The sequence below is a fragment of the Periophthalmus magnuspinnatus genome, chromosome 18, assembly GCF_009829125.3.
Source record: "Periophthalmus magnuspinnatus isolate fPerMag1 chromosome 18, fPerMag1.2.pri, whole genome shotgun sequence".
Classification (NCBI taxonomy): Eukaryota; Metazoa; Chordata; class Actinopteri; order Gobiiformes; family Gobiidae; genus Periophthalmus; species Periophthalmus magnuspinnatus.
The window spans coordinates 27,890,564-28,168,809 of NC_047143.1; the positions used below are offsets into that span (position 1 = coordinate 27,890,564).

At 44.9% G+C, this 278,246-nt stretch overlaps 16 protein-coding genes across 23 annotated transcripts; 7 read left to right on the plus strand and 9 right to left on the minus strand.

The window, feature by feature from the left end:
* Positions 1-5,372: 5,372 nt before the first annotated feature.
* On the minus strand, positions 5,373-44,231 carry apold1b (apolipoprotein L domain containing 1b). Of its 8 annotated transcripts, none has more exons than XM_055229139.1 (26): positions 43,551-43,643; positions 42,675-42,741; positions 41,849-41,911; positions 41,305-41,364; positions 40,318-40,383; positions 30,070-30,123; positions 28,990-29,046; positions 28,668-28,724; positions 28,321-28,371; positions 27,751-27,825; positions 27,618-27,671; positions 27,335-27,409; positions 26,874-26,924; positions 25,729-25,779; positions 24,104-24,154; positions 22,955-23,008; positions 22,821-22,892; positions 20,857-20,931; positions 20,261-20,314; positions 18,470-18,505; positions 14,457-14,528; positions 14,021-14,060; positions 13,905-13,950; positions 12,052-12,466; positions 6,657-6,815; positions 5,373-5,873 (listed from the first exon to the last, which is right to left on the minus strand). In XM_055229139.1, the coding sequence occupies exons 2-26, from the start codon at positions 42,738-42,740 to the stop codon at positions 5,553-5,555; spliced, it is 2,175 nt and encodes a 724-aa protein (XP_055085114.1). In that variant the 5' UTR covers position 42,741; positions 43,551-43,643; the 3' UTR covers positions 5,373-5,552. The 8 variants fall into 8 exon arrangements, with proteins under 8 accessions (XP_055085114.1, XP_055085117.1, XP_055085121.1 ...); XM_055229141.1 differs by having other exon boundaries at positions 5,455-5,873; positions 22,955-23,005; XM_055229142.1 differs by lacking the exons at positions 25,729-25,779; positions 43,551-43,643 and adding an exon at positions 43,897-44,204.
* Positions 44,232-45,916: 1,685 nt separating this feature from the next.
* Positions 45,917-62,878, minus strand: LOC117386142 (uncharacterized). Its single transcript, XM_055228915.1, has 30 exons — positions 62,781-62,878; positions 62,242-62,305; positions 61,346-61,386; positions 59,253-60,188; positions 58,057-58,230; positions 57,214-57,357; positions 57,040-57,099; positions 56,898-56,957; positions 56,797-56,832; positions 56,659-56,709; positions 55,928-55,978; positions 55,036-55,101; positions 54,491-54,574; positions 53,971-54,078; positions 53,618-53,668; positions 53,022-53,072; positions 52,821-52,880; positions 52,427-52,483; positions 51,668-51,712; positions 51,495-51,566; positions 50,670-50,753; positions 50,505-50,588; positions 50,145-50,189; positions 50,010-50,081; positions 48,219-48,287; positions 48,114-48,153; positions 47,937-47,994; positions 47,037-47,191; positions 46,692-46,882; positions 45,917-46,600 (listed from the first exon to the last, which is right to left on the minus strand). Exons 3-30 carry the CDS (start codon positions 61,373-61,375, stop codon positions 46,193-46,195), a joined length of 3,342 nt encoding a protein of 1,113 aa, XP_055084890.1. The 5' UTR covers positions 61,376-61,386; positions 62,242-62,305; positions 62,781-62,878; the 3' UTR covers positions 45,917-46,192.
* A 2,140-nt stretch (positions 62,879-65,018) lies between these two features.
* On the minus strand, positions 65,019-101,781 carry ndrg2 (NDRG family member 2). The gene is made up of 16 exons (XM_033983840.2): positions 101,124-101,781; positions 77,053-77,138; positions 76,152-76,193; positions 75,948-76,053; positions 75,417-75,537; positions 74,747-74,809; positions 74,253-74,313; positions 74,040-74,126; positions 73,055-73,111; positions 72,607-72,710; positions 71,856-71,894; positions 71,587-71,638; positions 71,474-71,521; positions 71,027-71,062; positions 70,888-70,939; positions 65,019-68,949 (listed from the first exon to the last, which is right to left on the minus strand). The coding sequence occupies exons 2-16, from the start codon at positions 77,125-77,127 to the stop codon at positions 68,786-68,788; spliced, it is 1,107 nt and encodes a 368-aa protein (XP_033839731.1). The 5' UTR covers positions 77,128-77,138; positions 101,124-101,781; the 3' UTR covers positions 65,019-68,785.
* A 7,623-nt stretch (positions 101,782-109,404) lies between these two features.
* On the minus strand, positions 109,405-116,886 carry LOC117386270 (heterogeneous nuclear ribonucleoprotein C). The gene is made up of 10 exons (XM_033983607.2): positions 116,790-116,886; positions 115,587-115,620; positions 113,876-113,925; positions 113,337-113,602; positions 112,651-112,723; positions 112,299-112,349; positions 111,305-111,468; positions 111,120-111,227; positions 110,275-110,393; positions 109,405-109,903 (listed from the first exon to the last, which is right to left on the minus strand). Exons 3-10 carry the CDS (start codon positions 113,878-113,880, stop codon positions 109,823-109,825), a joined length of 867 nt encoding a protein of 288 aa, XP_033839498.1. The 5' UTR covers positions 113,881-113,925; positions 115,587-115,620; positions 116,790-116,886; the 3' UTR covers positions 109,405-109,822.
* Positions 116,887-117,205: 319 nt separating this feature from the next.
* LOC117386143 (GTPase IMAP family member 8-like) lies at positions 117,206-124,882 on the plus strand. Its single transcript, XM_055228916.1, is given in 6 exon segments — positions 117,206-117,245; positions 117,618-117,736; positions 117,739-118,375; positions 118,694-119,341; positions 124,001-124,815; positions 124,877-124,882. Coding segments are annotated over 6 exon segments (2,232 nt in total). The 5' UTR covers positions 117,206-117,238.
* Positions 124,837-135,192, minus strand: si:ch211-63p21.2 (FH1/FH2 domain-containing protein 1). The gene is made up of 11 exons (XM_055228917.1): positions 135,034-135,192; positions 134,178-134,453; positions 132,519-132,659; positions 131,679-131,861; positions 130,044-130,163; positions 129,170-129,331; positions 128,728-128,972; positions 126,529-126,865; positions 125,771-125,879; positions 125,676-125,700; positions 124,837-124,910 (listed from the first exon to the last, which is right to left on the minus strand). The coding sequence occupies exons 1-11, from the start codon at positions 135,190-135,192 to the stop codon at positions 124,904-124,906; spliced, it is 1,764 nt and encodes a 587-aa protein (XP_055084892.1). The 3' UTR covers positions 124,837-124,903.
* A 3,404-nt stretch (positions 135,193-138,596) lies between these two features.
* si:ch211-63p21.1 (uncharacterized) lies at positions 138,597-144,109 on the plus strand. The gene is made up of 7 exons (XM_055229159.1): positions 138,597-138,637; positions 139,839-139,857; positions 139,894-139,990; positions 141,017-141,091; positions 141,815-141,885; positions 142,536-142,701; positions 143,924-144,109. Exons 3-7 carry the CDS (start codon positions 139,904-139,906, stop codon positions 144,107-144,109), a joined length of 585 nt encoding a protein of 194 aa, XP_055085134.1. The 5' UTR covers positions 138,597-138,637; positions 139,839-139,857; positions 139,894-139,903.
* Positions 144,110-154,719: 10,610 nt separating this feature from the next.
* On the plus strand, positions 154,720-161,810 carry LOC117386145 (uncharacterized). Its single transcript, XM_033983455.2, has 4 exons — positions 154,720-156,694; positions 158,892-159,831; positions 159,960-160,127; positions 160,928-161,810. The coding sequence occupies exons 1-4, from the start codon at positions 154,846-154,848 to the stop codon at positions 161,457-161,459; spliced, it is 3,489 nt and encodes a 1,162-aa protein (XP_033839346.2). The 5' UTR covers positions 154,720-154,845; the 3' UTR covers positions 161,460-161,810.
* A 2,489-nt stretch (positions 161,811-164,299) lies between these two features.
* On the minus strand, positions 164,300-167,382 carry cbln11 (cerebellin 11). The gene is made up of 5 exons (XM_055229158.1): positions 167,127-167,382; positions 166,551-166,574; positions 165,506-165,637; positions 164,930-165,036; positions 164,300-164,479 (listed from the first exon to the last, which is right to left on the minus strand). The coding sequence occupies exons 1-5, from the start codon at positions 167,374-167,376 to the stop codon at positions 164,300-164,302; spliced, it is 693 nt and encodes a 230-aa protein (XP_055085133.1). The 5' UTR covers positions 167,377-167,382.
* A 1,042-nt stretch (positions 167,383-168,424) lies between these two features.
* si:ch211-63p21.8 (kelch-like protein 33) lies at positions 168,425-173,184 on the minus strand. The gene is made up of 4 exons (XM_033983456.2): positions 172,439-173,184; positions 170,972-171,917; positions 169,703-169,873; positions 168,425-168,944 (listed from the first exon to the last, which is right to left on the minus strand). Exons 1-4 carry the CDS (start codon positions 173,154-173,156, stop codon positions 168,425-168,427), a joined length of 2,355 nt encoding a protein of 784 aa, XP_033839347.1. The 5' UTR covers positions 173,157-173,184.
* A 2,280-nt stretch (positions 173,185-175,464) lies between these two features.
* LOC117386148 (protein mono-ADP-ribosyltransferase PARP14-like) lies at positions 175,465-192,789 on the minus strand. The gene is made up of 15 exons (XM_033983457.2): positions 192,529-192,789; positions 189,637-189,773; positions 187,027-189,126; positions 186,022-186,258; positions 185,340-185,564; positions 185,080-185,146; positions 184,753-184,914; positions 184,076-184,135; positions 183,827-184,003; positions 182,321-182,459; positions 181,304-181,356; positions 180,369-181,022; positions 179,309-179,442; positions 177,476-177,653; positions 175,465-176,381 (listed from the first exon to the last, which is right to left on the minus strand). The coding sequence occupies exons 1-15, from the start codon at positions 192,689-192,691 to the stop codon at positions 176,098-176,100; spliced, it is 4,770 nt and encodes a 1,589-aa protein (XP_033839348.1). The 5' UTR covers positions 192,692-192,789; the 3' UTR covers positions 175,465-176,097.
* A 3,647-nt stretch (positions 192,790-196,436) lies between these two features.
* Positions 196,437-200,709, plus strand: LOC129457089 (uncharacterized). Its single transcript, XM_055228918.1, has 5 exons — positions 196,437-196,494; positions 197,304-197,340; positions 198,097-198,546; positions 199,253-199,579; positions 200,330-200,709. The coding sequence occupies exons 2-5, from the start codon at positions 197,310-197,312 to the stop codon at positions 200,677-200,679; spliced, it is 1,158 nt and encodes a 385-aa protein (XP_055084893.1). The 5' UTR covers positions 196,437-196,494; positions 197,304-197,309; the 3' UTR covers positions 200,680-200,709.
* Positions 200,710-203,302: 2,593 nt separating this feature from the next.
* Positions 203,303-213,387, plus strand: zgc:92594 (uncharacterized protein LOC436996 homolog). Its single transcript, XM_033983951.2, has 10 exons — positions 203,303-203,583; positions 204,940-205,465; positions 205,538-205,733; positions 206,403-206,511; positions 208,276-208,371; positions 209,407-209,640; positions 210,773-210,795; positions 211,268-211,416; positions 211,630-211,778; positions 211,964-213,387. Exons 2-10 carry the CDS (start codon positions 205,060-205,062, stop codon positions 212,090-212,092), a joined length of 1,491 nt encoding a protein of 496 aa, XP_033839842.1. The 5' UTR covers positions 203,303-203,583; positions 204,940-205,059; the 3' UTR covers positions 212,093-213,387.
* A 365-nt stretch (positions 213,388-213,752) lies between these two features.
* mrpl48 (mitochondrial ribosomal protein L48) lies at positions 213,753-221,175 on the plus strand. The gene is made up of 8 exons (XM_033983952.2): positions 213,753-213,880; positions 214,503-214,558; positions 214,628-214,659; positions 214,765-214,853; positions 215,895-216,064; positions 218,177-218,279; positions 220,237-220,326; positions 221,013-221,175. The coding sequence occupies exons 1-8, from the start codon at positions 213,860-213,862 to the stop codon at positions 221,088-221,090; spliced, it is 639 nt and encodes a 212-aa protein (XP_033839843.1). The 5' UTR covers positions 213,753-213,859; the 3' UTR covers positions 221,091-221,175.
* Positions 221,176-229,125: 7,950 nt separating this feature from the next.
* Positions 229,126-252,441, minus strand: LOC117386405 (astrocytic phosphoprotein PEA-15). Its single transcript, XM_033983761.2, has 4 exons — positions 252,204-252,441; positions 230,814-230,988; positions 229,777-229,932; positions 229,126-229,602 (listed from the first exon to the last, which is right to left on the minus strand). The coding sequence occupies exons 2-4, from the start codon at positions 230,983-230,985 to the stop codon at positions 229,538-229,540; spliced, it is 393 nt and encodes a 130-aa protein (XP_033839652.1). The 5' UTR covers positions 230,986-230,988; positions 252,204-252,441; the 3' UTR covers positions 229,126-229,537.
* Positions 252,442-267,469: 15,028 nt separating this feature from the next.
* Positions 267,470-272,822, plus strand: LOC129457090 (alpha-tectorin-like). Its single transcript, XM_055228919.1, has 10 exons — positions 267,470-267,474; positions 267,738-267,800; positions 268,297-268,475; positions 268,906-269,034; positions 269,209-269,396; positions 269,802-269,953; positions 271,275-271,520; positions 271,614-271,767; positions 272,038-272,187; positions 272,796-272,822. Exons 1-10 carry the CDS (start codon positions 267,470-267,472, stop codon positions 272,820-272,822), a joined length of 1,293 nt encoding a protein of 430 aa, XP_055084894.1.
* Positions 272,823-278,246: the final 5,424 nt, after the last annotated feature.

Sequence of the window (278,246 nt, forward strand, 5' to 3'; positions counted from 1 at the left end):
ACTTCAGACTTGCATGAGGTTCTACCATGTTGTCTCTTCAACAAAATCTTCAACAAAATTTGCTGCAGCTCAAATCCAGCTCACAGCACTTTAAGTAAAAATGCACTAAATTTATGTATTTTATTGAATTTCTGAGCAATACTATAATGAAATGAAAGCTAAAGGTAACTTTAACGACAGGGTATTATGCAAAATCCACTTTTTGGAGCTTCCTATCATGTTATAACTTCATCTTTAAGGTTAACAGTACGCAACCACGTCTTTTATGCAGGGCTCATTCCACGAGCCTACGTTCAAAATACACAGTCAAATCAGGACAACAGGGAAAGAAGTAAGAAGATATTTAAACAAGAACAGCCAAGGTACTGCCCCATGTTAGAATAATCTGCACTTTTAGGTGTCACATTTGTTTCATTTCCATGTCCTTGCGGAGACATTTGGCTTGGAGAAGTGGATAATATACAATCAGTGTGCTTCTGTCAGTCCATGTGGTTCATCTTTTTACAAAATGGAACCCTGTATCTCCTCCCAGAATGCAGGAGCTCACACTGTGTGAGGTCATGAGATGATCTCGGAGGATCTTCAGAGCCCGTCTCGTTGTTTAGAGCCCGTTTCGTTGTTCAAAGCCCGTCTCACAGCTGACTTTTCAGAGATGGTCTATGTTCCAGTCAGAAACTTGACGGTCAAGTATAAATGACAGATCCTTAGATGTCTCTGTTATATTTTGTCTGACTCCAAACTCTCTCCTTAAAGTCCAGACGCTGGGGAAAAGGGGGAAAGAAGGCGCCTGATTTGTCTGTTATTAATGTTCATATCTTGATTTACAGACACAATAGTGAAATAAAAACCCTAGGATCATGTAGAGGGTTAATACGAACATTTAAGACGAGAATGACGAGTCGATGGAGCAGGAAGTCGCACATGATCACTTCCTGTTTGGAACGCGGTGGCTAGCAGGTTAGCTATGTCCATTTATATAAACGGTCTATGATAAACATACTACACATGTGTTTACAGTTTATATCTCATAGAAGTGTAATAACCCCTTGTAAATGCAATACTGTGGAACATGTCCAACCTGAAAAGTTACATAGTGTACCTTTAAAATGCAGTCTCTGTTAATGCTTAAATGTAGTTATTACTCTTATAATGTGAATAAATCTCACTGATGCAAAGCCTAAACTCTGTTAATCTGAGGTGAGAGAAATGTGATTTTATTTCTAAATCATAAGAGACCAAGGAGCTCTTGTGTTTCAAAAATGTTTGTGGAGAAGACTCAAATATAACATTTTCCTGCTATTCAACAGTTCACCCTCACGTGACAAAGGATCAGGGGTTTAGGGTCAGAATTTAGGGTCAGGGTCAACTGTTCCGCTTCAGTTGTTGAATAATTTGTATATACATTCACTTTTTGTGTCATACTTAAAATGTACAGGTACTTGATTGATTTGGTTTTAAGAAAAATATGGAGAAAATCAGTGGTGGATGAAGTATTCATTTGTGTTAAGTAAAAGTACAGATGCAGGGCCCAAAGTATCACATAAAATAATCTATGTACTTAAGAGTACAAAGTACTTTGCAGAGATTTTTAGAACAAAGCATCACATGTAGTGATTTTGATAAAGAATTTAGCTGATTTTAACTGATGCAAAAGATTTCTTAAATTTCCAGGCTGTTTTTGTGTAGTTGGTTTTCTTAAAGTTGTGACATTAACTCAAATTAAATGGGCTAAAAATAAGTTTAGGTGATAACTCAATCTGACGTTGCAAGGTTGTGAGGTTGCCAGATTCGACCAACCAAACCTGCCCAGCAGCATCTGAAAAAACGCCCAAAGCCCCACGAGGCTCATACATGTTTATGAACATGGCAACGCTCCGACGACACGGCCCCGCCCCCTCCTCTTTCTGTCACTGAGCGCTATTGTCTTTTAGATGACAGGAGGCATTAGTGGAACGATTAAGAGAAAACTCATCAACAGATTTAGCATGAAAAGTTTCCATGGTTCAACCTGTGGACAGCTCCAAAAATCCCCCACCTGCCGACACAGAAGTGTGGGCACAGACGTTTATAAATGTAAACACACAGGACTGTGGGCACGTTTAAAATCTTTGGCTGTTTGACTTTATTTAAATGATCCTTTAAACTGTAAGAATTTGATTTTTATTCCATAAACATGACTGAACTGTGTCCCCACATATAAGGTAAACATGTTCAAATTAAGTATATATTTTACTGATAATTATTCTAATGCTGATTTATTCTTAATCACAAAACAATGAACATGAGGCCAAGAAATTTGTTATAATTTGGTGTTTTGGTCCAAGACGATTCAATCACAAATGTTGAAATCCAGTTGGTTTAAACCTTAAAGGACTCTCTCTGATCTGAATCCCCCTCAGCCCCAGCACCTGCTGCCAATCATTAAAGAGGGAATTACACAATATCAATGACATCGCCCATATGAGGGGACTTAAATATTAAATATGTTAATACTTTGTGTCGGGTGAATATAGCATTTTCAAAACAATAAATGAACCATGATGATCTAAATATGTTACAGCTCAAACCTCTCAGATCCATCGATAATCGGGCAGTAAAGGCACTCGATAACAAACACTTTATTATCACTAAGTAAATACAAAATGTTGAGTTTCAACAATTTAATTTTATGTTCAAATCTAAGAAATTTATACAAAATTATTAATAATGCAGCTCCATGGCCGTTGAAAAAAACATCAGACAGTGGAATCAGCTTCATCAGTTTGTAGATTTGCATCATTTTACTAAAAAAAAGGACATTTTGGATCATAAAATGTGTCCACATCAGTCTGGTTAGTCTGTTCTGTTCACATTTTTTCATACTGTTATGGACTGTATAAACATCATGTACTGGACATGGGGATGTTTTATTGTATTTAACTGATAATATTAATGTTGAACTGATTGTTCTCCTGCCCAGGGTCCGCACCTGCCCAGGGTCCGCACCTGCCCAGGGTCCGCAGATGGAAAGAGGCTACAGCTAAATCTGGTACAAATCTTTTTTTTAATAAGATTACTTAAAATGTACATGACAAATAAATAAAGAAGGAAAGACAGAAACTTATTTCCCCATAGAAGTCAAATACCTCCTTCTTTAATACCTGTTAAGGGAGCAGCTCCTGTCTGAGTTAAAGAGGCTGCCACAGTCTCTACATTTCCTTGATCCTGTTCTCTATTTGCTCATCTGTTTCTTGTTGATTGTCATTGTTGATTTTCTAACTTTCTGTTCGTTAAATCAATTCTCACGTTCAGCTTTAAGAGGCGACTGCTGCTGTGATTTTGGGCTTTCCAAAAAAAATTGAACTGTAAATACCTTTTTACCTCTTTAATACCTTGTAGAAGTAAATACCCCCTCTATAATACCCCATAGAAGTAAAAAACCCTCTATAATACCTCGTAGGAGTAAATACCCCCTCTTTAATACCCCGTAGAAGTAAATATCCCCTCTTCAATACCCCGTAGAAGTAAATATCCCCTCTATAATAGCCGTTGACTCGTCGGTGACATGCCTGTGGCCCCATAATGATAGACCTGTACAGTTAACGTGACTAATCCCAACCGCATTTAGGGCATTTTATTACAGCCATTCGCGTCTTTGACGTCTTTCATGACTCGTAACATTTTTTAGTTTTACATTTTAATAATCATTTGAATGTTTCAATCATCCTTATGCAAACAAAACATTAACCTAAGCACAAGTCCATGCCATTTTGAAGTAGCCTGCGGTGATTAAATACAAACTGCCTTTGTGTCCTTGGGCAGGGCCTTTACCCAGCCGGCCTTCTATTTTTTATTTTATCATCATATAATTTTATCATTATTATTTTACGTTGCACACTTGCCTGGGATCCAGAACACACACTTCTTTTATACTCTCTGAAGATGTGAGGTGGACACTCATGGTCCGTCCACATCAGGAAAAATAAAGAAAAAATATATCACAGGACGCTAAAAAACACGGCGGTGTCCGGAGAATCGACGAGCGAAGCCTAAGCTCCGTCAGTCACATGTCACTGGAAAGAACGAATCTAATTGGATGATCACGTTTGTTTGTTGTTTGTTTTATACAGTTTGGTCCTCGTCCTCCGTTGCACCTCAAGTCCAGTCAGAGAAATCATTCTCTCTCGAAGTCACGTCCTAGTTTGTAAATTCTGTTCTGAATGAGAGCGATTGGAGGAGCTGAAGGCGCAGGTTGGCAGCCTCGCTTCCATGAGTCTACCCTAGGGCAGCTGTGGCTACAGAATTAAGCAAGGCAAGTATATCTGTACAGCGCAATTCGTACATGAGGTAATTCAAAGTGCTTTACAGAATAAAAAACACATTAAAGTCGCAATACAACAAATCAAAACATAAATAATCAAAAATAATCATCATAAGATTAACATTTAATGAGAAAAGTGCAGAATAAAATCCTTTTGAGTCTGGATTTAAACATTGTCAAAGTAGAGGCGTGACTCACATCTTCAGGAAGAATGTTCTAGGTTTTACAATAATCTGAAGTGAATGAATGACCTCAATACAATGTTTAGTCTGGTCAAACCTGTACAAACTGGCTGGGTTTGTACAGCAACAAACGGGAATTCACGAGGAAGTGGACCAAAGAGCAGCGGAGTCCTGTAGCTGTTCCTCTTGTTCACGCCTTTGTCCGGCACTGATCCTCACAGCTGTTCATTATTTTGTTTATACAGTCTGTTTGATACTGAAATTTGTGACCTGAATCAGATAAACGGATATAGCTAACCTGCTAGCCTCCGCATTCCAAACAGGAAGTGATCATGGGCGCACTTCCTGCTTCTTCGACTCTGGCTCTAATTCACTTTCTGTGTAAAAACTGTGTCCTCTCTCTGTCTCTGCTGCTGTCAGACTCATTCTGGTCTTAAATGTTCGTATTAACCCTCTACATGATCCTGGGGTTTTTATTTCACTATTGTGCTGTTATTAATGTTCATATCTTGCTTTACAGATGCATCAGGCGCCTTCTTTCCCCAAGGTCACTCCCGCTAGCGCAGGTTTGATTGACAGTAATCCCTCTGTTGTCATGGTCTGACGCTTCAGTTCTGAAGAAGCATCTTGGGTGAGCAGCGAAATGTCTTCACTCCTACAACTTTTTGTCTATTTGACAGATTTAACGTTGGCTTTTACTAATGTTTAATTGTAGTGCAGTGCATAGCAGTGTTGCTATGCGCCCGCTCTCTGCTAAACCAGCGATGCAGGCGGGAAGGGGCGTTACCTTCAAAAGCCTCGCTCTGGATTGGCTCTTTGCTATGCGTGATGTGAGTGGTTCCTTGATCTAAAGTGCTGTATAGAAATGTGACTATTCACCAAAACACAATCAACATTTGAAGAAATAACTTTATTGTAGACACATTCTATAATTAATTACCTTTAAATAGTATTACTAAATAAAATGCCTTCTTAAATACTTTAAAACAGCTAGTACAAACTCAGTAACCAAATATCTCAATGCTAAGTTCCTTCAGTGTTTGCTAAAAAAATGGAGTTGTAATCTTGTTTCATTCTTCAAGTTCGATCAGTTTTTTCAGATCTGATTTTAAGACTTCTTCATCCTCTTCCTCCTCTACCTCCACCTCAATCCCATCCATTGTTTTCTGTAAGTCTTCTTTGATTCGGTTGAGCTCCAGCAGTCCATTTTGGAGGTCTTTGCACACTTCTCGGATCTTGGCGGCGAAGTCCGTCTTGGCTCCTTGCTTCAGCTCGATGGAGTCTTTGGCCAGGAAGAAGACGTCCAGAGCCAGGAAGAGCCCGGACATGACCCCCGTGGTGACGCTCATGACCTGGGCAGCTTTAGCGGCTCCTCCTGCTACGCTCAGAACCTGAACGGTGAAAAAAAACAACAACATAAGCGGCATTTTCAAACATCACGTGACCACTCTGACGAAGGCCGGTAATGAGCAGTCGAGATGGTCAGGCATGAAAACAGAAGACCAGATTGAGCCTCACTGGACATAAGCAGTGTGCAGATGCTAACGGAGGAGGTGCATCTGTTTTAAAAGTAATCCTCACAATTGTCGTCTCCGTGTCCCTACTCCACGGCTATTACTCTTTTCATTGATTCAATCTAAACATCCCAACATCTTGTCAGGTTCAGCAACAGACATTATTTTCACACATGGATTGACCACCACAGAGTCCAGCCCTTAACCCCATTGAGAATCTTTGGGATGTGCTGGAGAAGCTTTGAGCAGCGTCAGACTCGACCATCAATGCAACAGGTGAAACATTAATGCAACACTGGATGGAAAAAATAAAATCTGTGACGTTGGAGAAGCGAAATCGAAACAATGACACAGCGAATGTGTGACGTAATCAAAGCTAAAGGAGGAACAACCAAAGAGTAGTGTGTGACCTCTTTTTTTTTTTTTGGTGCAACTTTTTTCTTGGCCAGGCAGTGTATATGAAGACGCCCAAAGCTTTGCAGAGCTTAGTTTATTCACTTCTCACACACTGGTTTTAAGCTCCCATTGTGAGCAAAGCTGCCCTGGAGCAGACTGACAGACTGTTTAGTTTGTCATTGTTGTGGTGCTGTTTTTCATGTCTATTGTGCTTGGTTTGAATGTGGAACTTATTACTACTTTAAAAATAAATAAACAGTCGACCTGCACAGTGTTGATGAGGCTCTCCGTGTTGATGACCAGAGCTTTGCCCGCACGCCCGCCCTCCTTCACCACATGCTTCACGTTTTGGTTCAGGTGCTTCTTGGCAATGGCTTCGGCGTATTGTTCGAAATTCCACTCCTCCAGGGTCTCCATTCCCTCCTGTGGATTGAACAAGCACACAGCAAATGTTGAATCCGCCCCATCGTTCTTGTCTCTATGGATCATTCTGTGATAATTTACACATTTTAAATAACAATATTCATAAAAGAAACATGCAAGCTGATGTCATCGTAAACATCATCAGAACAAAGCGGTAATCCCTCAGTCGTCATGCTGTCGGCGCCCCCTTTGGACAGCTGCACATCACATTTTTTTACATCTGTACCAAAATGACGACAAGACACTGCTGAATCCTATGACTATCACCGATTAAGAAAATAAAACTGGAGAAGGAAGTGTGTGTGTCACGGTGGGCGTGAAAACGGATAAATCAATAAAACGGAATCTTAAATAAAGATACTCAAGATAAACAAGCATGAATCACGCAGAATAAAACTTCAGTAGAGTAAATGAGAAGGTCATGTTTGGGAATTAGAAATACAAATCTTTATGCAAAAATATTCTTAATAGGTATGTTTGTTGGAGATGAGTAGTATATCAAAGCCAGTTTTGTCGCCCGGACTGGCGTTACCGGGGCACCACCCTGGGGCCAGGCCTGGGGTGGGTGCTCGGCAGCGAGCGCCTGGTGGCCAGGTCTTTCTCCATGGGGTCCGGTAGGGCCCAGCCCGAAGGAGTGACGTGGGGCCGCCCTCCCGTGGACCCACCCCCTGCGGGAGATCCGGGTGGCAGTCGAAGGGGGGGCCCCCCCCAACGACTGGCTCTGGGGACATGGAATGTCACCTCGCTGGGGAAGAAGGAGCCAGAGCTTGTGCGGGAGGTTGAGCGTTACCGGCTAGATATAGTCGACCTCACCTCCAGGCACAGTTTGGGCTCTGGAATCCAACTCCTTAAGAGGGGCTGGACTCTCCATTTCTCTGACGTTGCCCACCGGGAGCGGCGGTGAGCTGGTGTGGGCTTATTGCCCCACAGCTCAGCCACCATGTGTTGGAGTTCACCCCACGTTCACGTGGAGTTCACGTGTTGGTGAACGAGAGGGTCAGGGACAGGTTTCTCACTGTTGTGTCGGCCTACAGGCCAAACAGCAGTGCAGAGTACCCGACCTTCTTGGAGTCCCTGGGAGGGGTACTAGACAGTTCACCAACCGGGGACTCCGTTGTTCTCCTGGAGGACTTCAATGCCCATGTGGGTAATGGCAGTGACACTGGGAGGGGCGTGATTGGGAGGAATGGCCTCCCCGATCTGAATCCGAGTGGTGTTCTGTTATTGGACTTCTGTGCTAGTCACAGTGTATCCATCAGTGCACATGGCACCAGGACACCCTAGGTCTGAGGTCGATGATCGACTTCGTTGTCGTGTCATCTGATCTCCGGCCACTTGTCTTAGACACTCGGGTGAACAGAGGGGCTGATCACCACCTGGTGGTGAGTTGGATCCGCTGACAGAGGAGGAAGCCGGACAGATCAGGCAGGCCCAAGCGCATCGTGAGGGTCTGCTGGGAACAGCTGGTGGAGCCCTCCATCAGAAGGATCTTCAACTCACACCTCCAGGAGAGCTTCTCCCTGATCCCGGGGGAGGCTGGGGACATGGACTCCGAGTGGGCCATGTTCTCCACCTCTATTGTCGATGTGGCTGCTTGTAGCTGTGGTTGTAAGGTCTGCGCTGCAATCCCCTAACCCGGTGGTGGACACCAGGAGTAAGGAATGCTGTCAGGCTGAAGAAGGAGTCCTATCAAGCCTTGTTGGCTCGTGGGACTTCTGAAGCAGCTGATAAGTACCAGCAGGCCAAGCGTGCCGCAGCTCGTGTGGTTAGAGACAAAAACTCCGGGGTCAGAGGAGTTTGGGGAGGCCATGGAGGAGGCCTATCGAACGGCCTCAAAGAGATTCTGGCAAACCGTCCGACGCCTCAGGAGGGGGAAACAGTGCAGGTGGAGAGCTGCTGACCTCAACTGAAGATGTCAGGTGGTGGAAGGAATACTTTGAGGATCTCCTCAATCCCACCGTCATGTTTTCCGAGGAGGAAGCAGAGACTGGGGAGCCGGAGGCGGACTCGTCCATCACTGAGGTGGTTGGCAAGCTCCTCGGCGGCAAGGCTCCGGGGGTGGACGAGATCCGTCCTGAGTACCTCAAGTCTCTGGATGTTGTGGGGCTGTCTTGGCTGACACGTCTCTGCAACGTGTGCCGGTCGGGGACAGTACCACTGGATTGGCAGACCGGGGTGGTGGTCCCTCTGAATAAGAAGGGCGACCGGAGGGTGTGTTCCAATTACAGGGTTATCACACTCGTCAGCTGTCCCGGTAAGGTCTATTCCAGGGTACTGGAGAGGAGAATCCGACTGATAGTTGAACCTCGGATTCAGGAGGAGCAGTGTGGTTTTCATCCCGGTTGCGGAACACTGGACCAGCTCTATACTCTCCATCGGGTCCTCGAGGGCTCATGGGAGTTTGCCCAACCAGTCCACATGTGTTTTGTGGATCTGGAGAAGGCATTCAACCGTGTCCTTTGGGGGGTGCTCCGGGAGTATGGGGTCCCAGGCTCTTTGCTAAGGGCTGTCTGGTCCCTGTATGACCGGAGCAGGAACTGTGTTCGCATTGCTGGCAGTATATCAGACCTGTTCCCGGTGCATGTTGGGCTCCGCCAGGGCTGCCCTTTGTCACCGGTTCTGTTCATTATATTTATGGACAAAATTTCAAGGCGCAGCCAGGGTCCGGAGGGGGTCTGGTTTGGGAACCACAGGATCTCATCTCTGCTGTTTGCAGATGATGTTGTCCTTATGGCTGCAAACTGCCCCAGTCCTGGCTTGATGAAGCCAAGTGTGAAGTGACTAGGATGAGAATCAGCTCCTCTAAATCCAAAGCCATGGTCCTCGACCGGAAAAAGGTGGTTTGCCCTCTCCGGGTGGGTTGTGAGTTTCTGCCTCAAGTGGAGAAATTCAAGCTCCCCCCATGTAGCAGGCACTGGGGCCTGCTATGTGGTATCTCCGGGTCTTGTTCACTTGTGAACAAGACCCGAGGCAGAGATCCACCACCTACCCGGAGAGGGCAAGCCACCTTTTTCCTGTGGAGAACCATGGCCTTGGATTTGGAGGAGCTGATTCTCATCACCACAGGTTCTCATCTCGCAGAGATGAGAACCTGTGGTTCCTGAAACAGACCCCCCCCTCCAGCCCCTGACTGCACTTAGAAATTCTGTCCATAAAAACAATTAACATAACCAGTGACAAAGGGCAGCCCTGGCGGAGTCCAACATGCACCGGGAACAGGTCTGACTTACTGCCGGCAATGAACACAGCTCCTGCTCCGGTCATACAGGGACCGGACAGCCCTTAGCAAAGGGCCATGGACCCCCATACTCCCGGAGCACCCCCCAAAGGACACCATGAGGGACACGGTCAAGTGCTTTCTCCAGATCCACAAAGCACATGTGGACTGGTTGGGCAAACTCCCATGAGCCTCGAGGACCCAATGGAGAGCATAGAGCTGGTCCAGTGTTCCGTGACCAGGACGTAAACCGCAGTGCTCCTCCTGAATCTGAGGTTCAACTATCGGATGGATTCTCCTCTCCAGTACCCTGGAATAGACCTTACTGGGAAGGCTGAGGAGTGTGAATCCTCCTGTAATTGGAACACATCCTCTGGTCCCCCTTCTTATACAGAGGGACCACCACCCCGGTCTGCCAGTCCAGAGGGACTGTCCCCGACCACCACGTAATGTTGCAGAGATGTATCAGCCAAGACCCACAACATCCAGAGACTTGAGGTACTCGGGACGGATCTTGTCCACCCCCGGGGCCTTGCCACTGAGGAGCTTGCCAACCACCTCAGTGACTTCAGCCAGGGTGATGGATGAATCCACCTCCGGGTCCCCAGTCTTTGCTTCCTCCTCGGAAGACGTGACAATGGGATTGAGGAGATCCTCAAAGTATTTCTTTCACCGTCCAACAACATCCCCAGTTGAGGTCAACAGCCCTTCACCTGCACTGGAAACAAAAATAAATGAATTGAATTGAAACTGGAAACAGTGTTGGAGAAGTACTGCCTCCTCCTGATGCGTCGGACGGTTTGCCAAAATTTCTTTTGAGGCCATCCGGTAGTCCTCCTCCATGACCTCCCCGAACTCCTCCCAACCCCGAGTTTTTGCCATCGTGACAGCATGAGCCGCAGCACGCTTGGCCCGCCGGTACTCGTCAGCTGCCTCAGGAGTCCCACAAGCCAACAAGGCTCGATAGGATTCCTTCAGCCTGATGGCATCCCTTACTTCCAGTGTTCACCACCGGGTTCTGGGGTTGCCGCCACGACGAGCACTGCAAACCTTACGACCACCGCTATGAGCAGCCATGCCGGCAATAGAGGCACAGAACATGGCCCACTCGGAATCCATGTCCCCATCCTCCCCCGGGATCAAGGAGAAGCTCTCCTGGAGGTGCGAGTTGAACACCCCCCTGACAGAGGGCTCCAGACTTTCCCAGTAGACCCTCACGATACACATGGGCCTGCCAGGTCTGTCCAGCATCCAGCTCGTCACCAGCTCTGCACCTCTTTTCACCTGTCTTGGACACACGGCCGGAAGTTAGATGACACAACAACAAAGTCAACCTCCGACCTGGAGTGTCCTGGTGGACGCTGATGGACACATTTGTGCTTAAACATGATGTTCGTTATGGATAAACTGTAGATAGCACAGAAGTCTAATAACAAAACACCGCTCAGGTTCAGATCAGGGAGGATGTTCTTCCCGATCACACCCCTCCAAGTGTCACTGTCATTACCCACATGGGCATTGAAGTCCCCGGTCGGTGCATTGTCTAGTACCCCTACCAGGGACTCCAAGAAGTCCGGGTACTCTGTACTGCTGTTTGGCCCGTAGGCCGACACAACAGTGAGAGACCTGTCTCCAACCCGAAGGCGCAGGGACGTGACCCTCTCGTTCACCGGAGTGAACCCCAACACGCAGCAGCTGAGCTGTGGGGCAATGAGCCCACACCAGCTCGCCGCCGCTCCCCGCGGGCAACGCCAGAGAAATGGAGAGTCCAGCTCCTCTCGAGGAGTTGGGCTCCAGAGCCCAAGCTGTACGTGGAGGTGAGGCCGACTATATTTAGCCGGAACTGCTAAACTTCCCACACAAGCTCAGGCTTTTTCGTATTCTGCTCATTGTGTTACCTTGCCCAGGCCTCTCTTGTTTAATATATTCTGATTCCAAATGTGATTTCCTGGTTAAATAAATATAACTAGTTTGAATCATCTGGGCACTTACTGAAACATGACCCTGTGTGTTTTTTACCTGCAGAAAGTCCAGGCAGTCCTTGATGTCCTTGATCTCGTCCTGATAGTCCTGGATCATCTTCTCCACCTTCTTACGGTCAGTTTTGGAGTGGACCGTGTCAGTGATATTGGCCGAAGCCGAAGTGAGTCCGCCCGCCGTGGCCACCCCGATCCCCACAGCGGTCACGATGAGGGACGTCCCAGCGGTGAACGGGGCCAGGATGAGCCCGGTGATGGTGGTGATCGAACCCGCCACACTGGCCACGCCCCCTCCCACGCTCGCCGTCACAGTCTTCTTATGGAAACTGTCTGCAGCGTCGGCCATAGCGAGCAGCTCCAGGATCTTCTGCTGCAGAGAACCTCCGCGTTTGTTAAACAGGCGCACGAACAGGCGAGCGGCCATGAAGACACGATCGGCCGCTTCTTCCACCACACTGAGGGAACAAGAATAAAGTCAGATCTGCACAACAGTTTGGACCACGGACTGTATCAAGAAGTGAACTAAGGGATCGCAACGTCACCCACAGTGCAGCTCCAAATGAAGCTCATCAACGCTAGCAGTTATAGGGACGAACTTGGAGTCGAATTCTATACAGTGGTCCCTGGTTTATGGGGACCACTGTATAGAGGTTATGTTTGAAAAATAACCTGCAATAGACGAAATCCGCAAAGTATCAGCTTTGTTTTCCAGCTGTAAAACCCCTCACCACACACTTTTCTCACACAGGCATTAACATTTTCTCACATTTCTCTCGTTTAAACACTCTCAAAGTTCAAACCTTCATAGATTTAAAAAAATAAGTTCAGTATTGTATAATGAAACCAAAGATCGCAGTGTGACTCTGTGGGTTTTGTCAGGGAGAAAACTTACAGCACTTAAATGTCGATGAAACGTTCTGCACCAACAAAGGCGCCTACGAAGGTTTGAACTTTGAGAGAGTTTAAACAAGAGAGAAATGTGAGAAAATGTTAATGCCTGTGTGAGTAAAAATTTATAAAGTGTGTGGTGAGGGGTTTTACAGCAAAAACATAGAGAATAATTGTACAAAATAAAGCTGATATTTTGCCTATTGTGGGTTATTTTTAGAACGTGACCCCCGTGATAAACCAGGGACCAGTGTATCTTCATTTTCAAAGTATTTTTATAACTTTCTACATTTATACACAGAGACACACAAATATGAAGCAAGACGAGAGGAATTATGCAGCAAAGGAGTGATAAAAGTAAAATAACTCGACTAAATATGTTTTATATTTCACGTTCAAACCCTCAGACACTCCTCGCTTTACTTTGTGGAGCTCAAACCTTTGTCCTTCAAACTGTAAATAAAAATTATGCTTTTAAAAATTGTTTCATCGATATTGTGGGTTTTGTCAAGGAGAAAACAAATTGCAAACGTACAGCACTTCAGAGTCACACTGAGATCCAACGTTTATGTAAATTTGTCTGAACACATTCTGTACTGGACAAGAGACACGGCACGGAGGAGACTGATGGACAATGGTCTACAGTCCAACAGCCAATCAGGCTGTCGTGCGTCCTGATTGGCTGTTGGACTGTAGACCAATGCACATTCATACAGTGTAAAAAAGCATGCAAAATTGCACCCAAAAAAATCCGCAAAACAACGAGACCACAAAAGATGAACCACGATATAGCGAGGGACAACTGTATCTGGAATTCTCACGGCGAGTATCATAGCATCAAACTATACATTATGGGCCACAACCAACATCTTCTGCCACCAAATGCCTAGAACTAACCCTGGTTTCTACTTTCACTTCAACAAAAAGATTAACAATACGTTTGATTGACTATGTGACGTAAAAAGAGATCCCAAACCCACAGGTGAGCGTAGTATGGGTACTTACTCTTCAGCTTCTGCGTCTTGGTTTGACTCGTTCCACTCGTGCCAACCTAAACACGACAAACTATTAGCTCCAAATGCTTTTAAAAAAAATATTAAACGATCTCAAATGTGACTGACCCTCAACTGTGTTCCACCAGGACAGGAGCCCGTCTTCATCCTGGAATCAAACACAGATTAGACCAAAAAACATGGAAACAATTTTACGTACACGTTTTCACAATTTTTGTTTCGCCTTTATTTTATTTACGTGAGAATCTAGTGTAAATAGTAAAGCATCAACAATCTGAATGAATGTGTTTAATGTAGTAATAAAAATATATAAACAAGTTTGGAATTGGGTTTTTTTCTTTTTTTTTTATAGTCACCCTTTTGACATTTCTTTATCTTAAACTGTCAAATTGCATTATTTATCTATTTTTTTGCTGGATAATTCCACATATCTTGCATCATATATTCAATGTTTTCCTTTGTAGTAAGAAAAGTAAGAAAAAATATATCGAGTCCAAACTGGTGACTGGTTGCGTATATAATAGTTTTGCTTTTTTAAACCTACATCCAGAGGGTCTAGACCTGCTCCGTCACTGCTGACATCTGCAAACTCCAGCGGCTGAATCTGCACCGTCTCCTGCAACGGAAACAGCACGACAAACAAAGAGAATTATTATTATTCCACACCCTGATAATACACTGCCTGGCCAAAAAGATGCCACCTGGATTTAACTAAACAAATAGGTATGAGCCAGGTTAATTATCATTCAGCAACAAGTTATTTAACTCCAACTGCTGCAATGAGTCACTTTTCTTTTCTTAAACAACCAGGTCAAAAGACAGATCCTGTGGTCCTGGAAAAGATGTTAGTCTGAGAAGGTTAAATCATTGATATCCAGTGGAGAAAACGTCTAAAGGAAATTTGCTGTGGATCAGACCTGGACGACGCAGACAAAGATGAAGTTTAAATCTGTCAAATGGACAAATCGTAGAAGTGAAGACATTTGGCTGCTAAACGTCTTCACTTCTACAATGACAGATTTAAACTTAGTTTCTGCGATCTCCTCAGACAGCAAAAGACAACCAAAATCAGGTTAAGAACTGCCCAACGCGTGATTAAAAACTGGACGGATAGTGGGAACCCATCGTCTTTGAAGAAGAAATGTGGCCGGAAAAAGAATCCTGTATGATCGTGATCGGCGACATTTAAACGTTTGGTGAAATCAAATCAAAGAAAAACAGCAGTAGAACTCAGGGCTGTGTTCAAGTGAAAGTCAGAGCATTTTTCAAAGGTGGTCCGACGAAATATTAGTGTGTGCGACCTTTTTTGGGTGGTGTTTTTTGGACAGGCAGTGTGTAAACTACAACTATGCACAAACGACTGAAGAGGTGGATTAGCACAAATAGCCTTTTTAAATTATTTATATAAGAATCAAGTGTTATGGTCCAAGCAGTTTGCTGTGGTCCAAGCACATTATTGCCCCGTCCTATTGAACAGAAACGCTGCTGATCGATTAATTTCTATTGTTAGGACTCAGCCAACACCATAACAGTACAAGTAATACACGCAAAATATGTAAGTACAATTATCATATTTAAAATCCAACCAACACCCTGCCAGTTTATGTTTATCAACTTCAAACTTAAAAGTGTGACATAATCGCAGACCAGGAAATGTGGCAAAAAATGTGAGGAGGTTGGTGAATCCATTGACTATTATTGTCTCCAGGGAGATGGTATTGCATTGCCTGGAATGTTTCACACAAAAGAGAAAAAAAACTATAAGAAATGAATAAGAAAAAAATTGTGTGAACTGATGGTCTTCATAGCACAGACTGTATAAAGAAGTGGACGAAGCGAGTGTGACGTCGGTGTTTACGACGTCCAGTTAAATGAAGCTCATCGAGGCTGGAGCAGGTATAGCGGCGGATTTGGAGCTGAGTTCCATATTTGGAATTTCAACTGCGAGCATCATAGCAACCAAAGAGCCAATCAGGATTAAGGCTGTTGATGGTAACGCCCCTTCCCACCTGCACCGCTGGTTTAACAGGGAGCGGGCGCCTAGCAACGCGGTCAAGCAAACCTGTTACCTGCTAATGCTAGCGTGAGCGACCTCGGGGAAAGAAGGCGCCTGATTTATTTATGTTAACATCTTCAATTCAAGGACAAAATACTGAAATAAAATCTAGAGGTAATAATGGACTCAGACTTGAACTTTAACAGCCACATCACATCAGTAACATCTGTAGCTTTTTACATCTAAAAACATGTCAAAAATCAAATGTAAACTGTCAAAACCAGACTCAGAGAGACTTATCCTGCATTTGTGTCCAGTAGATTAGACGACTAACGTCCTGATCACTGGACTCTCCAAACGAGCCACAGAACAGAACATCCAGAACATCCAGAACATCCAAGAACACTGCTGCTCGGGTCAGGACTAGAACCAGGAAGTACTTCACACATGTGTCCTGTGCTCAGGTCTCTGGCTCCTGTGGCTCAGAGATTTTAAAGCAGCAACCCAGGACTAAACCAGGACTAAACTAGGACTAGGACTAGAACAGGACCAAATCAAGTCTGCATCAGGACTGGGCTCAAACCAGGTGTGAAGCTTTACTATTGATTAGTATCTGGGTCATTTATTTGAAAACCCTTGCCAGTTTTTTGTTTGCTCCAGTTAAACAGATTAATTACACCAGTGTTTCTGTCCCAGGTACAAACCTCGTCCTCGTTCTGATCAGCCAATTTCAGACATAAAAACGTAACACAAACGAAGACAGAGCGAGGACGACAAAGGTAAAAGTTTGTGTTAAAATGACGTCTTCGTTTAGGGTTAACTCAGTTTAAATGAGTTTAATCGAGTCAGTGTCGAGTCGTCTGTCTAAACCGCTGCAGGGTTAATGTGTTTGTCATTAGCTTAAATAAACATTAAAGTAACTTTACTGTTCAAAAGAAGTAAAGTTAATCTGCAACACAAAGTTGTCCTTATGTTTATTTGTTCTGGTAACAACGATTATGTAGCATTACATGACAACACTATTTTCCTTGTTATATATTGTATTGTTCTATTTTTAAATCCACATTCCGAGACCAACCCGCTGCCAAACTAAACCCAGATCACTCGCTGTTTACCGTACGGAAACAAATTCTTTAGTTGGAATTTAATGTGACATGTGGGTGTGGCCTGAGATAGAAAGAAAACGCAACTTATAATTTGTACCTGAGACCTGCCCACGTGTTTACTGACGTTTTAAAGAATTTTATCTGGCTAAATAGAAGTACCTTTTCAGAGTACTTTTTAGCAGCATAGCTTTACTCCTACTCCAGTAAAAGTACTGTTACACAGTACAGTATATCACTGGAGTAAGTTGTGGTTCCTGTTCTCCCTGAGTCTAAAGTGACCTGAGTTTTTATTTAACTTCATGAAATGATCTGAACATTTGTTTTTCTTGCAGCTGATTTAAAAATATATTTAGTTTGGCTCAGTTTTGTGTTTGAAAATATCACATTCTGAGCATTTCATGTTTTGTCCTTTAAATTACATAAACATAATATTAAGTCACGACATCTGAGATATAATTTCTAAGTTGAAGTATTGTTACTTTTACTCGTTCATTCTTTGGCCACTCTACCCTGTGTTTATCATCCACGGTTCAAACAAAAGCAGCAGCTGAATAATTACAAGCTGTGTGTGTGTTTGCTTTATATCATATAATTATCTTCAGGTAAATCAGGTCAGTTACGTTTTATTTTTATATCACATTTAAAACAACCCAGATAAAAGTCAAGAGATACAGATAACACAAGAACAAGAACAGAGCAAGAACACACCTGTGTTAAATACCAAGGTGTGTTTTCAGTCTAGTCTTTGAGCTCCAGTCAGGAGCAGAAATAAACCCTGCAGTTTCAGTTAGGAGGCCTAGGGGGAGCTGTGCGGGGGGATGTGATCTGAGCACTGTCCTCTGTTTCCTCCTCTTTTCCCTCAGCTGCTTCACTCTTCAGTTCACCTGGAGTTCATTCATTTCTCTTCACATGTTCCCTGTCCCACTGTCTGACCGTTTCAGATGCCCTCCCACTGACGGTCATGACCCTAGATCCCCTCCTGTGGACCCGGACCCTTCCCTCGCCCGAATGGATGAGCTGGTGCTGGGGTGGGCTCCCTCTGGCTCTTAGTCGAGCGGCTCTGGCTCTTAGTCGAGCGGCTCTGGCTCTTAGTCGAGCGGCTCTGGCTCTTACTCGAGCGGCTCTGGCTCTTAGTCGAGCGGCTCTGGCTCTTAGTCGAGCGGCTCTGGCTCTTACTCGAGCGGCTCTGGCTCTTAGTCGAGCGGCTCTGGCTCTGAGTTCAGTGTTTTCTATTTATTATCATTTTCTCTTTTTCCTTCATACCGTGTGTCGTCAGATTAATAGATTATGTGAGTGCCCAGATTATAATCACAAATCTCGTTTGACTCGTCGACAAATATAGTTCAACATTTATATGTTTGTTTTTATTTATTTAAACTGTGAACCTCTCAGTCTCCCCTGTCCTCCATCTCAAATGTATTTTTAAAACTCTTAAATTATGATTATTGTACAAACCTCTGTCTGAGCCGGTGCTTCTGCTGCATCAGCGTTCTGAAATGAGAAAAAATAAAAAGTTTAAACATTTCAAACCTGCATAAATACAACACATTTGTTTTTACGCAGAGGGCCTGAAGTCGTGTTTTCATTAAAAAAAACATCTGTATTTGAATAACAGCATCAAAACTGCATCTTCTGTGTATAAATATGACGATTTCTCTAAAATTATAACCAATTATTATTTTTGCATTAATAAATATAGTAAAAAGTATTGGGCCTAAAATTGAGCCCTGGGGAACCCCTTTGCTTAGAAATACAAAACTAGATTTAAACGCGTCGGCTTCTACTGCCTGTTTCTGTTTGATCATTTTGGAGCCAATCACATGAAACATCGTCAAATCCAATCTGCTTCAGACGCTTCAAGACGACTCCATGAAACGTGAGACAGTTCTGCCGATTTAAATAAACTTCTAATCATGATAAATCGACTGAAATATTCATTGATCATTTTACTAATCCTAAATCCTGACAAACACTTTATCAAAAAAGCAGCAATTTATTAAATCAAAATGGTATAAAAGGAATTTGTGACGTTCATGAATAAATCTTTTATAATGATCTAGGAAACATCAACACGTTTACATCTTTATGTCGCATCAAAGTCTCAAGCTGCAAATAACAGATTCTACAAGTCACATGGATTCGTACGACGGAGTAGAAGAGTCACTTCAATAAAAAAATATACGCGGGCGCTACGAGAATAAAGTCGTGTTTTTATGAGAATAGGCTGCTGTGAGTGAATGAGCGACCAGAGCGTTATGAAGAATTTGGAGCATTTTGTTCAGATATGGCAATTTCACACAGCAGACTATACTCTGATAAAAATACAACTATACTCTGATAAAAATACAACTCTACTCTGATAAAAATACAACTCTACTCTGATAAAAATACAACTATACTATACTCTGATAAAAATACAACTATACTCTGATAAAAATACAACTCTACTCTGATAAAAATACAACTATACTATACTCTGATAAAAATACAACTATACTCTGATAAAAATACAACTATACTCTGATAAAAATACAACTATACTCTGATAAAAATACAACTATACTCTGATAAAAATACAACTATACTCTGATAAAAATACAACTATACTCTGATAAAAATACAACTATACTCTGATAAAAATACAACTATACTCTGATAAAAATACAACTCTACTCTGATAAAAATACAACTATACTCTACTCTGATAAAAATACAACTCTACTCTGATAAAAATACAACTCTACTCTGATAAAAATACAACTCTACTCTGATAAAAATACAACTCTACTCTGATAAAAATACAACTATACTCTGATAAAAATACAACTATACTCTGATAAAAATACTATACTCTGATAAAAATACAACTATACTATACTCTGATAAAAATACAAAAATACAACTCTACTCTGATAAAAATACAACTATACTATACTCTGATAAAAATACAACTATACTCTCATAATATTGCGACTTTTTTTTCTTGTAGCGCCCGCACATTTTGTTTTATTTAAGTGACCCTAATACTCCGTCATAGATTTTTGATTTTTAACTGATTGAAAATGAGATAAAGAACACGAGCCGTATTCTGATCGATCGTCACGATAAACACCAACAAGACGAGTTTGAGCTAAAGCCAAAGACCGTCTAAAGAAGCGGAGTAAGGCGACACATGTCCGTTTATGTCCAGTCTACGGTGATGCCTCAGTACTGAATTAAAAAAATACAGGATTAACTATTTCTTACCTGTGTCCCTGAGCCAAACAAGCCCGTGGGCAGGATCTTCTTCAGCCGGAAAGTCTAGAAATAGAGAAAAAAACATTTATTAAGGAGTGACAGACAATAGTGAAGGAAGCAGGTGAATTTGAGTGGTGCGTGGGTGAAATTGCGTTTAGTTTGTTGGTTTATTTTAACAAGACGAGGTACAAACGCATTAATCTCATAAAAGAGGAGATGCTTTACACCAGATTTAGATAAAGCTCGTTTACATCTGCAGTCGCCGGGCAGATTACAGATAAAACATTGTAGAAGACGACGTTTGTCTGCTCGTCCAAACAGCTCATTAAAAAACATCACACTCCACATTTCCACTTTTAAAATCACTCAAATATCATCTGTGTAGCTCCGATGTGCAAACACAGAGCAGACAGACTCCCTAAAAACGACTTTTTGGACATTATAAGTCCCTCAGGTCAGAGGATAACTTCTGTCTGGAGCCTGTTTCATTCCTTAAGGCGAAGGAGGCGGAGTCTGTGGGGATTCTGCTTTTACTGTGACATGTGGACTTGGATTTAAATCAAATACTTTACTGTTACGACGTCATGAGGGTCGTGTTTACGCACCTTAGTCCGCTTCTTTTTTGGCTCCTTTGGTTTGCTCTGGACCTCGGTGCCGACCGTGTCCGTGTACCAAATGGACTGTAAGATAAAAAAAACACTTTATTTCACTTTATGTCTCTGTATTTGTCCAGGGAGAGTCCAAAAACAGACCAGACTCTGTTCAAACACAGAACAATACAAACGTTTGTCCATTTCAAACATTCAAAACAGGAGCAGGTGAGATTATAAAGGTTCATCTCCACATTATTAAAGAGCACGAGCGGCGCCGGTCCGTCCAGTTTGGCGTTTCTTGTATGTAAATGTGCTCCAGTTGGGCCTGTGTCGTTAGACGTCGACATGAGACTCGTTTCGTGTCATTTCCTTGTTGAACTTTGAAACGGTTCCCATATTAAAGTTCAACAAGGAGGTGACATTCATTCTGTTTTATAAAGTGTTTTCTTCATCAACGACACAAAACAAACATAAATCTAAAGTTTATAGACTTTTTTTATTATATTGGATATTGGTTAAATGTTAAAGTCACAGTATGGAACTTCTTAGTGTTTGTGTTTTATTTTATTTGTGTTTATTGCTCTAAAAATGTAGAATATGATGCGTCTTTATTCTGACTGGGCTTGAATCTCCTTGAATCTGTTTTTTACTTTTCATTTCCATAGACTCATGCTCCTTCAGAAAGTTCCATGCTGCGACTTTAAATTAAGAAAACCTTTTTTTAACCTAAGACCTGGGACACAAGGAAATAAATGATAAACATTACATTTGGGAAATAACTCATTTTCACATTTGTTTGGATTGTGAAATTTACTAATTCGAAATTTTAAGTTGAGGCTGAAATTTAAATTAAATAAAAATCCAAAATACAAGAATCTAATTATTTTTAACTGTTGAGTAATTAGTTTTATTGTTCGACTACATCAAGTTTAAACCACGTTATGTAAACATAGTGATATATTTATAGAAAAAACACTTTTAAAAGTCGTCAAACCTCCGTCCACGTCTCTACAGGCGACGCCTTTTGGAAAGAATCTTGTGTAACTTCAAACTTTCTAATAATAATCATGACAAATCTAAATATTTATTGACTGTTTTACTAAACCTAAAACCTGATGTGGAACAGACTAAAAACAAAAGCTTTTTTGGCACAAGTTTTGATTTGAAAAACACTTTAAAAAAGCGTTTCACTGGCGTCAAACCTCTGTCCACGTTTTTACACGTCTCTGTGTCTTTTACAAAGAATCTGGTGACGACAGAAACTCGTCGATTCTTCATCTAATAATCAGCGTAAAAATATGATCAATATTTACCACACACACCAAACCAACAATTAGACAAACAAAACCTGTCGCACTGCACTCTGACGGGAAAGTCAGAAAGTTCCAGATTCACTCACTCATGTCGTTCATTTCTGAGATTTGAACCCGTTTGTCCCTTTACCTTTGAGAGATCGGCCCCTTCGCAGCGTTAAAACACAAAGGGTTAAAACACAAACGGTTAAAACACAAAGGGTTAAAACACAAACGGTTAAAACACAAAGGGTTAAAACACAAACAAACAGTTAAAACACAAACAGTTAAAACAGTCAACAGATCAGCAACAACATCCAAAAAAAGAGGGGAAAAAAATCTAACTAATCAAATCAAAATCATTCACAAAAACAGATTTGTGTCATTTTAACTTTTACTCTTTGTACAGTTGTGTTTTTTAAAACTAAATTTTTTTTTTTTCTGATCAAAATATGAATATGATTCCATCCTTCGTCCTCTACGCCTTAACATCATCTTTTCTTTTTTTAAAATTAAGATCTGTTGTTGCAAATAGATCTTAAGTATTTGTTGGATTTGCACAAACATCTGCATTTTGAAAAATTGTAGAAAAAAAATATATAAATGATAAGGTGTAAAAATGTACAGAGAGAAATCACGAGTTTCATTTCCTAATAAAATCTTTTATGTTAATAAAAGTCTTACATGTCGCTGTATCGTCTCGTCGTTTAAACTCTCAGAGCTCGAAGAGGAGGAGCTCTCCAGACCTGGGACCGTCTACAAAACACCAGCGGCGTCGTTTAGTTCAAAATACACGACGTTTGTTTAAACTCATGTACCTCTGTGTCTGACTGTCGCTTTGGGCGTCCGTCGGGTTCACAGTCACCAACCTGCTAATCAGAAAACAGCATTTTTACAAAAACATGAATGCGTCATCCTGGAAGCGGCGCCATTTTAAGGACTTAAACGGCTAAAGTTACACTGTTTTCTGTTTGTGCCAACAGCATTAGAACATGGATTAAAGCTCAGAGTCAGTTTGTGCGACATAAAACCTTTAAAACTGTTCAAACGATGGATTTTTACAAACGTTTTCTTCGCTCACAGTGAAGTGCAAAAGTCAATCACATAAAGAGAAAAACGTTTGTGTAACAAGTTTTTAAAAGGTTCACAATACGATGACGGCCATTTTGTTTCATTGACATTTCCCTGATCAATCCTGACACTTTGAGTCTGTGCGATACTCGAGTAAAGAAAAACCTACTCAAATGTAACTGTTCCACAAAAGAACTGATCAAACATCACGAGGTGAAGCTTTAAACTCGAGCTCTGAGTCTGAACCAGGGTTTGTCCAAAGATTTAAAAAAAAGTCAAATACTGAATCGATACTAAAACGAGTATCTGGACTACTGTGTTTTCAGGACTGTACGTCGCTCTGGACGAAAACTGTGGAATAATGAAGAAAAAAAACATAAGTCACAATTTTTGGGATTGAATTTGAGTTTGAAATTTGAGTTTGTGACACTGGTGAGTCTAAACCTGACAAAGCTCTAGAGTCTCCACGACCTTCAGGCGACCTTTAAGTGACCTTCAGGTGACCCTCATGTGACCTTCAGGTGACCCTTCAGGCGACCCTCAGGCGACCCTCAGGTGACCTTCAGGCGACCTCTGAAGTCTGTTTTATTCTTTAAATAGAGCAGCTGCTGTTCGCTCGTTCTGCAGCAACAACAAAAACAAAAAACTTGACCTTCAGACAAAACAAACACTGATCTGTCAAAGGTTCTGTGGGTCATTCACCACAGAGACGAATGTTCCACAGTGTGGCATTAAACTTAACCATGTTGTATTAATTTAAATATTGTGTTGAAAGCTTATTTGATGTAACCTGCAGGGGGCGCTCTTGTGTCTGTGCTGTGGTTTAGAGGCTTTGGTCAAACAATAAACTTTAAATAAAGAAAATACTTTCATCAAATAGTTTAGTTTAATTTTACCTGAGACGATTTAAACGGATTCACCTTCTGCATCATCCCCCGGAACACGCCCTGAGAACACAGAGAGAACACTGAGAACACGCCCTGAGAACACTGAGAGAACACTGAGAACACGCCCTGAGAACACTGAGAGAACACACAGAGAACACTGAGAGAACACTGAGAACACACTGAGAACATGCCCTGAGAACACAGAGAGAACACACAGAGAACACTGAGAACACACAGAGAACACACAGAGAACACACTGAGAACACACTGAGAACACTGAGAACACTGAGAACACACAGAGAGAACACACAGAGAACACACTGAGAACATGCCCTGAGAACACAGAGAGAACACTGAGAACACACAGAGAGAACACTGAGAACACACAGAGAGAACAGAGAACACGCCCTGAGAACACTGAGAGAACACTGAGAACACGCCCTGAGAACACAGAGAGAACACACAGAGAACACTGAGAGAACACTGAGAACACACTGAGAACATGCCCTGAGAACACAGAGAGAACACTGAGAACATGCCCTGAGAACACACAGAGAACACTGAGAGAGAACACACTGAGAACACACAGAGAGAACACACAGAGAACACGCCCTGAGAACACACTGAGAACACGCCCTGAGAACACAGAGAGAACACTGAGAACACGCCCTGAGAACACACAGAGAACACACAGAGAACACGCCCTGAGAACACAGAGAGAACACACAGAGAACATGCCCTGAGAACACAGAGAGAACACTGAGAACACAGGGAGAACACGCCCTGAGAACACAGAGAGAGAACACACAGAGAACACTGAGAACACACAGAGAACATGCCCTGAGAACACACAGAGAACACTGAGAGAGAACACACTGAGAACACACAGAGAGAACACACAGAGAACACGCCCTGAGAACACGCCCTGAGAACACAGAGAGAACACTGAGAACACACAGAGAGAACACAGAGAACACGCCCTGAGAACACACAGAGAACACACAGAGAACACGCCCTGAGAACACAGAGAGAACACACAGAGAACATGCCCTGAGAACACAGAGAGAACACTGAGAACACAGGGAGAACACGCCCTGAGAACACAGAGAGAACACACAGAGAACATGCCCTGAGAACACAGAGAGAACACTGAGAACACAGGGAGAACACAGAGAGAGAACACACAGAGAACACTGAGAACAAACAGAGAATGATGAGAACACGGAGAGAACACACAGAGAGAACGCACTGAGAACACAGAGAACAGAGAGAACACTGAGAACACAGAGAGAGAACACAGAGAGAACACTGAACACAGTGTGTGTTAAATCATATTCTTCAGTCTGCTGAGTTGTAGTAGTTTTAGTGACAGTAGAAGTATTTATTTATTTATTTATTTATTCATTTATTTATTTGATGTAGTTTCAGTATAAATATTTCAGATTATAACAAAGATAATTTTCATCTGTCGACAAACAACAGAAAGTAGAACAATAAAAGAATAAAACATGAAGAGTTTAAGAGGCAGTGACTCACAGTAATAGTACTGTTAATAGTAGTAATAATAATAGTAATTGAAGTAGTAGTAGTATTAATAATATTAATAGTAGTAGTAGTAGTAAATAAAGTCGTACTTGCTGGTTGGGTCGTGGGGGAAGCTCTGGATTTTGTTTTTTTATAGAAATCTGTTTCCACAGAGACAAAATATTTAATTGTAGAATTAAAAAGTCAAACAGAACACACCAGTGTGTGTGTGTGTGTGTGTATGGGTCTGTGCGTGTGTATGGGTCTGTGTGTGTGTGTGTGGGTCTGTGTGTGGGGGGGGTCTGTGTGTGTGTGGGTCTGTGTGTGTGTGTGTGTATGGGTCTGTGTGTGTGTATGGGTCGGTGTGTGTGTGTGTGGGTCTGTGTGTGGGTCTGTGTGTGTGTATGGGTCTGTGTGTGTGTGGGGGGGTCTGTGTGTGTGTGGGTCTGTGTGTGTGTGTGTGTGGGTCTGTGTGGGGGTGGGTCTGTGTGTGTGTGTGGGTCTGTGTGTGTGTATGGGTCTGTGTGTGTGGGGGGGTCTATGTGTGTGTGTGGGTCTGTGTGTGTGTATGGGTCTGTGTGTGTGGGGGGGTCTATGTGTGTGTGTGGGTCTGTGTGTGTGTATGGGTCGGTGTGTGTGTGTGTGGGTCTGTGTGTGGGTCTGTGTGTGTGTATGGGTCGGTGTGTGTGTGTGTGGGTCTGTGTGTGTGTGGGGGGGGGTCTGTGTGTGTGTGTGTGTGTGTATGGGTCTGTGTGTGTGGGGGGGTCTATGTGTGTGTGTGGGTCTGTGTGTGTGTATGGGTCGGTGTGTGTGTGTGTGGGTCTGTGTGTGGGTCTGTGTGTGTGTATGGGTCGGTGTGTGTGTGTGTGGGTCTGTGTGTGTGTGGGGGGGGGTCTGTGTGTGTGTGTGTGTGTGTATGGGTCTGTGTGTGTGTGTGGGTCTGTGTGTGTGTGGGGGGGGGTCTGTGTGTGTGTGTATGTGTGTATGGGTCTGTGTGTGTGGGGGGGTCGGGGTGTGTGTGTGTGTATTATCCTTGCACTTATTAAGTTTTCAGTGTAACTTTAGTCAGTGTTAAACTTCTTTTACTTTAAAAGTTCCAGGTTTTATTTTCATGTGGCGCCCTCTGGTGGTGACAGGACATGTTACAGTTTAATTTAAATCACTTTATTTTTCAGTCGGTTTAAGAGTTTAAATAAACGACAGGAAAAAGACGTGAGGTTGAATGACAAAGTGTAAAGTGGAGGTGGAGTCGTACCTGTTGGGGTCGAGGTGGAGGCTCTGGAGTCGGGTTTTCATCAGGGAAAATCTGTCCATGAGGTTTAAATGTGAGTTTTAAAGTTGGTTCTCTGTGGTTTATACTTAAAGAAACTAAAATATATCAATTTACACAAATGTAAATGTCACATTTTTATATTTTTATCACTTTGTTTAATTGTTTAGACTCAGTGTAACTCCAGGTTTTAGTCTAAGTCAAAACTGTCAACTGAGAAAAAAAATAAAAATAGATAGATATTTTAGTTCAAATGTGTATTTAAGGATTAGGATAAAATCAACACTAAATAATTTTAGTTTTACAAAAATATTTAACTGAAGAAAAAACATGAGAATTCTCCAGATCTGAGGGTCCACTGAGTCAAACTATAAACCTGATGTGTGTTTATGTGTGTGTTTGTATATATATGTGTGTATGTCTGTGTGTGTCTTTTTGTGTCTCACTTGTTTGTCCTGGACGTTGTTGTTGTCGGTCAAACTCCCGTCGCTGTTGGACACGTCTCTGTGGAGCTTTGGCTCCTACAATAAAACAAAAACATTAAACACGTTTATAAAATCCTGTTTCAAACACAAACATTATGTAAATGTGACTCTGCTGCCCCCTGGTGGAGTGACTCATGCACATGTTCTTTTTCACACAGTGTGAGACTGCCCCCTGGTGGAGTGACTCATGCACATGTTCTTTTTCACACAGTGTGAGACTGCCCCCTGGTGGAGTGACATGTACCTTGGACTTAAAGGGGTTCACTTTGTGGATCATTCCTGAAATCACTCCTGGATTCTACAAACACATTTAAAATGTTTAGAAAAGTGTTGGATTAAAAAAACAAAACTCAAACTCCAGATGCCCCGACACGCACCTGTTTGGTTTGGGGGGCGGGGTCAGGGGCCTGGGGGGCGGGGTCAGGGGGCTCTGCTGACTCGGTCTTTGGTGCCTGGACAAAGAGAAATGTGGAACATTTCAGTTCATTTTTCTGTTTCACGTCTCGTTAAGTGTGTGTGCGTGGGGGTGTGTGTGTGTGTGTTGGGGTGTGTGTGTGTGTGTTGGGGTGTGTGTGTGTGTGTGTGTTGGGGTGTGTGTGTGTGTGTTGGGGTGTGTGTGTGTGTTTCAGGATCATGTTTTTTTTTACATGAGTCGATGTTTTAAATAATGAATCCTCTCCCTGTTTTTGCAGCGTTTCTGCCACGGCCGCCCTGGGACAGACTGAAGAAAAGCCACACAAGACAGAATCTGTGCCATCGGCCCCTCCCACCACCAAAACACACACACGCACAAACACACACACATACACACACACTTTTCCTTCATTCAGAGTTTAAGGTTCAGTTTAAAAGTAAAGGACAGTAACAGGATTATGGTACTAGTAGTATTAGTGTAGTGGTAGTAATAATATTAATAATAGTAGTAGTAGTAGTAAATAAAGTCGTACTTGCTGGTTGGGGCGTGGGGGGGGCTCTGGCTTTTGGTTATTTACAGAAATCTGTTTCCATAGAGACAAAATATTTATTTGTGAAGTTGTTAAAAAGTCAACTCTTCAAACCTGTTATTTAATATTTATAACTACAGTTTAAGTTTTATTATTTAATTTCACTCAGTTGTGACTCTGTGTCTGAAGTGTCCGCTTAAACGGAGACGTCTCCGTTTAAGCGGAGACGTCTCTGTCTCTTCTGTTTAGACTCTGTGTCCTCTACGTGCAGGTCAGAGCTGTGACCCTCTGGTTGGAGGGCGGGTGATTTACCTCTAAGCCACATATTAAAGGAGCTGTTTGTGTTTTACCTGAGACGACCTGAAGGGACTGACCCGGGACATCAGCCCAGACATGAGGCCGGGACCCTGCAGCAGAAGGACAGACTGAGACACGGGGAGACGGAGACAGAGAGACAGAGACACTGAAGCACAGAGACACGGAGATGGAGATACGGGGAGACGGAGACACTGAGACACGGACACAGAGACACGGACACAGAGACACGGACACGGAGACGGTGTCTCGGAGAGACATGGAGACAGAGACACTGAGGCAGAGAGACAGACAGAAAGACACAGAGACACGGACACAGACACTGAGACACTGCTCCATGTGTCTCTGATGTCTCACCTGTCTCAGAGCTGGAGTCACGTCCTCACGTCCTGCAGCTTCAGCGTCGCTCACAGACTGAAAAAAACAAAATACAACGATTCAGAAACATCCACGACCAATCAGAGGCGTGGACACGCCCCCAGACAGAGGCGTGGACACGCCCCCAGACAGAGGCGTGGACACGCCCCCAGACAGAGGCGTGGACACGCCCCCAGACAGAGGACTGGACACGCCCCCAGACAGAGGACTGGACACGCCCCCAGACAGAGGCGTGGACACGCCCCCAGACAGAGGACTGGACACGCCCCCAGACAGAGGCGTGGACACGCCCCCAGACAGAGGACTGGACACGCCCCCAGACAGAGGCGTGGACAGAGCGGCCCATTTGTTTTGTGTGTTTTTATTGTGTAACATTTCGACTGTGGGTCAAATGTGACGCACAAACACGACACATAAATATTTGTGTTGTTTTAAATCTTTATTTTTGTTTTTATGAATCTGTTCAGTTTAAATTAAACGTGAATTTAAAAAAAACTCAAATCTGCAGAAATAAAAACTGAACAAGACAAAAGCACAACACAATCATGACTAAAGTGTGTGTGTTTATTTGTGTGTGTTGGTTTGTTTGTTGTGTGTGTTTCTGTTTTGTTTGTGTGTGTTTCTTTGTGTGTGTGTTTCTTTGTGTGTTTTTGTGTGTGTTATGTGTGTGTTTGTGTGTTTTTCTTTGTGTGTGTTTCTTTGTGTGTGTGTGTTTGTGTGTTTCTTTGTGTGTGTGTTTGTTTATTTGTGTTTGTGTGTTTCTTTGTGTGTGTGTTTCTTTGTGTTTCTTTGTGTGTTTATTTGTGTGTTTGTTTTATTTGTGTGTTTGTTTTGTTTGTTTTTTTAATTGTGTGTTTGTGTTTTTTTAGTTGTGTGTTTGTGTTTTTTTAGTTGTGTGTTTGTTTTTTTAGTTGTGTGTTTGTGTGTTTATTTGTGTGTTTATTTGTGTGTTTGTGTGTTTATTTGTGTGTGTGTGCGTGTGTGTGTTTATTTGTGTGTGTGTGTGTGCTTGTGTGTGTGTTTATTTGTGTGTTTGTGTGTTTCAGATCTGAGTTTTACCTTTGATTTAAATGGATTTATTTTGTTCTTTGCTCCTCGAAAAACTCCAGGATTCTGCAAAAAAATAATTTGAGAAATTCAGATAAAAATGACACTGTTGCCGTGGTGATTCATTCAAAACAACCTTTGGTGAAAAGTCCTCAAAATGGCGCCTATAAACAGGAAGTCAAAACTCATGTGTGTGTACGCAGTGCAGTTTGGGGGGAAAAGGGAGAGGGGGCGCTGTTTCACACAGAAGTGCGCCCATGATCACTTCCTGTTTGTAGCGCGGCGTTAGCAGGTTAGCTCTGTGCGTTTACATAAACGTGTGTGTCATGTGTCATGTGTGCCGTGTGTGTCGTGTGTGTCTGTGACACAGATACAAACCGGTCAAACACGTCGGACCGGACACACGTGTCATATTTGGAGGAGTGTGGTCTGAAAGTGTGAAACTAAAAAATATGTAACAGTTTAAAATCTAAATGTTGTTTCCCTTTGAATTAAAGAAAATAAACTTTTGGCCTTGAGGGGGCGCTGGCCTCCCCAGACTGAACAACGCCCCCTACAGTTCACATGTGCTCCTGTTTGTCATGTTTTAAATGGCCCTGTGTGTGTGTGTGTGTGTGTGTGTGTGTGGGGGTGTGTGTGTGTGTGGGGGGGGGGGTGTGTGTGTCTGTGTGTGGGTGTGTGTGTGTGTTTGTGTGTGCGTGTGTTTGTGTGTGTGTGTTTGTGTGTGTGTGTGTTTGTGTGTACTGTTGTGTATTTGTCCTGGTTGTGTCTCTGGGGCTCAGGTCGTTCTGTTTTAAACTTTTATTAAAATTATTTTTTACATAAACCTGAGTCTGAGGTTTACTCCATGTCCTAAAGTGTCCGTCTCAAAAACAGACCTGGAGTTGTGTTTGTTTCATTCACATGTTTGAGTCACTTTATTATGAGTCTGTAACATCTACAAAGATCAAAACGCTCTGTTCCACCTTGTGATGTCATCAAGTGGTAGTTTAACTCCTCCTTTTACCTTTAGTTCAGTCGAGATAAGAGACAACTCCAGGACTGAAATGATCCAAATGATTCTATAAATGAAGGTGTGTGGAGTTTAAAAACACAGTGGAGCACTTCCTGTTTCCTGTATCACCACATGATGACATCACAAAGTGGAACAGAGTGTTTTCTGCAGGTTTGTGTTAAACATGTGAAACAAAACACAACTCCAGGTCTGATTGAGACGAGGAAACAAACAGATCAGACTCTGGGTTTGTCCCATGTGTCCACGACATGAAGACACGTCCTCCTCCTGCTCTATTTGTTCTACTTGTTCTTTTTCTTCTCTTTTCTCTCTGTTCTTTTTCTTTTCTCTCTGTTCTTTCTCTTTTCTCTCTGTTCTTTTTCTTTTCTCTCTGTTCTTTCTCTCTTTTCTCTGTTCTTTTCTCTCTGTTTTTTCTCTCTGTTCTTTCTCTCTGTTCTTTCTCTTTTCTCTCTGTTCTTTCTCTTTTCTCTCTGTTCTTTCTCTTTTCTCTCTGTTCTTTCTCTTTTCTCTGTTCTTTCTCTTTTCTCTCTGTGCTTTCTCTTTTCTCTCTGTTCTTTCTCTCTTTTCTCTCTGTTCTTTCTCTCTTTTCTCTCTGTTCTTTCTCTCTTTTCTTTCTCTTTTCTCTGTTTTTTCTCTCTGTTCTTTCTCTCTTTTCTTTCTCTTTTCTCTCTGTTCTTTCTCTTTTCTCTGTTCTTTCTCTCTTCTCTCTGTTCTTTCTCTTTTCTCTCTGTTCTTTCTCTCTTCTCTCTGTTCTTTCTCTCTTCTCTCTGTTCTTTCTCTCTTCTCTCTGTTCTTTCTCTCTTCTCTCTGTTCTTTCTCTCTTTTCTCTCTGTTCTTTTCTCTCTGTTCTTTCTCTCTTTTCTCTGTTTTTTCTCTGTTCTTTCTCTCTTCTCTCTGTTCTTTCTCTCTTCTCTCTGTTCTTTCTCTCTGTTCTTTCTCTCTTCTCTCTGTTCTTTCTCTCTGTTCTTTCTCTCTATTCTCTCTGTTCTTTCTCTCTATTCTCTCTTTTCTCTCTGTTCTTTTCTCTGTTCTTTCTCTCTTTTCTTTCTCTTTTCTCTCTGTTCTTTCTCTCTTCTCTCTGTTCTTTCTCTCTTCTCTCTGTTCTTTCTCTCTTCTCTCTGTTCTTTCTCTCTTCTCTCTGTTCTTTCTCTCTTTTCTCTGTTCTTTTCTCTCTGTTCTTTCTCTCTTTTCTCTCTGTTCTTTCTCTCTTTTCTCTGTTCTTTTCTCTCTGTTCTTTCTCTCTTTTCTCTCTGTTCTTTCTCTTTTCTCTCTGTTCTTTCCCTTTTCTCTCTGTTCTTTCTCTCTTTTCTCTCTGTTCTTTCTCTTTTCTCTCTGTTCTTTCTCTCTTTTCTCTCTTTTCTCTCTGTTCTTTCTCTCTATTCTCTCTTTTCTCTCTGTTCTTTCTCTCTTTTCTCTCTGTTCTTTTCTCTGTTCTTTCTCTCTTTTCTCTCTGTTCTTTTCTCTCTGTTCTTTCTCTCTTTTCTTTCTCTTTTCTCTCTGTTCTTTCTCTCTTCTCTGTTCTTTCTCTCTTCTCTCTGTTCTTTCTCTCTTCTCTCTGTTCTTTCTCTCTTCTCTCTGTTCTTTCTCTCTTTTCTCTCTGTTCTCTCTGTTCTTTTCTCTCTGTTCTTTCTCTCTTTTCTCTGTTCTTTTCTCTCTGTTCTTTCTCTCTTTTCTCTGTTTTTTCTCTCTGTTCTTTCTCTCTGTTCTTTCTCTTTTCTCTCTGTTCTTTCTTTTCTCTCTGTTCTTTTCTCTCTGTTCTTTTCTCTCTGTTCTTTTCTCTCTGTTCTTTCTCTCTGTTCTTTCTCTCTTTTCTCTGTTCTTTTCTCTCTGTTCTTTCTCTTTTCTCTCTGTTCTTTCTCTTTTCTCTCTGTTCTTTCTCTTTTCTCTCTGTTCTTTCTCTCTTTTCTCTCTGTTCTTTTCTCTCTGTTCTTTCTCTCTTCTTTCTCTCTTTTCTCTCTGTTCTTTCTCTTTTCTCTCTGTTCTTTCTCTCTTTTCTCTCTGTTCTTTCTCTTTTCTCTCTGTTCTTTCTCTCTTTTCACTCTGTTCTTTTCTCTCTGTTCTTTCTCTCTTTTCTCTCTTTTCTCTCTGTTCTTTCTCTCTGTTCTTTCTCTCTTTTCTCTCTGTTCTTTTCTCTCTGTTCTTTCTCTCTTTTCTTTCTCTCTTTTCTCTCTGTTCTTTCTCTCTTTTCTCTCTTTTCTCTCTGTTCTTTCTCTCTTTTCTCTCTGTTCTTTCTCTTTTCTCTCTGTTCTTTCTCTCTTTTCACTCTGTTCTTTCTTTCTTTTCTCTCTGTTCTTTTCTCTCTGTTCTTTCTCTTTTCTCTCTGTTCTTTCTCTTTTCTCTCTGTTCTTTCTCTTTTCTCTCTGTTCTTTTTCTTTTCTCTCTGTTCTTTTTCTTTTCTCTCTGTTCTTTTTCTTTTCTCTCTGTTCTTTCTTTTCTCTCTGTTCTTTCTTTTCTCTCTGTTCTTTTCTCTCTGTTCTTTCTCTTTTCTCTCTGTTCTTTCTCTTCTCTCTGTTCTTTTCTCTCTGTTCTTTCTCTTTTCTCTCTGTTCTTTCTCTTTTCTCTCTGTTCTTTCTCTCTTTTCTCTCTGTTCTTTCTTTTCTCTCTGTTCTTTCTTTTCTCTCTGTTCTTTCTTTTCTCTCTGTTATTTCTTTCTCTCTGTTCTTTTCTCTCTGTTTCTCTCTTTCTCTCTTTCTTTCTCTTTCTTTCTCTTTTCTCTCTGTTCTTTCTCTTTTCTCTCTGTTCTTTCTCTTTTCTCTCTGTTCTTTCTCTTTTCTCTCTGTTCTTTCTCTTTTCTCTCTGTTCTTTCTCTCTTCTCTCTGTTCTTTCTCTCTTTTCTCTCTGTTCTCTCTGTTCTTTTCTCTCTGTTCTTTCTCTCTTTTCTCTGTTTTTTCTCTGTTCTTTCTCTCTTCTCTCTGTTCTTTCTCTCTTCTCTCTGTTCTTTCTCTCTTCTCTCTGTTCTTTCTCTCTTCTCTCTGTTCTTTCTCTCTTCTCTCTGTTCTCTCTTTTCTCTGTTCTTTCTCTCTTTTCTCTCTGTTCTCTCTGTTCTTTTCTCTCTGTTCTTTCTCTTTTCTCTCTGTTCTTTCTCTTTTCTCTGTTCTTTCTTTTCTCTCTGTTCTTTCTTTTCTCTCTGTTCTTTCTTTTCTCTCTGTTCTTTTCTCTGTTCTTTCTCTCTGTTCTTTCTCTCTTTTCTCTGTTCTTTTCTCTCTGTTCTTTCTCTCTTTTCTCTCTGTTCTTTTCTCTCTTTTCTCTCTGTTCTTTTCTCTCTGTTCTTTCTCTCTTTTCTCTCTGTTCTTTCTCTCTTTTCTCTCTGTTCTTTCTTTTCTCTCTGTTCTTTCTTTTCTCTCTGTTCTTTCTCTCTTTTCTCTGTTCTTTCTCTCTTTTCTCTCTGTTCTTTCTCTCTTTTCTCTCTGTTCTTTCTCTCTTTTCTCTCTGTTCTTTCTCTCTTTTCTCTGTTCTTTCTCTCTTCTTTCTCTCTTTTCTCTCTTTTCTCTCTGTTCTTTTCTCTCTCTTCTCTCTCTTCTCTCTCTGGGACATTCTCTCTCTCTTCTCTCTGGGACATTCTCTCTCTTCTCTCTGGGACATTCTCTCTCTCTTCTCTCTGGGACACTCTCTCTCTTCTCTCTGTTCTTTCTCTCTTCTCTCTGTTCTTTCTCTCTCTTCTCTCTGTTCTTTTCTCTGTTCTTTCTCTCTTTTCTCTCTGTTCTTTTCTCTGTTCTTTCTCTTTTCTCTCTGTTCTTTCTCTTTTCTCTCTGTTCTTTCTCTTTTCTCTCTGTTCTTTCTCTTTTCTCTCTGTTCTTTCTCTTTTCTCTCTGTTCTTTCTCTTTTCTTTCTCTCTTTTGTCTGTTCTTTTCTCTGTTCTTTCTCTCTTTTCTCTCTGTTCTTTCTCTTTTCTCTCTGTTCTTTCTCTCTTTTCTCTCTGTTCTTTTCTCTCTGTTCTTTTCTCTCTGTTCTTTTCTCTCTGTTCTTTCTCTCTTTTCTCTCTGTTCTTTCTCTCTTTTCTCTCTGTTCTTTCTCTTTTCTCTCTGTTCTTTCTCTCTTTTCTCTCTTTTCTCTCTGTTCTTTCTCTCTTTTCTCTCTGTTCTTTTCTCTGTTCTTTCTCTTTTCTCTCTGTTCTTTTCTCTCTGTTCTTTCTCTCTTTTCTCTCTGTTCTTTCTCTTTTCTCTCTGTTCTTTTCTCTCTGTTCTTTCTTTTCTCTCTGTTCTTTTCTCTCTGTTCTTTCTCTCTTTTCTCTCTTTTCTCTCTGTTCTTTCTCTCTTTTCTCTCTGTTCTTTCTCTCTTTTCTCTCTGTTCTTTCTCTCTTTTCTCTCTGTTCTTTCTCTCTTTTCTCTCTGTTCTTTCTCTTTTCTCTCTGTTCTTTCTCTCTTTTCTCTCTGTTCTTTCTCTCTTTTCTCTCTGTTCTTTCTCTCTTTTCTCTGTTCTTTTCTCTCTGTTCTTTCTCTTTTCTCTCTGTTCTTTCTCTCTTTTCTCTCTGTTCTTTCTCTCTTTTCTCTCTGTTCTTTTCTCTCTGTTCTTTCTCTTTTCTCTCTGTTCTTTCTCTTTTCTGTCTGTTCTTTTTCTTTTCTCTCTGTTCTTTCTCTTTTCTGTCTGTTCTTTCTCTCTTTTCTCTCTGTTCTTTCTCTCTTTTCTCTGTTCTTTCTCTCTTCTTTCTCTCTTTTCTCTCTTTTCTTTCTCTCTTTTCTCTCTGTTCTTTTCTCTCTGTTCTTTCTCTTTTCTCTCTGTTCTTTCTCTCTCTTCTCTCTGTTCTTTCTCTCTTCTCTCTGTTCTTTCTCTCTTCTCTCTGTTCTTTCTCTCTCTTCTCTCTGTTCTTTTCTCTGTTCTTTCTCTCTTTTCTCTCTGTTCTTTCTCTTTTCTCTCTGTTCTTTCTCTTTTCTCTCTGTTCTTTCTCTTTTCTCTCTGTTCTTTCTCTTTTCTCTCTGTTCTTTCTCTTTTCTTTCTCTCTTTTGTCTGTTCTTTTCTCTGTTCTTTCTCTCTTTTCTCTGTTCTTTCTCTTTTCTCTCTGTTCTTTCTCTCTTTTCTCTCTGTTCTTTTCTCTCTGTTCTTTTCTCTCTGTTCTTTCTCTCTTTTCTCTCTGTTCTTTCTCTCTTTTCTCTCTGTTCTTTCTCTTTTCTCTCTGTTCTTTCTCTCTTTTCTCTCTTTTCTTTCTCTCTTTTCTCTCTGTTCTTTCTCTCTTTTCTCTCTGTTCTTTCTCTCTTTTCTCTCTGTTCTTTCTCTCTTTTCTCTCTGTTCTTTCTCTCTTTTCTCTCTGTTCTTTCTCTCTTTTCTCTGTTCTTTCTCTCTTCTTTCTCTCTTTTCTCTCTTTTCTTTCTCTCTTTTCTCTCTGTTCTTTTCTCTCTGTTCTTTCTCTTTTCTCTCTGTTCTTTCTCTCTTCTCTCTGTTCTTTCTCTCTTCTCTCTGTTCTTTCTCTCTTCTCTCTGTTCTTTCTCTCTTCTCTCTGTTCTTTTCTCTGTTCTTTCTCTCTTTTCTCTCTGTTCTTTCTCTCTTCTCTCTGTTCTTTCTCTCTCTTCTCTCTGTTCTTTTCTCTGTTCTTTCTCTCTTTTCTCTGTTCTTTCTCTTTTCTCTCTGTTCTTTCTCTTTCTCTCTGTTCTTTCTCTTTTCTCTCTGTTCTTTCTCTTTCTCTCTGTTCTTTCTCTTTCTCTCTGTTCTTTCTCTTTTCTTTCTCTCTTTTGTCTGTTCTTTTCTCTGTTCTTTCTCTCTTTTCTCTCTGTTTCTTTCTCTTTCTCTCTGTTCTTTCTCTCTTTCTCTCTGTTCTTTTCTCTCTGTTCTTTTCTCTCTGTTCTTTTCTCTCTGTTCTTTCTTTTCTCTCTGTTCTTTCTCTCTTTTCTCTCTGTTCTTTCTCTTTTCTCTCTGTTCTTTCTCTTTTCTCTCTGTTCTTTCTCTCTTTTCTCTCTTTTCTCTCTGTTCTTTCTACTCTTTTCTCTCTGTTCTTTTCTCTGTTCTTTCTCTTTTCTCTCTGTTCTTTTCTCTCTGTTCTTTCTCTCTTTTCTCTCTGTTCTTTCTCTCTGTTCTTTCTCTTTTCTCTCTGTTCTTTCTCTTTTCTCTCTGTTCTTTCTCTTTTCTCTCTGTTCTTTTCTCTCTGTTCTTTCTTTTCTCTCTGTTCTTTCTCTCTGTTCTTTCTCTTTTCTCTCTGTTCTTTCTCTTTTCTCTCTGTTCTTTCTCTTTTCTCTCTGTTCTTTCTCTTTTCTCTCTGTTCTTTCTCTTTTCTCTCTGTTCTTTCTCTTTTCTTTCTCTCTTTTGTCTGTTCTTTTCTCTGTTCTTTCTCTCTTTTCTCTCTGTTCTTTCTCTTTTCTCTCTGTTCTTTCTCTCTTTTCTCTCTGTTCTTTTCTCTCTGTTCTTTTCTCTGTTCTTTCTCTCTTTTCTCTCTGTTCTTTCTCTCTTTTCTCTCTGTTCTTTCTCTTTTCTCTCTGTTCTTTCTCTCTTTCTCTCTTTTCTTTCTCTCTTTTCTCTCTGTTCTTTCTCTCTTTTCTCTCTGTTCTTTCTCTCTTTTCTCTCTGTTCTTTCTCTCTTTTCTCTGTTCTTTCTCTCTTCTTTCTCTCTTTTCTCTCTTTCTTTCCTCTCTTTTCTCTCTGTTCTTTTCTCTCTGTTCTTTATCTTTCTCTCTGTTCTTTCTCTCTTCTCTCTGTTCTTCTCTCTTTCTCTCTGTTCTTTCTCTCTTCTCTCTGTTCTTTCTCTCTTCTCTCTGTTCTTTCTCTCTTCTCTCTGTTCTTTCTCTCTTCTCTCTGTTCTTTCTCTCTTCTCTCTGTTCTTTCTCTCTTCTCTCTGTTCTTTCTCTCTCTTCTCTCTGTTCTTTTCTCTGTTCTTTCTCTCTTTTCTCTGTTCTTTCTCTTTTCTCTCTGTTCTTTCTCTTTTCTCTCTGTTCTTTCTCTTTTCTCTCTGTTCTTTCTCTTTTCTCTCTGTTCTTTCTCTTTTCTCTCTGTTCTTTCTCTTTTCTCTCTGTTCTTTCTCTTTTCTTTCTCTCTTTTGTCTGTTCTTTTCTCTGTTCTTTCTCTCTTTTCTCTCTGTTCTTTCTCTTTTCTCTCTGTTCTTTCTCTCTTTTCTCTCTGTTCTTTTCTCTCTGTTCTTTTCTCTCTGTTCTTTCTTTTCTCTCTGTTCTTTCTCTCTTTTCTCTCTGTTCTTTCTCTCTGTTCTTTTCTCTCTTTTCTCTCTGTTCTTTCTCTCTTTTCTCTCTGTTCTTTTCTCTGTTCTTTCTCTTTTCTCTCTGTTCTTTTCTCTCTGTTCTTTCTCTCTTTTCTCTCTGTTCTTTCTCTCTGTTCTTTCTCTTTTCTCTCTGTTCTTTCTCTTTTCTCTCTGTTCTTTCTCTTTTCTCTCTGTTCTTTTCTCTCTGTTCTTTCTTTTCTCTCTGTTCTTTCTCTCTGTTCTTTCTCTTTTCTCTCTGTTCTTTTCTCTCTGTTCTTTCTCTTTTCTCTCTGTTCTTTCTCTCTTTTCTCTCTGTTCTTTCTCTCTTTTCTCTCTGTTCTTTTCTCTCTGTTCTTTCTCTTTTCTCTCTGTTCTTTCTCTTTTCTGTCTGTTCTTTCTCTCTTTTCTCTCTGTTCTTTCTCTCTTTTCTCTGTTCTTTCTCTCTTCTTTCTCTCTTTTCTCTCTTTTCTCTCTGTTCTTTCTCTCTGTTCTTTCTCTCTTTTCTTTCTCTCTTCTCTCTGTTCTTTCTCTCTTCTCTCTGTTCTTTCTCTCTTCTCTCTGTTCTTTCTCTCTTCTCTCTGTTCTTTCTCTCTTCTCTCTGTTCTTTCTCTCTTCTCTCTGTTCTTTCTCTCTTCTCTCTGTTCTTTCTCTCTTCTCTCTGTTCTTTCTCTCTTCTCTCTGTTCTTTCTCTCTCTTCTCTCTGTTCTTTTCTCTGTTCTTTCTCTCTTTTCTCTCTGTTCTTTTCTCTCTGTTCTTTCTCTTTTCTCTCTGTTCTTTCTCTTTTCTCTCTGTTCTTTCTCTTTTCTTTCTCTCTTTTGTCTGTTCTTTTCTCTGTTCTTTCTCTCTTTTCTCTCTGTTCTTTCTCTTTTCTCTCTGTTCTTTCTCTCTTTTCTCTCTGTTCTTTTCTCTCTGTTCTTTTCTCTCTGTTCTTTCTCTCTTTTCTCTCTGTTCTTTCTCTCTTTTCTCTCTGTTCTTTCTCTTTTCTCTCTGTTCTTTCTTTTCTCTCTTTTCTCTCTGTTCTTTCTCTCTTTTCTCTCTGTTCTTTTCTCTGTTCTTTCTCTTTTCTCTCTGTTCTTTTCTCTCTGTTCTTTCTCTCTTTTCTCTCTGTTCTTTCTCTCTGTTCTTTCTCTTTTCTCTCTGTTCTTTCTCTTTTCTCTCTGTTCTTTCTCTTTTCTCTCTGTTCTTTTCTCTCTGTTCTTTCTCTCTTTTCTCTCTGTTCTTTCTCTCTGTTCTTTCTCTTTTCTCTCTGTTCTTTCTCTTTTCTCTCTGTTCTTTCTCTTTTCTCTCTGTTCTTTTCTCTCTTTTCTCTCTGTTCTTTCTCTCTTTTCTCTCTGTTCTTTCTCTCTTTTCTCTCTGTTCTTTCTCTCTTTTCTCTCTGTTCTTTCTCTTTTCTCTCTGTTCTTTCTCTCTTTTCTCTCTGTTCTTTCTCTCTTTTCTCTCTGTTCTTTTCTCTCTGTTCTTTCTCTTTTCTCTCTGTTCTTTCTCTCTTTTCTCTCTGTTCTTTCTCTCTTTTCTCTCTGTTCTTTTCTCTCTGTTCTTTCTCTTTTCTCTCTGTTCTTTCTCTTTTCTGTCTGTTCTTTTTCTTTTCTCTCTGTTCTTTTCTCTCTTCTCTCTGTTCTTTTCTCTCTGTTCTTTCTCTTTTCTCTCTGTTCTTTTCTCTCTGTTCTTTCTCTCTTCTCTGTTCTTTTCTCTCTGTTCTTTCTCTCTGTTCTCTCTGTTCTTTCTCTCTTTTCTCTCTGTTCTTTTCTCTCTGTTCTTTCTCTTCTCTCTGGTCCTGACGTCTCTTGACTCTTTGAGACTTAAATCTGTTAAAGTCGACGTTAAAGCTGCACTGTGGGACTTTTCTAGTGGACGGTCCGCCGCTCTCTTGCCTCAGTGGAGATGTTTTTCCTTTGTCTGTAATGTTCCACATTAGGGCTTTACGCTCGTCTGCACCGAGTCGGCACAAGGTCAAGTTACAGATTAGATCAGCGGAGAGGCGAGCTCCAGTGAGAATGGACTTTACTAATGCCACACTGTGAAACTTTCCAGACAATAACAGCACAACCAAAGAAACGAGCAGGAAGCTGAAGCTCATCTGAAAAGTCTCACACTGCAGCTTTAAAGTTTGATCATTTATGTTTCATTTTCACCTGAAACGCGACGCCGGCCTCGTCCAGAGAATCTGAAGACGACGACGCCACGACTGAAGCGGCGTCCTGAAACAGAAGAAACACACGAAACAGAAGAAACACACGAAACAGAAGAAACACACGAAACAGAAGAAACACACGAAACAGAAGAAACACACGAAACAGAAGAAACACACGAAACAGAAGAAACACACGAAACAGAAGAAACACACGAAACAGAAGAAACACACGAAACAGAAGAAACACACAAAACAGAAGAAACAGAAGAAACACACGAAACAGAAGAAACACACGAAACAGAAGAAACACACGAAACAGAAGAAACACACGAAACAGAAGAAACACACGAAACAGAAGAAACACACGAAACAGAAGAAACAGAAGAAACACACGAAACAGAAGAAACACAAAACAGAAGAAACACACGAAACAGAAGAAACACACGAAACAGAAGAAACACACGAAACAGAAGAAACACACGAAACAGAAGAAACACACAAAACAGAAGAAACACACGAAACAGAAGAAACACAAGAAACACACGAAACAGAAGAAACAGAAGAAACATATGAAACATTAAACACACAAAACAACATGAAACACGTGAAACACAATAGAGTTTTTATACAGAAACAAAGATTCAGCAAAATCAAATCAAATCATCAGTCAGATGCCCTCCCTGTGTGTCAGATGCCCTCCCTGTGTGTCAGATGCCCTCCCCGTGTGTCAGATGCCCTCCCCGTGTGTCAGATGCCCTCCCCGTGTGTCAGATGCCCTCCCCGTGTGTCAGATGCCCTCCCTGTGTGTCAGATGCCCTCCCTGTGTGTCAGATGCCCTGTCCCATGTTTCTTGTGTCATTTTTCTCAGTTCTTCTGGTTTAAAAAACAAACAGAATCTTTTTATTAAAACTGAAAAATATATAATATAAATTAAATTCTGAATCTGGACAGAATCACAGCCCTGAAAAATGAGTTTAACTCCACAGACCTGAGCTGGAGACGACCTGAAGGGGTTCACTCTGTGCATCACTGACATGACTCCAGTCCTCTGTGTGAGAGACGCACAACTCAACACTGACACACACACATTCAAACAACAACATCTGCTCAGTGTAAAGCACAGGCCACTCACCTGTGTGTGTGTGTGTGTGTGTGTGTGTGTGTGTCAGGACTCACCTGTGTGTGTGTGTGTGTGTGTGTGTGTGTGTGTGTCAGGACTCACCTGTGTGTGTGTGTGTGTGTGTGTGTGTGTGTGGGTGTGTGTGTGTGTGTGTCAGGACTCACCTGTGTGTGGGGGTGTGTGTCAGGACTCACCTGTGTGTGTGTGTGTGTGTGTGTCAGGACTCACCTGTGTGGGTGGGGGTGTGTGTGTGTGTGTGGGTGGGGGGGTGTGTGTGTGTGTGTGTGTCAGGACTCACCTGTGTGTGGGGGTGTGTGTCAGGACTCACCTGTGTGTGTGTGTGTGTGTGTGTGTCAGGACTCACCTGTGGGTGTGTGTGTGTGTGTGTGTGTGTATGTGTATCAGGACTCACCTGTGTGTGTGTGTTCTCTGAGTCCTGTTTGTTTAAACTGTGTGTGACCGGGTTCTCCAGCTCCTACAGAAAAAACACATTTTTTTCTTTTTGTTAATAATAAAGTGGATTTTTCAGGAGCTGCACTTCACTGTTTGTGGATTTTTATCTAAATAAAACTCTGACTTTTTCAGATGGATCTGTTTTTATAAATTAACTCTTCAGATAAAAACACACATGAAGTAAGAATTTACCATAGACTGAGTGTGACGTCCCCCATAACGTTCAGCTTCAGTCAAATGAAGCTCATTGAAGCAGAGACCACAGAGCCAATCAGGAGCAAGGCTGGGGAAGGCCACGCCCCTTTACTTCTAAAATAACCACGATTATCGATGAACCTGACGCCGTTAGCCTCCTGTTAGCATCAGAACGGAAGGTGATGGATGTAAGCCCCGCCCCCACAGAGGAGTGTTCACCTGTGGGGTGTTCTCACCTGTGGGGTGTTCTCACCTGTGGGGTGTTCACCTGTGGGGTGTTCACCTGTGGGGTGTTCTCACCTGTGGGGTGTTCTCACCTGTGGGGTGTTCACCTGTGGGGTGTTCTCACCTGTGGGGTGTTCTCACCTGTGGGGTGTTCTCACCTGTGGGGTGTTTTCACCTGTGGGGTGTTCACCTGTGGGGTGTTCACCTGTGGGGTGTTCTCACCTGTGGGGTGTTCTCACCTGTGGGGTGTTCTCACCTGTGGGATGTTCACCTGTGGGGTGTTCACCTGTGGGGTGTTCACCTGTGGGGTGTTCACCTGTGGGGTGTTCACCTGTGGGGTGTTCTCACCTGTGGGGTGTTCTCACCTGTGGGGTGGGTCGTGGGGGGACAGGTGGTTGTGTCGGGGGTCGCTCTCTCCTGAACATGTTCATCCTAAAAACAGAAACATTAAAATAATAAACAAACTAAAACAAACAAACAAATATCAACTGAAAACAGAGCAGGCCCGAGTCTACAGGGGCAACAGAGTCTACAGGGGCAACAGAGTCTACAGGGGCAACAGAGTCTACAGGGGCAACAGGGTCTACAGGGGCAACAGAGTCTACAGGGGCAACAGAGTCTACAGGGGCAACAGAGTCTACAGGGGCAACAGAGTCTACAGGGGCAACAGAGTCTACAGGGGCAACAGGGTCTACAGGGGTAATAGGTCACCATGGAGACGAGCTTTACTTTTTGCATAAATAAAACATGGAGACTTTAATACCACACTGTGGAACATTTGAAGTGGACAGTGTTTAAATGTTTACATTTATTTCTTTGTCTATTTGAGTTTGACACAAAACAGACTAAAGTTTCTGTTTTAATATAAAAAGTGTGATTTTTAAATGTTTAAAATTGTCCCACACAGGCCGCCGTGGACTCATGTTATTGTCACGTGACTCTTACCCACGTGGACAGAAGTGTCCTCAGGTGAAAAGTATCAGTTTAAATTAAACACCTGTGTCTGACAAAACAAGGACACGAGGACCGATTATCACCGATTATCACCGATTATCACCGATAAAACAAACATTCTGCGGACACGTGTCAAATAAACAAAGATTTAAAGAAATTTAAAGTTTGTCACTGATATAAAACCTGCGCATGCGCACACACGTCCTTCAGAGAGCCGTGTTAAAGAGCCGTGTTAAAGAGCCGTGTTAAAGAGCCGATCTGCCTTAAATCCTCCAAAACAAACTCACAAACTCCACGCGGAGGTCTGCGTCACGTCACATGAAACTCCAGGGACAAAAGCAGGACAAAACCCAGGGACAAAAGCAGGACAAAACCCAGGGACAAAACCCAGGGGCGTGACTGTGGGATCAGGGGGAGGTTAGAGAGGAGGGAGGGGGTGAGGGGGGGAGTCTTTTCCGCGTCAAGGGAAATTAAAAACTGAATTGTCCTTTGTCTTTTGTCTCGGTCTGGAGCTGATGTGTCTCCGCGGGGACATGTCTCTGGGGACATGTCCACATGAGTCAGATAAGGTTCCGCCTCTGGACAAACTCCGCGCTGTTTAAAGACGAGGACAGAGAAAAGAACGAGACTCACCTCAGAAATGTGTCCAAATGTGTCCAACGAGACAGAAACACACGGTCTGTCTCAGTCTGTCCCGGGTCCACGCTCTGCCTCTGTCCCTGTCCCTCTGTCTCTGTCCCTCTGTCTCTGTCTCTGTCCCTCTGTCTCTGTCCCTCTGTCTCTGTCTCTGTCCCTCTGTCTCTGTCCCGCTCCTCACTTCTCTTTTTTCTCGTTTCTTCTGAATCTTTCTGTAAAAACAGAGACGCCCCGTTCACAGACTAAAGCTCAGATTACGGAACTTTCTCAGAGATGGACAAAGGCAGAGTCATGGGAGCGTCATGAAAACGTCCTGTGAAACACCTGAGTCTACAGGGGGCGTGGCCACGTACAGGGCACGTACAGGTCACGTGGGTGTTTCATAAACATGTTCCAGATCATGAGAAGAGATTAGACTGAATCATGAATAATACTAGAGTACTGCACTGAGTACTGCATCGAGTACTGCATCGAGTACTGCACTGAGTACTGCATCGAGTACTTCATCTACCTCAGAAACAGAACTTCAACTGGAAAAATGAAAAGATCTGGAAGAACAAAAACAACAACAACATAAAAACAACAACATAAAAACACAACAACATAAAAACAACAACAACATAAACACACATCAGAAAAAGACAACATTTTACAAAGTCTCATCATCATTTGTCTGGAGTGTTAGTTGTTTCAGTTCTGATTCAAGAGAGTCAGAGTCAGAGTCAGAGTCAGAGTCAGAGTCAGAGTCAGAGTCAGAGTCAGAGTCAGAGTCAGTGTGTCCCTTTAAGGATGTGATCACAGTGAACAGTGTCGTGCTTTATTCTGACCTGTTGAACATTTGAGTCATTTTTTCTGTGTAAAAGTTTGTTTGTCCTGATCTAAAGTTTAAACACTAAAAATAATCTTCAAATAAGAAACATTCTGAACAGAATTCTCTTTTCATTAATGACACATTAAATCACATTAAACTGGATTTTGCTCAGTGCAGAACAGAAATGATGAGGTCTGATGATTTAACTGGTTTTGGCGCCTCCTGGTGGTGATAATCGTGCACTGCACCTGTGTCTCCTAAAATCAGAGACTGATCCATGTGGGATTTTTGTATCAAAAAATACTTTTATACATATTTTTATACATATTTTTATACATATTTACTCGGCTGTTTTGGCCAAACTAAATATCTGTCTCTGCTGGAGATTTAAAGTCGATATCGTGTCTGCTAAAAGGAGCACATATCGGTCCTGTATATCGGTCTGTATCTGTACATCATAATCTTATTTTAGGTATAACTCTGCTGATTTAAAGATGCACCGTGGAACTTTTCTGTTGAGTCAAGTTTAATGCTGTTAAGTAGAACATCACCTACTCAGTTAAAAAGAAAAATAAAATAAATTCAACATTCTGAGGTTTAAACAGAACAAAAATATGACGTTTATAATCAGACTTTATTCACAAAGATTCATATGATCATTATAATAATAATAATAATAATATTAATAATAATATTATTAATAATAATAATATTAATAATAATAATATTACAGGAGCATGTGTCAGACTCATGTTTAAAGGTTAAATATTCATACAGAACAAAACTGATTTAGTCTTTTATCGACAGAGACACGTTTGATTCGTCATTTTAACACATCAGGATTTATAATAAACACATTTACATTTCATTTATAATTTTCCCATGATTCCTGTTTGTCCTGATGCGTCTGATCAGATCAATTTACAAAAGACACAAAAGACACAGAGAAGTCCATGATACAACATCCACATCATGATTTTATATATTTATACATTTTAGTGCAAAAAAAAAACACAATTGGAGCCACGACCAAACGTCTCCTGTACATCTCCACCTCTCTCCACCCCTCTACCTCTCTCCACACTTCTCCACACCTCTCCACCCCTCTCTCCACCTCTCCACCCCTCTCTACACCTCTCTACACCTCTCCACACCCCTCTCTACCCCTCTCTACACCTCTCCACCCCTCTCTACACCTCTCTACACCTCTCCACACCCCTCTACCTCTCTACCCCTCTCTACCCCTCTCTACACCTCTCCACCCCTCTCTACACCTCTCCACCCCTCTCTACACCTCTCTACACCTCTCTACACCTCTCCACACCCCTCTACCTCTCTACCCCTCTCTACACCTCTCTACACCTCTCCACCCCTCTCTCTACCTCTCTCCACCCCTCTCTCTACCTCTCTCCACCCCTCTCTACACCTCTCCACCCCTCTCTCTACCTCTCTCCACCCCTCTCTACACCTCTCCACCCCTCTCTACACCTCTCCGATGGCGCCCTGCAGCTCCTCTCTCACTCCGTTCAGTTCTATGAGACATTCATTCAGCACAGAGGCCACGTCTTTGATTTGACCTACGACCTCTTTCCTACAGCCCTTCTTCAGCTCGCGGGTTCCGTCCTTCAGGAAGTACTTGTCTATCCCCTGAAACAAACCCTGCACCGAGGAAATCGCCTCGTCCAGGGACTCCGTGGCCTTCATGACGGGCTCGTCCACCTGCCCGATCATCTGCACCGCCCGCCGCACCTCCCAGTCCTGGGCGTAGTGCTGCGTGCCCGAGCGCAGGAACGGGTGACCGCGCAGTTTGGACAGGCCCGTGTTTGAGAAGTGAAGGATCTTTGACAGCTCCATCAGGTGAACCTCGTTTTCAAGAAGCAACGTCTCCACCTGAAAGAAACGGGAGAGAAACGAGGTGAGACGGTGAGAGGAGGGGCAAACGGAGAGACCAACGGACAAGCGCGGGACGCCGGAGACGAACCTTCTTCCTGTCGCTGGTGTTGTTCACGTTGTCCGATATGACGGCAGAGGCGGAGGTGATGCCTCCGGCTGCGGCCACGCCCACTCCTACCGCTGTGACGACCAGAGATGTACCGAGTGTGAATGGAGCCAGGACCAGTCCAGTGATCGCAGTCACGCCCCCGACCGCCGTGGTGGTGCCTCCTGTGATACCTGCCCACAACGTGTCAGAGTCAAGTGTTCATGCTAACGCGAGCGCAACAGGGCGGATTTAAGAGGCTAAAGTAATAATCATTTTTTTAAATCTGACTTGAACTTTAGAAACGTGGGGGGGGGGGGTGGCCAGGTGAACAGGTGAGCCGTTTACCTGCGATCCGGGCTTTGCTGTGGAATTGGCTGATGTCGTCTGCGATGGCGTGGAGGGTGATGACGGACTGCCACAGGACCTCGGCACGCTCCACAAACACTTTATTAAACAGACGCAGCCCACGGTCCACTTTATCGGCCAGACCAGAGAACGACCTGAGGAGAGGAGTGTGAGCGACGCCACGTCCACAGGACAAGCACAGTTTATATGTTTGGATTCTTCAGGGCAAAGTAGCTAACCTGCTAGCATAGATGTTACATTTTTGATTTATGAGACGCCAGTGTGAGAATGTATTTTAACAACACTCCACATGACCTCACCTCTGACCTCTGACCTCACATGACCTCTCCTCTGACCTCACATGACCTCACCTCTGACCTCACATGTCCTCACCTCTGACCTCTGACCTCACATGTCCTCTCCCCTGACCTCTGACCTCCTCTGCTCTAGTTTAGTCACAGAACTGTCTGAGCTGAAGTGAAATGGACTAAAGTGAGTCCTGTTTCATCCTCCAGGGGGCAGTCACACTCTTTTCACTTAATGTGTTTTTCTTTATTTTGAGAACTACATTTTATCCACAGAAACATTAAAGTAAAATATATGGAATTATGAAAAGAAAAAGGTCAATTACAAAATGTTATATATATATATATATATATAAATCCTCCCTTTGCTCAAACATATTTAGTCGAGTTATTTATTTGTGACATAATTCTGTATCTCACTTACACTCACAAAACCACTGAGGGGGCGTGTCCAAACTGTACCAATACAAAATGTACAAACCACATGATGACGTCTGCCAAAGTGATGAACACGAGGGGAACAAAACAAACCCGCGTGTGTGTGTGTATATATGTGTGTGTGTGTGTATATATGTATATATGTGTGTTTTCATACTTGGACTCGTCCTCTTCTTGTGTCGTTTCTTCTTCGTCTGACGGCAGCTCGTCCCATTCTGAACAAACACATATTTACACACAGTTTATAATAAAGTACATAAAGTATTTGTCCTCACGTTCCACGGTGTTCCATATTTACAGTATATAATAAAGTACATAAAGTATTTGTCCTCACGTTCCACGGTGTTCCACCACTCCATCAGACTGTCCGTGTCCTGCAAACACAACACTCAGGTTTGTTGTTGTTGTTTAAATGATTTGTGTTTATTTTGTCACTGACCCCGTCCTCGTCCTCGTCCTCCATGTCGTCCATGGAGCGTTTGTCCTTTTCGGACGCCATAAACTCCGCCTACAAATACACACTGTGAAAACTGTACACGCCGAGAGCGGCTGGCGGAGGTCAGAGGTCAAAGGTCAGTGATACGGAGGCCACCCATACAGAGGTCAGAGGTCACAGAAATATTTAATCTGTTTCTCACATTTATGAGGAAAGGTGTCAAATTCACAGAGCGAGTCCAAACATGTCCCTGTGTGTCAGATGCCCTCCCCGTGTGTGTCAGATGCCCTCCCCGTGTGTGTCAGATGCCCTCCCTGTGTGTGTCAGATGCCCTCCCCGTGTGTGTCAGATGCCCTCCCCGTGTGTCAGATGCCCTCCCCGTGTGTGTCATATTCTGTCTTTGTACTTTAAACTGTGACTTTGATCAGACCTTGTATTAAACCCTCAGACGCTCAGCCCGACTCTGACCCCACACACTGACCTCTGACCTCACACTGACCTCTGACCTGTGACTACACACTGACCTCTGACCCCACACACTGACCTCTGACCTCACACACTGATCTGTTACATTCTCATTTTCTTCAGAACATTTTTACAGCCGACGTCTCTGGATCTGACCCATTTTATTTATAATTGTCAACAGTGAGTTTTCTCTCAGTGTGTGTGTGTGTGTGTGTGTACTTGTGTGCATGGGGGTGTGTGTGCATGTGTGTGTGTGTATGTGTGTGTGCATGTGTGTGTGCATGTGTGTGTGTGTATGTGTGTGTGTGCATGTGTGTGTGCATGTGTGTGTGTGTATGTGTGTGTGTGCATGTGTGTGCATGTGCGTGTGCATGTGTCTAAACCTCGTGCTCAGTGAATCATGAGCTGAAGCTGATCTGGTCGAATGAAACCAGATTTGAAGCAGATAAAGGAGCAACTGAACTTTAGTGAAGGGGCCGTGTGCTGTCGTCACGCGTGGACACGGTCACGCGTGGACACGGTCACGCGTGGACACGGTCACGCGTGGACACGGTCACGCGTGGACACGGTCACGCGTGGACACGGTCACGCGTGGACACGGTCACGCGTGGACACGGTCACGCGTGGACACCGTCACGCGTGGACACCGTCACGCGTGGACACCGTCACGCGTGGACACCGTCACGCGTGGACACCGTCACGCGTGGACACCGTCACGCGTGGACACCGTCACGCGTGGACACCGTCACGTCCCTCGTCCAAACGCGTCTCACTGGGTCGTGTTTATTCTGACATTTTGTGGAGGTGAAGAAAAGTGTGAATGTTTTTTCCAAATGTCTTTACGAGACTTTGGTTGTGTCGTTATTTAAATAAAGATTCAGGTTTAATGATGATGATGTAATCTGCCCTGACGCAGCAAAGCATCATGGTCCATGTAGTTCTGTCAGACTGAGACGCATCGACGTCACTGAGACTTTATTATTGTTTCATCTCTGGTTGTGTCCATGGAGATGTTCCACAGTTTGGCATTAAACATGTCCAACTCCATGGATTCAAGCAGGTGAAGCCACCAGACAAAGTTACAGGTCAGATCTGTGGAATGGCGACCTCCTAAGAGTAAGAATAAATGTTTTTCTAAGATGTTTCTGAGTAAAAACGTCTGAAATTGAGTCAATGCAACATGGATGAGTTTAACGAACCAAACATGAGACGTTTTAGGCCAAAATAAAAAAAACAAATCAGGATATCGTCTGAATCGATACTATGGAACCGATACCTGATCCGGCTCATGTTTCAGTATCGTATCGGTGCATTCTAAACCAAACTCACCTGAGCCGCCTCTGATGTGAAGTCGCCCGACGCTGCTCCTGAAAAGTCGTCCAGCTCCTCCATGGATTTGCTCTGAATAATTTACATCACGTTTAAATTTAAATATATTTAAAACTCGTGAACAGAACGACTCACCTTGGATTTGAACTTCTTAAACACTTTGAGCTTGAACGGCTTTTTCTGCAGAAACAATTCAAAGTTAAACTGTGATGTATTTTACATTTTTCACAACTTCCAATTTTATATTTTTATTTTATACTTTATATTTTAGTTTATATATTAAATTTTATATTTATTGTATTTTTTAAAAGTTTTTTTTAATGATTATTTTATTATTATTATTATGTATAATTATTATTTATTTTTTTCCAATAAGGAAGTCCCATGTCTTTATTTTGGTTTTCTAGTTCCTGCTGATCTCGATGTGATTGTGACATTATTGACATTTATTTATTTATTTAATCTTTATTTTATCTGATGTTTCTGTGGTTTTACCGGTTCAGACGCGTCGAGTTCGTTGTCGTTCGCTTCAGTCGGACTCAGAGCCTGTTTAAGAGCGTCGACATCTTCAAATTCTCCCTGTTGCAAAAACACAATGAGTTTAGATATTTTCACAAATATAAAACCAGATTTAACTGAAATAAAACTCTTTAATCGAACATTAAAATGGTCCTGAGCGTCGAGGCGTTCAGTCGACTGGTTCATCTTGGATTTTGTTGGAAGAGGCTTCAGTTTGGACGATTTCTAAAGCAACAAAAACAGACACGAGTAAATAAAAATCACATTTTGACACGTTTTACTGAATTTTAAGTTTCATTTGGACTTTTTCAACTTCGGGCCTGAAATGTGTCAGTAAAAATCTGCAAAAGGAGGAACTATCAGGAAGAAAAATCTAAATTATTTAAGTACTTCTGCGAATGACAACGGCCAATCTGTGCAATGGCTCCTCCCACCTCCAACACCACCACAACCAGGCCCCCAACACAACCGGGCCCCCCAACACAACCGGGCCCCCAACACAACCGGGCCCCCAAACGTACTCGCCAACACTACAGCCTTCTAAGCTCATGTTTTTAAGTAGTATTTTATTTTATCATTTAATTTAATTTATTTCAAATGTATTTTAAATAGATTTTTGTATTTTTTTATATCATTTTCTATTTATTTATTATTATTGTGTTGTTTTTTTTTGGGGGGGGGGGTTTGTATTCTTTTTTTTATTAGAAAGTCCCACTTCTAGTAAACCTTTACCTGTGACGCAACAATCCAGGCAAAATGCAAACAGAGCATTTTAAAGTGCTCAGAGAAGAAACAAGAATGAACAAAGAAAAAATACAACTAGAGGCATGTTCTGACCAGAGGAAAACAATAAAACACAAAGAACCACTCCCCCATCACACACACACACACACACACACCCCTATACACACACACATATATACACACACAGACACACATTTGTGTCGTATAAACTTTAAACTTCACCAGCTTCAGCTCCTCCGCTTCAGAATCCTCCTCCTCTTCGTCCAGACTTTTGGACTTTTCAGAAAAATCAGCCTGAAAAATCAAATTCAGCTTTAAATTCAGTTCAGACGTGACTAAAGATAAAAGTGTTTATATAATTGACTGTAAATGTTCAGATTTTATATAAACTGAACCTTCAGTGAGTGGAGACTCGGGCTCATCAGGTCCAGTCCGTCGTCCTGAGGCACAAACACACAACTGAACACGAAGTACACAAATATACACAAAACTACATGACTCAAACTATTTAATCTGATATTTGACCCATTTGTCGTTTTATCGTCGACACGACCAGGACAAAGTCTGAACACGCCTCTCATTCAGTGTTTTACTTTTTAGTTTTATTTCTACATTTTACACAGAATAAAACAGATGTGTGAGGAAATATGGCCTTATGTAGTAAAGATAAAACTACTAAATATTTTTCTACTACCACCACTACAACTACGAGTTCTAAAGTTTACGTAGTTCCATCCTGTTCTTCACTAAACCTCCGTCTTTGCTCTTTATTTCACACCAAAGTTTCTCAGTCGACTTTTGGACTTTTCATGTCGTGTTTTTGATTCATAAAAAAAAAAAAAATACCATCGTCCTGAAAACAAAGAGACACGAGGTCATTTTGGTCTAAATTAGAGGTTAACGTTTGGTTTTAACGTTTGGTTTTAACGTTTGGTTTTAACGTTTGGTTTTAACGTTTGGTTTTAACGTTTGGTTTTAACGTTTGGTTTTAACGTTTGGTTTTAACGTTTGGTTTTAACGTTTGGTTTTAACGTTTGGTTTTAACGTTTGGTTTTAACGTTTGGTTTTAACGTTTGGTTTTAACGTTTGGTTTTAACGTTTGGTTTTAACGTTTGGTTTTAACGTTTGGTTTTAACGTTTGGTTAAAGTCTGACCTGTGTGTGTTTTCGTGGCGTGGGGCCGTGAGCTCCTTTAGGCTCCTCCTCACTGCTCTGAAACACACACACTTTCACACAAACATCTCAAGAAAAACTGTGATTATGTAAAGCTGCAGTATGGAACTTTCTGGAGGCGCCACGTCACCCGAATGATTCCATGGAAACAAAGTTAAAGCCACACTTTGGCGATAATATTCCACAGTGGAGCTTGAAACGTGTCTGTCTGCGCGGAGAATGTTCCAAAGGAACAACATTTCCATGGAAACAAGCTTCAGAAGGCCCTAAGAGTCAGGTTTGTGGAGATGCGAGCCGCCTCAGAGTTATCCGAGGTCATTTCTCGTCTTAAAAAGTTCCATACTGTGGCTTTAAAGTCAAACATTGCAGTAAATACCTTGCTGAAGCTAAATGCTTTATTTCGCAGAAGTTTTAAATTCTTCAGTTTGGACTTTTTCTGAAACAAAAATGAACAAATTTAAAAAGCTTGACGTTATATCTTTAGTTTTATTTTTATTTTGTGTCAGGGTTCATCTGCCCTCTAGTGGTCGGGGCATAAATAAACTTAAAGATGGAGTTTAAACAGGATGAAACTCACAGACTGAAACTCGTCTCCACTTTCTCCCGAGTGTTGATCCAACGTCGTTCCCTGTCGTTAAAACGAGATCACACTGGACTTACTGTGGATTAAAGGTGCAGTACGGAACTTTACTGGTAGAGGGTCGTCCACCTGCCCGTCTCATGGAGGTATGGAGATTTTTATGTATTTTAATTTATATGTATTTATTTACTTTTAAAGTATTTACTTATTTTTTTTTATATTTTAGTTTAGTTTTATTTTTTTTACTTTATATTAGATTTTTTTTACTTTTTATATTTGATTTTTTAAACTTTTTATATTTGATTTTTTTATATATATATTTGATTGATTTTTTTTTTACTTTTTTATATTTGATTTTTTTTTTTTACTTTATTATATTTTTCTTTCTGGTCCATTCAAAAGTATTTAATTGTGACGTCATCGGGAAAGATCATGTTACACCTCCATTTTATAAACAAACTCATGAATATTCAAACTGTAAAATCTCCACCAGTAAAGTTACATAATGTGTCTTTAACCAGTGGCTGTGAGTCCGTGTGTGTGTGTGTGTGTGTGTGTGTGTGTTTGTGCGTCTCATTAAATACACACGTTACCTCTGAGTGGCGTCTGACCGAGTCCCTCAGACTCGTTTTAAACTCAGGATCCTGTCGGGAAATAAAAACATTTTCAACTGTGTATTATCTTATTTATGAATAACGTATAAAGTAATAAAAATAAATCAAACTTTAGACTATTTTTACACAGAAAACATCAGATTTATGCAGTAAAGAAAAAAGTGAAATAAATCTAAATATATTTATAGTTATTTTACTTTTTATTACATAATTCAAAATATCCTCCTTCATATAAATCTGTGTCTGTGTTTATAAATGTACAAAGTAATAAAAACAAACGTAGAGCGAGGGGGCGTGTCCACACTGTCCTGGTCATGTGACTGTGGCGTTACCTTGGCTTCATGAGGCACATTTCCGTTGGTTCGTTTGTGGTCGGACAGAGACGCCGCGGCCGACGCCCTCCTCAGTAAACTGCTCACTTTGTCTTTAAAATGAGGTTTCTAAAAATAAAACATTTAAATGTAAAAGACCACGGTGAGATGTTTGACGGAGCTGAACGTCTAAACATTTATAACCAAACACGTCGCTAACGCAAGACGGCGCCCGCGGGGAAAGACGGACCTGATGTGTCTGTAAATCCAGATATGAACATTAATAACAGACACAATAGTGAAATAAAAACCCCAGGATCATGTAGAGGGTTAATACGAACATTTAAGACCAGAATGACGAGAAAATAGAAAATGAATTGGAGCCAGAGACAATGGAGCAGGAAGTGCACCATGATCATGTCAGTGTATGCTAGCAGGTTAGCTAAGTCCACACAGTCCATGGTCTGGCCTGCAGTGGATCATGTGCGGTTCATCTGTAGTTCGTGTGCGGCTCGTGTGCGGTTTGTGTGCGGTTCTTCACCTTATGCTCCGCCCATTGGTCTGGATCGTCTGTGTCTTTTTTAATCTCTTGAGAAGAATAACGGCCTGTGTCTGAGAAATCCTCCTGAAAACACAAAAACACAAATGTGCAGCGTTTTTATCACAGAAAAAAAGAAAAATCTGTTTGTATCATTTGTAGTTTGTTAGACGAATGAAACAGGGATTATTTAAACTGAAACAGACGAATGAAACAGGGATTATTTAAACTGGTGGAAAGTCACTGTTTCAGTTTAAATAATCCCTGTTTTATTCGTCTGTTTCAGTTTTTGATGCTGCTGTTGTACATATTTTCTCCCTTTAAGTATTTCATTTGATTTTTTAAGCAGATCTTTTTAACTTTGTGCATGCTCTTATTTGTATTTGTATTTGTATTTATTCAGTGTGTTTATGTTGCACTTTTTCACCGTATCAAGTTCCTAGTTTGTGAACTGTGTTCACAGACTATGGCAATAAAAGTCTAATGATTCTGATTTAAATAATCCCCGTTTCATTCGTCTGTTTCAGTTTAAATGTTTTGTGTTTTACTCTGGATGATTTCCGTGAGCTCATTTGACTTCTGCTTCTGCTCGAACACTCGTCTGAAGACCAGCCCTGAAACAAAGAAACAAAGAAACAAAGACGTCAGAAAAACCAGTTTAACGATTTAGAGCAGAGATTAAGCCCGAGGATCAGTGTGTGTGTGTGTTTGTTTGTGTGTTTGTGTGTGTGTGTTTGTTGGGGTGTGTGTGTTTGTGTGTGTGTGTTTGTGTGTTTGTGTGTTTCTGTGTGTGTGTTTGTGTGTGTGTGTTTGTGTTTGTTGGGGTGTGTGTGTTTGTGTGTCTGTGTGTGTTTGTTTGTTTGCGTGTTTGTTTGTGTGTTTGTTTGTGTGTTTGTTTGTTTGTGTGTGTGTTTGTTTGTGTGTTTGTTTGTTTGTGTGTTTGTTTGTGTGTTTGTTTGTGTGTTTGTTTGTGTGTTTGTTTGTGTGTGTGTTTGTGTGTGTTTGTGTGTGTGTGTTTGTGTGTGTGTTTGTGTGTGTTTGTGTGTGTTTGTGTTTGTTGGGGTGTGTGTGTTTGTGTGTGTGTGTGTTTGTGTGTTTGTTTGTTTGCGTGTTTGTTTGTTTGTGTGTTTGTTTGTGTGTGTGTTTGCTTTTCTGTGTGTGTCTGTGTTTGTTTGTGTGTTTGTTTGTGTTTGTTTGTGTTTGTTTGTGTTTGTTTGTGTTTGCTTGTTTGCGTGTTTGTGTGTGTGTTTGTTTGTTTGTGTGTTTGTTTGTGTGTTTGTCTGTGTGTGTGTTTGTTTGTGTGTGTGTTTGCTTTTCTGTGTGTGTCTGTTTGTGTGTGTTTGTTTGTGTGTTTGTTTGTGTGTGTGTTTGCTTTTCTGTGTGTGTCTGTTTGTGTGTGTTTGTTTGTGTGTTTGTTTGTTTGTGTGTTTCTGTGTTCACCTTTGAGTCTCTTCTGGAGGGGATGGAAAAGCTGAACCTTTTCTCCTTTTTCTGTGGAACATTTTGTGTTAAAAGTTTGACAAATAAAAAAACAAAACAACAAACACTAACAGTCAAAGTTTGGACACACACACTTTCTGTTTTTTTACTTTCTACATTTTATCCAGACACAGAAAACATCAGATCCATGAGATAAATGGAATTAAGTGGAAAAGTTAAATAAATATATAGATTTTTATTTTAAATTCAAATCTCCGCCCTGTCCAAAAATATTTAGTAAAGTTATTTTGGTCAATGGAAAATAATCCCATTTTTATACAGCAACACACACACACACACCCCCCCCCACACACACACACACACACACTGGGGTGAGGTTAAGTGTCTTGCCCAAGGACACAACGACAGCATGAATCTGTCACATCTGTTTTATTCTGTGTGTAAAATGTGACCTCTGACCTTTAAGTCGAGAGCGGGATTCAAACCTCCAACCTTCAGATCAGTGGGCGAACGCTCTACCGACTGAGCCACTTTTCTTTACATCTCACTGTATTTTCCAGAGTTTAAGTCGCACCAAAAAATGTAAAATAATGAAGAAAAAAACCTGATTTCTCTTATGAGTCACACGCCGGGACAAACTGAAACAGTAAATCCAAACGACTTCATGTTTCTCTGGATTTAAAACGTAGGAAGTTGTAAAAACTAAAGTCCAGTTAAATCTCGTGACTCGCCTTTGAGCCGCCGTCTGCTTCAGGGTCGTCGTTCTCCGAGTCGGTTCTGGCCTGAAACAGAAAACACATTTATTTATTTAAAAGCATTTTAAAGTTAAAGTGTTGTATTTCCGCGGTGGGACTAATAAAGACTCGTACCATGAGGGACTCTCGGCGCAGTCGGAACGTGCCGCGCTGCAACAAAAAACTGTTACCTCAGAGAGAAAAACCATCAAATGTGTGTTAAAAGTTTCATTTACAGGTCTGAAGTCGGGCTGGACCTCAGGACTGTCCTCGGGCCAGTCCTCCACACACTGCTCCTGTTTCACATTCACAGAAAAATAAACGTCTCAACTATTCAAATAAAAACAAAAACAGCAGCGTCATCGTATTTAAACTCACCTGACCGATGAGAAGGATGTTCTCAAAAACAACGTAATTCTCTGGATCCACCTGGTCCGACTTTAAATGAGGGAAAAAAAACACAAAATGAGACGTCTCCTTCGACAGCCTGGCTCCTGATTGGAGTTCTGTCCTCGAGTGTCATAGCAACCAAAGAGCCAAATATAAACTCACTTTCTTGTGTTTGCGTCGTACGACCGGAGCCTGAAGCTGAGGAGCTTTGAAGGGGAATTTCGGGGACAGTTTGGGAGGAGGTTTGGGACTGAGGTCTGGACCGAGGTCTGAGGACGGCACCGTTTCAGCCGGTTCAGACACATCCTGAAACACGGAAAAAAACAAACAAAAAAATATGAGCAGGTTCTGTCGAGTGAAGTGAAGGGGGTGAAGTCCGTGAGAAACATGAACTTCTGCAACCGACTAAAGGGGGCGGGGCTGTAGACTGTGAAGGGGGCGGGGCTGTAGACTGTGAAGGGGGCGGGGCTGTAGACTGTGAAGGGGCGGGGCTGTAGATGGTGAAGTGACAAATATATTTGGGCGTGAGATCAGCAGGTCTTTGATCTGTCCCATTACAGCTCATGCACCTCTAATACTACAAACCCCACAATGCTTTGCTAAAGTGCTGGCTCCGCCCCCTTCTCTTCCGTTGACTCATTATCTCCTGTCGTCTCAAATTTAATCCACTCATTTTGAAAAACAAGCAGATCAAATTTTTCTATAAATATTTAGTTTGGCCCAAGACTCAAATTCACAGAGGGACAAAAATAAAAACTCTGAGTTTGACCTTGATGTCGACAAAATAAAGACGTAAAGTCAAACTGAAAAGTGAAAAAGACAAACGTGTGGTGTAAAATGTCAAAGAATATAAAGTCATATTTGTGAACTTTAGTGTGGGCGGGATGTTCAGGATGTTATCGATCGTGGTCATTATCGTGGTCATTATCGTGGTCATTATCGTGGTCATTATCGTGGTCGTTATCGTGGTCATTATCGTGGTCGTTATCCTGGACAGATACTGACCCTGAGCGTGTCCTGCGCGGGCGGAGCAGGAGGGGACGGTCTCTGGGGTTTGGGGGGTTTATCGGAGGACGTGGGTTTGGACGAGGCGGTGGTGTCAGAGCCGACGGAGGTGACGGAGGTCCGAGCGCGTCTGATGCGAGGGAGGGGCTTAGGAGGTCGTCTGAAGGTCGGCACCTGGAGAGAAACGAGGGACAAAGATACAAGTGAAGTGTGCTTTGTTTCTGCGCCGCGTCTGTGGACTGGACGCCTGTGATTCGTCTGATGCGTTTGTCTGGAATGTCCCGTGTCACCAGGTCGATAAACACAATTAACACAATTACAGGTGTTTATATTAGGAAACTATTTTCACTGTGGGCGGGGTCACCTTCTCACAGACCTGACCTACTCCACCTGCTTGTCGTCATAGCAACAGACAAGTTTAATGCCATTTAGCTGACTTTCCTTTCAGTGCACCTTTAGGTTTATAAACTGTTTCAGAGTTTTGTGTTTCTGTTTTCAGTTTAATCAAATCTATTTCTATAAAAACAGAACAATACAACTCCTGTGTGTTAAATACCAGGGAGAAGAGGAAAAAATAAAATAAAATAGAGACTCAACCCTGAAACTGAATGTGAAAAGTAGTTTTAACTTAAGTAAACTCATTCACTTTGTACCACGTCTATCATTCATTTTCTTCTCTGTTTCTATCTCTGGTCAAGTCCTGTTATGTTTTGAACTCTACTGTTTTTGTTTTTTCATAAATAAAATAAATTAAAAAAAAGACAGAGGGCGCTGTTCCATAGTCTGAACCACAAAAACACAATCCTCATCATAGGCGTCATTTATCTCCTATTTATACCTCCATCCTCAGACCCAAAGCAAACAAAACTAACAAAGAGAACAACAGAGCGAGCCCGTAGCTCATTTAGGCTGAAGTTCTGGTGTCGTTAGCGCCTCCTTCAGACAGATATAAGGCAGTGTCCAGCAGGAATGTGACCAGAACTGAAGAAGCGTCTTGTAGGAGCGAAGACGTTTGGACGATCGTCCAAACGTCTTCGCTCCAACGTTTTGTCGAGTGACAGATTGAACTTTTACAACGACTCACAGCAAGAATGAAGGTTTCACTTTTAGCAACAGAAACAAAAGAATTTTTATCGTGCCGTACTCCGTGTGTCAGGAGTTCTACTGTCGTCACGTAAATAATAAAAACGACGTACGTGTGTGAGCGTCGGCGACTGGTTTGGCGAGGTGCACTGGCTGTTGGCCTGGATGAGCGGGGTGGGCTGGAGGATACTGTGCTGCGAGCCCTTTGGAGTGGTCAGGACGATCTCTTTGGGTTTGTCCGACGAAGGCGCGGTCGCTTTGGGGGACCGGACCGGAGGAGCGGGCCTCGGAGGAGCGGGCCTCGGAGGAGCGGGCCTCGGAGGCTTGGGTCTGCTCGGAGCGACTTTAAACGCATCAACGATGCCATTTGTTTTGGGCGAAACGGGACTAAAAACATCGGAAGCGTCCAGTGACGCGTCTTGGAAAGGATCCGAGAGTTTCAAAGGGGAATCTGCGAATGGATCGTCGAATTTGGAAAAGTCGATGTCCCTCTTGACGTCACTTGGGAAAGGGTCCACGCTGCTCGAACTGGAAAACGGAGAGAAAAGATCCAGTTTGTCGTTTGAATTTGCGGTGAAAAGATCGTTGGTTTGAACAAACGCTGGCGACTGGTTTCCCTTTTCGTTATTACTGGAATGTTCTGTGTAAAATGCTTTTGCGGCTGATTTGGGCTGAAACAAACTGTCAGCGCCGTCGAAAGACTCGTTCACTTCCTTCGAACGAGCTGCTGTGAATAAATCCTCCATTTCTGACTTGTTGCCGTTGAGCAAGGCGGACGTCTGCGTAGTTCTGAATAAATCCGGCGAATCCAGAGTCACGTCGAGAAGCTCTGGAGACAATTTTGACTTTTGGGAAATATCTGGAGCTGGTTTAGCAGAAAAGTTTAGAAATAAGTCGTTTTGTGGGAGGGGATCGGTCTGGTTTTGTCCCGAGCTCCTGAGGAACATCAGTGAACTCTGAAGCTCAGGAGGAGGGTCAAAAACAGAGGCCACGTTTGAAGAGTCTGTCCACGTTTGAGGAGAATTTTCCACCGGGCGAACGGCGTTTTCCTGCGATAAAATAAAAACAGGTTAGTGATCAGAGTCCAGAAGAAATGAAACGTCTTAAAGATCCTGGACTCAATGTTCTCGATGGATCTGAGCTCAGACGCACCACAAGGCTCGAGGTTAAAATAAGTCAACATCTAATTAAGTGTTTCATGGTTGATAATAAGGAAGTATGTGGTTGTCATGCTAATTGTTGTTATCTTTACCGTCACCACAAACCTCTGGTCTCATATAAACTAAGCACCGTGAACATCCTGATGACTCACCATGATGAGGTCAGAGGAGCCACTATCAAACATCACACATGTTTAATTGTCTTTATGGAGATGTTATCGTTTTGTCTGGAATGTTCCGTAGTGTGGCTTTAACCTAATCAGGATGAGCGAGGCCTCGGGTTCATCTGTTTGTTAAATCTTTTGTGACGCTCCGGGAGGCGGCTCATGTGACTCTGAGCTTTAAAATACGTTTAACTGTTTGGTTTTAGGAAGACGATGCCTGGAATGTTCCACAGTGTAGCATTAGAAACATCTCCAACTCCACAGAGACAAGCGGACGAAGCAGATCTGTGGAGAGGCGACCCCGTGAACGACAAGAATCTAAGACCCCGTGCTTCTCTGGGACGTGTGAGCAATAAAACCAACTCAATTTAATGCCACTGTGGAACTTTCCAGGCAGCTCACTGACCTCATGAAATAAAAAGCACTTTTATGAAAAATCTGTGGAACGAAAACTGAAACGAGCTTCAGTCGTTCAGTGTCAGACCAGGAGCCACTGAACTCACCGCAGAGGAGGAGGTGAAGGAGGAGGAGGTGAAGGAGGAGGAGGTGAAGGGGGAGGAGGTGAAGGAGGAGGAGGTGAAGGAGGAGGAGGTGAAGGAGGAGGAGGTGAAGGGGTTGGTCGAGGAGCCGTGGACTCCATTCTGTGAACACAAGACGACATTTTTGTTTTGTTTTGTCCCTGAGCCGATGACACGACTCAACAAACTGGATTTTCAAAACAAACATGACGAGAAGTGACACAGCACAAAGATAAAGACGAGTCATTCACAAACACACACACACACACACACACACACACACACACACGCTGACACACACCCTAACACACACCAGGCCAACACCACCTCTATCAAACTAAAAATAGGTGGTGTTTATTTTTACCTGAGCTGCTGCAGAGAGATCAGTGTCCATGATCAGAGACTCTGAGGACGACAACACAACATGATGACACAACAACACAACAACATGATGACACAACAACACAACAACATGATGACACAACACCACAACAACATGATGACACAACACCACAACAACATGATGACACAACACCACAACAACATGATGACACAACAACACAACAACATGACACAACACCACAACAACATGATGACACAACAACACAACATGACGACCTGTCAGTGAAACAGTGACGAGTCCGTCACAAAAACATGTTTAAAAAAGTGAAAATAAACCATAAAACACTCAGACGTATAAAAGTCTCACACATGTGTCAGGGCCTCAGAGTACTCAGAGTACTCAGAGTACTCAGAGTACTCAGAGTACTCAGAGTACTCAGAGTACTCAGAGTACTCAGAGTACTCAGAGTACTCTCACACTGAGGTCATTAGGACCTCTACTTAGACATAAATGATGCAGTACAGTTACTCTGTACAGAGTACTCTCAGTACTTGTGTTTTTATCGTCTGTACCAGTGACACGTCCTGATTTTATTCACTGTTTTTTGGTTTGGAGACACTGACCAAGAGTCAAGAAGAAAACTCTGACTCAGCCCATGAACACACACACACACCTGAGCAGGTGAACACACACACACCTGAGCAGGTGAACACACACACACACACCTGAGCAGGTGAACACACACACACACCTGAGCAGGTGAACACACACACACCTGAGCAGGTGAACACACACACACCTGAGCAGGTGAACACACACACACCTGAGCAGGTGAACGCACACACACCTGAGCAGGTGAACACACACACACCTGAGCAGGTGAACACACACACACCTGAGCAGGTGAACACACACACCTGGGGCTGGTCTTCAAAGTGACTTTGAGAAACTCTCGTCTGCATTTTCTCCAGAGTCTCACGTCTGAGAAGAAAAAAGAATCAGGTCAGATTTAAAGAGAGAAAATACACACAAATACACACACCCCTACACACACACATACATATAAATACACACATAAATACACAAATATCTAAATACACACACACATCTGTAAGTATCTGTCAGTAATGAAGTACTCACTTTTGTTACTGAAGTAAAAGTACAGAGGTAAAAACAAACTCCAGAAACACACTGTCCCACTGTCTCTGTCTCACTGTCTCTGTCCCACTGTCTCCGTCTCTCTTTCTCTGTCCCTGTTTGTCTCTGTCCCACTGTCTCTGTTTGTCTCTGTGTCTGTCCATTTTGTCCTCTGTCCATTTTGTCCTCTGTCCATTTTGTCCTCTGTCCATTTTGTCCTCTGTCCATTTTGTCCTCTGTCCATTTCGTCCTCTGTCCCTGACACATATTTCCCTGCAGTTCTGTCAGTTGTTTGACTTAAATGTTTTGTTAAACTCACCTGAGTCGCTCTGATCATTTTATCCAAAGTTTAAATTTCAGATCAAACTCAGTCGATCCTTGAGTTTAATCCTCTGCTGCTGCTGCACGAGGCTGATGTGACTCACCTGTGTCAGGCAGGTGCGCGTGGACCTGTGCGTGGACCTGCGCGTGGACATGGGCGTGGACATGGGCGTGGTCACGAGTGAACTTCCGGTCCACATCTTTTCAGAATAAAAGCTACTTTAACAAAAATGTGTTTGTCTTTCCAAACGAACTAGAACCAGCAGCCCCAGAGAGAGAGACGTGAAATGTGCAGGTTTATCACAAATACTTATACCCACTGTGCTCTACATGCAGTACATGCAGTACATGCAGTACATGCAGTACATGCAGTACATTCTGCTGTTGTTTTGAAGTACTTCCTCCAGGTTGTTTGGACCCGCCTCCTCCTCCTGCAGTTGAATGAATGCGCCCGGGCCGGTTCCTGGAGCCGGTTCCTGGAGCTGCTGGACCAGGTGTTGTGTCCCAGTGACAGCCTGAGGACACGCCCCCTGAGGACACGCCCCCTGAGGACACGCCCCTGAGGACACGCCCCTGAGGACACGCCCCTGAGGACACGCCCCTGAGGAGGGGCTTTAAACAGAAATGAGCTCGTGTCAAACAGTTATTTTTTTAAAAAAGTCCAAGGTGTGAAATGGAACGTGGTTAAATTCTGCAGAAATAAAAAGGTGAGACTCCACAGACTGAAGGAGGAAACACAGTCAAAGTGTTTTATAGACGATGACCACAAGAGGGCGCCACAGTCAAACACATCACACTGTGACGTGTCTGTGCAGTTTAGGGTCAATAAGACTCCAGACAGTTTAATGATTTTATTCTGTTTTATATTTGTGATGATCCACACAGTGTCCACAAAGTGTCCACACAGTGTCCACACAGTGTCCACAAAGTGTCCACACAGTGTCCACACAGTGTCCACACAGTGTCCACACAGTGTCCACACTGTCCACACAGCGTAGGGAACAGGCAAAAGTGGGTGGGGCCAAATACAGTGATGTAATTCATTATGTGATTTGATGCTAAGAAAAAAAAAAGAAGCTAAAAACCTTGAAATGTTTGCAATAAATATTCACTGAAATAAGCCACAATATAAACAGTTAAAAGTTTTCTAAAATGTGTTTTATTTTATTTTCTATGATATTCCTGTGACCTCGTTTAAATGTGACCATGTGATCATGTGACCATGTGATCATGTGACCATGTGATCATGTGACCATCTGATCATGTGATCATGTGATCATGTGCTCTGCCCGGGGTCCTGTGTTTGATTGTAAATCCTTCTTTCACTGTTAAACTCCTGAGACACAAATTTAACTCTCCTGATTGTTTCTCCCCATTTTCAGGTTAAATGTGATATAATCTGAACATTGTTAAACTGAAGCTAAACTTTTATATTTGTATTTTGGAAATTTCAGACTCAGTTTTCTGTGAATTTTCACTCTGTCATTTAAGTGTGTTCTATTGTTTATGTTCTATTGTTTTATTTTATTTTGTATATGAACTTCTTAATATTCCAGATTGAATGTATTGTGTTTAGTAAAGCTTTAAATTAAACTCCTGCCTCAGAGAAACTAATCCCTCCTGATTCTTTCTCATTTTCAGAGTAAAACATTTAGTGACTGGGCCGTGGTCGTTTTGACATTTTGATTTCATGTTGCCATCTTTGTTACAAACGTCTGTTTGTGGCGACAGTGGCTCAGTGGTTGAGTGTTGGTCCCAACCTGAAGGTCAGAGGATCGAGTCCCGCTCAGACCAAGTTCTGTCGTTGTGTCCTTAGGCAAGACACTTCACCCACATTGCCTAGTATGAAAGTGGTGTGTGTGTGTGTGTGTGTGTGTGTGTGTGAATGACAGGTGTTGGTCAGAGGGGCCGATGGCGCAGATTGGCAGCCTCGCTTCCGTCAGTCTGCCCCAGGGCAGCTGTGGCTACAGTAGAACCATCACCAAGTGAAATGAATGAATAATGAGTCTAGTGTGGAGGTCTGAGGCTCTAAAGCTCATCACAAGTGTAATTATTGTTTGTGCTTAGTCCTGATGACAATTGTGATTATTTTTAATAGTCAGCAGTGGCTCAGCTGGTAGAGTTTGCCCATTGATCCTCTGGACATAATGATGACCGGTCGACCCTCAGGCTGGTGTGAAATACTCTCTGTTTTGGTCATTTCTACAGTTTTTATAAAGAGACAAACGTTTGTTTTCTGTAAGTTTTTATTAATATTTAAGTTGCTTCTTCAGGATGATCATTGTGTTAACACAGAAAAAAAAGCCACACAAATAAATCTGATTGTTTCCTATTACAATTATTATTAATATTTAATTTTTATATTATTCTTCTCCTTCATCAGCGCTAATGCTAAAAAAGTTACACAAGAACTATCACACGTTTATCTAAAGTCTGAACACACAGACGAGAACAATTTATAGAAGAAACGCAAAACATGAAGAGAAAACATAATCCAGGAACAACTGTGAAGAAAACAAAATGGACACAACCGCACAACCTCACGAAGACGCGCCGCCATTTTGTGTCAACCTCGCTCCCTCAGAGACGCGCCGCCATTTTGTGTCAACCTTGCTGCCCTCACACAGACGTGCCGCCGTTTCGTCTCTAATTCGCTCTCCTCGCGAAGAGACGCACCGCCATTTTGTCTCAGCCTCGCTCCCCTCACAAAGACACGTCGCCATTTTGTCTCAGCCTCGCTCCACTCAGAGACGCGCCGCCATTTTGTCTCAACCTCGCTCCCCTCACAAAGAGACGCGCCGCCATTTTGTCTCAACCTCGTTCACACAGACATGCGCCGCCATTTTGTCTCAGCCTCGCTCCCCTCACAAAGACACGTCGCCATTTTGTCTCAGCCTCGCTCCACTCAGAGACGCGCCGCCATTTTGTCTCAACCTCGCTCCCCTCACAAAGAGACGCGCCGCCATTTTGTCTCAACCTCGTTCACACAGACATGCGCCGCCATTTTGTCTCAACCTCGTTCACACAGAGACGCACCGCCATTTTGTCTCAATCTCACTCCCCTCACAAAGACACGTCGCCATTTTGTCTCAGCCTCGCTCCACTCAGAGACGCGTCGCCATTTTGTCTCAACCTCGTTCACACAGAGACGTGTCGCCATTTTGTCTAAAGAAAATGGAAAACTTCACTTTCTGGCTCCTGTCGAGATTCAATATTTGGCAGAATGTTCTAAACTTTTCCAGGGCGTAGGACACGATGGTACAGACGGTTTTAGGATCAAACGAGCGCCGTGTGAGTGAAGGTTCATGATTTTATCGTGTTGTCGGGTCTAAAGCGCCGCACAAATATCCACCAAACTGTTTTGTACTGATTTAAAGATGTGCTGTGCTCTGAGCGCCACCTGCTGGTCTCTGTGGACGTTTTATTACTTTGCCTTTAATGTTCCCATGATGTTAAACTTATCAACCAGGTGACACTAAATTATAGATCAGATCTGTGGAGAGGCGACCCCGCTCAGAGACAAAGTTCAGGGTGAACATTCGAGGCAAAACAATAACATCTCCATGGAGACGAACGCTAATAGACAAGTTACACAGCGCAGCTTTAAAACATTTTGAGTCTGAAAAACTTGATTGTATCTGTCACATAATATTTGTATCACTGGCGCCCCCAACTGCTCACTTTTGGTACACGTCAGACGTTTCCAATGCGACGGCTGAAAACGTTTAAATTAATCTCTTTAGTGCCATTTTTATGACTCACACCTGAATCTGAACTTAAAGAGAAGATCGTGCAATATCAGGAATAATGTGAGTTTAAGAAAGGATCACTTGACAAAAACCTAAAGCTAGCGGGCTACGTGGCTAGCCTAACTAGCAAGACAAGGGAAAAAGAAAATACTGCATTTAAGATACAACAATACGCATGCAATCCTGGGGTACGGGTCCGATTAACCCCGAGTCACAGGGCAGTGCTCAGCTTCAGTGGAAAAACGATTTAGAGTCACGTCGAAAGCTCACAGTGGAATTCAAATTGTATAAAAGGTTTGATGTTGGCAGTTTAACGCTTCATTGGTATAAAATAATATCACAGTTGGTCTAATTTATATTTTGGCAGTGAAAAGGGCCGAGTTTTATCAGTAAATTTGTCTCGTTTTGAAAGACCCTGGCCTTCCATCCTCAGTGCTGCTTTATTTGTGCTTCTAACACACTAGCTTTAATTAGCTTTAGCATTAACCCTCTCTCACACGTTACACATGAACAAAAACAATTAGCATTAGCCTCTTTAGCTGCTAGCTAGCTGCGTCAGGCCTGTTTATTAGTTTGCCCCTCTGTAAAGTCGCACACGCAGCTGGGTTTGTTTGGAGGTAAAAAAAAACACCCCAGAAGGATTTAAAACACAGTGACTCCTTCTGGTCAAGGCCAGCACTGCAGACGCTAAATATCCACGCTAGTTAGCGCGTTTGCTAGGTGTCTCCTGTGTTAATTTGAGTGGTGCACCAGCGTGGATATCGGGGTGTGCAGTGTGAGACCTCCAGCAGTTGTGGAAGCACTATTTAGTGTACGACTAGAATCAAAACAAGTTCAGAGCTACGCTAGCTCTCAAGCGCACCTTCGCCTTTACGCTAACTTGCTAAATGCAGCTTCTCACACCCTCCAAGCAAAACAAATCGATATTTTCTCACACGCTCACATAAACATCAAAAATTTGAATAAAAAAAGAAAAAAATCCAGTCAATATTCACAAACTGTTTCAAACTGTTCAGAACGAGCAAAACGAGAAGTGCCCCGCCCCCACGCAGTTTTCTAAATTGTGACGTTTAAAAAGTCAATACTGCTCCATAAACTGCAACATCTAAACATTATTAAGTTTCAAATGTGAAAAAATCAAATCTGTCAAAAGGTTTAAACTGAAGACGTTTGGTTTTGTCCAGGAGGTTTGTTCAGGTCAGATTAAGGTTTGAATGACCACGACAAATATGACCACGGCACAGGTCACTCATTAGACCAACAGGTGTGTTCAGTGTCCAGCAGGAATCTGACCAGAGCTGGAGAAACCTCTTGGACAAACAGCCTCTTCAGTTTAAATTTACTGGTGACAGACTGGATGTTGTTGCAGACCTGGACCTGGACGATGGAGCGACACAGACGCACAAACATCGTGTCTATTTGACGCAACAAACCCAGTGTGATTGTTAAAAATGATTACATAATTTGGTAGATTCAAAATGTTCCTTATCGCCTTCAGAAATGACACGAGCTTCACTGGATTCTAAAAACACAAACTTTTCCATCACCTATGAAAATCCATTAGTTTATTTCTACTTTTTACTCATAATTTAGAAAACTGTCTTTTATTCAGAAGGGACGTCCTCCTCCTCGTGGGACGACACAGACGGGGCCAATGGAAGACGGAAACAACATCGACGAGGAAGTAGTCGCTAAACAATGGCTCTTATTGGCTGCTAGCTTCAGCTCATCGGCCAATCAGTAGCGTTCAACCTCTTTGTGAGGCTGGAAACAAACTTCAAATCAAACAAATGTATTAATATGAAGTAAAAGTACTTTAAAGTATTCGACAAACACAGTTCTATTAATATAAGTATCTGCTATAGTTTTATCTGTAGCTTCAAACTCAGAAAGAGAAAAGTGTTACGTCCATTTTTTCAACAATAATCTGTCAGACGCAGAGTTATTAAAAGGGGCGTGGTCTGTTTAGAAGTAACGCCCCTTTGTAGATTAAAGGGCTCCATTGGTTTACGGGCTGCAGCAGACGGAGCGAGGGAGGACGCCGCTTTTCCATTTCCAGTCCGCTTGAAATGGACTACAAACGTAAATCAGACGGACTACAAACACGCGGCGGCTCCTCCCCCTCCCCGTCTGCGTCGGCGCTACACGGGGGAGTGACGGTGGCTGTTTAGTGACAAAAAAAAGCTCCTGATTCTGTATTTGACTGTGGTGTTTGCTCATCTTTCCCTTCTCTCTCTCTGTCGGTCTGGCGTCTTCAGCAGGACACCTCCATGGTTTGGGACGGGCTGGGGGGCATCTGGCCTCCCTGCGAGCCCTGGGACAGCGTGCGCGAGCGGGACCGCGATCCGTCCATGGAGTAAGAGGAGGACATGGAGGTGGTGCGTGAGCGGGACAGGCGCGTCATACAGGACGAGGCCACTGTGGAGACAAGGAAACGTGAGGTCAAAGGTTAGAGGATGTCAGTGCTGAACATTTTTACCTGCACCTGTTTTGTTTTCATATGATAAAGTGACATTTTGCCCCAGAAATAATAAAAATAATAAAAAATAAGTCGCCGTGAGCCGTCAGCTTCAGCTCCAAATGAAGCTCATCGTTTTCCAGCGTAAATTAGAGTCGATGGAGCAGGAAGCGCCACATGATCACTTCCTGTTTGTAACGCGGTGGTTAGCAGGTTAGCTACGTCCATTTATATAAACAGTCTGTGGGTAAAACTCACATCTCTGCTCTGAAAGTTGTGAAAAGAGCTTATAAACTCATCAGCGTGAATAAAACGGTGAGTAAAACGTCTGAATGTTTGTACGACTGCTCATTTTTCACATTTTTAAGTTTAAAAATCAGGAACAGCATCTTTGGTTCAGCTCAGCAGGTCACGTTTAGAGCTTAAAAATATAAATATGAAACTTTATAAACCATAAACAAACATGATACAAACACAAACGTTTGGAGACGTCACAGTTACACTCACGTTTAAACCACGAGTGAAACTTTAACTGAAGATTCAGTGTTTGTGTGAGAAGAGCATGGACCAGATATCGGATCAGTTGGTATCGGATCAGTTGGTATCGGATCAGTTGGTATCGGATCAGTTGATATCGGATCAGTCGGTATCGGATCAGTTGGTATCGGATCAGTTGGTATCGGATCAGTTGATTTCCCATTGGTTTATTGATCTGATTTTTTCAGTGTATTTACTTTAAACGACAATTATAAAACATCTGGATCATTTTGTTCAAACATGTTTCATGTTAAATAAATGATCTCCTCTGGTATCGTTTGATGTCGGGAATCGTCAGAGACTTAAAGTATCGACATCGGTATCAGAACAGAACACGCCGGGTCAGTGCAGGAGTTTAAGTCAAAAACTTTAACTTTAGGACTCTGTCATAAAGAACCTGAAGTACTTAAAGTTTAAAGTTTATAAAATGTGAGGAGGTCCCCAGAGTGAGGCCCAAGACCTCAGTCTGAGGACAATAGAGTACTGTAGTACTGTAGTACTGTAGTACTGTAGTACTGTAGTGCTGTAGTACTGTAGTGCTGTAGTGCTGTAGTGCTGTAGTACTGTAGTACTGTAGTGCTGTAGTGCTGTAGTGCTGTAGTACTGTAGTACTGTAGTGCTGTAGTACTGTAGTGCTGTAGTACTGTAGTACTGTAGTACTGTAGTACACTGCAGACTGTAGTACTGTAGTACTGTAGTACTGTAGTACTGTAGTGCTGTAGTGCTGTAGTACTGTAGTACTGTAGTACTGTAGTGCTGTAGTACTGTAGTACTGTAGTACACTGCAGACTGTAGTACTGTAGTACTGTAGTACTGTAGTACTGTAGTGCTGTAGTACTGTAGTACACTGCAGACTGTAGTACTGTAGTACTGTAGTACACTGCAGACTGTAGTACTGTAGTACTGTAGTACTGTAGTACTGTAGTGCTGTAGTGCTGTAGTACTGTAGTACTGTAGTACTGTAGTGCTGTAGTACTGTAGTACTGTAGTACACTGCAGACTGTAGTACTGTAGTACTGTAGTACTGTAGTACTGTAGTGCTGTAGTACTGTAGTACACTGCAGACTGTAGTACTGTAGTACTGTAGTACTGTAGTACTGTAGTACTGTAGTACACTGCAGACTGTAGTACTGTAGTACTGTAGTACTGTAGTACTGTAGTGCTGTAGTGCTGTAGTACTGTAGTACTGTAGTGCTGTAGTACTGTAGTACACTGCAGACTGTAGTACTGTAGTACTGTAGTACTGTAGTACTGTAGTGCTGTAGTACTGTAGTACTGTAGTACTGTAGTACTGTAGTGCTGTAGTACTGTAGTACTGTAGTGCTGTAGTACTGTAGTACTGTAGTACTCTGCAGACTTACTGTAGCCCATGCCCTGGATGAAGTACTTGAAGGCCTCCGTCAGTTTCGCCGGCTGAAAAAGACAAAAATAAATTATTATTTAACTTTTTTTTTCTCTTGTTTTAATTAAATTAATTGTGAATCATTTGAATAAACAAACCTGAGTGATGTGAGGCTGACCCCCGGCATCAGCCATCTGCACACAAACACACACATTATACACACAAACACACACACACACATCAGCCATCTGCACACAAACACACACACACACATTATACACACATTAAACACACAAACACACATTAAACACACAAACACACAAACACACACATTAAACACACAAACACACACATTATACACACACACATTATACACACAAACACACACACACACACACACACACATTAAACACACAAACACACACATTATACACACAAACACACACATTATACACACAAACACACACATTAAACACACAAACACACACAAACACACACACATCAGCCATCTGCACACACACACATGTATGTGAGTTTACACACACACGACACGTTTAAACACACACACACACACACACATTAAACACACACACACACACACTCACCTTGAGGAAGGAGGTGGTGGTCGGGTCTAACTTGCTGTTGCACTCCACCTGGTGGCCACAGAGGAGCATTACACACAAATCACATGAGATTAAAGTTTATTTATGAAACTCACAGCAGCTTCTTCATACGGGGCCTGGTCTCCAACCACCAGCATCACCGGACACCTGCAGGACACGAGGAGACATGTCCACACGTTTACTATGTCCTCCACTCGTTTATTATGTCCTCCACTCGTTTACTATGTCCTCCACTCGTTTATTATGTCCTCCACTCGTTTATTATGTCCTCCACTCGTTTATTATGTCCTCCACACGTTTACTTTTTAGAGTTTTATGATTATTCTTCGACTGTGACCTTTGACCTTTGACACGTGTGACTTACTTGAAGGAGTTGTTCCGGTCCAGGTGGAGTTGACTGCGACTAAACGACAAAGAGTTTGAGTTTATTTTACATTTCTATAGTTGTACTGGGAGCAAAAGCAGCTGTAGTAGTAGTACACAGTAGTAGTACCTGTAGTAGTAGTAGTAGTAGTACCTGTTGTAGGCCTGTAGTAGTAGTATTTGTACCTGTAGTAGTAGTAGTATTTGTACCTGTTGTAGTAGTAGTAGTAGTACCTGTTGTAGTAGTAGTAGTAGTAGTAGTAGTAGTAGTAGTAGTAGTAGTAGTACCTGTTGTAGGCCTGTAGTAGTAGTAGTAGTAGTAGTACCTGTTGTAGTAGTAGTAGTAGTAGTAGTAGTAGTAGTACCTGTTGTAGGCCTGTAGTAGTAGTAGTAGTATTTGTACCTGTTGTAGGCCTGTAGTAGTACTTGTAGTAGTAGTAGTAGTAGTAGTAGTAGTAGTAGTAGTACCTGTTGTAGGCCTGTAGTAGTAGTAGTAGTAGTAGTAGTATTTGTACCTGTTGTAGGCCTGTAGTAGTACTTGTAGTAGTAGTAGTAGTAGTAGTAGTAGTAGTAGTAGTACCTGTTGTAGGCCTGTAGTAGTACTTGTAGTAGTAGTAGTAGTAGTAGTAGTAGTAGTACCTGTTGTAGGCCTGTAGTAGTAGTAGTAGTAGTAGTAGTAGTAGTAGTAGTAGTAGTAGTAGTACCTGTTGTAGTAGTAGTAGTAGTAGTAGTAGTAGTAGTAGTAGTAGTACCTGTTGTAGGACTTCCAGAGCAGCTCTATATTTGCCACATGAGGAGCTTTGTTGATTCTGTCTCGGTGAAACTGGACGAGCTCCGTCTGAGACGACAGCTCCTCCTGAGGACACGCACATTCAGTCTATAAGGTTCTCATGGACATTCAGTCTATAAGGTTCTCACGCACATTCAGTCTATAAGGTTCTCATCTCTGTTACAATTTACACATTTAAATCACAAAATTCATCTAAACCATTAATAAAACAAACAAGTCAGAGTATCAACCATTAAATGACGTCTAAAACATTAAACTCAAACATGAATCTGTCCAAATAAAACGTCAGAGGCTCAAGAGAAGAAACGACTGAAACAGGAGAAACATCTGGACAGAACAGGGCGGAGTCTTAAAGAACCACCGTAGTGTAAACTGTTTAAAAACCACGTGGAGATGTTCAAAGTCCTCACCTGACTGAAGAGGTGGGTCATGATCTGCTCCGTCAGAGACTGAGTCACTGCACTCAGCTGAAACACAAACAGGAAAGAAAAAACACTGATGAGAAGGTTTGGAGGAGGAGATATGAGGAGGAGAGAGGAGGAGAGAGGAGGAGAGAGGAGGAGAGAGGAGGAGAGGAGGAGCAGAGAGCGGAGGAGGAGAGAGGAGGCGATACAACACAGACAATGTCCCTAAAACTAAAACTGTGATACTGAAGAGAAGTTAAGGACAAAAGTCTGGACTGAACCAGGTTCATCCGAGTCCAGCCCTGGTCTCAGATGGATCATCACTGTGTGTCTCACAGGGTGATGGACTCATTACATGAGCTTCACAGCTTCTTGGGGTTCCATGTTTTTCACAGGGTCAATTGGGAATAGGTGAACGACAGACACTTCCATATGTAGCATATAAACACAGAACTGTAGATAGTATGTTGATACGTGTGTGTGTGTGTGTATGTGTGTGTGTATGTGTGTGTATGTGTGTAGGGGTGTGTGTGTGTGTGTGTATGTGTGTATGTGTGTGTATGTGTGTGTATGTGTGTAGGGGTGGGTGTGTGTGTGTATGTGTGTATGTGCCTTACTAAACTTTGACCATTGTGAAAAATAAATTGAAAAAAAAAATAAAAAAAAATGATGATGTTATGTCAGGGTTCCTCTCGGTTCCTCTTGGTTCCTCTGAGGTTCCTCTGAGGTTCCTCTTGGTTCCTCTCGGTTCCTCTCGGTTCCTCTGAGGCTCCTCTGAGGTTCCTCTGAGGTTCCTCTGAGGTTCCTCTGAGGTTCCTCTGAGGTTCCTCTGAGGTTCCTCTGAGGTTCCTCTTGGTTCCTCTCGGTTCCTCTGAGGTTCCTCTGAGGTTCCTCTGAGGTTCCTCTGAGGTTCCTCGTCCCTAAACTCTGGTCTGAAACGCTGATCTCTAAACATGAAAGTGTCATGTCGGTGGAGCTTCTGTGTTCGTACTTTCTGAGCGGCCCAGTCGATCCAGCTTCTGTCGTTGATGTCGATATTGACCAGAACCAGACCCTCCACCGAGTCCGGGTTGGCCAGCTACAAACACACAACACAGAAGTTACACAGATACTCTCCTCTGTGTGCAGTAGTGCAGTAGTTGTAGTACACGGTGCTCTGTGTGCAGTAGTGCAGTAGATGTAGTACTTTTTACTGTGTACTTACTGTGTACTTGGAGAGGATGAAGGCTCCTGCTCCGACTCCAATCCCGATCACAGTCTGGAAGCTGCACAAACAGAAAACAAGGTCAAATAAAGGTCAGTTCATTTTAATGCTCTGACCTCTGACCTCTGCTCGAATGTTTCCTCGTCACACACACACCTGGAGTTGTGTTTTGTTTCATCCTCACACATTTAACCCACAAACCCTTTTTCTCTCAAACTGAAAACACTCTGTTCCACCTTGTGATGTCATCATGTGATACAGGAAGTGCTCCACTGTGTTTTTAAACTCCACCTTCACTAGAATCATCTGGATCATTTCAGTCCTGGAACTGTCGATCTTCTACTGAACTGAAGGTAAAAGGAGGAGTTAATGTGAAAACTACCACTTGATGACATCACAAGGTGGAACAAAGCGTTTTGAGTTTGGTCGTGGAGTTTTGTTCTTATTTTCGAGGCTTTTCGAGTCAAACGTCTAAATAAATGTTTCAAACTCACTTGAAAAACTGCAGAACTGGAGGAATCATCTCTGCGACCGTCTCCATGGAGGGATACTGATAACTGCAAACACAAAACCACATTTATCTGGACAAAACGTCAAATGAAACGAACAAGGACGTCTGCTTTTTTTATTTTTGTATCTTAGTGTTTATTATAGATTTTTAAGTTTCATAATTGTATAAATGTGTGTAAAAGAAGAGAAGAAGCACGAGGAAGATTATAAACAATATCTTAAAGCAGATAGTCTGTTTGTAGCAAGAGAATGTTCCGCAGTACGGCATTAAACATATATCCTCCTCATGAAGATCATCAGCTCACGCCACTAGGCCAAGTTACAGGTCAGATCTGTGGAAAGGCATTTTTTAAATCTTGATTTTCTGCAATAAAAATGAGCAAAAACAGCTGAAGTTTAAAGCCATAACTGAAACGTTCTTGGACAAACAGGCGGAGGATTCTACCAGGAAAGTTCCTCATTGTGTCTTTAAAGCTCATGGAGGATTTAGAGGAGCAGACAGAGACTTTAAGGTTAAACAAACAGAGGGATAATAACGTGGAGGTGCACAGGATATGAACGTCCCGGGGCAGAGGACGAGCTCAGGGATTTACTTTAAACGAGAAAACAGGAGGGTTATTACGGGACGGGCGGAGGCGGGACGGGCGGAGGTACCTGACGGGGAAGACGGTGGCGCCCTCCTCCTGCCCCGGGATGTCGATGTGGATCAGGGTGAAGCTCTTCACGATCTCCTGCATCTCCTCAAACTGGAACAGCGTCGAGAAACAGCTCTTACCTGGAAAAGGACGACACGACTTCAGTGTTATATTTATATTTATATTTATATTTATGTAGCATCCTAACTGTGTCCAGGGTCACCTCTCCACAGATCTGACCTGTAAGGTCTGCTGGGCTTAGTCTGCGAGTCACAACAGCCACAGCAACTAAACCAGGACTAAACCAGGTCTAAACCAGGACTAAACCAGGACTGAACCAGGTCTAAACCAGGACTAAACCAGGACTAAACCAGGTCTAAACCAGGACTGAACCAGGTCTAAACCAGGACTAAACCAGGACTGAACCAGGACTAAACCAGGACTGAACCAGGTCTAAACCAGGACTGAACTAGGTCTAAACCAGGACTGAACCAGGACTAAACCAGGACTAAACCAGGTCTAAACCAGGTCTAACCCGTCTTGTACTCACTGTCCAGTCCCACGTCGTGGCAGGTCAGGATGGCTGGACGTCGAGAGCTCCGAGCTCCTTGGACCGTCACGTGGAGAACTCCATGAGGCGTCTCGATGTTGTGCTCCTGAAGAACCACACGTTTCATTTACTGTTTGATTCATTTAAGTTTGAACAAAACGACTCGTTTGGTTCATTCTACACAAACTGAATCGTGTTTTTTACCTGTCCTTGGTCCAACAGGATCCTGGCGGCCAACTCTGCATCCTGAAAAACAAACACCACCATCAGGAGAGGGAGGGGTGGAGGTGGAGGAGAGAGGGAGGGGTGGAGGAGAGGGGGAGGGGTGGAGGAGAGGGGGAGGGGTGGAGGTGGAGGAGAAAGGGAGGGGTGGAGGAGAGGGGGAGGGGTGGAGGTGAGAGGGAGGGGTGGAGGTGAGAGGGAGAGGTGGAGGAGAGAGGGAGGGGTGGAGGAGAGAGGGAGGGGTGGAGGTGGAGAACATGAATGGAAGAACAGATGGGGCTTTGTAATGTGAACTCTGGTCTGTGATTAAAACCCACGTTTGAAAAAGAGAACGACGAATAAAAAGAAGAGGAGAGGAAGAGGAGGAGGAGAGGAAGAGGAGGAGGAGAGGAAGAGGAGGAGGAGAGGAAGAGGAGGAGAGGAAAAGGAGGAGGAGAGGAAGAGGAGGAGAGGAAGAGGAGGAGAGGAAGAGAGCGCTCCTGTCCTCTCGTGCACACTCTCGTTCACACGTGCATCAGTCTGCCCCAGGGCGGCTGTGGCCTCAGTGTGGACACGACAGAACGAGGCTTTGACACGAGCGTTACAAGAAACACATTATTATTATTTTATTAAATGACACGTCCTGATCTGGAGTGTTACATAAGTCTGTGTCACATGGGCCATGGCTCCGCCCCCTCGGGACAGAAAAGTTCCATAGTGCACTTTAAATTAGATGACGTCATCAGGTTTAGAGCACACGCCCGACAACCAGAAGGTCTGAACAAACAAGTATTCTTCAATTCAAATATTACTGAAGTAAAAGTGTGTACTCTGAAAAGTACTCACATAATGTGACTGTGTACGTGTGTTTTGTGAACGGTGCTGTGATGTCATGACCTCTGACCTTGGTGCTGTCGGCCTGACCCGTGAGTAAAGGCTTGTCTTCTGTGATGGCAACTTCCTGCATCTCTGTCGCCATGATGTCACTTCCTGTTTGGGAGAGAGACAAAAACACGACATCATCATCTTCATTCACTTTGACTCAGAATAACCCCGTGTCCCCTCCACGCTACGCCGCGCTCCGCCGCGCTCCGCCGCGCTCCGGGACCTCGGCAAAGTTAATTAGCAATTAACGCCGAGCTGTAGTTGGAGTAAATAAAAGTCTGAGGGAGACGACGTTTGAACAGTGTCCACAGGGACAACACCACGACCACGACTTAAAGACCCAGACCGGACTTTTCATGGTTCAAAGGTTAAAGTTCATGGTTCACAGGAGTCCAGTAAATTATGACACACAAAATTACACAGACACATCAGACACCAACAGAACACACAGCATTTAGACCTGGTTTAGTCCTGGTTTAGACCTGGTTTAGTCCTGGTTTAGTCCTGGTTTAGTCCTGGTTTAGTCCTGGTTCAGTCCTGGTTTAGTCCTGGTTTAGTCCTGGTTCAGTCCTGGTTTAGTCCTGGTTTAGTCCTGGTTCAGTCCTGGTTTAGTCCTGGTTCAGTCCTGGTTCAGTCCTGGTTCAGTCCTGGTTCAGTCCTGGTTTAGTCCTGGTTTAGTCCTGGTTCAGTCCTGGTTTAGTCCTGGTTTAGTCTTGGTTCAGTCCTGGTTCAGTCCTGGTTTAGTCCTGGTTTAGTCCTGGTTCAGTCCTGGTTTAGTCCTGGTTTAGTCCTGGTTTAGTCCTGGTTTACCAACGCTCATGAGGACACGATAAAAACAGCACAGGACTGACAAAGATGGAGGATTCACTGAGTGAAGCTCTAAACCAATGAGCTCGTCCGTTTCCCCCGTGTGACTGAGATAAACTGATCTGATTGGCCGTGGCCCTGGCGGTCGGATCAATCACATCGATCGTCCGCTCGCCCCAGTGCAGTATTAAGCGCCGCTCAAATCAATGGGACCGTTTCTGCCTGATCCGCCCTCCACATCTGCGCCGTTTCCTGGTGGTGTCGCGTTTTAATCGGTCCCACTCGTGTTTCATCTGGTTCCGTGTGTTTTGTGTGAAGCTAAACGCCACAAGACGAGTCTGGTCCTGACAAAAGAGAAGACGAGGACACGACGTTTAGAGACGACGAGGAGACGCTCGGGGTTAGATTCAACGAGTGTTTACTGTTTATGTGCCCTTGAGCAAGACACACCCAGTGACACTTTAACTGAGTGTGACGCCACAGCTTCAGCTCCACATGTTTTTACACAGGTGGTGGTGGTGGAGGAGGAGAAGGTGGTGGAGGAGGAGGTGGTGTTCAGGCTGTTGTATCTGATTAGCAGATTTACTGTGTCAAAGGGACAGAAGAAGCTACTGCCCCCGTGTGGAAGAGAATAATAATACAGCACTAATACATTTTAACTAAGAAGTGTAAAGTTGTGTAAAGTTGTGTAAAGTTGTGTAAAGTTGTGTGAAGTTGTGTAAAGTTGTGTAAAGTTGTGTAAAGTTGTGTAAAGTTGTGTAAAGTTGTGTAAAGTTGTGTGAAGTTGTGTAAAGTTGTGTAAAGTTGTGTAAAGTTGTGTAAAGTTGTGTGAAGTTGTGTAAAGTTGTGTGAAGTTGTGTAAAGTTGTGTACTTCTGTCCTGTTCTAATTGGAGAGAGTGTGAACGATTAAAGTGAACAGAGCAAACAGCATCATCAGAGCCACACTGTACAGCTCTTTGGCTCACTGTACGGCTCTTTAGATCAGAGCCGTATCAGACACAAACAGCCCTGATAATGAGCCAGACGGTTCTGCTCCTGCTACTACCTCCTGTGTACATGTACTACCTCCTGTGTACATGTACTACCTCCTGTGTACATGTACTACCTCCTGTGTACATGTACTACCTCCTGTGTACATGTACTACTGTTGTTGACAAAAGTATTTCTCGGTCTGGACTAAACACGTGCTACAGACTCAGACTGATTCCACCTCTAGGGGGCAGCACTCACACAAAAACAACACGACACGACAAAAAGACGACACATTAAACTGGTGAATCTGATGAACGTGACACTGATCTGATCTAATTCACACGTTTAACACACAAACCTGCAGATTTAGACTGAAAACACTCTGTTCCACCTTGTGATGTCATCATGTGGTGATACAGGAAGTGCTCCACTGTGTTTTTAAACTCCACACACCTTCATTTATAGAATCATTTGGATCATTTCAGTCCTGGAGTTGTCTCTTATCACGACTGAACTAAAGGTAAAAGGAGGAGTTAACATGAAAACTTAACATGAAAACTCCCACCTGATGACATCACAAGGTGGAACAGAGCGTTTTGATCTTTGTAGATGTGACAGACTAATAATAAAGTGACTCAAACATGTGAATGAAACAAAACACAACTCCAGGTCTGTTTTTTGGATTAAACCTTTTTTGTTTTATTTTCTCTTTTTTAATAAAGTCAAAGTTAAATCTGAGGAAGTAGAAGTGACGTGTTAAACTCAATATAAAGTATAAACTCAAACTGCTGCAGAGCGCCCCCTGGTGTCCGTGTGGTGTAACCCCAAAGCCCCGCCTCCGGGTTTAATGAGCGTTAGCATAGCGTTAGCTAACGACCTTTATTTAAAAAGAGCTACAGTTTCCCCGAGCGACACAAAGAGCCTCAAATGAAACGAATGAAACGAATGAAACGGATGAAACCTGGGAGGAATGTTCTGGAATGTTCTGAATGTCCTGCTCGTCAATCAGACCAAACAAACCCCCGCCCGCCTCCGCCTTCCCTCCACCTGCCCCCCGCCCGCCCCCACACAGGGGGCAGGGGTGGAATGTAACAGAGTAAGTACATGTACAGTGTGTACTTTTTACTTGAGCACAGTTTGCTCTTGTATTTGTACTTTTACTTCAGTATCAGACCTGACGTGGACGAGAAGTGAAATCCTCAAACTGAGCGGCTCCTTTGCGCCCCCTGTCTGCAGGACGGTTACAAACACACACTGAAGCACGTTTCAGACAGAGCGTCTCCTTCTGGAGGCTCTGACTCCCGGGGCGCGGCTCCGACTCATTTTTTTTTCAGGGTTTCTGAGTTTCTGCAGTTTAAGAGAATCAAAGATCAGAAGTAAATCACCTGTGAACAACAAACGTGTCACTGTTTAAAGATCAGTCACCTGCATCAATCACTAAGTTACACACACACACACACACAGACACACACACACACACTATGTGGAGCCTCAGATCAATGGGCAAACACTCTACCAACTGAGCCACTGCTGCAAACAACAATATTTTGGAGCGATAATTTAGAGATGGAAAAAAAGACGTTTAATGAAAATCTGTCCTGTTCACACGAGTCTCACATGTGAACAGGATCATGGTCCTGGTTCAGTCCTGGTTCAGTCCTGGTTCAGTCCTGGTTCAGTCCTGGTTCAGTCCTGGTTTAGTCCTGGTTCAGTCCTGGTTCAGTCCTGGTTTAGTCCTGGTCTTTTTCAGTATCGATACTTGTGAAACATGAGGCTCTAGATTCGATACTGGTCTCAGTATCGCTTGAGTCTGATTCTCGATACTTGTGACTCTCTGTGGAAACAGCTCCTGTCTCCAGGTTTTTAATGAACGACAGATCTGCACTCGTCCTGCAGGTTCACTCTGTCCTCCCCCGTCACCTGCTTCAGAAAGAACAGGCTTCCTCTGTCTCCCCTCTCTCCTTCTCTCTCTCTCTCCTCTCTCTCACTCCTTCTCTGTCTCTCACTCCTTCTCTCTCTCTCTCTCTCTCTCTCCTTCTGTTTTTTTATCACAGACTTTTGGGCTCAGTCACGACTCAGTCAAGAATCTGACATTTTGAATCTGGAGCCAAACTAGGAACTAATGATTCCACCTCTCTGAGTGAAGAGAGGAGTGAGGAGAGAGGAGAGAGGAGAGGAGTGAGGAGAGAGGAGAGGAGTGAGGAGAGAGGAGAGGAGTGAGGAGAGGAGAGGAGTGAGGAGAGAGGAGAGAGGAGAGGAGTGAGGAGAGAGGAGAGGAGTGAGGAGAGAGGAGAGGAGTGAGGAGAGAGGAGAGGAGTGAGGAGAGGAGTGAGGAGTGAGGAGAGGAGTGAGGAGAGGAGTGAGGAGAGGAGTGAGGAGAGGAGTGAGGAGAGAGGAGAGGAGTGAGGAGAGAGGAGTGAGGAGAGAGGAGAGGAGTGAGGAGAGGAGTGAGGAGAGGAGTGAGGAGAGAGGAGAGGAGTGAGGAGAGAGGAGAGGAGTGAGGAGAGGAGTGAGGAGTGAGGAGAGGAGTGAGGAGAGGAGTGAGGAGAGGAGTGAGGAGAGGAGTGAGGAGAGGAGAGGAGAGAGGAGAGAGGAGAGGAGTGAGGAGAGAGGAGAGGAGTGAGGAGAGGAGAGGAGAGAGGAGAGAGGAGAGGAGTGAGGAGAGAGGAGAGGAGTGAGGAGAGGAGAGGAGTGAGGAGAGAGGAGAGGAGTGAGGAGAGGAGAGGAGAGAGGAGAGAGGAGAGGAGAGAGGAGAGAGGAGAGGAGTGAGGAGAGGAGAGGAGTGAGGTGAGTAAACTACTACTGTATCCACGAGGACACAACGATAACTTTGTCCGAGCGGGACGTGATCCTCAGACCTTCAACACTGAGACACTGAGACACTGTCGTCCTGGCAACTCCAGGACTGAAATGATCCAAATGATTCTATAAATGAAGGTGTGTGGAGTTTAAAAACACAGTGGAGCACTTCCTGTATCACCACATGATGACATCACAAGGTGGAACAGAGTGTTTTCAGTTTGAGAGAAGAACTCGGCTTAAATCTGCAACTCCAGGTCTGTTTCTGACGAGGAAACAACATTAGAACAGATCAGAGAATGGAAGAGTACTGTGGAGTACTGTGGAGTACTGTGGTGTACTGTGGAGTACTGTGGAGTACTGTGGTGTACTGTGGAGTACTGTGGAGTACTGTGGTGTACTGTGGAGTACTGTGGAGTACTGTGGTGTACTGTGGAGTACTGTGGAGTACTGTGGAGTACTGTGGTGTACTGTGGAGTACTGTGGAGTACTGTGGTGTACTGTGGAGTACTGTGGAGTACTGTGGTGTACTGTGGAGTAGAGTTCTGTGGAGTACTGTGGAGTAATGTAGAGTACTGTGCAGTATTATGTAGTACTCTAGGACTCAGTGTACTTGTATCAGACTAACGGTCCACAGTCTTATCAGACTCTCGCTCTATCGCCCTCTGCAGGCGTCTGGCCCCGGGCCAACACTGAGGAACCTCAGGGGCCTGTTTAAAGAACAGTACGGCACATTTCTACAGGAGGATCTGCACCCCCCCCCCCACACACACACACATACACACACCCCCCCCCGCACACACACACGCACCCCCTCACATCGACACACACACACACACACACTCACATACACACACACATACACCCACACCCCCTCACTCCTACACACACACACACACACCCCCACACCCCTACACACACACACTCACACACACACACACACTCTCCCTGAGTTCAGATGGGTGATTGACAGGTGGATCAGGGTCACATGATCCGTCTGTATCAAAACAAACATGGCCGACGAGGAAAGAAAATATCACTGAGCCTGAAAAACACGATGGATTTCTGTAGAATCTGAGCGAAGAATGAAACTGAAACCTTCATTTGACTGAAACAAATGTGATTGGCTCGAGACGCGGCGGAGGGAGCGGTCACCTGACACGTCCGTCCAGACTCAGACGCCCCTCTGACTCAGCCCCGCCCACTCTCGCCTCTACAGGCCACTCCCTCGACCCTGAGGCCGCGTCTGTGCAGGAAAGTTTCACTGATAAAATCTCAAATAAAGTCGAGTTAATGTGAAGATGTAGCACCACAACTTATGTACTGTGACCACACGAACGCACACAGTCACACAACCACACAACCACACAACCACACAGTCACACAACCACACAGTCACACAACCACACAGTCACACAACCACACAGTCACACAACCACAAAGTAACACAACCACAAAGTCACACAACCACAAAGTCACACAACCACACAGTCACACAACCACACAACCACACAACCACACAGTCACACAACCACACAGTCACACAACCACACAGTCACACAACCACACAGTCACACAACCACACAACCACAAAGTCACACAACCACACAGTCACACAACCACACTGTCACACAACCACAAAGTAACACAACCACAAAGTAACACAACCACAAAGTAACACAACCACAAAGTCACACAACCACAAAGTCACACAACCACAAAGTAACACAACCACAAAGTAACACAACCACAAAGTAACACAACCACAAAGTAACACAACCACAAAGTCACACAACCACAAAGTGACACAACCACAAAGTAACACAACCACAAAGTAACACAACCACAAAGTCACACAACCACAAAGTAACACAACCACAAAGTAACACAACCACAAAGTCACACAACCACAAATTAACACAACCACAAAGTAACACAACCACAAAGTCACACAACCACAAATTAACACAACCACAAAGTCACACAACCACAAAGTCACACAACCACAAAGTCACACAACCACAAAGTCACACAACCACAAAGTCACACAACCACACAGTCACACAACCACAAAGTCACACAACCATAAAGTAACACAACCAGAGTCAAAGTAACACAACCACAAAGTAACACAACCACAAAGTAACACAACCACAAAGTAACACAACCACAAAGTCACACAACCATAAAACAAAACCACACAAAAACATAAAGTCAAAGTAACAACACAAAAGTCGATGGCACCAACAGAAACACAACAACATGAATAAAACAAATCAGTCTGAATCTACAATGATCAAGATACTGCAACTGATCAGTTTATTAACACAGAGTGTAAATATAATGTTTATTAACACTGTGAGTGTAAATATGTTTATTAACACTGTGAGTGTAAATATAATGTTTATTAACACTGTGAGTGTAAATATAATGTTTATTAACACTGTGAGTGTAAATATAATGTTTATTAACACTATGAGTGTAAATATAATGTTTATTAACACTGTGAGTGTAAATATGTTTATTAACACTGAGTGTAAATATAATGTTTATTAACACTATGAGTGTAAATATAATGTTTATTAACACTGTGAGTGTAAATATGTTTATTAACACTGTGAGTGTAAATATAATGTTTATTAACACTGTGAGTGTAAATATAATGTTTATTAACACTGTGAGTGTAAATATAATGTTTATTAACACTATGAGTGTAAATATAATGTTTATTAACACTGTGAGTGTAAATATGTTTATTAACACTGAGTGTAAATATAATGTTTATTAACACTATGAGTGTAAATATAATGTTTATTAACACTGTGAGTGTAAATATAATGTTTATTAACACTGTGAGTGTAAATATAATGTTTATTAACACTGTGAGTGTAAATATAATGTTTATTAACACTGTGAGTGTAAATATAATGTTTATTAACACTGTGAGTGTTCATATGTTTGTGTCTTTACATTATTTTATTGAAAGTTAAATTCACTGTTTCGTTTGTTTAAATCCAGTGTCGTCATGTGACCTCCTCAAAACTGAAACAGCAGAAAACAGAATTATCCACAGACAAAGTGCATCAGTGAAACAGAACTAAAGAAACATGACCCTGACCCCAGGACTGAAGCTTCAGACGAGAGAAACTCTGTCCAACTGAAGCAGAAACATTTACAAATAAACACAAAGTAAATGAGGAGACGTCAGAGCAAAGACTGAAGACCCCGAGATACGAACATTTAAGACCAAATGAGTCTGAAGCAGAAGAACAGAGAGACAGAAACAGAAATGAAGCGACGGAACAGGAAGTGCCACATGACCACTTCCTGTTTGGAACACGGCGGCAGGTTAGACATGTCCATTTAAATAAACAGACTGTGGTTGATCTCCTCCTGACACAGATCCTTCATAAATACTGAACTTTTCTCTGGTGAATCAAACTATGACCAGATTAAAAATGTCACTTAAAAAACAGATTTAGATCAAATTGGAAAGTTTAAGATTTGCAGAAAAAACATGAACCGTTTGAATCTTAAACTTTATAAACGTCACATCTGTTTTTACAAAGCCTCAGAGTAAAACAGCAGTGAGCTTCATTTAACAGCTCCTAATCCCCCCCCCCTCCTCCTCCTCCTCCTCTCCTCTCGTCTTTCCCTCCTCCCTCTCTCCTGTTCCATATTTATCTCCGTGTCCCTCGCTCTTTCTTCCATTGTGGTGTGTTGCTAGGCGATGTGTTCCAGAGCCTGTAGAATGTACAGTACCATGTTCCACTGGGTCAGACGCAGCATGCCTCCAGTTTGAACGCACGGCTCACCACATCACAACACGTTCTGTCCGCTCAGGTCAGCGCCGTCCAAAGTATCGAGAATCAGACACTAATCGATACTCAAACTAAAAACTAGTATCAAAACCAGATCCTCGTTTGAAGTTTCGATACTGAAACGTCCCATTGACAGAACAAATAAAACACATGGCAGAGTTTCATCATCATAGTATTGAGTATCGGTATCGAGTATCGAGTCTGTTAGTCCTGGAGTAAAGTTTTAAACGTTAGTATCGTGGCACTGGTTCATTTTTCTTTATGTTAATCCTCCTGGACGTGTTTAAAATGTGAACTTTGACCTTTGAGTCGTTTTATTTCTGACCTAAACTCAGTCCTGAAGCTCGGCTCAAAATTCCTTTTATATTTTGATGTTTTTATAAACTCGGCCTCGTTCTGAAGCTCGAGGACAAACTCCCGACGTTTCCATCTCACACATGAAAACATTTACTCTGACATAACTGAGGAGCGAAAGACGCGTTTAAAACATGAGGCTATCGCCGCGGAAACAGCGTCTGAAGAACACGCTTAAAACATGAGGGCAGACAAAAAAACAAACAGCACCACCGGTGTGGCATTAAACTTGCATTTATTCAAATAAAGGCATTTTTATTAACAGGATTCATACTCTGCCGTGACATCAGCTGGGTGTGTTCTGCATGTATGTCTATGGTGGAATGTTCAGCCGACACATTATCAGGAGTCTGCGTTCAGTCTGAGCTCATGGTCCAGTTTAGAGTTTGATTTTACACAAAAAGATGAAAATGACTCACTGCAAAACTGTTGGCTAATGCTAATGCTAATGCTAATGCTAGCGTGTGACTGATGTTCTTTGAGGGACGTGTTTAACGGCACAAATCACCTGTTGTAGTTGAGATAAATCAGCTCTTTATGGTCAGATTGTGTTAAAATAAAACTCAGAAAAACGACTAACAAAGCCTCAGACAGAGCAGTGCCTCCAGTTAGCATCACGCTAACAGGGAATGTTATGACATCAGCTGCAAAGTGTCAATACTTAAAAAACACGCAGTCTTATGGGAGTAACTTAAATAACAAGCTAAACATTAAAACTATCTGTAAAAAAGTAAAACACAACCAGGCCACGTGACGGGTCAGATCTCTGGAGAGGCAAGCACTTAAATGAGTTTGGTTTTGCAGGTTTGATTAAAGCTGCAGTCACACACAGACACAGTGGTGATACTCTGAACCACAACACTGAATACTGCAGTAAAATGTTTTGTAAAATGAGTGTTTCATGTTTTCTATTTTAAATATTGTAGTAAAAGTTTTTATTTTCCCGACGTTCGTCCCTTTTCTGTTCGTCCGCTCCATCTGCCACGTTCACGCTCACCTAAACATTTACTAAACACCGAGCTGTTCTCCGGAGCGAGGAACCGACAAACTCCTCAACTGTTTTAGATGAAGTAAAAATACATCATGGCTCAGGTTACAGCCTCGTACTCGTGACGCTACAGCGAGACCAAAATAACCAACACGACCAAATTAGAAGCGTCTCCAGTTACACACATTTGGATATTTTAAATACAGGAGCTCTTCCAGGGCGGCGTGGGCAGGGATTTGTCCACTGACGGTCGAGTCGAGGCGGCGGCGGCTCGGTTCATTCACAAACGTGGACGTGGTTCCTCTGATTACGGACGGTTTCTCTGAATGAAACCAGAGCCGCGCGGCGAGTAAACGGGACGAACAAAATGTCTCCACTATTTTTGAAATGTCACAACTCCCAAAATAGTGGAGTGTGGTCAGGGCGGTCCGGGCGGTCCAGGCAATCGAGGAGACCAGCGCTGAGCCAACATCACAAATCACACAAACAAAAACACCGTCCATCGCGGTAAAAAAGTAGAACTGTAATCGTTCGTGAGACATTTTATTTAATCGTCCAACAAAGAAAATGTGGTTTATCTCCAGAATGACCAGGACAAACTTCTCCTGATGACCTCGTCTGGATCTATGGTCAGTTCAGACTTTATTAAGAAAAGAAAATGGCTAAACTAAAGGTGACCACAGCTCTCAAAGGTCTGTGGGGAAAAAATAAAATAAAAAGTCTGTGGATCAGTTTGTTGTAAGTTCACACACAGATTTCTTTTTCGTTTTTGAGCTTAAATAAGAAAAATATGTGAAAAGTGCATTACGTTTCCTGGACACATGAATCTGCTCCAAACACATTCAATTATTTGAGGGAAATCATCTAAATCGCTCCAAAAATATCAGATCTTATCGTTCATCTGTTGCTCTGATTTTTCTAAACAATCGTCATCCATGAAAAAAAAACATCGATCTCTAGTCAAAAGTTTAATTAAATCATTACAAAATACATCCAAATGATCCCGTTTCACTTCTTTACATCTGATTTTTACCTATGACGCAACAATCCGGGTAAAATGCAAGCACTTTTGACTTATCAGAGAAAACGATTTTGGATGAAACAAAAACACAGCTCCAGGTCTGACCCCGGGACACGAGCAGAACGTGACTAAACACTCAAAAAAACACATTCTGCATAATAATTGTCACAGTTTTGTTCCGTAATAGTGAGTAAATACTAAAGAGTTCCGTTTCTTCACTCAAAATTTGGGACTAAAACATTTAGACAGTTTTTTGGGCGTCATCCTGATGAGGTTTTAACACTTTTCTGAGGAAACATCTGAGCGTGAAATCAGTCACAAGAAGAGGTAAAACCGAGAAAGAAAAAAACAAATATTTGAGCGTTTAAAGCATCATCTCTGTCTGCGTCTGTCGCCTCTGTGTTTACTCAGAGCTGTGAAAACACACGTCCAGGTTGTGTTAGCTCGTGTTAGCTCGTGTTAGCGCGTTCATCTGGCCTCACGCTCTTTGTTTTTGTGCTTCAAAAACAGGAAAAACAAATCCACCGTTTGCAGAGCAGAGATGTGTGTTAGTAGCTGTTAGCGTAGCATTAGCCAGCGTTAGTCACAGACCGCGCGCTCGGACGGCCAGGGTCCAGCTGGAGCGCGGACAAGCTAATCCCAAAGAGGCTACGCTAAAGGCTACGCTAAAGGAAAGAGAAACTCAAGACGAGGGACGAGAGCAGAGAGAACGTGACACGACTGAAGAAAAACACGACTGAAATCAGAGAGAACAGCCCCACGCTCGTCTCCACGGTGATGTTAATGCTTTTCCTGGAATGTTCCACAGTGCGGCATTGGACCCATCTCAAACTCCATGGAGACAAGCAAATGATGTGACCACGACGGGTTAGATCTGTGGAGAGGCGAGCCCAAGCGTTTCTACGTCGTTTTGAGCTATAAAAAAAAAACAATGCCACACTGCGGAACATTGCAGGCAAAATGATAACATCTCCATGGAAACAAGCAGCAAAAGTCAGTCAACCTTTTATACCCGTCCTCCTGAAGAATCTAACCTGTGTCAAGACAAACGGCTCGTCAGAACCGTCCCACAGCAGAAATATAAAAACACAAATATTACACACAAGGAACTGAGCACATGTACTCAGAGTATGTACTCTGAGTACTCTGAGTATCTGTATCCTCGTACAGTTACTCTAGTATTTAGAGGACGTGTTTGATCACAACATTTAGACTCAAACTGAACTCAGCTCAGTGAGATTTGAACTTCTCCAATGAAACCAAAAAAAAATGAAACAAACTGAAACGATCCTGGTTTTACTCCAGAATTTAAATGTGACTCTGTGGAAAAGTACTCAGAGTATTCAGAGTATTCAGAGTATTCAGAGTGCAGTACTGAGAGTATTCAGAGTATTCAGAGTGCAGTACTCAGAGTATTCAGAGTATTCAGAGTGCAGTACTCAGAGTATTCAGAGTATTCAGAGTGCAGTACTCAGAGTATTCAGAGTATTCAGAGTGCAGTATTCAGAGTATTCAGAGTGCAGTACTCTGGTCGTGTAAATACTTCTCTGTAGTATTCAGAGTGCAGTACTCTGGTCGTGTAAATACTTCTCTGTAGTATTCAGAGTGCAGTACTCTGGTCGTGTAAATACTTCTCTCTTCCCTCGTCACTGGAGAAGGTTGTTTCTTGCATCATAAACTCAAAGGCCACAGTTTTTCTTACAGATTTATTTCAAACTGACTCTGTCCATTGTCCCTCATGTCCTCACACTCGTCTCTCGTCCTCACACTCGTCTCTCGTCCTCGCGCTCGTCTCACACTCGTCTCTTATAATTGTGATGGTCTAATTATAGTTGTTGACTGGTTGAGACATAAAAAGACATTTCTCGTCTCTTCAACACAAACTATTTTTAAACCTCAGGCTGCAGAGACGTCGCACTGGACTTACAGGAGACAGACTCGTCCACAGTGAGTCTCTGTCTCATTTTTACTGTTTTAAAAACATTCGTTCAAAGTTCCTCACTGACTTTATAAATTCAGAACAATTTAACTACAGTAAAACACCATGATAAAAAAGAACAAACTAAAGTCTGAACAGGTCCAGAGGAGAGCAGCAGCCCTCAGGACAAAAGTGTCCCTCTGTGTCCTGTGCACAAACTGAAGTGACTGAGGAAGTGACGTCACCACAGCTTCAGCTCCACATGAGCCCACCACAATGATAAAAGCTAACATGTTAACTGTGCACTTCCTGATTATTGCATAATAAAAGGCTTTATAGACGGTCCACCTCTGAGCACTGACTGTCCCTTTAAGGCTGAAACACACTGTACTTTTGGATCAGTGAAACTTAACGTTTCAAGGTCAGTATTTGTGCTGTTCCTCAGACGCAGCGTTAATGGATTAGCAAACACCGCGCGGCTAAATGCTAATATTAGCCAAGTCGAAAGGTGAAAAGATACGAGACTAAAACAAAAACACGGAAATGTGCAGTTTAGAAACGTTAGCAACACAGTCACACTGCGCCGACTCTTCAAATATGAACCTTTAAAACAGAAATGATTTTAATGCGTCGTGTAAATCTGTGATTATTTAAATAAACGAGGACGAGTCTCCGGTAAAATCCACCGCCACAAAAGGTCAAAGAAATGAGTGAAAAGAGTTTCACCATCACCACCGGATAAACACAAGAAAGATCAGTTCAATAAACCTGTGCAAAGGAATGACATCTCCATGGAGACAGGCCGAGGACACACCCCCACCAGGAAAGGTACATAGTGCGCCTTTAAAACAAGTGTATTATGTGGAGTTTTGTAATATCCTGAAACAGTTTTTCAATTACACAAGAGAATGTGACGGAGGCTGGAGTGAAAGTAGAGCACAAGCGGGCGGGGACACTGCTTCAGGGGGCGGGGACACTGCTTCAGGGGGCGGGGACACTGCTTCAGGGGGCGGGGACACTGCTTCAGGGGGCGGGGACACTGCTTCAGGGGGCGGGGACACTGCTTCAGGGGGCGGGGACACTGCTTCAGGGGGCGGGGACACTTCTAATGCTCGAGAATCTCATTAAAAACTTGCATTCTTATTATGTGGATTCTGTGGAGTCACTTCTCCACAGATCTGACCTGTAATGTGTCTTCGTGCCGTCAGCTGCCAGTCTCCATGGGGACAAGACACATCACCTGTAATACGGAAATGTTTCACGGTATGGCATTGAAGTTAAAGTAATCGCGTGTCCATGTTGAGCTGTGACATGTTTGATGTTTTATCTGAACTGGAAAAAGAGACAGAAATGAGCCTGAGCAGATGGAACAACAACAGATGGAACCAAAGTTTAATCCTCCAAAAACACTGAACGCTCAACTGAACAAGAGCGACGTGACTCCTCCTCCCGACCTGGAGCCGTACGGAAATCTGGAGCCGCGATGATCGGGGTCAAAATAATCGCGATTAACGATTACATCATGATAATGGTTAAAGTTTCTGAAAGTTTGGTCTGTCACTCTGTCCATTAACCCCCCAACCCGGCCCACACACAGGCCCACAGCCCGGCCCACACACAGGCCCACAGCCCGGCCCACACACAGGCCCACAGCCCGGCCCACAACCCGGCCCACACACAGGCCCACAGCCCGGCCCACACACAGGCCCACAACCCGGCCCACACACAGGCCCACAGCCCGGCCCACAGCCCGGCCCACACACAGGCCCACAGCCCGGCCCACAACCCGGCCCACACACAGGCCCACAGCCCGGCCCACACACAGGCCCACAGCCCGGCCCACACACAGGCCCACAGCCCGGCCCACACACAGGCCCACAGCCCGGCCCACACACAGGCCCACACACAGGCCCACAGCCCGGCCCACACACAGGCCCACAGCCCGGCCCACAACCCGGCCCACACACAGGCCCACAGCCCGGCCCACACACAGGCCCACAGCCCGGCCCACACACAGGCCCACAGCCCGGCCCACAACCCGGCCCACACACAGGCCCACAGCCCGGCCCACAGCCCGGCCCACACACAGGCCCACAGCCCGGCCCACAACCCGGCCCACACACAGGCCCACAGCCCGGCCCACACACAGGCCCACAGCCCGGCCCACACACAGGCCCACAGCCCGGCCCACACACAGGCCCACAGCCCGGCCCACACACAGGCCCACAGCCCGGCCCACACACAGTTTAAAATGATCGGGGTGAGTAATGATCGTTTAAATCAGAGGCGTCAAACACATTTTCACCGGGGGCCACATCAGCAAAATGGCCGCTCTCAAAGGGCCAGATGTAAAATAAATCTGACATTTGCCTGGATGTAAAAATATGACTGTAACTGTGTGTCTCTGATAAATTGATATTTTAAGACCATCAAACCTTTTAATTGACCCTGTCGAGGGCCACAGAAAATGATGTGGAGGGCCACATTTGGCTCGCGGGCCTTGAGTTTGACACATGTGCATCCAGAACATCGGACCTGTCCCACAACGACATCGACCCGTGACCCGTCCAGAACGTCAGCCCTGCTCCATGTTCTTACACGTCCAAAACGATCAAACTCCATCCGTCCCGTGTCCACTCAGCGAGATCGGCTCCCGTCTCATCAATAGGACCGTACGGCTCTCGAGTCTTATCCTCGCGTGAATCGCCTCTAACGACACAGATATATTTCATAATTCCAGGTTGTCGATATTTATCTGTAAAACACAAGATGGTCAATAAAACTCCATCTGTCCGTCAGACTTGTCTTAGAGGCTGGAGACTCAGGCCTGACCTCCGCCTGTTCTGTCTTTACTCCGCCCTTTATAATCAATAACACCGCGGCAGAGCCAACCGGACACAGGCGTTAGCAACAAAACCTGCCTTTATTTCCCGAAGGAGAAGTCGTCCATTTTGTTGTTTTTTTTCCGTTCAAAGACACAAGCAAAACAAATGAGGTCGAAGATGTTTAAAGTCGGTGTAATGGCCTCAGACGTGGGGACGTTTAGTTCCGGCAGCTCGGGTCATTTATATCAATCTTTTTGTCGTTTGGTGGACGTCGTCTGTTGTGGTTCTGCTGTGGTTCTGTTGTGGTTCTGCTGTGGTTCTGTTGTGGTTCTGCTGTGGTTCTGTTGTGGTTCTGCTGTGGTTCTGTACTTTGATCATCAGTTGTGAAGTTGTGGTGATATAAACATTATTTTAACATTATCGATTCTCACGGTTAAATAAAATGTCCCATAAACGATTTTTGTTGATATTTTATCCTCCACAGATTCATGTTTATGCAGAAAATCACCTAAGCCTGAATCAGACCGAGTCAAACGCTCCGAGTCCCTCCGGGGTCAAACGCTCCGAGTCCCTCCGGGGTCAAACGCTCCGAGTCCCTCCGGGGTCAAACGCTCCGAGTCCGAGGAGCCGCGGTTCAGTGAAAAGTATCAACCATCTGGACCGACACTGTGATTAGATTTAAGATGTTTAATAATGATTTTAAACCAAGAAAAAGACAAACTGACACACGGGGAGGGCATCTGACACACAGGGAGGGCATCTGACACACAGGGAGGGCATCTGACACACAGGGAGGGCATCTGACACACGGGGGGAGCATGTTTGTACAGATGTAAACCACAGGGTTGGTGTTTTTCTGCAGAGGAACATCACATTTAGTTGTTTGTGAGACTTTTGTTGGTTTCATTTCGTTCAAACTTTGAGCCGTAAACAGAAAAAAACAATCAGAGTTTTATTAAAGGTCCATATGACTCTGACCTCTGACCTCTGACCTCATCACACACAGACCTGGAGTTGTGTTTTGTTTCATTCTCACATGTTTAACACACAAACCTGCAGATTTAGGCTGAGTTCTTCTCTCAAACTGAAAACACTCTGTTCCACCTTGTGATGTCATCATGTGGTGATACAGGAAGTGCTCCACTGTGTTTTTAAACTCACACACCTTCATTTATAGAATCATTTGGATCATTTCAGTCTCAATTGAACTAAAAGTTCAGGTTTGATTTTTAACATTAAATGAATCAAAAGGGCACTAGAACACAAGGACACTAGAACACAAGGACACTAGAACACAAGGACACTAGAACACAAGGGCACTAGAACACAAGGACACTAGAACACAAGGACACTAGAACACAAGGACACTAGAACACAAGGACACAAGAACACAAGGGCACTAGAACACAAGGACACTAGAACACAAGGACACTAGAACACAAGGACACTAGAACACAAGGGCACTAGAACACAAGGACACTAGAACACAAGGACACTAGAACACAAGGGCACTAGAACACAAGGACACTAGAACACAAGGACACTAGAACACAAGGACACTAGAACACAAGGACACAAGAACACAAGGGCACTAGAACACAAGGACACTAGAACACAAGGACACTAGAACACAAGGACACTAGAACACTAGAACACAAGGACACTAGAACACTAGAACACAAGGACACTAGAACACAAGGGCACTAGAACACAAGGACACTAGAACACAAGGGCACTAGAACACAAGAACACAAGGGCACTAGAACACAAGGACACTAGAACACAAGGGCACTAGAACACAAGGGCACTAGAACACAAGGGCACTAGAACACAAGGACACTAGAACACAAGGACACTAGAACACAAGGGCACTAGAACACAAGAACACAAGGACACTAGAACACTAGAACACAAGGACACTAGAACACAAGGACACTAGAACACAAGGGCACTAGAACACAAGAACACAAGGGCACTAGAACACAAGGGCACTAGAACACAAGGACACTAGAACACAAGGGCACTAGAACACAAGGACACTAGAACACAAGGACACTAGAACACAAGGGCACTAGAACACAAGGACACTAGAACACAAGGGCACTAGAACACAAGGACACTAGAACACAAGGGCACTAGAACACAAGGACACTAGAACACAAGGACACTAGAACACAAGGACACTAGAACACAAGGGCACTAGAACACAAGGACACTAGAACACAAGGGCACTAGAACACAAGAACACAAGGGCACTAGAACACAAGGACACTAGAACACAAGGGCACTAGAACACAAGGGCACTAGAACACAAGGACACTAGAACACAAGGACACTAGAACACAAGGGCACTAGAACACAAGGACACTAGAACACAAGGGCACTAGAACACAAGGACACTAGAACACAAGGACACTAGAACACAAGGACACTAGAACACAAGGGCACTAGAACACAAGGACACTAGAACACAAGGGCACTAGAACACAAGAACACAAGGGCACTAGAACACAAGGACACTAGAACACAAGGACACTAGAACACAAGGACACAAGAACACAAGGACACTAGAACACAAGGGCACTAGAACACAAGGACACTAGAACACAAGGACACTAGAACACAAGGACACTAGAACACTAGAACACAAGGACACTAGAACACAAGGACACTAGAACACAAGGGCACTAGAACACAAGGACACTAGAACACAAGGGCACTAGAACACAAGAACACAAGGGCACTAGAACACAAGGACACTAGAACACAAGGGCACTAGAACACAAGGGCACTAGAACACAAGGACACTAGAACACAAGGGCACTAGAACACAAGGGCACTAGAACACTAGAACACAAGGACACTAGAACACAAGGACACTAGAACACAAGGACACTAGAACACAAGGGCACTAGAACACAAGGACACTAGAACACTAGAACACAAGGACACTAGAACACAAGGACACTAGAACACAAGGGCACTAGAACACAAGAACACAAGGGCACTAGAACACAAGGGCACTAGAACACAAGGACACTAGAACACAAGGGCACTAGAACACAAGGACACTAGAACACAAGGACACTAGAACACAAGGGCACTAGAACACAAGGACACTAGAACACAAGGACACTAGAACACAAGGGCACTAGAACACAAGGACACTAGAACACAAGGACACTAGAACACAAGGGCACTAGAACACAAGGGCACTAGAACACAAGGACACTAGAACACAAGGACACTAGAACACAAGGGCACTAGAACACAAGGGCACTAGAACACAAGGACACTAGAACACAAGGGCACTAGAACACAAGGACACTAGAACACAAGGGCACTAGAACACAAGGGCACTAGAACACAAGGACACTAGAACACAAGGACACAAGGACACTAGAACCCTCCCTCCCAAAACTCTGCTCACTTATGACACAGATCTAATATTTATGTAACTGTTATTTCTCCTTCAGGCTGAACAGTCGATATTTGATACAAGTGTCATGTCAGTGTCTCCCAGTATGTGTGTATGTATGTGCACGTGCGTGTGCACGTGTATATGTGCGCACGTGTGTGCATGTGTGTGCATGTGTGTGCACGTGTGGGGGTGTGCATGTGTGTGCAGGGGTGTGTATGTGTGTGCACGTGTGTGTATGTGTGCATGTGTGTGCACGTGTGTATGTATGTGCACGTGTGTGTGTGCATGTGTATGTGTGCATGTGTGTGCACGTGTGTGTATGTGGGCACGTGTGTGCGTGTGTGTGCATGTGTGTGCACGTGTGTATGTGTGTGTATGCGTGCATGTGTGTGCATGTGTGTGTGTGTGTATGTGTGTGTGTGGTGTTCTGTTCCTTTTGTGTGATTTCTGTGGAACAATCTGGACTTAAAAAGACGATCTGTGAAATGTGGAGTTTGTCAACGACATCACGAGACAGAATGTGACTGAAGAGTGTGCACGAGGGAGAGTGTGCACGAGGGAGAGTGTGCACGAGGGAGAGTGTGCACGAGGGAGAGTGTGCACGAGGGAGAGTGTGCACGAGGGAGAGTGTGCACGAGGGAGAGTGCGCACGAGGGAGAGTGCGCACGAGGGAGAGGAGTGTGCACGAGGGAGAGGAGAGTGCACGAGGGAGAGGAGAGTGCACGAGGGAGAGGAGTGTGCACGAGGGAGAGTGTGCACGAGGGAGAGTGTGCACGAGGGAGAGTGTGCACGAGGGAAAGGAGTGTGCACGAGGGAGAGGAGAGTGCACGAGGGAGAGGAGAGTGCACGAGGGAGTGTGCACGAGGGAGAGGAGTGTGCACGAGGGGAAGCACACACAGCTGTTCTTAGGTAGTTTCAGTTAAACTGAACCCGGAACAAGAAACAGTCAAAGTGTCAAACTGCAGAGCCACATTTTAAAACGATAAAGTTCTGCAGACACAGACTGTCCTCAGGTTTTATAAATCCCCAGAACAAAACGCTCAGAACAACCATGTTGTGAAATAAAGACGTGGGATCCTTAGAAAAACTCAGCTGCTGATTATTAAGAAAAGAAGTTTATTCAGACCTTTGCTGTAAAGTAGGTCAGGCTTCCCCAAATCTCACAGCAGTAAACTGAGACTCAAACACTTCCACATGTTTGGATCAGCAAAAGCCAAGAGAAAGCGGGAGGTCGTCAGTTTGATCCCAGCTACAGAAAGTGCACATTACGCCCGTGTCCTCTGATGGATATACAGCTTTATGTTGCATTAACCAAAGAGCTGCAAAAGCACAAGCCAAACGTCTGAGCTCCTCGGCTCATGTGTTTTATTCAGACACCGGCATTTCAACAGTAGGTCGTGTGCTCGTGTCCTTGATCTTCAGTCCAAACCACCTCCCTCCACACCGGGCCCCTCCACACCACTGTGGACCCTGCACCTCTCCATCACTTTGTTGCGTTCTGCTGCGTTTTGTACCAAACCAATGACAGGACAGAGCACGTGGGACACTCCCCCAAATGACACTAACATATGTGAGACCCACTGCAATCCAAACAGATCCACAGCCTCTTGATAACCCATGTAGCCTCTTGATAACCCATGTAGCCTCTTTATAACCCATGTAGCCTCTTTATAACCCATGTAGCCTCTTTATAACCCATGTAGCCTCTTTATAACCCATGTAGCCTCTTTATAACCCATGTAGCCTCTTTATAACCCATGTAGCCTCTTTATAACCCATGTAGCCTCTTTATAACCCAACCACTGGTATTTCCTACAGGTTTATATCATGAAACAGCTCAGTCCACACGAGGAAACAACTGAAACATGAGATGAAACATGAGGAGTTTCATTATGATGCAATCTTGGCTTTGAACTGCACAGTTTGAGAAAAATACAAACACGGCTCTGACGGTGCGTCACGTGTCATTTTCATGTCTAAATAAATAAAAATGGAAAAAAAAATCAAGCTGTTTGTAATGTGATGTTTTTTACACTGGACCATAATGAACTTGGAGTAAAAGTATTCTCAGTACGCAGGACACAGTAATCTCACTGGCCCATGTATCAGACACGTTACAAAACACATTTTACTGCAGTGTTCGGTATCAGTACTCTGATAGTACTCTGATAGTACTCTGACAGTACTCTGACAGTACTCTGACAGTACTCCTGACAGTACTCTGACAGTACTCCTGACAGTACTCTGACAGTACTCTGACAGTACTCTGACAGTACTCTGACAGTACTCCTGACAGTACTCACAGTACTCTGACAGTACTCTGACAGTACCCTGACAGTACCCTGACAGTACCCTGACAGTACTCTGACAGTACTCTGACAGTACTCACAGTACTCTGACAGTACCCTGACAGTACTCTGACAGTACCCTGACAGTACTCTGACAGTACCCTGACAGTACTCACAGTACTCTGACAGTACCCTGACAGTACTCACAGTACTCTGACAGTACTCTGACAGTACCCTGACAGTACTCTGACAGTACTCTGACAGTACTCTGACAGTACTCACAGTACTGACAGTACTCTGACAGTACCCTGACAGTACTCTGACAGTACTCTGACAGTACTCTGACAGTACTCTGACAGTACCCTGACAGTACTCACAGTACTCTGACAGTACTCTGACAGTACTCACAGTACTCTGACAGTACTCACAGTACTCACAGTACTCTGACAGTACTCTGACAGTACTCTGACAGTACTCTGACAGTACTCACAGTACTCTGACAGTACTCACAGTACTGACAGTACTCTGACAGTACTCACAGTACTCTGACAGTACTCTGACAGTACTCTGACAGTACTCTGACAGTACCCTGACAGTACTCACAGTACTCTGACAGTACCCTGACAGTACCCTGACAGTACTCTGACAGTACTCTGACAGTACTCTGACAGTACTCACAGTACTGACAGTACTCTGACAGTACCCTGACAGTACCCTGACAGTACTCTGACAGTACTCTGACAGTACTCTGACAGTACTCTGACAGTACCCTGACAGTACTCACAGTACTCTGACAGTACCCTGACAGTACTCTGACAGTACTCTGACAGTACTCCTGACAGTACTCTGACAGTACTCACAGTACTCTGACAGTACTCTGACAGTACCCTGACAGTACCCTGACAGTACCCTGACAGTACTCTGACAGTACTCTGACAGTACTCACAGTACTCTGACAGTACCCTGACAGTACTCTGACAGTACCCTGACAGTACTCTGACAGTACCCTGACAGTACTCACAGTACTCTGACAGTACCCTGACAGTACTCACAGTACTCTGACAGTACTCTGACAGTACCCTGACAGTACTCTGACAGTACTCTGACAGTACTCTGACAGTACTCACAGTACTGACAGTACTCTGACAGTACCCTGACAGTACCCTGACAGTACTCTGACAGTACTCTGACAGTACTCTGACAGTACTCTGACAGTACCCTGACAGTACTCACAGTACTCTGACAGTACTCTGACAGTACTCACAGTACTCTGACAGTACTCACAGTACTCACAGTACTCTGACAGTACTCTGACAGTACTCTGACAGTACTCTGACAGTACTCACAGTACTGACAGTACTCTGACAGTACTCACAGTACTCTGACAGTACTCTGACAGTACTCTGACAGTACTCTGACAGTACCCTGACAGTACTCACAGTACTCTGACAGTACCCTGACAGTACCCTGACAGTACTCTGACAGTACTCTGACAGTACTCTGACAGTACTCACAGTACTGACAGTACTCTGACAGTACCCTGACAGTACCCTGACAGTACTCTGACAGTACTCTGACAGTACTCTGACAGTACTCTGACAGTACCCTGACAGTACTCACAGTACTCTGACAGTACCCTGACAGTACTCTGACAGTACTCTGACAGTACTCTGACAGTACCCTGACAGTACTCACAGTACTCTGACAGTACTCACAGTACTCTGACAGTACTCTGACAGTACTCACAGTACTCTGACAGTACTCAGACAGTACTCACAGTACTCTGACAGTACTCACAGTACTCTGACAGTACTCTGACAGTACTCACAGTACTCTGACAGTACTCACAGTACCCTGACAGTACTCACAGTACTCCGACAGTACTCACAGTACTCTGACAGTACTCTGACAGTACTCACAGTACCCTGACAGTACTCACAGTACTCTGACAGTACTCACAGTACTCTGACAGTACTCTGACTCTGGGGTTAGAGTCTTTGCTCCACAGATGAAGACCGTTCCCCCTTTTAGAGGAAAGAGGGGGATTAGAGGAGGTGGGGGAGGGGCGGGGGGGGGGGGGGGGGGGGTCAAGTTCACGCTTGTGTCAATACTGCCCCATATTCTGCCTCTATAGAGACATCTGAGACTGAGGACAGAGGACAGAGGACAGAGGAGAGAGGACAGAGGAGAGAGGACAGAGGAGAGAGGACAGAGGAGAGAGGACAGAGGAGAGAGGACAGAGGAGAGATGAGAGAGGACAGAGGAGAGATGAGAGAGGACAGAGGAGAGAGGACAGAGGAGAGATGAGAGAGGACAGAGGAGAGAGGACAGAGGACAGAGGAGAGAGCACAGAGGACAGAGGAGAGAGCACAGAGGACAGAGGAGAGAGCACAGAGGAGAGATGAGAGATGAGAGAGGACAGAGGACAGAGGACAAAGAGCCGCTGGCAGTGGCACACGTGCACGTCCATATTCCACGCGCTCCCGGGACACGCGCTCTGAGACTCGGGGCCGCGGCTCTGGTCATTTTAAAATTCAAATCCTGCGGAGTTTTACCCAGAAGACTGTTCGGCTGGAATCAACTGTCCATGTCTCAATAATCCGCGCGTTTTGAGTCAAACCAGAGAGAGTCAGACCCACGCGACAGAGACCCACGGAGACCCACGGAGACCCACACCACGGAGACCCACACCACGGAGACCCACGGAGACCCACGGAGACCCACACCACGGAGACCCACAGAGACCCACACCGCGGAGACCCACACCACAGAGACCCACAGAGACCCACACCACGGAGACCCACACCACAGAGACCCACAGAGACCCGCGGGTTTGTCCCAGATGTGACACATGAACCCGCCGCGTTAGACTCACCTCTGCGGAGCCGCGCTCACAAACACGAGTCTGGTCCCGAGTGCGCGCGGGTTGGACGTGTCCTAAACTGTTGTCCCAGCGTCGGTCCAGCCGCGTGTTCAGTTGATCCGCCTCCTCCTGATACACGCTCTTCTCTCCGTTTCTTTCTCCTCCACTCTGCCCCTAAGACTTGTTTTTTCTCCTTTCTCCACCAGGAGCGAAAATATGGAGCGGTCAGTCACAAGCTGCAGACGAGGAGACGCGCGCACTGGAGTTGTAGGGGTCGCCAAAGTGTTTTGGAGATTGGATCAATTTCAAAGTAAAACACGTGCTTTATTCTGGATTATTTTCCTAAAAGGATCAGATGAGACGCTGCTCTGCTCGTTCGGGCTGTAAAGCCTCTGGCCGCGTGCGCAGTTTGTGCGTAAAACCAAGAACAGCGTCTCCGTGGAAACCCCCTCCTCTGCGCGCGCGGTGGTACAGTCCAGCACTGTGCCTGTGGAGAGGGGCCAAAGCGGAGTGTTTTCGCCTCTTTTGGGCCCTCAGGAGCATGTAAACAAACGCACCTGCGAGTTCAGAGGAGGAGAGTGCGGAGGGACACGGGAGGGACACGGGAGACGCGCGGGGGGAGTCCGGGACCAGTGCGCATCCGCTGGGCCCCGCGGAGCTCCAGACTCCGGCCTGTTTGTCTGTGACCTCCAGGGGGGTCATCCACAGAGGCAGCGCGCGCTCCCAGGGTCCGCCCAAGTAAAGCGCGTGACGTGGGCCGTGCTCAGACGCTGGATCGTGGGGTTTCATTCAGTTTCACATGTTTAAAGTGACTCCAGGGACATTATTGTGTCGTCTGTGTGCGCTTCCAAGTGCGCCACACACACACAAGAACAACTGTCTGAACACGTGACATTTATTTATTTATAATCAGAGTAAATCAGCTGACTGACACGTCACGTGACCATCTGAGGAAGACCACAGTGAACTGGAAAAAAGAGTATTTAATAACCCATGTGTTTGTTTATTTCGATACCTGCTCTAGTGAGTATCGATACCTGCTCTGATAAGTATCGATACCTGCTCTGATAAGTATCGATACCTGCCCTGATGAGTACCTAGTTTCAATACTGAGTGTGGATGAGGATCTGAGTTTTATTTGCCCTCATTTCGATGTGTTACATAATGACACCTAATGTAAAAGTGTGTTTACCCCCGATTCTCACACCTGCCTCCTCCGCCCCCAGCTCCGCCCCCGGCTCCGCCCCCAGGTCGCCCCTCCCTGTGTGATAGACCCGGGGCCACACTTCCTCTCAGTTTGTGTTTCTCTTTTGTGACATTCTTCAGGATCAGAAACTCATTCACAGCACCAGTGTTTTCCAGACCACAGTCCAGAAGAAGAAGAAGAAGAAGAGGAGGAAGCAGCAGAGGAAGATCAAGATTATCATGAAGTCCAAAGATCATGAAGTCCAAACATTAAAGTTTAACAACACGTACACTGCACCTTTATTTAAAGTTCAAATACATGAGATTTTAAACGCTGCAGGGCATCTGAGCGTTATTCACTGTAGTGTTACATAACTCAGGTCACATCCTGGTCTGCGTCTCATTCAGAGCTGTTTTTAAAATCAGTCGACCGAAAAGAGACGAGAAAAACAAGAAAATACGAGAGAATATGAAGGACAGGGGCAGATGGACAGGGGCAGGTGGACAGGGGCAGATGGACAGGTTGAGGACAGGGGCAGGTGGACAGGGGCAGATGGACAGGTTGAGGACAGGGGCAGGTGGTGGACAGGGGCTGGTGTTTATGGAGCATTGTTGTGTGGAGCATGGGTGATGTAGGCTTGTGGGCGGAGCCTCGTACAGGCTCGTACTGCTGACCATAAGGAGGGATTGAATAGGGCAGAGATCTCTAGATGACTCAAACATGGACGACATATTAAAGCTCTTCAGACGTGTGTTTGAGGAGGAACATTGTTATAAAGTCTGTTTCACAGAATACTTCCTCTGTGTACAGTGTCCGCCCTCACAGCACCCCCTGACCCCTGACCCCTGACCCCTGACCCGTCACCGCGGCGACAAACAGATTTGTGCTGTTGTTTACGTCGTACAAAGAGACTGAGGATGTGCAATCGTCATGGAGACAGCTGCAGCATCTCGGACTTAAAGCGGAGCAGATGTGCACGGCCCGGGATTAAGAGCTTTACCTCTGACGCAACGAGACCAACCCAGGACTAAACCAGGACCAAACCGGGACTAAACCGGGACCGAACCGGGACTAAACCGGGACTAAACCGGGACCAAACCGGGACTAAACGGGGACTAAAGCAGGGACTAAACCAGGGACTAAACCGGGACTAAACGGGGACTAAAGCAGGGACTAAACCGGGACCAAACCGGGACTAAACCGGGACCAAACCGGGACTAAACCGGGACCAAACCGGGACCTCAACGGGGACCAAACCGGGACCAAACCGGGACTAAACCGGGACCAAACCGGGACTAAACCGGGACCAAACTGGGACTAAACCGGGACCAAACCAGGACTAAACGGGGACTAAACCAGGGACTAAACCAGGGACCAAACTGGGACCAAACCAGGACTAAACGGGGACTAAACCGGGACCAAACCAGGGACTAAACCAGGGACCAAACCAGGGACCAAACCGGGGACTCAACGGGGACTAAACCGGGACTAAACCGGGGACTCAACGGGGACTAAACCGGGACCAAACTGGGACTAAACCGGGGACCAAACCGGGACCAAACCGGGGACTAAACCGGGGACTAAACCGGGACCCAAACCGGGACCAAACCGGGGACTCAATGGGGACTAAACCAGGGACCAAACTGGGACCAAACCGGGACTAAACGGGGACTAAACCAGGGACTAAACCAGGGACCAAACCGGGACTAAACGGGGACTAAACCAGGGACTAAACCGGGACCAAACTGGGACCAAACCAGGACTAAACGGGGACTAAACCAGGGACTAAACCAGGGACTAAACCAGGGACCAAACCGGGACTAAACGGGGACTAAAGCAGGGACTAAAGCAGGGACTAAACCGGGACTAAACCAGGGACCAAACCAGGGACCAAACCGGGGACTCAACGGGGACTAAACCGGGACCAAACCGGGACTAAACCGGGGACTCAACGGGGACTAAACCGGGACCAAACCGGGACTAAACCGGGGACTCAACGGGGACTAAACCGGGACCAAACCAGGGACTAAACCAGGGACCAAACCGGGACTAAACGGGGACTAAAGCAGGGACTAAACCGGGACCAAACCGGGACTAAACCGGGGACTAAACCGGGACCAAACCGGGACTAAACCGGGGACTAAACCGGGAACCAAACCGGGACCGAACCGGGGACTCAACCGGGACTAATGTATTACATCTCTCTATGTACTTTCTCTATGTACGTCTATCTATCTATCTCTCTATATATATTATATATATATATATATATATATATATATACTTGAGTAATATTCTGAAGTACTCAGGGGCCTTTCTCAAATGAGATTTATCAAATTAATAAACTGTTTTCGTGCATTAAAATGGCTTTTTAAATGGACTTAACTGTGATCTGTAAGTTCTTCAGAGCTCCACGCGGTAGCTCCACGCGGTAGCTCCACGCGGTAGCTCCACGCGGTAGCTCCACGCGGTAGCTCCACGCGGTAGCTCCACGCGGTAGCTTCAGATCCATTCTCGTCTCATATTTATTTTGTAGTATTCGTGCTTGTCCTCAGCCGCCCTCGTGTTTCTTCTCCGTTTCACTCTTGTGCTCCTCATATCGAGTTCACTTTGTTTTGTTTCGCTGCCAAAACCTGAACAAAGCCTCAAAGCCCACGCAGCCGAGAGGAACGCACCGCTCTCCAGACAATCAACCTGGAAATATGTTTATTTTATGCTTCAGATCTGGATTCTGCTTCTGCAAAAACAAGACTGTGACCTCTGACCTTTAAACTGTCAGATTACAGATTTGTTGCTGCTGTTAAAAACGTTAACTTTAAAAATGTGTTTATTTTACAGAAACAGATTGTGCAGATGGAAGCTTTAAACTCCCCCCGTTTCAGAGCTGAAGCCCCTGGTCCTCACGAAACGTCCACAGGAAACGTCCTCATAAATCTGTCCTGAAGAAGAACCGCTCCAGATGAAAACACGAGACTGAACGCTCAGATCTGAGACCACAACTCACATCATTATGGACCTGGTGTCTTTGTTTACACTGAAGCTAACGCGCTGAAGCTAACGCGCTGAAGCTGACGCGCTGAAGCTAACGCGCTGAAGCTAGCGTGCTAATTTATTAGCAGCACAGATACACTGGTGTGTCTGTCACATAAAGACAGTGTGTGTTTCCAGACTCTGTTTGTGCTGAATGGGATTAGCTGGAACAAAGGCTAGTGTCTTAGCACATTAGCACGTTAGCACGTTAGCCGCGCGTCTGTAGACAGCGCTGTGTAGGATGAGATTTCCAGAGTTTGTCATGTGACCTCGGGACTTTCACAGCGAAGGTATTAAAGTTCACGCTGCTGCTCCTGGACGAGAAGAATCATGTGCATCACCACGTTACTCAACACGAGTTTAAAAACACAGTGGAGCACTTCCTGTATCACCACATGATGACATCACAAGGTGGAACAGAGTGTTTTCAGTTTGAGAGAAGAACTCAGCCTAAATCTGCAGGTTTGTGTGTGAAACATGTGAGAATGAAACAAAACACAACTCCAGGTCTGTGTGTGACGAGGAAACAGAACATGCATCATGGGACATGATGCACTCCCTTTCTTCTCCTCTCCTCCTCTTCTCCTCTCCTCCTCCTCCTCCTCTTCTTCTCCTCCTCCTCCTCTCTTCCTCCTCCTCTCTCCCTCCTCCTCCTCCCCTCTCTCTTCTCCTCTCTTCCTCCCCTCTCCCTCCTCCTCTCTCCCTCTCTTCTCCTCTCCTCCTCCTCCTCTTCTCCTCTCTCCCCCTCCTCCTCTCTCCCCCTCCTCTTCTCCTCTCCTCCTCCCATCTCCCTCTCTCCTCCTCCTCTCTCCCCCTCCTCTCTTCCTCCTCTCTCCCTCTCTTCTCCTCTCCTCCTCCTCCTCCTCCTCTTCTCCTCTCTCCCTCCTCCTCTCTCCTCCTCCTCTTCTCCTCTCTCCCCCTCCTCCTCTCTCCCCCTCCTCTTCTCCGGTGACCTCCTCTTCTCTGTGGAGAAGGTAAAACACTCATCTCCATGGAGACGAGCAGAAAAGTTCCAGTTTAGCTTTAATGTGAGTGTGCCTGATCCTTAAAGCCACACTGTGGAACTTTTCTGGTGGAGGGTGCTCCACCTGTTTGTCTCCATGGAGATGTTTTTACTTGTTCTACGTGATATTTAAGTTACATGTCGGCTCTGTGGAGAGGCGAGCCTGTATGTCACGATGTACTGGAGCAATTTAAACATCTGCAACTGAGCATGTGCAAGATAAACATTTAAAGCCACACTGTGGAACATTCCTGCAAAGCAAAGAAGCATCTCCATGGAGAGTCACAAAATGCATCTTTAAGTAGAATTCTTTGTGTCCACGGAGCTGACCTTTAACCCCTGACCCCCTGATAAGTGTTACATAAAGCACCTTTAAACAGACAAAGTCAGGTCTTTATCACCAGCGAAAAGAGAGAAAAAGAAAAAGGGAGGGAGAGAGAGAAAGGGAGAGAGGGAGAAAGAGAGAGAGGGAGAAAGAGAGGGAGAGGGAGAGAGAGAGAGAGAGTATATGCTGGTGTATTGTCATCGATCTCTGTTCTGTGCAGTGTGTGTGTGTGTGTGTGTGTGTTGCTCTGGGGGGGTGGGCGTGTCCTAACCTGATGACATCACACCCTGACCTACTTTAAAACTGTTTTGACGTCAGCCACTCTTCCTCCTCTCCTCTTCCTCCCTTTCTCCTGTTACACAACACTTCCTCTTTCAATCTCCTAATCCTCATTTTGTGAATTATCCCACTGCATTTAAATAGAACAGTTAAACACACTTTATATACACACACACATATATATACACACACACACACACTTTATACACACACACATATATATACACACACACACACACTTTATACACACACACATATATATACACACTTTATATACACACACATTATATATATACACACACATACACACACTTTATATATACACACATTATATATATATATACACACACACACACACACACACACTTTATATATATATACATACATACACACACATTTTATATACACACACACACACACACGTTTCCATGTTACTTGGGGACGTTGTCTTCATTTCCTGGAGCCTGATCCTGAACCTCAGTCACAACTGAATTTTTACTAAAACCAGTTCAACCCCACGAGTTTTTATCGTCATGAGTCTAAACATTTATTAGTTTTACATCAGGTCAGTGTCGGTTTGTGGGAAAAAGTTCAAGAAAAGTGCAAACATCCAGAAAGTGTTTGAGTTAAACAGAATCCCTCTGTCAACACAAACATCACACACACATCACACACACATCACACACACATCACACACACATCACACAAACATCACACACACATCACACAAACATCACACACACATCACACACACATCACACAAACAACACACAAACATCACACACACATCACACACACATCACACAAACATCACACACACATCACACACACATCACACACACATCACACAAACATCACACACACATCACACAAACAACACACAAACATCACACACACATCACACAAACATCACACACACATCACACAAACATCACACACACATCACACAAACATCACACACACATCACACACACATCACACACACATCACACACACATCACACACACATCACACACACATCACACAAACATCACACACACATCACACACACATCACACAAACATCACACACACATCACACAAACAACACACAAACAACACACAAACATCACACACACATCACACACACATCACACAAACATCACACACAGAGTCACTGTGTGATTCAGACACGCTTAGGCGCTTGTTTACTTTATGGTTGTTGTTTTCATTACGGTTGCTAGGTAACACTCATGGACTTACCTGTCCGTCATCTGCTGCTGTGTCCAACAGGAAGTGACATCATGAACTTCAGGAAAATGTCAAAACTAGACACAAAAAAAAAGGACAGGACTTTTATCAATCGTTTTTATATTTCACTGTTCACACTTTAACCCAAACCCTCTGACCCGGATCTGACCTTTAACCTTTAACCCGCGGTGTTGATGTGTCTTTGTGTGACGTGAGGAGGCAGGTCCCCATCATGCGTGTGTGTGTGTGTGCAGATTTCAGTCCCCACATTGTGCTAAAACCTCACACACACACACTTCTATAGGACGAGCGTCGATCGACCAATGAGAGACGAGGAGGCGCTGACCCAGATTCTGTGGATTACATGAATATTAATGAGGAGGAAGCCTATGGAGTGACAACAGAAAGTTACACACTGTGGCATTAATCCTGCCACTGCACAGCTCTGTTTATATAATCTGACCTCACAGATGTAAAGACTCACTGTGGAACTTTTCTGTTTATATAATCTGACCTCACAGACATAAAGACTCACTGTGGAACTTTTCTGTTTATATAATCTGACCTCACAGACATAAAGACTCACTGTGGAACTTTTCTGTTTATATAATCTGACCTCACAGACGTAAAGACTCACTGTGGAACTTTTCTGTTTATATAATCTGACCTCACAGACGTAAAGACTCACTGTGGAACTTTTCTGTTTATATAATCTGACCTCACAGACGTAAAGACTCACTGTGGAACTTTTCAGAGGGAGTGCCCATCTGCTTTGCCTGAATGTTCCACACTGAAGCATTAAACAGTTTAGCTCTGTGGAGGAAACCAGACAGCACCAGGACAAGTCACAGCTCAGCTCTGTGGAGAGGCGAGCCCACAGGAGCAGCACGTGTTTTTCAAGGTCATTTTCAAACAATAAAACTGAACCCTGAAAAACAAACAAACCATGATGCGTGAGTTTAAAGCCATAAGGTGGAACATTCGGCCCTTCTCTCCCTCGGTCTGTCCATCTCTCTCTCCATCTGTCTCATCTTCCCTCTCTGCTCTATCCCTCCTCTTCCTCCTCCTCCACTCTTACTGCACACTCCACAGAGCTGATCTATAACTTGCTCTGGTGGCGCCCCCTGCTTGTTTCCGTGGAGACAGACAAATTTACAGCTAGATCCCTGAAGTTCGGGCGTTCAGACTCAGATTTTGGCACATTTTGGTGAGATTTCAGGCAGAAAAAGGGTCCATTTCTATAACTTATAAACGTGTTTATTATTTGAACCAGTGCAAAGATACAAACTCGACAAAGACACATAAACATCTGCACTGACGTACGGTAAAATAAAAACTCAAACAAAAATCCTATTGAAGCGTTCAGTTTGTGCATTTTCAACTTTCTATGTGAGATGATCCATGCTCAGGTTAGATCTGTGAAATGAGTCGAGAGCAGCTTTAACGTCACACTGCCCCCCGCTGGTCAGGATGCAACACAGCAGCACTTCCCTTTTAGAGCGTCCATTCCATTTCTCCAGTTTAAACTCGCAACAAGATTTGAATCAAAAAAATGCAGAAGTTATTGAGGTAAAATAGGAAAGATTTCAAAATGGCGTCGTCTGCTCCCGTCTGCAGATTTGTGGTGTATCATAAACATTGTTCTGTGTGTTTTTCTGCTCAGTCTCCATTGGCGCTGTCCCCGTCGTCCTCTCCTTCCTCTCGCTCTGCGTCCTCCTCCTCTTCCTCGTCGGCCTTCAGCTGCAGATCGAAAACAACAACAAAACATGTCGATCGAATCAAGCGCCATTTAACGAGTAGAACATCAGCTTTGGGAGGTTTAAAATGTAATAAACATGTCAGAGGGCGGAATGAGCACAAGCCAACGTCCACAAAAACATCATTTTACACAGAATAAGACACATGGAGACACGGGGAGGGCATCTGACACACGGGGAGGGCATCTGACACACGGGGAGGGCATCTGACACACGGGGAGGGCATCTGACACAAAGGGAGGGCATCTGACACACGGGGAGGGCATCTGACACACGGGGACATTTCAGGACATGTCTGCAGAGTCTAAACTCTTAGCAGGTCTGTGATTGGCTGGTTTGGAGCATGTGACTGACCTCTGGCCCCTCCTCCTCTGAGTGCAGCTCGTGGTTCTGATCCTGGTTCAGATCTTCGTCCTGTTTATAAGAAGAACCTGGAGACACCTCCCCGGGCTCCGCCGTCGGACTGCGAGTGTCTGTGAAAACGCCATTTCATTAGAGCAGGAGCATAGTACTTTCTGTAGTCTGTGCCCTCTGTAGTCCATGTACTCTGTAGTATGTGCCCTCTGTAGTACGTGCCCTCTGTAGTATGTACCCTCTGTAGTCTCTGTGCTCTGTAGTATGTGCCCTCTGTAGTATGTGCCCTCTGTAGTACGTGCCCTGTGTAGTACGTGCCCTCTGTAGTACGTGCCCTCTGTAGTACGTGCCCTCTGTAGTACGTGCCCTCTGTAGTACGTGCCCTCTGTAGTATGTGCCCTCTGTAGTCCGTGTACTGTGTAGTATGTGCCCTCTGTAGTCGGTGTACTCTGTAGTACGTGCCCTCTGTAGTCGGTGTACTCTGTAGTACGTGCCCTCTGTAGTCTCTGTGCTCTGTAGTATGTGCCCTCTGTAGTACGTGCCCTCTGTAGTACGTGCCCTCTGTAGTACGTGCCCTCTGTAGTACGTGCCCTCTGTAGTATGTGCCCTCTGTAGTCCGTGTACTGTGTAGTATGTGCCCTCTGTAGTCGGTGTACTCTGTAGTATGTGCCCTCTGTAGTATGTGCCCTCTGCAGTATGTGCCCTCTGTAGTCCGTGTACTGTGTAGTACGTTTGTGCCCTCTGTAGTACGTGCCCTCTGTAGTATGTGCCCTCTGTAGTACGTGCCCTCTGTAGTCCGTGCCCTCTGTAGTCCGTGCCCTCTGTAGTCCGTGTACTGCTCTGACCTGATTTCCCGCTGTTTTCCATTCTCTCTAAACTCTCCAGCAGGAAGTCGACTTTGTGCTTGATCTGCGTGAGCTCTCGTTTCACAGTCTGCAGGTCGTCCGCTCTCACTGAGGAAGAGGAGGAGCGTCAGGGTGAAACACACGTGTCAACATTTCACCTCTGTGGTTCTAAAAAGTGTCTGTACTTGTTCGTGATGGGCGAGGGCTCCCCCTGGTGGACGAGGAGAAGCTGTTGCGGTTCCTTCGGGTGCTGCCTCCGCTCACACTGACCCTGGGGCGTTTGGACGGCACCACGGGGCGAGACAGGGGTAAGGAGGGCACGGGCAGACGGGACGGGTACGTGTACATGCTAAAACACAAGACAGCCACACGAGAGGATGTACTATCGATACTGATCCGATACCACGATGATAAAAACACTTTTAGACGGGGATGTGCCACATTAAATTATGCTACTTTGTGTTCTGTTCCCGTGTGTCTTATATCTGCAATCCTCAGTGTCCAGTAGGATCATAGTGGACCATGGTCCTGTTTAGTCCTGGTTTGGTCCCGTTTAGTCCTGTTTAGTCCTGGTTCAGTCCTGGTTCAGTCCTGGTTCAGTCCTGGTTCAGTCCTGGTTCAGTCCAGCAGGTTCATAGTGGTCCACGGGTGTACTCTAGTCTGTGTCTTCTACAGAGACACATCATTCTAAACAGATTCAGGAGGTTTGTAGGTTTCTGTTCTGTTGCCTGCAGATCGGGCGCAGAGACACAGGGATCGTTCTGTAGATCTTTGTCCGTTACAGCGATACTGTCGGGTTCAAGGCAGTACATGGTCTAACAGAGTCTAACAAAGTCACAGAGTCTGAAGAAGATGAGCTTGCACCAGTGTTTTATATTACTCAAGCAGTGGGAGTTAACATTCTATAGATACAAATTTAAAGCACAATTGAACAATGTGATTGAATCAGGAAGTTCTATAACACCCAGAGTCAGGTGGTATACGCCCTGCTGCGTGGAAAACACAACGTTTTACACCATTATAAGAAAGTAAGCAATATTACATTTATATATTGTCCACAGGTTCATTTCTGTCAATGGGACTTTTAAAAATGAAACCTGCTCTAGGTTTTGATACTAGTCTTAGGATGGATTAGTATCTGTTTTCTGACAGTCCTGTAGGGGCTAAAGGGCGACTTACCGATCATAATAATCTCTTTGAAAGTCATAGTCCAGATCAAGTGAGGAGGAACTGTGAACAGAACAAACACAGTTATGATCAAAGGTGTTGGGTTTTATAAACATTTTATCAGTGATGACGGTCCCTGGTCGAGTCTAAAACAAACTCAGCAAATAGTTTGATCAGAGATATACAGAAGTGACTTTAATCTTTAATGAATACTTTTTGATTTGTAGCGGAAACACGTGACCCGTTTAGTCCAAACACTGTATTCAAATAGAAAAACGTCATCACAGGTTTATTAGGATGTAATGCCGTTTTAAACCAGGAGGAGGCGCCTGCTGCAGAATCAGTCCCTTTAAATGAGACTCACCTGTACATGTCTGACGCCGAGCGCTTGGCCGTCTTTGATCTGTGCGGCTTGGGCTCTCCGGCCAAGTTTATGTCTGTGGAACAAAGAAGAATGTTACTAAAATGACCTGACCTCTGACCCCTGACCCAGATCATGATTTAACCATCATATTTTAATGCACTTTTTTGTATACAATGAGTTAACTAAAGCAGAAAAAACAAGTCCAGCTCCACAAGGAAAAGAAGGAATAAAACCCTTTTTGTCCAGTTTACAACAACAACAGGACACGAAACGACACCATAGACTGTTTATATAAATACTTTGCTAACCTGCTAGTCGCCGCGTTCCAAACAGGAAGTGATCACGGACGCACTTTTTATAATGTTCGTATTAACCCTCTACATGATCCTGGGGTTTTTATTTCACTATTGTGTCTGTAAATCAAGATCTGAACATTAAAAACAGACAAATCAGGTCCTTCTGTCCCCGAGGTCGCTCCTGTTAGCGTTAGCAACAGGTTTGATTGACAGTGTTGCTAAGCGCCCGCTCCCTGTTAAACCAGCGGTGCGGACGGGAAGGGGCGTTACCTTCAACAGCCTAGCTCTGGATTGGCTCTTTGGTTGCTATGACACTCGCGGTCAGAATTCCAAATATGTAACTCGTCTATTTAATTGCCATAGTAACCCCTGTTGTCGTCGTAGTCTCACCGAGCACCTGTCCGACGATGACCCTGCCGTCCTCGCCCGCCACGGCCGCCCTGGCGTTCCGTTCGCTCACGTACTGCACAAACGCGTAGCCTTTGTGCACGGAGCAGCCCACGATCTTCCCGTATTTGGCGAAGATGGCCTCCACGTCGGCCTTGGTGACGAGGAGCGTGTTGAGGTTTCCGATGAAGACGCGCGAGTTCAGGGAGTGAGGGTCGTTCTTGTTCGTCACGTTGCCAGAAATGAGGCTGGATGAGGACTTGGATCTCCTGAAAACGACAAAACAAAACCGAAGGATGTGGATTATAAAACAGAACTTCAGCCTCTTTAACCCTGTAGAGCCTCGCTCCTGATTGGCTCTTTGGTTGCTATGATACACATGGTCAAAAATATAAATATGGATCTCGTCTCCAAAGTGGCCCCTTGATGAGCTTCATCGAGGGGCTGTGGTGACGTCACACACACGGATGTTAGCATTAGCATTAGCATTAGCGGCTAAACCAGTGAATTCAGTGAAAGAATCGAGACCATTTTTAACTCACTCCATGTTCTGTGATTTGTCGATGACACGATGACCAGGTCACACCACAGGCTGAAAGAAAAACACAAGTTTTACAAAATACAGGACGCAACAGAACGAAGAACGAGGGAGAGAGGACGGAGGGAGAGAGGAGAACGAGGGAGAGAGGACGGAGGGAGAGAGGAGAACGAGGGAGAGAGGACGGAGGGAGAGAGGAGAACGAGGGAGAGAGAAAAGGCCTGAACAGACATGTGATATTTAGAAAAATTAAATTCTTTGTTCCAATACAAAGCCACAAATGCACTCTCCACAAACACACCTGTCACAAGAACAGTTTGTTTTTCACCGAAGTAACAGATGATAAACGATAAAACTGGAACCAAAACATAAAACTAAATTATACAATATACGAACTGCAAGAAATAAAATAAAAAAAACAGTAGTGCGTTTGTCTGTCATACATGTTTTTATATATATATACACTTATACACACTTATGTTTTAAATGGACGTGTTTACTTGTTTGTGTTGTATTTTAAACAGCTCTCATTGGTTCCTCTATATAAATAATAAAGACAGAGCCTTTAAGTAGATGGAGTTTCCAAATTGTATGACTCCATTTTGTTGATATATTTTGTGTGTATAAAGTTGGATTCATGATAATGTTTCTGAGATCAACCAGATAAATATCTAAAATAATGATTTTAATGCCACTACACAGATCTTCAGAGGACAGTTCTTTCTAAAACCACTAGGAGGCAGCATTAGATTAATCTGAACATCCAGAAGAGCCACAGTGAACAAGAACATCACACTTCAAATAAGTAACAGAATTAAACTGTTCAAAACCTCTTTAGGAAAGTTAAAGTTAAGAAATGATCATTAAAGAGGCTCAGGGTCAGGGAAGAATACTCTGAAATGTATTTAGCCACAGAATACTGCAGTAAAATGTGTTTTGTGACATATCAGAGGGCTGTATTCTGAATACTCTGAATACTTTTAGAGTTCATCGTGTTATGGTGTAAAACATGACATTACAAACAGCTTGATTTGTGTTGCTCTGTTATGAATAAATTAACATGTAATTAGAGACTGAAAAATCACACCTGCCTCATCACAGGTGCGTTTTTTTTTGTATTCTCACTAATATTGTGCAGTTTAAAGCCAAAATTACACAAAGTACCTCCAAGTACTCTTATTTTAGTAAAGTAACTGTACACTGAATACCACAAAATGAAAGAGTAACTGCAGTAGAGTACAGGGACTCTTACTTCCAAACACGGCACATAGTTTGGATTTATCCGTTTTATTTTTACACATATATTTAATGTGTTTGGGCTTGTTTGGATCCGTCTCATGAGGCGTTTAAGGAGCAGGGCTGAGATCTGGTGAAAGAACTGCACTTTCTACATAACATTAAATATATAAACTCATATGTGGTGTTGGTGTGTACATGTGTGGTTGTGCAATACTTTTTACTTGATTCAGGAGGAAAAAAAAATCAAATAAAAATCATGCTTCAAAAATCAGATCCATCACAAGAACCATTACCCAGGATTCCATGCAGTCGCTTTAAAAATAACTTTAAAAAACAGGAAGAAGAGGAACATGATTTGTGCTTCAAACAATAATATTTGAGCGAAAACACATGAACTACATCCACTTTTGAAAAGAACAGGGTGAGGTGAAATGGTTTTCCAAAAGTTTGAAAAAAAAGGCGAGAGATCAACTTACGATTTGTCGATGCTCAAAAAAGTGGCTTCAAAAACTAAAAAGAAAAACAAAAATATCAAAATTAGAACAAGGACCAACAAAGTTAAAGTCTGCAAGTAAATAAAAAATACAGAAATAAGACGCCTAAAGAGTTTTGTGGTTTTAAATCCAAAGGCAAAACACTGAGGAAATGTTTTAACTACACTTAAAGTAACGATTCACAAAGCAGATTATCAAATTATGAAGGATACGACTGATGAGGTAAAGAGAAAGTCCAGTTAAAACAATTCAATATATTTTTGTTTCAAGATATAATTTTAAAACTGACATTACAACTTTACACAACGTTTACAAGATTTAAGCACAAACCACCGCTCAGATCTCATTAAACCTGACACGTTTAGTCCCTCAAAACTGTAACCACCTGCAAATATATTTCACATTTAGGGTCCTGGGTCTAATGTGCAGCTGTTTTGGGGATCTGGGGTCAAATGCACGGCTGTTTTGGGGGTCCTAGGTCAAATGTGTAACTGTTTTGAAGGTCCCGGGGTCAAATACACGGCCGTTTTGGGGTCCTGGATAAAGTGTGCAGCTGTTTTAAGGGTCCTAGGTCAAATGCACGGCGGTTTTGGGGATCTGGGGTCAAATGCATCACTGTTTTGAGGGTCCTGGGTCAAATGCGCGGCTGTTTTTCGGGTCCTGATCTGAAAAATTGCAGATCCCTGATTTAGAGCACTGCTTTTTTGTTGCAAAGGTGAACAGGTTTTACAGTAACAGAACACACGACCCACTACTGTGTTTCTGGGGAGTTCATGTGGGTCCAGTGAGGGGTTAAATTAACATTTTATTCATATAAAGCGAATGTTTTTAATGGAACTAAACGCTCTTCAGACTTTCACTGGAAAATGACAAAAAACAATCTGCATCTAAACCTGAAAAAGCAGAAATATAACTCATTCTGTTTAATGTAAGTCTTAAAATAAACCACAGCAGCTCGTAACGCGAACAGAACCGACTGGAAACTCAGGACCTAAAGCAAAAAAATGTAAAATAAAAAGAAAATGTGTCTTTAAACACGAGCAGATCCAAAATGAACCAACCACAGCAGCGCAGCCCCGAGAACAGGCCACAAACGGCTCAAAATGTCAACAAAACGCCCAAAAACCCGCTCAAACGCACGAAAAAGGAAAAACTACGGCAAAAACCTCGTTGAAAAATACTCACCAGGAGCAAAGAGAGTAAAAATGAGCTAATTTCAGCGGAGTTTGGGGAGAATAACGAGCACAGGTCCGCGTGAGGCAGAGGAGACCACAGACCACACAAAATGGCGCCTCACGCAGGAAGAGAGACACGCCCACTGCCCGGACTCGCGCTCTGATTGGACAGTGACGGAGCGCACACTGCTCACTGATTGGACAAATGTCATGTCAAAAAAAAAAAAAAAAAGAAGGAAAAAAAACCTCCTTTATTTACAAAGGCCAGTTTTGTGAGTATCATTTATTTCTTTATTACTTAAAAAAAAAAAAAATTTAAATACGTATTAATTATTTAAGAATAACAGGCCTAAATGTGTCACGTGACATTATGGCACGTGACACAAACCACGCCCCCTGTGACAAAACAGAAAACACAAAGTGAAAAACTCCAGAGGAAAGACCCAAGACTCAAGAAACATGGAGCGTGAGTACAATTTTATATTATTTATATTTTTACCACAGGCAGTTCGCATGTGCAGATGATTTATGTGTTTATGTATTTATGTATTTATGTGTTTATGTATTTATGTACACCCTGTGCCTGTCAGATCCTCTCAGTCTTTAACACTAGACCCACTCCTCCCTGGTATTTAACACCACACAGGACACACAGGTGTTTTCTTGTCCTTTTCCTGTGTGTTGTGTTACCTGTGCATCTGTTTTGTGTAGACTTTTATGTGAAGCTCTTTGGTTCAGCTGTTGTTTTAAAGTTATTTAAGTTGTTTTAAATGTGATATAAAAATAAACTTGAACTGAATTGAATTAATGACAGAATGTATATTTTACCTTTTTTTAGAAAATGAACCAATGAGGATTGTGTTACTGGGCAAAACTGGAGCAGGAAAAAGCAGCTTGGCAAACGTCATTTTTGGAGAGGAAGGAAAGTTTAAAGAGAGTGATTCCCCAAATTCTGAGACAAAAAAATGTCATGCATAAACAGACGAGTTTTCCGTCTGATCGACACTCCAGGTCTGTTTGACACGGACCTGAACGACCCTGAGATGAGTCCAGAGATCCTGAAGTGCATCGAGGAGTGCGCCCCGGGACCTCACGCCTTTCTGCTCGTGCTCAGAGTGGAGAGATACACACGACAGGAGCAGGAAGTGGTGGAAAAAATACTGAAACATTTCTCTGAAGAGGCTCTGAAATACACCACTGTGGTCTTCACTCATGGAGACCAGCTCAAACAAAGGGAGAACATTAAAGACTGGGCCAAACAGAATGAGGCTCTGAGGTCCCTGGTGCAGAAATGTGGAGGGCGCTGTCATGTGTTTGATTGTAAATACTGGAAAAACAGTCAGGATCCATACAGGAACAACCAGCTGCAGGTCACAGAGCTGCTCAGGACCATCCAGACCAATGTGGAGGAGAAGAACTGGAGACATTACACAAACATGTTCCTGGAGTTTGTGATAAACAACATGGAGAGGATCCGGTTCTTCTTTAAATTTGCAGCAAAAGTCTTGTTGGGAGCTTTACTTGGTGAAGAATCATCTGCAGAAGCTTTGCTTGAAAACAGAGCAGTGACTGAAGAAGAGAGCGACCTCTGTCCAGGTATTTACACGTCTGTGTTTCTCAATGTGTCCAGTTACTCCATGTTTCCACTGTCTGTGCACCGGCCCGTCTGACGGGTCCGTACTGCCCAAATAAGAGTAACTCAGAGAGTAAATACAAATTGATATAAATCAGAAGTTGAACCCGACACATGTAATTTGACAAAACATGAAATAATTCACAAACCTGGTATTTAGACATGGACATAAACGTGGAGCTGACCCGGTGCAGCTCTGGGGTGTAGTCCTGTTGTAGACCTGGTTCAGTTCTTTCTTGTCAGTGTAACAAAAATAACTTTGCGTTTCTTTTACTTTTCAGAAGCTGAAACATTGAGGATCGTTTTACTGGGAAAATCTGGATCAGGGAAAAGCAGCGTGGCCAATACGATAATGGGAGAGGAGCTGTTTATGCTTTCATCAAACATCAGCAAGTCCATCACCAGAAGAGTCCATGGAAGAAACATCACTCTGATCGACACTCCAGGTGTGCTTGACATGGACCTGAGGGACACTGAGCTGAGTCCAGACTTCCAGAAGTGTATGCACAAGTGTGACCCGGGGCCTCACGCCTTTGTGCTCGTGCTCAGAGTGGAGAGGTTCACACGACAGGAGCAGATTGTGGTCAATCTAATACTGAAATATTTCTCTGAAGAGGCTCTGAAATACACCACTGTGGTCTTCACTCATGGAGACCAGCTGAACAAAGGGATGGAGATTAAAAAATGGGTTGAACAGAATGAGGCTCTGAGGTCCCTGGTGCAGAAATGTGGAGGGCGCTGTCATGTGTTTGATAATAAATACTGGAACAACAGTCAGGATCCATACAGGAACAACCAGCTGCAGGTCAAAGCTCTGCTCAGGACCATCCAGACCAATGTGGAGGAGAACGGAGGATACTACTCCAATGAAAACCTGCAGAAAATACAAAATCAAATCAAACCAAAATCTTTCTTCAGCTGGATATTTGGTTTTTAGTTTAGTTTTAAATCCATCTGTATGAATAACTCGTCTGTACGTTCTGTGTAATATTTGATTGAGTCAGTGATGTTCTACCACAGTCTGCCTGTAGGGGGCGCCTGTTTGATTTGATGTATATAAATAGTATAAGTCTGTAGGCCTACACTCTGCAGGCCTACATAAACACATACACATACTCTGGTGCATAACTAAAGTTTGATCTTCCTCTAAAACTATTGTGTATATTTAATTTTATGATTAAATGAACCTTTGTGTGAAATAAAAACGTCACATCTTCATGTTGTAGATTGTACAGAAAAATAACTTCACACAAATAAAAATATAAACGTCAACAACTGGATTTGTTCATTTCTTTCATGATGTGGAGAGAACGCCTCCTGCTCGTCTCCATGGAGATGAAACTGCTTTGACTGGAATGTTCCACAGAATGGCATTAAACTTATAGAGCTAAAAATAAAAAAATAAAACCTGGAATAAGTTGTATTTTTACAATGGGGTCGTCTCTCCGTAGATCTGACCTGTAGCTTTGTTTAGTGCAGCGTGCTGGGAGTCAAGTGTTGGATCTGTAAAACACACACTGCAGCTCAAGACAAACAAAACACAGATTTTCTTTATTTGATGCATCTGGTTTGGCAACATTAAATATTCAACATTCAACAGCGTCACAGCGACACACAACACACAACACACGACACACAACACACAACACACGACACACGACACACGACACACAACACACAACACACGACACACAACACACGACACACGACACACGACACACAACACACGACACACGACACACGACACACGACAGAAACTGGTTGAACTTGATTTTCCATTGACACTTCACTGAGTCTGAGAGATTTTCAGAGACAAAACATCAGCAAACACCTCGTCTTTTAAAAGCTGTTTACTGTTGAGGGATAAACTTTTTTTCCAAAGTTCAGTTCCATTTTTATTTATACAGCACATTTTACATAAACTGCCCAAAGTGCGTCACATCAACAACAACAAACAAAAACAGATCAGCATAAAATGTAAAGTAGAACAGATCATTTGATTTATTAAGTTCTTTAAACGTGTGAAACATCATGTTTCATCATCGTCTCATGTTTTTTTAGATTTATCAGTTTGACACACAGTTTAGGAGCAAAAAGGTAAGATCCACCTTAAAACAAAATAAGTTATTATTTGCTCTGAAAAAAGTACAGAGAACAAAGAGTTTATCAGAAAACATGTGACACAAACCACGCCCCCCGGGACAAAACTGAAAGTAAAAACTCAACAACTCCACAGACCTGACGAACCAGACTCCAGACTCCAGAGCAGACCCAGACCCAGACCAGACCCAGAGCAGACCCAGACCCAGACCCAGACCAGACCCAGAGTGAGGCCAGACCCAGAGTGAGGCCATGGCGCGTGAGTACAACACTTCTGTTTGGTCCTGTGTTTATTTCTTTATTTCCTGCAGACAGTTTCATGTTCAGTGTTTTTCATAAACGGTCCTGATGAGGACTGTGTCTGTCGTCCAGCTCTGATCCATAGTTTAATCTTTTACGATGAGGATTGAAGGGGATGTCAGGTAATAAAGCTTTTTAGATGCATGATTATATAATTCATATATCATATCATATCAAAACAGTTCATACATCCTTTGAATATTGTCATGTAACCATTTTTACACTGGATGCATATATTCTTTGAATGTTGTTTGCTTTTGAAGTTTGTTTAACAAGCACTATTTTATACTAAAGTTTGAGCACAGGTTTGATATACTAACACTGAAACTATTCATTAAAGTTGTATCCTTTTGAGGTATGCCCAACAAGCTCTATATACTAACACTGAAACTATTCACTCATTATCACAGTCCTACTTTAAAGGGAACTTTGTGAGATGTGAATTGTGGGAGACAGTGGGTGTTTCCACAGACTCCTGTGCAGAGGTAAGGCTGCAGGTGTAGACTAAAGGCCAGAAAAACAGACGGGTGCGGCTCGGAGAGGTGAACGAGGCCAGAAGGAGGAACCAAGGCGTCTACCTTCTCAACAATATTTGCATATTCATGTTGCATGTTACATTTTTATCCTTTTGGGCCAGGGAAAGGCAGACAGAGCCTCTGCACATACGAGGGATCGATCACATGACCCCGGGTCCTGTAGATTGTAACTGTCAGGGGAATAAACTTTTGTAGAGGAAGGAAAGTTTAAAGAGAGAACTTCCCCAAATAATGAGACAATACAGAGGAGTGTAGAGAGACAGAGGTGCAGACGTGTTCAGGAGTGTTCAGGAGTGTTCAGGAGTGTTCAGCTCAAAGGCAGGACACGACAGGCACAGGGAGCGGTTCATCTGAGACAGAAACTTATTTCTGCCTGTGACTTTTATGTTGTTTTCAAAAGTGTTTTTCACTTTTGTGATGTTGTATTTTAAAGGAGCTGTGTCATTTTATTGTCTTAAAAACATAAAAATCTGTAGTAAAAGTAGAAGTGTTTTTATTTACTTTTCACAACAGAGACCAGTGTTTTGTTTTTCTCAGTAAAGTAGCACCATTCCTGATTATCAGACAATAAACTCTGATATAATCCGATGCCGACAGCACACAGAGGACTCACTCTGACCTGAAGAGCAGATTAAACGACCTGCACTGGGCACATTCTGCTCAGATAAAACATGTGCAGAGCCTTTAAGACAAAGACCAGGGCCAGAGTCAGAGCGGCTCAGGACTGGAGTGAAATGCTAATGCTAACGGCTTTATTCTATTCAGTTCAGGTGTTTCTGGCAGTTTCCTGTTATACGTGACGTTGTGAGGACCTTTTTAGTTTATTTTCATTTGTTAATTGCTATGGCAACAGTTTAAATTTTTCATCATTATGAAAACTATGGATAGAACTGAATGTTCTGTGTCAGGTCCACGACGACGTCTGGACTCACCGTCTCAGTGTTTTCACTGTGTACATTTTAATAAAGTACACTGAGGCAAATAAGTATTTGAACACCCTGTGATTTTGTGAGTTCTCCCACTTATAAATCATGGAGGGTCTGAAATGTTCCTCTCAGGTCCATGTTCACTGTGAGACATGATCTAAAAAAATCTGGAAATCACATTGTATGATTTTTTAAAATAATTTATTTGTATGTTACTGCTGCAAATAAGTATTTGAACACCTGAGACAATCAATGTTAATATTTGGTTCATAGCCTTTGTTTGCAATTACAGAGGTCAATTGTTTCCTGTAGTTTTTCTCCAGTTTGTTCACACTGCAGGATTTTGGCCCACTCCTCCACAGATCTTCTCTAGATCAGTCAGGTTTCTGGGCTGTCCCTGAGAAACACGGAGTTTGAGCTCCCTCCAAAGATTTTCTATTGGTTTAGGTCTGGAGACTGTCTGGGCCACTCCAGAACCTTGATATGCTTCTTACGGAGCCACTCCTTGGTTCTCCTGGCTGTGCTTCAGGTCATTGTCATGTTGAAGACTCAGCCACGACCCATCTTCAGTGCTCTAACTGAGGGAAGGAGGTTGTTCCCCAAAATCTCTCAATACGTGGCCCTGGTCATCCTCTCCTTATACAGCGCAGTCGTCCTGTCCCATATGCAGAAAAACACCCCCAAAGCATGATGTTTCCACCCCCATGCTTCACAGTAGGGATGGTGTTCTTTGGATGGTACTCATCATTCTTCTTCCTCCAAACACGGCGAGTGGAATTAAGACCAAAAAGTTCGATTTTGGTCTCATCTGACCACATGACTTTCTCCCATGATCCTCTGGATCATCCAAATGGTCATTGGTCAAACTTAAGACGGGCCTGGACATGTGCTGGTTTAATCAGGGGAACCTTCTGTGTCATGATTTTAAACCATGACGTCTTAGTGTATTACTAACAGTAACCTTGGAAACGGTCCCAGCTCTTTTCATGGACCAGCTCCTCCTGTGTAGTTCTGGGTTGATTCCTCTCCTTTCTTAGGATCATTGACCCCACGAGGTGAGATCTCACATGGAGCCCCAGTCTGAGGGAGATTGTCATGTTTAGCTTCTTCCATTTTCTAATAATTGCTCCAACAGTGGATCTTTTTTCTCCAAGCTGCTGGGCACTTCCCCTTTGCCCTTTCCTTGTGGAGGTCTACAGTTTTGTCTCTTGTGCATTTTGACAGTTCTTTGGTCTTGTCCATGTCAGTAGTTGAGTCTTACTGATTGTCTGGGGTGGACATGTGTCTTTATGCAGCGAACGACCTCAAACAGGAGCTTCTAATTCAGGAGAATAAGTGGAGTGGAGGTGGAGTTTTTAAAGGTGGAGTAACAGGTCTTTGAGGTTCATGATTCCAGCTGATAGACAGGTCTTCAAATACTTATTTGCCTCATTGTATATGAAGTAACATACATGGAATAATCAGGAAAAAAGACAATTAAAAAATATTTTAGATTCAAATTCTCAAAGTTTCCTCCTTTTGATTTGGCAAAAAATATTTATTAGAGTTGAGTTACTTAACTTTTTTTCTTTACTACATGACTCCATGTATCTCACTTCATAAATCCGGTGTCGTCTGTTTATAAAAAATGCAGAAAGTAGAAAATATTTTTTTTAAAACACATTGGAGACAGTGAGACTTTGGCCTGGGCCTGGACACATTTACTGAATAATCTCTGTGATTTCAGAGGAAGAGACGAGGATCATTTTACTCGGGAAAACGGGATCAGGAAAGAGCAGCCTGGGAAACACCATATTTGGAGAAGAAATATTCAAAGTGAAAAGTTCACCAAACTCTGAGACCAGCGTCTACAAACCCCACAGGAAAGTGATAGACGGCAGAAGCATTTGTCTGATCGATACTCCAGGTGTGTTTGACACTAACCCAGACAAAGCCGATCTCAGTGAAATGTTTTACCAGTGTGTGCAAGACTGTGCCCCGGGACCTCACGCCTTTGTGCTCGTGCTCAGAGTGGAGAGATACACACCACAGGAGCAGAGTGTGGTCCGACAAATACTCCAGTACTTCTCTGAAGAGGTTCTGAAATACACCACTGTGGTCTTCACTCATGGAGACGATCTGAACAAAGGGGAGAACATTAAAGACTGGGCCAACCAGAACGAGGCTCTGAGGTCCCTGGTGCAGAAATGTGGAGGGCGCTGTCATGTGATTGATAATAAATACTGGAACAACAGTCAGGATCCATACAGGAACAACCAGCTGCAGGTCAAAGCTCTGCTCAGGACCATCCAGACCAATGTGGAGGAGAACAGAGGACGATGCTACTCCAACGGGTTCTGGAAACACATCAAATACATGAGAGTAAAAGGGGTCCCTCTGAGATACCTGCTGATCGCTTTACTCGGAGCAGCTACAGGAGTGGGTGCTGCTGTTGTCGCTAAGGTGGTGTTTGGTGCCTCCACCGCAGCTGCTCTGGGGGTGGGCGTAGCGGGCTGTTCTGTGGGGGCCGCAGCAGGGGCTTGTGCTTTGGCACCAGAGGAAGTGAGGACAGTAGCTTCTTCTGCAGTGAACAGAGCAGGACAAGTGACTTCTTCTGCAGCAGGATTAACCAAAGACATAACGAGAAAGATCAATACCTGTTTGGGGGATAAAGATAAAACAAATTAAAAACAAGCTGAGAAGAAAAGGAAGAAGAGAAGACTTCAGTGCCATTGTCAAAGGGGGGGGGGGGGGGGGGGGGGGGGGGGTAGTTTTCGATTTCGATAGAATTATTTGTACTCATATTCATACAAATATGTTTTAATATGTGTGTAAAGCTTCTGTCTGAGACGTGACGTCCTGCAGTTGTACAATTCAATAAAAACATAACTATATTTTGAAAATAAACACTTTTGTCAGAATCATTCAGATTCATTTATTTACATTTTCAATGAAAATGAAACACCTGTAAAATAATAAGAACAAAGACCAGCAAAGGCTTTTTCTGTTTCCATAGAAACGACTCACGATTGGCCACGATCGTCTCATAAAACACGACACTTTTCTACAGTGTGTCATGTGACGCACAAACACAGTTTACCCCTAAACAACAACACTGAATATTCCACTGATGTTTACACACGTGTTTGTGTGTAACGCTCCAAAAATAGATACACAAAGAAAAACACTCATGTCTTTTATTGTGTTAAAAGTTTGAAAAAACATTTTGTGACTAAATTATAAAAACATGTTTTTGACACTAGTGTAAAAGTAAAACCTCCAAATGTTAAACAACAAAACAGCACAAAGATAAACATGCTACATGTTTGTTACAAAAGAAAAGATTTTCAAATGTGTAATAGATTTAATAATAATAATAATAAACATTTTTGTGTAATAAAATACACTTCTTTGTTCTTTACCACTTGAGTTTTCGTGATTTTGCACCTACAAAAAGAACACAGTTTGTGTTAGTCTTACATAAATAAAATGCACTTCCTGTTCCACACTTTCTCACCGTGTCCTTCGTTTTTCCGGCGTCTGTTCCGAGGGAGCGTCACGTCCAGTCGGGACAAAGACTCTGCAGTTTGTAGAACGTCCTCCAGTGTCCTGTGCTCCTCAGAGTCCTGCACAGACACAGACAGCACGAGTACATCATGTACACACACTGTGTACATGATGTACACACAGTGTGTATCATGTACACAGTGTGTGTACATGATACACACTGTGTACATCATGTACACACACTGTGTACATCATGTACACACACTGTGTACATCATGTACACACACTGTGTACATCATGTACACACACTGTGTACATGATGTACACACTGTGTGTATCATGTACACACACTGTGTACATCATGTACACACAGTGTGTATCATGTACACACACTGCATACACACTGACTTGTTCACACTGAGCTGCTTTAAAGTCTATTCTCTGAGCACAGGACACATGTGTGAAGTACTTCCTGGTTCTAGTCCTGACCCGAGCAGCAGTGTCTGGATGTTCTGGATGTTCTGGATGTTCTGGATGTTCTGGATGTTCTGGATGTTCTGGATGTTCTGGATGTTCTGGATGTTCTGTTCTGTCTTAAGGCTCGTTTGGAGAGGCCAGTGAGCAGGACGTTACAGTCGTCTAAACCCCGCCCACCTGTGACGCCCCGCCCACCTGTGACGCCCCAAGTACAAACTGGACGTCTCTTTACTTTACTTTAGTACAGTACTTTACTACTTTTTTAGTTACGTTCCATCACTGCTGATTTACCTGTGTGGTTGACATAAGATGGTTCCTCCTCTGGCCCTTTGGAGTACCTCCCCTCCCCCCTCTCTGTCTCTCCTTCTCTCGGTCTTTCCCTCGGTCCTTCTCTCTGTCCTTCTCTCCGTCCTTCTCTCTGTCCTTCTCTCTGTCCTTCTCTCCGTCCTTCTCTCCGTCCTTCTCTCCGTCCTTCTCTCCGTCCTTCTTCTCTCTCTGCTGGAGGATGGTCTGGTGCATGGCTCTGTACTCTAAAGAGAAGTCACTGATGGTTTTGCAGAAATCCTCAGGTCGGGTGTCCCGGATCAGGGATGGAGAGTACCCCAAAAACAACAGGAACGAGTGAAACCTGGAGACAGACGGAGGAGGGGGGCTTACTTGATGACATCACTGTTTCACCATTTCATTTGCTCAGATATTTGTTTTTGTCAATGCCATATTTTTGCTGACCAAAACTTCATAAAAACTACATAAAAGAGAAGTCAAATGAGTCCACAGGGTCACATGTACGTGCTGGTTTATGTCATCTACAACAGAGCCACATGAAACTGTAAAATCTGAAAAAAGATCTGTACAGGCCGCGTGTTTAATGATGAAAAAACCTGTGCAGCTCTGTCACACTCAGGTGTAGAACAGCGCCCTCTGCTGGTATTAAAGTGATTTATCCACAGATCAAATTAAACCCAAATACAGAACCGTTAAACTGCAATATCCCACTTTATGTACAACTGATCAGTGTCTCTGGTTTATAGATGATGAGTGTAAAAATGACTCTGTTTCCTCTGTCTCTGTTTTTACGTTTTAACAAGGTTTATTTTGTTAAAGTTTTGTAGAAGCTACAATTAGGAAAAAAATCACCTCGAACCTTATATTTACCTATTGATTTTCAAAGGGAAAGATTAATTCCTCACTTCATTCAATTTAAACAGAAATAAACGACTGCGACGACAACACCTTGACTCTTCTATTAAATAATAAATAGTTAAATATAAAACTAATTATTTCAGTGACGTCACATAAGACACATTACATAAGCACAGACAGAGGTTCAAGTTCCTCCGTGTCCCATTTCAGCACAAACACAGAGGAGTCCCCTCTGTGCACGTGGACACGGTCACGTGGGTTTGACCCACAAATCCACAGTGTGACCCTATAATTGGTCTGGGTTATTGTCGACGCACAGGAGCGCACGCGACGCGCAGGAGCGCACGCGACGCACAGGAGCGCACGCGACGCACAGGAGCGCACGCGACGCACAGGAGCGCACGCGACGCACAGGAGCGCACGCGACGCACAGGAGCGCACGCGACTGTGACGCGTCACACTGAGCTCCTTTTATCTGCAGCAGAGACAGACGTCATATTAACTCTGTGTCATGTGTATAAATATATGTACAGTTATACACATTTATATAAGTATATATATATATATATATATATATATATATATATATATATATATATATATATATATATATATATATATATCATAGACACATTTGTCCCAGTCGGACACAGACAACTCTGACACTGCAGCTGTAACTGTCACTCAGCCCCATGTCCCGCCCCCAGAGCCATATACTCCACTGTGATTGGTTCATTCAGCTCCGCACACAACACTGTAAAGTGCCACATCAAACTCACCGCACCAACATTAAACTTTCATATTAAGGTGGGGGCCACAAACTCGGGCCCCCAGGGCCGCAATTGGGCCACGGGCCGCGAGTCCGAGGCCCCTGATTTAGAGAGTAGGTTCATAGTGGTCCATGTGTGGACTGTGTGTCTGATTCAGATCAACATCAGTATAAACAGATTCAAAGGTTCATTTCTGTCGTTTGGACTTTTTTATATTGACACCTGAGAAAAATGAGGATGAGGATTCCCCAACATGAGCCTGACCCCTGACCTGCTGACGACCCCTGACCTGCTGATGACCCCTGACCTGTTGACGACCCCTGACCTGTTGATGACCCCTCACCTGCTGATGACCCCTGACCTGCTGACGACCCCTGACCTGCTGACGACCCCTGACCTGTTGACGACCCCTGACCTGTTGATGACCCCTGACCTGTTGACGACCCCTGACCTGTTGACGACCCCTGACCTGTTGATGACCCCTCACCTGTTGATGACCCCTGACCTGTTGACGACCCCTGACCTGTTGACGACCCCTGACCTGCTGATGACCCCTGACCTGTTGACGACCCCTGACCTGTTGATGACCCTGCGGTGCACGGCTCGCAGCACGTCCAGTCTGTCCTCACAGTCTCTGAGGAACCTGGGAAGTCTCCGTCTCGTCCCATGTGAGGACGGCTCCTCGTGGCTCCTCCTCCTCTCTCCTCTCTGCTCCTTCCTCCTCTTCTCGTCCTCCTTGTCCAGCGTCCTCAGCTGCTCCCATGATGCTTTGCACTGGGCCTCCAGCTGACGGAGGTTGGACTGGACGAGTGAGTAATCACACTGCAGGACGAGAAAACACGAGAGTACACGAGTGTGTGAAGAGTACACGAGTGTGTGAAGAAGAGTACACGAGTGTGTGAAGAGTACACGAGTGTGTGAAGAGTACACGAGTGTGTGAAGAAGAGTACACGAGTGTGTGAAGAAGAGTACACGAGTGTGTGAAGAAGAGTACACGAGTGTGTGAAGGGAGCACTGACCTTCCCGGCTCTGGTCACCGCGGTGATGTCGGAGTAGAAGTCTGAGGATTGTGGGTAAATCTGGAGGAGCAGGGAGCAGACGTGATGGAGGAGCGGCCGTCGGGAGTGAGTGTCTCGCACCTGAGACAGTTTCCCCAAATAACTGAGCTCAAAGCCGCGCGCCTGCACCAGAAGAACAAGCATCACCGAGTTTACTGTTTTAAACCTCACTGTTGTGTCTGCTCTGTTCCACCTTGTGATGTCATGAAGTGGTAGAACTTATTAAAATACTTAAAGTATTTTCTCTTTTAAGAACCAGTTTGTTACATTGAACTGGCGCCATCTTGTGGTACAGAAGGTGCATAAAATAAAGTGACAGTTTGTGTCGCACTCGCCCTGCACCACACTCGAGTCTGACACTGTACAGATGATGTCATCAACATTCCCTGGAGATGTGACGCTAACTGGAGGCACTGCTCTGTCTGAAGCTCTGTTAGACTTTAATCTGAGTTTTATTTTAACACAATCTGACCATAAAGAGCTGACTACACTAGATGAGCTGATCTGTTAAACAAGTCTCTCTCAAATCACATTACAGTCACAAGCTAGCATTAGCATCAGCATTAGCATTAGCCTTAGCCAACAGTTCTTCAGTGAGTCGCTCTCATCTTGGTGTAAATAAACTGGACCATGAGCTGGGACCTCAGATAACATGTTCTTTAAATCACTCTTGGATGTTTTTCTTGAGTTTTCAGACGACCTAAAAGCGTGTTTGCTAACGTGTGCGCTGTGTCACCATGGTAACTGCTGAACATTTTTCCGTAGACGCACATACAGAACCCCCCGGTGCGATGTCACTGCAGAGCGTCAGTTTCCGTTCGAGCTCCTCACTCACTTTGCATCCGTTGAGGAAGTTCCCGATGGCTAAGACCGTGGCCAGGATCCATCTGAAGGTGGCGCTGTCCGAGAGCTGCTCCATGGCCAGTTTCAGGTGGAAAAGAGGCTCCGCGATTTCCTGTTTACAGAAAGTACACGGGTCACATGTTTGTTTGTTTGTTTCCATTGGCTAAAATGAACAGATAAAACAGCTCAACATCTTAATAAAACCAGAGCAACTGTTTAATCTGTCAGAGGTTTCACAGTGTCACTTTAATCTGTGTGTGTGTATCTATGTTATCTGGACTTTTATGTGAAATATTTCAAATGTGATATAAATATAAATATACAAAGATGAAGAAAACCTGTGACATAAAGTCAATGTGTCTCTGTTTGATGCACCTCCTCCTCTCCTCCTCCTCCTCTCCTCCTCCTCCTCTCCTCCTCCTCTCCTCCTCCTCCTCTCCTCCTCCTGCTCTCCTCCTCCTCCTCTCTTCCTCCTCTCCTCCTCCTGCTCCTCCTCCTCCTCTCCTCCTCCTCCTCTCCTCCTCCTCCTCTCCTCCTCATCTCCTCCTCCTCTCTTCCTCCTCCTCTCTTCCTCCTCCTCTCCTCCTCCTCCTCTCCTCCTCATCTCCTCCTCCTCTCCTCCTCCTGCTCTCCTCCTCCTCCTCTCTTCCTCCTCTCCTCCTCCTGCTCCTCCTCCTCCTCTCCTCCTCCTCTCCTCCTCCTCCTCTCTTCCTCCTCTCCTCCTCCTCCTCCTCTCCTCCTCCTCCTCTCCTCCTCCTCTCCTCCTCTCCTCCTCCTCTCCTCCTCCTCCTCTCCTCCTCCTCTCCTCCTCTCCTCCTCCTCTCCTCCTCCTCCCCTCAGACACTAATGTGCAGAGTCTTATGTTCAAACTGATCCTTTTGTGTTGTGTTTTATTTGGACACTACAGTCGGGGCTTTTCATCTATAACATTTTATAAAATGATGTTTGTATTTTTATCAAGTGAAAACCACAGTCTGTGTAAAGACGTGACTGAGAGTCTGACGTCACCACAGCTTCAGCTCCAGATGAAGCTCATCGAGGCCGGAGCAGGTGGAGAGGAGAATGTGGAGCAGAGTTTCATATTTGCAACACCGAGTGTCATAGCAACCAAAGAGCCAATCAGGAGCGAGGCTGTTGAAGGTCACGCCCCTTCCCGCCCACACCACTGGTTTAACAGGGAGCGGGCGCTTAGCAACGCTGTCAATCAAACCTGTTGCTAACGCTAACAGGAGCGACCGCGGGGACAGAAGGACCTGATTTGTCTGTTATTAATGTTCAGATCTTGATTTACAGACACAATAGTGAAATAAAAACCCCAGGATCATGTAGAGGGTTAATACGAACATTTAAGACCAGAATGAGTCTGAAGCAGCAGAGGGGACAGGGCGGTTAGCATGTTAGCATGTTAGCAGGTTAGCATGTTAGCATGTTAGCTTTGTCATTTATATAAACAGTGAATGGTGCAAATAAATGAAGTTAATGATTTTACATTTGATGAGCCACGAGGTTCAAATCATTTCACAGAAACAAAACAGTTTAAGTGTAAATGTTTTTTTTGCAGCTCCGTCTAAAACGACTACAGTTTAAAAGATCCTAAAGTAAATGTACTCGAGTAAATGTAACTTACTCTCTCCATGGAGTCGTAGTCGAGAGCGAAGGCCCAGAGCTGGAGCCTGGTGCGGAGGTGAGGCACCTCCCCCAGAGTGAGGAGGCACAGCTCAGCCGGAGCCAGGGGCTGCAGGGGGGTCAGGCTCCGGGCCTCTCTGACCACACGCACCTCCTCCTCTGTGGGCACGAGGCTCTGGACACGCTGGACGGGCAGGGAAGAGTCAGCACAAGCCCAGCATGACTCAGAGGGAGGGGTCTGGAGGAGGGGCGGGGTCTGGAGGAGGGGCGGGGTCTGGAGGAGGGGCGGGGTCTGGAGGACTAAAGGGGAGGGGCGGGGTCTGGAGGACTAAAGGGGAGGGGCGGGGTCTGGAGGAGGGGCGGGGTCTGGAGGACTAAAGGGGAGGGGCGGGGTCTGGAGGAGGGGCGGGGTCTGGAGGACTAAAGGGGAGAGGCGGGGTCTGGAGGAGGGGCGGGGTCTGGAGGAGGGGCGGGGTCTGGAGGGGGAGGCGGGGTCTGGAGGAGGGGCGGGGTCTGGAGGAGGGGCGGGGTCTGGAGGAGGGGCGGGGTCTGGAGGGGGAGGGCTCTGGAGAACTAAAGGGGAGGGGCGGGGTTTGGATGAGGGGCGGGGTCTGGGGGAGGGGCGGGGTCTGGGGGAGGGGGGTCTGGAGGAGGGGCGGGGTCTGGAGGAGGGGCGGGGTCTGGGGGAGGGGGGTCTGGAGGAGGGGCGGGGTCTGGAGGACTAAAGGGGAGGGGCGGGGTGAAGTGGGTGAAGAGGGTGGAGTGGGTGGAGTGGGTGGAGTGGGTGGAGTGCGTTGCTCAATGACACAGTGACATTGGTTCATATTCCGCCGTGTCTCACCTGGATGTCCTCGCGGTCCAGGACGCTGTCGTCCATGCTGTAGATGGCGGGGGGCAGGAGGTGGGGCGGGGGCAGACTGCTCAGGGCGATGGTCACGATGTTTGAACGTTTCACGCCCAAAACGCTGACGCACGACGACTTCTGACGAGGACACGACAAACACACACAACGACAAACACACACACAACGACAAACACACACACAACGACAAACACACACACAACGACAAACACACACACGACAAACACACACACAACGACAAACACACACACAACGACAAACACACACACAACGACAAACACACACACGACAAACACACACACAACGACAAACACACACACAACGACAAACACACACACAACGACAAACACACACACAATGACAAACACACACACAACGACAAACACACACACAACGACAAACACACACACAACAACAAACACACACACAACAACAAACACACACACAACGACAAACACACACACAACGACAAACACACACACAACGACAAACACACACACGACAAACACACACACAACGACAAACACACACACAACGACAAACACACACACAACGACAAACACACACACAATGACAAACACACACACAACGACAAACACACACACAACGACAAACACACACACAATGACAAACACACACACAACGACAAACACACACACAACGACAAACACACACACAACAACAAACACACACACAACAACAAACACACACACGACAAACACACACACAACGACAAACACACACACAACGACAAACACACACACAACGACAAACACACACACAACGACAAACACACACACAATGACAAACACACACACAACGACAAACACACACACACGACAAACACACACACGACAAACACACACACAACAACAAACACACACACAACAACAAACACACACACAGCAACAAACACACACACAACGACAAACACAACGACAAACACACACACAACGACAAACACACACACAACGACAAACACACACACAACGACAAACACACACACAACAACAAACACACACACAACGACAAACACACACACAACGACAAACACACACACAACAACAAACACACACACAGCGACAAACACACACACAACGACAAACACACACACAACGACAAACACACACACAACGACAAACACACACACAACAACAAACACACACACAGCAACAAACACACACACAACGACAAACACACACACAATGACAAACACACACACAACGACAAACACACACACACGACAAACACACACACAACAAACACACACACAACGACAAACACACACACAACAACAAACACACACACAGCAACAAACACACACACAACGACAAACACAACGACAAACACACACACAACGACAAACACACACACAACGACAAACACACACACAAAGACAAACACACATTTTATACAACGCAAGGCTCAAAGCTCACACACACACACACACCCCACTGAACTACGCCCAGTGGGGGGTGTGTGTGTGTGTGTGTGTGTGTGTGTGTAGATTCATGCTAATAGCCTTGTTAGCTTAGCGGGTTTAGCGTCAGACGTGTCGTTGCTAAAAGACTAAATAAACACATTTTGGCTCAGCTGATGGAGGTGACACGTCGCCATTTCACACGCTGATTCTCTCACCTTCTGTGCACAGGTGAGGCTGAAGTTGGCCCCGCCCCCTTTGCTCTCGAACAGGTACTCCAGTCTGTTGGCGTCCACCTGCACCGGCTCTAGCCCCGCCCATATAGTCTCCGCCCCAAACCGCGTGAGTCTGGGCAGGACGGGGAGGCTCTGCAGCGCCCTCCAGTGTAACTTCAGTGTGTTTGTCTTATCTGCGGACGGGACGGGGAGCGGAGGGGGCAGAGGAGGAGGCGGCGGGGGAGAGGGAAGTCTGGAGAGCCCCCTGGAGGCGGCGCACTGCAAATACAAGAGATGATTAAAGGGACGTGGGGTTTTTTTTATGTTTTAATGACTCTTTTTTCAGACCAAGAAGAGGTCGGGCTGCAGGTGGCGCTGTCGTCCTGCCTCCACCAATGGGAAGACAGCGCCACAACCTGTTTAAATCAGCCGACCAATCACGTCACAGCAACATCACGTGACCACTGTGAGGAGCTAGAGAGCAGAACAAACTGTCAGCGATGAAACAAACCAAACCTCTGTCTGAAAAAAGAATCTATGAAACAAAAGTCTTCACTGTCACGCCTGTCCACAGATCTGACTTGTAACGTGTCTACATGGAGTACCCTGAAGAAACGAGACGCCACCTCCAGGACAAAAGAGGAAAAACAAGTACTCTGGATTGTTAAGTAAAAGTACAGATACAAGAGCAAAGAAATACTCAAGCAAAAGTAAAAGTATCACGTGAGAAAATGTACTTAAGTAAAAGTATTAAAGTACCTGTTTACAAATGTACTTAAAGAGTAAAAAGTAAAAGTATTTCACACAGATTTTGAGTCTTATAAAGGATGTGTGTGTGTGTGTGTGTGTCCAGTCTGACCGTGGCCGTGGCGCCGCTCTCGTCCTCGCCGCTGTCCTCTTCGTCCCACAGGTCAGTGAAGTCCAGAGCGTCCAGACAGAGACGTCCCCGCAGACGGAGGACGTCCACAGTCTGGTCCAGGTCCCAGCTCAGGTCTCTGGTTTGGTCCGACTCTTTCATCGTCCTGATCTGAAAATCCACTCGAGTAAAACACACGACGTTCAGACTCGAGAACGACCAAATGTATTTAGTTTTTAAATAAAATGATCCAAAAATCTGCTTGTTTTTTTGTTTTTTCAGTGGGACATAACTCTCACTTAAACCATCGTCATGTTTTCAAATTTCACCTTATTCTTCAGTATTTTCTTTTAAAAAATGTCCAAAAATGTCGTCCGTTTTGATGCAGTTTGGAGATCGTCGTTCGCTGCAGTAAAAGCTTCAAACGTGAAACATCCAAACCCAAAACGATTCTTGGACAGTTTTTCTCCACAAAATTCACCTCTGAATATTTTCATGGATCTTCGTTTCGTTTTTGTGGATTTTGAACCTTTTTTGTGACGGTCAAACTCATAATTTGATCCTTTTTGGCCTTAAATCCTCAGCGTTTTTCAAATATATTCATCAGTTCTTCTTCGTTCAAACTCTGTTGGCGTTAGAGACTCGTCACGTTTTGAATCTCGATGTCGCTCCAGAGAAATGATAATATTTGTATCACTAAGATTTAAATAACGAAAGAAAATCGAACTGTTTTAAATCGACAGTTTCATTAAAAAACTCACGATGAAGTACTCACGATGAAGTACTCACGATGAAGAAGTACTCACAATGAAGAAGTACTCACAATGAAGTACTCACGATGAAGAAGTACTCACAATGAAGTACTCACGATGAAGAAGTACTCACGATGAAGTACTCACGATGAAGTACTCACGATGAAGAAGTACTCACAATGAAGTACTCACGATGAAGAAGTACTCACAATGAAGTACTCACGATGAAGAAGTACTCACGATGAAGTACTCACGATGAAGAAGTACTCACGATGAAGAAGTACTCACAATGAAGTACTCACGATGAAGTACTCACGATGAAGTACTCACGATGAAGAAGTACTCACAATGAAGAAGTACTCACAATGAAGTACTCACGATGAAGAAGTACTCACAATGAAGTACTCACGATGAAGAAGTACTCACAATGAAGTACTCACGATGAAGAAGTACTCACGATGAAGAAGTACTCACAATGAAGTACTCACGATGAAGAAGTACTCACAATGAAGTACTCACGATGAAGAAGTACTCACGATGAAGAAGTACTCACAATGAAGTACTCACGATGAAGAAGTACTCACAATGAAGTACTCACGATGAAGAAGTACTCACAATGAAGTACTCACGATGAAGAAGTACTCACAATGAAGTACTCACAATGAAGTACTCACGATGAAGAAGTACTCACAATGAAGTACTCACGATGAAGAAGTACTCACAATGAAGTACTCACAATGAAGTACTCACGATGAAGTACTCACGATGAAAAAGTACTCACGATGAAGTACTCACGATGAAGAAGTACTCACAATGAAGTACTCAGCCCAATACTGATCCAAAATACACTGTTTAAGTTGAATCTTCGGTGTGAGATAAACACGTCAGGATCCCAGAGCCTCCTCCTCCGTCGCTGTCGTCTCAAAAATGTCCCGTGGAGACTCTGTGTCTTTGGTGACCACAGAAATGTGGAGGTCACGCGTCCGAACGGCGTCTCTGCTCCAAACGTGTCATTGTGGCGCGCTCAGACGGACCGTCTTTGTGTGGGTCCAGACGAGCCGTGGAGATGTTCTTCTTCAGGTCTGACTCACGACTGACTCTTTGGAGCAGTTTGGATGTTGTGGATTTGTCGGTTTGTAGATTCTTCAGGTCTGACTCTCCAGTTCTGAGCAGACGTTGTGGACTTGATTGGAGATGTTCTTCTTCACGTCTGACTCGAGTTCGGAGCAGTTTAGACGTCGTGGTCTTGTCGTTTTGGACGTCGTGGTCTTGTCAGTTTGTCGATCTGGGCTGGGTCTTTCCTCCGTGACTTTATCAAAGCTGTGTCTCGTGTTTGTGTTGGGTTTGGAGTAAACAGTTCCATATCTGTCTGAACATCTCAAACTGCTCCAAACCGCCGTCGTTTCGAGCTTTTTCAACTGACTTATTTCACTACAATGCAATTTTTTGTATTTATTAATATATTTCTACAGCAGGTCATGTAATAATCTCATAATGTGACGTAACAAAGCACAGACAGAACAGGCACAGCAGACACTTAAACAGAAGAGTTTAAACTAAACAAACACCACTTTATTTTGTTAAATTCATGTTTAAAATGTGTCACTGTCTCTGTGTTTGATCAGGTGTTTGTGTGGATGACATGGGGTTAAGGTCAGAAGGTCAGAAGGTCAGGGGTCAGAGGGCCAGAGGGTCAAAGGGTCAGAGGGTCAGATGTTCAGAAGGTCAGGGGGTCAGAGGGTCAGAGGGTCAGAGGGTCAGGGGGTCAGGGGTCAGAGGGATTCTCTTTGACGTCTCTCTCAGTTACTTCCTGTGTTTTTAGACTTTGTTTTTTTCTACAAACTGTCACATGACTGAACTATGATAAATATTCACTACAGGTTCAACATTTAAACATCTGAACATTTAAACATCTGAACATTTAAACATCTGAACATTTAAACATCTGAACATTTAAACATCTGAACATTTAAACATCTGTCATATGGACTGTACTGAGCTCAGAGCAAACACACACACACACAGACACACACACACACACACACTCAGGGCTGGTCTCTGGTCACGGGTCATTTGTAGAGTGGACGTGCTGGTCAGTGCTCCTCCTCCTCCTCCCTCCTCTCTCCTCTCCTCCTCTTCTCTCTCTCTCTCTTATCAGACGCAGACACAGCAGTCCCTCAGGATGCTTCAGCAGAGTTGACTTTGAGCAGCAGCTCTACTCTGAGCAACATGTGTTAAAGTTCAGGGATTAAAGTGAGTTAAGGTTGTTACTATGGTGACGATCAGCCAGTGAATGGAGCTCAGTGTAATGTCCCAGAAAAGCTTTTATGTAATAAAAACATGATCATTTTAATGCCATACTGTGGAAATGTGTGTCTTTTATTTTGACACTCTCAAACGGAAGTGTCTTTTATTTTGACACTCTGAAACGGAAGTGTGTTTTATTTTGACACTCTCAAACGGAAGTGTCTTTTATTTTGACACTCTGAAACAGAAGTGTCTTTTATTTTGACACTCTGAAACAGAAGTGTCTTTTATTTTGACACTCTCAAACGGAAGTGTCTTATTTTGACACTCTCAAACGGAAGTGTCTTTTATTTTGACACTCTCAAACGGAAGTGTCTCTTGTCTCTTTTATTGTGAAATCTGTGCACGCGCGTGTCTGGTCTGGCTGCGCGCTCCCGCCTCCTCTGTGTCTGTGCTCGTGCCCAGTCTCCGGTCGCGCTCGTTCACGTGTCTCCTCCGGATGCCCTACATCAGCTCCATCAGCTCCACCAGCTCCATCATGTCCCTGCGCCACACGTCACCTGTACGCCTCACGCGCCCTGGGCACGCGCGGACGGGATGCGTCTGAGGTACAGCGCGCGTGTGTGTGTGTGTGAGGTACGGTGTGTCTGTGTGTGTGTCTGTGTGTGTCTGTGTGTGTCTGGTGTGTGTGTCTGTGTGTGTCTGTGTGTGTGTCTGGTGTGTGTGTCTGGTGTGTGTGTCGGTGTGTGTCTGTGTGTGTGTCTGGTGTGTGTGCTGACACATGAATCCGCGGCGCCTTCTCTGATGCTGATCATTGATGCTGATCCTCTGTAATGGCACAAGTTCCGTCGGATGCCCTGGACTTACGTAACGCGCGGTGCGTAATGATGTTTTAACGCGGGTTTGTGTCTGTGCGTAAAACAAACACGTTTAAAAAAAGAAAACACGTTTATCCTGAAGTTCAAACCCGCGATTTAAATCATTTCAGACTTGGTCCTGGTTTAGTCCTGGTTTAGTCCTGGTTTAGTCCTGGTTTAGTCCTGGTTTAGTCCTGGTTTGGTTCTGGTTTAGTCCTGGTTTGGTCCTGGTTTAGTCCTGGTTTGGTCCTGGTTTAGTCCTGGTTTAGTCCTGGTTTAGTCCTGGTTTGGTTCTGGTTTAGTCCTGGTTTGGTCCTGGTTTAGTCCTGGTTTAGTCCTGGTTTGGTTCTGGTTTAATCCTGGTTTAGTCCTGGTTTAGTCCTGGTTTGGTTCTGGTTTGGACCCGGTTTGGTCCTGGTTTAATTCTGGTTTAGTCCTGGTTTAGTCCTGGTTTGGTTCTGGTTTAATCCTGGTTTAATCCTGGTTTAGTCCTGGTTTAGTCCTGGTTTAGTCCTGGTTTAGTCCTGGTTTAGTCCTGGTTTAGTCCTGTTTCACTGCAGCAGGTTAAGTTTCAGATTTACTTCCTGGTTGTAAATGATGACATCACACTGGGCCCAAACATTAAAATTCAACAGATTAAAAAATATGAGAAAACACTTTTATTTTGTTGAAATCATGTTTAAAGTGTCAGAAAAATGTGTTTTATTTGGTATTAATGATGTCACTTTTTGTACAGAAGTGATGTCATGGGTGTGATGTCATGAGTGTGATGTCATGGGTGTGATGTCATGAGTGTGATGTCATGGGTGTGATGTCATGAGTGTGATGTCATGGGTGTGATGTCATGAGTGTGATGTCATGGATGTGATGTCATGAGTGTGATGTCATGGATGTGATGTCATGGGTGTGATGGGTGGAGTCTAACATCGTCTGTGCCTTGTGTCTGTTGCAGGTGTGTGAGTGCGTGAGAGGTCGGGGGTCATGGAGAGGTCGGGGGTCATGGAGAGGTCGGGGGTCATGGAGAGGTCAGGGGTCATGCTGAGGCGGGAGTCGGACTCACGTGGTTTATTTTCCTCCGGAGACACGTCAGACAACGACTATGAGGTGAGGCGTCGCTACGGCGACACTTTAACATCGTTTAAAGTCGATACCTGACACCTGTCTCACATGTGTGTCTGAACATTTCACACGATTAAAACATGAATCTGAAAATTAAACTGAGCAGATATTTGTCCATTATTGTTACGTCACTGTAAGTGACACAGACTGAACACACACACTGAACACACACACACTGAACACACACACTGAACACACACACACTGAACACACACACTGAACACACACACACTGAACACACAGGACCACAGAACCACAGGACCACAGAACCACAGGACCACAGAACCACAGGACCACAGAACCACAGGACCACGGGACCACAGAACCATAGAACCACAGAACCACAGGACCACAGAACTGTAGCACCAGCATATAGAACCAGGACCTGAGTCAGAACCTGACCCATGACGTATAGTTCCCTGTTCTAATGTGTGTGTGTGTTTCAGATGGGAGCTGGATGTGACGGGGTCTGTCTGTGTGACCCCAGCCCCTGGACTCTGTATCCAGAGACCCCCACAGCCCCACCCAGGCCCTGGACCCACACTGCAGGAGAGGTCTGAGACAGTCCTGGTTTAGTCCTGGTTTAGACCTGGTTTAGTCTCTGGTTTAGTCCTGCTTTAGTCCTGGTTTAGTCCTGCTTTAGTCCTGGTTCAGTTCTGCTTTAGTCCTGGTTTAGTCCTGGTTTAGTCCTGGTTCAGTTCTGCTTTAGACCTGGTTTAGACCTGGTTTAGTCCTGGTTTAGACCTGGTTTAGACCTGGTTTAGACCTGGTTTAGTCCTGGTTAGTCCTAAAATGGGTCAAATGCAGGTTTAACAGTTTATCTTAAGTAGAATTTACAGATAAATCCTTTATATTTGTATTTCTGTGTTTAAAAGTATTTCAGTACATCAGTACTTTAGTACTCCAGTACTTCATTGCTTTATTTAAAAGTACTTCAGTACTTTATTCCTGAAGCTGAATATTTGTGTTTTATTCTGGTTAAAGTTGTTTATATATTTTTGTTTTTCTTAGGAGACGTTTCTTTGTGAAAACTGTGGAAAAAACAGAAAAATGAAGACGAGGTACTCAGAGGGATACGGCACAGAGGTACTGCAGTACTACTGAAGTACTACTGAAGTACTACTGAAGTACTACTGATGTACTACTGAAGTACTAATGAAGTACCATGAGTAAGAGTACTGTTACTCTGTACAGTATCTTACTCGAGTAGTAGTAAGTCTGAAAACTCAGACTCAAGTAGTACAGACCAGAACACACAGACCCAGAACACACAGACCCACAGCACACAGACAAATACAGCCCCAGGAGATCGACAGAACCGATACCACAGAACCGATACAGAGTGAGATTATTCACTTATTTGTGTTTATATCTATGGGACATCGCCCTCACTAGTGTCACGTTTAACACACAAACCTGCAGATTTAGACTGAAAACACTCTGTTCCACCTTGTGATGTCATCATGTGATACAGGAAGTGCTCCTCTGTGTTTTTAAACTCCACACACCTTCATTTATAGAATCATTTGTTTCATTTCAGTCCTGGAGTTGTCTCTTATCTCGACTGAACTAAAGGTAAAAGGAGGAGTTAACATGAAAACTACCACTTGATGACATCACAAGGTGGAACAGACCATTTCAATCTTTGTAGATGTGACAGACTAATAATAAAATGTGACTCAAACATGTGAGAATGAAACAAAACACAACTCCAGTGTGTGTTTGAGGAGCGGTCAGTTTGTGTTTGTCTGTGCAGGAGGAGTGCGGCTTGTGGAGGGGTCAGGGGTCAGTTTGTGTTTGTTTGTGCAGGAGGAGTGCGGCTTGTCCGATCCTCAGGGCGACAGTGATGCAGACGCAGATATAGAGGACACAGACAGCAGGTATTTACACCGTCCATGTTCTGCAGAAACCACAGACTGTGTGAAGAAGTGACTCAGAGTGACATCAGCGCAGCTTCAGCTCCAAATGAATCGAGTCTAGAGCAAGAATAGGCCCCAAACAGGAAGTGATCATGAGCGCACTTCCTGTTCCGTCCGCTCTCGTCATTCTGGTCTTAAATGTTCGTATTAACCCTCTACATGATCCTGGGGTTTTTATTTCACTATTGTGTCTGTAAATCAAGATATGAACATTAATAACGGGTTTGATTGACAGCGTTGCTACGGGGCTTTATTTTCAACAACCTCGCTCTGGATTGGCTCTTTGGTTGCTATGGGACTTGAGACTTCATTTCCAAATATGGGACTCTGCTCCACATCGGCTTCTACGCCTGCTCCAGCCTCGATGAGCTTCATCTGGAGCTGAAGCTGTGGTGGCGTCACACTCAGTCACGTCTTTACACAGACTGTGGACAGAACACAGAATAAACATGTTTAAAGTTCAATAAGTTCAATTTTAAAGGTGTGAAAAACCGTTTTGGTAAATGATGATGTTGTTTCCTTGTTGTAGTGAGATCTCTAAACTGTGCACTTTAAATAAAACTTTAAACTTTAAAGCTCACTTAACTCTCGCTGTGTTCTGATTGGTGCAGACTGCAGGAGCCCGGGTCTCTGCAGCGAATCAGCTCCCGGCGTCGGAAGCGTCCGAGGGTCGCACGTCAGGACACGACTGAGAGCGAAGACGACGGAGGCCACAGCAACCGGACTCACCGCTGGAACCTGCGCCTAAGCCCCGCCCACAGCCGACCCATCCTGGAGGTAAGCCCCGCCCACAGCCGACTCATCCTGGAGGTAAGCCCCGCCCACAGCCGACTCATCCTGGAGGTAAGCCCCGCCCACAGCCGACCCATCCTGGAGGTAAGCCCCGCCCACAGCCGACCCATCCTGGAGGTAAGCCCCGCCCACAGCCGACTCATCCCGGAGGTAAGCCCCGCCCACAGCCGACCCATCCTGGAGGTAACCCCCGCCCGATAGTACAGATACTTTTACTGCACAACATTTGAGAGCAGGTAACAAGTATCCACTTTAAAATTTACTTTAGTAAAGTAAAGTACAGATGCTGAAAATTTGTACTTAAATACAGTACAATACTACAGTACAATACTACTTTTTACTTTGTTACAGCCTTTGCTCATAGTAAAGATGAGAAAAGAACATTATGTGGAAAAACTGAAGCAACGTCTCAACACATCAGCAGGAAGTTAAACAAATGTGTCTTCAAATGGAAAATGACCTGAAGCATACGGCCAAACTGGTGACAAAGAGGCTTAAGGATAACAAAGTGACTTAAGGATAACAAAGTGACTTAAGGATAACAAAGAGGCTTAAGGATAACAAAGTGACTTAAGGATAACAAAGAGGCTTAAGGATAACAAAGAGGCTTAAAGATAACAAAGAGGCTTAAGGATAACAAAGAGGCTTAGGATAACAAAGAGGCTTAAAGATAACAAAGTCAGTGTTTTGGAGTGTCCATTACAAAGTCCTGATCTCAGTCCTATTGAAAATGTATGAACAGACCTGAAAAGGCCTGTGCGAGTGAGACGGACACAAACTGGGCTCAGTTACACCAGCTCTGTCTGGACGAATGGGACAAAACTCCTGACTCCTAACTATTGTGAGAAGTTTGAGGAAGGAAATCCAAAACATTTGACCCAAGACACACAGTTTAAAGACAAAGGAACAAATACTAATGAAATGTGTGTAAACGTCTGACTAAGAAGAAAGTCATGAAAACATGACACAAAAATCCTTCTCTCATTATTCTGATATTTATCAAACAAAAATGATTTTGTTAATTCTAATTGACCTAAAACAGTAAAAGTTTAGTGTGATTACATGTCCGACAGAGAAAAGTGTGTTTTTATATCGTGTGTGTAAACTTGTGGTTGTATTAGTGACGCACTGTGGCTTTAAAACTGTTTTTCATATAAACAGTTAAAGGGCTGAAGCCTAAAAGCCCCTGTGGGTCGTTGTTTTGCAGGAGAGCATCTCGCAGGTGCGGCCGCTCATCGTCTGCCGTCCGAGCGCGCACACAGACACGGCGATGGAACGGTCCAAACGGTCGCTGCCTCCTCCTCTGCTCCTCCTGCTCCTCCTGCTCCTCCCGCTCTCTCTCTCCGCCGTCATCATCGTGTCGTACCTCCTGCCCTGGACAAGCACCAGATGAACAAATTAGGTTTTTTATTTCATTTTTGTTGATTTGGGAACAGTTGTGTCCATAGGGTTCTCATGCAGACCTGTTCTTTAATGTTTTTTTAATGGTTTTCTACTCACTGAAAATGTTTTTTGTTTTTTTTTTTACTTTTATTCCATATTTCATGATTTTGTCTTTGGAGCCTGTTTATACTGGCCCTTTAAAGGTACACTGTGTAACTTTTCTGGTGACGCCCCCAACCTCAGTGTTAGGGGTCAGAGGTCAGGGGGTCAGGGTCAGACAATGGACAGGGAGCTGCAGGCGGACGTCACGTTAAACACAAATAAAATGAATCCTTCACCAGAGGAATTAGCTTATGCTAATGCTAACGCTAATGCTAATTATGAGGCATAATAAACATTAAAACAATGACACAAACTGAAATATTCTACATATAAAATAATGGGTCGTCCTTAACTTTTATTTGAATTATTTTCTTATATTTTATGCTTTTTATTAAAAGTAACATTAGCTTTGAGACACCGCACGCTAGCTAGCATGCTACTGTGCACAGAGACAAGCATGAAAACCCCAGCAGAAAAGTTCCACTGTGGACCTTTAAAATTCAAGCTCTTAGTGAGTCTCATTTGTTTAGATCAGAACACGACGTCATTCTGTGAATGTTAAGATTCAAGATTTAAAAGGAGATCAGGTTTAGAGCTGCAAACACTGTGAAAGTGCGAAGAGACATCCCATAATCCCAGAAAGAAACAGAAATAACCTCAGAAATAACCACAAATCACGAGGACAAGGCACAAAGCTCATGTGAGCTGAGTTAGCATAACACGTTTCAAAAGAACATAGAGTTTACGGTTCAAGAGGCGACGACCTCGACAGGTAAATCAAACTATGATGAAACATTAGGACTGTTGCCATAGCGATTGAAAATATCACCTCTTTTGTTGCATTTAACAGGAGGCTGAACCTGTGGCTGGAGCTCATAATCTGTAATCTGCATCTATTTCCATATTTTACAGCGTGCGTGGGCCTTTAAGAGCTGAGTGATGCTCTTATGAAACCTGCAGACGCTCGCTCCCACACACCTGGAAAAATAGACTTTACACGAACTCACGCCAGAAAAATAGACTTTACACGAACTCACGCCGGAAAAATAGACTTTACACGAACTCACGCCGGAAAAATAGACTTTATATGAGGATTCAGGACAGGTAAATTTACACTGTCCAGATTCACTCACATTCAGACTTGAATTCAGGATTTGAATCAGATTTTTTAACCTCCGGACCCCCTCCGGCCCCTGATCTGGACCCCCTCCGGCCCCTGACCCTAACCCCCTCCGGCCCCTGACCCTAACCCCCTCCGGCCCCTGACCCGGACCCCCTCTGGCCCCTGGCTGCGCCTAGAAATTCTGTCCATAAAAATAATGAACAGAACCGGTGACAAAGGGCAGAGTCTGAACAGCTCCTGCTCCGGTCACAGGGGTCGGACAGTCCTTAGCAAAGAGCCCGGACTCCATACTCCCACAGCGCCCCCAAAGGACACCACGAGGGACACGGTAGAATGTCTTCTCCAGGTGCCACCGAGGAGCTCAGTCCTCAGAAGACGTGACGGTGGGATTGAGGAGACCCTCAAAGTCCTTCCACCGCCCGACAACATCCCCAGTGGGGGTCAGCAGCTCTCCACACTGTAAACAGTGTTGGTGAAGCTCTGCTTCTCCCTCCTGAGGCGTCGGACGGTTTGCCTGAATCTCTTTGAGGCCGAACGATAGTCCTCCTCCATGGCCTCCCCAAACTCCTCCCAACCCTGCCCCTGTGTCCGGCTCGGTTGGTCTGCTGGTACTCATCAGCTGCCTCAGGAGTCCCATGAGCCAACATGGCTCGATAGGACTCCTTCTTCAGCTTGACGGCATCCCTTACTTCCGGTGTCCACCACCGGGTTCGGGGATTGCCGCCGCGACAAGCACCACAGACCTTATGACCACAGGTACGAGCGGCTGCATCGACAACAGAGGCAGAGAACATGGTCCACTCGGAGTCCATGTCCCCAGCCTCCCCAGGGGTCAGGGAGAAGTTCTCCTGGAAGTGTGAGTTGAAGACCTCCTGACAGGGGGCTCCAGACGTTCCCAGCAGACCCTCACGATGCGCTTGGACCTGCCAGGTCTGTCTGGACAGTCCCACGTTGCTCCTTTGGGCTGATCTGTGGGGAAAGGCCCGGCCTCCAGGCACTCGCTGTTGAGTACCCTCCCCAGGCCTGGCTCCAGGGTGGGGCCCCGGTGACGCTGGTCCGGGCGTTACCGGGGCCCTTGTTTGTGTCCTCATCATGTGGGGCTTCTGACCCGCTCTCAGTCTGACCCGTCCCCTGGACTATTTGCCCTGGGTGACCCTCCGAGGGGCATGAAGCTCCCGGCGCCATGGCGCCCAGGATGATTGGGGCTCAAACCCTCCACCGCGTTAAGGCGGAGGCTCAAACCCTCCACCGCGTTAAGGCGGTGGGTGGAGGAGGGGGTCCAGACTATAAAAATGTCCCTGAGTCGTTTTAACCTGGTTCAGTTTTTACAGTGTAAAGATTTTCTCAGATGGAAAATAAACCAAGAAACTGTTGGATCTATGCAATTTATGTCTTTATAACGTCAGAGGAGGAGTACTACAGTAGTACTAGTAGTAGTTGTACTTTTGAAGAAATCGCTCTTCATAGTTGTACCACATGATACTTTTATTTCTGATTTTACTTTTTACAAATTCATTTGATGTTTTTTATCAGTTTGAGTTTGTGCCGTGTCTTTATGTAACAGTTTGACTTTTTAAAATCATATATTTATTAATACTCAAATATAAATCACATGTTATGTCCAGTTACAAATTACTTTAAATGTACTTTTACCAAATACTTGAGTACTTTTACTTGAGTACTTGTGTCCCTGTGGGTGTAGGACACGATGAGTCCTGGACTCTGTGTCCTCTGTGTTTTAGTCCATAAACTGTTGGCTCCTGTAGGACTTTAAATAGAGCATGGCCCACTTTATGAGCAATAGCACAGAGAGGTCACAGCGCCTCCTGTGGTCAGTCGTGTAAATAGCATCTAGTTTTAACATGTAACTTTATTCTCTACAGACGATTTTTATATTTTATTTAAACAGGGACAGAGCCGAGGATCAGCCCGAGTCTGAGGTTTCACCTGTGACTGAGTTTAGGCCTTTCCACAGACTTCAGGCGAACTGTGGGTCTGTGGGTCTGTGGGTCTGTGTCTGTGGGTCTGTGGGACTGTGTCTGTGGGTCTGTGGGTCTGTGGGACTGTGTCTGTGGGACTGTGGGTCTGTGGGACTGTGGGACTGTGGGTCTGTGGGTCTGTGGGACTGTGGGACTGTGGGTCTGTGGGTCTGTGGGTCTGTGGGACTGTGGGTCTGTGGGACTGTGGGACTGTGGGTCTGTGGGTCTGTGGGTCTGTGGGACTGTGGGTCTGTGGGTCTGTGGGTCTGTGGGACTGTGGGTCTGTGGGTCTGTGGGTCTGTGGGTCTGTGGGACTGTGGGTCTGTGGGTCTGTGGGTCTGTGTCTGTGGGTCTGTGGGACTGTGGGTCTGTGTCTGTGGGTCTGTGGGTCTGTGGGTCTGTGGGTCTGTGTCTGTGGGTCTGTGTCTGTGGGTCTGTGTCTGTGGGTCTGTGGGACTGTGGGTCTGTGGGACTGTGGGTCTGTGGGACTGTGGGTCTGTGTCTGTGGGTCTGTGGGTCTGTGGGTCTGTGGGACTGTGGGTCTGTGTCTGTGGGTCTGTGTCTGTGGGTCTGTGGGTCTGTGGGACTGTGGGTCTGTGTCTGTGGGTCTGTGGGTCTGTGGGACTGTGGGTCTGTGTCTGTGGGTCTGTGTCTGTGGGTCTGTGTCTGTGGGTCTGTGGGTCTGTGGGTCTGTGGGTCTGTGGGACTGTGTCTGTGGGTCTGTGGGTCTGTGGGTCTGTGGGACTGTGGGACTGTGGGTCTGTGGGTCTGTGGGTCTGTGGGTCTGTGGGTCTGTGTCTGTGGGACTGTGGGTCTGTGTCTGTGGGTCTGTGGGTCTGTGGGACTGTGGGTCTGTGGGTCTGTGGGTCTGTGTCTGTGGGTCTGTGGGTCTGTGGGACTGTGGGTCTGTGGGGCAGATGGGGTTATACAGACTGCTGGGGTTGGGATGTTCCAGTGTAGGGCATTAAACTCACTTGTGTGTCTCCAGTTTAGAACTGGTCAGTGTCAGAGGTCAGAGGTCAAACATCTGCAAATGAATGAAAGGTTTAATGCCGTAGTGTGGAACATGTCAGGCTGAGAATCATCTGGTGGTGAGCAGGCGGCAGGTCCGCTCTATAAAGTTTCATGTTCTGTTGTTTTTATCTCATGTGAAAAGCGTTGAATCTATTTTCAAACAGAATTCGATGTGATTTTTGTTGAAAAGATTCAGTTTGTGGAGCTGCAGTTTTGCCTTGAAGAGATTTGAGCCTCAAAGACAATCAGTGTGAGCACAAAACCAGAAAGTGTTTTATATCCAAGAGTTTTTGATTCATCGAGGACGGAAACGTTAAAGCTGTACCTGATTTTTACTGTGTCATTTTAAAAAGTCGGGTCCAGAGTCGCTCCTCACGGACCTGATCAGACTCACGACTCACCATGATGAGTTTAAAAGCTCCGCTCAGGTTCAAAGGAAATCTGACAATCAGTGTTTCTGAGGGAAAGTTTTCTGAGTTTGTGGAAAAAGCCATTCTGCAGCGCTCTGTTTGTGACGGTGTTGGTGTCTCTTGTTTATTTGACTGTTGCCTGCTTTGATGTGGACATGTGTTTGTCTGAGATGGAATAAAACTCTAGAGACGACGAGACGGCGGCCGAGACGGCGGCCATCTTGTGACTGTAGGAAAAGAGGAATTCAAAGGAAATTATCAAAAAATAAAAAGATTAGGACAAAATTAAACACAAAGACAGTTTTAAAGTCTCAATAAAAACAGATAAATGTCACATTTTTCCACTGGTCAGACCCAGCGTCCCATAGTGACCACACCGTTTAGACATAAAAATAATAAACAGTAACAGCACGAATATTCAAGACACATGTTTAACTAGAAAATCTAAATTATATTTTCAATTTAAAAATAAAACACAAAAATAGTTCACACCACAGCAAAGGTGGGACTAATGTGGGACTAGACCAGGACTAGACCAGGACTAGACCAGGACGAGACCAGGACGAGACCAGGACGAGACCAGGACGAGACCAGGACGAGACCAGGACTAGACCAGGACTAGACCAGGACTGAACCAGGACTAGACCAGGACTAGACCAAAAGTGTCGCCCGTCTCTAGTCGGGCTCAGGACCAGTGTGTACTTTGTGTTTTTGAAATACTTTTGCAGAAGTTCACAAACGGCTGGTCGTGTTGGCGCTGAAGTCTCAAAATGGCCGCCGCCGTGTGACGTCAGGTCCGTGTGACATAGACGCCTCTGGAGTTTGATTCTGTCTCTGGTTTGTCAGTATTAGTTTGTTCTGTATTTCCAGTCTCGTCCTTTTCCAGTCGTAAATCTACGGTTAAACGTTGTGTCTTTTTTCTGTGTTTGAAATGAGATCATTAAAATTAAATTGTATTTTGAAACTGAGAATGTGGCGTTTTTATTTAGAGAGACAAACTTACAAACCTGATACTTGACATCACACTGGGTGGCTGCTGCATGTGTGTCTGTGGTGGAATGTTCAGCAGTTACCATGGTGACACAATGCACACATGAACCTAAAGAGTTTTAAGATCGTCTGAAAACTCAGGAAAAAATACAAAATGATTTAAAGAGCCACATGTTCAGGAGCCTGAGGTCTGAGCTCATGGGACTGTTCAGAGTTTGATTTTACACAAAAAGGTGAGAATGAAACTGTTGGCTAATGCTAACGCTAATGCTAGCTAGCTAACCGCACAGTTCAGCTCACCTGGTGTAGTTCAGATAAGTCAGATCTTTATCTCCAGATTAAAATAAAGCTCAGATTAAAGTCTATCTTGAGTAACAGCTTCAGACAGAGCAGTGCCTACAGTTAGCGTCACACCCTCAGAGAATGTTCTAGAATCCTCATTGTTCACATTATTTCTATGAAAACACTTTACCTGAGTGTGGAGGACGGTCTGCCCCCTGCTGGTCTCCATGGAGATAGTTAAATAACATGAGTCTGTGCAGAAATGAACAAATGAATAAATGAATAAATGTTGAACCTCTTAAACAGACAGGAGGTTAAAGGTCACGACCCAGCTGGGCCAGGGTCAGCGCGGAACAAAAACCAGATGGAAAAATGTGACTGTAATGATCAGTGTAAACTCAAATGAACAGCACGTCAGAGTCGCCTCCATCGTTTAACAGTTTCATGTCGCTCTGTTGTAGGCGACGTAAACCAGTGTGAACATTTGAACGTGTGTGGTGCAGCGGACTCCATTTTCGTCTCTTTTTTGCGTAGGCGCGGTGCATGATGGGATATAGCAGTGTGTGAAGTGTGCTCGGACCAACGCTTCAGCTACGGTCGATCTCCACGGAAACGCAGGGCACATTTTTTACCACATTTGTCGGGGGCATGAAATGGGACGGGCCGAGTCGGAAAAGGCTCCTTAAATAAATAAATAAAAACAGGAGGCGGCTGCAGGTGAGACACGGGACTGACCAGGCGAGAAGATGGGTTAAAAAAAACTCCACGTTACCCATGATGCACCTGCACAGGACTTCAGTAAAAAGCCGCAGACAGAATAAAGCGACATAAACATGAGGCAAAACACGTGGCCACATTAAACACAAACTGAAGTCAGATCATCTCCAGATGTTTACAGTCAAAACAAACACAGAACCATGAGCGCCATGACGACACTATCAGGCTCCGCCCACACACGTATTAAAGTGGAGGTGTTGAGTTTCCACTGCCCCCTGGAGTCTGACCCAGAATAGCACCAGGACCAAACCCGACACAGTTCTATTGTTATTTGATCTCCTCAAACTCAAGGTCCGAGTCTGATCAGCTGCTTCACTTTGTCTCACAGGATAAAGACGACAGGCGTGTGTGTGTGTGCGTGTGTGTGTGTGTGTGGGTGGGTGGGGGTGCGCGTGTGTGTGTGTGTGTGGGGTGTGTGTGCGTGTGGGGGTGTGCGTGCGTGTGTGTGTGTGTATGCACGTGTGTGTGTGTCTCAAATACACAACGACCCACATTTGGACCTGAAGATTTGACCTGATGATGGAGCCAAAGACGTCAACACAAAACAACAGAAGAAACAACAGAAGAAACAACAGAAGCACCAAGAGGAAGAGGAGGATTAAGAGGAGGAAGGAAGAGGAGGGAGGAAGAGGAGGGAGGGATGTAGGGACAGACTCTTAAAGACGCACTGTGGAGTTTTTCAGGTGGAGCGTTGGCCACTTGCTTGTTTCCATGGAGATGTTTTGTGTTTGTTCTTATTGCTCAGACTGACCTCTGGAACATTCCAGCCAAAGACATAACGTCTCCATGGAGACGAGCAGATGGGTCAGGGTCAGAATGATACAGTGAAAAAAGTTACATAGTGCAATTTAAGATCAAGTGCATACTGTTATTGTGTCCTTGGGCAAGACACTTCCTCACATCACCAGAGTGAGTGTGGAGAGGGGCCGGTGGTGTCGTGGGGAGGGGCCGGTGGTGTCGTGGGGAGGGGCCGGTGGTGTCGTGTGGAGGGGCCGGTGGTGTCGTGGGGAGGGGCCGGTGGTGTCGTGGGGAGGGGCCGGCGGTGTCATGGGGAGGGGCCGGTGGTGTCGTGGTGAGGGGCCGGTGGTGTCGTGTGGAGGGGCCGGTGCTGCAGCCTCACTGTACTCAGTCTGTCCCAGGGCAGCTGTGGCGTGTGTGAAGAACATGAAAAATGAAAAGGTCTGTGAAGGAAACACATTTTTACTGATGAAGACGACACGAGTCTGGGAGGGCATCAGTGCTTTCAGGTTTTATGCAAAGTGGTTTTAGACGTAGGAGCTCATTCTGCTCTCTGATTGGACAATCGACTTGACAATCAAAACACAAAACAACAAACTGTAAAAAGTGTTTATCTTTGGGAATTAATCAACACGTCACTCGTTCTGAGCAAAACGTGTTTGATTTGAACAGTGACTTTACGTGAATCCTGAGCCTTAAACGAGAATCACAGAGGAATTCAAATCATCAAATCATCAAATCATCAAATCATCAAATCATCGAATCATCGAATCATCGAGTGTGAAATCTGATTCTTGTATTAATCTGTTTTTATATTTTAGTCTGTGTCAACTCTTCTGGAGACGTTTAAAATATGAAAATCGCAACTTGATATTTTTCCACTTGGTTCAACCCGACTTCAAACAGAATCACTCCAGAGGTCAGAAAAATAAAAGGGTCAGAAAAATAAAGGGGCCAGAGAAATAAACAGGTCAGAAAAATAAAGGGGTCAGAATAATAAAAGGGTCAGAATATTGGATCTAAGTTGTTGTCAGAGCCTTGACCTCCTCCCTGGACTCCGCTCTGGCCCTGGCCCAGATTCTTGGCGGTGGAGGAGGTACGTGATCCCCCTGGCGACTCCTCAGGTATTTAATGCAGCTCTAGACTCCAGCCAACAGTCGACAGCGGTCAGGAGTCTGTGCGGAGAGAACCGTCCACCTCCATGACCCTCTGCTGTAAACATTTAACCCACGAGTCTGTACAGTACCAGGAGAATGAGGTCATCACCGTCACACTGCACACACCTGATTTAAAGCTCTATTCTGGGACATCCAGGACTCTTTACATTCACTATTGACTCTGATGTTGATGTGTTTTTATATGGAGCCTTTTATAGACGTTTCTGTGCAGTGTTATTCTGTTTTGATGACCACGTTGAGACATTTGATTAGTGTCCAGCAGTAATCTGACCACAACTGAAGAAGCAGCTTTGATGAGCAGCCCAACGTCTTCACTCCTGCATCGATTTGTCCAGTGACAGATTTTATTTGTCTTTGTTCTGGATCAGACCTGGACGTCTGAGTAATTACACACATATTTCAGTGACTTGTTTTAGTGAAGTTAAAATGCTGAAAAAAATTCCACACATTCTGCTCATTTGTTCTGCGTCATAAAGAACTGAAACTTCAAACAGCAGAGATGGTTTTTGCAAAAACTTCAGACTCAGATGATGTTCTTGGGTCGTGATGTCGTTGCGTTGTGAGGTCGTTGGGTCTTTATGTGGTTGTGTCTCGATGTGGTCGGGTCTCGATGTGGTCGGGTCTCTATGTGGTCGGGTCTCGATGTGGTCAGGTCTACATGTGGTCAGGTCTCCATGTGGTCGGGTCTCCATGTGGTCGGGTCTACATGTGGTCAGGTCTCCATGTGGTCGGGTCTCCATGTGGTCGGGTCTCCATGTGGTCGGGTCTCCATGTGGTCGTGTCTCGATGTGGTCGGGTCTACATGTGGTCGTGTCTCGATGTGGTCGTGTCTTCATGTGGTCGTGTCTCGATGTGGTCGGGTCTGATGTGGTCGGGTCTCCATGTGGTCGGGTCTCCATGTGGTCGTGTCTCGATGTGGTCGAGTCTCAATGTGGTCAGGTCTTCATGTGGTCGGATCTCGATGTGGTCGGGTCTGATGTGGTCGGGTCTCCATGTGGTCGGGTCTCCATGTGTTCGGGTCTCTATGTGTTCGGGTCTCGATGGGGTCGGGTCTCCATGTGTTCGGGTCTCCATGTGTTCGGGTCTCCATGTGTTCGGGTCTCCATGTGTTCGGGTCTCCATGTGTTCGGGTCTCCATGTGGTCGGGTCTCCATGTGGTCGGGTCTCGATGGGGTCGGGTCTCCATGTGGTCGGGTCTGATGTGGTCGGGTCTCCATGTGGTCGGGTCTCGATGGGGTCGGGTCTCCATGTGGTCGGGTCTCGATGGGGTCGGGTCTCCATGTGGTCGGGTCTGATGTGGTCGGGTCTCCATGTGGTCGGGTCTCCATGTGGTCGGGTCTCCATGTGGTCGGGTCTCTATGTGGTCAGGTCTGATGTGGTCGGGTCTGATGTGGTCGTGTCTTCATGTGGTCGTGTCTGATGTGGTCAGGTCTGATGTGGTCGGGTCTGATGTGGTCGGGTCTCTATGTGGTCAGGTCTGATGTGGTCAGGTCTGATGTGGTCGGGTCTGATGTGGTCGGGTCTGATGTGGTCGTGTCTGATGTGGTCGCGGCGGCTCTGGGGCGGTGCAGGTGTTGGATTTTCATTACCCAGTGATAAAGAATCCAAGGTTGGCCGGCTATCTGGGTTATGAGCGCCACATATGAGAAGAGAGAAAGAGGGAGGGAGAGAGTGGGGGTCAGGGAAGAGACAGGAGAGAGGGGGAGGGACTCGGGGAGAGGAAGAGAGGGAGGCTAGGTAGAGGAGAGGAGAGAAAAAGAGAGAGAGAGGGAGGGGGGTGAGTGGAAAGGGAGAGTGAGAGAGTGAAGAAGAGAGGTAATCAAGAGAGAGAGGAGGGGGGAGTAAGAGAGAGGGACTGAGGGGGAGAGAGTGAGAGGGGGAAAGAGGTAGACGGAGAGAGAGAGAGACAGATGAGGGAGACTGATTGAGAGAAAGAGAGGTCAAGGGAGGGAAGTAAAGAGGGGGAGGAGAGGGGCTTAAACTCTGCAGCTGTCCCAGGATGAGATACATAAGCAGGGCCACGCAAACAAAACAACATCAGACTCAACGCCTTCGTTTCAGAGGAAGTTCAGTTTCATTTTTTAACAAAACGACATATTTAAAAGTTTCAGGGACACGGGGACGATTAGGATCAAACCGTTGGACACAGGACTATGGCTGTGGCTCATCCATGGAGACGTCCGAGCTGGAGTGAACACGAGAACGAGCGAGAGGAGGGCAGACGGCGAAGACTCAGCTGGATGCAAAGAGTGATGCGATGGGACAAAATGCAGGAAAATGAACAGATCGACCAACACGAGGATGAAAAGGAGGATGAGGAGGATGAGGAGGATGAGGAGGCTTCAGATGGAGAGATGCAAGACAAAAGCCTGGAAACACGTGGAAAAATCAGAGGAAAACAAGAAGAAAGACAAGACTCTGAGGAATATGAGCGAGCGAACACGGATCAAATACCCCAAAAAAATCACAATCACGGAGAGAAGGATGAAGAGGCTTTTGATGGAGAGATTCAAGACAAAAGATTAGAAAGAAATAGAAAAATCATGGAAAAACAAGTAGAAAGGCTGGATTGTGAGGAATATGAGAAGACGGACACAGATAAAATGTCGGAAAAGTCCAACGGCTTTGAAACCCAAGACAATATGGAGCGTTATTTCCAGGAAAACCAGGACGCCGGCGGAAGTGAGAGTTTTGACAGAGAAAACTGGTCTGAACTGAATGAGTCTGAATGTTTAAGTTATAACTCGGATCCATTTAGATGTTACGAAGATTACGAATTCCAGGAACCACAATCAGAAGAACAACATGACGTTACTGATGATGTTAGCGACAGTTTAGAAGTGCTACGCCTTGGTTTAGCCACAGGGGGCGCAGATGAGGCTCTGAATCAAAATATGGATCACTCTCATTTTGAAGTTCACGTAGAGCAAAGAAAGACGACTGAACAAAATGGCGTCAAACGATTTGAACAAGATTGTCAGTTTGCCCGCTCAGGTAAAAAATCAGCTTCTGGAGTTTCAGAAAATGAGGAACTATATGATGAAGAAGTCTACAGTCCAAACACAGAGGAAGACGAACAGGTGGATAGATTTAAACGTTTAATGGAAGGCGGAGTCAAGTCTCAAAACGATGAACTTACAACTAAACCAAAAGATGATTCAGAGTTTGAGAACTCAGCCTCAACTTGTTTTGAAAATTGGAAACGTTTGTATGTGGAATCCAGACATCGAGAAGAAGACAAACATCAAGATGGTTCAGAAAATGGGGAACCAAGTTATGAAGAATCGAACAATCAAAATACAGACAAACCTAAAGATTTAGATGTGAGTGGAATCGAAGACTTGACAGAAGGTCCAGCCCAAATAACACAAGGAGAAGCTGAGGAAGTCGCCACACCAAAAGACGGACATTCAACAGAAGAAGAGACAACCACAACCGACGAAGACGATGATAATGTGGGCGAGGAAGACATCGACTGCTACGACTTAGATGAAATCAAAACGTACAGACACGACAATCACGCAAATGGAATGTTCCAAACTTTAAAAGAGTTCAAAGACGCTCACATCCTGACAGATCTTGAACTGAAAACCACAGATGGAAAAAGTGTCCAGGTTCACGCCGTTGTGCTGTCGGCGGTGAGCTACGCCGCGAGGAGGTGCTTCAATCAACAGAGTAGCTGGTTTTGGGACAGAAAGACTCAGGTGATGGAAGTTGGTGCAGAAGTCGAATTCGAAGCCCTGGAAGCAGTGGTTGAGTTTGCCTACACCGGGGCGATCCAAAGTCTTAACGCTTCAAATGTGACTGAGATCAAAACAGCAGCACAATGTTTATCTGCCTCAAGAATCTTAGAAATCTGTGAGAGAGAACGGTCCAAAAACAAAGGGAAAACAGTCCCTGCGTCAACTGAACTGAGAATAAATCTGCAGAAGATGGAAGAGCTCTGGGCGAACGAGATGGGCTGTGATGTCACTCTGGAGGTCATCAGTGCTTCATTTCAAGGTCAGTTTTGGTCTTTCATGTTTAGCAGCTTAAAGGAAGGAGCACTGTGGAACTTTTTGGATGGAGGGTCCACCACCTGCTTGTCTCCGTGGAGATGTTCTTGCTTTGCCTAGATCAGTGTTTGGTCCTTCAGGTGGGACTTTGGGGATGATGTGGTCCACTTTTACACCTGTTTTAGACCTGGTTTAGTTTAGTCCTAAATTAGACCCATTTTAGACCAGGTTTAGATCTTGAATAGTCCTGCTAAAGACCTGGTTTAGGCCTAGATTAGACCTGGAATAGTCCTGTTGTAGTCCCGGTTTAGATCTGGAAAAGTCCTTTTATAGACCTGGTTTAGTCCTAGATTAGACACATTTTAGACCTGGTTTAGATCTATAGTAGTCCTGCTAAAGACCTAGTTTAGACCTAGTTTAGACCCAGATTAGACCTAGTTTAGACCCAGATTAGACCTGGAATAGTCCTGTTGTAGTCCTGGTTTAGATCTGGAAAAATCCTTTTATAGACCTGGTTTAGTCCTAGATTAGACCCATTGTAGACCTGGTTTAGATCTCGAGTAGTCCTGCTATAGACCTAGTTTAGACCTAGTTTAGACCTAGTTTAGACCCAGATTAGACCTGGAATAATCCTGTTGTAGTCCTGGTTTAGATCTGGTGGTACTTGAGGAGCCAGATGTTTTCCTTGGTGGTACTTGGTGTGAAAAGCCTTTGGCCTAGAATATTCCAGAGCGTGGCTTTAATCTGGTCCATGACGAGGAGCAGACAGTGTCACCAGGTCGAGCTACAGGAGAGAACACATGGAATTTATCAATAAAAACAGCTGCAGTTGAATAAATGTGACATATACACACTTAATGCTGTACTGCGGAATATTCCAGGCAAAGGACTTGAAACAGGAAGCAGGTGGCGGACCTTTCCCTATAAAAGTGACGCAGTGTGTCTTTAGAGTTTATTATGTGTATGGTAAAGAATATTAAGTGTGTAAACCCTCAAAAATGAGCAGCAGTTTAAATGAGGCTGAAAACAGCAGCTGTTAGCTTCAGGTGTGATGCAAATCGTGTGTATAATTTGGGAATTTGATGATGAAAATATTAGATTGGGTTTGTTGAAGGTGTATGGACTCTAAAAACATGGATTACCACCTGATGATGTCACAAAGTGGAGTGATATTGATGTGATGTTTTGAGCTCTGGGCCCTGTGTTTGGAGGATTAGCTACAGTAACAGACTCGTTCTGTGTTATTTCATACGCTCCGATATCTGCTAAAGCTATTAAGTGCTACTGGACTCTAGGGAGAAATTTATAAATAAAAAGCCTGATGCCACGGCCAAGACCTAAAATAAGATTCAAGGTGATGTCACCAGTCACAAGATCACCTGGGGTAATCAGAAGAAACTCAACCCCTGATAGTAATATAAAATAATCCATCAGTGTGGGCTTCTGTAAAACTGTGGTAAATAACAACCTGCTGTCCCCCTCGATTCGCAGGTAGACGTCTGATTTTTCAGGTGATTTTTCAGGTGATTTTTCAGGTAACATCTCATCTCCACTGGTCCGTCTTCTATTTTCATGATTTATTTGTGCAAAAGCCAAAAGCTCGTCTGAACAAACACTTCTCCAGCACTTTATGAAATGTTTGGGCATCGCTGTGTCTCCCCGAGTTCAGATGGACATGATTGACAGGTGGAGTAGCCAATCAGGGACATGCACGCTGAAACATGAGAAAAAAAAGAAAAAAATATCACAAGGAAATGATCTAGTAACAAAAGTAACACTGGAGGGGGGTGTTCTACATGCTTGTCTAGAGTGATCAATCCGAGCGCTCATGGTCCTGTTTAGGAGTTTGCACAAAAAGGTGAAAGTGACTCACTGAAAAACTGTTGGCTAATGCTAATGCTAGCTAGCTTGGGACGTGTTTAACAGCACAAATCAGCTCACAAATCAGTTCTTTAAGGTCAGATTGTGTTAAAACAAAGCTCAGATTAAAGTCTAACTCGAGTAACAGAGCTTCAGACAGAGTTGTGCGTCCAGTTAGCATCACACTCCCAGGGAATGTAGATGCAAATCAATTATCTGTCAATTTCCTCAACTGCTGTTCATCAGAAACCCAACAAATAATGACACCACTGATGATAGTGAAAGAGATCGCTCATTACATTTTATGAACTTCTCACCAAAATTGTATTTATGTATTTTTACAGTGCACAAAGTCGTGCTAGCGGCCTGTAGCGACTATTTCCGCGCGATGTTCACGTTGGGTATGAGAGAATCATCTCAGTCCAGTGTTTACCTCCAGTTCCTCTCAGCTCCAGAACTCGAAGCCCTCCTCCACTGCTCCTACACCGGGTCCATCTCTCTCACCTGGAACAGCATTTTCGAAACCACCAGCACAGCTCTGCAACTGCAAAACCAGCCCGCCCTCGGCCTGTGCTTCAGCTTTCTCCAACAAGAAATAAACCCGCATTCGTGTCTCGATGTGGCGTCTTTTGCAGAAGCTTTTGGTATCATCAAACTCCTTGATCATGCCGAAGATTACATCCTACGCCAGTTTCAGAAAGTAGCGCGTACTCCAAAGTTTAAGGACCTCCCTGCGAGGACTCTTTTCAAGTATCTAAATAGTTTTTCATTGTGTGTACCATCTGAGTTGGTTGTTTTCAGAGCCGTGGTGGACTGGATTCAAGCTAAACCGAAACGAAGGTTAAAGTTAGCCAAAGAACTTATGAAAACAATACACTTTCCACTGATGACATTTAAGGAGTTTAAGGAGGTCCAGGCTCTTAAACTGTGGTCCAATCACAGCTTACAAGAACTTTACGAAGCCATTTTTGATGATTTTTGCTCCAATGAAATCGAAACGCAAACCAAATGTCGTATTTATCTGCCAAAGGAGAGTCTGGTCCTGAGCGGAGGTGATCAGATTTCGGAAGATCTGGGAACGCGAAGTATCAGTAAAGATTTGTGGTTTGGGAATTCGTTGAGGAACCACATGGGGATTAAAAAGGCGATGGAGTGGAGGAGGCTGGGCGAGATGCCGCAGCCCGCGCGCTTCAGCCATGAGGTCGCTGTGATCCAAGGACAGCTCTACCTCCTCGGTGGGAAGAAGTATTACGGAACTGGAGATACGCTAAACTCATTTTTCAGGTACATTTATAAAGATGCAATATGTAACTTTTCTGGTTGTGGGTTTGTTCGTAACCTCAGACTAGCAGGTTAGCTCTGTGCATTTATTTAGTCTCTCTTGAATCTGACCTCATGGCCGTGTGTTTCAGATATGACCCTCTGGAGAACACGTGGGAGGAGCTGAGGTCCATGCAGCAGGCCAGATGCTCCTTCTCTGTGGTCGTGTTTGAGTCAAAGCTGTTCGCCATCGGAGGAAAGTGTCACCCGGACTACATCGAAACAGTGGAACAATACTGCCCCACGGCGAACTCCTGGAGGTACTGCAACACTCGAGCAATGAAACATAAGCCCTATGACACGCGAACAATGAAACACAGGAACTAAAACACTCGAACAATGAAACATAAGCCCTGATTGATTACAAGCCCTTTGATTACAAGGACGTTCTCTGTGTCTCTGTCCTCTCCGGTCAAAGGTCGGGGGTCGTGGGTCAGTGATGGTCACAGCACTTCCTCTTAAAAAACCCTTAAAGTTTAACAGTGATCTGATAATAACATGAGTGAAGGAGACAGACAATGAGGAAGAGGAAGAACTGAAACGCTCACTGATCACATCTGTATGAAGCAGTTTAACACAAACACACACAAACACACACAAACACACACAAACACACACAAACACACATTTACACATCAGTATGAAACAATAATCACATCATGTTCCTCTTCTCTCTGAGTCTCTTTGCCTCAGACTCAGGTGTTTCTTTTCGTTTGTCTTTAACTGTGAAGGCTTCAGTTCTCACACATTCAGTTTGTTTCGTTGTAGGAGAACGTTCTCTCAGGCTCCAGGTCACAAATGGGAGAAACTTTTAAATGTTTTTAGAGGCAGAAATCTGAAAACATCGTACGTCCTGGACAGTCACAGACGCTTCATGTTTGTTTCACTGTTCTGTGTCGCTGATCAGAGAAACGTCCTGTACGTCCTGGACACAGGAGGCTTTATGTCGCCTTCGTTGTTGGATTGTTGAATATTTCCTTCTTAAAGTTGCGTTACCACGGTGACAGTTTTGTAGGTCAGTCTGAGGCGCCACAGTTATATTTGTATGTTCTTCTTGCAGCTTCTGCTGTTCTCTGGATCTGCCACTGGGGGGCCACGTGGCCAGAGTCTTCGCCGGACAGATATTCGTTTCAGGCGGACTCAACGACGACTACGACTGCCTGTCCTCCATGTTCTCGTACGACCCCGACAAAGGCAGCACTTACCTCGAGAACATGACCCGCCCTCGCGCCCTGCACTGCATGGAGGCGATGGGCGACTTCCTGTACGTCGCGGGCGGACTCTCTCAGACGGATAGCGCTAGCATCGTCGATATGCTAGCGTGCGAAATGTACAACCCCAAAGAAGATTCTTGGACATGTTTTTCGCCTCTGCCGGTGCCGCACGTGGGCGCCGGGAGCGCCGTTCTGGAGGGAAAGTTTTATGTTTTGGGCGGGTACAGTCAGGAGGACTACAGCGACACCAAAATGGTCCATCGATACGACCCGGCGGCCCAGCTGTGGGAGAATATGGGCAAAATGCCAGGCCCCAACAACGATTTAAAAGCCTGTGTGCTGAGTTTACCAGAACATCTGAGGCTGTGTCCAGAGTAGAGGGCGGGGCTTAGGACAGTCACGTCTTTGGAGACACTGGACTTCTACTGGACTCATATTTTACAGTAAAAGTCAAAGTTTATATTTTACAGTGTAACTTGAGTAAAGGTTTTGATGATGTCATCGTTTACTCCCCTCTTCTGGAATTAAAGGTGCTCTATGTAACTTTTCTGGTGCTCTAGATACAAATGAATAGAACTGTAGAACAACACGGGACTAAACAGACGACACAAACAGCAGAAACTGCGTCGCCACTAGAGGTCCTCACTGAGGCGCCGCTCTGTATTTATCACTTTTATTGTACAGATTCATTTACAAAGTGGAGTAAAAGAAATAAACATTTGACCCTGTGTCTCAGTCACATTTTTATACAACACACAGACACTGGGGTGAGGGGTTAAGTGTCCTGCCCAAGGACACAATGACAGTGTTCATCTGTGGAGCTGGACTCACCTCTGACCTGTGGGTCAGTGGATCTGACCCATGATGTTTATGTCGAGAGCGAGATTCAAACCCCCAACCTTCAGATCAGTGGAGAAACGTGATGGAAGTAGGTGTAGTAATAATAGTAGCAGCAGTGATAGGTTCACACATTATTTTGTCTCAATTGAGGAGAAAGGACGAGGAGGCAAAACCTTCAGTTACAACCTCCTTACGCCTTCTGAAGTCTCCACCGCCTTTCACCTCCTTTTATTTGAATTGGGAACCCTGGTTACAAATGCACTGCCCACTCTCAAGGGGAAGGGGGAATATATTTAGCGAGCAGTGCGAAAAACAAATTATGACATACAAATAAAAATACATTCTGTTCCTGCATTTCTCGAGGTTATTCCCTTTTGCACAAACATCCTCCCAAGATGTTTCACGGACGAGGTTTTGCAAGTTCGCAGTGACCTCGACCTCTCCTGTGTGGTCCTGCAAACTTCACAAGACATTTTCTGCAAGTCTCAAGAACAGACATTAGTGCAGATTACATAGTGAATATAATGAATATAATGAATATAATGAATATAATGAATATACTAAGAGTGAACATTACATCACCTTTAAGATGCACAGTGAGATTAATAAACATAACTTGAATATATATATTTTTAATCCATCAAGCAGTATTAGTAGTAGTAGTATTAGTAGTAGTAGTAGTAGTAGTAGTAGTAGTAGTAGTAGTAGTAGTAGTAGTAGTAGTAGTAGTAGTATTAGTAGTAGTTAGCTAGTAGACACATTTAAACTTCAGTGTGTGCTTCATATGAAACATTCACTTCGTTTCATTTCAATAATATTTTTATTGAAGTTTTATTTATTTTTATTCAAAGTGATGATTTTTATTCACAACAAAAACTTTTTAATAGTAAAATAAAATGGACCTTTACTTCACAGGACAATTATGACAACAGGAGTACACGTGTGTAGTACATGTGTGTAGTACACGTGTGTAGTATATGTGTGTAGTACACGTGTGTAGTATATGTGTGTAGTACACGTGTGTAGTACATGTGTGTAGTACATGTGTGTAGTACACGTGTGTAGTACATGTGTGTAGTACATGTGTGTAGTACACGTGTGTAGTACATGTGTGTAGTACACGTGTGTAGTACATGTGTGTAGTACACGTGTGTAGTACATGTGTGTAGTACACGTGTGTAGTACATGTGTGTAGTACACGTGTGTAGTACATGTGTGTAGTACACGTGTGTAGTACACGTGTGTAGTACACGTGTGTAGTACACGTGTGTAGTACACGTGTGTAGTACACGTGTGTAGTACATGTGTGTAGTACACGTGTGTAGTACACGTGTGTAGTACACGTGTGTAGTACATGTGTGTAGTACACGTGTGTAGTACACGTGTGTAGTACATGTGTGTAGTACACGTGTGTAGTACATGTGTGTAGTACACGTGTGTAGTACATGTGTGTAGTACACGTGTGTAGTACATGTGTGTAGTACACGTGTGTAGTATATGTGTGTAGTACACGTGTGTAGTACATGTGTGTAGTACATGTGTGTGGTACATGTGTGTAGTACATGTGTGTGGTACATGTGTGTAGTACATGTGTAGTACATGTGTGTGGTACATGTGTGTGGTACATGTGTGTAGTACATGTGTGTAGTACATGTGTGTAGTACATGTGTGTAGTACATGTGTGTAGTACATGTGTAGTACATGTGTGTAGTACATGTGTGTAGTACATGTGTGTAGTACATGTGTGTAGTACATGTGTGTAGTACATGTGTGTAGTACATGTGTAGTACATGTGTGTGGTACATGTGTGTAGTACATGTGTGTGGTACATGTGTGTAGTACATGTGTAGTACATGTGTGTGGTACATGTGTGTGGTACATGTGTGTAGTACATGTGTGTAGTACATGTGTGTAGTACATGTGTGTAGTACATGTGTGTAGTACATGTGTAGTACATGTGTGTAGTACATGTGTGTAGTACATGTGTGTAGTACATGTGTGTAGTACATGTGTGTAGTACATGTGTGTAGTACATGTGTAGTACATGTGTGTGGTACATGTGTGTAGTACATGTGTGTAGTACATGTGTGTAGTACATGTGTGTAGTACATGTGTAGTACATGTGTGTGGTACATGTGTGTGGTACATGTGTGTAGTACATGTGTGTAGTACATGTGTGTAGTACATGTGTGTAGTACATGTGTGTAGTACATGTGTGTAGTACATGTGTGTAGTACATGTGTGTAGTACACGTGTGTAGTACATGTGTGTAGTACATGTGTGTAGTACATGTGTGTGGTACATGTGTGTAGTACATGTGTGTAGTACACGTGTGTAGTGTCTGGTTAAACGTGGCTGATTTCACGTTCATGAGAGTTTTATTTAGTTGTTGGGTGAAGGAGGAACCCGGTGAAGGTGGTGTGTGCGTTGCCGTTGTCAAAAACCTGCCCGTTGTCCCAGAGCTGGAGGTGCAGAGTATCACCCGGAGCCAGAGTCAACAGGACCGAGTTAGTGCTGCTGTCGGCGCCGTCCGCAGACACGCCCTCGTACGTCGAAATCTGAGGAACAGTCACAGAAGATTTGACTCTGGATGATCTCAGTGTCATGGCACAAAAAGTCTTTGTTTAGGGTCAAATGTTACAACAAAATGAATGACCTGAGTCCACATTAAACCTTTTATGAGAGCGATGAACTCACAAAGACATTTATTTACACAGTTCAGATGAAGAGTCTGAACATCCTGTAAATCCTCTGTAGGAAACATCTGGCTCTACATGTTCTGAAAACGTGACTCTTCTTCCAAAGGTTTAAAATGTGTCCTCTTCAAACACACGTTACACAACATAGAATCAATACTTTGTTTTAGGGATTCACTGATCCTGCTTTTTCTCTTTCAATATTTTCAATACTATTACAATACTATGGCTGTCAGGATCTGCCAATACCGATATCAGCCGATACAAGAGAACCTGTTCTATCTCTCGTTCTGTTCCATCTCTCATTCTTACCTGAATGTCGTTGTTCTTGATCAAAATGGCGCCTGCAGTGTGACTGTTGTAGCCAAATGTGTTAAAGGTGAAGAAGTAGGCCCCGCCTACCGGCGCTGTGAACATTCCTGTAACGAGAGCAGAGGAACATCAACACAAACTCAGAGGAACATCAGCACAAACTCAGAGGAACATCAGCACAAACTCAGAGGAACATCAGCACAAACTCAGAGGGACATCAGCACAAACTCAGAGGAACATCAGCACAAACTCAGAGGAACATCAGCACGAACTCAGAGGAACATCAGCACGAACTCAGAGGAACATCAGCACGAACTCAGAGGGACATCAGCACAAACTCAGAGGAACATCAGCACGAACTCAGAGGAACATCAGCACGAACTCAGAGGGACATCAGCACAAACTCAGAGGAACATCAGCACGAACTCAAAGCTCAAAGTGTGTTTTCGTGGTGTGTTTCCGCGGTGTGTTTTCACGGTGTGTTTTTGCGGTGGTGTGTTTTCATGTTGTGTTTTCGCGGTGTAGGTTGGTGGTTTGATTCCACCATGTCCTGCTGTTGTGTCTTTTGGCGCTCACCAGTGTTGGGGTTGTAGCCGTTCCCGATGTTGGAGAAAACTCGTTTAAACACCAGGGTCTTGTCTGCACATGGGCCTTTGTACAGCTCCCCAGAATCAGCCAGAGACACGGAGAACGCCACCTGTGGGGAGACTGAGGACATCGCACGAGACATGAGGCTGTGGGTTTAAACAGTGCTAATGCTAATGCTAGCTTGCGGCTGTAATGTTATTTTTAATTGTTTCTTGTTTAACAGCACAGATCAACTCACCTGTTGGAGTTTAAATCAGCTCTTTATGGTCAGATTGTGTGAAAATAAAGCTCAGAAAAATGAATAACAAAGCCTCAGACAAAGCAGTGCCTCCAGTTAGCATCACACCATCAGGGAATGTGGACGACTGTTGTTTTTTTTGTTTTTTTTTTTGGCTGATACTGATTGAGTACAAATATCAGCCTAAGCCCTGTCTAATACTATTTGTCATGAATTCAGTCAGCAAAGTAAATTAAAAATGTTTTAAGATGAACATGTGTAATCTGAAACACATGGAGCTGAAACATGAGCCCGGTGTCACTCACATGGAGCTGAAACATGAGCTCGGTGTCACTCACATGGAGCTGAAACATGAGCCGAGTGTCACTCACATGGAGCTGAAACATGAGCCTGGTGTCACTCACATGGAGCTGAAACATGAGCCCACTGTCACTCACATGGAGCTGAAACATGAGCCCACTGTCACTCACATGGAGCTGAAACATGAGCTCGGTGTCACTCACATGGAGCTGAAACATGAGCCCACTGTCACTCACATGGAGCTGAAACATGAGCCCACTGTCACTCACATGGAGCTGAAACATGAGCCCGGCGTCACTCACATGGAGCTGAAACATGAGCTCGGTGTCACTCACATGGAGCTGAAACATGAGCTCAGTGTCACTCACATGGAGCTGAAACATGAGCCCGGCGTCACTCACATGGAGCTGAAACATGAGCTCAGTGTCACTCACATGGAGCTGAAACATGAGCCGAGTGTCAAACGCATCAGAACGTCACAGAAATTCAAAATACCTTGTCCAACCTTCTTCTTCAGTTCTGTGGAAAGAAAAAACAAACACTTTTAGTTTGGACAGTTTCACAACAGAAGAAATGAGCTGAGTTCTTCTGAAACTGAAAACACTCTGTTCCACCTTGTGATGTCATCATGTGGTGACACAGGAAGTGCTCCACTGTGTTTTTAAACTCCACACACCTTCATTTATAGAATCATCTGGATCATTTCAGTCCTGGAGTTGTCTCTTATCTCGACTGAACTAAAGGTAAAAGGAGGAGTTCACTTCTAACTACTGAGGTGGAACGTCACATTTTGAGGTTTGTAGATGTTACAGACTAAAAATAAAGAGTGACTCAAACGTGTGAATGAAACAAAACACAACTCCAGGTCTGTTTTTGAGGAGGAAACATTAGAACATGGATTAAAGCTCAGAGTTTTAACTTCTTAAAATCAGTTTTGAGGACACTGCGATCATCAGCTTCAGTCTCCTGTATCTGAGGCTCCAAAAGTCTCATACAGGGTCATATTATGATTGTTAATTACTATGGCAACGGTCCTTAATCTGTCTGAACCTCATGTACATTTTGCATTACCTTCGTTCTCCTCTTTCAGTTTGTCCATGTCGTCCTTCTGCCGCGTCATCTCGGACAAAGTGGCGTTCAGCCTGATCTCCAGATGTTCCAGGTTCTTGCAGCACGTGTCCACATTTTTCATCCGCTCCTCCAGCTTCAGAATCAGGTCCAGTTTGTTCTGGAACCAGTCGGGCATGGTGAAGTCTCCTCTTTGTGACCGGACAGAACCCAGCCCAAAAGCCAACAGCAGAACAGCCGTGTTCAGGTCCATGATGTCTGTCGTTCTCTGATGAAGGAGGACGGACTCTTTAAGTTCTGGCCTGAAGCATTTCAGGTTGAGTCTTGTTCCAGAGAAGGTATTTGGCTCCTATAGTTTCATAACGTAAAGAGTTCAAACTTATCCTGTTCTGGTCCTGGTTTGAGCCCAGTTAAGTCCTGAGGTAGACTTGGTTTGGTCCTGAATTAGTTTTAATCTAGGCTACTCCTGGGGATGTGAGTTTTTTTGCCTGAAATGTTCCACAATGGCATTAATCCCTCAGTTGTTAAAGTGGGACCAAAGCAAAACTTACAAACTGACCAACTGACTCTGAAAACCTTTTGTCCAGTTGAAAATAAAGTCTAACCTTCTTTTTCTGTCTACGTTATATTTATTCATTTACTTTTTTTACTCAGTCATTTCTTTGTGCAATATTTCTACTCGAGTAAAATCATTTTGAACTTTACATTCTGTATTTTGCACATGGTATTTCAAGGAGCTTTTTTGGTCACTTGTGTTGTTCTGATACCCTAAAAAAATCCTTATTTTACTCACCGATACCGATACTGATACCAGTCTGATTCTGCACAGAGTGAAGAAGAAACAGACGCGACTCCAGTTTGTCACGGAGCAAAAATAACTGTGGTAAAAGTGTCTCTGAAGAACATCTGCAGAATACATGAGATTTTGAGAGTAAATGTTTAATGGTCCTGATGATGAGCTGATTTAAGCACTTTCACTTTCACTTTCACTTTGTGTTAGCGCTGCTGTCATGTTCGCGCTCTGTTGTCGGGCTGTAGTTAACACACACGTCTTTTCTGTCATTATTAGCGTGTTTAAGTGTCTGCAGAGCCTTAGCGTTAGCATTAGCATTAGCCAAAGACGTAAACAGCAGCATCGCTCACATCTACGAGTCATTCTGGAAAATACAGAGTGGTATCAGGTTTGGTCTTAGCACTCACTGGTATCGGAACAACTCTAGCCCAGTTTACAAACTAATATTGTTCTGATTTCATATAAATAATGCAAAAATAAAATAAACAAAGACACATGCGTCGATATTTTATTGTCTGAAATGACTTGGCAGATGTATTAAACACGCCCTGATGTCGGTCACAGCTCCTGGAAGCCTCCCCACATTCTCCCATCGGTTTGTACTGGGGTCAAAACGATGCACGAGCCCTGACTCCGTGTAGTCCTCCTGACTGTACCCTCCTAAGACATACAGTTTATCCTCCAGAACAGCAGAGGGCGCTCCGACGTGCGGGACAGGCAGGTTCACAAAAACACTCCAGGAGTCGGTGCTCGGACAGTACGTTTCGCACACGAGTTGGTCGGTGTAAAATTTTCTCAGATTGCAAACTCCACCGGCGACGTAGAGGCACCCGCGGAGCACCTCCATGGTGTGCTGAGCGCGGTCAAAGGTCATGTCGGACAGGTAGGTGGAGCCTCCTTCAGGATGGTACAGGAACAGCGACACAAGGCACTCGTATTTACAGTTGAAACCTCCAGAAATGAATATAGCGCCGTTACAGACAGTGGCAGCTTGACCGCTCAGTGGCTGGTCCAGAGGGTGGACGAAACTACAAAAGAGGATTTTGAATTATTGGTGGAAAAATGGCATTGCATTTTTATTATTATTATTATTATTATTATTATTATTATTATTATTATTATTATTATTATTAATCATTCCTGTAATAGAAAAATATAAAGTATCTGATAAACTGCAGAGAAAGCCTTAGTAAACAAGAGCACAGGGACTGCATCTGTCGCATAGCTAACCTGCTAGCACAGACTGTTTATATAAATGGACAGAGCTAACCTGCTAGCACAGACTGTTTATATAAATGGACAGAGCTAACCTGCTAGCATAGACTGTTTATATAAATGCACATGGCTAACCTGCTAGCATAGACTGTTTATATAAATACACATGGCTAACCTGCTAGCATAGACTGTTTATATAAATGGACAGAGCTAACCTGCTAGCATAGACTGTTTATATAAATGCACATGGCTAACCTGCTAGCATAGACTGTTTATATAAATGCAGTAATAAGGCAGTTTCCTGCAGTAATATGACCAGAACTGAAGAAGTGTCTTGTAGAAGTGAAGTCGTTTGTCTGCTCGTCCAAGCCGCGGCTTGGACGAGCAGACAAACGACTTCACTCCTACAACGTTTTGTCCAGTGACAGATTTAACTTTGTCTTTTACTCTTGATCAGGACGACTGAGGGACACACAGACCGTTATTATTTTAATCAGACAAATTATAAATGTGCAGTAAAAATCATTTAATGTGTATTTTTTTCTCCTTCAGTTTCATAAAAGCGTTTTACCTCCAGCTGTCCGTGTCCGGGTCGTACGTCTCCACTGACTCCACGTTGGCGTTGATCTCCTTATCGCCGCCGATCGCAAACAGCCGTCCTTCGTTTGTAATTAAAGAAAAGTTACTTCTAAACTCCTTCATGTCGGCCAGTCTCCTCCAGCTGTTCTGCTCGGGGTCAAACCTGTGACATCGGGATCCAACGAGAGGTCAGGGTCAGATTATGTTTAGGACCATATTCAGCCAAGGTACATGTGTAAAGCTTTACTGCGGAACATCACCTGATCAATGTGCTAAAAGACGAGCGCTCTGTTACATGTTGCTGAAAAATATCTTTAAAAGCACATCACAGTCGAGCGGCGCCAGTTCATCACCACCTGCTCAGAATGTTCCACACTAAGTTTGTGTCTGTGTGTGTTTGTGTGTGTGTCTTTGTGTGTCGGGGTGTGTTTGTGTGTGTGTCTTTGTGTGTATCTTTGCATGTTTGTGTGTGTGTTTGTGTGTATCTTTGTGTGTATCTTTGTGTGTGTTTGTGTGTGTCTCTTTGTGTGTCTGTGTGTGTTTGTGTGTATCTTTGTGTGTATCTTTGTGTGTGTTTGTGTGTGTCTCTTTGTGTGTCTGTGTGTGTTTGTGTGTCTGTGTGTCTGTGTGTGTTTGTGTGTATGTGTGTGTTTGTGTGTCTTTGTGTGTCTGTGTGTATCTTTGTGTGTGTTTGTGTGTGTGTTTGTGTGTCTGTTTGTGTGTCTTTGTGTGTCTGTGTGTGTGTCTGTGTGTGTTTGTGTGTGTGTCTGTGTGTGTTTGTGTGTCTGTTTGTGTGTGTTTGCGTGTCTGTGTGTGTCTTTGTGTCTTTGTGTGTCTGTGTGTGTTTGTGTGTCTTTGTGTCTCTTTGTGCGTTTGTGTGCTTGTGTATCACCTGTAGGCTGACTTCATGATGTCGTGTTTGTGTGTGTTTGCGTGTCTGTGTGTGTCTTTGTGTGTCTGTGTGTGTCTTTGTGTGTATCTTTGTGTATCTTTGTGTCTTTGTGTGTCTTTGTGTGTCTGTGTGTGTTTGTGTGTGTCTTTGTGTATCTTTGTGTGTTTGTGTGTATCTTTGTGTGTGTTTGTGTGTCTTTGTGCGTTTGTGTGCTTGTGTATCACCTGTAGGCTGACTTCATGATGTCGTGTTTCGTGTCTGTTTGCGTGTCTGTGTGTGTTTGTGTGTGTTTGTGTGTCTGTGTGTGTTTGTGTGTGTTTGTGTGTCTGTGTGTGTCTGTGTGTGTGTCTTTGTGTGTTTGTGTATCACCTGTAGGCTGACTTCATGATGTCGTGTTTCGTGTAGAAGTAACATCCTCCGATCACGTAGAGTTTTTCTCCCAAAGCTGCGACGCCGTGTCTGAACTTGGGCTGATCTGGGATCTGTGCGAGTTTCCTCCACTCCACGTGTTTGACCAGCCCTGTGCCGCTGCGCAGACGGTGAGCGAACCACACCTCTGCGCTCGCCACCCGCCGCCCCGTGTCCGGATGAAGCTGGTCTCCTCCCACCACAACCAAAGCTCTTTTTGGTGTTCGGACTCTGCATTTCGCTTGCGTTTCCTGGTTGGCAAATTCTTTGAGCGCCGCCAGGTACAGTTCAACGTCTGTTCTGTTTCGTGCGCTCTCCATTCGCAAGTTGATCGCTCGGACTTCTCGAAACTCCCTAAAAGTCATCAAAGGAAAACGAACGGCGGACATAAGTAAGCTAGCTTGGTTTAGTCTCTCCTCTGGGCTAGCTTCGATCCAAGAAATCACCGCGCGAAATACGGCTAGCTCGGACGGCGCGCACAATCCGTCGCATTTCAGAAAATCAAACAGTTTTTCTGCAGACAGATCTAAGAATTTCACGGTTCCAGACACTTCCCAAAAATTCCTTAAAACAAAGTCTTTAGCGTGGTCCAGTAGGTCGGTCACGCCGTACGCCTCGGCAAAAGAGATCAGATCCAAACACGAGTTAGCGTCTATTTGTTCGTGCATGAATTTGAAACATAAAGACAGCGCTGGAGAGAACTGGAGCTGGAGCGCAGTGCAGGCGATTTCAAAGACGCAGTCCCAGTTCAGGCGGAGGCGTCCGGTGTAGGAACAAACGATGAGAGCCTCAAGTTCTGGAGCAAACAGGAACGGGAGAGCGATGCAACCAAGACCGGACTCCCTCATTCCACTGGTGAACATCCCGCGGAAGAAGTCACTGCCGGCGGCCATGATGGCTCTGTGCACTGGAGCAGGGGGGAGGAGTTACATCACAACAGGGCGGGGTTACGTATGACAGGTCACAGTCGACTCACCTGTTGTACAACTTAACACTTCAGAAAATCAAACGCAGCGTCAGGAAAATAATAATAATAATAATAATAATAATAATAATAATAATAATAATAATAATAATAATAATAATAACACTGGATGGAAATAAATCTTGTGACGTTGCAGAAGCGAAATCGAAACACAGCGAATGATCAAAGCTAAAGGAACGACCAAACATTAGAGAGTGTGACCGTGTTTTTGGAGGCGAGGACAGTGTCTACGCAGATCTTGAGGTTAAAATGTGTCTGCGTCGATGCCATACTCAGGAAGTGCACACTAGCATGCTTGTTGCTGTTAGCTTTACTGTGAGGGCTGTGAAAAGAGCTTATAAACTCATCGTGGTGAATAATTAGGATGTTCTAAAGCATAAGGTCAGTGAGGTGTGACTTTGGACCAAACTGTTTCAGATGGACTGGCTCTTTTCTCCACTCACCGTGATAGAAAACTCCACTGACGTCCAGCGCAACGTCACAGCCCTCCTGTCCTCTCCTGAGCCGCTCCATCTCTTCTAGAGTCTTCTCCAGCTCTTCTGCCCGGCCGCCATCTTGTTGTCCACTTGTTTTTTTACCACAAACCTCCATCAGTCTGTGTATTTCCATGACTCTAGCGGCGGCGATGACAGACTCTACATTTTCCTCATTCAAAGACGGGACTGCACCAGTGTAGGCCAACTCCAGAACAGCCTCGAGTCCAACGGGATCCACTTCAGAACCCAAATTTAAAGACCAACAAGTCAAACTTTTCTCTTTAGGAAGTCTGTTACGCACAGAGGCGCTGACAGCGGCGAGTACAGCCCTGTGCACGAGGTAATTTTGTCCATTTTCCAAGATTAAATTCAAGTCGGTAAGAATTCCCGTCTTTCGGAAATTGTCCAAAATCCCAAATATGTCACAAGGATAATTCCTGATGCTGTACTCCAGAGTTTTCTCGTCGGATGCTTGGTCTTGGTGGACTTGCTCGGGGCCGGCTCGGGTTCTCCTGGCATTGGACAGTCCCATCTTGGAATCATTGTAGGCCACTATTTGTTTGAGCTCTTGCTTGTTTCTCTCTGCACCTTCTCCTCCTTCTTCTACCGCTCTTTTTAAGCGTTCCTTCTCCCTCCTCCATTTCTCCTCCCATTCCAGAGGCAGATACGACCCGCCACACTCCATTTTAGAACTCTGTCTAATGCTAATGTGGTTATTGTTCATGAAACTCTTAAATATCATCTGTGTCTGTAGAGTCTGAGTTAGAGACTCTGGTCCTGACACACGGCTAAAAATAAAGTGGGTCAAGCAGATCGAGTTTCATCACAGGCCTCACATGCAACGAGACTAAGATGTGTTTATGTGGATGTGCACGGGACAGTCTGTGTCCTGGTTTAGTCCAGGTTTAGTCCTGGTTTAGTCCTGGTGTAGTCCTGGTTTAGTCCTGGTTTAGTCCTGGTTTAGTCCTGGTTTAGTCCTGGTTTAGTCCTGGTCTGTGGGTGTGGATCTCTCCGTCTTTGTCGTTCTCCTCTTTTTCCCGCTGAGAGAAGGAGGGTCTAGAGACAGGGCGCCCCCTGTTGTCCATTTGCTTCCTGTGATGTTTAATCTGTGTGTTTAACGACACAGAGACAAGAGGCTGTCATTTTCTTTATTTTTTTAAACTCAGAATGAAAACACCTGTATTTAAATAATTGTCAAGACAGATTTATTTTAATGGTGTCTCTGTTCTTTTCTTGAAAATCTTGTAAAGTCGTCTTAAGAACGTCCGTATACGCCGCTAGACATTTTAAAGTTTACGTAATTTAGAAAATAACTTAATAACTAAAAGTTCCCTGTTTGTTTAGTTCAACTGTTCCGTGAGTTTGGTTAATAATAATCCACAAGGTAAAAATAATGGACTCTCGGGGACTTTGGTGAGATGTAACTGGTGGATGATTACAGTGCCTCCTGTTAGCATCGTTTCATATTCACAGAAAAAACACATTGGTGCATAAATTATTGATGGAAATGTTGACTATAAAATGATTTGATTTTGATCTAGAGACAAACAGGACAAAAGTGAGAGTAAAATGAAGCTCTGTGTGCTGCTGTGTTTGGCCTTAGGGTTAAGTCAGAGTCTGGAGAAAAACGACACTGACCCTAACGACACTGACCATAACGACACTGACCATAACGACACTGACCCTAACGACACTGACCCTAACGGCACTGACCCTAACGACACTGACCATAAAGCTGAGATCCCGGAGAACCAGCGAGTCCGCTCCCAATTCTACCCGACTCCACGGCCCCGTCCTGGGCCGCACAGAGGGATGGAGATGGGTAAGTTCTATATTTGGGTTTAGAGAGGCAGGATTTGGGCGTCTGTAGTTTTTCTGACAGACCTGCTGCCACCTGCTTGTTTCCATGGGCATGTGGGGATTTCTTTGAGAGCCATGTTCCACAGTATGGCATTATATATTTCCATGGACACAAGACACGCAGTTGGCACTATCAGGCCAAATTACAAGTCAGATCTGTAGAGAGGAGAGCCCACTCTTAAGGTGCGTTCACACCGAGGCGTCGAAAACGTCTATGGTGCCTTGAGTTGGACGCCTTTGCCTTTGACGACAAACGCCTTCGACGCATGTCATGGACGCCGTGGACACATGTCAGAGAAAAATACTTGGCGTGCGTCCAGGGCGTCTGTTGCGGTCTCTGCGAGTGAACATTCCAGACTAGGACCACTACATGAGCCTTTTTAAATGGTAAAAATAAGTGTTGTCTCGCAGGAGGTGCAGCAGTGGCTTTTACCGCTAAAAATCCTGTACAAGATTATAGCGGCCGGCTTGTATTCAGTGACGTTGTGACGAACGCTGGAGGTGGCTACGACCCGTACACAGGCCAATACTTTGGAGGTGGCTACGACCCGTACACAGGTCAGTACTTTAGACTACAAGAAAAGTACGAGAGGTTTGAAACGCTGTGACGTCACCAAACCCACAGTGTGACTTGTTCTTCTTCTTAACACGTTGCTTTAGGTGTCTTCACAGCGCCCTCCCATGGCCTGTACTACTTCAGCCTCCATGTCTTCAGAGGATGTGCTCTGTTCAAAAATGGAGAGGAGATCGTCTCTGTTTCTAGATTCATGCCACCTTTTGGATCCAACAGTGCAGTGTTGGAGCTGTACCCTGGAGACGAGGTCTATGTTGTCGCCAGGTTCGACAGAAAACCCTTTTACCCCAACACTATGTCCTCATCGTTCAGTGGATATTTGATTAACCATTTATTTCCCATTGTTTTCTGAGTCTTTATTACACTGTCCTCAAAGTGCTTCAAGGCCCATGGTAAGAGAAGCAGGTCCATTAATGTCCTGTTCAAACCTGCAGAGATCCATGTGTTCATTTTGTGTCTGACATGTTTTAATCCTAATGTTTGAGTCTGATTCTACACAAATTGTTCCCCACACGATGCAAAACATACAAAGAACATAATGAACGTAGTAATGATGCCTTTCTTCTGATTGTTTTAATGTGACTCTTTCAAAATAAAATGAAACATGATCACATCTGAGAACTTTACAAAATCATTCAAATGTGCACTTTCATTGTGTTTGTGTTGCATCATAATAATATAGAGAAATGGCCTTTATATTTTTGTGAACAAGACAAATAAGCAAATAAAAATAATGAAATAAACAGATAAAAAAAAGCCGTTTTCCCAAATTACGCCATTTTGTCAGGTTTATTTTTCATGCAGCTCGAAAAAACGCAGAAAATATTAAAGGCACAGGTCAGAAACAAGTCTGAAAATCTGGAGTAAAATATTCACTTGAATTTTGAACATTTCTTTATTTATTTTTAGCTGATTATCAGGCAGAGTGCGTTAGCATACTAGTTAGCTACAGTCACGGCAAAACTTTGTTCTTTGGTCTCTGAGAAAAGTGCTTGTAAACTCATCGTGGTGAATAATTACGAGGCTCAGGGAGCATAAGCTCAACGAGGTTTGGACCTCTGCAAATCGACATTGTAATAATAACCATTCCAATATTAAGAGTCATTTAAATAAAAAGTTTAAATATATCAAGTAAATTGAATCAGCATATATCTGACCCCGCCCCCTCTCTGCCTTTGATCGTGTGGTGTCCTCAGCTGAAGGTGATGAGGTACTCTGGGTAGGCCTGGTCATCGTGGAAGATCACAAACATCTCGGGATTCTGCAGACTGTCCACCAGGCTGTCGTAGCGGTCGCTAAGGTTTCTGCCGCGAGGGGGCGGAGCTTTCATGGAGGCTTCTCCCTCTGTGTAGCGCCCAGTCAGGACTCGGGCTACATACATCCGCTTCAGCCCGGCGTCATCAGGTTCGGAGTACACGTCACGTGCAGAGTAACTAGCATTGACAGCAAAGTAAACGCCTTTGCCGTAATTTGCACCTGAAAAAAAACAAAAACAATATAAATAAACATTTGAAGTGACATTTAAGACGCTGTGCCTGATTTTTCCTGATGTGAAAAACAGAACTCGTTCATTTTTAAAGTTTTGCAGTGGTCCAGTTTTTCCTCACTTGCTTTATTCATTACGAGCATCCTAATTCTTCACCATGATGAGTTTATAAGCACTTTTCACAGAGACCAGAGCGGAATTTTGCTGTGACAGTAAAACTAACAACAATCAGCATGCTAATGTGCACTTCAGAACCAGAAGTTTACATGCACTATATAAAAAGACACATACACTTTTTTTCCTCACTGACATGAAATCAGACTAAACTTTTCCTGTTTTAGGTCAATTAGGATTAACAAAATTATTTCAATTTTCTAAATATGAGAATAATGAGAGAAGGATTTTTTAGACAGTTTTTCATGACTTTCTTTTAAGTCAGAAGTTTACACACATTTCATTAGTATTTGTTCCTTTGCCTTTAAACTGTGTGTCTTGGGTCAAATGTTTTGGATTTCCTTCCTCAAACTTCTCACAATAGTTGTTAGGAGTTTTGTCCCATTCGTCCAGACAGAGCTGGTGTAACTGAGCCCAGTTTGTGTCCGTCTCACTCGCACAGGCCTTTTCAGGTCTGTTCATACATTTTCAATAGGACTGAGATCAGGACTTTGTAATGGACACTCCAGAACACTGACTTTGTTATCTTTAAGCCTCTTTGTTATCTTTAAGCCTCTTTGTTATCCTAAGCCTCTTTGTCACCAATTTGGCCGTACGCTTGAGGTCATTGTCCATTTGAAGACCCATTTGCTCCCCATCTTTAACTTCCTGGCTGATGTGTTGAGATGTTGCTGTTTGCAGCAGGGAACAAAGTCCAATGACCAGTCAGCCGCTAACGTGCCTTGATAAATGATTTATCAGAATCAGAATCAGAATCATTAGACTTTTATTGCCATAGTCTGTGAACACAGTTCACAAACTAGGAACTTGATACGGTGAAACATGTACACAGTACATGTTGTATTATTATGTACACAGACATTGAGGGAAAATCATATTTTTTTCCAAATATTGAAAATAAAATAATCACCATGTGTTCCCGTGTAGTTTCTGTCAAAGCGGTCCCTCTCAATGCAGTTGCAGGATTTAGCAGAGGTGCCGTGGTACAGATGCTTCTCGCCCAGCCCAGCCGCGCCGTTCTTCTTCAACATCTTCTTCCTCATCACAAAGTAGCTGCACCACAGGTAATGGTTCTGCACGCGCTCAATCTATAAATGAACACAAGGAGGTGCTACTGTTGTTAAACCCCAGGATCATGTAGAGCAGATTGATACGAACATTTAAGACCAAAACGACTCTGACAGCAGCAGTTACACAGAGAGGGGACACAGACTTTACACAGAAAGTGAACTGGAGCCAGAGTCGATGGAGTCAGCAGCTCGAAAAAGATTACCCTGTTTGTAGGTTCAGTTTTAGTGATTACCTGAGGAAATGTGTAAAATGAAAAGATTACATATGTACAGTATATAGCTCAACTGGTTAAGTCATCTGACTTTCACACAGGGGACCCGAGTTTGATCCACACTCACTGATCCACACCACCAGGATCTACAGCACCAGGATCTACACCACCAGGATCTACACCACCAGGATCTACACCACGTGCAGCCTGATGGTGACAAAGAGAGGGAAGGTCGTCCACACAGAAGGGCTCTCCCTCCCAGAAGGAACAATAGCCGACACTGAGGACAGTTACAAGGACCTTGGTGTCCCACAAGGAAATGGCAACAAGAGGAAACAAAGAAAGCAGCCACAGCCAAATACCTCAGACGAGTAAGACAAGTCCTAAGGAGTCAGCTCAATAGAACAAGACCCAGGCAATAAACAGCGACGCCCTGCCAGTAATCAGATACCAGCAGGAATCATCAGCCAAAGGAGAAGATACAGACCACAGATGTTAAGACCCCAAAGCTCCTGACCTGCCTGGAGGGTCCATCCCAAATCCAGCACCGTGAGACTGTACGAGCCGTAAGAAAGGAGGCCGAGGACAAGTGAGTGTGAGAGTCACAGTCCAGGATGAAACATCCAAGATCCATAAGTCCATCAAGGACAAGGCCCCAACAGATGATGAGCTCAGTGTCTCAGACAGTGGAGCACAGAGGAGGAGGTGCTGGAGGAACCATCACGGAAGGACAAGCCCCTGCACGGGACGTACCACCAGAACAGAACTGAAGTGGCTCATATCAAGAAGAGAGCTGGACTGAAGGACAGAGGCTCATCCTGGAGCACAGGAGCCTTGAGCACCAGAGCGATAGAGGCCCAGATCTACCACACCAGACAAGACCCAAGTGTAGACTATGCAAAGAGGCCCCTGAGACAATCCAGTGAAAGCAAACATGGAGCAACATAACCAAGTGGAGCCAGAGGGAAACATCTGTGCAGAGTACGGACTGGAGACCCCGAGATCAAGGTGGGAAACACCTCCAAAGGTCGTGGAGAATGATCGAGCCAAGATTCTGTGGGACTTCAGATACAGACTGACAGAACCAACCGGACAATGTGGAGGTGGAGAAACAACAGAGCAAAGCCGTTGTGGTGGACATCACAGAACCAAGTGAATATCAGGAAAAAGGAACATGAGAAACTAGAGAAATACCAGGGGCCCAAAGAAGAACTGGAGAAGGATCAGTGGTCCCCGTGGACATCGGACACTCGGGGCAGTGACCCCCAAACTGGAGGAGCAGCAGCAGATCCAGGAAAAACATCAGACCAGTCCAGAAAAGAGCAGGAACACCAAAGACACTGTAGAACCCTCAAGCTCCCAGGCCTCTGACATATATATATATATATATATATATATATATATATATATATATATATATATATATATATATATATATATATATAATGTTGTTAGCTTTACCTTGTGTATTTTGTGTTTTGTGGTTCTGTAAAATTCTTTGGCGATGCTTTGAAACTCTTCTGTGGATGGATCCAGTTCCACTTTCTTAAATGTTTCTCCTGCCATTGGGCTCCACTTCTCAGGAAAGTCAATGTCTGAAATGATGAGCACAGTTTTACTCACATGGACCTGGTGACTGGAGATGCTGTTATACCGAAAAATGAGTTTAGACCATTTAAAATAAATAATTACATCTTTAATTTGATTAAGTTTCCTGCGCTCCTGCACGTGAGGCCTGATGGACTTTATGTGTAAGTCTAAGCGTGTGCACAGGTCCTGAGTGTCCAGCTCAGTGTAACCGTGTGATTGGTCAAAACCGACCATGTGATTAACCCGCGATATGTCGTGGATGATGTGTCAGTTGATTCATCGAGTTTATACTTTAAGCAGTTATATAAAAACAATTTAAGTTTTGACTCAACCGTCTGTGATTATGTTTGATCTTTTTCCTGTAAAAACAATTGAAACATTTAAAGATGCACTATGTAACTTTTGTGATGGTGGGCTCCACCACCAGCTCGTCTCCATGGAGATGTTACTGCTTTGCCTCCATCTTGTATTTTTTAAACTGCAGGTGGTGAACAGGGTCATTCTAGGAAAAAGCAATAACATCTCCATGGAGACAAGTAGGTGGCAGAAAAGTTCCCTAGTGCACTTTAAACCCAGCGCAGAGGCGTTGGCGTACAGCGCAGAGGCGTTGGCGTACAGCGCAGAGGCGTTGGCGTACAGCGCAGCGGCGTTGGCGTACAGCGCAGCGGCGTTAGCGTACAGCGCAGTGGTGTTGGCGTACAGCGCAGCGGCGTTAGCGTACAGCGCAGTGGTGTTGGCGTACAGCGCAGAGGCGTTAGCGTACAGCGCAGAGGCGTTAGCGTACAGCACAGTGGTGTTGGCGTACAGCGCAGAGGCGTTGGCGTACAGCGCAGAGGCGTTAGCGTACAGCACAGTGGTGTTGGCGTACAGCGCAGAGGCGTTGGCGTACAGCGCAGAGGCGTTGGCGTACAGCGCAGTGGCGTTGACTTACCTGTGTCCATCTCGACGCGCTTCACTCTGTACTTCTTGCCTGTTTGTTTATCAGTTGCTTCTAACGCCGTAAGATTCACTTTCACTTTGTTGTTGTTTAGCTCCATTTTCTCAAACACTTTCTGTTTTTTATTTGCTTCTTCCAGGATGTAGTTTTGTTTGGGATTGAAAAGCTTCCAGTCGTCTCCGTTGTCTAAATACATCCACTGAACCGTCTGAGCCAAACTCTCTTCTTCTCGTTCTTGCAGATCTTCACTTAGTGCTTTTTTAACGGCTTTGTTGACAAAATCTGCCACTACCAAAACGTCTTCTTTAAGGCCGCTCAGAATCACCATCTTTTCACCAGAATCGGCGCTGTTTTTCACGTCAGATTTGCTCGCGTTGGCGTTTTGTCGAACGCGGTGGTCCAAACTGACACCGTAGGACCGGGCATTAGTCTGTAACGCCGCCACTTCCATTTCACTGAGTCGTGAGAGCTCGCGCAGCTCAAACTCTTTCTCCAGGAGCTGTTGATGGACTAAATGTTCCAGTGATGTCTTTAAGGCGGCGGTGTCCACAGGAGCGTGGCCGATCACGCTGAAAGCAGCGGGCTGAGGCTTCGTTGTCGGGATATTTGTTCCAGATCGGGATGTTCTAAATTTTGATTTCCATTTTCCTGAAACAATAAGAAACATTTTGAGATTAGGCACAAATGATCTAAAACTGTATCATGTTTCCAAGGACACGTTCGTTTTGGCTATAATCTTCCACAGTATGGCTTTAAATGCGTCCGTCTCCATGGAGAATGCTCTGACGTATAGTTTTAACTTTCTACAGAATAATTCAGGTGACGTTTCCACTTACAGAAAGTTACATACTGTGTCTTTAACTATCACCTGTTCAAATCAAACGACTTTAAACTCAACGTGATGAAGGTAAAAACAAAGGTGAAATTACCAAACAGGTTCTGTGGAGGAGCAGCTTGGCCAAAGCGAGTGTCCAGCTCAGCTCTGTAACGGTCAGGAGAGGTCAGGAGAGGTCAGGAGAGGTCAAGAGGTCAGGAGAGGTCAGGAGAGGTCAGGAGAGGGCAGGAGAGGTCAAGAGGTCAGAAGAGGTCAGGAGAGGGCAGGAGAGGTCAAGAGGTCAGAAGAGGTCAGGAGAGGTCAGGAGAGGTCAGAAGAGGTTAGGAGAGGTCGAGAGGTCAGGAGAGGGCAGGAGAGGTCAGAGAAGGTTCATGGAAGAATACTTTAAAATGTATTTAGTGACAGAAAACTGAATACTGCAGCAAAATGTGTTTTGTAAAGTATTCAGACACATGGCCCAATCAGAGTACTGCATTCTGAGTACTTTGAATACTTAGTCGTCTTATAGTGAAAAACACGACATATTACATTTTGTGTATAATTTATGTGTAGAGACGAAAAATCTCACACATACACACACACACATACACACACACGCACACATACACACACACGCACACACCCCTACGCACACACACGCACACCCCCACATATGCACACACATCCACACGCACATATACGCACACACACATGTACACATACACACACACCCCCACACCCCTACGCACACACACGCACACACACCCCTATGCACACACATACACACCCATACACACGCACACACACCCCTACACACATACACATGCACACATACGCACACACACATGTACACGTACACACACACGCACACACACATACGCACACACACATGTACACGTACACACACACGCACACACACATACGCACACGCACATGTTCACGGTCCGTGTGTTCTCGGTCCGTGTGTTCTCGGTCCGTGTGTTCTCGGTCCGTGTGTTCTCGGTCCGTGTGTTCTCGGTCCGTGTGTTCTCGGTCCGTGTGTTCTCGGTCCGTGTGTTCTCGGTCCGTGTGTTCTCGGTCCCTGTGTTCAGTTCCCTGTCACCTGTGGGTTTCTGGGGTTCGTGTTTCTGACCTGAACACACTGAACACAGGCTGCAGGAGGATCACGATGCGGATCACTGACACAGACTTCGGGCTCAGTTCTGTTATCGCCGCCGCCAACGCGTCCAACATGGCCCTGCTCGCGGCGCCGTGGTCCATCTGTCCAATACCTAAGCAAGACAATTTGTACAGCACATCTGGTCCACGAGGTCATTTAAGTGTTTTACAGAATAAGAAAGACATTAAATCAAAAAACAAATCACAGGACGTTACAGTCGTCTAACCTCCTGGAGACAAACACATGGATAAGTCTCTCTGAGTCTGGGTTTGACAGTTTACCTTTGATTTTTGATGTTTTTAGATGTAAAAAGCTGCAGATGTTACTGATTTGATGTGGCTGTTAAAGTTCAAGTCTGAGTCCAGTATTACCCCTCGATTTCTCGCCTGATTTGAAGGTTTTTGTCATGATCCTGGTCTGTCCTGCCTTGGCTAATCGTCAATCAACTGCACCTGGGGAGAGTAAGAGGAGCCAGGACCTGACACTCAGCGCCAGATCGTCCGCGTAGCTTTGTGGTATTCCTCGTTTGGTTCTGTTCATGTTATTACGTTTTTTGATCTCCCTAAACTGAATACTTTTGCTTCCCAACAGATCTTGCTCCCTGGACCCGCTCAGCTCTCCCGCCTCCGACCCAGACTCTGCTCCTCACGCTCTGCCCCTGGACCACGACCCGCTCCCGACTCACCGACTGACTCATGTTCACTTTTGCACTTTGTAAATAAACACTGTTAACCTTTCCCTGAGTTCTGCATCTTTAGTCCCTCGTGCCGAGCGTTACGACAGTTTTAGAGAGACTGGAGGTGACACTGACACTTTCTCTATGTTTCTGTGACTTGAGTCTTGTCTTTTATCTGGAGAAAGTTGTTTTTCCTCCACACACTGATCTGTTGATGCAGTGAATCCACTGGTCCATATTCACCTGCTGCAGTGAGACATAGATCTGACTCGTCTGCAGAGTTGTGTGTGACACATTATTGTTGTGTATTATCTGTCCTAACAGCAGCATGTAGAGACTGAACAACAGGGGTCCCAGGACTGACCCCTGGGGCACCCCACAGGTCAGGGACATTTTATCTGAGACACATTTTACAATTTCAACAAAGTACTCCCTGTTTTCTAGACAGGACTTGAACCAGTGCAGTACCACAGATGCCCTCCCAGTCCTCTAGTCACTGTAAGAGGATCCCATGATCCACAGAGTCAAACACTCAGATCTAACAGGATCAACACTGAGACTTTACATCAGTGTCAGGAGGACGTTTGAACGTCAGGGCAGAGAGCTGTGACAGATGGAGCTTCAGGTTAAAGCTGCACTGTGTTGCAACATCTACTTTTTTCCTCCATGGAGAATGTTCCATAGATTGGCATTAAACTAATCTATTTTGATTTTATTCAATCACCGGTGTTTTATTGCAAAATACTCTGGGGTCACCTCTGCACAGATCTGGATTGTACTTGTACCGTCGCCAGTTAACACACCTGTGTTGATGGCGGGGAAGGCCACAGACTGGTGTCCTTTGCTCTCGCACAGTTTGAGGACTCTTTTACAGGTTTTGTTGAAGTCTTGAGCGTTAGTTTTGGTCTGAACGTGGACGATCTCTCGACATCCCAGCAGCCCCGCTCCTGTGCTGCAGATGGAGTCTGCAGACGGCCCCACTGACAAAACCACAAGGAAAAGAATTTAAATACAAAAAGAAAATGTGATTAAGGCATTTACATGTCACTGACCTCTCCTCAGCTCGGCCTGGACACTGGGCCCTGCTGCCGCCAGAATGGCTTTACACACACCTGAAGAAACAAAAACATCAGGTTGAAAAGATTTAAAATCTTTATTTATTTCGGGTCTAAGGCAGCTGCACTCGAGGGGGATTTAAAATGACACAGACATAAACGTGACATGAAGCCGGAGTTAAATCTGTCGACTGGACAAAACGTTGTGTCCAATTACAGATTTACTTCTGTTATGGATCAGACCTGGACGACTGAGGGACACACAGACGTGACACGGCACATCTAGTCCTGCAGAGGGCGCACTGTGCACATGTACATTAAAAACAAATACAGGATACGAGGCGTGCCTTTCCGTCCTCACAGCCAAATGAAACAAATGTCTGAGGATTAAATCCACAAACAGAAGTTCTCTCAGTGAAGAGTCACATCTCGTCTCTGCAGCTGCACCTCCCACATCTCGCTCTTGTCCATCTTCTTATTTTGTGGACTTAACAAAAGGAGTTGGTGGGACACGGCGTACAGCCAGACCACCATTTCAACTTGATCTCAAGTCGTGTTTTATTAGTTTATTTTATACAATATGAACATTTAAGAGCCAACTAAAACTATGTGAAAGTGATTTACCAACCCATGTGTCACTCGTGACCAGTTAAAGCTGCAGTCTGGAACCTCACCTGCAGGCTCCGCTGTGGTGCCTACGAGGTCCAGGCGGGTGGAGTTGACGATGACATCACACTTTTCATGGATGATGTCACCTTGAACAATCTGCATCTTGACCCTGCCCATCAGAGCAGTGACCTCCGAAGGCGAGGAGGACACATGACGGTAAAAGGACGCTACAAAGAACAGAGTTATTTTTACATCAGAGCCACTGAACACTACACTGAATACTACAGCGTCTCATGAACCCTGAACACTACAACGTCCCACTAACACTGAACACTACACTGAACACTACAGGGTCCCACAGACATGAACATGACAGCGTCCCACTTCCTGACCGTGGTTTGGACGGGCGTCGTTGGTGAAGCCTTTGAGGTGAAGCGTCTGTTGGGCTGTTTGAAACTCCTGTGAAGACAAAGTGAAGGAGTTCAGTTTCCTGGTGGGAAAGTTTTAGACGAAACAATGCTGTACGAGGCGACGTCTGTTACACTGTCACACTGTACCTTGCTGTTCTGTGTCTGTTTTGTTTCGTTTTGTTTCAGTCTTTGTGTACCTTGCTGTTCTGTGTCTGTTTCGTTTTGTTTCAGTCTTTGTGTACCTTGCTGGCTTCTTTGTCCTTCGGGTGGATGACGATTCGTATCTGAAAAGGCGTCTTTGAGGCTCGTTTCTGCTCAAACATCTGAATCTCCTGCAGCAGAATCAGAGCGGCCGTGCTGACCGGGAACTGTAGGATCAACCCCGGCCCGAGGACCGGGAACGCCACGGACCTGAAGCCCCGCCCCTCACAGGTCGACAGGACGCTGCGGATGCCCTCCCTCAGGACCTGCGCAAGAACGAGGGAATCACAATCTGGAGGCGAACGTCGGCCTCAGAAGATCCACTAAGAACTCTGAACTCAAACAGAGAGAACACGCAAACTCCACACGGACACAGAGAGAACACGCAAACTCCACACAGACACAGAGAGAACACGCAAACTCCACACGGACACAGAGAGAACACGCAAACTCCACACAGACACAGAAAGAACACGCAAACTCCACACGGACACAGAGAGAACACGCAAACTCCACACGGACACAGAGAGAATACGCAAACTCCACACAGACACAGAAAGAACACGCAAACTCCACACAGACACAGAAAGAACACGCAAACTCCACACAGACACAGAGAGAACACGCAAACTCCACACAGACACAGAGAGAACACGCAAACTCCACACAGAAGGGCCTGGATGGTACTTGGTGTCTTCCAGGTCAAACCTGAGCCCGTCTCACCTGTTTGGCGCCCTCTTGCTGTTGGCTGCTGTATTTCGTGAGGTTGATGAAGACGACGGCGTCGGCGTGGAGGCGGGGCAGCCCCTCCACCAGCACGCTGCCCCCGGGCAGAGTGGCGCCTCCTGACGCCTGGTGAAAGCGCGTCATCAGCGCCGCTCCAACCACAGACTCCAGAGCCTGACCCACACGCAGAGAGGTGGGCTGAGCGCCGGCCATCGGGCACGCCAGGCACGCCACCTGAGATCATGACACGTTAGCATTTATGACACGTTAGCATTTTTGACACGTTAGCTTATCTTAGCTTATCTTAGTTTAGCTTAGTATTTCAGTAAAAATGTGTTTTAAAGGAGCGAGGATCGTTTTAATCATCACTATCATCCTTTAAACAGACGTGTTCAGTCTGCTCAGATGTTTCTCCAGGTTCTGGTCGTTTCTTCTGGTTGAGCCTCTGAAGTTTTATTTGGACTGATTCATGTTTGAGTTTAATCTTTAATCCACTATTTTCAAGACGCCGTTTTGTCAAACTTCCCCCGTTTAACCTCCACCTGTGACACGCCCCCTGTGACACGCCCCCTGTGACACGCCCCCTATGACACGCCCCCCGTGACACGCCCCCTGTGACGTCCGCTCTTCCTTCTCCAGTTTTATTTTCTTAATCGTTGATACTCGTTGGATTCTGCAGCGTCGCGTCGTCATTTTGGTCCAAATGTATAAAAACGTGCTGCTCTAGTGTGATGTGCATCTGTCCACAGGGGGCGCTACAGCATGCGGCGCTTTAGTGTGATGAAGTTTACGCCGACGTCAGATTTCTAACGCGGAAGTCAGTGGATTAAGTGTTTTTAGATGAATATTGTGATGTAACATGTGTAAATTATAACAGAATGATCCACAGAGATGAGAACCATAGAGACTCAAGCTCGACAGGCCTGGTTTAAGTTTTCGATTTAACTGAGAAAAAAATGTTTTAATTGACAAAATGAACATAAAGTTGAATTCTTTTATTACCAGCTGGTTCTCGAGGGTCCCTTGGATGATCTCCACCCTCACACTCTCCTCTGCTCCTGTGGCTGCTCCTCCTGTGGCTGCTCCTCCTGTGGCTGCTCCTCCTGTGGCTGCTCCTCCTGTGGCTGCTCCTCCCGTCTGCTCCTCTCTTGGCCCCGCCTCGTTCAGCAGCCTGTCGCACGCCGCCTTCAGGCTCTGGACCACCTCCCTCCTTTGGTCTATCAGGGTGATCTTCTTCAGACGCCTCCCTTCTCCTGCGCCAAACGCCCGGACCGCGCTCACGATGGCGTCGCTGCACACGTCCACGGGCACGCCGAACAACCCTGAGCTTATACACGGCAACGCAATCGACTCGAAATCAAGACTTTCAGCTAAAACTAGAGCAGCCAGAACCGTCTCCTCTAGAATCACCCGCTCTTCTCCTCCTTTTTGTTTTTCTGGTCCCACGGCGTGCAGAATCTTCTTACATTTAAGCTGACCGCCACTCGTCATCACGACCTCACCTGTTTTAAGTTTACCAAAGTTTTTAATCAATTCATTACTTTCCCTCTGCACTTTGGGACCTCCCGCTTTACTCAGTGCTAAAGCCACGCCCCCGCCGTGCCGCAGCTCCTCATTGGCTGCATTCACCAGCGCGTCTGCTTCCTGTTTCGTGATGTCACCCAGGTAAACGATCACCTGTACGCCTTTCTTTAAGGTATACCTCTCCACTATCTCCTCTCCACTCGCGGTTGTTTCATCTTCAAGTCGGATGAGACACTTGTGTAAGTTAGCCACATCCAACAGCTTTTCGGCTCCGCTTTCAGATTTGAAATAACGGAGCGCACCTGGTTTATCGACGATCAGATGAAGTTTAGCGAGGGCTTGGAGAAAAGGGCCTAACTTGGTTCTAACGGGAGTCACGGCGTTGGAGGGTCCTTCCAAAGCAACAAAACCAGAATGTAAAGGCTTGAAAATCACTCCTGTAACATCAAAACCGTTTAGCGTTAGCAGCTCTGGTAGCTTTTGCGCTAACTCTGGAAAAGGGACTTGTACGTTGTCTTCCACTTTCAACTGGTCCAGAATGAACTGTATAACCGCGGCTTGTAAGTCCTTAACTTCTCTGTCGTGTCCGAGCAGAGTCACTTTATTTTTCGTAAACTCAACATGAACTTTAAGTCCTGCTGCGTTCATCCGTCCCTCCTCTGACCTGAGATGGGTTTGTTGTTCCAGTGACATCTCAAAACACTGGGGCAGCTCCATTTGCTCTTCTGTGAATGTTTCTTTCAGTGTTTTTACAGTTTGATCAGTTTTATTCGTGGACAGAGATACGATCTTAATCTTAGTTGGCATGAGCTCGATTATGACGTTTTCCCCAACTCCTAAAAAGTCACCGAGCTCCTGGCCACAGCTGTACGCTTGGTTCAAAAAGGCTAAAAGATGCTTGCTAATGTCGCTAACTGTTCCTTCTTTCACCATATTTTCCTTACTGTCAATTATATCATAAGCTTTACTGATCTCTTCAGCTGTGCCTTGGAAAACCAGCGCTCCGTCTTCTTCTGTCACTTCTAAACCGGGCACGTCTTTGGCTAAACTTTGCTCAATTTCTTTATGCAAGAGATGATATATCGCTCGATCAAATCTACGTTTTCGTGATTGTTTTTGGCTGGCGCCACGACTCTTCACGTGGTGGTCGTTAGCGTGTTTTAGCATAGCTTGGATATCAGTTAGCGTTCCAACCACAACAACTAGCTCTGGTTCGCTGTAAACTTTAACTTCTTCTTGTTCCTGACACTTGTTACACGACTTGAGCAGAAGCGCCCTCAGTTCCGCCTCGAACTCAAAATGGCAGCAATAACGACTTTTCATCTTTTCAAAAATGGACTCCACTTCTGATCTCCACATTTTTTTAGCGTCGTCGTTGACAAAATGCACCGAACTCCTGACAAAGGCGGCCTCGTTTTCAGGGCGTAACTTGGCCGTCGCGCACTGAGACCGGAGCGCCCTGTTTAACTCGTCACTGGCCTGAGCGGAGTCCGTCAGGAACTGAAGGAGGTAAGGATCCACCTGCACTACATGCTCCTCACCACCAGAGGGCGAACCTGCAGCAGAGATGGAGCCGTGCTGCAGACACAAAACAGAAAAGACATGAAGTAACAGGACTAAACCAGGACTAAAGCAGGACTAAACCTGGACTAAACCAGGACTAAACCAGGACTGAACCAGGACTAAACCAGGACTAAACCTGGACTAAACCTGGACTAAACCAGGACTAAACCAGGACTAAACCTGGACTAAACCAGGACTAAACAAGGACTAAAGCAGAACTAAACCTGGACTACACTAGGACTAAACAAGGACTAAAGCAGGACTAAACCAGGACTAAACCAGGACTAAACCAGGTTTAAACCAGGACTTAAACAGGACTAAAATAGGACTAAACCAGGACTAAACCAGGACTAAACCAGGTCTAAAACGGGACTAAAACAGGACTAAAGCAGGACTAAAGAAGGACCAAACCAGGACTAAACCAGGACTAAAGCAGGACTAAAGCAGGACTAAACCAGGACTAAACCAGGACTAAAGCAGGACTAAAGCAGGACTAAACCAGGACTAAACCAGGACATATCTGACCAGATGTTTGGGGCTGGGCGCTGCAGGTGAGACGGGGCCAGGGGCAGTGGCTTCAGAGCTGCTCCGAACGATCAGAACCACAGAAGAAGAAGCCATCTCCACCTTGTGTTCAGCCCTCTCCAGCACCCTCTGCTGGGCTGGAACGGAAGCACAACAACCACAGAAAAGGTTTAGAAAGGAACGAGATATGTGCCTGTGTGTAAGTGTATGTGTGTGTAGGGGTGTGTATGTGTGTGTAAGTGTATGTGTGTGTAGGGGTGTGCCTGTGTGTGTAAGTGTATGTGTGTGTAGGGGTGTGTATGTGTGTGTAAGTGTATGTGTGTGTAGGGGTGTGCCTGTGTGTGTAAGTGTATGTGTGTGTAGGGGTGTGTATGTGTGTGTAAGTGTATGTGTGTGTAGGGGTGTGCCTGTGTGTGTAAGTGTATGTGTGTGTGTGTGTGTGTGTGTATATGTGGGGGTGTGTATGTGTGTGTATATGTGTGTCAGTGTATATGTGTGTATATGTGTGTATGTGTGTAAGTGCATATGTGTGTATATGTGTGTCAGTGTATATGTGTGTATGTGTGTGTATATGTGTGTCATGATCCTGGTCTGTCAGTTTTTTGTGTATTTTTGTTTCTGGTCACGTGTCTGAGTCTGGAGCTGGGGCGGAGATCTGGCTCCTCCCACACACACCTGGGGCTGATCTCTAACCAGCTGCACCTGAGGAGAATAAGAGGAGCCAGGACCTGACACTGAGGGCCAGATCGTCCGTGTACCTCAGTGGTATATCGCTTGGCTCTGTTCTTGTTGTTCTCTGTCTTGTTTTTCGCTCTTACTCACTGGATGTTCTACCCTCCACCAGATCCTGCTCCCTGGACCCGCTCTCCTGCCCCGGACCCAGCTCTACTCTGCCGGGACTGACCGCCCTGTTCCCGTCTCCGCTCCGCACGCCCAGCTCCTGGACCTCGACCCCCGCCCTGTTCCCGACTCACCTTTGGATCATCGTTCACGCTGTTTTCACCTTTGTAAATAAACACTGTGAACCTTCCCCTTGTATCTTTGGTCCCCCCTTGTGCCGAGCGTTACAACAATGTGTGTGTGCGTGTGTTTGTGTGTGGGTGGGTGGGGGGGGGTGTGTGTGTGTGTGGGTGGGGGTGTGTATGTGTGTGTTTAACGAAAGCCGAAGTTAAATCTGTCATTGCAAATCGTTGTATGAGTGAAGTCGTTTGGCGGCTTGGACGAGCAGCCAAACGACTTCACTCATACAAGACACTTCTTCAGTTCTGGTCAGATTCTTCTTCAGTTCTGGTCAGATTCTTCTTCAGTTCTGGTCAGATTCTTCTTCAGTTCTGGTCAGATTCTTCTTCAGTTCTGGTCAGATTACTTCTGGACACTGCCTCTGTCTGAAGGAGGAGCTAACGACTCTGAAACTGGAAACAGCTATTGTGTCCAGTTTCAGCCTTAACGATCCTATTCAACCTGTAATGGCTGCCTATTGTTCTTTTTGTTCCTGTTTGCTTTGGCCATGACCAGGACTAAACCAGAACTAAACCAGGACCAAACCAGGTCTAAACCAGGACGAAAGCAGGACTAAACCAGAACTAAACCAGGAGTAGACCAGGACTAAACCAGGACCAAACCAGGTCTAAACCAGGACTAAAGCAGGACTAAACCAGAACTAAACCAGGACCAAACCAGGTCTAAACCAGAACTAAAGCAGGACTAAACCAGGTCTAAACCAGGTCTAAACCAGGACTAGACCAGGACCAAACCAGGTCTAAACCAGGACTAAACCAGGACTAGACCAGGACTAAACCAGGACTAAACCAGGTCTAAACCAGGACTAAACCAGGTCTAAACCAGAACTAAAGCAGGACCAAACCAGGTCTAAACCAGGTCCAAACCAGGTCTAAACCAGGACTAAACCAGGACTAAACCAGGTCTAAACCAGGTCCAAACCAGGTCTAAACCAGGACTAAACCAGGACTAAACCAGAACTAAACCAGGTCTAAACCAGGTCTAAACCAGGTCCAAACCAGGTCTAAACCAGGTCTAAACCAGGTCCAAACCAGGTCTAAACCAGGACTAAACCAGGACTAAACCAGGTCTAAACCCGGTCTAAACCAGGTCTAAACCAGGTCTAAACCAGGACTAAACCAGGACTAAACCAGGTCTAAACCAGGTCTAAACCAGGTCTAAACCAGGTCTAAACCAGGTCTAAACCAGGTCCAAACCAGGTCTAAACCAGGACTAAACCAGGACTAAACCAGGTCTAAACCAGGTCTAAACCAGGTCCAAACCAGGTCCAAACCAGGTCCAAACCAGGTCTAAACCAGGACTAAACCAGGACTAAACCAGAACTAAACCAGGTCTAAACCAGGTCTAAACCAGGTCCAAACCAGGTCTAAACCAGGACTAAACCAGGACTAAACCAGGTCTAAACCCGGTCTAAACCAGGTCTAAACCAGGTCCAAACCAGGTCTAAACCAGGTCTAAACCAGGACTAAACCAGGACTAAACCAGGTCTAAACCAGGTCTAAACCAGGTCTAAACCAGGTCTAAACCAGGACTAAACCAGGTCCAAACCAGGTCCAAACCAGGTCTAAACCAGGTCCAAACCAGGTCTAAACCAGGACTAAACCAGGACTAAACCAGAACTAAACCAGGTCTAAACCAGGTCTAAACCAGGTCCAAACCAGGTCTAAACCAGGTCCAAACCAGGTCTAAACCAGGACTAAACCAGGACTAAACCAGGTCTAAACCCGGTCTAAACCAGGACTAAACCAGGTCTAAACCAGGTCTAAACCAGGTCTAAACCAGGTCTAAACCAGGTCTAAACCAGGACTAAACCAGGACTAAACCAGGACTAAACCCTCTGGTCCTTTAAAGCCCACTGTGGCACTTTCTTACCCTCTTGGTCTTTAAAGTCCACTCTGTAAACTCTCCCGCAGACCCCCGTCACTGCGGCGCATTCTCCACCTCCAGATTTACGGCGAATCTGAAAATATATTTGTATTTTCTTCTTTTTCTCTTCGTCCATTTCGTCACAGTCAAAATAAACTGGATGCGACATCGTGAGTCAAAAAGAGGATTTTTCAGGAAAGAAACAGGAGCCAAAGTGCGACATGAGCTCAGCAGGTTCAGAGACTTTTACTTTCACTTTCACAGTGGGACAGTGAGAGTGCGCCCTCTAGTGACCACCAGACAGAAGGACTGTGAGAGACACTGACACACACTGACACACACTGACACACACTGAACACACACAGACACACACTGACACACAATGACACACACAGACACACACTGACACACACCGACACACACACACTGACACACACTGACACACACTGACACACACTGACACACACTGACACACACTGAACACACACTGACACACACTGACACACACAGACACACACTGACACACACAGACACACACTGACACACCCCGACACACACACACTGACACACACAGACACACACTGACACACAATGACACACACAGACACACACTGACACACACCGACACACACACACTGACACACACTGACACACACTGACACACACTGACACACACTGACACACACTGAACACACACTGACACACACTGACACACACTGACACACACAGACACAGACTGAACACACACTGACACACACTGACACACACAGACACAGACTGAACACACACTGACACACACTGACACACCCTGACACACACAGACACAGACTGACACACACTGACACACACAGACACAGACTGAACACACACTGACACACACAGACACACACTGACACACACTGACACACACAGACACAGACTGAACACACACTGACACAGACTGAACACACACTGAACACACACTGACACACCCCGACACACACTGACACACACTGTGACACACACAGACACACACTGACACACACAGACACACACTGAACACACACTGACACACACTGAACACACACTGACACACACTGACACACACAGACACACACTGACACACACTGACACACACTGAACACACACTGACACACCCCGACACACCCCGACACACACTGTGACACACACAACCAGGACTAAACCAGAACTAAACCAGGTCTAAACCAGGTCTAAACCAGGTCCAAACCAGGTCTAAACCAGGTCTAAACCAGGTCTAAACCCGGTCTAAACCAGGTCTAAACCAGGTCCAAACCAGGTCTAAACCAGGTCTAAACCAGGTCTAAACCAGGTCTAACACACAGACACACACTGACACACACAGACACACACTGAACACACACTGACACACACTGAACACACACTGACACACACAGACACACACAGACACAGACTGACACACACTGACACAGACTGAACACACACTGAACACACACTGACACACCCCGACACACACTGACACACACTGTGACACACACTGACACACACAGACACACACCGACACACACTGACACACACTGACACACACTGACACACACTGAACACACACTGACACACCCCGACACACACTGACACACACTGACACACACTGACACACACAGACACACACTGACACACACTGACACACACTGACACAGACTGAACACACACTGACACACACAGACACACACTGACACACACTGACACACACAGACACAGACTGAACACACACTGACACAGACTGAACACACACTGAACACACACTGACACACCCCGACACACACTGACACACACTGTGACACACACAGACACACACTGACACACACAGACACACACTGAACACACACTGACACACACTGAACACACACTGACACACACTGACACACACTGAACACACACTGACACACCCCGACACACCCCGACACACACTGTGACACACACAACCAGGACTAAACCAGAACTAAACCAGGTCTAAACCAGGTCTAAACCAGGTCCAAACCAGGTCTAAACCAGGTCTAAACCAGGTCTAAACCCGGTCTAAACCAGGTCTAAACCAGGTCTAAACCAGGTCTAAACCAGGTCTAAACCAGGTCTAAACCCGGTCTAAACCAGGTCTAAACCAGGTCTAAACCAGGTCTAAACCAGGTCTAACACACAGACACACACTGACACACACTGAACACACACTGACACACACAGACACACACAGACACAGACTGACACACACTGACACAGACTGAACACACACTGAACACACACTGACACACCCCGACACACACTGACACACACTGTGACACACACTGACACACACAGACACACACCGACACACACTGACACACACTGACACACACTGAACACACACTGACACACCCCGACACACACTGACACACACTGACACACACTGACACACACAGACACACACTGACACACACTGACACACACTGACACACACTGACACACACTGACACACACAGACACAGACTGACACACACTGACACACACAGACACACACAGACACACACTGACACACACAGACACACACTGACACACACTGACACACACTGACACACACTGACACACACAGACACAGACTGACACACACTGACACACACAGACACACACAGACACACACTGACACACACTGACACACAGACACACACAGACCACACACAGACACAGACTGACACACACAGACACACACAGACACAGACTGACACACACTGACACACACTGACACACACTGAGACACACAGACACACACAGACACACACTGACACACACAGACACACACTGACACACACTGAATACACACAGACACAGACTGACACACACTGACACACACTGACACACACAGACACACACAGACACACACTGACACACACAGACACACACTGACACACACTGAATACACACAGACACACACAGACACACACTGACACACACAGACACACACTGACACACACTGACCACACACTGACACACACTGACACACACCGACACACACTGACACACACAGACACAGACTGAACACACACTGAACACACACTGACACACACTGACACACACTGACACACACAGACACACACTGACACACACTGACACACACAGACACAGACTGAACACACACTGACACACACTGACACACACTGACACACCCCGACACACACAGACACACACTGACCACACACTGACACACACTGACACACACAGACACAGACTGACACACACTGACACACACTGACACACACTGACACACACAGACACAGACTGACACACACTGACACACACTGACACACACTGACACAGACTGACACACACTGACACACACAGACACACACTGACACACACTGACACACACAGACACAGACTGACACACACTGACACACACTGACACACACAGACACACACTGACACACACTGACACACACAGACACAGACTGACACACACTGACACACACTGACACACACAGACACACACTGACACACACTGACACACACTGACACACACAGAGGTCACTTTAAAGAGCTGGGCGTCAGAGGAGGAGGATCATTCATTAAGTTGTACATTGCTGTGGCTCAGTGACGCCCTCTGGAGGGGTCAGTGGGGGGTCAGTGGGCGGTCAGTGTGGTCAGAGGGGTCAGAGGTCACTGTGGTCAGGACTTTGGGGCGGAGTCTTGTATTTGCATGTGTTTGATTTGCATGTTTCCTCTGCAGAGTCGACGTCGCTGTTTTTCCGTTAGTCAAAACAAACATTTTCATATTTGAAGAACAGAGGCTTTATGTTCAGACGGGTATAAATATGAACCAGGACAGAGCCAGAGAGCCACGGAGCCACGGAGAGAGAGCCACAGAGCCACAGAGTCACAGAGAGAGAGCCAGAGAGCCACGGAGAGAGAGAGAGCCAGAGAGAGAGAGCCACGGAGCCACAGAGAGAGAGCCACAGACAGCAGCAGGTGAGTGCCTCTTGTACGCAAATGTACTTATATAAAGACACTTATGTACACATACTTATATACATGTACTTTTATATGTACTTATATACATGTACTTTTATATGTACTTATATACATGTACTTTTATATGTACTTATATACATGTACTTTTATATGTACTTATATACATGTACTTTTATATGTACTTATATACATGTACTTTTATATGTACTTATATACATGTACTTTTATATGTACTTATATACATGTACTTTTATATGTACTTATATACATGTGCAGTACTGGATTCTGCAGAGCTTCAAACTGTTGAGAAAAATACAGTAAAAGTATTTTCCACGCTCGGGTCCAGAGGCCCCGGGGGCTCGGGTCCAGAGGGCCCCGGGGGCTCGGGTCCAGAGGCCCCGGGGGCTCGGGTCCAGAGGCCCCGGGGGCTCGGGTCCAGAGGCCCCCGGAGCTTGAGGGTTCTACAGTTTCTTTGCTGTTCCTTCTGTTTTCTGGGCTGGTCTGATGTTTTTCCTGGATCTGCTGCTCCAGTTTTGGGGGTCTCTATGACCACGGGCTCCACTGAGGCCTTCACCTTCCAGACCTTCTCCAGTTCTTCTTTGAGCCCCTGTGTTTCTCTAGTTCCTCATGTTTTTTTTCCTGATGTTCTCTTGGTTCTTTGCTCTGTTGTTTCTCCACAGTGTTGGTCCGTTCTGTCTGTATCTGTCCCACAGGATCTTGGCTCATTCTCCACGACCTTTGGAGGTGTTTCCACCTTGACCTTGTATAGATATGGTAAAGTCTCATCTATATTTTATATGTTTCAGGAGAAGATGGAGGCTGTTTTCCAGATGCTTGTCTTTGGTGAGTCTCTTCTTCATTCACATAAAAATGATTCAGGTTTGACATAAAAATCTGAAACACTGAGTCAATGAAATAAAAATCATGTCACGCACAGAACGTGACGTTTTATAGCCTCTTTAAGTAGGCTCCTTTAAGTAGGCTCCTTCGTAGGTCTGCCTCTTTAAGTAGGCTCCTTCGTAGGTCTGCCTCTTTAAGTAGGCTCCTTCGTAGACCTGCCTCTTTAAGTAGGCTCCTTCATAGACCTGCCTCTTTAAGTAGGCTCCTTCGTAGACCTGCCTCTTTAAGTAGGCTCCTTCATAGACCTGCCTCTTTAGTTTTTCTTGTCGTGTTTCAAATGTGCAGCACAAAATCGACCTCATTCAACAGATGCATTTTATATTAATCATGTTTTGTGCCTAAAGCTGCGATCACTTCTGTGACGTTTAGACCTGGTCTGAGTCCTGATGTAGACCCGGTTTGGTCCTGATGTAGACCCGGTTTGGTCCTGATGTAGACCTGGTTTGGTCCTGATGTAGACCTGGTTTGGTCCTGATGTAGACCTGGTTTAGTTTCGTCCGTCTGATCCACAGGCCGTGTCTGGACTCAAAGTGTGGGAGTTTTACTGTGTGATGGTGATGTCCTTTTCTATGTCTGTAGGTCTGATCTCTGTAGGTCACATCTCTGTAGGTCAGAGCTGTGCAGGTCAGAGCTGTGCAGGTCAGAGCTGTGCAGGTCAGAGCTGTGCAGGTCAGAGCTGTGCAGGTCAGAGCTGTGCAGGTCAGACGTCTGTTTCAGTGCCTGAAGACCCTGTGTACCACCTCATCAAAGAAAAGAAGACATGGTCTGAAGCTCAGGATTACTGCAGGAAGAACCACACTGACCTGGCCACAGTCCACCACATGAGGGACCTGGAGAGACTGAAGAGGACTGCAGCAGGCGGAGGAGCAGGCGGAGGAGCAGGCGGAGGAGCAGGAGGAGGAGCAGGCGGAGGAGCAGACGTGTGGATTGGACTTTATCAAACCAGTGAGCTCTTGGTAAACAGGACGTGGCTCTGGTCTCATCCTGATGTCAAGTTCAATGTAACTGAGGCAAAGTGGAAAAGAGACGAGCCGACAGACAAAAACAACCACTCTTATTCCACCGCTTCACGTGAAAACTGCGTTTTTAGCAACGGCGCCTGGACGGACTCGGGCTGTGGACACACTCGCTGTTTCATCTGCTACAACGGTGAGGTCCTGACACACACACTGACACTGAGATCTATGGAGAGCACAGACTGTGTAAAGAAGTGACTGAGTGAGTGTTACGTCACCACAGCTTCAGCTCCAAATGAAGCTCATCGAGGCCAGAGCAGGTGTAGAGACCTCGAGTGTCATAGCAACCAAAGAGCCAATCAGGAGCGAGGCTGATGAAGGTAACGCCCCTTCCCACTGGTTTAACAGGGAGCGGGCGCTTAGCAACACTGTCAATCAAACCTGTTGCTAACGCTAACAGGAGCGACCTCGGGGACAGAAGGACCTGATGTGTCTGTTATTAATGTTCAGATCTTGATTTACAGACACAATAGTGAAATAAAAACCCCAGGATCATGTAGAGGGTTAATACGAACATTTAAGACCAGAATGAGTCTGAAGCAGCAGAGACAGAGAGAGAGTCGATGGAGCAGGAAGTGCACCATGATCACTTCCTGTTTGGAACACGGCGGCTCGCAGGTTCGCTATGTCCATTTAAATATACAGTCTATGGTGTAGAGATGACCCAGTCATGGTAAAAACACATATTTTTTCAGGTATATTGAGAATTAAATCACCTGCAAGATGGACATGTTTAATGCCATATGGTGGAACATTCCAGGAAATAATATCAAGCAGGTTACAATGAATATGGGAGGTTAAAGGTCGTCTCTAGTAAACTGGATGCTCTCGTTCCACAGACTCGTCCAAGGCTGCTTTTACTTACACCAACAGCGCAAACTGGACCCAGGCCCAGACGTTCTGCAGACAGAACCACACTGACCTCCTCAGTGGAGCTGAGCAGTTACACCTGAGGAACACGTCTGGTGACTGCTGGATCGGACTGTTCAGAGACACCTGGGGCTGGTCAGACGGCAGCGAGTCTTCAGTGAGAGCGTGGGACCAATGGGACCAGGTTTTATTAAGTCATCCAGACAAAAATGAGAAACGATGTGTGACCCTGAGAGCAGACGGCAAAATGCAGATGGAATACTGCAACAAGAACAAACACTTCATCTGTTATGACGGTAAGCTAACGTGCTAACATGCTAACACATGCAGTATCGCAGACGGGCGTGGCACTGGAGGGTCAAAGGTTCTTTTACCAGGGCCCCAGGCCTCAGGGGCCCCTCACACAGTCTGTACAATAAACTTTAGACAACATGATGATTAGCCAGGGCCCAGAAGGTGGCGCTATACCCCTGAGCAGCTTAGACACATATTTTCATTTTGCCTGTAATTCCATGACTGTTACCGAGCAACCACAACGTAAACAAGGTCCAACACTGAAACTCGGTCTGATCAGACCAGTAAAAGTCTTTTATTAAGTCAGTGTTTAAACTGTCATAGACCAGATTGGAGTTTACAGTAATGCTAACAACAACTGCCATGCAAACAGTGCACTTACTGTTTTTCAGACAGTAAGACCCTTTATAATTAGACACAGACAGTGGACATGGAAAAATCATACGTACAAATGGTGATAAAAGTCTTTAAAGCTGCACTATGTCACTTTTTAGGTGGAGGGTCAGCCATCTGTTTAAATCCAGGGAGATGGTATTGTTTTGCCTTGGCCAAATGACAGGTCAGGTCTAAGGAGAGGCAAGCCCTGAGAATGCAGCAAAGCTGAACAAATACAAAACGGATAAGGGGATAATGGATAATACCATAAAGGCAAAACAAACATTTCCATGGAGACAAGCAGGTGGCCTGTTCTACACTAGAAAAGTTACAGAATATCCCTTTAAAGTATTTAAGTGTTTGCTATGTCCACACAGAGCTCCTCGTCCTGGTGAAAGAAAACAAAACCTTTGAGGAGGCTCTGCACCACTGCAGACGACACTACCGCGACCTGGCCTGGTTCACCGACCGTGATCACCTGAAGAAAATGACGCATCAGAGAGCCAAGATGGCCGACAGCGACGCCGTGTGGGTGGGGCTGCACTACAGCTGCTTTCTGGAGGCTTGGATCTGGGTGAACGGTCACTACGTCTCTGACAAGAATGAGAACTGGAAAGTTCATGGAGAGAGTGAGTGTGGAGAGGATGGAGCCGTGGAGCGAGGAGACGATCACCAGTGGGTCAAGAGGAAGTCCTGGGAAAAACTCAACTTCATATGTGTGCGCTGAAACAGACTCAGCTTCATGTGTGTGTGTGTGTGTGTGTGCGCTGAAACAGACTCAGCTTCATGTGTGTGTGTGTGTGTGTGTGCGCTGAAACAGACTCAGCTTCATGTGTGTGTGTGTGTGTGCGCTGAAACAGACTCAGCTTCGTGTGTGTGTGTGTGTGCTGAAACAGACTCAGCTTCGTGTGTGTGTGTGTGTGCTGAAACAGACTCAGCTTCATGTGTGTGTGTGTGTGTGTGTGTGCTGAAACAGACAAACTCAGCTTCATGTGTGTGTGTGTGCTGAAACAGACTCAGCTTCATGTGTGTGTGTGTGTGTGTGTGTGTGTGTGTGTGTGTGTGTGTGTGCTGAAACAGACTCAGCTTCATGTGTGTGTGTGTGTGTGCTGAAACAGACTCAGCTTCATGTGTGTGTGTGTGCTGAAACAGACAAACTCAGTATCTCTTGTTTGTTGTTTGTGCGGGTGTATCTCTTGTTTGTTGTTTGTGCGGGTGTATCTCTTGTTTGTTGTTTGTGCGGGTGTATCTCTTGTTTGTTGTTTGTGCGGGTGTATCTCTTGTTTGTTGTTTGTGCGGGTGTATCTCTTGTTTGTTGTTTGTGTGGGTGTATCTCTTGTTTGTTGTTTGTGCGGGTGTATCTCTTGTTTGTTGTTTGTACGGGTGTATCTCTTGTTTGTTGTTTGTGCGGGTGTATCTCTTGTTTGTTGTTTGTGCGGGTGTATCTCTTGTTTGTTGTTTGTGCGGGTGTATCTCTTGTTTGTTGTTTGTGCGGGTGTATCTCTTGTTTGTTGTTTGTGCGGGTGTATCTCTTGTTTGTTGTTTGTGCGGGTGTATCTCTTGTTTGTTGTTTGTGTGGGTGTATCTCTTGTTTGTTAGTGGCCTCGAGCCACTTGGACTAAACTGTTTTTCTTGTCCGATTGTTTTGATGGTATAAATACACTGTTGTATGTTCACTCGTCAGCAGAGGGCGACACTCTGTCAGGGACAACACTCTTTGACGACTGTGCACAATCGATTCAATAAACCAGACTCTTTGATTCAAGATGTCTCTGTTGATTTTATATTTTTAAGGTTTTTACTATTGGAAATTCCACAACAGCACTGAAACACACAAACTCAGCTTCATGTGTGTGTGTGTGCTGAAACACACAAACTCAGCTTCATGTGTGTGTGTGTGCTGAAACAGACTCAGCTTCATGTGTGTGTGTGTGCTGAAACAGACAAACTCAGCTTCATGTGTGCGCGCTGAAACAGACAAACTCAGCTTCATGTGTGTGTGCTGAAACAGACAAACTCAGCTTCATGTGTGTGTGTGTGTGTGTGTGTGTGCGCTGAAACAGACAAACTCAGCTTCATGTGTGTGTGTGTGCTGAAACAGACAAACTCAGCTTCATGTGTGTGTGCTGAAACAGACAAACTCAGCTTCATGTGTGTGCGCGCTGAAACAGACAAACTCAGCTTCATGTGTGTGTGTGTGTGTGCTGAAACAGACTCAGCTTCATGTGTGTGCGCGCTGAAACAAACTCAGCTTCATGTGTGTGTGCTGAAACAGACAAACTCAGCTTCATGTGTGTGTGTGTGCTGAAACAGACTCAGCTTCATGTGTGTGTGTGTGCTGAAACAGACAAACTCAGCTTCATGTGTGTGTGTGTGCTGAAACAGACAAACTCAGCTTCATGTGTGTGTGCTGAAACAGACAAACTCAGCTTCATGTGTGTGTGTGTGTGTGTGTGTGTGCGCTGAAACAGACAAACTCAGCTTCATGTGTGTGTGTGTGCTGAAACAAACTCAGCTTCATGTGTGTGTGTGTGCTGAAACAGACAAACTCAGCTTCATGTGTGTGCGCGCTGAAACAGACAAACTCAGCTTCATGTGTGTGTGTGTGTGTGCTGAAACAGACTCAGCTTCATGTGTGTGCGCGCTGAAACAAACTCAGCTTCATGTGTGTGTGCTGAAACAGACAAACTCAGCTTCATGTGTGTGTGCTGAAACAGACAAACTCAGCTTCATGTGTGTGTGTGTGTGTGTGTGTGTGTGCGCTGAAACACACAAACTCAGCTTCATGTGTGTGCGCTGAAACAGACTCAGCTTCATGTGTGTGCGCTGAAACAGACTCAGCTTCATGTGTGTCTTATATCTGTCTAAACGGAGGAGCTAACTTCACTGAAGCTGAATATCAGGCAGTGTCCAGACCAGTTTCTGACCAGAACTGAAGAAGCGTCTCGGATCAGCAGTGAAACGTCTTCACTCTGAAACTTTCTGCGCAGTGACAGATTAGAGTTTGTGTTTGGTCAGATCTGGACTGAGGGACACGTTTTTCTGTGTGGACTGTAAACAGTTAAAACCCGGGGTCACGTGGTTAACGTGGGTCACGTGGTTCACGGCGTCGTGCGTCACTCCGTCGCCATCTTTGCGTCCAGGCGTCAGTGGGATATTTCTGTGACTGTGATTTTTTCTTCTTTTAAAAGTCGTCACGTACATTTACAAACCGCCTCTGAACAAGTGTGAAATAAAACTGTGCACACGTACAAATACACTCATTCTGTGATTTTATTTTCATATTTGAAGCTGTTCTCTGTGTGGACATAAAACACTGGCGGTGAACGGCGGTGCTCGGGTCACGTACGGCCTTTGAACGTCACATCCCGCATCAACCGCCGCTTCTGACACAAATGTGGAACAAACGAGAAAAACACGAGAAAAACACGAGAAAAACACCAGAGAACGAGCCGCGACTGGAACATGAGGCTCTGTCCTGACCCTGAGCCGGACACAGCGGACACAACGGCCACCGACACCGCCTAGAAACTGGACACAAGCCGCACACAGGAGCCGGACACAGGAGCCGGACACAGGAGCCGGACACAGGAGCCGGACACAGGAGCCGGAGCATCGTGAGCCGCAGAGGGTGAGCTGTGAACGGCTCTGATTCTGACTCTGAGTCCTTCAGTTTAACAGATTTAACCGCAGAGTTTAACCTGGAGCCATGTTTAAAGTGAGAGATGTGCTCATGTCTCAAATCAGGTGGAAATCTTCAGTAACTGTTTATTTCATTGAGCTGATGTAGTTTCACTTTCATTTTTCCCTTAAGAAAAAAAAAAAAAAAAACATGAATAAATTAAATGTTTTATTTTGAAATGCTGGGACATTATTAGATCAAATTAAATATAATATAATGTATATAATATAATGTATATATTAATAATATAATCTATAATAACACACTGTATGTTCCCCTTTAAAAACTGTGACTCAAAGATACTTAAAATGTTTAAATTAGAATAAATAAAAACATAAACGTGTCTGAGCTCAGTTATAGTGAAACTAACAATTCAATAATCCAGTGTAAAGCTTTACAGCCTGTATTATTGATCTGTTTGGTTGTCATGGATCCTGCAGAGACGTAAACAAATGTAAACAAATCAACTTTTATTTGGATGTTTGTCTTTCACCTCGTGTGACCTGGTTTATCTCCTTACATGGAAAAACAGGTACAAAGCTCCTCCTCCTGCTCCTCCTGCTCCTCCTCCTCCTGCTTCTCCTTCTGCTCCTCCTCTTCCTCCTCCTCCTCTTCCTCCTCCTCCTGCTCCTCCTCCTGCTCCTCCTCCTCCTGCTCCTCCTTCTGCTCCTCCTCTTCCTCCTCCTCCTCTTCCTCCTCCTCCTGCTCCTCCTGCTCCTCCTTCTGCTCCTCCTCTTCCTCCTCCTCCTGCTCCTCCTCCTGCTCCTCCTCTCTCGTTTCATTATCAAATGTCCAGGGGCAAAAGTGGAACGTGACAAAGTTAAAGTAAAAAGTACAGTACTTCAGTATCTGTAGTACTTTTACTTGCGTACCTTGGAGAGTAGGTGTGTCAGATGCCCTCCCTGTGTGTCAGATGCCCTCCCTGTGTGTCAGATTGTGTCAGATGCCCTCCCTGTGTGTCAGATGCCCTCCCTGTGTGTCAGATGCCCTCCCTGTGTGTCAGATTGTGTCAGATGCCCTCCCTGTGTGTCAGATGCCCTCCCTGTGTGTCAGATGCCCTCCCTGTGTGTCAGATGCCCTCCCTGTGTGTCAGATGCCCTCCCTGTGTGTCAGATTGTGTCAGATGCCCTCCCTGTGTGATCCTTGTGTCAGTTCAGTTTCTTTTTCTCAGTTCTTCTGGTTAAAATGTGACTTTGAACATTTTATTAAAACATAAATTGACAGACATTTTTTCCCAAATTGTTCAGCTCTACTTTTAAAGGTCTAAGTTGAAACACCTCCTGTTTTTTTTGTTTTTTTTTCCAGGTGACGCAGGTGACTCCGCCCACACGTGGACCTGTGGGTTTCGCTGTAGAATATTTTCAGCTGAATATTATTGGCGTTCGTGGTTTCTTGGCGTCTCGTTCCTTGTTTTGTGGCTGGACCATGGCCTCGGGTCAGTCCAGCGTCCTGCAGGAGGAGCTCACGTGTCCAGTGTGTTTGGACTTGTACCGTGACCCACATTTACTCCCCTGTGGACACAACTTCTGCAAAACCTGCCTGGACCGCCTCAAACGGCAAGCGGACAGAGGCCGTTTCAGATGCCCGGAATGTCGCGACAGTCACCGGTGTAACTCCGCCTTCCAGAAAAACTTCAAACTGGCGAACATCGCCGACGACTACCGGCACAGGCGGAGACAAAGCGCGTCTACGGCGGCCGGTTGCAAATCTCGAGAGGGCGTCTTATGTCAGGGCGCGGCGCAGGCCAGGGCCGTCAGCGCCTCTGTGCCCTGTGACTACTGCCCCCCGGTGGCAGCAGAGGCCGGCGGCGCAGAGGGGGCAGAGGGGGCAGGTAATCGATAATGTTTTCATGAGGTCACGATATACAACTATACCATTGTAAGAGTGTTGTGCCGCCCTCTAGGGGCAGCTTCCTCTCAGGACGCCGCAGATCCAGGTAAAGGTTTTGCCGTGAAAACGTGTTTGAAGTGTGAAGTGTCCATGTGTCAGGAGCACGTCCGGCCTCACCTGGAGCTGCCTGCGTTTAAAGAGCACCCGCTGTCTGACCCCCTGAACGACCTCTGGAGGAGGAAGTGCCCCGACCACGATGAGCTCTACAGGTAACGCTGCAGTTACACATTACGGAGGCCACACGGGGGTTTGGCGGGTGTAGTGTCTTGCTCGAGGGCACAGCGGCAGTATGCACTGGTTGAACATGATATGAATATAAGTGAGTGTTGATTCTCAGGAAAACGCTCCATAAGCCTTTTGTAATAGCCTGGCACAGCCAGACTGAAATTACAGCTCTAATGATTCAGGAACCAATACACACGCTTCATTAAACCAGATCATTTCCATTTCTGCCTCAAGGGGGGGCTGTGCTGAAGAAGGACCTTTATGAGTTTGAAAACAGCTTAAAGTGCAGAGTCAGAGTGGAGATTCCACAGAGGAATAAAATGAACACTACTGTGTCATAAGAGACTGTCCAGGAACGACTTCACATCAGTCTGTTATTGATATCATCATGTCTGTTTGAGGTCCATGCTTCTGTGTGTTTGAGGTCCATCTTTATGAGGTCCATGCTTCTGTGTGTTTGAGGTCCATCTTTATGAGGTCCATGCTTCTATGTGTTTGAGGTCCATCTTTATGAGGGCCATGCTTCTATGTGTTTGAGGTCCATCTTTATGAGGTCCATGCTTCTATGTGTTTGAGGTCCATGCTTCTATCTGTTTGAGGTCCATCTTTATGAGGTCCATGTGTCTGAGGTCCTGACTGTGTCTCTGTTTCAGATATTACTGCCTGGATGATAAGGTGTGTGTGTGTAACGCCTGCACCATCGAGGGAGGACACTCAGGCCACACCATCAAAACCCTGAAGAACACCATGAAAGATCTGAAGGTCCACACCTTTACACTCACACCATGAAAGATCTGAAGGTCCACACCTTTACACTCACACCATGAAAGATCTGAAGGTCCACACCTTTACACTCACACCATGAAAGATCTGAAGGTCCACACCTTTACACTCACAGTTTAGTTTGAAGTTCACGTTTGGTTTGGTTCAGCTTCATTTTAGTTTGAAGTTCACTGGTTTCTGTCTGAAACTTTTGGCTGAGGCTTTGTTCTGTGCAGAGTCTGGAAAGGTCAACAATAACAGAGAATGTGGAGCCTCTTTTGTTCAAACCATTCTCTCATTTTTAGAAGTTTAAAAGTTTCTAGTTAAAGGAAAATAGGTAGGACTAAAGCGGGACTAACGCGGGACTAACGCGGGACTAACGCGGGACTAACGCGGGACTAACGCGGGACTAACGCGGGACTAACGCGGGACTAACGCGGGACTAACGCGGGACTAACGCGGGACTATTTCAGAATTATTGATATTGTTGGACTGAACCATGAACAAACCAGAGAAACAACAGAACAAAAGTCTAGGCAGCAGTCTAAGCAGGGACTCCCAGACTTCCCTCACCCCAGACACGTCCTCCAGCTCCTCCGGTGGGATCCCAAGGTGTTTCCAGGCCAGAGAGACATAGTCCCTCCTGGATCTTCCCCGGGGCCTCCTCCCGGTGGGACATGCCCAGAACACCTCCCTAGGGAGGCGTCCAGGAGGCATCCTGAGCAGATGCCCGAGCCTCAGCTGCTCCTCTCAAAGTGGAGGACCGTGTGACCGAGCTCCTCACCCTATCCCTAAGGGTGCGCCCGACCACTCTGCGGAGGAAACCCATTTCAGCCGCTTGTATCCGCGACCTTGTCCTTTCGGTCATTACCCAAAGCTCATGACCATAGGTGAGGGTAGGAACGTAGATTGAGGTAAATCCAGAGCTTCGCCTTTGGGCTCAGCTCCTTCTTCACCACAACGGACTGATACAGCGACCGCATCACTGCAGACGCTGAACAAGACCCCGAGATACTTGAACTCCTCCACTTGAGGCAAAGACTCTCCACCCACCCGGAGAGAGCAAACCACCTTTTTCCGGTCGAGAATCATGGCCTCAGATTTGGAGGAGCTGATTCTCATCCCAGCCACTTCACACTCGGCTGCAAACCGCCCCAGTGCTGCAGGTCCTGGCTCGAAGAAGCATCAGGACAACATCATCTGCAAACAGCAGAGATGAAATCCTGTGGTCCCCAAACCAGGCCCCCTCCGGCCCCTGAACCAGACCCCCTCCGGCCCCTGAACCAGACCCCCTCCGGCCCCTGGCTGCACCTAGAAATTCTGTCCATAAATATAATGAACAGAACCGGTGACAAAGGGCAGCCCTGAGTCCAACATGCACCGGGAACAGGTCTGACTTACTGCCGGCAATGAACACAGCTCCTGCTCCGGTCATACAGGGACCGGACAGCCCTTAGCAAAGGGCCCCGGACCCCATACTCCCAGAGCACCCCCCAAAGGACACCACGAGGGACACGGTCGAATGTCTTCTCCAGATCCACAAAACACATGTGGACTGTGGCAAACTCCCATGAGCCTCGAGGACCCGATGGAGAGTATAGAGCTGGACCAGTCAGATTAAAGTTTTCATAATTCCAAATACAGTAGAATCACTGGACTGTGATGAGTCTGTGGCTGTAGGCTAATGTGCTAATATGCTAATGTGCTAATGTGCTAATGTCAGATTAGTGCTGCGCTGATGCTAATCTGCTTCACTGTTCTCAGATGAGTCTGGATAAACAGATGTACAGAGTGGAGCGCAAGTTCAGCCTGGCAGAGAAGAAACTCCAAGAACAGAGGGAGAAAGAACGACAGAACAAGGTATGAACGACAGAACAAGGTATGAAAAGAACGACAGAACAAGGTACGAAAAGAACGACAGAACAAGGTACGAAAAGAACGACAGAACAAGGTACGAAAAGAACGACAGAACAAGGTACGAAAAGAACGACAGAACAAGGTACGAACGACTGAGGTTGTGGAGCTGGATTGAGTATAATATAAATGTAATAATGTCTGTGTTTATGTCTGACACGGCTCTCAGCTCTCTCAGCTGTTGGCTCTCTCGTGGCTCTCTCTTGGCTCTCTCGTGGCTCTTTCTCACTGCTCTCAGCTCTCTCGTGGCTCTCTCGTGGCTCTCTCTCAGCTGTTGGCTCTCTCGTGGCTCTCTCTCAGCTGTTGGCTCTCTCGTGGCTCTCTCTCACGGCTCTCAGCTCTCTCAGCTGTTGGCTCTCTCGTGGCTCTCTCGTGGCTCTTTCTCACTGCTCTCAGCTCTCTCTTGGCTCTCTCGTGGCTCTCTCTCAGCTGTTGGCTCTCTCGTGGCTCTCTCTCACGGCTCTCAGCTCTCTCAGCTGTTGGCTTTCTTGTGGCTCTCTCGTGGCTCTCTCTCACGGCTCTCAGCTCTCTCAGCTGTTGGCTCTCTCGTGGCTCTCTCTTGGCTCTCTCGTGGCTCTTTCTCACTGCTCTCAGCTCTCTCGTGGCTCTCTCTCAGCTGTTGGCTCTCTCGTGGCTCTCTCTCAGCTGTTGGCTCTCTCGTGGCTCTCTCTCACGGCTCTCAGCTCTCTCTCACGGCTCTCAGCTCTCTCTCACGGCTCTCAGCTCTCTCTCACGGCTCTCAGCTCTCTCTCACGGCTCTCAGCTCTCTCTTGGCTCTCTCGTGGCTCTCTCACAGCTGTTGGCTCTCTCGTGGCTCTCTCTCACGGCTCTCAGCTCTCTCAGCTGTTGGCTCTCTCGTGGCTCTCTCTCAGCTGTTGGCTCTCTCGTGGCTCTCTCTCAGCTGTTGGCTCTCTCGTGGCTCTCTCTCAGCTGTTGGCTCTCTCGTGGCTCTCTCTCACGGCTCTCAGCTCTCTCTCACAGAGGTTCATCGAGGAGTCGGACCAGAGCCTGACTCGACTGGAGGAGGAGCTAAAGGTCAAAGTGCAGTGTTTCATCATCCGTTTGAGGCAGTGCAGTCGGACGCACTGGGACACGAACGGCCCCGCCATCCAAAAGAACGTGTCCAGGATCGGACAGGACCAGGCCCGACTACAGGAAGTCCGCTGTGGCCTGGAGGGCCTGCTGCAGGAGAGCGACCCCTTCAGGTTCATCCAGGTAAGGCTGACGAGGCCTGTAGTCGCTAAGTACTCCATCTGGACTAAAGACACGTGCAAGACTCCACCTGCAGGGGGAGCTCATGCAAAAACTACTATTTATGTGGAAAAAAGTACTTACTCACTCCTCCTTTCTGCTGGTGTCTCCTTAACATCTAAACAACGATTATTCCACTGATACTCCAGACCTAAACATCACACGAGAGAATAAACACCACCAGAACATCACACGAGAGAATAAACACCTCCAGAACATCACGCGAGAGAATAAACACCACCAGAACATCACACGAGAGAATAAACACCTCCAGAACATCACACGAGAGAATAAACACCTCCAGAACATCACACGAGAGAATAAACACCTCCAGAACATCACACGAGAGAATAAACACCTCCAGAACATCACGCGAGAGAATAAACACCTCCAGAACATCACACGAGAGAATAAACACCTCCAGAACATCACACGAGAGAATAAACACCTCCAGAACATCACGCGAGAGAATAAACACCTCCAGAACATCACACGAGAGAATAAACACCTCCAGAACATCACGCGAGAGAATAAACACCTCCAGAACATCACACGAGAGAATAAACACCTCCAGAACATCACGCGAGAGAATAAACACCTCCAGAACATCACAGGAGAGAATAAACACCTCCAGAACATCACACGAGAGAATAAACACCTCCAGAACATCACAGGAGAGAATAAACACCTCCAGAACGTCATTTACACCAGTTTAGTCGTTTGTTGTTCATAAATATCAGTTACATAAGAGTTTGTGCTGATTCTCACGCGTCCTGGAAAATGACTCGGGTCAAATGTCCTGAAAATCACTTTTGTCTTTGAAAATGTCTCCACACTTTGTTTTGCTGTTTATTTGATGTCAGATGAATGTAAACTATTACAGATAAAATCCACCAAACTGCAGGAAAGTACAGATTTTGTGTGTCTTTCATCTTAACCTTAAGCCTCGGTCCACACACACACACCCCTACATACACACCCCTACACACCCCCATACACACACACGCACACACACACCCTGTATATTTAGATGTTCTTCCTGTGCTTTATGTTTAATGTGTCTTTGACAAACTGATGTTTTTGTTTGTTATTTCAGGCTTACAAGACGACAGGAAAACAGTAAGTCTGTCACTTCTACATTTAAACATCTGTAAGAACATGTTCATGTCCGTGTTCATGTCCGTGTTTAAGTCCGTGTTCAAGTCCGTGTTCAAGTCCGTGTTCAAGTCCGTGTTCAAGTCCGTGTTCAAGTCCGTGTTCAAGTCCGTGTTTAAGTCCGTGTTCACGTCCGTGTTCACGTCTGTGTTCACGTCCGTGTTCACGTCCGTGTTCAAGTCCGTGTTCAAGTCCGTGTTCAAGTCCGTGTTCAAGTCCGTGTTCAAGTCCGTGTTTAAGTCCGTGTTCACGTCCGTGTTCACGTCTGTGTTCACGTCCGTGTTCACGTCCGTGTTCACGTCCGTGTTCAAGTCCGTGTTCAAGTCCGTGTTCAAGTCCGTGTTCAAGTCCGTGTTCAAGTCCGTGTTCAAGTCCGTGTTCAAGTCCGTGTTTAAGTCCGTGTTCAGGTCCGTGTTTAAGTCCGTGTTCTGTGAAGGTGCCGTCGTCAGCTGCGTAAGGACCTGTTCTACCCGGAGTACGTCGACATGGAGACGGAGGTGCTGGGCGTCATGATGGAGGACGAGATGAGGAAGTTCCTGGACCAAGAACTGCCCTGCCACATCACAGCAGCCATCAACTCCCTCTGTGAGACAAACGGGGTCAAACGGGGTCAAACAGGGGTCAAACAGGGGTCAAACAGGGGTCAAACAGGGGTCAAACGGGGTCAAACAGGGGTCAAACAGGGGTCAAACAGGGGTCAAACAAGGGTCAAACAGGGTCAAACAAGGGTCAAATGGGGTCAAACTGGGATACAAACACACACACATCATGAGTGTGACCTGACTGTCACTTCTGCAGGTTACTTTTCAGACCTGGAGGAGGAAGAGGAGGAGGCAGAAGGAAACGAGGAAGATGCCGCAGAGGAGGACGACGATGATGAAGATGATTTTCTGGACGACAGCAGCGAAGAAGAGATGAGGAGCGAAGGAGAGGAAGAAGAGGAGGAGGTGAGGAGAGAGAGGAAGAGAAGGAGGAGAGGGGATGAGGAGGTGAGGAGAGGAGAGAAGAAGAGGAGGAGGTAATGAGAGGGAAGAGAGGAAGAACAGTGAAGGACAGCGAGAGGAAGAGGAAGGAGACGGGCAGAAAAGTGACATAATGCACCTTTAAAGTTGTTGTCATTTCTTGCTCATAGGACGAGGAGGGACAGGACCAGAGTGACCTGGGAGACGACACCTACAGCGTCAACCTCGAGGAGGAAGAGGAGGAGGAGGAGGAGGAGGAGGAAGAAGAGGAGGATGCAGAGATCGTGAGAGGAGTGTGACAAACGACTCAAACTGGACTCGTTTTGCACTTCCAACGTGATGATGTCATCACATTCTCTGAACACAGACGAGGTCACCGGGGTCACCGGGGTCAAGGTCCAAGCGCCGCGTGAAACGGACCTCTCTCTCTCTCTCTCTCTCTCTCTCTCTCTCTCTCAGTCACACAGACCCCTCTCTTTCTTTCTTTCTCTCTGTCACACAGACCCCTCTCTTTCTTTCTCTCTCTCTCTCTTTCTCTTTCTCTCTCTTTCTTTCTCTCTCTCTCAGTCACACAGACCCCTCTCTTTCTTTCTCTCTCTCTCTCTCTCTCTCTCTCTCTCTTTCTTTCTCTCTTTCACACAGACATTTCTTCATCTGACGTTGTAGAATGTAAAGAACGTGCTGTGTGTGTTTGAGCTCAGTTGGAAACAAACATCTGCAAAATGAAGCCCACAGACTCTTGAGGAATCTCTTTTTTGCCGTGGTATTTGGAGGCGGAGTCTTTTTGAATGTTCTGTGGCGTTTCCTCAGCCTCTGCCTCGCCGGACTCCTGCCCACGTGAACTGCTGCAAACATCAAGGTGCTTTACCACAAACACAGGACACGTGGGACTCTACACTGGAAGAATGTTTTGTTTAACAGTTTGAAAATTGTTGCATTTTTAAAGGAGAAATACTTAATTTTTGGATGTATTTTGAAAAATTGCTCTGCTTCTTATTTAAATGATGTTCTGTAGCATTTTACGCATGTGTTTTTCACTGGTACAAGCTTAATGCATGACTTGAATCTAAAAATGAGAAAGATTGTGACTCATTTTAAAGGTGCACTGCGTAACTTTTGTCCCGGAAAGTCTGTCGCCTGCTTGTCTTCTTAGAGATGTCATTGCTTTGTTTGTAATGTTCCACAGTATGACTTTAAACCTGTTTATCTCCACGGACAACAAGCCGCTTACCTGCTCACAGTAAAGAATGTGAATTATTGTCACACTCTGGAACATTCCAAGCAATAGCATTTTTATGGAAACAAGCAGGTGGCCAGAAAAGTTACGTAGTGCAACTTTAAACATCTAAAATGCAAGCCAAAGAATGCGCGCCCCAAACTCATGTTCTTGGCATGTTGTTGATTTGTGCTTGAACCTGTGGCGTTCTGAGCCTATGCACAGTTCACTCAATAGAAGAACTTTGTTTATTCCAGGTGATGGCGTCTCGCACTTTATACCAGAAAATGTACAAACAGTTTGAATGTAACGCAGTTCTGACGAGAGTGATTTTGTGAAGGATAGAAAAGGTAAATAAACACGTCTGTGAAATGATCAGTGGTGTAAGTGGTGGCTACATGAAATATTCATACATTTATCTTGATTTGATACGTTTTACGTTTTTTATTGCTTACATCCTACATCATTTGACTTCTTACTGGATCCAATGTTTATTTTTTCCTTATATCAAGTAAAATGTCCTGTAAGAGAGTAGAACACAGCTCTAAACACTGGCAGTGTAGTTAATTAGAAATGTACATAATAAAACGAAGTCATGTAAGTACTGTACATTTTCCTTTAAAAAAAAAAGAAGCTTAATATATTTATCTTTTTGTTTTTTCTCGTAAACAAATAGCGGAACCATTGTTAGCCGGGCCAACACGGGGACGATTACTGGTGACGGACCTATTTCCGGTCCTGACTTCCGGTGTCAGTTTTAAGCTCACGTTTTTCATTTTTTGATTTTTCTCCTGAAAACCAACGAAGCCTAATTTATATTTGTGTTGTCCGATCTGGACAGATCCGCAGCATGAATCCTGTGTTTAGAAAGGTACGACACATTTGGCCTTGTATTTGTCCTCAAAGGTCAAACATTTATGTTTTTACATTTTATTACATTATGTTCATTATAGACAGTTATATATTTTGAACGTGATTAAACGCATGTGGTTAGTTTTGTGTAGTTGTTCATGTTTAGTGTTTACTGTGCTGTGTTCATAGACTTTATATAAATGTGTGTTTACTGACAGTTTATATAAATGTGTGTTTACTGACAGTTTATATAAATGTGTGTTTACTGACAGTTTATATAAATGTGTGTTTACTGACAGTTTATATAAATGTGTGTTTACTGACAGTTTATATAAATGTGTGTTTACTGACAGTTTATATAAATGTGTGTTTACTGACAGTTTATATAAATGTGTGTTTACTGACAGTTTATATAAATGTGTGTTCTTCTTTGGTTATTTCAGTTTGTGTATTGTGCAGATCTATCATTAGAGCTTTAATAAGATCTTATAATAGTTCCAGTTTAACTTATGCATATTTTAAAGGTGCACTATGTCACTTTTCGAGTACAAGGTCCACCAGCTGCTTTTCTCTATGGAGATGAATTTTCCACAGTGTGGCATTAACTATATCTGACTGTTCCTTCATGTGTTTTCTTTAAGCTACCATCTGTTCTGACACACGCGCTGGTCTTGGACAAAGCTGCTTCATCATGTCGGTGAGTTTTGTCCCTGTTTTGTTCTGAGATCAAATGTTTTATATGAAGTTCCATTGTGTTCCACCGCAGGGCGCTGCCACGGACTCAACACGGCGTTTGGGGTAAGATCTTGTTTATCTTCCTTTTCTAATGACCTCCAATAAAGAAAATAACAATAAAACACATTCACATGTGCATTTGTTCAAAACAGTTTATGTTTTGAACAGGAGGAAGTGTTACCGTGGACACCAGGCAGTACAAGGGAATGCCCACTCACACCATCGGAAAGTGGAAATATCTGTTACCCAAAGAGGCAGTAAGTCACTCCGACAAAATGAAACTTAAAAAAATCAACTAACAGAATCCTGGGATTAAGCAAGTGAACAAATAGGCAAATAATAATAATAATTATTAAATAGGCCTGTAATGATAATTAATGATGTAATGATAAGGATTTGTATCCAAAATCAGAGACTAGAACATTTAAATCAATATTTATTATATGTTCTTCCACTGGCAGCATCTCTGTGAACATTAGAACATTAGAACATTAGAACATTATAGATCCTGTGTCTGAGTTCACGTTAGAACGTTAGAATTGTATAAATCATTATAATGTCAGCTGCTTTTGCACATTCTACATTATGGAGTTTTATTTTATTTCATGTTTTAGGCAGTAACTAGTTCCAAAGCAAGGGATTACTGGAACTAGTTACATTACTGTATTACTAAAAAAGTAATCTGGTTACAATTGAAAATTGAGTAATTAGATTACAGTTACTTGGCCTAGTAACTTTTAGTTACTTTTTCCTGCCAAAACTGTTTAATTCACAGCAGTGTGTCGTGAAACTGAAGGATAAACGTGATGTTCTGATGATCAGAACCAAAACAACAAACACTGGTTTAAGGAGGAGCCTCTGTCCAAAGTGAACTTCTACGTTTGATTATTACTATAACATGAGTAACAGGAGTAAAGAGGCTAATTACTCTGATCAGATCCAGTATTTGTACTTTTACACAGAAATGTGGTTTCAGGAGGATTTGGAGGCAAAACATCAGTTGGTAAAAGTCTTCAGCATTTAGTTTATCTTGATATTTTATGAAATGATAAATTAAACATTACACAAAACTGAACATTACACAAAACTGAACATTACACAAAACTGAACATTACACAAAACTGAACATTACATAAAACTGAACATTACACAAAACTGAACATTACACTAAACTGAACATTACACAAAACTGAACATTACACAAAACTGAACATTACACAAAACTGAACATTACACAAAACTGAACATTACACTAAACTGAACATTACACTAAACTGAACATTGTGTCTTATTTTCAGCCTAAGAAGAAGAAGGACAAGCAGCAGATGAAGCAGGTCGTCATGGCGACGCAGACGGCGTACGGGACTCTGAACGTCAAAGTGTCTGGCTTCGACATGACACTGGTGGAACACTACGCCCAGTACATCCACCGCCTCTGTGACTGGCTCAGCGTCAGCGTCACAGAGAGGTCAGTTTAAAGAGTCTCTCTGTGACCGGCTCAGCGTCAGTGGACTCAGTTTGAGAAACACCACATTTATATATTTGTATTGTGTGACATATTTATTACTACTTCTTTTCTATTGATCTACATTTTGTGAGCGCCCCCTAGAGCCCGTCCAGGTACAAGTACCTCCATTTGAGAAACACAGCTCTGTCACCAACATGATAAAACCATGATCCACATCGGTTAAATCACATTCTGTATCACTGCTCTGCTGCCGTCCATGACATCGCCATAGCAACGTGTAAACAAGCGCTCGGCTGCTCTGAGAAGAACGAAGGGACGGTCTTCATTTATAAAACACTGACATAACTCATATCTGAGACGTTTACGTGGGAACAGTGAACAAAAAGACTGCTCTGTTTAATACTTATTACACTGGTAGAGCACCAGCGCCATCTGGTGGTACAAACATGTCAGTTTTTCCCCTCTTCCCCTGGTTTAGACCTGGTTTAGTCCTGGTTTAGACCTGGTTTAGACCTGGTTTAGACCTGGTTTAGACCTGGTTTAGACCTGGTTTAGACCTGGTTTAGACCTGGTTTAGTCCTGGTTTAGACCTGGTTTAGACCTGGTTTAGTCCTGGTTTAGACCTGGTTTAGTCCTGGTTTAGACCTGGTTTAGACCTGGTTTAGACCTGGTTTAGACCTGGTTTAGTCCTGGTTTAGACCTGGTTTAGACCTGGTTTAGTCCTGGTTTAGTCCTGGTTTAGACCTGGTTTAGTCCTGGTTTAGACCTGGTTTAGTCCTGGTTTAGACCTGGTTTAGTTCTGGTTTAGTCCTGATTTAGACCTGGTTTAGTCCTGGTTTAGTCCTGGTTTAGTCCTGGTTTAGACCTGGTTTAGTCCTGGTTTAGTCCTGGTTTAGACCTGGTTTAGACCTGGTTTAGACCTGGTTTAGTCCTGGTTTAGACCTGGTTTAGACCTGGTTTAGTCCTGGTTTAGTCCTGGTTTAGTCCTGGTTTAGTCCTGGTTCAGTCCTGGTTTAGACCTGGTTTAGTCCTGGTTCAGTCCTGGTTCAGTCCTGGTTCAGTCCTGGTTTAGTCCTGGTTCAGTCCTGGTTTAGACCTGGTTTAGTCCTGGTTTAGTCCTGGTTCAGTCCTGGTTTAGACCTGGTTTAGTCCTGGTTTAGTCCTGGTTTAGTCCTGGTTTAGTCCTGGTTTAGTCCTGGTTCAGTCCTGGTTTAGACCTGGTTTAGACCTGGTTTAGTCCTGGTTCAGTCCTGGTTTAGACCTGGTTTAGTCCTGGTTTAGTCCTGGTTTAGTCCTGGTTTAGTCCTGGTTCAGTCCTGGTTTAGACCTGGTTTAGTCCTGGTTTAGTCCTGGTTTAGTCCTGGTTCAGTCCTGGTTCAGTCCTGGTTCAGTCCTGGTTCAGTCCTGGTTCAGTCCTGGTTCAGTCCTGGTTCAGTCCTGGTTCAGTCCTGGTTCAGTCCTGGTTCAGTCCTGGTTTAGTCCTGGTTTAGTCCTGGTTTAGTCCTGGTTCAGTCCTGGTTTAGTCCTGGTTCAGTCCTGGTTCAGTCCTGGTTCAGTCCTGGTTCAGTCCTGGTTCAGTCCTGGTTTAGTCCTGGTTCAGTCCTGGTTTAGTCCTGGTTTAGTCCTGGTTCAGTCCTGGTTTAGACCTGGTTTAGACCTGGTTTAGTCCTGGTTCAGTCCTGGTTTAGACCTGGTTTAGTCCTGGTTTAGTCCTGGTTTAGTCCTGGTTTAGTCCTGGTTCAGTCCTGGTTTAGACCTGGTTTAGTCCTGGTTTAGTCCTGGTTTAGTCCTGGTTCAGTCCTGGTTTAGTCCTGGTTCAGTCCTGGTTCAGTCCTGGTTCAGTCCTGGTTCAGTCCTGGTTCAGTCCTGGTTCAGTCCTGGTTTAGTCCTGGTTCAGTCCTGGTGTAGTCCTGGTTTAGTCCTGGTTCAGTCCTGGTTCAGTCCTGGTTCAGTCCTGGTTTAGACCTGGTTTAGTCCTGGTTTAGTCCTGGTTCAGTCCTGGTTCAGTCCTGGTTTAGTCCTGGTTCAGTCCTGGTGTAGTCCTGGTTTAGTCCTGGTTCAGTCCTGGTTCAGTCCTGGTTTAGTCCTGATCGTCCTACATGTTGTTTTCAGTTATGCTCTGCCGACCAAAACCACAGAAGTTTCGTTGATGCAGGACCAGGGCACAAAGATGTTCGTCGACGCCGTTTTAAAGACGCACAAGCGAGTCGTACAGGTCCACCTCTCTAACCCTCTCCCTTCTCTCCATCTCTCACTCTCTCCCTCTTCTCTCTCTCTCTCTCCCCCTCTTCTCCCCCTCTTGTCTCTCTCTCTCCCTCCTCTCCCTCTTCTTCTCTCCCTCTTCCCCTCTTCTCCCCCTCCTCTCTCTCTCCCCCTCTCCCTCTTCTCCCCCTCTTCTCTCTCTCTCCCCCTCTCCCTCTTCTCCCCCTCTTCTCTCTCTCTCTCTCCCTCCTCTCCCTCTTCTTCTCTCCCTCTTCCCCTCTTCTCTCCCTCTTCTCCCCTCCCCCTCTTCTCCCCCTCTTCTCTCTCTCTCCCCCTCTTCTCTCTCTCTCCCCCTCTTCTCTCTCTCTCCCCCTCTTCTCTCTATCTCTCTCTCCCTCTTCTCCCCCTCTTCTCTCTATCTCTCTCTCCCTCTTCTCCCCCTCTTCTCTCTCTCTCTCTCTCTCTCTCCCTCTTCTCTCTCTCTCCCCCTCTTCTCTCTCTTTCTCCCCCTCTTCTCTCTCTCTCCCCCTCTTCTCTCTCTCTCCCTCTTCTCCCCCTCCTCTCTCTCTCCCTCTTCTCACCCCTCTTCTCTCTCTCTCTCTCCCTCTTCTCCCCCTCTTCTCTCTCTCTCCCCCTCTTCTCTCTATCTCTCTCTCCCTCTTCTCTCCCTCCTCTCTCTCCCCCCTTCTCCCCCTCTCCCTCTTCTCCCCCTCTTCTCTCTCTCTCCCCCTCTCCCTCTTCTCCCCCTCTTCTCTCTCTCTCTCCCTCCTCTCCCTCTTCTTCTCTCCCTCTTCCCCTCTTCTCTCCCTCTTCTCCCCCTCTCCCTCTTCTCCCCCTCTCCCTCTTCTCCCCCTCTCCCTCTTCTCCCCCTCCTCTCTCTCTCTCTTCTCCCCCTCTTCTCTCTCTCTCCCCCTCTTCTCTCTCTCTCCCCCTCTTCTCTCTATCTCTCTCTCCCTCTTCTCTCTATCTCTCTCTCCCTCTTCTCCTCCTCTTCTCTCTCTCTCCCCCTCTTCTCTCTCTCTCTCTCCCCCTCTTCTCCCCCTCTTCTCTCTCTCTCCCCCTCTTCTCTCTCTCTCCCCCTCTTCTCTCTCTCTCCCCCTCTTCTCTCTATCTCTCTCTCCCTCTTCTCTCTATCTCTCTCTCCCTCTTCTCCTCCTCTTCTCTCTCTCTCCCCCTCTTCTCTCTCTCTCTCTCCCCCTCTTCTCCCCCTCCTCTCTCTCTCCCTCTTCTCCCCCTCTTCTCTCTCTCTCTCTCTCCCTCTTCTCCTCTTCTCTCTCTCTCCCCCTCTTCTCTCTCTCTCTCCCTCTTCTCCTCTTCTCTCTCTCTCCCCCTCTTCTCTCTCTCTCCCCCTCTTCTCTCTCTCTCTCCCTCTTCTCCTCTTCTCTCTCTCTCCCCCTCTTCTCTCCCTCCTCTCTCTCTCTCCCTCTTCTCCCCCTCCTCTCTCTCTCCCTCTTCTCCTCCTCTTCTCTCTCTCTCCCTCTTCTCTCTCTTTCTCCCCCTCTTCTCTCTCTCTCCCCCTCTTCTCTCTCTCTCTCTCCCTCTTCTCCCCCTCTTCTCTCTCTCTCTCTCCCTCTTCCCCTCTTCTCTCTATCTCTCTCCCTCTTCTCTCTCTCTCCCTCTTCTCCCCCTCTTCTCTCTCTCTCTCTCTCTCCCTCTTCCCCTCTTCTCTCTATCTCTCTCCCTCTTCTCTCTCTCTCCCTCTTCTCCCCCTCCTCTCTCTCTCCCTCTTCTCCCCCTCCTCTCTCTCCCCCTCTTCTCTCTCTCTCTCCCCCTCTTCTCCCCCTCCTCTCTCTCTCCCTCTTCCCCTCTTCTCTCTATCTCTCTCCCTCTTCTCTCTCTCTCCCTCTTCTCCCCCTCTTCTCTCTCCCTCTCTCTCCCCCTCTTCTCTCTCTCTCTCTCTCCCTCTTCTCCTCCTCTCTCTCTCTCTTCCTCTTCTCTCTTAAATATAAACGACACATTGTCTTTTCCAGGTGGACAGTCTGACGGCGTCTCTTTGTCCCGTTTTTCTTGACATTCTTCTTAAAAATCAGCCTGAGGGAGTTCATCTGTCCATCACAGAGGTGAGAGCGAGGGACCAGGGGACATGTCCCTCAAACTCAGACCAGGAGACATGTCCCTCAAACTCAGACCAGGAGACATGTCCCTCAAACTCAGACCAGGACGTGTCCCTCAAACTCAGACCAGGAGACATGTCCCTCAAACTCAGACCTGGAGACATGTCCCTCAAACTCAGACCAGGAGACATGTCCCTCAAACTCAGACCAGGAGACATGTCCCTCAAACTCAGACCAGGAGACATGTCCCTCAAACTCAGACCAGGAGACATGTCCCTCAAACTCAGACCAGGAGACATGTCCCTCAAACTCAGACCAGGAGACATGTCCCTCAAACTCAGACCAGGAGACATGTCCCTCAAACTCAGACCAGGAGACATGTCCCTCAAACTCAGACCAGGAGACATGTCCCTCAAACTCAGACCAGGACATGTCCCTCAAACTCAGACCTGGAGTTGTGTTTTGTTTCATTCACATGCTTGAGTCACTTTATTATTAGTCACATCTCCAAAAGTTCAAAATGCTCTGGTCCACCTTGTGATGTCATCAAGTGGGAGTAGCTCCTTTGCAGTTTTGTGTTAAACGTGTGAATGAAACAAAAGCTCCAGGTCTGTTTGTGACGAGGAAACAGATCAGAGTCTTATTTGCTTTAAACACATGTCCTTACTGGTCTTTTGTATATTTTCCTGCAGCATTCCGAGGCAGACTTCCAGGCTCGGTTCAAGGCCCGTCCGGAGCTCGAGGGGCTGATGGCTCAGATGGGGCACTGACCCAAAACCATCAGATGTTTGTACAGAAAGACTCTTATATTTGTGTCACAGTTTGAACTCAAGGAAATAAACCGCATTGTTCCAAAGTAAAGCTGTTTGTCTGGTTCTTTGAGACCCACACAGACCGGAGCGCGGCTGCGGATTAAGAGACCGGAGCGCGGCTGCGGATTAAGAGACCGGAGCGCGGCTGCGGATTAAGAGACCGGAGCGCGGCTGCGGATTAAGAGACCGGAGCATTAAGAGACCGGAGCGCGCCTGCGGATTAAGAGACCGGAGCGCGCCTGCGGATTAAGAGACCGGAGCGCGCCTGCGGATTAAGAGACCGGAGCGCGGCTGCGGATTAAGAGACCGGAGCGCGGCTGCGGATTAAGAGACCGGAGCGCGGCTGCGGATTAAGAGACCGGAGCGCGGCTGCGGATTAAGAGACCGGAGCGCGGCTGCGGATTAAGAGACCGGAGCGCGCCTGCGGATTAAGAGACCGGAGCGCGCCTGCGGATTAAGAGACCGGAGCATTAAGAGACCGGAGCGCGCCTGCGGATTAAGAGACCGGAGCGCGCCTGCGGATTAAGAGACCGGAGCGCGGCTGCGGATTAAGAGACCGGAGCGCGGCTGCGGATTAAGAGACCGGAGCGCGGCTGCGGATTAAGAGACCGGAGCGCGGCTGCGGATTAAGAGACCGGAGCGCGGCTGCGGATTAAGAGACCGGAGCGCGGCTGCGGATTAAGAGACCGGAGCGCGGCTGCGGATTAAGAGACCGGAGCGCGCCTGCGGATTAAGAGACCGGAGCATTAAGAGACCGGAGCGCGCCTGCGGATTAAGAGACCGGAGCGCGGCTGCGGATTAAGAGACCGGAGCATTAAGAGACCGGAGCGCGGCTGCGGATTAAGAGGCCGGAGCGCGGCTGCGGATTAAGAGGCCGGAGCGCGGCTGCGGATTAAGAGGCCGGAGCGCGGCTGCGGATTAAGAGGCCGGAGCGCGCCTGCGGATTAACAGGTCTAGAATACACATGTGATGATGTTGTGTTCCACATGGGGTCAGAGGTCACACACAGGTCTTTTGTTTACATTCTACTTTACCATGATCATTCCATGTTCTTCTCCGGGTCACGGGGCAGACGTCTAAACCTCAGACACGTTCACTCACTTCTGTGGCTTGTATCTCTGATCTGGTCCCAGACTCATGAACAGACTGAGGTGAATCCAGAGCTTTGTCTTTGGACTCAGCTCCTTCACCACAGACGACACAGAGACACCATCACTGCAGACGACACAGAGACACCATCACCACAGACGACACAGAGACACCATCACCGCAGACGACACAGAGACACCATCACCGCAGACGACACAGAGACACCATCACCGCAGACGACACAGAGACACCATCACCGCAGACGACACAGAGACACCATCACCGCAGACGACACAGAGACACCATCACTGCAGACGACACAGAGACACCATCACTGCAGACGACACAGAGACACCATCACTGCAGACGACACAGAGACACCATCACCGCAGACGACACAGAGACACCATCACTGCAGACGCTCCTCCACCTGTCGATCCCACGCTCCATCCTCCTCGAGAACAAGACCCCGAGATACTTGACTCTCTTCCACCTGCAGAGGGCGCCACCTTTTTCCGGTCAAGAATCGTGGCCTCAGATTTGGAGGAGCTGATTCTCATCCATCCCCTTGTGTGGCGGTCAGAGAGGGGGGGGGTCAGAGAGGGGGGGGGGGGTCAGAGAGGGGGGGGGGGTCAGAGAGGGGGGGGGGGTCAGAGAGAGGGGGGGGTGATGTCATCTGAGTTAAATATGATTGGTGCAGAATGTGGTCGTCAAACACAGGGATTGGCTCAGTGTTGTCAGGTAAAATCATGAATCTGTACATTTTTGTTTATCTTTAAGTATAAACAAATAATCAGGTTAAACTTTTTTAAATGGATCTTTTTAGATGTTTATTAAGAAAAAGCCATGTACTAAAACACTGAAGTAACTGAACACACGCACTGAATACTCATGTAGAGTAACTTGTGTACAGTTACTCTCTTTGATTTATAAAAGTAACTGTACTCTGAATATCACCAAAGTACTACATGGAGGTACTTCATGTGATTGTGGCTTTGGGCTGAGGAAACTCGGCTCTTGTGTGAAATAAATCTGTAAATATGTCATAATTTAAATGTGCCAGTGTAAAAGTGTTTGAAGTACTCACACAGTACTCTGAGTATCGTCACACGTGTCACACACGCCACAGTTCACACAGTTTTGGTTAGCAAATATATTTAATATATAATATTTATATTCATTTTAGCACAATGACAAAATGGCATAATTCAGTCTCATTTAAATCATGACAAAAGGCCACACCAGTTTGAACAGCGTTAGATGCACACAGCCCATCCAAACCTTCAGACTAACAGCATAGAGCCAGGGCATCTGGAGTAATCGTATGGTAAAAGCACAGTGTCCACAGACTCAAACAGAACCGTTTAAATGTGGTGCGTTCACTGACTCTGGCTCCTCAAAAACATTAAACATTAAAACTGTTTCAGCTTCGTCTCTGACGTCGCACTTTACTTCCATCTTAAGCAGAAAAGTTACACAGGGCAGCTTTAAACAGACTACACATCTATAGCTTAAGCGTGTATGCCACCTGCCTGTTCCACAGTATGGCATTACTCTTGTCTGTCTCCATGGAAACACAGGTTACAGATCAGATCTGTGAATGAGCAGAATGTTTCTGATGTTTGAGCAGTAAAAACACTAAACGAAGCATTAAATGTTACTATGGAATATTCCAAACTAAACAATAACATCTCCATGGAGACGAGCAGGTGGCACACCCTCCACAGGAAAAGTTACACAGTGCATCTTTAAATAAGCCTAAACAGAAGCTGCGATTCTTCTTTGTTGAACCAGACGTGGCCCAGTTCATTTTAAACAAATATTTGACAAACTTGACCAAAATAAACAGTTCGTTGTGTAATTTTCCAGCATTTCTTCAGTTCAAGTCCCTCCTCCTGAAACTCGCACTCGCCGCCATTTTAAAACTCCAACAACTGAAACCTACTCGCTACTTACGCTACGCTAACAGCACGTTTCATTCACCTTCTGCTCCAAAAAACTAAACTAAACAAACCAAAGTCACATTTAATAAAATATGTGAATAATCCTGATGTTTTATGTTTTTTGATAAACGTAAAGAGGATACAAACTCACACTAGCTGCTTTTAGCTAAATACGCTAGTTCTGTTTAGCTTGTCATTAGCTTGTGTTCTTTGCATAGGCTAAATTAAAGGGCAGGTTATTTTATAGAAATACTGTTTTAAAGTTGTAATTATTCACATATTTTACCGTTAAATAGTTTTGTATTTGATCATTTTTGTGACTTAAAATGTCGATTAAATAAAAACACACGACATGAAACGTCGTTTATAAAGTTTGGATTTCTGGCTTTAGTCCAATGAGTTAATGACAATAGACTTGATGTTTATATTTTGATCACTTTTGTCATGATTTTGAAACTATTTTTTGTACAAACGAAGAGCACAGCACGTCTGAGCCAAACACAACAGAGAAACAGGTAAAGAAGAAAATACAATGAAATGTTTTTGTTCATCCAAAGCGTAAACATGAACCATAGAAACGCATAAACACAGAACCAAAGCAAACCTCTCGTCTTTAGTCTCCAAAAAACACAACGCAACTACAAAAACAATATATAGGCATTAAATAAATTAATTCAAAAACAAACACAGTGGTAAATATTCAAACATATTTACAGCCAAATCCAAAGGTTACGAGAGAAATTAGTTTGAAAGATTTGGACTTCCTCGTTAGCAACACATGCTAATGTGAACCTAAGCTAACCTCAAACTGTTGGTTACTGATCGTCGTTAACGTTAGAATGTTTGCAGCATTTACTTTGTTTACTTTAAGTTGATATGTTCTTCATAAATGTTTGATATGTACTTTATAAATGAAAATACAAATCTGACGTCGTCTATGGCAACACTGGGAAAAAAACGCCATATTCTGACTAATCTGCCCCGTGACGTCCTCTGACAGTGAGTCAGGGTCACCAGGATGGGCCAGGGTCGCCACACAGCCCCTCCCCCTCCTCACACAGCCACGCCCTCTCCTCACAAAGCCCCGCCCCCTCCTCACACAGCCACGCCCTCTCCTCACAAAGCCCCGCCCCCTCCTCACACAGCCACGCCCTCTCCTCACAAAGCCCCGCCCCCTCCTCACACAGCCACGCCCTCTCCTCACAAAGCCCCGCCCCCTCACACAGCCACGCCCTCTCCTCACAAAGCCCCGCCCCCTCACACAGCCACGCCCTCTCCTCACAAAGCCCCGCCCCCTCACACAGCCACGCCCTCTCCTCACAGCTCCCTCCTCACACAGCCCCTCCCCCTCTTCTCAGCCCCGCCCCCTCCTCACACAGCCCCTCCCCATCCTCACACAGCCACGCCCTCTCCTCACAGCCCCTCCCCCTCTCCTCTAAGCCCCTCCCCCTCCTCACACAGCCCCGCCCCCTCCTCACAGCCCCGCCCCCTCTTCTCAGCCCCGCCCCCTCCTCACAGCCCCTCCCCCTCCTCACACAGCCCCGCCCCCTCCTCACAGCCCCTCCCCATCCTCACACAGCCACGCCCTCTCCTCACAGCTCCCTTCTCCTCACAGCCCCTCCCCCTCTTCTCAGCCCCTCCCCCTCTTCTCAGCCCCGCCCCCTCCTCACACAGCCCCTCCCCCTCCTCACACCGCCCCGCCCCCTCCTCACAGCCCCTCCCCATCCTCACACAGCCACGCCCTCTCCTCACAGCCCCTCCCCCTCTTCTCAGCCCCGCCCCCTCCTCTGATGTCTTTGGAGATTTGCCGCTAAAATTCAAGACCAAACGATTCCAAAATTAATATGAATATATTTTATGTGGAAAATGGCTCTGGCCAAACCCGCCGAGCTCTTAAAACTCCGCCCATTTGTGTGGATAAAGTGCGGCCCTGACCCTGCAGTGGCCTTAAAGGAAACAACACTGCACTTTAATCTAAAGAGGATTCATAAATCAAATGATCCAAAACAAACGTGTGCTTCTCAACACAAACCACGTCTGAACAGGAGCCACATTCTGACCTCGTGCTGTTAAAACTGAAAGGTGGATGTGTCTCTTGTGTCTCTTGTGTCTCCTGTGTCTCCCGTGTCTCCCGTGTCTCTCGTGTCTCCTGTGTCTCCTGTGTCTCTTGTGTCTCTTGTGTCTCTTGTGTCTCCCGTGTCTCCCGTGTCTCCCGTGTCTCTCGTGTCTCCCGTGTCTCCCGTGTCTCCCGTGTCTCCCGTGTCTCTCGTGTCTCCCGTGTCTCCAGTGTCTCCCGTGTCTCTCGTGTCTCTCGTGTCTCCTGTGTCTCCTGTGTCTCTTGTGTCTCTTGTGTCTCTTGTGTCTCCCGTGTCTCCCGTGTCTCTCGTGTCTCTCGTGTCTCCCGTGTCTCCCGTGTCTCCCGTGTCTCCCGTGTCTCCCGTGTCTCCCGTGTCTCTCGTGTCTCTCGTGTCTCCCGTGTCTCCCGTGTCTCCCGTGTCTCCCGTGTCTCTCGTGTCTCTCGTGTCTCTCGTGTCTCTTGTGTCTCCTCAGGTCATAGCAGTGAGTTCTGCTTCACTGAGGTCTCCACCTTCTCCATGTTTTTAAGATTAAATCGATCAGAAACATCACACACTTTAAAACAGACTTTAGTTCAGTTCAGTGTTTTTGAGGCCAGATTTACTCTGAGATTATTTAATGTTGAAATGCAGAAAAACAAAGTCAAATGAGCGTTTAAACGGCCTGGATCCATTTTCTACATGGATCTGAGAAGAATGAGTAAATACGAGTTTGATCTCGTCTCATTTCTTTTGCTTGGAGACGTTGTAATACCAGGAGCCACAGGGGGGCACCGGTGGCCAAAGCTGTTGTTGTGTCCTTGGGCAAGACACCACTTCACCCTACCCTGCCCATATCAAAGTGGTGAGTGTCGGTGGGGGGAGGAGCTTGTGGCGTCATGCCGGCGCTGTGAACCTCCAGAGATGAGCTAATTCATGAAATGACTTCTCTGCAAACCATTTCAAAATTAACTAATTGTGTTTTTAACGTTTTAAAACTGTAAAAACCCAGTGGAGCGCCTTTAAAGCCGCTGTAGCATAGCTCAGCATAAGCTAATGCTAATGCTAACGTTAAAATGTTGAATACTTCAGTGTTTCTAAATCTGCAGATGGTCAGACACATTTCAGCCTCAAAATGACCTGAACATAACGGTCACTGGAGTCGACATAAATGCATAGAATAAAGTCTGACCAGCACGACACGCCGCAGGAAACCACAGGATCGAACGCTTTAAGTCTGCGGCGCCGGCGCTCGACGCCTCCGACATAATGTCTCTAGAATTTACAACATATTTAGTTTAAAATCTGCAACTAAATAAAGAAAATAATAAATAAACGTTTGTACACAGCAACACTGACGTCCTCGGCCACGTGTGGACCGGGCCACGTGTGGACCGGGCCGTTTGGACCGGGCCATGTTTGGAGAGGGTCTTAAGACCGGGCCGTTCGTGGGCCGGGCCGTTCGTGGGCCGGGCCGTTCGTGGGCCGGGCCGGTCGCGGGCTGGGCCGTTCGCGGGCCGGGCCGGTCGTGGTCTCATGTAATGAGTTCACAGTTTTCTTTGTTTTTGGGGTTGTCGCCTTAAGGCTTCACTGCACAAATAAAAGGATCCACAGTGTTAAAAGAGCAGTCGTATTAGCGTTATTAGCATTATTAGCTTTAACAGCGTTAGCGTTAATAGCGTTAGCGTTAGCAACAGTCTTGTGGCGGCAGAGTCGCTGAGGCCTTTTCTACAGCCTCGTGTTAAGATGACGACATTTTTATTATGGTTCAAAAACAACGTCTGAAGGAGTCACATTCTGAACATGTTGAGTACTTTGAGTACTTTGAGTACTTTGAGTACTTTGAGTACTTCGAGTACTTCGAGTACTTCGAGTACTTCGAGTACTTCGAGTACTTCGAGTACTCTAAATATAAGTATGCTGTATTTTCTGTCTAATAATTTGAAGTGGCTCCAAAGTCGATCGTTTCACATTTGCTTTTTGTTTGTGCCACGTTTGCACTTCTGAATAAAACTGAAACAAAAAACAAAGAAAAAAAGTAAATTTCTCAAATTGAATAGTTGATGTTTTGACTCAGACGTTGTTTTTCCACAGAATCTCACGGCGGCTCATCTCAGACTTTGTCACTGAACTGAGTCTGTGACGTGAGAAATGAAACGTTTAAGACAAAACAAGTCGTGGATTTGAACGTTTTCAGATTCTTCCACGAAGCATCAGGGCCGTCCACAGAGGTTTGGGGCCCCGGGGCCACAAGGCTTATATGGGCCCCCCTCTAATATAAATCAATAGGCAGAGGGTCTGGGCCCCTAATACCCCGGGCCCCGGGACAACAGACCCCTCTGTCTCCCCCTGTTGACCCCTCTGTGTCAGTGCAAACGAACTGGACCCTCAACAAAACCCGCTCCATAAATCTAAAGTTCTTTTAAACTTTCTTAAATAGACTTTGAATGTTTAATAAAATGACAGTTTAAATATCTCGTTCATAAACATATTCTGTATTTTTTAATATTTAGGGAATGTTTTTAGAATTCTTAAATCTCTTTGCATAAAGTGACTGGTCAGTGGTTTTATTTTCACAGTAAATCTCCTTCTAGATAAATATTTACTTCATATAAAACGCAAATCTTTAAAATTCATTTTTACATTTTCACAGGGCTTTTTACGGAGGCCTGAGGGGCGTGGCCTAAGTCCGCCATCCGTCACAAAATACCGAATAAACAATATAATGTTTCTAAATCATAAAAAACCGTCTAACGTGAAGTATTTATGTGAATGTAACAGTCTTCTGCAAATAATGTTGTTTTAAGGCCAAATATGTCGTTTTGAGATTTTTTGTTTATCAAAAAATCTCAAAACGAATTTGTAAATGTTTTTTTAATTCAGTGTATCCAGGAATGTACTGAAGATTTTTTTAACATTAAGGGCCAAGGTAATTTTAACATAACACAAAAGTAAATCTGACTAAAATCAGGTGAAATCGTGTCCGTTTCCAAACCAAATGTTCAAATTTTGAACATATGAAATTTGAGTTTTCGTGGCCTAAAGACTTAAAAAATACATTTTTCTACTCAAACTCCTTCCCTCTCGTCAAACATCATTGGTCCATTCATAAGTCCTGTCCCGCCACAGTCTGACAGAAGTAAAGATGACATCACATTGCTACGATCCGATTGGCTGCGAGGGTTAGTGCAGGGTCAAAGTTGAGAGGACGAGCGGGCGATGGATGGCGAGTGCTGATTGGTTGATTGGTTGGAGGAGTGTACGAAGTAGAAATATCAAGGTGCAAAGATTTGGGGGAAAAAGAGGCGGGGCCGAGGGCTCAGACTTTTTTAGGAGGCGGAGCCAGTTTGATGATCTCATCTTCAGACGGTTGGCGGATGATGTCTGAAAATAAAACACAGTGATTAGACGAGCAGTGATGTGTCAGAACTATATATATATATGTATATATATATATATATATATATATATATATACATATATATGTAATGAGCCTGGAGACATGTCTTGAACCCATAACCTGCCCGCTCCAGGGCGCCTAACCTCGCACAGCTTTACCTTTGTATTTCTTGGCCGAGGGGATACGTGTGAGTTTGGTGTCGATTTCTTCGTCCTCAGAGATCTTCAGGACGGTGGTGCGATACTCGATGACCCTCGTGAGGAGGTCGGGCCGTCGGGAGATCTCAAAGATGTGCTCGATGTAGGAAAGATTGTCTGGAACATGGAGGACAAACACGGAGGACAAACACGGAGGACAAACACGGAGGACAAACATGGAGGACAAACACGGAGGACAAACACGGAGGACAAACACGGAGGACAAACATGGAGGACAAACACGGAGGACAAACATGGAGGACAAACACGGAGGACAAACATGGAGGACAAACACGGAGGACAAACATGGAGGACAAACACGGAGGACAAACATGGAGGACAAACACGGAGGACAAACACGGAGGACAAACATGGAGGACAAACACGGAGGACAAACACGGAGGACAAACATGGAGGACAGTATCAGCGTCTGTGACGGTCAGTTACATAAGACCCAAGTGTGGGGCAGAGTGTACAGTGTATATTCCTCGTTCTGTCGGGTTCTCCTCATAAACGTGTTTATAATGGATTAATTACATATGAAATTATAAACACATCAAATGTTTGGACACGGCGTCTGTGTCGGATACAAAAATAAGACGTGTGGAGTAAAGAAAAAAGTTAAATAACTATTTAATATTTAGTTAATATTTGATATTTTTATTAATAAAGTGGAGGGCGGAGACTCTGAGGATATTAAATATAATATTCAGTGGAGTTATTTAACTTTTCTCTTTACTACATAACTCCATATATCTTATATATTTTTATCGTATACTTCATATATTTCATGTCTTCGGCATGTATGAAGTGTAGAAAGTAGTAAAAAGAAAAAAACACTGGTGAGTGGTGATGTATGTATGTCTATGGCCTGATCTTGTGCGCAGTTGTCATGTATGTGTGTGGTGTGTGTGGTGCATGCGTGTCTATGGCCTGACCTTGTGCGCAGTTGTCGTGTGTGTGTGGTGTGTGTGGTGCATGCGTGTCTATGGCCTGACCTTGTGCGAGCTTGTCGTTCTTCTCCAGGTAGCTGAACCACTCTTTGGAGGAGGTGATGTTGTTGCTGTGTTCTTCGGGGATGTCCTCTTTACACGCACACTTCAGCTGCTCCAGGTCCTCGTTGGTGATGTTCTCAGACAGGTCACTGAGCAGAGAGCTGTACTCCGCCATCGTCTGGACACAACAGGAACTACAGTCACGCGCTTTTTGATTGTGAGACCTGCTGAAAAGGCTGAGGTTTATTTTAACATTTAACATTTCTAAACAGGTACTTTAATACTTTTACTTAAGTAGATTTTTTCATGTGATACTTTTACTTGAGTATTTTTTTTGCCTTGAGATCTGTACTTTTACTTCAGAAAAATGAAGTACTTCTTTCGACACAAGCGTACGCCAAAGTTCTCTGCAATGTTCCTCGGATTCAAATCCAAACATAATAAAATGTAAATGCAGTGAGTCTCCAAAATAAACACTTCTGCAGGTGCAAACATGGACCACAGGGGGCAGCAGCAGCACGGCCCCGTCCTGTGATGTCACCGTTATCGTAGCTCGATGCTAACGGCCCCAGGGACCAAATCCAAACGTGACCTGTTTGTGCAAACTGAGGCCCCGCGGCTCCAGCTTCATAAATTTGACCAAAAAGACGATGTTTTTTTGAGACAATACGACACACGATACATCTGATAGTCCACGCTCCGCCCCAGAACCGACGATAGAACCAACGACAGAGCTGACAGAACCAACGATAGAACCAACAGAACCGAAGATAGAACCAACGACAGAGCTGACAGAACCAACGACAGAACCAACGACAGAACAAACAGAACCAACGACAGAACCACCGATAGAACCAACGACAGAACAAACAGAACCAACGATAGAACTAACGACAGAACCAACGACAGAACAAACAGAACCAACGACAGAACCACCGATAGAACCAACGACAGAACAAACAGAACCAACGATAGAACTAACGACAGAACCAACGACAGAACAAACAGAACCAACGATAGAACTAACGGCAGAGCCAACAGAACCAACGGCAGAGCCGACAGAACCAACGATAGAACCAACAGAACCGACGACAGAACCAACGACAGAACTAACGACAGAGCCAACAGAACCAACGACAGAACCATCGACAGAACCAGAGTAAATATATTTACTTCTCGTTTCATTGTTGCAGGGCGGCAGAGCGGGCCGGGCCTCGTCTCGCTGCACAAACTGTTCTGTTAATCTCCCTCCTACAGACGCTGCATTTGGCAACGGGAGAAGAGAGCAAAGCATGCTGGGAAACTGGCACGCGTCTCGTCTGCCTCTGATCCCTTTGGTCTAGTGGCAGTTAAACACAGAAATGAGAAGTGCCATCGAGCTCCGTGTGACCTACATATACCGAGGTGCAGTTACAGGCAGCGGCCGCCAGGGGGAGTCCCCCGTCTGCGGCGCCGTGTCCAAGTGAAGCTTTTGTTTTGTGTTTGACCTATTTTTGGAGAAATGAGTGGGTGGAATTTATAACTTCTCTAGTGATGGGGCTTTTTTGGATCCGTTCATTTGAAAGAGCCGCTCAAAAGACTTTTACTATTTATTTATACGACAGAAGCCAACGTGAGAACTCATTTATCTACAAACTAATCCCAGAGACTGAGACGTGTTTAAAATGAGATGTGTAATAATAATAAATGAGATGTGTAATAATAATAAAATGAGATGTGTAATAATAATAAAATGAGATGTGTAATAATAATAAAATGAGATGTGTAATAATAAAATGAGATGTGTAATAATAATAAAATGAGATGTGTAATAATAATAAAATGAGATGTGTAATAATAATAAAATGAGATGTGTGATAATAATAAAATGAGATGTGTGATAATAATAAAATGAGATGTGTGATAATAATAATCTGTTTTCTGCTCCGGTTCTGATTCTTGTGTTGGTTTAACATTAATCACTGTATAAGTCCACACAAGATACAAAGATGAGATCTGGGTCTATCTGCTCATGGGTTTAAGTCTGTGAATGTACGGCCTTAAATCACTACGGAGACAAGCAGGTAACACCGTACAGGTCAGATCTGTGGAGAGGCGCTCCGACAAGAGTGTATTTTCATGGGTTTGTGAACATTTGAGCAGGTGAGTAAATACACGATAAATACGGTTAATACTGTGGGACATTCCAAAGCAGTAACATCTCCATGGAGACAGACAGGTCACCGTGGAACTTTCCACCAGAAGTTGCCTAGTGCACCTTTAAACTTTACAAACAGTGAAGCGAAGAAGTAAATCGAGCACTCGCTCCACGAGACTCGAAACGGCTCCGCAAGACTCAAAACGCACAGACACACACAGACAGAGACACACAGAGACACAGACACACACAGACACACCCCGACACACGCACAGACACACACACACAGAGACACAGACACACACACATTCACACACACTCACACACTCCAGCTCCTTACACACTACACACACAAGTGCATATTATACACAACATTCTGTTTACATAAGTCTGCACTGCTCTGACCTCTGACCTCTGACCTCTGTCGCTCGTCACACACACACCTGGAGTTGTGTTTTGTTTCATTCTCACATGTTTCACACACAAACCCTTTTTCTCTCAAACTGAAAACACTCTGTTCCACCTTGTGATGTCATCAGGTGATACAGGAAGTGCTCCACTGTGTTTTTAAACTCAGTGGAGCAGTTAACTCAAAACTACCACTTGATGACATCACAAGGTGGAACAGAGCGTTTTGAGCTTTGAAGATGTAGACAGACACCCCCCCCCCTCCTCTCTCTCCTCCTCCTCCTCTCTCTCCCCCTCTCCTCCTCCTCTCTCTCCTCCTCCTCCTTCTCCTCCTTTCTCTCCCCGCCTCCCCCTCTCTCCCCTCTCTCTCCTCCTCTCTCTCTCCTCCTCCTCTCTCCCCTCCTCCTCCTCTCTCCTCCCCCTCTCCTCCTCTCTCCTCCTCCCCCTCCTCTCTCCCTCCTCCTCTCTCCCCCTCTTCCCCCTCTCCTCCTCTCTCGTCCTCTCTCTCCCCTTCTCCTCCTCTCTCCTCCCCCTCTCCTCCTCTCTCCCCTCCTCCCTCTCTCCTTCCTCTCACCTCCCTCCCCTCCTCCCTCTCTCCCCTTCTCCCTCTCTCCCCTCCTCCCCCTCTCCTCCTCTCTCCCCTCCTCCCTCTCTCCCCCTCTCTCTCCCCTCCTCCTCCTCTCTCTCTCCTCCTCCTCTCTCTCCTCTCTCCTCCTCCCCCCTCCTCCTCCTCTCTCTCTCCTCCTCCTCTCTCTCTCCTCCTCCTCTCTCTCCCCCTCTCCTCCTCCTCTCTCCCCCACTCCTCCTCCTCTCTCACCCTCTCCTCCTCTCTCTCTCCTCCTCCTCCTCTCTCCTCCGCTCTCTTCTCTCTGGTCTGACGGTGACAGTGCAGGTTTTACACAGAGGCTCATTCTCACAAACAGAATACAGCCTCTGTCAGAGAAAGAGAGAGAAGAGAAGAGAGAGGAAAGAGAGAAAGAGGGAGAGAGGAGAGAGAGAGGGAGGGAGAGAGAACAGGGGGATGGGGAGTATCAGATCTGAACATTAAGATGGAGCCAATCGTCAATAAAACTGTGATTCATTTTTGTCATCCTGATAGTTCAGATGATGTCATCAGTATTCACTGGTGTGACGCTAACTGGAGGCACTGCTCTGTCTGACGCTCTGTTAGACTTTAATCTGAGTTTTAACACAATCTGACCATAAAGACCTGACTCGTCTGAACTACTGAACGTTTAAGTACATTTTTGTATTTTTTCTTGAGTTTTCATCTGTTTGTGGGCATTGTGTCTCCATGGTAACTGCTAAACATTCCGCCTAAGATATACATGCAGAACACCCCCAGGGTGACGTCACTACCCACCATTAACTTGACCACAAAAATAAATAAATAAATAACTTCACCACAGAACACAATTTTTTTATAAAAACAAAATTAAGGTTTTTTCCTTATGTGCCACAAACACACACAAACACACACATACACACAAACACACACATACACACAAACACACACATACACACAAACACACACATATACAAACACACGTACACACACACACCACAGTTACCACTGTCCAGAGCCAAAACCTATTTATCCTTCAGCCCAAGGCGTTTCCATGGACACCGGCCTTTGGAGGCAGTTACCACGGAGACGGACCACAGACCCCCCACATCACCAGTCGACTGAAACAATACAAGACCCTATAGACACGATCTGTGCACAACCGAGGGGCCGCGCTGGACCAGTCTGCAGGCGAATGGAAATAAAGGAGCACTGTGTAACTTTTCTGATGGAGGACTGGCCACCTGCTTGTCTCCATGGAGATAGATAAGATGTACCTGTTTTTTACTGAAAAACAGAAGTGCAGTTTGCAGTGTCTAAGGTTATTCCTCTTTAAACATACTAATTATTCACAGTGATGAGTTTATAAGTGCTTTTCAACAACTAGCATGCTGACAGCACACTTCCTGGCTCACGGATGATTCAAAAGTTTTATTATTTGATGCAAACAGCACAGAGCTGCGTCTACAACAAAAAGTGAATTTGACTTCCATGAAGATGAAGTCTGTGGTTTAGTGTGTACAGACCTCTGTGTGCACGGGCCTCTGTGTGCACGGGCCTCTGTGTGCACGGGCCGCTGTGTGCACGGGCCTCTGTGTGCACGGGCCGCTGTGTGCACGGGCCGCTGTGTGCACGGCCGCTGTGTGCACGGCCGCTGTGTGCACGGGCCTCTGTGTGCACGGGCCTCTGTGTGCACGGGCCTCTGTGTGCACGGGCCTCTGTGTGCACGGGCCTCTGTGTGCACGGGCCGCTGTGTGCACGGGCCTCTGTGTGCACGGGCCGCTGTGTGCACGGGCCGCTGTGTGCACGGCCGCTGTGTGCACGGCCGCTGTGTGCACGGGCCTCTGTGTGCACGGGCCTCTGTGTGCACGGCCGCTGTGTGCACGGCCGCTGTGTGCACGGGCCTCTGTGTGCACGGGCCTCTGTGTGCACGGGCCGCTGTGTGCACGGGCCTCTGTGTGCACGGGCCTCTGTGTGCACGGGCCGCTGCTTGAGCGACCTCGGGGACAGAAGGACCTGATTTGTCTGTTATTAATGTTCAGATCTTGATTTACAGACACAATAGTGAAATAAAAACCCCAGGATCATGTAGAGGGTTAATACGAACATTTAAGACCAGAATGAGTCTGAAGCAGCAGAGACAGAGAGAGGACAGAGAGGACAGAGAGAGACAGAGGGGACAGAGGGGACACAGAGAGGACACAGAGAGGACACAGTTTATACACAGGAAGAACTGGAGCCAGAGTCGATGGAGCAGGAAGTGCAACATGATCACTTCCTGTTTGAAGCGCGGCGGCTAGCAGGTTAGCTATGTCCATTTATATAAAAGTCTATTGTCTCTAAACAAACGAGTGACAGACGACCTTTGAGATATGACCTTTGTTGAGATGGCTGACCTCTGACCTCTCTTCACTGATCCACTCTCGCCTCAGCCCAACTCCATGTTATTAGTTATAATTGAACTGTAATGGTCCAGTTCATCTCCATGTTCTCCTCTTCACCACAAGAGGGCACTTTAACGCCCTGTGCACCTTTCTACAAAGTCTTACCCTGTACAGATCTATTACATAAGCAGGAGGAGAGGAGGAGAGGAGGAGGAGGAGGAGGAGAGGAGGAGAGGAGGAGAGGAGAGAAGGACTGAGTAAGGGAAAACAGCAGGTAAAAAGAGGAGAAAGAAAGGGAGGAGGGAAAACAGAGAAAGGAAGAGAAATAAGGAGGGTGAGGAGAGAGGAGGAGGAGAAAAGAAGGTCTGAGAAGACAAGGAAGGAGGGAAGAGAGGAGGAGAGAGGAGGAGAGAGGGAGCGCTAATCTGAGCAGCGTCACAGAATGTAGGTCAGTGCCCCATTTTCATCTGACAGACTCACTGAACCGGCTCTTCAACGACTCACTGAACCGGCTCTTCAACGACTCACTGAACCGGCTCTTCAACGACTCATTCAACGACTCACTGAACCGGCTCTTCAACGACTCACTGAACCGGCTCTTCAACGACTCATTCAACGACTCACTGAACCGGCTCTTCAACGACTCACTGAACCGGCTCTTCAACGACTCACTGAACCGGCTCTTCAACGACTCACTGAACCGGCTCTTCAACGACTCACTGAACCGGCTCTTCAATGACTCATTCAACGACTCACTGAACCGGCTCTTCAACGACTCACTGAACCGGCTCTTCAACGACTCACTGAACCGGCTCTTCAACGACTCACTGAACCGGCTCTTCAACGACTCACTGAACCGGCTCTTCAACGACTCACTGAACCGGCTCTTCAACGACTCATTCAACGACTCACTGAACCGGCTCTTCAACGACTCACTGAACCGGCTCTTCAACGACTCATTCAACGACTCACTGAACCGGCTCTTCAACGACTCACTGAACCGGCTCTTCAACGACTCACTGAACTGGCTCTTCAACGACTCACTGAACCGGCTCTTCAACGACTCACTGAACCGGCTCTTCAACGACTCATTCAACGACTCACTGAACCGGCTCTTCAACGACTCACTGAACCGGCTCTTCAACGACTCATTCAACGACTCACTGAACCGGCTCTTCAACGACTCACTGAACCGGCTCTTCAACGACTCACTGAACCGGCTCTTCAACGACTCACTGAACCGGCTCTTCAACGACTCACTGAACCGGCTCTTCAACGACTCATTCAACGACTCACTGAACCGGCTCTTCAACAACTCATATACACATACACACACACACAAACGCACACACATACACAGAGACAAACAGGAAGTGATCATGTTGCACTTCCTGCTCCATCGACTCTGGCTCCAGTTCTTCCTGTGTATAAACTGTGTCCTCTCTGTCCTCTCTGTCTCCCCTCTGTCCTCTCTCTGTCCTCTGTCCTCTCTCTGTCCTCTCTCTGTCTCTGCTGCTTCAGACTCATTCTGGTCTTAAATGTTCGTATTAACCCTCTACATGATCCTGGGGTTTTTATTTCACTATTGTGTCTGTAAATCAAGATATGAACATTAATAACAGACAAATCAGGTCCTTCTTTCCTGAGGTCGCTCCTGTGTGCGTTGGTCCCTGTGACTCTATAGTTTTGTGTACTCAGAGTTGTGTGTACTCAGAGTTGTGTGTACTCAGAGTTGTGTGTACTCAGAGTTGTGTGTACTGAATACTGATCCATCCGCCTTTTACTGCCACAAAACAGCGTGAAGGAAAGAGGTCAAAGGTCAACAGAGAGAGAGAGACTGGGAGGCGAAATGCAGCTCGCCAAAAGTGAACAGCCTAAGAAACGTGTGGGACTGTAGGTCTTTAGATTCTAGAATGTGATGATGTCATGCTCCAGATGGGGTCAGAGGTCACACACAGTTGTGTCGATTACATTCTACTTCAGCGTGAAATATCCAAAAGGTAAAAGCACAAACATTTTACCACATCATTTCTATTAGAGACTAGAGCCAAGAAATCAGTGTTACAACAACAACAACAGCAACAACAACAACAACAACAGTAACAACTACAAGAACTCACTGTGTTACAACAACAACAACAGCAACAACAACAACAACAGCAAAAACAACAACAACAACAGTAACAACAACAAGAACTCACTGTTACAACAGCAACAACAACAACAGTAACAACAACAAGAACTCACTGTGTTACAACAACAACAGTAACAACAAGAAATCACTGTATACAACAACAACAACAAATCACTGTGTTACAACAACAACAGTAACAACAACAAGAACTCACTGTGTTACAACAACAACAGTAACAACAAGAAATCACTGTATACAACAACAACAACAAATCACTGTGTTACAACAACAACAGTAACAACAACAAGAACTCACTGTTACAACAACAACAGCAACAACAGAAACAACAACAACAAATCACTGTGTTACAACAACAGCAACAACAAAAACAACAAGAACTCACTGTGTTACAACAACAGCAAAAACAACGACTGTAACAACAACAGCAGCAACAACAGCAAAAAAACAACATAACAGCAGCAGAAACAACAGTAACAACAGCAAAAACAACAACAGCAACAGCAGCAAAAACAACGACTGTACGGTACAGCGACCTCACAGCTCTGCGGTACAGCGACCTCACAGCTCTGTGCGGTACAGCGACCTCACAGCTCTGCGGTACAGCGACCTCACAGCTCTGCGGTACAGCGACCTCACAGCTCTGTGCGGTACAGCGACCTCACAGCTCTGTGCGGTACAGCGACCTCACAGCTATGTGCGGTACAGCGACCTCACAGCTATGTGCGGTACAGCGACCTCACAACTATGTGCGGTACAGCGACCTCACAGCTCTGTGCGGTACAGCGACCTCACAGCTCTGCGGTACAGCGACCTCACAGCTCTGCGGTACAGCGACCTCACAGCTCTGTGCGGTACAGCGACCTCACAGCTCTGTGCGGTACAGCGACCTCACAGCTCTGTGCGGTACAGCGACCTCACAGCTATGTGCGGTACAGCGACCTCACAGCTCTGTGCGGTACAGCGACCTCACAGCTCTGTGCGGTACAGCGACCTCACAGCTCTGTGCGGTACAGCGACCTCACAACTATGTGCGGTACAGCGACCTCACAGCTCTGTGCGGTACAGCGACCTCACAGCTCTGCGGTACAGCGACCTCACAGCTCTGTGCGGTACAGCGACCTCACAGCTATGTGCGGTACAGCGACCTCACAGCTCTGTGCGGTACAGCGACCTCACAGCTCTGCGGTACAGCGACCTCACAGCTCTGCGGTACAGCGACCTCACAGCTCTGTGCGGTACAGCGACCTCACAGCTCTGTGCGGTACAGCGACCTCACAGCTCTGTGCGGTACAGCGACCTCACAGCTATGTGCGGTACAGCGACCTCACAGCTCTGTGCGGTACAGCGACCTCACAGCTCTGTGCGGTACAGCGACCTCACAGCTCTGTGCGGTACAGCGACCTCACAACTATGTGCGGTACAGCGACCTCACAGCTCTGTGCGGTACAGCGACCTCACAGCTCTGCGGTACAGCGACCTCACAGCTCTGTGCGGTACAGCGACCTCACAGCTCTGTGCGGTACAGCGACCTCACAGCTCTGTGCGGTACAGCGACCTCACAGCTATGTGCGGTACAGCGACCTCAGCTCTGTGCGGTACAGCGACCTCACAGCTCTGTGCGGTACAGCGACCTCACAGCTCTGTGCGGTACAGCGACCTCACAACTATGTGCGGTACAGCGACCTCACAGCTCTGTGCGGTACAGCGACCTCACAGCTCTGCGGTACAGCGACCTCACAGCTCTGTGCGGTACAGCGACCTCACAGCTATGTGCGGTACAGCGACCTCACAGCTCTGTGCGGTACAGCGGCCTCACAGCTCTTGTCTTAAAAATATAAATGACTTCATTTGGGGAACATAATTACAATCGGCATCAGTCATGATAAACATCAGTCATTGTTTACTTCATATGCTAAAGCTAAAGCTAAAGCTACGTGCCACATGCCACACATTTCACTGTTACATCCACACAGATGGGTCTGCATGAATGGGTCAGTGATTTAAGCAGCTGCGGACAGAGGGAGGAAGAGAGGGAGGGAGGGAGGGAGGGAGGGAGGGAGGGAGGGAGGAAGAGAGGGAGGGAGGAAGAGAGGGAGGGAGGGAGGGAGGGAGGGAGGAAGAGAGGGAGGGAGGAAGAGAGGGAGGGAGGGAGGGAGGGAGGAAGAGAGGGAGAAAGGATAGACGACAGGGTAGAAAAGAGAGCGAGGGAGAGAATCTCAGAGGGAGGGACACTTGGTGGGCCGTGCTGATGTAAGAGGCCTGTGCTTCATGAGGCTGAGGGAGGAGCAGATGGTCTGAGCTCAAACATGGGCCAGATGTGGACCACATTCACCAAACTGGACCCATATTTAGAACACAGAACTCTTAAAGGGCCATATTACTCGACTCTCTGATCAGCTCACACACAGACCTGGAGCTGTGTTTTGTTTCATTCTCACATGTTTCACACACAAACCTGCAGATTTAGGCTGAGTTCTTCTCTCTGTTCCACCTTGTGATGTCATCAGGTGGCGACACAGGAGGTGCTCCACTGTGTTTTTAAACTCCACACACCTTCACTAGAATCATTTGGATAATTTCAGACCTGGAAGTCTAGTTCAATCTCTACAGAACTAAAGGTAAAAGGAGCTGTTAAATTGAAAACTACCACTTCATGACATCACAAGGAGGACAGAGCAGCAATGCTGTCAATGAAACTTGTTGCTGACGTCAGAAGAAAAAGGCACCTGATTGGTCTGTTAATATCTTGATTTATCATGGGGATCCTGACCCTCGTGGTCAGATTTTCACATATAGAGCCGAACACTGGGTGACATCACACTCCCTCAGTGCACTTCTTTATACAGTCTGTGATCTATACCTAAACTGATCAAAATATATTTTTTATCATTTTAATTCGTTTTTACATTGTTACATTATATAAATAAATATACACATATTAGCATCGACTTGCAGAGCATCATTTATCGATACTGCTATACTTTATATATTTTACAAAACAGTGGCATCGATGGTTAACAATTTGTTGAAACTTTACAATGGTCCTGAGCCACAGAGACAGGGATGAAGTAAAAAAATAAATAAATGTAAATTACAATTTGAGTCAGAGCGATCATCAAGTCACAAAGGCAGCAGTTATTTAGACAATAGAATGTTCTCTGCAAAGAACAAGAGACCTCAAAGATCCTGTGTTTCCTAGAAACATCTTGTCCCTGTAGTTTAGACTCTACAACATGTGAAACACATGGATCTAGCTTTATTTTATAAGTTCAGATTTCAGTCTCGTCTGACTGATAAAGTGTTTATAATGTCACACTCTGAACAAAATCCTATTTTTTAAACACAAATCACAATCGAAACATAAAACAAACATGGAGCACAGAGCAGGGTTTGAGATGCAAAACAGATCCTCAACATTACAACACGATTCTCTTCCTGACCCACATTTGGCTCTGAGCCCGTTTCCACAGCAACAGAATCTTACAAATATCTCCATGACAACAAGGAAAAGTCGACTCAAAAATAAGTTTAAAATAAAAGACAAAAATATTACAACAACTATCACTACCAGTGGTGGAAGGTAACAAAGTACAAGTAGTAAAGTACAGTACTTAAGTAGCATTTTTAAGTATCTGTATTTTAAGCACATTTTACAGTGTGTACTTTTTATTTTTACTTCAGTACATTTGAGGGCAGTATCTGTACTTTCTACTTCACTACATTTTTGAGCTGGACTGAAAAGTAAAAAGTACTTTTCATATGTTTTTTATGTTTTTTACCATGTTTGTGGAAACATCCTGACTAAAGTTTAAGTTTGTTTCTGTGACCAAAATATGAATCATTTAAAACAACATCACTACATTTACCAAGAACAAATTAACAACACAAAATGCTTTTACATTTTACTCTTTAAAAACTTTTTTAAATTAGTAATTTAATACTTTTTTAAAGTTTTTTCATGGGATACGTTACTTTTACTTACAGATAACTTTTTTACCTCTGTATCTGTACTTTTACTAAAGTGACAATATTGAGTATTTTATCACTGACCACTACAACGACATCACTACAACGACATCACTACAACATCACTACAACGACATCACTACAACGACATCACTACAACGACATCACTACAACGACATCACTACAACGACATCACTACTACATCACTACTACATCACTACAACATCACTACAACGACATCACTACTACATCACTACTACATCACTACAACATCACTACAACTACATCACTACAACTACATCACTACAACTACATCACTACAACATCACTACAACTACATCACTACAACGACATCACTACAACATCACTACAACATCACTACAACATCACTACTACATCACTACAACATCACTACTACATCACTACAACATCACTACAACTACATCACTACAACATCACTACAACATCACTACAACATCACTACAACATCACTACAACGACATCACTACAACGACATCACTACAACATCACTACAACATCACTACAACGACATCACTACTACATCACTACAACATCACTACAACTACATCACTACAACTACATCACTACAACTACATCACTACAACGACATCACTACAACATCACTACAACATCACTACAACATCACTACAACATCACTACAACATCACTACTACATCACTACAACATCACTACAACGACATCACTACTACATCACTACTACATCACTACAACATCACTACAACTACATCACTACAACTACATCACTACAACTACATCACTACAACGACATCACTACAACATCACTACAACATCACTACAACATCACTACAACATCACTACTACATCACTACAACATCACTACAACTACATCACTACAACATCACTACAACGACATCACTACAACGACATCACTACAACATCACTACAACGACATCACTACAACAGCACTACAACATCACTACAACAGCACTACAACATCACTACAACATCACTACTACATCACTACAACTACATCACTACAACATCACTACTACATCACTACAACTACATCACTACAACTACATCACTACAACGACATCACTACAACGACATCACTACAACATCACTACTACATCACTACAATACACAGAGTGAGAGACGCCATCGAGAGCTCAGAGATCAGTGAAGAAGAAAACACAGGAGGCGAGGGGGGAGGGGCTTCAGGCTTCATTAATGTTTGGACTATGGATAAAAATATCTATGAAGGAGAGAGGGAGAGAAAGAAAGAGAAGAGAGGAGAGCAGGAGGAAAGAGGTGAGAAAGCAACCCTGTCTCCCTCCTCCCTCTCTTTCTCCCTCCTCCCTCTCTCTCTCCCTCGCTCCCTCCTCTCTCGCTCCCTCCTCCCTCTCTCCCTCTCTCGGGTCAGGTGACACACTCGGGTCACATGGTAAACACATGAATGCTTTGGTTCACTCATTCACATTCTCATTTATTTTTGACTAAAAGGTTACACAGTGGGTCTTTAAAAGTGCATTAGGCTACAGCATATGCATTAGGATGGGGGTCCTCTGCTCGCCATGGAGACATTGATGCTTTGTCTAGAATGTTCCGTTTCCACGTAGACTTTAGAGAGACATGATTTTACATGAATTTACACAATTGGGCTTCAAGGAGGTCCTCACCACAGCCGGAGGAGGAGGACCTCACCACAGCCGGAGGAGGAGGACCTCACCACAGCCGGAGGAGGAGGACCTCACCACAGCCGGAGGAGGAGGACCTCACCACAGCCGGAGGAGGAGGACCTCACCACAGCTGTCCATTGTCTGTCTGTTGTCATAGCGATAGCAGCAGAACAGTCTGAACTTGTGAACACTGCTACACGCCCACAGCCTCGCCACACAGCCCCCGCCCACACAGCTCCGCCCACACAGCTCCGCCCACACAGCTCCGCCCACACAGCCGTCATCATCGGCATCGTGGGCCGTGGTGTTTTGGTATATTTTATATTAAAATGTTTGACAGTGCTTTTGTTGCAGAGAAAGGAAACTTATCCATGAAATAGATTTGATCTATTCAGTTTTGATTAAAACTGTATTTCATTCTAATGTTCGAATATTCACTGAACTAAACTCTAAACACGTCTCTGCATTGCAAGAACCAACCACCTGAGGAACCAACGAAGTGAAGAAACAACCACCTGAGGAACCAACGAAGTGAAGAAACAACCACCTGAGGAACCAACGAAGTGAAGAAACAACCACCTGAGGAACCAAACACCTGAAGAACCAAACACCTGAGGAACCAAACACCTGAAGAACCAACTACCTGAGGAACCAAACACCTGAGGAACCAAACACCTGAGGAACCAACGAAGTGAAGAACCAAACACCTGAAAAAAACAACCACCTGAGGAACCAAACACCTGAAGAACCAAACACCTGAGGAACCAAACACCTGAGGAACCAAACACCTGAGGAAACAACAAAGTGAAGAACCAACCACCTGAAGAACCAACGAAGTGAAGGAACCTACAGAAGAAGAGAGGAGGAGAGAAAAGGAGCCACACTCCTGCACTGAGCTCAGTTTTAGAACGACATAAGCAGACGGTCACACCAGACGACAGGAAAGACATGACTCTTCACTTGTTAGAGGAGAAGTGTGAGAGAGAACGCAGAGAAGGAGAGCGGAGGAGAGAAAATGAGAGAGAGGAAAGAGAGCAGACGTTCACTGGTTTACCTCGTCTGTGTCACTGATACGGGAGCAGCAGATTACACTGCGGTGGGAGAATACTTTTAAAGGTATTTATCAACAGAATCCTGTAGTAAAATGTGTTTTGTAAAGTATTCAGACACATGAACCAATCAGAGTATCTCAGACAGAAAATATTCAAGAAAGGTTCTGACGGGGACTTTTTTAGTATCGATATCTGCGGAAAATGATGATCTAGTTTAAGTCGTAGAATTCACTCTGAAATCTTTGTCCATCTTGATTTTTTCAGATCTGAGTCCAGCGTCACGGAGGAGCTCGTGACAGACGGACAAACAGTTGGTCGGCCTCAAGTCTAATTTAGAAAAAGATGAAAAACATGAGTGAATCACCAGCCCCAGTGTCTCACAGCACCTCACTGCTCCCTCCCACCTCTCCACAGCGCCCCCTGCTGCCCCCTGGAGAGTGCACAGTCTGGTCTGCTCCTCTGCCACTTGAGTCACAATCAAAAACAACAAAAGTGCCCCCTGTAGACCCTGTAGATCCTGTAGACCCTGTAGACCCTGTAGATCCTGTAGACCCTGTAGACCCTGTAGCCCCTGTAGATCCTGTAGACCCTGTAGACCCTGTAGATCCTGTAGACCCTGTAGACCCTGTAGCCCCTGTAGATCCTGTAGACCCTGTAGACCCTGTAGATCCTGTAGACCCTGTAGACCCTGTAGACCCTGTAGACCCCCTGTAGACCCTGTAGACCCTGTAGACCCCCTGTAGACCCTGTAGACCCTGTAGATCCTGTAGACCCTGTAGATCCTGTAGACCCTGTAGACCCTGTAGATCCTGTAGACCCTGTAGCCCCTGTAGATCCTGTAGACCCTGTAGCCCCTGTAGATCCTGTAGACCCTGTAGCCCCTGTAGACCCTGTAGCCCCTGTAGATCCTGTAGATCCTGTAGACCCTGTAGATCCTGTAGACCCCCTGTAGACCCTGTAGACCCTGTAGACCCCCTGTAGACCCTGTAGACCCCCTGTAGACCCTGTAGACCCTGTAGACCCTGTAGATCCTGTAGACCCTGTAGACCCTGTAGATCCTGTAGACCCTGTAGATCCTGTAGATCCTGTAGACCCTGTAGACCCTGTAGACCCTGTAGATCCTGTAGACCCTGTAGATCCTGTAGATCCTGTAGACCCCCTGTAGACCCTGTAGACCCTGTAGATCCTGTAGACCCTGTAGACCCTGTAGACCCCTGTAGCAAAAAAATCACTAGACCAAACAGGTGTGTTAGTGTCCAGCAGCAATCTGACCACATCTGACCACATCTGACCACAACTGACCACAACTGACCACATCTGACCACAACTGACCACATCTGACCACAACTGACCACATCTGACCACAACTGACCACAACTGACCACATCTGACCACAACTGACCACATCTGACCACAACTGACCACAACTGACCACAACTGACCACATCTGACCACAACTGAAGAAGCAATCTGACCAGAAGGTCAGTGATAAAAAGGGCTGTGAGTTTTTAAATGACATCATTTGGGGAAAATAATCGGCCCAAAAAACATGGGCCCAAAAAACATGGGCCCAAAAAACATGGGCCCAAAAAACATGGGCCCAAAAAACATGGGCCCAAAAAACATGGGCCATCAGTGGTTCTGGTTCTAAAGATTCATCCTGGAACATCTTTAAAACAGAGAGAGACAAATCCATCGACTGAATCTGTTCTTCAGACTCGTGCACGTGAGACACTGTGGCCCTGTATAAACAGCAGGGACAGACGTGGACATGGACAGACGTGGACAGACGTGGACACGGACAGACGTGGACACGGACAGACATGGACATGGACATACATATATATATGAACACACACACAATAACAATTATAACAATATAATCATAATAATATATAGGTCTGTAATGGACAGTCTGTAATGGGACAGTCTGTAATGGACAGTCTGTAATGGGACAGTCTGTTGTAATGGGACAGTCTGTAATGGGACAGTCTGTAATGGGACAGTCTGTTGTAATGGGACAGTCTGTAATGGGACAGTCTGTAATGGGACAGTCTGTAATGGGACAGTCTGTAATGGGACAGTCTGAAATGGGACAGTCTGTAATGGGACAGTCTGTAATGGGACAGTCTGAAATGGGACAGTCTGTTGTAATGGGACAGTCTGTAATGGGACAGTCTGTAATGGGACAGTCTGAAATGGGACAGTCTGTTGTAATGGGACAGTCTGTAATGGGACAGTCTGTAATGGGACAGTCTGTAATGGGACAGTCTGTATAAAGACGTCTCATCGAGGCTCGTGGATCTAGGGGCCCCAGAGTCTGAGGGGACAGCGGCTCTATGCCGAGCTCCTCCTGTGTGTCCTGTTACTGTCTCTTTGACATGTTTATCGCAGTATTTGTCTGTAGTATTTGTTGTTGTATTTGTCTGTAGTATTTGTCTGTAGTATTTGTCTGTAGTATTCCTCTGTAGTATTTGTCTGTAGTATTTGTCTGTAGTATTTGTCTGTAGTATTTGTCTGTAGTATTTGTCTGTAGTATTCCTCTGTAGTATTTGTCTGTAGTATTTGTCTGTAGTATTTGTCTGTAGTATTTCTCTGTAGTATTTGTCTGTAGTATTCCGTCTGTAGTATTCCTCTGTAGTATTTGTCTGTAGTATTCCTCTGTAGTATTTGTCTGTAGTATTTCTCTGTAGTATTTGTCTGTAGTATTTCTCTGTAGTATTCCTCTGTAGTATTCCTCTGTAGTATTCCTCTGTAGTATTTGTCTGTAGTATTTCTCTGTAGTATTTGTCTGTAGTATTTCTCTGTAGTATTTGTCTGTAGTATTCGTCTGTAGTATTCCTCTGTCTTATTGATGGTTTGTCACAGGTCAAAGTGTCTGTCCGGCTCCTGGACGTGTGTCTGTTGTGTTTTGTGTGTGTCTGTTGTGTTTTGTGTGTGTCTGTTGTGTTTTGTGTGTGTCTGTTGTGTTTTGTGTGTGTCTGTTGTGTTTTGTGTGTGTCTGTTGTGTTTTGTGTGTGTCTGTTGTGTTTTGTGTGTGTCTGTTGTGTTTTGTGTGTGTCTGTTGTGTTTTGTGTGTCTGTTGTGTTTTGTGTGTGTCTGTTGTGTTTTGTGTGTGTCTATTGTGTTTTGTGTGTGTCTGTTGTGTTTTGTGTGTGTCTATTGTGTTTTGTGTGTGTCTATTGTGTTTTGTGTGTGTCTGTTGTGTTTTGTGTGTGTCTGTTGTGTTTTGTGTGTGTCTGTTGTGTTTTGTGTGTCTGTTGTGTTTTGTGTGTGTCTGTTGTGTTTTGTGTGTGTCTATTGTGTTTTGTGTGTGTCTGTTGTGTTTTGTGTGTGTCTGTTGTGTTTTGTGTGTGTTGTGTTTTGTGTGTGTTGTGTTTTGTGTGTGTCTGTTGTGTTTTGTGTGTGTCTGTTGTGTTTTGTGTGTGTCTGTTGTGTTTTGTGTGTCTGTTGTGTTTTGTGTGTGTCTGTTGTGTTTTGTGTGTGTCTGTTGTGTTTTGTGTGTGTCTGTTGTGTTTTGTGTGTGTCTGTTGTGTTTTGTGTGTGTCTGTTGTGTTTTGTGTGTGTCTGTTGTGTTTTGTGTGTGTCTGTTGTGTTTTGTGTGTGTCTGTTGTGTTTTGTGTGTGTCTGTTGTGTTTTGTGTGTGTCTGTTGTGTTTTGTGTGTCTGTTGTGTTTTGTGTGTGTCTGTTGTGTTTTGTGTGTGTCTATTGTGTTTTGTGTGTGTCTGTTGTGTTTTGTGTGTGTCTATTGTGTTTTGTGTGTGTCTGTTGTGTTTTGTGTGTGTCTGTTGTGTTTTGTGTGTGTCTGTTGTGTTTTGTGTGTCTGTTGTGTTTTGTGTGTGTCTGTTGTGTTTTGTGTGTGTCTGTTGTGTTTTGTGTGTGTCTATTGTGTTTTGTGTGTGTCTGTTGTGTTTTGTGTGTGTCTGTTGTGTTTTGTGTGTGTTGTGTTTTGTGTGTGTTGTGTTTTGTGTGTGTTGTGTTTTGTGTGTGTCTGTTGTGTTTTGTGTGTGTCTGTTGTGTTTTGTGTGTCTGTTGTGTTTTGTGTGTGTCTGTTGTGTTTTGTGTGTGTCTGTTGTGTTTTGTGTGTGTCTGTTGTGTTTTGTGTGTGTCTGTTGTGTTTTGTGTGTCTGTTGTGTTTTGTGTGTGTCTGTTGTGTTTTGTGTGTGTCTGTTGTGTTTTGTGTGTGTCTGTTGTGTTTTGTGTGTGTCTGTTGTGTTTTGTGTGTCTGTTGTGTTTTGTGTGTGTCTGTTGTGTTTTGTGTGTGTCTGTTGTGTTTTGTGTGTGTCTGTTGTGTTTTGTGTGTGTCTGTTGTGTTTTGTGTGTGTCTGTTGTGTTTTGTGTGTGTCTGTTGTGTTTTGTGTGTGTCTGATGTGTTTTGTGTGTGTCTGTTGTGTTTTGTGTGTGTTGTGTTTTGTGTGTGTCTGTTGTGTTTTGTGTGTGTTGTGTTTTGTGTGTGTCTGTTGTGTTTTGTGTGTGTCTGTTGTGTTTTGTGTGTTACACAAACATGTCTCTCTCTTATGTAACAGTGACACGGAGCTTTGTTTATGATGCTGTTTCGTGAGCAGCAGGCGTGAAACTGAGAGCTTGTGTTTTGATCGCCGCTTCGTTTAAACGCAGAGCTCCGTTTGAACGTCGGCCCTGCCAACGACAGACCGCCAGCGTTCCCTTGGCGACGAGCAAAGACAACACTGCGCCGGCTCCGGCCAAACGAGAACTGAGCCAGAGCAGAGAGAGGAGCTGCTTCTCTCCATCAGCCCCTCTGTCCTCCTCAGTGTCACAAAACAAACATTTAAACTTGACTTTTGACACTAAGGGACAGACTTGATTCTCGATACCGATTCCGATACCACGATGATAAAAACGGTTTAGACAGAACAGAACATCTGTGATGTTCCACATAAATGTTAGAACTTTGTTTTCTCCATGTGTCTTATATCTGTGTAATCCTCAGTCGCTGCTCCGCCCCCTCCCCCTCTCTCCGCACCAGACGGACGTCCCGTCGGTCCCCGATGACCGTCCCCGTCCCGTCGGTCCCCGATGACCGTCCCCGTCCCGTCGGTCCCCGATGACCGTCCCCATCCCGTCGGTCCCTGATGACCGTCCCCGCCCCGTCGGTTCTGGCCGACCGTCCGTTGGTTCCAGCTCCTTTGTCTGACCTGAGCAGACGCCGCAGGGCTGGTCTGGAGCACGATGTTTATCAAAAACTGAAAACTGAAAATATGAAAATATACAGGACAAACTGACCTTTGAACGGAACAAACGGAACGAACGGAACAAATGGAACGAACGGAACGAACGGACGTGTTCTGACCTCGACCAAACATTCGCAGGTATCAGTCTGTGACTTTTCAAGCAACTAATTTATCTCTTATTCGAAAAAAAAAAACATTTATACAAACGTCTAACCCCGTTTAGATCTGTACAAACATGTCAGTGTGTCAGATGCCCTCCCTGTGTGTGTCAGATGCCCTCCCTGTGTGTGTCAGATGCCCTCCCTGTGTGTGTCAGATGCCCTCCCTGTGTGTGTCAGATGCCCTGCCTTGAACAGAATCAAAAATGGATTCACTTGAATTTCACATTTTTAATATTTATTTGTTAAACTTATTTCAGTTGTTCTTCTGTTCGTCCTTTACTCTTCTGTTCAGATGATAAATCTGAAATACTGACACCAAATATCGGCTCGATAATCGTTATCAGACCAATACAGGGTCTAAAAATCCCTCTAATATCACCATATTATAATATCGATACTGGAATCAATACTGGAGCCGACACGTCACCGGCTCCAGGGCCAGAAACGAACTTAATGAACTTAAACGTGTAACATTTGACCCTGAACAAACATGAACCAGTTTACGCCACGTTTGGCCTAAATGGATCTACATATGTGTTCTACATACGTGTTCTTGTACATGTTCTACATAGTGTTCTTGTACATGTTCTACATAGTGTTCTTGTACATGTTCTACATAGTGTTCTTGTACATGTTCTACATAGTGTTCTTGTACATGTTCTACATACGTGTTCTTGTACATGTTCTACATAGTGTTCTTGTACATGTTCTACATAGTGTTCTTGTACATGTTCTACATAGTGTTCTTGTACATGTTCTACATAGTGTTCTTGTACATGTTCTACATAGTGTTCTTGTACATGTTCTACATAGTGTTCTTGTACATGTTCTACATAGTGTTCTTGTACATGTTCTACATAGTGTTCTTGTACATGTTCTACATAGTGTTCTTGTACATGTTCTACATAGTGTTCTTGTACATGTTCTACATAGTGTTCTTGTACACATGAGTATTACATAAGTATATGTACTTTTTAAATGTGTCCAAATATAAAGGCGTCATGTGACTTCGATGTTTTTCTGTCTCTTTTTTGTCTAAAACAGCGACTTCATCTTTTTTCTGTCTCTTTTTTGCTCAAATCTCACGTCGAGTTTTTCTCTGAGAATAAAAACTGCACAAGTTCAAACTGAAAACAACAGGCCCGTTTCCTCCGCCCTTTGGCTCACACGGCTCCAGATCATTCATAAAAGACCCACCCTGTCCCACATCCGCTGGAGCCACGAGGCCAGAGCCACGAGGCTGTCACAGTGTGCTCAGCAGCGCCACATAACCACGAGCTGTTTGGTTTTAACTCAGGAAACATGTAAAGTGGACCCACAGAGGAGCTCAGTCTGAACTGGTCCTTAGTAAAGAAAAAACAACAAACACAGGCGTTTTTCAGCTGAGCAAAATCTGAGACGTGACAAAGACATGAGTCCTGTTTATGGAGCTGAGCGGCTCTTTATGGCTCACTCTTTATGGCTCACTCTTTATGGCTCACTCTTTGATTCTTTCGCTTTTTCCGGAGGAGCTACAGGGTTTTTGTGATGTCGCCCCTAAACGCGGCTCAAAACAAGACTCCAGCGAAACAGAACCGAGAATGAACTGAGGCTTTGGAAGAGCCAGAGTCCTGCAGCCTCGAGTCCTGCAGCCTCGAGTCCTGCAGGCTCGGGTCTTTCAGGCTCCAGCGGATGTGGCTCGTGGTACTGACCTCAGCCGCAGCTCGGTGCGTCGTAGCGGGGCTGTGAGTCTCCTCCTGCGGGCGCAGAGGGGCCTGGGGGAGGTCAAGCAACAGTCCGTTGGTGCGTGAGCCGCAATTCGTCCCTAAAAACGCCTCAGAGCTCGGTCCTGAGGCTCGGTTCTGTCGGTTCTGAGGCTCGGTCCTGAGGCTCGGTGTGGACGGTCTGCGGGATTTGGTGCGATGTGACGAGGACTGAGACGCGCAGAGGAAACGCCGCGAGAAGAGTCGTGATGATCCGAGCCGTGAATCTGAGGCCGGAGCCGTGGATCCGCCTTTCCGCCCTCTCTCTCCTCTCTCTCTCTCCCTCTGTCCTCTCTCCCTCTCTCTCTCCTCTCTCTCCTCTCTCCTCTCTCCTCTCTCTCTCTCCCTCTCTCTCTCTCCCTCTCGCTCTCCTCTCCCTCTCTCTCTCCCTCTCTCTTCTCTCTCTCCTCTCTCTCTTCCTCTCTCCCTCTCCTCTCTCTCTCCCTCTCTCCTCTCTCTCTCCCTCTCTCCCTCTCTCCTCTCTCTCTCCTCTCTCTCCTTTTTCTCCTCTCTCTCCTCTGTCTTATTTCTCTCTCTCCTCTCTCTCTCCTCCTCTTCTCTCTCTCTCTCTTCTCTTTCTCCTCCTCTCTCTCCTCCTGTTCTCTCCTCTTCTCTCTCTCCTCTCTCTCTCCTCCTGTTCTCTCCTCCTCTTCTCTCTCTCCTCTCTCTCTTCTCCTCTTCTCTCGTTCTCTTTTCTCTCCTGTTCTCTCCTCCTCTTCTCTCTCTCCTCTCTCTCTCCTCCTCTTCTCTCGCTCTCTTTTCTCTCTCTCCTGTTCTCTCCTCCTCTTCTCTCTCCTCTCTCTCTTCTCCTCTTCTCTCGTTCTCTTTTCTCTCCTGTTCTCTCCTCCTCTTCTCTCTGTCCTCTCTCTCTCTCCTCCTCTTCTCTCGCTCTCTTTTCTCTCTCTCCTGTTCTCTCCTCCTCTTCTCTCTCCTCTCCTGTTCTCTCCTCCTCTTCTCTCTCCTCTCTCTCTCTCCTCCTCTTCTCTCTCCTCTCCTGTTCTCTCCTCTTCTCTCTCTCCTCTCTCTCTCCTCCTGTTCTCTCCTCCTCTTCTCTCTCTCCTCTCTCTCTTCTCCTCTTCTCTCGTTCTCTTTTCTCTCCTGTTCTCTCCTCCTCTTCTCTCTCTCCTCTCTCTCTCTCCTCCTCTTCTCTCGCTCTCTTCTCTCTCCTCTCCTGTTCTCTCCTCCTCTTCTCTCTCTCCTCTCTCTCTCCTCCTCTTCTCTCGTTCTCTTTTCTCTCTCTCCTCCTGTTCTCTCCTCTTCACAGATCATCTATGGACACAAGTCTCTAACACAGTGCGGTCGACACGGCGTGTCTGGACTGTTGTTCTGTGATTGTTCTTCTGAGCTGGTCACAGTTTGTCCATAACAAACACAATATTCGAAGTCCATCAGTGCACGTGGCACCAGGACACTCCAGGTCAGAGGTCGATCGACTTTGTTGTCGTCTGACCTCCGGCCGTGTGTCTTGGACACTCGGGGGAAGAGAGGGGCAGAGCTGTAGAGCACCAGCTGGTGGTGAGTTCGATCCAGGAGGAGGAGGAAGGACAGACCTGGCAGGTCCAAGTGTCCTGTGAGGGTCTGTGGGAACGTCTGGAGCCCTCTGTCAGGGAGGTCTTCAACTCACACCTCCAGGAGAGCTTCTCCCTGATCCTGGGGGAGGCTGGGGACATGGACTCTGAGTGGACCATGTTCAAAGAGATTCAGGCAAACTGCCGACGCCTCAGGACGGAGAAGCAGAGCTTCACCAACACTGTTTACAGTGTGGAGAGCTGCTGACCTCCACTGGGGATGTTATCGGGCGGTGGACAGAATACTTTGAGGATCTCCTCAATCCACCCGTCACGTCTTCTGAGGAGGAAGCAGAGTTTGAGGACTCAAGGGTGGACTCGTCCATCACCCTGGCTGAAGTCACTGAGGTGGTTAAAGCTCCTCAGTGCAAGGCTCTGGGGGTGGACAAGAGCCGTCCTGAGCATCTTAAATCTCTGGATGTTGTGTGTCTTGGCTGACACGTCTCTGCAACATCGCGTGGCGGTCGGGGACAGGACCTGTGGACTGGCAGACCGGGGTGGTGGTCCCTCTGTATAAGAAGGGCGACCGGAGGGTGTGTTCCAATTACAGGGGAATCACACTCCTCAGCCTTCCCGGTAAGGTCTACTCCAGGGAGAGGAGAATCCGACCGATAGTCGAACCTCAGATTCAGGTGTGGTTTTTGTCCCGGTTGTGGAACACTGGACCGACTCTGGAGAAGGCATTCCACCGTGTCCCTCGTGGTGTCCTTTGGGGGGTGCTCTGGGAGTATGGGGTCCGGGGCCCTTTGCTAAGGGCTGTCCGGTCCCTGTATGACCGGAGCAGGAGCTGTGTTCTCTGCAGTGAGTCAGACCTGTTCCCGGTGCATGTTGGACTCAGGGCTGCCCTTTGTCACCGGGTCTGTTCATTATATTTAAGGACAGAAATTCTAGGTGCAGCCAGGGGCCGGAGGGGGTCTGGTTCAGGAGCCGGAGGGGGTCCGGTTCGGGGGCCGGAGTGGGTCCGGTTCGGGGGCCGGAGGGGGTCCGGTTCGGGGGCCGGAGGGGGTCCGGTTCGGGGGCCGGAGGGGGTCCGGTTCGGGGGCCGGAGGGGGTCCGGTTTGGGGACCACAGGATCTCGTCTCTGCTGTTTGCAGATGATGTTGTCCTGTTGTTCAAGTGTCTCAGGGTCTTGTTCACGAGGGAAGGATGGAGTGTGAAACTGGCAGGTGGAGGTGCGATGTCTGCAGTGATGTGGTTGTGTTTTGTTTTGGGTTTTTTTTTTTTTTTTTTTTTTTAATTTGGTTGGGACAAAGCATGTTCATGAACAGACATGACATGACGGGCATGAACGTAAACACACCAGGTTATAGCCAAACTCTAATTTCCATCCGTTGTCCCAAGGGCTGGGGTCACAGAGGGGTCAAAATAAAAATTGCTAAATTCCCAGTTACACATTCCACTCATTTCACAGTTCCCATAATTGCACATTCATTGCACATTATTTACATTTTAAACCCACCCCCTCCATATTTTGCCCAAACATGTGAAATATGTCTCTACAGAAAAGTTAAATTGTCATAAATAATATAAATGAAGCATGTTTGGTTTGACCATAGCCAGTTTTTCATTTGTGCTTTAAAGGAGCTGTACGGGACATTCTCTCAGGGTTAGAGACGATTCCACAGGGTCCCACCTTGGACAGAGACATTCTGACATTCTTCTGGCTCGTGTGGTTCTGGTGTTATCGTCTGTTGTGGTAAAGGAGGAGCTGAGTCCAAAGCTCTCGATTTACCTCAGTCTACGTTCACGCTCTGGGGAATGACCGAACGGACAAGCTCACGGACACAAGCGGCCGAAGTGGGTTTCCTCTGCAGGGGCAGGGTGGCCCGGGCGCTCAGTCATACAAAAGGACCTCAGAGTAGAGCTGCTCCTCCACATGGAGAGGAGCAGCTGAGGCTCAGGTATCTGCTCAGGACACCTCCTGGACGCCTCCCTGAGGAGGTGTTCATGTCCCACTGGGAGGATGCCCCGGGGAAGACCCAGGACACGCTGGAGGGACTATGTCTCTCTGGCCTGGGAACGCCTTAGGGTCCCAGCGGAGGAGCTGGAGGAGGTGTCTAGGGTGAGGGAAGTCTGGGAGTCCCTGCTCAGACTGATGCTCCCGTGACCTGGCCCCGGATAAGAGGAAGAACATGGATGTAACATAATTTATAAACATATAACATATAAACAAATACATATAACATAATATAACATATAACATAATATAACATATAATATAACATAATATAACATAATATAACATATTCTTCTAAGTCACATGACCATGACACACTTCACTGCTGGTGAACATCATCTGTTTTGTTACAAACCATCTGACCTGCAAATGATTTACAGCAACTGTGAGCCAAAGCACCAAGCGCCCTCTGCTGGTGAGTCAATAATATGACGCAAATAAACAAAGAGGCACTATATTGTGTATTATATTTGTATATTATGTAATTATATTGATTGTTTTCAGGCCTCGTTAGACACATGAATCACACAGTGACACACTGACAAACACTGCAACTTTTAGATAGAATTTTGGGTTTTGATTTGTCGAGTTGATTTGTGTCAAAAGTTCATGGTTTATGTGCAACAACAAGTCAACCCTGCAGTGATTCTCTGAGGCTTTAAAACGGCTCTTTCTCTATAGAACTTATTTACTGTCAAGCCCCGCGCAAAATAAAACAGACTAAAAATCTAAATAATACAACCTAAAAATCTAAAATAATACAACCTAAAAATCAAAATAATACAACATAAAAATCAAAATAATACAACATAAAAATCAAAATAATACAACATAAAAATCTAAATAATACAACATAAAAATCAAAATAATACAGCCTAAAAATCAAAATAATACAACATAAAAATCTAAATAATACAACATAAAAATCAAAATAATACAGCCTAAAAATCAAAATAATACAACCTAAAAATCTAAATAATACAACCTAAAAATCAAAGTAATACAACCTAAAATTCAAAATAATACAACCCCTATGTAAATCAAGGAGCTGTTAACATCCACTAACACTTGATGACATCACAAGGTAGAACGTCGCATTTTGAGCTTTGTAGATGTTACTGACTAATAATAAAGTGACTCAAACATGTGAATGAAACAAACTCATCTCCAGGTCTGTTTTTGAGGAGGACAGTAGAACATGGACCTCACAAGAGTTAAGTTTACATAATACTCAACTTTTAACTTATTGTTCCTGTTTTATGACATTCTTTCGATTCTTAACGTGTCCAAAAGATGGACTGTCTTCTGTTTGACAGAAGAACTGCACCTAAATATGCAGGTTTTTGCGTTAAACAAAACTCAACTCCAGGTCCTGTTTCAGAAGCTTCCACAGACAGATCATGATCATCTGGGTTTAAAGATTATATAGTTTAAAGTCATAATAATCTTACTGTATGTATAAACTGTATATATAAACTTATGACTTTGAAGAAAGTCATGAAAAAGTGTATAAAAAAATCTTTCATTATTCTGACATTTAGCAAATAGAAATAATTTTGTTAATCCTAATTGACCTAAAAAAGGAAAAGTTTAGTCTGATTCATGTCGGACAGAGAGAAAAAAAGTGTCTTTTTATACAGTGTAAACGTCTGGTTTTAACTGTATATAAATGGACATCGACTGTGTGTAAATGGATCACAACAGGAAGTGATCGCGGCGCATTTCCTGCTCCATCGACTCTGGCTTCAATTCATGAGGCTCCAAATTCGTCCGTATAACTGAACGCTGCGGGCGACGTCACACTCTCTCAGTCCACGTCTTTACACGGGGGCGCGAGGCCGGAGGGCGCGAGGCCGGAGGGCGCGAGGCCGGAGGGCGCGAGGCCGGAGGGCGCGAGGCCGGAGGGCGCGAGGCCGGAGGGCGCGAGGCCGGAGGGCGTGACCGTTTATAGGCCACTTTTATTATCAACTTTTTTCCACAAACTCTCACTTAAAAAATGTAAAACCAAACCAAGTCAGAAACAGAAAAACAGGAAACCCTTGAAAATTTGAAAACATGACAAAGATCTGCAGGAATCTGACGGAGCGGCACCGAGCGCTCGGATTTGACCTCTGGCACGTTCCTTTGTATTTTGTATTTGCACACGGGACGAGAGAATGTGTCGTGTTTGAAAAAGAACTCTTACGTGACAAAGATTGAAGATGGAATTTCAGCACTTCCATTTTGTATTTTGTAAAGATTTGACAGTGAACTAGAAATGTGATAGTTTATATGAGAAATGATGATCTCTTCTACATAAACCAGTTTAGTTCATAGTTCTGTGTAAGTATATAAACATTTTATTTCACAGTGATACAAACTTTTTTGAACCCAAACATTGGATCCAACACGACACCGAAATATTTAAATTCCTCCACCACTTGGATTGACATTGTTTTATTAAATTTGCCTTTGACCTTTGACCTTAATAACATCCTGGTCACTACATTTCTAAGAAGTCTCTGTCATGAGGCCTGTTTTTAAGGACTTTTTTAGGGCGATAGTCTTGGTTCAGTCCTGTTTTAGTCCCTGGTTCAGTCCTGTTTTAGTCCTGGTTTAGTCCTGGTTTAGTCCTGGTTTAGTCCTGGTTCAGTCCTGGTTTAGTCCTGTTTTAGTCATGGTTTAGTCCTGGTTCAGTCCTGGTTTAGTCCTGTTTTAGTCCTGGTTTAGACCTGGTTTAGTCCTGGTTTAGTCCTGGTTTAGTCCTGGTTTAGTCCTGGTTTAGTCCTGGTTTAGTCCTGGTTCAGTCCTGGTTTAGTCCTGTTTTAGTCATGGTTTAGTCCTGGTTCAGTCCTGGTTTAGTCCTGTTTTAGTCCTGGTTTAGACCTGGTTTAGTCCTGGTTTAGTCCTGGTTTAGTCCTGGTTTAGTCCTGGTTTAGTCCTGGTTTAGTCCTGGTTCAGTCCTGGTTTAGTCCTGTTTTAGTCCTGGTTTAGTCCTGGTTCAGTCCTGGTTTAGTCCTGTTTTAGTCATGGTTTAGTCCTGGTTCAGTCCTGGTTTAATCCTGGTTTAGTCCTGGTTTAGTCCTGCTTTAGTCCTGGTTCAGTCCTGGTTTAGTCCTGGTTCAGTCCTGGTTTAGTCCTGGTTTAGTCCTGGTTTAGTCCTGGTTCAGTCCTGGTTCAGTCCTGGTTTAGTCCTGGTTTAGTCCTGGTTTAGTCCTGGTTTAGTCCTGGTTTAGTCCTGGTTCAGTCCTGGTTTAGTCCTGGTTCAGTCCTGGTTTAGTCCTGGTTCAGTCCTGGTTTAGTCCTGGTTTAGTCCTGGTTTAGTCCTGGTTCAGTCCTGGTTCAGTCCTGGTTTAGTCCTGGTTTAGTCCTGGTTTAGTCCTGGTTTATCTCTTAGACATTGGGAGGAGCTCAGTCACACAGAGGAGCTCAGAGTAGAGCTGCTGCTCCTCCACATCGAGGGGAGCCTCCTCAACTGTTCTGGGCTTGTCCTACTGGGAGGAGGCCCCGGGGACAACCCAGGACACGCTGGAGGGACTATGTGTCTTGGCTGGACTGGGAACGTCTCGGGGTCCCACCAGAATCTGTGGAGAAGAAACTCTGGGCCTCTCAGACCCGGCCCCGGATAAAGCAGCAGAAAAGGGACAGACTTCTGGGACCAGAGACACACAGGGACGAGAGACAAACACGACCCAGACACGGACGAGAGACAAGCACGACCCAGACGCGGGGACGAGAGACAAACACGACCCAGACGCGGGGACGAGAGACAAGCACGACCCAGACGCGGGGACGAGAGACAAGCACGACCCAGACGCGGGGACGAGAGACAAGCACGACCCAGACGCGGGGACGAGAGACAAGCACGACCCAGACGCGGGGACGAGAGACAAGCACGACCCAGACGCGGGGACGAGAGACAAGCACGACCCAGACGCGGGGACGAGAGTCTGTTTTAGTGCAGACAAAAGGATACGTCTATCCCAGGATGGCTCTGATGTCCCAGTGGACAATCAGGTCCTTCTTCTGTCTCAGAAGCTTCGCTTAACTAATATTATATTTTCCCCTGCGGAGAAATAGACTTTTGAGTCATGAGACATTTACTGTCAGTCTGGTTCTGTGACATTCTCCCCCGCAGCTCCTTCATTTTGTGTGAAAACTCCACCCTAAAACTCACCAAAGTGACCCATAAAAGAGCAGCTCCCATCCTCAGACCTCCACAGACCTGCTCCAGACCCAGCTCCAGACCTGCTCCAGACCCAGCTCCAGACCCAGCTCCAGACCCAGCTCCAGACCCAGCTCCAGACCCAGCTCAGGGTAATCATCATCCTCATTATTATTATTATTTTTACATTATTATGATTAAATCTGTTGTTGATAAATTATTACTTAATTATAAATTTTCTTACAAATTCCACAAATTTTAAACTGACACTGGGACGTGACTAGACTGTCTCCACTTTAGGACATGGGACAGTCTTTATGGGACAGTCTTTGTGGGACAGTCTTCATGGGACAGGTCCAACGTGCTTTGTGGTCTCACAGTTTGTCCTAATCGTTGTGTCTCAGGGACAGGTCCCTCATACGATTCTTCTTTAGTGTCACATGACACTGTGATCTGATTGGTCCTGGAATTTTGTTTTTTTCTCCAGCTGTGATCTGATTGGTCCGGGCCAACATGCTCCTCCTCCTGTGCCTGGCCTCAGGTGTCCTGCTTGAAGGTATGTCCATCCCCAAATGTTCTTTATTTGTTTCTGGAGTGGGACGTGGGAAAGCGTCCCAGCAGAAATGTCCCCTCTAAATAATTAATTGGCAAAATACCCAACTCTACAACAATTATAAGATGATGTTTTGAGCATCCCCCAAACAAAAGTCAAAGACTAAATCATAGTGAATACATTCATAGTTTAATTCATGTAAAATCTCATCCTGTCGACATGTGACGACAAACAGCAGCACGTTAAAACAGAACTGTCTGTGTTATAGTGTGTTCTGGATTAGTCCTGGTTTAGTTCTGGATTAGTCCTGGTTTAGTTCTGGATTAGTCCTGGTTTAGTTCTTGTTGTGGTGAGGTGGGTCTATCTCAGGTTCTGAAGCTTCATGTTTACAGATCAGTGCGATGCTCAAAGGTCCAACCCAAATGTGGTTGATTCATCTGAGAAACATTCAAATCCAAAATGAAGTGACTTTTCTGGGGTCAGGTTATGGGTCAGGTTATGGGTCAGGTTATGGGTCGGGTTATGGGTCAGGTTATGGGTCGGGTTATGGGTCGGGTTATGGGTCGGGTTATGGGTCGGGTTATGGGTCGGGTTATGGGTCGGGTTATGGGTCGGGTTATGGGTCGGGTTATGGTTCACATCAGAAGCCAGAGGGTTAAATGTTTCTTTGGCGACATTAACTCACACAAAAAATTTAAACTGTTGATAGATAAAAAAGTTAAGATAAAATATTAAACACATGTATAAATACTTTCCTGGGAGCATCAAAGGAGGTGGGTAATGGGTTAGCCGCTGTATTTAACCCATTTTACTGAGTTGTTTGAGAGGATTTGACCCAGATCGCTGTGTAGACCAGATGAAAGGAGAGAAAATGTAATTCTGTTACATTTGAAATGATCGAACATCTTGACCCAGTGTTTGAGTTCATCAGAACAACAAGAAAGTGACACAAGAGAAACCAGTAAAGGGTGAGAACATATTTTTAGGGTGTATGGAATTCTTCACCTGTCAGGGTGGAGTCAGGTGCATTCATCTCTTCCTCTGACCCCTCCTCTTCCTCTGACCACACCTCTGACCGCGCCGCCTTCTCTGACCACGCCTCTTCCTAAATGTGATATTGTGTAAATGTGATATTGTGTAAATGTGATATTGTGTAAACGTGATATTGTGTAAATGTGATATTGTGTAAATGTGATATTGTGTAAACGTGATATTGTGTAAATGTGATATTGTGTAAATGTGATATTGTGTAAATGTGATATTGTGTAAATGTGATATTGTGTTTTCTCATCTATGTCTATGGACATTTGTCACCATGACACCAGTAAAGTTTTTTTTAAATCCTGAGCTCTATAGGACTTTTAAAAAAACAAAATATTTGATAAGTGACAAATTAAGTGACAGAACCTGTAGTTTTTAAGTTAAATTGTGTTTATTTTTCAGGCGTGATGGGCCGAGAGAACATCTCCCTGTGCCCAGTCGAGTACTACGGCACACAGTACAACTCCTTCGATGTGAGTACAGTAAACTCAGCCCCATCAAACACAATGTACTTTGTTTTTAGTTTTAGACACAGTGTTGTACACAAGTTAGTACTGCGTTACTTTTCTGTGATATATCTCCAGATGAAATGTTTCACAATGTACTTTAAGGAATCATAATGGATTCTGTTGCTCCGAGACAAAAAGCAGCAAAGCCTTTATTATACCTCACTGGTGGTACTCTCTGGTGGTACTCACTGGTGGTACTCACTGGTGGTACTCTCTGGTGGTACTCACTGGTGGGACTCACTGGTGGTACTCTCTGGTGGTACTCTCTGGTGGTACTCACTGGTGGTACTCTCTGGTGGTACTCACTGGTGGTACTCTCTGGTGGTACTCTCTGGTGGTACTCTCTGGTGGTACTCTCTGGTGGTACTCACTGGTGGTACTCACTGGTGGTACTCACTGGTGGTACTCTCTGGTGGTACTCTCTGGTGGTACTCACTGGTGGTACTCTCTGGTGGTACTCTCTGGTGGTACTCTTTGGTGGTACTCACTTCTGTGCTTGTCTCTGCTGTTTCTCAGATCTCAGAGGACGTTTCTTCTTGGTACTTCTGTTTTGACAACAATATTAAGGATTGTCTGGTGTTTGACAAAGGCAGTGGATTAAATGTCTCCATCATCAGTCAAAATGTTTTAAACTCCACAAACCACACGACCAATTTAAGGAAAGAGGAGACGGTGACCGTCCCGAGCCTCAACAACGAGCCACAATGTGCCATCATTCTGTCTTTTAACTACAGCGCATTGTCCCAGGTGAGTCCTGAGTCTGTGATGTATATATATATAAACTTTTATAATTTTAATTCATGAAAATAATAGAATAAAATAAATATTATAAAATAACATCAGTCCTACAAAGTACTTAAATCTAAACTAGTCAAAGTCAAAGTTTTACAAACACGTCAGTAATATTTTTGTTTTGCTGTGTTTTTCTCCACAGAAGGTTTACCTCATCCCCTTTGGTTCTGTGATTGGACTCGTCTTTGAGGACTTCAGTCCATTTTCCAACGTAACTGTGAGTAAACTCATGTCCAACATGTCCATCATGTCCATCATGTCCATCATGTCCAACATGTCCATCATGTCCATCCTGTCCATTCTGTCCATCATGTCCATTCTGTCCATCATGTCCATCCTGTCCATATTGTCCATTCTGTCCATTCTGTCCATCATGTCCATCCTGTCCATTCTGTCCATCATGTCCATTCTGTCCATCATGTCCATCATGTCCCTGAACGTTCAAACACTTGGATCATGTTTGTGTTACGGAGCAGCTCTACACACTTTTTAAATATTGTTAAGTAGTTGTAGAGTTGGCCCTTACGTTACACCTGTAGTGTTCAGGTTGTGGTACTGCAGACTGAACACTTGGTGGCGCCCCCTCCAGTTGCGCGTCCACTGTCTTTGCGCACTTCCAGATCACTCTTTTCCCTATGGCTCACACTCACTCTTTGTAAATATAACCAATTAAAAGCCAAACCAGCTCCGGCGGCTCCGGCGGCTCCGGCGGCTCCGGCGGCTCCGGCGGCTCCGGCGGCTCCGGCTCTGGAAGTCCACAGTGAAAATGACTGAAGAGGCGTGTCTTTACTGCAAAGGGGGCAGGGCCAGTAATTTTATGAATGAAAAAAGCAGTGACTGGACAAACTGTTCATGTATTTTATTCCAGATCAAGTTCAATTAAAAATAATGTTTTCACATTGTTAATTACAACTAGTGTAAATTTATGTGGAGCTGCTCTGGTGTGTGAAAGGTGACACACACACACACACCCACATCTACACACACACACACCCCCACATCTACACACACATTTGGTTTAATTCTTTTTTGTTTTGTGTTTCAGTTTTATTACACAGTTCGATCATTTCTGCAGAAAAATGTCACACTTCCTTCCAGACCAAGCACTCATTATTTTGTTCTTGGAGGCTGTGACCTCACGTCAGGTAAGACCCTCAGACCTCCTGTCCCCGCAGACCCCGTCCCGCCTCAATCAGGAGGCTGAGTCCATCTCTCTGTTTTTTTAGTCGTCTTCCCGTTCGGTCCCACACCTCGTGGAGGTGGATGTGTAGAGGAGATTTGTGATGGAAATGGGACCATAAAAAACACATCCCTCTGTGGGCCTGAGGAAATCTGCTATAAGAACAGGTAGTACACCCAGAGTACATTTAAAAAGTACCACAACAAAGTACCACAACAAAGTACCACAACAAAGTACCACAATAAAGTACCTGGACCACGATCAGACCAGGATCCACAGGTTAAACAGAGACAGTTCAAACTCTGAGGACGTCACATTCACAGAGTTTGATCATCTCAGACGGTGGACAGAAGCTTCTGTTACTCTGAGGGAGATTGACTGTTTTTGGAAGAAATATCCAAAATCGAAATCCATAAATGTTGAACCTTCATTATTAGTTTGAGACAAACCTGTGATACTAAGATTCTGTCTTTGACTCAGTGTCTTTGGGCTTGAATAACGGCAGCACTTTCTGAAGCTACTGTGAAAAAATGATTTGACTTTTGTTTATTAATGATCAGATGAAACTGAAGCCCTGGACCAAGACTCTATCAGAGCGGCCTCGCCATGTCGGGGAGGATGGAATAATCTCGTCTTAACTGTTTGTTGATTTTCCAGTTGTGGTCAAAGGAAAACCTGTGCTGTGGTGGGAAACACCTTGATTGACAGAAACAACACGTCTGAAGCCCTCACGAACTTCTGCCCCATCAACATGATCAACAACAGCAACTTCCAACTCCACGCCTTCTTCAGAGAGCGCCGCCTGAGCGACGTGCCCTTTTTGGACTCAGTTATTCTGAGTAAAGACGGTCAAAATCTGACTTTGGGACAAGGAGGACGGATTCGAGTGAGTGTTTGACACGGTGCATAGTCACAGTTTATGTCTGAGTATCTGAGTATTATCTCCCAATGGACAACAACAATGTTCAATATGTGAATGTAGCTCCTCCCTTCAACCAGGACAGGCAGTGTCCCACCCGTCCCACCTCTTTCACTCGTCCCACCCGTCCCATCCGTCCCACCTGTCCCACCTCTTTCACTCGTCCCACCTGTCCCACCCGTCCCATCCGTCCCACCTGTCCCACCTCTTTCACTCGTCCCACCTGTCCCACCCGTCCCATCCGTCCCACCTGTCCCACCTGTCCCACCTCTTTCACCCATCCCACCTGTCCCACCTTTCACTCGTCCCACCTGTCCCACCCGTCCCACCTGTCCCACCTCTTTCACCCGTCCCACCCGTCCCACGTCTTTCATCCGTCCCACCCGTCCCATCCGTCCCACCCGTCTCACCCGTCCCACCTGTCCCACCTCTTTCACCCATCCCACCCGTCCCACGTCTTTCATTCGTCCCACCCGTCCCATCCGTCCCACCCGTCTCACCCGTCCCACCTCTTTCACCCGTCCCACCCGTCCCACCTCTTTCATCCGTCCCACCCGTCCCATCCGTCCCACCCGTCTCACCCGTCCCACCTCTTTCACTCGTCCCACCTGTCCCACCCGTCCCATCCGTCCCACCCGTCCCACCTCTTTCACTCGTCCCACCTGTCCCACCCGTCCCATCCGTCCCACCTGTCCCACCTCTTTCACTCGTCCCACCTGTCCCACCCGTCCCACCTCTTTCACCCGTCCCACCTCTTTCACCCGTCCCACCCATCCCATCCGTCCCACCCGTCTCACCCGTCCCACCTGTCCCACCTCTTTCACCCGTCCCACCCGTCCCACCTCTTTCATCCGTCCTACCCGTCCCATCCGTCCCACCCGTCTCACCCGTCCCACCTCTTTCACTCGTCCCACCTGTCCCACCCGTCCCATCCGTCCCACCCATCCCACCTGTCCCACCTCTTTCACTCGTCCCACCTGTCCCACCCGTCCCATCCGTCCCACCTCTTTCACCCGTCCCACCCGTCCCACCTCTTTCATCCGTCCCATCCGTCCCACCCGTCTCACCCGTCCCACCTGTCCCACCTCTTTCACCCGTCCCACCCGTCCCACCTCTTTCATCTGTCCCACCCGGCCCATCCGTCCCACCCGTCTCACCCGTCCCACCTGTCCCACCTCTTTCACCCGTCCCACCTGTCCCACCAGTCCCACCTCTTTCACTCGTCCCACCTGTCCCACCCGTCCCATCCGTCCCACCCGTCCCACCTCTTTCACTCGTCCCACCTGTCCCACCCGTCCCATCCGTCCCACCTGTCCCACCTCTTTCACTCGTCCCACCTGTCCCACCCGTCCCACCTCTTTCACCCGTCCCACCTCTTTCACCCGTCCCACCCATCCCATCCGTCCCACCCGTCTCACCCGTCCCACCTGTCCCACCTCTTTCACCCGTCCCACCCGTCCCACCTCTTTCATCCGTCCCACCCGTCCCATCCGTCCCACCCGTCTCACCCGTCCCACCTCTTTCACTCGTCCCACCTGTCCCACCCGTCCCATCCGTCCCACCCATCCCACCTGTCCCACCTCTTTCACTCGTCCCACCTGTCCCACCCGTCCCATCCGTCCCACCTCTTTCACCCGTCCCACCCGTCCCACCTCTTTCATCCGTCCCATCCGTCCCACCCGTCTCACCCGTCCCACCTGTCCCACCACTTTCACCCGTCCCACCCGTCCCACCTCTTTCATCTGTCCCACCCGGCCCATCCGTCCCACCCGTCTCACCCGTCCCACCTGTCCCACCTCTTTCACCCGTCCCACCTGTCCCACCAGTCCCACCTCTTTCACTCGTCCCACCTGTCCCACCCGTCCCATCCGTCCCACCTCTTTCACTCGTTCCACCCGTCTCACCCGCCCCACCTGTCCCACCTCTTTCACCCATCCCAGTTTTGATCTGAAACCAAAATGATAAATAGAATAAAGTCTAAATAACTGCAGCTCTAACATTTACTTTTACTGGAACAGAACGACTCGGGCGTTTTAATCGTCCCGACTGAAAATGGGACAGAGACCATCCCGGGATGCACTCTGAGCCGAGTCCATGGAGGGGTCCAGATCGTTATCAGCGGAGCGGGTTATGAGGCCACACTGTTCTTCGACGGGACGACTCTCCTCTACGACTCTTCATGTACGATACTTTATACATATGTTACGACTCCTGATGCTGTCGGTGCTGAACAGGTTTTGAATTAATATGTTCCTCAGACAATTTAACGCTGTGGAACGAAACCACGGACGCATGTGATCAAAGTGATGTAATCCTCAACTCTGGGTCGCCAGGATCAAGGTGAGTGTAACGTCTGTGAGATTGTACAGTGCATTTTTTAAATACGCTAAATACAACAGCTCAAACTTAGAGGCATTTCAAGGCATCTCAGACGAGCTAAATATGAGGTAAATATGGAGTAAATATGGAGTAAATATGGGGTAAATATGGAGTAAATATGGAGTAAATATGGAGTAAATATGGAGTAAATATGGAGTAAATATGGGGTAAATATGAGGTAAATATGGAATGAATATGGGGTAAATATGGAGTAAATATGGCATAAATATGGGGTAAATATGGGGTATATATGGGGTATATATGGGGTAAATATGGGGTAAATATGGAGTAAATATGGGGTAAATGTGAGGCAGGCAGGATTACACATACGTAGTGTATTCACATACACTTGGTAAATACTTTATAGCGCGGTTAAAGGGAGGAAAGGTTTTAAAATTAGCTTCAATAATTAAAAAATCTAAATTTTGTTTTTGTCTTTAGTTGTGCCCGTGTGGTGAACGACTCTCGCGGAGATGGAATCAACTGTGAAATGATGAAAGAAAGGTAAATTTGATCTGAGGTCTAGACACAGGACCAACAGTAAATGGGACCAAAGTGTCTCCAGATGAGACACACTGCGGAGTCTGCGTCTCTACTCGAACAAAACTAACCCTATAATCAACCTAACCTGACCAGCCACGCCCTTCTACTTCCTGTTTGGATCCAGCAGGATGTAGAACCGGCTCATTTGTGTCACGTGTCTCAAATGCAGAAGACGTTTCCTCAACAAAACATCACTTGAGATAAAGGAGAGTTTGGTGCTTCCTTAGTGGTTCTAATGTTTCTCTGTCCTCTGTGTTTTTCCTGTTTTCATGTTTGTTTTTACCTAAACGGCGCATGCGTCTCTCTGTTTGTTTATTCCGCCTGTCACGCCCTCTGTGATCACAGAGACAGGACACAGTTCCAGACCCGCTTGTCTTCATAAAGTTCTATGAAAGCGTGTGGTTCAGATTCAGATTAAGACTAAACCAGGATTATAACTTCATGTTTTCTTTGGCAGGTGTAACGTTTTGTTGAAAGCTCCGTTCACAAATTGCAGTGTGGACCCTCAGCCCTTCATCACCGCCTGCACCAACCTCCTGTGTAACTACACAGACACAGACGGCCTCTTCTGCCACCTGCTGGACGCCTATGCTCGCTCCTGTGGCCTGGAGGACTGGGGAGAAGAGTTTGGCTGCTGTAATGGTTTATTTTGATGGATTATGTGAACAGATGGTCGACAGAGGCTTTTTGCTGAAGCTGAACACACATCATGGAAGTTGTGCAAATGGTAGTGAAGCTTCTTGGACTAAACCCTGACGTCGACACTTGTCCCTGTGATAACAAAAGACTTTAAATACATTTGTAGACAGACTGGCTCAGGATTTTCACTACATTTTGTAAAACTTTCACGGTGTGTGCTCAAACAGCCTCCTCTGCTCCTCTTCTGATTTTGGCCCTGGTTTTACGCTCTACAACTTCACATAAGAGTTTTTATGTATTTCTACTTAGTCCTACCACAGAAAATGAAAATACATTATTATTATTATTATTAATAATAATAATAATAATAATAATAATAATAATAATAATAATAATAATAATAATAATAATAATAATGTTTTTGCAGCGGACACTGGATGTTTTGAGAAGCAGTGTCTCTATGACAACGAGTTTTGTGGTTTGTCTCTCGGCGGTGACGCTCGATGTTTCTGTCGCAGCTCCTACGCTGCCCCCTACAGGGCTAATGGCACACTGGGTAAGTCACTTCTTTCCATTTCAAGTATGTTATTTCAAAAACTGTCTGTTATGCTACAGTGTTTTAATTATGGAGCAAGAATAAAATAGTAAAACATTAAACTTGACACTTGATGAAAAAAGCTTCTTAACAATAAAAAAATGTGAATTTACTCGTCCTTTGTTGATTTTACAGGAGATGACACTGTGTGTGTGTCTAAAAGTGCCTCTGTTTCTCTGGTGGGATGTCTCCTGGAGGAAAAAGGCATCGACATCCCGAGTCTGCGCCTGAACGACCCCAACTGCACCGGAGTCCAAGACCTTGCAACCAACAAGGTCACGTTCACCTTCAGCGACACAGACCACTGTGCCGCCAACGTGTCGGTAAGACAAGGGCTGGTCAGGGATTGGACCGGGACTGGACCAGGACTGGACCAGGGCCGGACCGGACCGGGGAAGGACCGGGGCCAGACAGGGACTGGACTGGGGCCAGACCGGGATTGGACCGGGACTGGATCAGGACTGGTCAGGGGTTGGACTGAGGCCGGACCAGGACCGGACCAGGGCTGGACCAAGACTGGACCGAGGCCGGACCGGGGCTGGCTCTTTTTTGGCTTGGCTTTTTTTTTTGGCTGTGTATATGTTTTTGTTTGTGATTATACTCCTTGTGAGTCTCCTCCCTGACAGCGTCTTCTCAAAGGGAGCAGGGGGCGCTCTTTCACTGAAAGTTACTCAGTCCCAGTAAAAACATGATGAAGATGTGACTCCTTTTCACGGGTTTGTGTTCAGATAAATGGCAGCAGAATCATTTACGCTAACACGATCATGACGCCTGGAGACACCGGGGACATCATCAACAGAGAAGACCAGCTGTCCATCCACTTCTCCTGCACCTACGCCCAGCCACAAGTCCAGACCATGTCCCTGAAGATCCTGGACAGGTGACAAATCTTTTGAGATCTAGGGCGACGAAGGCGTTAGTGGGTGAGCCTCTGGTTCAAACGCCCAGTGCCTTTCGTTTACAGTCCATTTTGTGTTTACTTCACTCTTGGTGGTGGGGGTCAAACTGACGTCATCGTCCAACCAACTCCCACCAACACCACATACACACTAGACAATATTAGCAAAGTGTCTTACCTAAGGACACAACACCACCACAGCCATAGCTGCCCCGGTGTAGTGTCCCATCCAAGAACAAACCAAACCCCAACCCTGACTCTGACCCAACCCAAGATCAAGCACTGACACGTCAGGAGTGTGAATTATATTTAACTTTATCTGAGTTAATCTTAGTTAAAAATAAAACAGTGTGATGTCCTTACATGTGTCCTTACATGTGCCCTTACATGTGCCCTTACATGTGTCCTTACATGTGTCCTTACATGTGCCCTTACATGTGCCCTTACATGTGCCCTTACATGTGCCCTTACATGTGTCCTTACATGTGTCCTTACATGTGCCCTTACATGTGCCCTTACATGCGTCCTTACATGTGTCCTTACATGTGCCCTTACATGTGTCCTTACATGTGCCCTTACATGTGCCCTTACATGTGCCCTTACATGCGTCCTTACATGTGTCCTTACATGTGCCCTTACATGTGCCCTTACATGTGTCCTTACATGTGTTCTGACATGTGTCCTTACATGTGTCCTTACATGTGCCCTTACATGCGTCCTTACATGCGTCCTTACATGCGTCCTTACATGTGCCCTTACATGCGTCCTTACATGCGTCCTTACATGTGTCCTGACATGTGTCCTGACATGCGTTCTTACATGCGTCCTTACATGTGTCCTTACATGCGTCCTTACATGTGTCCTTACATGTGCCCTTACATGTGTCCTTACATGTGTTCTGACATGTGTCCTTACATGTGTCCTTACATGTGCCCTTACATGTGTCCTTACATGCGTCCTTACATGTGTCCTTACATGCGTCCTTACATGTGTCCTTACATGTGCCCTTACATGTGTCCTTACATGTGTTCTGACATGTGTCCTTACATGTGTCCTTACATGCGTCCTTACATGCGTCCTTACATGTGTCCTTACATGCGTCCTTACATGCGTCCTTACATGTGTCCTTACATGTGTCCATGTGCGACGTCCACAGACATGTCTGTGTTTTTATTGTCCACACACATGTGTATGATCCATAGTGCTGGATGAGCGGCGGATGAGCAGCAGTTGACAGATTTGAATGTTTCTTTTAGTATAAATTGAATCCAGACATTTGAGGTGGTGTTTGGTGTTTGTGCAGCTCGGTGGTCAAAGTGATCGACGCTGGAGAATGGGCGTATGTCCTTAAGATGACGGCCTACACGGATGTGAATCTGCTCTCAGCCCTGGACTCTGGCACACAACTGCACCTGAACGATTACCTCTGGATCCAGGCGAAGGCCACAGAGGTGGACAAACAGCTCATGGCTCTGGTCATCGAGGACTGCTGGGCGACCAAGGAGGCCCAGGCCAATGCCACCCAGAGATACAACCTCATCAGCAACGGGTGAGTCCAACTGTAGTTGAATTTAGTCCTGGTTTAGGTCCAATTCTGGAGTAAATCTGCACTAAACCAGCACTAACTGTTGTTTCTTTGCAGCTGTTCTGATGAGGAGACTGTGACTGTGGTTTCTAACGGAGAAGGTCTGGCCAGTGTCTTCTCCCTCAGGGTGTTCCAGTTTGTGGGCAGCACCACAGATGTTTATCTGCACTGTGACACCAAACTCTGCCTCAAGTCTACGAACTGCACCAAGGTATTTTAGACCTGGTTTAGACCTGGTTTAGTCCTGGTTTAGTCCTGGTTTGGTCCTGGTTTGGTGGGACAGTGGGTCTTTGTTGTCTCTACTAACATTAGATTTTCCTCTGTTCTTCCAGACCTGCCCTCCATAAACATGGACTGCAGAAATCAGGTGAGCTCCTCCCATGAGTCCCTCTTTAGTCCTGGTTTAGTCCTGGTTTAGTCCTGGTTTAGTCCTTCTTGCTCTTTTGTTTATTTATTTACTATTACAGGGTTGTTTGTGAAGACGGCGTTGGACGGCGTTGGACGGCGTTGGACGGCGTTGGACGGCGTTGGACGGCGTGGGACGGCGTTGGACGGCGTGGGACGGCGTTGGACGGCGTGGGACGGCGTTGGACGGCGTTGGACGGCGTGGGACGGCGTGGGTCTTGTCGAGGTGGTGGAGGAAAGGATGAAAAGTTTTGGCATTTTTAAATTTCATTTTATGGTGATGGGGATTTTGGATTTGTTTTTTTGATTCAAAGTCAATGTTGAAACAGAATATTTACTCAAAATATGAAGGAAACGTGAGCGGGGCAAGAAAGAAAAAGCGGGTTTTGGAGGTTTGGAAGTTTCCATAATTAATCATTTAAAAAGAGTGAGTGAAAACTGAACACACAAAAGAAGCAAACACCTTTATGATGTGAAATCCATTTACAAATTTTATATCTTTGAGTAAAAATGTGTTCAGTTAAGTTTATTTGAGCTGTAGAAAAATCCCCCGTTTCCACAGGGTTTAGAGCGTTTGTCAGATGAATCAGGTTGGACGACTTTAAAGTGCAGTGATTTTGGTGACTTCTTTGTCCATCACCACCAGGGGGCGATGTTTAAATGTGCAGTTTGACGTTGTCCTGAGTCAAGTCATATTTTCCTTTGATAAAAATGTTTCTAGATGGAAATTTACAAATATGAAACACAATTCTTGGAAACTCTTGGGGGTGAAATATACGTAGATAAACGGGTGAATACTTGGAGCATATGTTTTTATGTGATGTGTTTCTGCAGACTCCAGTGAACAGCATGTCCCTTTGACCATAGGGTGACCAGTTTGATGCTGATTCCACTGTATTGTGTTAAAGCAATAAAGACACATCACATATATTGAGATGTATTGTTTTATTTAAACAGATCAACTTCTTTTATTTCATTTTGAATGTCCAAATATTATAAAATGTAATTGTTTATCCTTCTGTTTATAAAGTACAAGCTGAGATGAGTTAAATGTTCAGAGGCGTCAGGTCAAGTAGAAATAATAAGGTTTAAGACATTCTCCCAAAATGTGATTGTGTTTAAATATGTGAGCTCTGTGTGTCCAGACTCTGTGTGTCCAGACTCTGTGTGTCCAGACTCTGTGTGTCCAGTCTCTGTGTGTCCAGACTCTGTGTGTCCAGTCTCTGTGTATATATATATATTTATATATACAGTCTATGCTAGCAGGTTATCTTGGTGCATTTATATAAACAGTAGTTCCAATGTGCTGCTGGTTGGAAAAGCCGTGCTCTCCTTGAAGTGTCGCTCACTCAAGACAAGATCTGTGCACAATCTGCTCACGATGAAAAAGGATCGACTCTATGAATGCAGTTTAAAAATACTACAGCCAAAGGAGGGCGCTGTAGTGCCCAATTATCACGAAAAAACCTTAAAATGGAAATGAAAAACTCTTGTGACTTGAAAGCTGCATTGTTTAATTTTCAGAAAGAGAAAGTAAACTTAAATCTATTTGACTTGTTCCTAAAAACTCGAAAAAGTTGAGGAAAAATAACTGTGAACCACCTTGTAAAATCAAATATACAGTATCAAGAAGACGACTCTATCGTCTTTTTATGTCACTTTATTTGTACAAACAGAAACCAATGAGAAACCAGACTGTTCAAACACAGAACAACACAAACAAACAAACACACACCTGCACAGGTCCATTTAAAACATTAAACACAAACACACACCTGCACAGGTCCATTTAAAACATTAAACACAAACACACACACCTGCACAGGTCCATTTAAAACATTAAACACAAACCAACACACACCTGCACAGGTCCATTTAAAACATTAAACACACAAACACACACCTGCACAGGTCCATTTAAAACATTAAAAACACAAACACACACACCTGCACAGGTCCATTTAAAACATTAAACACAAACACACACCTGCACAGGTCCATTTAAAACATTAAACACAAACACACACCTGCACAGGTCCATTTAAAACATTAAACACACAAACACACACCTGCACAGGTCCATTTAAAACATTAAAAACACAAACACACACACCTGCACAGGTCCATTTAAAACATTAAACACAAACACACACACACCTGCACAGGTCCATTTAAAACATTAAACACACAAACACACACCTGCACAGGTCCATTTAAAACATTAAACACACAAACACACACCTGCACAGGTCCATTTAAAACATTAAACACAAACACACACCTGCACAGGTCCATTTAAAACATTAAACACAAACACACACCTGCACAGGTCCATTTAAAACATTAAACACAAACACACACCTGCACAGGTCCATTTAAAACATTAAACACAAACACACACCTGCACAGGTCCATTTAAAACATTAAACACACAAACACACACCTGCACAGGTCCATTTAAAACATTAAACACACAAACACACACCTGCACAGGTCCATTTAAAACATTAAACACAAACACACACCTGCACAGGTCCATTTAAAACATTAAACACACAAACACACACACCTACACAGGTCCATTTAAAACATTAAACACACAAACACACACCTGCACAGGTCCATTTAAAACATTAAACACAAACACACACCTGCACAGGTCCATTTAAAACATTAAACACACAAACACACACCTGCACAGGTCCATTTAAAACATTAAACACAAACACACACCTGCACAGGTCCATTTAAAACATTAAACACACAAACACACACCTGCACAGGTCCATTTAAAACATTAAAAACACAAACACACACACCTGCACAGGTCCATTTAAAACATTAAACACAAACACACACCTGCACAGGTCCATTTAAAACATTAAACACACAAACACACACCTGCACAGGTCCATTTAAAACATTAAACACACAAACACACACCTGCACAGGTCCATTTAAAACATTAAACACACAAACACACACCTGCACAGGTCCATTTAAAACATTAAATACACAAACACACACCTGCACAGGTCCATTTAAAACATTAAACACAAACACACACCTGCACAGGTCCATTTAAAACATTAAACACAAACACACACCTGCACAGGTCCATTTACTTAACGTTGTGTGTGTTTGTGCTGCTGTATTGAAACCAAACCTCATCAAACTTTTTGTGTGGCCACTGTGTCAAACTGAGCTCTTATGTTTACATGTCTCCCCATGACTCTGATGCAGCTCACCCCCTGCAGTCTGGGGTGGCTCACATTACAGGATGTATTAAGCCTCTGTCTCATCTTTCTCATTTCAAATGAATAAGACCTCGTTCATTCCACACACGGCCGTTTCCCTTGACACAAGTTCAACATTTACATTTTTGTCATTTTTATGCACAGATAAAAGTTTTTTGCAGAACCTCTCAAAGTGTAAAATTCATGCAAATAAATATCAACAAACAGTAAAAATATAAAACATAACAAATATAAAATATAACAAATATAACAAATATAAAATATAACAAATATAAAATATAACAAATATAACATATATAAAATATAACAAATATAAAATATAACAAATATAACAAATATAAAACATAACAAATATAAAATACAACAAATATAAAATATAACAAATATAAAATATAACAAATATAAAACATAACAAATATAAAATATAACAAATATAACAAATATAAAACATAACAAATATAACAAATATAAAATATAACAAATATAAAATATAACAAATATAACATATATAAAATATAACAAATATAAAATATAACAAATATAACAAATATAAAACATAACAAATATAAAACATAACAAATATAAAATATAACAAATATAAAATATAACAAATATAAAACATAACAAATATAACAAATATAAAATATAACAAATATAAAATATAACAAATATAACATATATAAAATATAACAAATATAAAATATAACAAATATAACAAATATAAAACATAACAAATATAAAACATAACAAATATAAAATATAACAAATATAAAACATAACAAATATAAAATATAACAAATATAACAAATATAAAATATAACAAATATAAAACATAACAAATATAACAAATATAAAATATAACAAATATAAAATATAACAAATATAACATATATAAAATATAACAAATATAAAATATAACAAATATAACAAATATAAAACATAACAAATATAAAACATAACAAATATAAAATATAACAAATATAAAATATAACAAATATAAAACATAACAAATATAAAATATAACAAATATAACAAATATAAAACATAACAAATATAAAATATAACAAATATAAAATATAACAAATATAACATATATAAAATATAACAAATATAAAACATAACAAATATAAAATATGACAAATATAAAATATAACAAATATAACAAATATAAAATATAACAAATATAACAAATATAAAACATAACAAATATAAAATATAACAAATATAAAATATAACAAATATAAAATATAACAAATATAAAACATAACAAATATAAAATATAACAAATATAACAAATATAAAATATAACAAATATAACAAATATAAAACATAACAAATATAAAATATAACAAATATAAAATATAACAAATATAACAAATATAAAATATAACAAATATAAAATATAACAAATATAAAATATAACAAATATAACATATATAAAACATAACAAATATAAAATATAACAAATATAAAGAATATAAAATATAACAAATATAAAGAATATAAAATATAACAAATATAAAATATAACAAATATAAAACATAACAAATATAAATTATAACAAATATAAAATATAACAAATATAAAATATAACAAATATAAAATATAACAAATATAAAACATAACAAATATAAAATATAACAAATATAAAGAATATAAAATATAACATATATAAAACATATCAAATATAAAATATAACAAATATAAAATATAACAAATATAAAACATAACAAATATAAAATATAACAAATATAAAAAATATAAAATATAACAAATATAAAGAATATAAAATATGACAAATATAAAATATAACAAATATAAAATATAACAAATATAAAATATAACAAATATAACAAATATAAAATATAACAAATATAAAGAATATAAAATATGACAAATATAAAACATAACAAATATAAAATATAACAAAATATAAAACATAACAAATATAACAAATATAAAATATAACAAATATAAAACATCACAAATATAAAATATAACAAATATAAACATAACAACAAATATAAAATATAACAAATATAAAATATAACAAATACAAGTGCTGAGTGTGAAAGCTAAAGCAGGGCTCAAATCATAGACTGTTTATATAAATGGACGTAGCTGCACTCCAAACAGGAACTGATCATGTCGCACCTCCTGCTCCATCAACTCTGGCTCCAATTCACTTTCTGTGTATAAACTGTGTCCTCTCTCTGTCTCTGCTGCTTCAGACTCATTTTGTTCTTAAATGTTCGTATTAACCCTCTACATGATCCTGGGGTTTTTATTTCACTATTGTGTCTGTAAATCCAAATCTCTGCTCCAAATTGTCCCTACACCTGCTCTGGCCTCGATGAGCTTCATTTGGAGCTGAAGCTGTGGTGACGTCACACTCACTCTGTCACTTCTTTACACAGACTGTGGCTCAAACAGAATGGAAAATACACTTGACCTGTGGTTTCATGTACCCCGCCTGATCCTGCTGCTGAAGAACCTCAAATTCTCTCAAGATGTTTCTCCTTTTCTTTCTTCTTTCACCTGTGGTTTTCAGCTAATCACAACCTTTTCCATTATTTATAACTAGACCTATCATGACATATTCAACATATTGTTCAATATATGAAAATGGAACTATACATTTTGGGGGTCAATATTGCGATAGTGGGGAGATTTTTGTTATTATTGTTATAATACGACAAGATTTGAGCTGTAGACGGTTGAATAAGTCACTTTTATGGATAATTATTGCTTAATTTATTTATTTTATTGTTGCCCTTTAATGATGCTGTTTATATATGTGTGTGTGTGTGTGTGTGTGTGGGGGGGGGGGGGGGGGGGGGGGGGGGGGGGGTGTATATGTATACACATATATAGCGAAATAGCCATTCTACTCCGAGCTCCTCCCGTGTGACCGAGCTCCTCACCCTATCCCTAAGGGTGTGCCCTCCACTCTGCGGAGGAAACTCATTTCAGCCGCTTGTATCCGTGATCTTGTCCTTTCGGTCATTACCCAGAGCTCATGACCACA

What these genes read in the sequence shown, in the direction of transcription:
- apold1b (XM_055229139.1), bottom strand. Translation starts at nt 42,740, where the DNA reads ATGAACATGTTCAGGAGAGAGCGACCCCCGACACAACCACCTGTCCCC. An exon ending in ACAACGTCCAGGACAAACAA is followed by an intron (nt 26,925 to 27,334) that starts GTGAGACACAAA and finishes CCTCATGGACAG; the next exon opens with ATTTTCCCTGATGAAAACCC. An exon ending in GCCTCATCAACACTGTGCAG is followed by an intron (nt 5,874 to 6,656) that starts GTCGACTGTTTA and finishes TTCACCGTTCAG; the next exon opens with GTTCTGAGCGTAGCAGGAGG.
- LOC117386142 (XM_055228915.1), bottom strand. Translation starts at nt 61,375, where the DNA reads ATGGACACTGATCTCTCTGCAGCAGCTCAG. An exon ending in ATCTCTCTGCAGCAGCTCAG is followed by an intron (nt 60,189 to 61,345) that starts GTAAAAATAAAC and finishes ATTTTATCGCAG; the next exon opens with GAAAACGCCGTTCGCCCGGT. An exon ending in ACACCAGCGACAGGAAGAAG is followed by an intron (nt 46,601 to 46,691) that starts GTTCGTCTCCGG and finishes CGTTTCTTTCAG; the next exon opens with GTGGAGACGTTGCTTCTTGA.
- ndrg2 (XM_033983840.2), bottom strand. Translation starts at nt 77,127, where the DNA reads ATGGCGACAGAGATGCAGGAAGTTGCCATCACAGAAGACAAGCCTTTA. An exon ending in GTCAGCCTCACATCACTCAG is followed by an intron (nt 70,940 to 71,026) that starts GTTTGTTTATTC and finishes TGTCTTTTTCAG; the next exon opens with CCGGCGAAACTGACGGAGGC. An exon ending in CATCCAGGGCATGGGCTACA is followed by an intron (nt 68,950 to 70,887) that starts GTAAGTCTGCAG and finishes TTGTCTCCACAG; the next exon opens with TGGCCTCGTCCTGTATGACG.
- LOC117386270 (XM_033983607.2), bottom strand. An exon ending in CAAAGAGATTATTATGATCG is followed by an intron (nt 111,469 to 112,298) that starts GTAAGTCGCCCT and finishes CTTGTGTTTTAG; the next exon opens with CATGTACACGTACCCGTCCC. An exon ending in CAGAGGAGGAGGGGCCAGAG is followed by an intron (nt 109,904 to 110,274) that starts GTCAGTCACATG and finishes TTCGATCTGCAG; the next exon opens with CTGAAGGCCGACGAGGAAGA.
- si:ch211-63p21.2 (XM_055228917.1), bottom strand. Translation starts at nt 135,192, where the DNA reads ATGAAAGAGTCGGACCAAACCAGAGACCTGAGCTGGGACCTGGACCAG. An exon ending in CGGTGACCAGAGCCGGGAAG is followed by an intron (nt 128,973 to 129,169) that starts GTCAGTGCTCCC and finishes CTCGTCCTGCAG; the next exon opens with TGTGATTACTCACTCGTCCA. An exon ending in ATCTTATGTCAACCACACAG is followed by an intron (nt 125,880 to 126,528) that starts GTAAATCAGCAG and finishes GTGTCTGTGCAG; the next exon opens with GACTCTGAGGAGCACAGGAC.
- si:ch211-63p21.1 (XM_055229159.1), top strand. Translation starts at nt 139,904, where the DNA reads ATGGAGAGGTCAGGGGTCATGCTGAGGCGGGAGTCGGACTCACGTGGT. An exon ending in CGTCAGACAACGACTATGAG is followed by an intron (nt 139,991 to 141,016) that starts GTGAGGCGTCGC and finishes TGTTTTTCTTAG; the next exon opens with GAGACGTTTCTTTGTGAAAA. An exon ending in CAGAGGGATACGGCACAGAG is followed by an intron (nt 141,092 to 141,814) that starts GTACTGCAGTAC and finishes TTGTTTGTGCAG; the next exon opens with GAGGAGTGCGGCTTGTCCGA.
- LOC117386145 (XM_033983455.2), top strand. Translation starts at nt 154,846, where the DNA reads ATGGCTGTGGCTCATCCATGGAGACGTCCGAGCTGGAGTGAACACGAG. An exon ending in CATCAGTGCTTCATTTCAAG is followed by an intron (nt 156,695 to 158,891) that starts GTCAGTTTTGGT and finishes GTATTTTTACAG; the next exon opens with TGCACAAAGTCGTGCTAGCG. An exon ending in CCCACGGCGAACTCCTGGAG is followed by an intron (nt 160,128 to 160,927) that starts GTACTGCAACAC and finishes TTCTTCTTGCAG; the next exon opens with CTTCTGCTGTTCTCTGGATC.
- cbln11 (XM_055229158.1), bottom strand. Translation starts at nt 167,376, where the DNA reads ATGGACCTGAACACGGCTGTTCTGCTGTTGGCTTTTGGGCTGGGTTCT. An exon ending in ACTGAAAGAGGAGAACGAAG is followed by an intron (nt 166,575 to 167,126) that starts GTAATGCAAAAT and finishes TTCTTTCCACAG; the next exon opens with AACTGAAGAAGAAGGTTGGA. An exon ending in GAAGAAGAAGGTTGGACAAG is followed by an intron (nt 165,638 to 166,550) that starts GTATTTTGAATT and finishes CGATGTCCTCAG; the next exon opens with TCTCCCCACAGGTGGCGTTC.
- si:ch211-63p21.8 (XM_033983456.2), bottom strand. Translation starts at nt 173,156, where the DNA reads ATGGAGTGTGGCGGGTCGTATCTGCCTCTGGAATGGGAGGAGAAATGG. An exon ending in CAGTGGAGTTTTCTATCACG is followed by an intron (nt 171,918 to 172,438) that starts GTGAGTGGAGAA and finishes CCCCTGCTCCAG; the next exon opens with TGCACAGAGCCATCATGGCC. An exon ending in CCGGACACGGACAGCTGGAG is followed by an intron (nt 168,945 to 169,702) that starts GTAAAACGCTTT and finishes CCTCTTTTGTAG; the next exon opens with TTTCGTCCACCCTCTGGACC.
- LOC117386148 (XM_033983457.2), bottom strand. Translation starts at nt 192,691, where the DNA reads ATGTCGCATCCAGTTTATTTTGACTGTGACGAAATGGACGAAGAGAAA. An exon ending in CGACGCCCGTCCAAACCACG is followed by an intron (nt 184,915 to 185,079) that starts GTCAGGAAGTGG and finishes TGTTCTTTGTAG; the next exon opens with CGTCCTTTTACCGTCATGTG. An exon ending in CCTGTGTTCAGTGTGTTCAG is followed by an intron (nt 181,357 to 182,320) that starts GTCAGAAACACG and finishes TGACCGTTACAG; the next exon opens with AGCTGAGCTGGACACTCGCT.
- LOC129457089 (XM_055228918.1), top strand. Translation starts at nt 197,310, where the DNA reads ATGGAGGCTGTTTTCCAGATGCTTGTCTTTG. An exon ending in TTTCCAGATGCTTGTCTTTG is followed by an intron (nt 197,341 to 198,096) that starts GTGAGTCTCTTC and finishes AGAGCTGTGCAG; the next exon opens with GTCAGACGTCTGTTTCAGTG. An exon ending in CTGTTTCATCTGCTACAACG is followed by an intron (nt 198,547 to 199,252) that starts GTGAGGTCCTGA and finishes CTCGTTCCACAG; the next exon opens with ACTCGTCCAAGGCTGCTTTT.
- zgc:92594 (XM_033983951.2), top strand. Translation starts at nt 205,060, where the DNA reads ATGGCCTCGGGTCAGTCCAGCGTCCTGCAGGAGGAGCTCACGTGTCCA. An exon ending in AGAGGGGGCAGAGGGGGCAG is followed by an intron (nt 205,466 to 205,537) that starts GTAATCGATAAT and finishes GCCGCCCTCTAG; the next exon opens with GGGCAGCTTCCTCTCAGGAC. An exon ending in AGCAGCCATCAACTCCCTCT is followed by an intron (nt 211,417 to 211,629) that starts GTGAGACAAACG and finishes TCACTTCTGCAG; the next exon opens with GTTACTTTTCAGACCTGGAG.
- mrpl48 (XM_033983952.2), top strand. Translation starts at nt 213,860, where the DNA reads ATGAATCCTGTGTTTAGAAAG. An exon ending in ATCTGTTACCCAAAGAGGCA is followed by an intron (nt 214,854 to 215,894) that starts GTAAGTCACTCC and finishes TCTTATTTTCAG; the next exon opens with CCTAAGAAGAAGAAGGACAA. An exon ending in AGCGTCAGCGTCACAGAGAG is followed by an intron (nt 216,065 to 218,176) that starts GTCAGTTTAAAG and finishes TGTTGTTTTCAG; the next exon opens with TTATGCTCTGCCGACCAAAA.
- LOC117386405 (XM_033983761.2), bottom strand. Translation starts at nt 230,985, where the DNA reads ATGGCGGAGTACAGCTCTCTGCTCAGTGACCTGTCTGAGAACATCACC. An exon ending in GAACGACAAGCTCGCACAAG is followed by an intron (nt 229,933 to 230,813) that starts GTCAGGCCATAG and finishes TCCATGTTCCAG; the next exon opens with ACAATCTTTCCTACATCGAG. An exon ending in CTCGGCCAAGAAATACAAAG is followed by an intron (nt 229,603 to 229,776) that starts GTAAAGCTGTGC and finishes TTTTATTTTCAG; the next exon opens with ACATCATCCGCCAACCGTCT.
- LOC129457090 (XM_055228919.1), top strand. An exon ending in TGTGAAATGATGAAAGAAAG is followed by an intron (nt 267,801 to 268,296) that starts GTAAATTTGATC and finishes TTTCTTTGGCAG; the next exon opens with GTGTAACGTTTTGTTGAAAG. An exon ending in ACTGTGCCGCCAACGTGTCG is followed by an intron (nt 269,397 to 269,801) that starts GTAAGACAAGGG and finishes GTTTGTGTTCAG; the next exon opens with ATAAATGGCAGCAGAATCAT.